At 43.2% G+C, this 269,559-nt stretch overlaps 4 protein-coding genes across 5 annotated transcripts; 3 read left to right on the plus strand and 1 right to left on the minus strand.

The window, feature by feature from the left end:
• The first annotated feature begins 2,337 nt into the window (after positions 1-2,337).
• On the plus strand, positions 2,338-69,724 carry LOC129860452 (tyrosine-protein phosphatase non-receptor type 11-like). 2 transcript variants are annotated; one of them, XM_055930843.1, is made up of 16 exons: positions 2,338-2,719; positions 25,092-25,214; positions 37,755-37,949; positions 38,487-38,679; positions 39,781-39,897; positions 40,074-40,187; positions 41,734-41,830; positions 41,923-42,002; positions 44,521-44,676; positions 45,196-45,327; positions 54,324-54,478; positions 54,899-54,966; positions 57,564-57,715; positions 58,147-58,250; positions 58,416-58,544; positions 66,026-69,724. In XM_055930843.1, exons 1-15 carry the CDS (start codon positions 2,706-2,708, stop codon positions 58,504-58,506), a joined length of 1,791 nt encoding a protein of 596 aa, XP_055786818.1. In that variant the 5' UTR covers positions 2,338-2,705; the 3' UTR covers positions 58,507-58,544; positions 66,026-69,724. The 2 variants fall into 2 exon arrangements, with proteins under 2 accessions (XP_055786818.1, XP_055786819.1); XM_055930844.1 differs by lacking the exons at positions 58,147-58,250; positions 58,416-58,544.
• Positions 69,725-70,394: 670 nt separating this feature from the next.
• On the minus strand, positions 70,395-80,500 carry LOC129860453 (RING finger protein 223-like). Its single transcript, XM_055930845.1, has 2 exons — positions 80,128-80,500; positions 70,395-72,400 (listed from the first exon to the last, which is right to left on the minus strand). The coding sequence occupies exon 2, from the start codon at positions 72,307-72,309 to the stop codon at positions 71,587-71,589; it is 723 nt and encodes a 240-aa protein (XP_055786820.1). The 5' UTR covers positions 72,310-72,400; positions 80,128-80,500; the 3' UTR covers positions 70,395-71,586.
• Positions 80,501-110,640: 30,140 nt separating this feature from the next.
• Positions 110,641-241,817, plus strand: LOC129860454 (phosphatidylinositol 3,4,5-trisphosphate-dependent Rac exchanger 1 protein-like). Its single transcript, XM_055930846.1, has 40 exons — positions 110,641-111,259; positions 139,780-139,845; positions 140,093-140,215; positions 148,580-148,684; positions 150,531-150,632; positions 158,123-158,284; positions 164,736-164,869; positions 165,213-165,328; positions 167,013-167,162; positions 169,991-170,138; positions 175,513-175,613; positions 183,671-183,774; positions 184,286-184,335; positions 188,206-188,281; positions 188,393-188,465; positions 193,581-193,726; positions 200,159-200,251; positions 201,491-201,639; positions 203,919-204,004; positions 205,599-205,738; positions 207,923-208,034; positions 208,222-208,406; positions 211,183-211,344; positions 211,576-211,786; positions 213,209-213,449; positions 216,359-216,565; positions 218,635-218,723; positions 218,853-218,935; positions 219,432-219,522; positions 219,699-219,824; positions 220,356-220,397; positions 220,858-221,075; positions 222,689-222,791; positions 223,786-223,929; positions 226,840-226,954; positions 228,954-229,020; positions 229,161-229,336; positions 229,570-229,672; positions 230,196-230,263; positions 231,128-241,817. The coding sequence occupies exons 1-40, from the start codon at positions 111,119-111,121 to the stop codon at positions 231,168-231,170; spliced, it is 4,851 nt and encodes a 1,616-aa protein (XP_055786821.1). The 5' UTR covers positions 110,641-111,118; the 3' UTR covers positions 231,171-241,817.
• Positions 241,818-261,271: 19,454 nt separating this feature from the next.
• LOC129860302 (tumor necrosis factor receptor superfamily member 6B-like) lies at positions 261,272-263,239 on the plus strand. The gene is made up of 4 exons (XM_055930625.1): positions 261,272-261,509; positions 261,717-262,116; positions 262,273-262,455; positions 262,769-263,239. Exons 1-4 carry the CDS (start codon positions 261,501-261,503, stop codon positions 263,038-263,040), a joined length of 864 nt encoding a protein of 287 aa, XP_055786600.1. The 5' UTR covers positions 261,272-261,500; the 3' UTR covers positions 263,041-263,239.
• The last annotated feature ends 6,320 nt before the right edge of the window (positions 263,240-269,559 follow it).

Consider the following 269,559-nt stretch of genomic DNA (forward strand, 5'->3'; position numbering starts at 1 on the left):
GTGCATTATGACACTATGAATTGAAATAGATTTCACCTCATTCATATAGTTGGCAGACATTATAAAGGATTAAATATAGACCTCCACCGGCTGAAGGAGAAGAGGATGGTAAAATAAGGGCATGTTGCTAATATCATCTAGGTAGGTAGGTAGCTAGCTAGCGTCTTTGCAAAAAACTAGCCTAGTATTCATGGAACATTGTGAATATCTGACTGCTACTACGATAGTATTCTGTACAAGACACAAGACCAAATGCATAAATATGACAACAAATATGAGTTAAATAAAATATGGAACAGTAAATGAAAATGGGAGCGTGCAATTGGAATGCTGCCTGCAGGAATGTCCACCAGAGCTGTTGCCAGAAAATGGAATGTTAATTTCTCTACCATATGCCGCCTCCAACGTCATTTTAGAGAATTTGTCAGTACGTCCAACCGGCCTCACAACCACAGACCACATGTAACCACACCAGCCCAGGACCTCCACACCTGCTTCATCACCTGCGGGATCATCTAAGGGGGTGCTGAAGAGTATTTCTGTCAGTAATAAAGCCATTTTGTGTGGAAAAACTCATTCTGATTTGCTAGGCCTGGCTCCCCAGTGGGTGGGTGTATGCTCTCCTAGACCCACCCATGGCTGTGCCCCTGCCCAGTCATGTGAAATCCATAGATTATGGCCTAATTTATGTATTTAAATTGACTGATTTCCTTTTATGAACTGTAACTCGGTAAAATCTTTGAAAATGTTGCATGTTGCGTTTATATTTGTGTTCAGCATATATCAGTGCAAAGCAAATCCATAGATGAGAGAAAGCCCTGTGGCTTCAGACAATTGCATAACCCCATTCCCCAGCAGATTAACCTCTGTTGATAACCACACAGCCTGGTGACGTCAATGCTGCTGCAGCCATGGAAGCTCTGACTGAGATGCCTTTCGTTTCTGACTGATCACTCTCTCTCAATTCAATTCAATTCAAGGGGCTTTATTGGCATGGGAAACATATGTTAACATTGCCAAAGCAAGTGAAGTGGATAATATATATACATTACAAATCATTATGAATATATACAGTGTTGTAATGATGTGCAAATGGTTAAAGTACACGAGGGAAAATAAATAAACATAAATATAGGTTGTATTTACAATGGTAATGTTCTTCACTGGTTGCCCTTTTCTTGTGGAAACAGGTCACACATCTTGCTGCTGTGATGGCACACTGTGGTATTTCACCCAGTAGATATGGGAGTTTATCAAAATCAGGTTTGTTTTCGAATTCTTTATGGATCTGTGTAATTTAAGGGAAATACAGTATGTGTCTCTAATATGGTCTTAAATTTGGCAGGAGGTTAGGAAGTGCAGCTCAGTTTCCACCTCATTTTGTGGGCAGTGTGCACATAGCCTGTCTTCTCTTGAGAGCCAGGTCTGCCTACGGCGGCCTTTCTCAATAGCAAGGCTATGCTCACTGCGTCTGTACATAGTCAAAGCTTTCCTTAAGTTTAGGTCAGTCACAGTGGTCAGGTATTCTGCCACTGTGTACTCTCTGTTTTTTTGTTAATCCTTTCCAATGTGTCAAGTAATTAGCTTTTTGTTTTCTCATGATTTGGTTGAGTCTAATTGTGTTGCTGTCCTGGGGCTCTGTGGTGTCTGTTTGTGTTTGTGAACTCTCTCTCTCTCTCTTTCTCCATTTCTACAGTATCTTTCTCTCCCTGCCTCTCAATTCAATTCAAGGGGCTTTATTGGCATGGGAAACATATGTTAACATTGCCAAAGCAAGTAAAGTAGATAATATACAAAAGTGAAACAAACAATAAAAATGAACAGTAAACATTCAACTCTCTCATCCCTGTGTTGTTTTCTTGGCCTCTCTCTTGGTCTCTTCCCTCTCTCCCCTTTCTCTCTCTACATCTGTCTATCTTATTTTTTCTCCCTCTGTTTCTGTGCTTCTCTCCCTCTCTCTCTCTCTCTGCAACCTACAACGTGCGTTCATGCCATTGTTAGATGTAGTGGACAGCGGCAGGCAGAAGATTGAAATAGATTTGCCATTATCCTTGCATTGTTGCTATTAATAACTCTAAAGGGAGCTCGTGGAGGGCTATTTTCTTATCAAGACGTGTGTAATCATGCATTTCAATACGAAAATTGGCAGCGTTTAGGATACAGTTTGTTATTTCAACTAGTTACCTTCGCATGAACAGCACTGATATGATGTGAGGTCCCATAAGTAGGTCATGATTGAGATGATATAAAATTGTCTTTCATTTGCTTGCCCTCCCCTTTTGGTTTTAAAAGCTATATAATATTGAACTCGATTATATAATACAGGCAAATGTTTGATAGGCAATAGACTAGGCCTCTACACGCATGCACCAGACACAAGCGCACGCTCCTTCAGTCTGTTCTTCATTGTTCTGTTATTCCACCTGGAAGCGATCTGACATGAACCAAGTGGATATTATGGACACAGTATAATTTTTTTTTTTAAATACACACTTTAGTCTTTGTGTAAGCAACACCGACACGGAGTAGAATGAGTATCCCTGACTGTGGGTTTTGGAGGTGGTATTGTCTTTGGAGTTGAACATTGTTCTACAAACGCTCTCCCCAGTGCATGCTCTCCAACACGGACGCCGCGAAGCCCTAAAGGGAAGGCTTGCTTTATTTGACTTTCCCTTCTCATTCGACGCGAGCTTTCTAAGACTGCTATGACGTCTCGCAGGTAAGACCGGCTTTATCGAAACCAAAGGAACGAACCGGGAATAGTCCTTTCACCCATTATAACAGCGTATCACGACTTATTCTGGGATATGCTGTGTTGGACTTGCAGGTTGACGTTTTGACCCATTAAAACGCACAAAGCCCACAATGGTTGCTTCAGTTTGTGGTATTGTTTTTGTCGGCATCTTGTATTTGGTATGACACAAGTTATTGACTGTAAGTTCAGAGTTACAATAACTTTGTCATAGACAGTTAGGTTATAGGCTAGTTTACGCTTGTAAGGCTATGGGACATGGCACAACTCCTGTGCCGTTGAATATAGATTGATATAAAGCGACAACTGTTCATTTGAGAACCATGATGGTCTTATTTTCTATATCACACTAGTTCTCTCTCTCTCTGCTGTGCAAGAAACCAGCAGGAGTTGAGCTATGATATCAAGGTCCACGGTGTGGCTTTTGCAGAATGCAAGCTCTGTATTTGTAGTTGGAATGCAACATACTTGTTCAAATGTAGGTTGAATTGAGCTGGCTATTTGTTCTATTTAGAAACAGGATAGGATTGGCCACAAATGAATGACACTTTGGTTTGGTTACATCTGAAATACGTGTTGCATTTTTACCTCAATGTGGCGAAAACCTGTTAGAACAAACATTTGAATGATTTGTAAACCTAAAAGAAGTAACCACTATTAACTATTTGGGAGGTTACTGTAGACTAGCATACATTACTGTCTTGGTCGACACGTGGTTGTTTTACAAAGTATTTCTCTATGATGTTTGAGAAACTGAATTAATTAGTCTTCACATTTAGATGTGATATTATTGTTGAACCATTAGAGCACAGCATACTATTTGGAATTTTACAGATAGGCCTTGATTTAAATTAGGATGTTTGGTATGTTTGTTCAGTGAGGTATTTAATTCACTGACTTTTTGTAATCTGAACAGGACTGGTCAATATTACACATGTACAATTAAGTTATCAACTGAAGTGTGTCCCCCTCATATCAGTAGGAAATAAGATCGTTTTCACCCAGTAAATAAGTAATTTTCAAATGTAGCCTAGTGTCAGTCTCATAAAACAATAGTAAAATAATCAGAATGGGGTTTAGGTAGGCCTATGCTATCCATGACTTGTTTTAGGCAGGCATAACCGCCACAAAAAATTGTAGCTCAACCGTAAATTGTTCAATTACAACTGCAGTTTGTAATTGAGTTCAGAAAAGGCTATTGATTGCCATTTCAATCAATACATGTATTTTTATGTACTAGTTCAAACCACCATACATATTATGCTTTTCTGGTAAGTGTGTAAGTGTAATCCTACCTTTCCAGCTGTATACTGTAGTTATGTAAACACTTTTTTGACATGTAGTCTAAAGGTGGGCAGCTGCAAGTACCTGCAAGTGGGGATAAGCCTACAGTACACAAAACAACATCAAAATTGACCGTGTCAGCAATCTAAGAGTTGACAGTGTGCACAGACACCCCTATATGAGTACGCTCTAAATGAGAGCGATGCATCACATCAAAGTTTCCAAACGGGATTGCCACTGTAGAAGCAAAGCTGTGCGAACTAATTCATGGATGTTAGATAACAACAATGTCATTTAGCAAAAATGCGGTCCAAAGACATTTATTTCTGTTTCTTGAGAACAAAGGGGTGTGATTCATCCATGTGGTAGTTTGGCAAACATAACAGCTTTTTAAACAGCTTTCATTAATACTGCCTGGATCTGGCGTTAGTCTCTGTGCATCACAACGGACATGTTGTGAAATAAACATCTTGGCTCGTTCCCCGAGAACTTTCTAACATGTCTTTTTAGGTTCTCAGTGAGTTTGTGTCGAGCCTTTACTATGGACAAATGATAGCCTACACGTAGTTTCATGCTTGGGAGACATTATGATAATATGACGTTGGTAGGCGAAACAGTAGTAGTATTGAATTGGAGTTTGTTGATTATAGGGTTGTCACGATACCAGTATCACAATACTATGAAACTTGTATTTTCCATGGCAACGAAAGGAAAACATAAAGCAGTCCAATTGCTTTAGTCCTTAATAGCTTGGCAAATAAGAAAATGTGACAATCAATCAATTAAGTGTGCTCCATGTTTTGTTTTAATGCCATGATATTTCTGAGTATCACAATGCTGGTATCGTGACAACCTAGTTGGTTAGTGGGTGTTTGTTTCCATCCTTTGTCATCTGTTCTGTTTAGTCTGTGGTTCAGTACTTCCTGCTCCTGTGAGCCACAGGGGAACAGTTTCTGACACATTCATCTGAACAATAGTCTGGGTGCCATCTTGGAAAGACCGTCTGCTTCTGAACTTACCATTTAGCAGTCGTACATTTGAGTCCGTCAGTTTTTACTTCAGATCAACCAATAAGTAATAGTTAGTGTGTTTTGCCTTTTATCGTCAAATGCAAAGTACTTCATAGCTATTAGTGACAGTTCAATGAAGGGCGTCGTTATGAGTAAGGCGCATGCAAAACTTTCTAACATCGGTGCTGTACATAATGCTGCTCCGGAGTGATTTATTCTCTGCACCAAAATTCACAAGATTTCGACAACCGCGTGTTCTTCTTTAACACATTACTGGAGGTTGGCTTGGACATTGCCACAATAACACTGTAATAAGCTTGACATGATGCCTATCACAATGGAGTTGCATGTGTCATACCAACTTTACATTGTTAGCTAAAGCAGGAGTTCTCATAACCTGTAATGTTTTGCCGGTCCATCCTGGTGAAGTTCAAATACAACGGTTCCAAGTTTTCCCAGCATTGGAAATCTCTTTTGGCTCTTTTGTTTGTGGAACGAGCCTCGTCTTTCACTGAAAATGATTGAAACTGTGGAAAACAGTGAGTCATACGGGGTCGATAAGCACTCAGGAAAACAACAGGCCAATGTGGAGATATAAGATAGCCCATCCAAAATTTCCAGGAATTCACAATAAGAGCTGTTATAGCCATACTATAATTACCAATGCAATCAAATCCTTTCATCTTCCCTCCAGCTGTGTTTGATTTAGGTTATCCCATTTTGATATCATTTCCAGCACCTGTTTGATGCATAACCACAGCACTCTCAAATGTATCCGCCAGTTTGTAATTTTGTTGGTTGGTGTGCTCTAGGATATTTTGGGATTTATGACATATGTTTCTTCTGTTATTTGTAGCTGTATGATTCATAAACTAAGGCTATTTTTTTTTTTTCTTGGACTTTCCACATGGGTGTGTGTGGAGATAAAGGCAACACGTTCAGATCAAAGTTACTGCTACTGGCTAATGAATAACTCCATTTAAAGGGGTAGCTCACAAGCTTGAAGTATGAAAATGTCTGATAAACTTTGATTTCGGTTAACTATCCCTTTAAATGTGCACATTTCTGGCTCTATAATTTTTCACCAATTTAAACTACCATAACATGCATTTTAGCTACCAGTTGCTAAAGTCACATTTTGAAGAGGATATACAAGCTTTATCAGTTTTTCATACCTGCTTTCTTCTAAATTATGATTGATCAACATCTTGCTTCAAAAATATTGCATTGATAATGCTAATTGTTCTTATGTTATCCAAGGTTCGGGAAGTTAGGTTTTTCCATCATCAAATGAATCAAGACAGTGCAACACTCTCAAAATGGGTTAAATATCACAGACAATGTTTAATGGTCAGGTTATATTAAACCGCCAATGCTACACTCCTTGTCTGGCCACAGTTGAACCTGTAGCTCCATGTAACCAGAGTAGCACGGCTTGCTCTCTCTTCAAACGGTGTGCATAGCCTGTGCTCATGCAATTTAAATGGATTGCCCATTAAGTCTAAAAGCCCTCTTACTCAGATGTTCAATATCATTGCACACAAAAAGGCAGAATAGTTAGCCATCCCCTCAAAACAGAGGGGGCTAGTCCATATGCATACCTTCATATACGCATTTCATGTGCAACTTGAAAGCGCTAAGTTAGCTGCTAACCGCTAGCTGACTACACAGTGATGTGGGGCATCTAGCCGCTGAGGGTGGGTTTGCACTGCAGGTAAATACCGCAGGATCATCAGCTGTTCAAAAAATACCAGTAACATGACCAAAATCCACACCCCGGGGCTTGTCTGTGACCGATATAGCCCTAACGGAGCTTTAATGCAGCGTTGGGGGCACTAAGTATATCACCTTTTTGTCACCAGGCCTAGCCAGTGCTTTAAATAGCCCAGGCTGTACTGATCTTGAGACATTATGTAAGAGGATAGAGAGCCGGTGTGCTGTATGCAAATGGGGCCTCTGTTTCCCCTGTCTGTCTGTGCAAGCTAGCACGGTGCTCTGTGCTGTGTTCGCCCGCTGAGCCATGGCTTTTTGACTGTGTTGCTCTTCCTTCCATCTGTCGCTCTACAGTTTGCTCTCACCCTCTCTGTATGTTTCTATGTCTTATACCAGTCTCTCATTGACAGTTTCGCATCAGGCACATTGAGAAACACTGGTTCTGGCGCAGTGACTCTGGATTTTGTGCTCAAAACTATTCTCTCTCTCTCGCTCTCTCTTTCGGCCAGTGCTCCATGCCTGATTCGGGGAATTGAAGGGCCTGGTATTTGTCAAAGGAAATTCTTGGAAAGCCCTGCGTCACCCCTGCGGTCGTGTTCTGTGAGGATATAAAGAGAGATGAGGATGATATTTGTAGCACGAGGACACCACAGAAAGGGCCTACTTCAGGTACTTGTCGAATTCATAGTACAGTAAGTCAAGTGGTCTTAATATGTTAAATATGTTCATAAACAAAATGACAAACAAGGGTCTCCATTTTGGTGGGGCACATCTGCTCAAGCTGATCTATTTGCAAAAGGGATTTCTCAGTGAGAGATGTGGCTACCATGGACACTACCAGTTAATCATTAAACTCTGCACAAAGAAAAAGAGAAAAGGCAAACACATTGGCCCCAGACTTACGCAATAACCAGACAATTCAAAGTTTGACAAAAAAATCCCATTCTGGTGTCCATTCTTACCACATCACATTGATGTATTGTTTTTTAACTGAATACCATAGTAACACTTTACCTAAAATATCCAGGTATAATTCCTTGTAACTTGTTATAAGCATGAATGAGCATTTCCAATGTCTTAGAACAATGCTTATAATATATTATGTCTCTCCATGCGCCAATGAAAGGCCATAGAGGAGCCTGCAGGCTTCATGTCTTGTCACGTTCGTTGTAAGGAGGAGACCAAGGCACAGTGCGATATGCATACATTCTTCTTTTAATGAAGAAAAAACACTAAACAAAGTAACAAAGTAACAAAATGAACGTGAAGCTATATAAAAACGAGTGCTGACAGGCAACTACACACAGACAAGAACCCACAAAACCAAAAGGGAAAATGGCAACCTAAATATGATCCCCAATCAGAGACAACGATAAACAGCTGCCTCTGATTGGGAACCAATTCAGGCCACCATAGACCTACAATATGCCTAGACTTACAAACACCCCTAGACATACAAAAACCCTAGACAATACAAAAACAAGCATACCCACCCACGTCACACCCTGACCTGACCAAAATAATAAAGAAAACATAGATAACTAAGGTCAGGGCGTGACATGTCTTGAGGGTGTACTTGTTAACCATTAGCGTCTTCATGGCAGATTGAATAGGACCCCTGGGACTGGATCAGGCATAAGCAGGAAGCTTACGAGGGGAAACTCTTAATAAGGTGGCCTGGCCTCATGGTTTCACATCTGGGCACATGCTGCTAGTGACATGAGCTTTCTGGGATAAAGTCTGCTAGTTTCTTCACTTCAGTGTGACTTATATACTTAATGTACAGTATCTTCTTTACATTTGGACAAGTCATAGCTGAGCATTGAACGCTGAGGGTATCTTTATGTTAGAATTTAAAACGTTTGGTTTTGTCCTGGTCATGTTTGTCTTTGCTCATCCACCATGTCTTGGTTGACATGCAGTAGCAATTGCTTATTCCTTTCAAACTTATATAGTCACGTATCTTGCGACGCTGAAAGAGAATGCAAAAGAGAGTACAATCATTGGCGTGTCTAATTTCAGGCATTAATCATGTACCTGATCTGATTCTTTTCGAGATCATTTTGAAATAGTTTCCATTTGTTTCACTGTTCCCTATTTCAGATATCATTTTTGTGATGAAATTGCATTTAATACTGTGTTGCAATGTAATACTTTTTTCCCCCATCAGCATCATTCGGAAATGCCGGAACTAAGGTGTTGGACCTAACTCATCTAGGCCAGCTACTATCGGCTACTATATCCAATAGTACTTTATGTACAACATTATCTCCCACATAACAGCAACATAAACTCCAATATGCTACTAGAGAACATACAGAGAGACCTAGCATAGTTTTCTATGTTGTACATCCTTACTAGGCTCGGTGGTCAGTAATGTCCTACTGCGCATGTAGACTGGGCCTTTCTGTCAGCCTTGCTTTGGGACCTGGCAACCACTCTCCTTCAAGGAAGGAAGGCAAATCTAATCAAATCTAATTTTATTTGTCACATACACATGGTTAGCAGATGTTAATGCGAGTGTAGCGAAATGCTTGTGCTTCTAGTTCCGACAATGCAGTAATAACCAACGAGTAATCTAACCTAACAATTCCACAAGTACTACCTTATACACACAAGTGTAAAGGGATAAAGAATATGTACATAAAGATATAGTAGGAGTTGGAGTCTTTGGTTGCCATGTCGACGGTGCCGCATCATGTAAGTCCCGAGGGACAGCCTGATAGCCGCTCCGAAGCCGATAGGAGCGCCTGTCTCGTGCTATCAGGGCCGCTCGCACTCATCCAAATCCCAGATTAAAACGCCCCCGCCTCTCTCGCTCCAACCCACAGCGGCAGCACTCCTACAAGTCCCTGCCCTTCCCCCTCGTTCCTCCCTCCCTCCCTTCACCTCCTTGTGTAACCGTGTAGGGGCTGGATTACTAAACTCTGGGGGAACTGAACCAGGGGGCTCTGACCAGCTCCAATCAGAATGGTGAGGTAGGGGAAAAAACCTTCCTGGGATTAAAATGTATTTTTTTTCACCCACATGCATTGGGTCTTACCAGTAAATTGCTGTTGTTGTGTTTCTCGTGCAACGCACTAGGTCAAGTTAGTCTCACACTTCAATGGTTGATAGTTCATGACTTTGTGTGCATTTTGGAGGATCTGGCTGGAGTGGACTGGGTAGTGCTGGGTGGGTGTGCTTGTGGGCGGACATTTGGTGTTAGGGATTCTTGAGGGGATTGACCCTGCTGAACTGCCAAGTGTGTGGGGACAGACCTGGGCAGTGTGATCCCTCCCAGGCCAGGGAGAGAGAGAGAAAGAGGGGGAAGGATTATGTGCAGTAATTGGTGAGCAGTGCTATTTGTTCCATTGATGGGGGTCAGGGGTCGAACAGGGGGTGACCTCCTGTCTGATCATCATTAGCAGGCAGGCAGGTGTGTGTCTGTGTGTGCACGTGTGTGCGTGCGTGCATTTGTTTGTTAGTGTGTGTTTAGTGTTGAGGTGAGGGTTGCAGACTAGACAGACTAGAACCAATAACAGAAAGTGATACTGACCGCTCTCTGTTGTCCTTTGACCTGCATTCGGCACAACGGTATTTTGCCTGTGTTTAAGTGTCGGGCACTTTGTCGGGTGTTTGTTCCAATTTCAAAGCAAACAAAACAAAGCTCTTTGAACATTGTTGCATGTGTAGTGCTAATATATGATTCACTAAAACTGTTGTATAAGCTGTGCATAAAAGATGCAAGTAATTTTGTTTGCTGGTTGTTATTATAGAACAATGGTGAACAGTTTCAAAGACTGAATGGTCTGAGTGGGCTGCCATTGTTTCATCAGATGACATGAGTAAAATCAGTGCTGGTGTGGCTTAAAAAACAGCTTGTCTGAGATTACAATAGTAACACATGGCATTCTTTTCCGATTGGTAGAGAAATGTTTTTCCACGGCCCGTGAAAACAACAGTATTAAATCTAATCTGCACCCCAGTCAACAACCCAAGGTCTACAGTAGTCTACGGGACCCCGGTCAACACACCAATAAAACCCATGAGACTGTGTATTCAAGATGGCAGCACCACAGAATGCCATATATGTCCATTGCTCATAACCATAGCGCAAGTAACAGCTGGTGGCAGCGGTGGCGTTTGGAGGATATACAGTGAGCTCCAAAAGTAATGGGACAGTGGCAATTGTTTTGTTGCACTTTGGATATTAAATGATACAATGACTGAGGTTAAGGTGCAGACTGTCAGCTTTAATTTGAGGATGTTCTCATCCATATCGGGTAAACCTATTAGAAATTACAGCACTTTTTGTACATAGTCCCCCCATTTTAGGGGACCAAAATTATTGGGACAAATTCACTTATGTGTATTAAAGTAGTAAAAAGTTAAGTATTTGGTCCCATATTCATAGCACACAATGACTACATTAAGCTTGTGACAAATTTGTTGGACGCATTTGCTGTTTGTTTTGGCTGTGGTTCAGATTATTTTGTGCCCAATAGAAATGAATGGTAAATAATGTATTGTGTCATTGTCACAAGTCGGTGCCTCTCCTTGTTCGGGTGGCGTTCGGCGGTCGGCGTCACCGGTCTTCTAGCCATCGCCGATCCACTTTTAATTTTCCATTTGTTTTGTCTTGTTTTCCCACACACCTGGTTTTCATTTCCCTCATTAATTGTTGTGTATTTAACCCTCTTTTCCCCCCATGTCTTTGTGTGGAATTGTTTGTTGTAAGTGCTTGTGCACATGTTTACTGGTGCGCGTCGGGTTTTGTACCCATGTTGGTTATTTCTGTATGCCGTTGGTTTTGCAATTACACTGCTCCGGCTATTACCTAGTTCTGCTCTCCTGCGTCTGACTTCCTTGCCACCAGTTACGCACCCCTTACAGTCATTTTGGAGTCACTTTTATTGTAAATAAGAATATAATATGTTCCTAAACACTTTTACATTAATGTGGATGCTACCATGATTACGAAAAATCCTGAATGAATAGTAAATAACGATGAGTGAGAAAGTTAGACGCACAAGAAGAATTTTGTCCACAAATGTACCCACATTTCTATTATACCGTACCAGTCAAAAGTTTGCACACACCTACTCATTCAAGGTTTTTCTTTATTTTTTCTATTTTCTACATTGTAGAATAACATCAAGACATCACAACTATGAAATAACACACATGGACTCATGTAGTAACCAAAAAAGTGTTAAACAAATATTTTAAACAAATATATATTTTATATTCTTCAAAGTAGCCACCCTTTGCCTTGATGACAACTTTGCACACTCTTGGCATTCGCTCAACCAGCTTCATGAGGTAGTCACCTGGAATGCATCTCAATTAACAGGTGTGCTTTGTTAATTTGTGGAATTTCTTCTTAATGCGTTTGGGCCAATGGGTTGTGTTGTGACAAGGTAGGGATAGTATACAGATGATAGCCCTATTTGGTAAAAGACCAAGTCCATATTATGGCATATTATTAACAGCTCAAATAAGCAAAGAGAAATGACAGTCCATCATTACTTTAAGATTGCCCACCCTAGTCACACCCTGACCTAACCAAATAGAGAATTAAAAGGATCTCTAAGGTCAGGGCGTGACACTCCTGTTAATATTTAGGATGTGTGTAAAAGCTCCTGTTATTATTTAGGATGTGTGTAAAAACTCTGTGTAAGCTATCGGCATTTAAGTAATTTTTCAGTAACAATTGCTTGTTTTTCATTTCGTTAAATTGAAAAACAAGCTCTTATACTATGCTACGCTTACCCTAATATAATGAAAGCTGGTTCAACAGCAATGCATCTGGTGTCTTTCTTATCCTGGCCATGAATTAGCCAAGGAGTCAATCCATATCAATTAATCAATCAAATGTATTTATAAAGCCCTTCTTACATCAGCTGATGTCACAAAGTGCTGTACAGAAACCCAGCCTAAAACCCCAAACAGCAAGAAATGCAGGTGTAGAAGCACGGTGGCTATGAAAAACTCCCTAGAAAGGCCAGAACCTAGGAAGAAACCTAAAGAGGAACCAGGCGCTGAGGGGTGGCCAGTTCTCTTCTGACTGTGCCGGGTGGAGATTATAACAGAACATGGCCAAGATGTTCATAGATGACCAGCAGGGTCAAATAATAATAATCACAGTGGTTGTAGAGGGTGCAACAGGTCAGCACCTCAGGAGTAAATGTCAGTTGGCTTTTCATAGACGATCATTCAGAGTATCTCTATCGCTCTTGCTGTCTCTAGATAGTTGAAAACAGCAGGTCTGGGACAGGTCAGGGTTCCATAGCCATAGGCAGAACAGTTGAAACTGGAGCAGCAACACGACCAGGTGGACTGGGGACAGCAAGGAGTCATCAGACCAGGTAGTCCTGAAGCATGGTCCAAGGGCTCAGGTCCTCCAAGAGAAAGAAAGAAAGAGAGATAGAGAAAAAGTGAATTAGAGAGAGCATACTTAAATTCACACAGGACACCGGATAAGACAGGAGAAATACTCCAGATATAACAGTCTGTCAACAATCCAAACATATTGAGCAAACACTGCATGTATTTTTTTTACTGTTGCTATCACTTGGGGGTTGATGACAATACAAAACAAAGACCGTCAATAACCAATTGAACTTGAGACAAACGTATGCAGTATTAAGCCATGAAACTCCTTGATTGGCCAGTGAGTGGCCAAGCCCTCGTCACACCTACGACTTGTTTATTTATCAAAACCCAGCCCATTCACACTACCACCAGCTATTGTACTCATAATAATGGCTGTGAAAATAACCTAAATATTTGTGACACACCGCTGGTCCTATGGCGCTACCGCCAACTCTTAGATTTACCATGGCGTTAGGTTTGTTAAAGTAGAGCCCAATGTATTGTACTGGTGGCAGCTGTGTAGATGTAATTCCTCTTATCTCCTGACGGACTGTTTTTGAATCAGGTGGATCCTGCAGTGACCCCTATTCTACAATACATCAGGCGTGTTTCTGGATCTCTACACATGCAAAAAAAATCTACTTTGGCAAATGTTCCTTTCATTGCTGTATATCCCAGTCTATTGTTAATGACAGAGCATGGGCCTTTGATGATGCAGAGCCTTGTTCAATTCCCTCCCTGTCATGTATTTGTGTCTAATCCCTTGTTGAATGCCAGTTGTAATCTGTTACAATTTGCTGCTGCTGTTTGAAAAGTTCCTCGGTAATCTCCTGAGCTTGGAATGAGAAATAAGCCTGGTACCCGGCTGGATAAGGGGGTCAGGTGCAATCTGGGCCAGTGTCGCTCCCCAGATGTCTGAGGCTTTGCGTGGCTTTGGCCCTGTCTGTTCCCTCTTCCATCAGCTCCACTACTGTCTACTGTTGTCTTCTCTTGCTCTCTCTCTCTTTCTCTGTTTCTCCCTCTCTCTCACGTCAATCTGCTTTGTGAATGACGAGCCGCCACTATAGCCTGATTCATCCTGATCTGAGTGTCATTGCACCGGAGGTCCGGAGCGAAGGCACAGGACAACGTCCCGCCATTCCAAGGACTTAGTTTACTCTGTTGACATTGTCGGGGACTTTATCAATTTAGATGTTTGCCCAGCAGTTGAGCTCAAGCTCCCCAAGAGTCCGGTTAAATTGGATCCACAGTTTTGCCATCAAACAGAAATATGAAAGGATGTGCGTTTCACGGCTGCTTGAAGACTGTACGAAAGTTTCACAAGGCTTGTAAGTAGATCTAATGTTAACATGCCTGTTGATCTCCTTAGTTTATTAATAGTAATTTTAAGATGGAAAAAAAACATGCTATTTTTTTCTGTCACTGGTCATCTGTTTTTCTCCTAAATATAAACATGAGCAGCTCCCACCCAGCCCAGTCTAAGATCTTCTCTGTCCTGGTACCCCAATGGTGGAATCAGCTTCACCCTGAAACTAGGACAGCAGAGTCCCTGCCCATCTACCCCAAAACATTTGAAACCCCTCATCGTATATAATCCCACAGCAACCCCTCACCCCTTCCCTTGCCTTTTGTGAACTAGCACTTGACTTTTTTCTCCTCTGTCAGCACTGACTGCTGATACCTAGTAAAAATATACTGTAAGTCTCTCTGGATAAGAGTGTCTGCTAAATGACTAAAATGTACATGAAAATACCCAAATACTCACTTTTGTGCCTTGGCATAGAGGCCTGATCTGGCAAAGATTGTGTGTGTGGAGTTGAATAAAATGATATCTTATTGTTGCATTTACTGCATTTATCGCTGTCCATGATTCTTTGTGAAGCCTGGGGGAGGCGATATTTACCTGTGGAAATGCATGTGCTATGTGACTCACTGATTCTATCAATGTCAGTGTCAAAAAGTATCATTTTGTGTCCCAATTTTTTTTAAACTTGTTTTTGGCAAAAAGTAAACATCCAGCCTCTGTATTTCCCATGCCCCCCCTATTTACATGAAATGGTTCGGTCCTGCCCCCAAACCAGGCGCGAATGGTACTTGAATTGCAAGTGAGGAGTGCCGGTGGAGCATCATGTCCTAAAGAAATTTCAGACCACAGCCGGCTGTGGTCTGAAATTCCTAAAGAAAAAGCTAGCTTCCTAAAGAAAAAGCTAGCTTCCAAAAACGAAAAGAAAGAAAAGAAAGACAGGAGAGAGAAAAGAAAGGGTGACAATATGTCACCCAATTTTAAACAAAGTAAGGTGGGTGTAGTCCGTGAGTGGAGGAAATGAACCTGTTAGCTTAGTCCATAGTGAAATAGGCTACTTTTGCTCCCCTAAAAAATTTTACATTGAATTTTTGGTGAAGATATTTCGCTCCCTTTTAGCCGACATTTAATCAATGCAGGCAAACTTTTAGCAAACCAATATTAAATCAGTTGTCCCTGCTCCTGCCTGGTGCCAGGCCCAACAGATGCAGCTTCAGGCTCAGCCCTGTCTCCCCATACCCCTGAACCAGCCCTACTCCCAACTGAAGAAGAAGATGAGCAGCATTGTGTTGAATGACATGTCAGTTTGGCATAATTGCAGGTACTGCAATGCATTGAGGACAGGAATGTGATTCTCCAGTCAGGACAAATCTCACTTGACGCAGAGGCAGCCAATATCAGAGCCTTGAAGGAAGAGATGCAGGCTCTTAGAGATGGATGAGAGTCTCTCCTGTCTGAGGCAACACTGATTGCTACGCAAATGGATGTTGCACCTCAATTTAGCAAGGAACACAGCCACCAGAGGAATAGGAAGAGATTCAATGATGAGACCTCTCAAGAGGAGACGGCTCAGGACAGTAGGGCAACAGTGTTTTGGAACACAGTGTTTTTTACTGCTATGGACAACATCCTAAGTGACTTGAACACTGGGTTCCACACAACTGCAAAAATTGTAGAATAATTTTCTGCTGTTCTGAAAGTTGGGCAGGTTAGTGCGGATAAAGTCCCTTCGTGTGCCAACCACTGATCATGAAGTATTCCAGAGATCTTACACTTGAGTTTCATAATGAAGTAAGACACCTGAACACTGTATATGCTGCCACTTTCCCTCCTAACTTGTCCCCTCTTGGTCACCTGAATGCAACTTGTAAGATGCAGCTGCAAAGCATTTTTGGAGAAGTGTGCATTGCTTTACGTATATTTTGCACACTGCCTGTGACTGTTGCTGGTGGCGAGAGAGCTTTCAGTAAGCTAAAACTGATAAACTATTTGAGATCCACTATGTCCCAGGACAGGCTTTGCAGTCTTGCCATGCTGTGCATTGAAAGTCAGTTCGCTAGAAAGCTGGACTTCAAAGACTTGATCAGTGACTTTGCTAGCAAGAAGGCTCGGCGCTGGGCTCTTGGTGAGTAAGACTGAGCAAGGGCCAGTGATAACTGTTAAATGGCATGGCTATGGATATTGGATCACTACACACATGATGCCCACAGGCTGAGAACAAGACTGAGAACAGACTGAGAACAAGATCTAACCACTTGTGGAAAGGGACCCTGCGAATCGAATAGGTCATAGATTAGACCCAGAGTACTTCAGCATATTAACCTCATAATTATGAAAAATATATACGTTATGGTGAGGAAAAAAAGAATTCTATGTTGGCTTTTTATACATAACCACAAAACTTGTTTTTGTTGGAAGTTCTCAGACCTCTATTGATATCACGAGGAGTCATAATCCCCCATATTTATTTATTATTTTATTTTTTATGAAAGAATAGTTAAGATATATGGAGAGAGGGAGATAGCGATAGAAGGGCACATACCAGAGCCATCATTTGCAATTATGCTTGTGGTGTATTTCTGTACATTTTCTTGTTGGACAATGTAGCATCCAAATGTGTAATTGTTGATGGTGAACAATATGGTTATCCAAATGTGAGCTGGGTGGAGTACATTTTTTTACTCTCTGTTTGGTTATATAACACAGGAAGTAAGCATTTGCCAGTTATCTTAAGTTCTGTGAACGTTGGTGTCCTGAGTGGTATACTACGAAGTAAACGAGATCAACTCAGGCTTTTATAAAGCCAGGTCAGCTTCACATTGCAGATCAGGCTTCAACTGTACTATGATGGTGGATACTGCTCGTCCGCCTGCCCCCAACTCTAGTAGGCTTGTAACTGCGCGTGCATGTTGCACATGGCTAGTCGAATGCCAGACTCTTCATTGAGACAATGCTGAAACATCAATCCATGGCCGAGTCAGTGCCACATTTTCATTTGTGCTGAAATCAAAATGAAAAAAAAGTTGTTGCAAATTCAGCCGGCTGTGGTCTGAAATAGACTTTTAGAAGTGCTCATGACTTACCATTTATGCCGTCTTTGGTGTGCTTATCAATGCACAAGCACCTTTTTCCCACTCCTATCGCTCCTTCTATCTGTGGAACAGCTTGTTGCGTTGTGGCCATAGGCATACAATCCATCGAGTTTTGGAACCTCTAACCCTGGCAATGTGACTGTTGAACTCATGGGTACACTAGCCATGGCTGCCAGTCTTATAGGAGATATCCCTATTTTTCTCTCACATCGTGGAAGCTTGGCTTATTACAACACCAGTAAGGCTATTTTCAAACAAACAACTCCAACAACTGCAAGGAGATGCCTACAGACAGAGAGAGGAAGTGTTGCGGTCAGGGACATTTACATTTACGTCATTTAGCAGACGCTCTTATCCAGAGCGACTTACAAATTGGTGCATTCACCTTATGATATCCAGTGGAACAACCACTTTACAATAGTGCATCTAAATCATCTCTCCAGCACTCCATCATTCAGGCCTTTATGGTAGAGTGGCCAGACGGAAGCCACTCCTCAGTAAAAGGCACATGACAGCCCGCTTGCCATTTGCCAAAAGGCACCTAAAGACTCTCAGACCATGAGAAACAAGATTCTCTGGTCTGATGAAACCAAGATTGAACTCTGTGGCCTGAATGCCAATCATCACATCTGGAGGAAACCTGGCACCATCCCTATGGTGAAGCATGGTGGTGGCAGCATCATGCTGTGGGGATGTTTTTCAGCGGCAGGGACTGCGAGACTAGTTAGGATCGAGGGAAAGATGAACGGATCAAAGTACAGAGAGATCCTTGATGAAAACCTGCTCCAGAGCGCTCAGGACCTCAGACTGGGGCAAAGGTTCAACTTCCAACAGGACAATGAACCTAAGCACACAGCCAAGACAATGTAGGAGTGGCTTCGGGACAAGTCTCTGAATGTCCTTGAGTGGCCCAACCAGAGCCTGGACTTGAAACCGATCGAACATCTCTGGAGAGACCTGAAAATAGCTGTGTTGCAATGTTTCCCATCCAACCTGACAGAGCTTGAGAGGATCTGCAGAGAAGAATGGGAGAAACTCCCCAAATATAGGTGTGCCAAGCTTGTATCGTTATACCAAAGAAGGCTGTAATCGCTGCCAAAGGTGCTTCAACAAAGTAACGTAACAAAATGTGGAAAAAGTCAAGGGACTTTTTCCACATTTTCACTTTTTCCACTTTTTCAAGGGACCAGACCTCTGTGTAAGCCAGCTGCCACATTTCACCGATTACTGCCTAGACAACGGATATTTACGTTTGCGCAGGCGGTATAGTGTTGCCATATTAGCAGTGGCTGATGCAGCAGAGGCTGGAGATGACGCCCGAGGAGTACCGGCATGCTGCCTGCACACAGTTTGTGATGTGGCAGCATGGTGCCCTTGGTGCAGGAAACCCGAGTTGTCATGCCCAGTTGCTGTGTTTGGAGAATCAGGGACACGTTCCCTGATCCCCATTCACAGTACACTGGGTTCCACCCTGGGCGCTAGGATTCTCAAAGCGTTTGGCATGATGACATACTAGCGTTATGCCCAAAGAGTGTCCGTTGCCAGACACTTATTGGCATGACATTAGTATGGCATCATGTCACTTGCTGTGAACAGAACACAACCTCTCCCTCAGTTTGCATTCTCCACACACAGACACCTGCCAGGTGCGTCTTCAGGACATCAAGGACCTTCTTACTGGGGACACCATGTCATATCAAAGATTCTAAAGTTTATTTATCACCAAAAGTGTCATCACTGCACTTTCTCCCGGCACAACAAAGTTTAAATGGGAAAATGTCCAGAGGAGTTTAACTGGGATATAAAAACACATAACTACCCAAGACAAATGAACTCAAAGACATATTTAAAGTGGTAATCAGCTAGTCGTCCATGACCCCAGGCTCCCCCCCGCTTCTTGTGTTGTGAGAGAGTGGGAGAGTGCATAGATGCGAGAGAGAGAGCTCTTGTGCATGAGGGAGCGTGAGAGAGCTAGAATGTAAACAGCAGAGTAGTCAGCTGCTAGCTAAGATAAACAGGTGTGGTAGCAGGTAGAGTTGCAAAGGGTTGGAAACTTTCCAGCAAAGTTCTAGAATTTTTACAGAAAAGGTTCCATGTTAAGAATTTTGCTTAAATTCATCAAAAAGGTTAGCTTATAACAGTGAACCTTTTTTTGTGGGATACACAAGGCAATTCTAGGTCTTGTGGCATATTTTGGTTAAACTATCTCCAATTCAATGGAATTGCAACCCTCTGCATGCACAGTGCACTCTTCCATCACATGTATGGCAGATTCTCAAGATTTTGCACACCAGTGAGATGCTAGAGAGCCCACACTACTACACTGTCTGAGCCAAGGACTACATTCTTTCTGTTAAGTTTTGATTACAATACTGGGTGGGGTGAATATATTTAATATGACACGCAGTGGCTTGCGAAAGAATTCACCCCCCTTCACATTTTTCCTATTTTGTTGCCTTACAACCTGGAATTAAAATGGATTTTTGGAGGGTTTGTATCATTTGATTTACGCAACATGCCTACCACTTTGAAGATTTTTATTGTGAATCAAACAAGAATTAAGACAAAAAACTGAAAACTTCAGCGTGCATAAACTATTCAACCCCCCAAAGCCAATACTTTGTAGAGCCACCTTTTGCAGCAATTATAGCTGCAAGTCTCTTGGGGTATGTCTCTGTAAAGCTTGGCATATCTAGCCGCTGGGATTTTTGCCCATTATTCAGGGCAAAACTGCTCCAGCTCCTTCAAGTTGGATGGGTTCCGCTGGTGTACAGCAATCTTTAAGTCATACCACAGATTCTTAACCTGTCTAGGATCAGCGTGGCGCTAGCGGCACACCCCCCCCCCCCCCACTGAAAAACCAGTGCCGCGAAATTCAAAAAAAATATTTTTTTAAAATATTTAACTTTCACACATTAAAGTCCAATACAGCTAATGAAAGACACAGATCTTGTGAATCCAGTCAACATTTCCGATTTTTAAAATGTTTTACAGGGAAGACACAATATGTAAAGATGTACATCTATTACCTAAAAACACATTAGCATAATCCACCATCTTTTATTTGTCCACCAACACCAGTAGCCATCACCAATTCGGCTAAACTAAGATATTTATAGCCCCTAACCAACAAAAAAACTCATTAGATGACAGTCTGATAACATATTTATGGTATGGGATAGGTTTTGTTAGAAAAAAGTGCATATTTCAGGTAGACTTCATAGTTTACAATTGCACCCACCATCACAAATGGACTAGAATAATTACAATGAGCAACGTGTTTACCTAACTACTAATCATCAAACATTTCGTAAAAATACACAGCATACACGAATCGAAAGACACAGATCCTGTGAATACAGACAATATTTCAGATTTTCTAAGTGTCTTACAGCGAAAACACAATAAATCGTTATATTAGCTTAGCACATAGCAATTAGCAGCCCAGCATTGATTCTAGCCAAAGTGAGCGATAAAAGTCAACATCGCCAAAAGATATTAATTTTTTCACTAACCTTCTCAGAATTCTTCCGATGACACTCCTGTAACATCACATTACAACATGCATATACAGTTTGATCGAAAATGTTTATATTTAGCCACCAAAATCATGGTTAGACAATGTGAAATGTAGACAAGCTGGTAAAGAAAATGTCCTTGCGCCACTTAGACAGTGATCTACTCTTATACATAAATACTCATAAACGTGACTAAAAAATACAGGGTGGACAGGGATTGATAGACAATTTAATTCTTAATACAATTGCGTTATTACATTTTTTAATTTATCCTTACTTTTCAATACAGTTTGCGCCAAGCGAAGCTACGTCAAAAAACATGGCGTCCTAAGCCACTAAAATGTTTCGACAGAAACACGATTTATCATAATAAAAATGTCCTACCTTGAGCTGTTCTTCCATCAGTATCTTGGGCAAAGGATCCTTTCTTGGGAGAAATCGTCTTTTGGTGGAAAGCTGTCCTCTTGCCATGTGGAAATGTCAACTGCGTTCGGGATGAACTGAAAAGCGTGCCCAACTTTTCACATCGTTGCAAAAATAAATGTCCCAAAATCGCACTAAACGGATATAAATTGCTATAAAACGCTTTAAATTAACTACCTTATGATGTTTTTAACTCCTATAACGAGTGAAAAGATGACCGGAGAAATATAACAGGCTAAACTAACGCTTGGAACAGGTGCGCGCCGGTGTCCTCTAGGCTCATGACGCAGCTCCCAAAGAATGACTAGCTTCAGGGTTTTTTCATTTGTAGGGCCTGTGAACGCGCAATCGACCCCGTTGGAATCGTCATCACGTAAAGGCATCCAGGGGAAGACGTAAGAAGTGTCCGTATAGTCATAGCAACGACAGTGCCCCTTTAACTGACTTCAGAAGAGTGGCCAACATTTCTCAAATCTGACTCCATGTCAGGGAAATTGCTGTAGAATGGGCTCTGTTCCACTTAGAGACAAAATTTCAACTCCTATAGAAACTATAGACTGTTTTCTATCCAATAATAATAATAATATGCATATTGTACGATCAAGGATTTTGTGGGAAGCCGTTTAAAAAATTAGCCAAATTAGCATAAATAGTCTAAACAGCGCCCCCATCCCCAACAGGTTAATTGGATTGAGGTCTGGGCATTGACTAGGCCATTCCAAGACATGTAAATGTTTCCCCTAAAACCACTCGAGTGTTGCTTTAGCAGTATGCTTAGAGTCATTGTCCTGCTGGAAGGTGAACCTCCGTCCCAGTCTCAAATCTCTCGAAGACTGAAACAGATTTCCCTCAAGAATTTCCCTGTATTTAGCGCCATCCATCATTCCTTCAATTCTGACCAGTTTCCCAGTCCCTGCCGATGAAAATATCCCCACAGCATGATGCTGCCACCACCATGCTTCACTGTAGGGATGGTGCAACAAAAACAACAATTTAATACATTTTAGAATAAGGCTGTACCGTAACAAAATGTGGAAAACATCAATACTTTCCAAATTTACTGTATAATGGTCAATTATAAATACAAACAACAAAAGTAAATACACTAGCACATCACAAATATTAAGAACAATCTTCCACACTATTCATTCGGTAATTGACCTCATCATCATTTACTTCTATGGTCTCTTCGGAGATGCTCATATTCATCAGGATAAATAGAAGTGATAGAACATAACAAAAATGTAAATTCACTGAATAAGATCTGTACAACATTGCAATACACAATAGGGTGATAATGTCTGGGAATAGTTAACGGAAAAAACCTTGTTGCCTGTTTTCGCCATTTGTTGCCTCCATGGTGCTCCCATCTAGTTCAACAACTCCAGGCTCCTTCAGAAACTCATCCCCCTTTAGAAAAAGACAGCTGGTTATACTCCAAGCATATAGTATCTTCATTACTGGCAAACATTTTGAATAGTAGAGAGGGAGACATGACAGTGCCAGATAGATAAACCTACACACAGGCCACTCAAAGAAGGCAGGCTCAAAGAGAGGTAAACCTACACACAGGCCACTCAAAGAAGGCAGGCTCAAAGAGAGGTAAACCTACACACAGGCCACTCAAAGAAGGCAGGCTCAAAGAGAGGTAAACCTACACACAGGCCACTCAAAGAAGGCAGGCTCAAAGAGAGGTAAACCTACACACAGGCCACTCAAAGAAGGCAGGCTCAAAGAGAGATACACCTACACACAGGCCACTCAAAGAAGGCAGGCTCAAAGAGAGGTAAACCTACACACAGGCCACTCAAAGAAGGCAGGCTCAAAGAGAGATACACCTACACACAGGCCACTCAAAGAAGGCAGGCTCAAAGAGAGGTAAACCTATACACAGGCCACTCAAAGAAGGCAGGCTCAAAGAGGGGTAAACCTACACACAGGCCACTCAAAGAAGGCAGGCTCAAAGAGAGGTAAACCTACACACAGGCCACTCAAAGAAGGCAGGCTCATAGAGAGGTAAACCTACACACAGGCCACTCAAAGAAGGCAGGCTCAAAGAGAGATACACCTACACACAGGCCACTCAAAGAAGGCAGGCTCAAAGAGAGGTAAACCTACACACAGGCCACTCAAAGAAGGCAGGCTCAAAGAGAGGTAAACCTACACACAGGCCACTCAAAGAAGGCAGGCTCAAAGAGAGATACACCTACACACAGGCCACTCAAATAAGGCAGGCTCAAAGAGGGGTAAACCTACACACAGGCCACTCAAAGAAGGCAGGCTCAAAGAGAGGTAAACCTACACACAGGCCACTCAAAGAAGGCAGGCACAAAGAGAGGTACACAGAAACCATAAATGATGTACACAAAGTTCACACTGCCCATAATTGAAAGGAATAGGAAAAAGGTACCTAGCTATTCTCTTATTGAAATGAAGCATGTGTTCTTAGCTATCTGACAGTGTGGTGCTGGATGCCACTCCAATGCTTGATGGGGGGGGGGGGGGGGGGGGTGGGGGGGGGTACTGTCACGCCCTGACCATAGTAAGCTGTTTATTCTCTGTGTTGGTTGGGGCGTGATAGTGGTGGGTCATCTATGTGTTTTGTATGTCTATAGTGGCCTGATATGGTTCCCAATCAGAGGCAGCTGTTTATCGTCTCTGATTGGGGATCATATTTAGGTAGCCATTTCCCCTTTGGTTATTCGTGGGATCTTGTCTACAGTTAGTTGCCTGTGTGCACACCAGTAGCTGCACGTTTCAGCTGTGCTTTATTGTCTTCGTTTGGTTGCGTATATTTTGCACGGCGAAGCTTTTCGTTCGCTGTGTTGTTTATTGTTTGTTTTTTTGCTGGTTCACATTTATATGAAGTATGATGAACCCAAATCACGCTGTGCCTTGGTCTACCCTTAACGACGAACGTGAGAGCAACCAGTGCTGGGCTGGACCCTTACAAAAAAATCGACATAATGCTCTTTTAACTTGAATGGTAACTGCCCTCTATGGGTTAAATGCCTATGGTTGGTTGCGGCTGTCAGTTTGCATTTTGCCAGTTTCAAAATACAATTGTGTGAAAAATGTACAATTTGGAAAACAAATGCTGTCATCACTAATTGTGTAATACGTATTTTAACAAATGTTCACAAACATTTGATTAATAAAATATTGAATCAGTCATCTTCCTCAAATGACACAATTAACAAGGGCATGACAATCTTTGCAAGAGGAAGCGAGTCTGATTTTATTGGTCCTTAACCCACATCTCAAGACACTTAATTCAAGATAAATGGAGTTAACCTGCCCCAGAGCAGGCTAAAAGGTGAGCCACATTCGTTGACCAAAGTGACTTAGCTAACTACTCAAACCTCATTTGTAGTTTTGGCCTCTGCTCTCCAGTGTGTTTCTTACTAGTGTCACCATACTGAATCTTTTACTGGGAAATAATGATTGATGAGTGAGTTTAAAGGTATGTTTATCAATCAACTCCTGGAGGGGGCCTCTGTTACTTTTTAGCCCTGCAGTAACACACCTGATTCTACTGGTTGATCATTCGAATCGGCTACATTGAGAAACACTGTTTCTGGCGCAGTGACTCTGGATTTGGTGTTTGTGCTCAACTATTCTCTCTCTCTGTTCTACCAGGTGGTTCCACCCCAACATCACCGGCATCGAGGCAGAGCAGCTCCTCTTGACCCGGGGGGTCCATGGCAGTTTCCTAGCCCGGCCGAGCAAGAGCAACCCGGGAGATTTTACTCTCTCTATCAGGTAGGGGCCTCCATGTTCCCAGCTAACAAATGTTGGTTCCAATAACAATCTGGTTAAGTTATTTGTCAAATAACCAAAGGAGAACATTTTAGGTAATGTTACGTGAATGTTCTGTGTTAGCATGGTTCTCTGCTAGTGCTTTAGCCCACCGCTTTAGCCTAGCTCTTTATCCTAGCGTTAGCGGCTCATGCTCCACAACATTACCCCTGGTGTAAAGTAAATAATTCCGAGCAAATTGTCTCGTGAGTCAAGCCTCAAGAAATGGGAAATGATCGCTTCCCAGTAAGCAAGCTAGCGAGAGAGCAAAAGCCTTGCCTTTGGGTGAACAGTCACAGCTTGTGGGAGTTCAAGCTTGAAATATGCCTAGTTTGTTATTCTCCCACGTTTCTACGAAGTGGAAAATGTTTGTTTCCCTCCTCGGTTGAAAAGAAAGCGAGAACTGGTCGTAAGTAGCCTTTCACAAGAATTCACTTACGCCACTGACCCCATGTATGAAATCATCAGGTCTAACCCTGTCCCATGACATTACATTTCACTGAATTAGGAACAGGGAGCTCTGTAGTTGGAGAGCTGAATACAAAAGAGTTTCTCTGGTAAACAGCAGGCCTCTGTGATTTCCTGTAGCGCCAGGATAGAAAGGGCCTCTGCGTTGGCAACGGAAGCTTTTAAGAGGCTTATCAGTCAGACGAGCTCATGGCAAAGGTCCAGCATCGTCCTTTAGCTCGCTCTCTTTAGCAGAGGTTGGCTTGAGTAGCGAGGGAGAGAGGAGTGTGTGTGTGTGTGAGAGAGAGGGGGGAGTGTATGTAGGGTAGAGGGAAAGGGGGATACTTAGTCAGTTGTATAAATGAATGCATTCAACTGAAATGTGTCTTCTGCATTTAACCCAACCCTTCTGAAACAGAGAGGTGCGGAGGGCTGCCTTAATCGACATCCACGCCTTCGGCGCCCGGGGAACAGTGGGTTAACTGTCTTGCTCAGGGGCAGAAGACAGATTTTTTACCTTCTCAGCTCGGGGATTCGATCTAGCAACCTTTCAGTTACTGGCCCAACGCTCTCACCAGAGAGGGGTGAGAAAGAATGAAGGTTGTTAGGCTGGTAACAGCAGTGAGTGTGGCAGCCAGGCCAGGCCAGTCCAGGCAGTAGCTCTTAATAACGTTAAGGCCGGGGGCCCATGTCGAGGTCTGACCCTGCATGCCCCTGGTGTTATGTGGCTTTGTGGTGACTGAGGGCTGCCTAACTGCCTGTGTGTGTGTTTGCGTTCACCAGGCTAAATGACATGTATTTGTTGTTGTTCAGACCACAGGCCCTGTGGCTAGACTCTAGCGCAGGCTAACAGCACCCCTCCCTCACCCCCACTCCACCACCTTCCTGTGGGCTGTGTGATTTATGCCCCCCCATGGTACGGTGAGGTTAGTTTGGACTAGCTTGGTGGGGGAAAGGGGGAAATAGTTAGAATAGTGCTATCTAGAGCATTGGCAGCTTTATTTTGTGTCTGCACTGTTTTGCTGTTGAAAGTCGGCTACGTACCAACATGAATGCAACAGAGTTTATTTCTGTGCTTACGGTGAGAAATACAAAAAGCTTATTCAGCTTTCATGAGCCGATGAGAGTTATGCTTTACATTTACTCACTTACACTTTTCTTTGCGACTATTCAGCTATGTCTTGCCTATTCACTAAGGGCCCAATTCCGACCCGAGTTCAGCGTGCGTAAATGGAACGTAATGAAATGTTTATGCATTTTTCTCTGAGTATTCTGACCTTGAACTTAAGCAATGGAAAAGCGTGCTATTCACCTGATATTCATTTTGGGTGGCGATCGAATAAATGAAGGTGTGGCGGAATTGGACCCTAAGCTTGCCAGGGTCCAGTGTGACCAAGCTAACTGTCTCTTACTTGTATGCTCACACATACTCCCACATCACAGACACTCTCTAGCATTCTCTCACACACACTCATTTCACACACAGTCTCTCAATCGTATATACTCACAATCTCATATCTCTCTCACACACACACACACACACACACACACACACACACACACACACACACACACACACACACACACACACACACACACACACACACACACACACACACACACACACACACACACACACACTCATATAAACTCACATGCACTCTCTCACACACACTCAACGAGAGAGTGATTACCAAGTCATTAGTGTTTCTTCTTACCAGCATGTTATTAGGAGGGTCCAGCTTGACTCTCCTTTTAATGGACGCCCTGGTACTCCAATGGGCTGTTATCTCATTCTCCCTGCTTTTCCCTTTGCTTATCTCTCCCTTTCCTGGCCTGGGCAGGGGGCTGGGTGGCAGGGGAAGGATGGGGGTGATGGTGGAGGGGGAGGTGTTAAACATTTTCTGCTATGATAACTAGTATCAAGAATGGTCCACCACCTAAAGGACATCCAGCCAACTTGACAGAAGGAGTGCATGCAAATCAATGTTAGGAAGGTGTTCCTAAGGTTTAGTATACTCTGTGTATATAATTCTCAGATCAAAAGAAATGCCTTTGTTTTGCATTGTTTTCTTTCAGTAAAAAATGTTTTGGGAACATAGGCCACAACTTTTGTTCTTGTGGTGTATGTTCTAGTATCATGTTGTGTTTTTCTACATCTCTATGCTCTTAATCAGAGGAGAAGTTTAGAGGGCATTAGCTGTGGACTGTGGATGGATTTTCTCCCCGTATTACGTAATGCCATTGCCTCCATTCATTTCCATTAGACATATTTCCATTGCAGTCGGGCTATTTATAGATTCAATCAATTAAATGCATTGGCCAAATTGACCTAATAGAATGTTGATTCATCTCATTTTGATAAGTGGATTGAGTTCTCACTGGAATACTATGTAACAGAGACGTGGCCATGGTGGTTTAGTGGTTAGTGACTCTGCCCTCAGCACTCGCATATACTGACGTCGACATGTGTTCGAATCTGTCCAAAGGCCTGTTTGATACACACGTTTTGGAACTAGAGAGAGATCGGAAGCCAGTAGAAAAAAAAGGAAAGGGGGGGAAGAGGGACCAAATAGTGTCATTGTGTGTTCCTCCTTCTCGAACCACGGGTGGGCCGCTGAAGATTGATGATGACCTAATGTTGCTCCAGATACAATAGAACAAGTGCAGCGGCCTCCATCCTTGTAGTCAGAAGGGCTTGTAGGTCGACAGATCCTTCAACACACACACACACACACACACACACATCTGTTTCACTATCCTTGTGGGGACCAAACAATTGATTCCCATGCAAAATCATGTTTTCCCTAACCCCTAATTCTAAACCTTAACCTAACCCTTTTTCTTGTGGGGACTGTTCTTGTACCAGAAGCCCTCACATATGCATTGGTCTTTCGAAGGCCAAACCCACTGCTGGTGTACGTGGCCAAAGACCTCTATGACCATAGCACCGGTTCCAATCCAAGTGCCAATGCCATTTAGCAAACTCCAGGTGGTGCTATTGTCAGATGACATGAAAATAGAGGTCAGAGGTCACGCACCCCAGCAGTGGGTTTGGCCTTCGAAAGAACAATGCGTATTATTCAGAAATACCTCATCCCTACTGTAAAACATAGTGTTAGATCTTTGATGTTATGGGGCTATTTTGCTTCCCTTGTTAAGATCAACAACATCATGAACTTTACCAAGTACCAGGATATGTTTAGTAAAAAACCTGGTTGCCTCTGCTAGGAAACTGAAGCTTGGCCCCAAGTGGATCTTCCAGCAAGACAATAACCCCAAGCACACGTCAAAATCCACAAACAAATAGTTTAATTGACCACAAAATCCACATTTTGCATTTGCCACCTCAGACTCCTGACTTGAACCCCATTGAAAACCTGTGGTTTGAAAAGGACAGTCCATAAACTCAGAGGAAGGATATCAAGGATCTGGAAATATTCTGTATGGAGCAATGTTCTATGATCCCTCCCAACCTGTTCTCCAATATCAGCACTTTTATTTTTTTTGAAAAGGCTCAGTGTTGTCCAGGGTGCATTTGAGCTCTATATTTGTATTTATTTTATGCAGTCTTTTTGCTCATCTTTATCAAGGCATCTGAAAATTCCTGACGCCACTGTATGTCCAAAAAGCAATATTCACATAACTCTGTACAACAGCATTACTTGGTTTTGCCATTGTCAAAAGCAGCTTAATGAATGCTGTATGGCACAATGATTGTGTGCTATGTCTCCAAGTCTGCAAGAGACCCATCCCATCCGCAGAGTAAAATCTAGATGGATGTTTGGCTCAATGCAACGTCGTTAATTGTGTTAAACTCCCACAAACAGCATGGTGCACACACACACACACACACACACACACACACACACACACACACACACACACACACACACACACACACACACACACACACACACACACACACACACACACACACACACACACACACACACACACACACACACACACACAGTGCAGCCGCCACGGGCCATTAGTAGCCAAAGACAGGGAGGCATACTGCTCCACTCAAACATTCATAACACAATTACAGGGAAGGAGAGAATGCAGGTTTATAGGAGAGAAAGATGGATGAGAGGTAGGGAAGGAGAGAATGCAGGTTTATAGGAGAGAAAGATGGATGAGAGGTAGGGAAGGAGAGAATGCAGGTTTATAGGAGAGAAAGATGGATGAGAGGGAGGGAAGGAGAGAATGCAGGTTTATAGGAGAGAAAGATGGATGAGAGGGAGGGAAGGAGAGAATGCAGGTTTATAGGAGAGAAAGATGGATGGGAGGGAGGGAAGGAGAGAATGCAGGTTTATAGGAGAGAAAGATGGATGAGAGGGAGGGAAGGAGAGAATGCAGGTTTATAGGAGAGAAAGATGGATGAGAGGGAGGGAAGGAGAGAATGCAGGTTTATAGGAGAGAAAGATGGATGAGAGGGAGGGAGGGAAGGAGAGAATGCAGGTTTATAGGAGAGAAAGATGGATGAGAGGGAGGGAAGGAGAGAATGCAGGTTTATAGGATAGAAAGATGGATGAGAAGGGGGAAGGAGAGAATGCAGGTTTATAGGAGAGAAAGATGGATGAGAGGGAGGGAAGGAGAGAATGCAGGTTTATAGGAGAGAAAGATGGATGAGAGGGAGGGAAGGAGAGAATGCAGGTTTATAGGAGAGAAAGATGGATGAGAGGGAGGGAAGGAGAGAATGCAGGTTTATAGGTTAGAAAGATGGATGAGAGGGGGGAAGGAGAGAATACAGGTTTATAGGAGAGAAAGATGGATGAGAGGGAGGGAATGAGAGAATGCAGGTTTATAGGATAGAAAGATGGATGAGAGGGGGGAAGGAGAGAATGCAGGTTTATAGGAGAGAAAGATGGATGAGAGGGAGGGAATGAGAGAATGCAGGTTTATATGATAGAAAGATGGATGAGTGGGAGGGAGGGAAGGAGATAATGCAGGTTTATAGGAGAGAAAGATGGATGAGAGGGAGGGAATGAGAGAATGCAGGTTTATATCAGAGAAAGATGGATGAGAGGGAGGGAAGGAGAGAATGCAGGTTTATAGGAGAGAAAGATGGATGAGAGGGAGGGAAGGAGAGAATGCAGGTTTATAGGAGAGAAAGATGGATGAGAGGGAGGGAATGGGATTTGTTCCACTTTATATGATCGTTACTTGATCATCAATTTGCAGAGAGAGGGCTAAAGCTAGATATCAGATAGCATAATGTGCAGTTCTGTCACTTTTCTAACTTCCTGAGTTACATTGCTAGCAACAGTATGATCTTTTTTTGTAAAAGTGTGTGGAGTGGGAGTTATGGTGTGCTGCAGGCTCAAAAACCGACTTGTAAATGTGTAGGTGTACTACGACAAAGTGCATGTTTGTGCATTGGTTTGGCCTTTTGCTGCAGACCAATATTGCTCTGAAACGTTCACTGGAAATGGAAAAAGAAAGTACTGTCTTCAACTAGGCCTCATTTTTCACTTCGTGTTTCCGTGCTGATAAGACTGTTTCGGGTTTAGAATGCTATGTGTGTGTGACATTGTTTCTCTTTGTGGCTGTGTATTTTGAAAAGTGGCAGACTGTTTTTTTGGACCTTATCTGTGCTCCCTAGCCACCTGCATTTAGTGAAAGCCAGTTGCTCTCAAATACGAACTCAAAATCAACAGGGCATGCTAAAGGATTAGTCTTGTCTGATAAGGTTTTTCTTACGAGGAAAACAGTCTTATTTGCACATAGACTTGATGAACAAACAGTTTCCTCCTGTGCAGAAATGATTGGGTATTCACGGTTTCCCGCGGACCACTTCAACCTGTTATTTTCATGTGGGTGTTCGTGGTGTTTTCTCTTAATCTGTTCAGGCATGCGCAGACACGTACATGAACACAAACACTCTGGCCGTATCCGAAATCTGCCTTTACTACTCACTTAACCTTTTACTACAGGGGCTGAATCAGGGTCACACAGAGTGTTTCTGGGTAGTCTTAAACAAATCTACTTTGAAACAAAAGTATACACCTCACACACGTGGCGTTGGTCTAGAAAACACCTGTACCATGTCAGATATAGAGTTGAAATCAAATGTTATTTGTCACCTGCGCTGAATACAAGCTCTAACCAACAAGGCAGTTAAAAAAAATAAAAAATACCCAAAACATATCAAGTAACAAATAGTTAAAGAGCAGCAGTAAAATAACAATGGTGAGTCTATATACAGGGGGGTACTGGTACAGAGTCAATGTGTGGGGACACTGGTTAGTTGAGGTAATACGTATATGTAGGTAGAGATATTAAAGTGACTATGCATAGATGACGACTGAGAGTAGCAGCAGTGTAAAAGATGGGGGGGGGGGGGCAATGCAAATAGTCTGGGTGGCCATTTGATTGGGGGTAGAAGCTGTTTAGAAGCCTTTTGGACCTAGACTTGGCACTCCGGTACTGCTTGCCATGCGGTAGCAGAGAAAACAGTCTATGACTAGGGTGGCTGGAGTCTTTGACAATTCTTAGGGCCTGGTATAGAGGTCCTGGATGGCAGGAAGCTCGGCCCCGATGATGTACTGGGCCATACGCACTACCCTCTGTTGTGCCTTGCGGTCGGAAGCTGAGCAGTTGCCATACCAGGAAGGGATGCAACCAGTCAGAATGCTCTCGATGGTGCAGCTGTAGAACCATGCCAAATATTCTCCTGATGGAGAATAGGCTTTGCCGTGCCCTCTTCACAACTGTCTTGGTGTGCTTGGACCATGTTTGTTTGTTGGTGATGTGGACACCAAGGAACTTGAAGCTCTCAACCTGCTCCACTACAACCCCGGCGATGAGAATGGGGGCGTGCTCGGTCCTCCTTTTCCTGTAGTCCACAATCATCTCCTTTGTCTTGATCACGTTGAGGGAGCGGTTGTTATCCTGGCACCACACGGCCAGGTCTCTGACCTCCCCCCTATAGGCTGTCTCATCGCTGTCAGGTCTCTGACCTCCTCCCTATAGGCTGTCTCATCGTTGTCAGGTCTCTGACCTCCTCCCTATAGGCTGTCTCATCGCTGTCAGGTCTCTGACCTCCTCCCTATAGGCTGTCTCATCGTTGTCAGGTCTCTGACCTCCTCCCTATAGGCTGTCTCATCGCTGTCAGGTCTCTGACCTCCTCCCTATAGGCTGTCTCATCGCTGTCAGGTCTCTGACCTCTCCCTATAGGCTGTCTCATCGTTGTCAGGTCTCTGACCTCCTCCCTATAGGTTATCTCATCGCTGTCGGTGATCAGGCCTACCACTGTTGTGTCATCAGCAAACTTAATGATGGTGTTGGAGTCGTGCTTGGCCACGCAGTCGAAGGGTGAACAGGGAATACAGGAGGGGACGCACCCCTGAGGGGCCCCTGTGTTGAAGATCAGCATGGCGGATGTGTTGTTGCCTACCCTTACCACCTGGGGACGGCCCATCAGGAAGTCCAGGATCAATTTGCAGAGGGAGGTGTTTAGTCCCAGGGTCTTTAGCTTAGTGATGAGCTTTGAGGGCACTATGGTATTGAACACTGAGTTGTCGTCAATGAATAGCATTCTCACATAGGTGTTCCTTTTGTCCAGGTGGGAAAGGGCAGAGTGGAGTGCAATAGAGATCATTATCTGTTAGGGTTGTATGCAAATTGGAGTGGGTCTAAGGTTTCTGGGATAATGGTGTTGATGTGAGCCATGACCAGCCTTTCAAAGCATTTCATGGCTACAGATGTGAGTGCGACAAGTGTGTTAAACACTTGTTAATGTAAGGGCTGTCGTTCTCCTCATCCTCGGACGAGGAGAGGAGAGAAGGATCATCAGACCAAAGTGCAGCATTCGGGAAATAAGCCATCTTTTTATTTTAAAACGACGATGGCAACACGAAAAACAAAACACTTTCAAAATTACAAAACAAGAAAACGACGTAGACGAAAAAACCTGAACATGAACTTACTTAACTAAAACGTAAAACTCACGGACAGGAACAGACTACATCGAAACGAAACGAACAACCGAACAGTCCCGTATGGTGCAAGACATAACACAGATACGGAAGACAATCACCCACAAACAAACAGTGAGAACACCCTACCTAAATATGACTCTTAATTAGAGGAAAACGCAAACCACCTGCCTCTAATTAAGAGCCATACCAGGCAACCCAAAACCAACATAGAAACAGAAAACATAGACTGCCCACCCAAAACACACGCCCTGACCATAAACACATACAAAAACAACATAAAACAGGTCAGGACCGTTACAGAACCCCCCCCTCAAGGTGCGAACGCCGGGCGCACCAGCACAAAGTCCAGGGGAGGGTCTGGGTGGGCAGTTGACCACGGTGGTGGCTCAGGCTCTGGACGCTGTCCCCACACCACCATAGTCACTCCCCGCTTCTGTCTACCCCTCCCAATGACCACCCTAAAACTAACATCCCCTAAATGAACGGCCAGCACCGGGAGAAGGGGCAGTACCGGGACAAGGGGCAGCACCGGGACAAGGGGCAGCACCGGGACAAGGGGCAGCACCGGGACAAGGGGCAGCACCGGGACAAGGGGCAGCACCGGGACAAGGGGCAGCACCGGGACAAGGGGCAGCACCGGGACAAGGGGCAGCACCGGGATAAGGGGCAGCACCGGGACAAGGGGCAGGTCCCGGCTGATATACTCAGGCAGATCCTGACTGAACGGCTCTTGACGCTCATGGCTGGCTGACGGCTCTCGACGCTCATGGCTGGCTGACGGCTCTCGACGCTCATGGCTGGCTGACGGCTCTCGACGCTCATGGCAGGCTGACGGCTCTCGACGATCATGGCAGGCTGACGGCTCTCGACGCTCATGGCAGGCTGACGGCTCTCGACGCTCATGGCAGGCTGACGGCTCTCGACGCTCATGGCAGGCTGACGGCTCTCGACGCTCATGGCAGGCTGACGGCTCTCGACGCTCATGGCAGGCTGACGGCTCTCGACGCTCATGGCAGGCTGACGGCTCTCGACGCTCATGGCAGGCTGACGGCTCTCGACGCTCATGGCAGGCTGACGGCTCTCGACGCTCATGGCTCTCTGACGGCTCTGGCTGCTCATGGCTCGCTGGCGGCTCTGGCTGCTCATGGCTCGCTGGCGGCTCTGGCAGATCCTGTCTGGTTAGCGGCTCTGGCAGATCCTGTCTGGTTGGCGGCTCTGGCAGATCCTGTCTGGTTGGCGGCTCTGGCAGATCCTGTCTGGTTGGCGGCTCTGGCAGATCCTGTCTGGTTGGCGGCTCTGGCAGATCCTGTCTGGTTGGCGGCTCTGGCAGATCCTGTCTGGTTGGCGGCTCTGGCAGATCCTGTCTGGTTGGCGGCTCTAGCGGCTCCTGTCTGGCGTGCGGCTCTAGCGGCTCCTGTCTGGCGTGCGGCTCTAGCGGCTCCTGTCTGGCAGACGGCTCTGTAGGCTCATGGCAGACGGGCGGCTTAGCAGGCTCATGGCAGACGGGCGGCTTTGCAGGCTCATTGCAGACGGATGGCTCAGACGGCGCTGGGGAGACGGATGGCTCAGATGGCGCTGGTGAGACGGATGGCTCTGGCCGGATACGGCGCACTGTAGACCTGGTGCGTGGTGCCGGAACTGGAGGCACCGGGCTAAGGATAAGCACCTTCCTACTAGTGCGGGGAGCAGGGACAGGGCACACTGTACTCTCAAAGCCCACTCTATACCTGATGCGAGGTACCGGCACTGGTGACACTGGGCTGAGGACAAGCACATCAGGATTAGTAGGGGGAGAAGATACAGTGTGTACAGGGCTCTGGAGACGCACAGGAGGCTTAGTGCGTGGTGCCGGAACTGGAGGCACCGGGCTAGATACACGCACTACAGGGAGAGTGCGTGGAGGAGGAACAGGGCTCAGGAGACGCACTGGTAGCCTAGTGCGTAGTGTAGACACTGTAGGTACTAGGCTGGGGCGGGGAGGTGGCGCCGGAAATACCGGACCGTGGAGGCGTACTGGCACTCTTGAGCATTGAGCCTGCCCAACCCTACCTGGTTGAATGCTCCCGGTCACCCGACCAGTGCGGGGAGGTGGAATAACCCACACCGGCCTATGTAGGCGAACCGGGGAAACCATGCGTAAGGCAGGTGCCATGTATGCCGGCCCGAGGAGACGCACTGGAGACCAGACGCGTTGAGCCGGCCTCATGACACCTGGCTCAATACCCAATCTAGCCCTGCCAGTGCGGGGAGGTGGAATAACCCGCACTGGCCTATGCACTCGTACAGGAGACACCGTGCGCTCTACTGCGTAACACGGCGCCTGCCCGTACTCCCGCTCTCCACGGTAAGCCTGGGAAGTGGGCGCAGGTCTCCTACCTGCCCTTGGCCCACTACCTCTTAGCCCCCCCCCAAGAAATTTTTGGGTGTTACTTACGGGCTTTTTGGGCTTCCATGCCAGACGCGTTCCCTCATAACTCCGGTTCCTCTCTCCGGTAGCCTCTACTCTCCTCAGTGCCTCCAGCTCAGCTTTGGGACGGCGATATTCTCCCGGCTGTGCCCATGGACCTCTCCCGTCCAATATTTCCTCCCAAGTCCAGGAGTCCTTGTTGCCCTGTTGAGCTTTCCCTTGCCGCTTGGTCCTAATTTGGTGGGTGATTCTGTAAGGGCTGTCGTTCTCCTCATCCTCGGACGAGGAGAGGAGAGAAGGATCATCAGACCAAAATGCAGCATTCGGGAAATAAGCCATCTTTTTATTTTAAAACGACGATGGCAACACGAAAAACAAAACACTTTCAAAATTACAAAACAAGAAAACGACGTAGACGAAAAAACCTGAACATGAACTTACTTAACTAAAACGTAAAACTCACGGACAGGAACAGACTACATCGAAACGAAACGAACAACCGAACAGTCCCGTATGGTGCAATACATAACACAGATACGGAAGACAATCACCCACAAACAAACAGTGAGAACACCCTACCTAAATATGACTCTTAATTAGAGGAAAACGCAAACCACCTGCCTCTAATTAAGAGCCATACCAGGCAACCCAAAACCAACATAGAAACAGAAAACATAGACTGCCCACCCAAAACACACGCCCTGACCATAAACACATACAAAAACAACATAAAACAGGTCAGGACCGTTACAGTTAAACATATTTGTTTTTTTTTCATATGTGTTATTTCATAGTTTTTATATCTTCTCTATAATTCTACAATGTCTAAAATAGTAAAAAATAAAGAAAAGCCCTTGAATGAGTGGGTGTGTCCAAACTTCTGACTAGTACTGTACGTCACATAAGTCTGAAATATAACAAAACCGTTTGACAAAGAAACAAACACTGGATTTTCAGACGGTTTTTGGAAATAATGTTGATTTAATTATAAAACTAAAAATATGAATAACATTCCACCCATGAAGCCACTAGAGGCATTTGACTGCAGGATAGGCATACTGTGTACTAATCGTACTACATACTGTTTAGTAAAAACAAATACAGTAAGCATCAAATATCAGGATACTAGGCTCATCCTACTGAGAATGCCTCATCTAATTGCGTTGATTCCCGCCATTTGTTCATTTTGGTACAGCGTGTCCCCTCAGCTGATTATCAGCTGTTGTCAAACACACATCGGTTTCCAAAAGACGATTATTTTCCTCAGTAGTGTGCAATGAAGTCGACTCGACGAAAAGCGAAATTAGTATGACATCCTGGCATTTAAAGCATACAACATTTCAGAAATGTTACATACTATAAAACAGGATTTTTTTCCCCGCATACACAATGCCTACTATTTAAAACGCAAGTCCTGGTATTCTCTCTGTGTGTGTGTGTGCCATACCCACACATACTTTTTTCATACACGAATGACACACACTGCTGCAGTTCCAAATAGATGCTGAGCACGACCTGTGGCTAGAATACATTATCCTTTCGGCAGGACTCACATCACACAGAGAGAACAGCGGTACCCTATTAACCTAACCTCTGCTACATGCTGCAGGGTGCACCTGTTACATAATATATAGTGATCTGTCTGAACTATGTGCACTATGACTAACCCTGACTCCAACCACTCTCCTCTGTGTGTGTCAGGCGGAACAATGAGGTCACTCACATTAAGATCCAGAACTCAGGGGACTACTACGACCTGTATGGAGGGGAGAAGTTTGCCACGCTGGCAGAGCTGGTGCAGTACTACACAGAGCAGCACGACCTCCTCAGAGAGAGGAACGGAGACGTCATCGAGCTCAAGTACCCACTCAACTGTAAGGACCCCACCTCCGAGAGGTACGTACACACACGCACGCACAGGCACATGCATGCACACACATGGCTGCAAACACACACACAAATGAAAACAACCACAGACACAGAATTTACAATAAAATGCACACACACACACACACACACACAGACCCTGTTGTAATCTTCAAACATATCTGTGCTGGCATTTCAGTCTCTACACATTGTAACGTACAGTGTATCAGTTTGTCTAGTTCCAAAAACAACGTGTGATCCCTGTTGAGGATGGTTTCTCCATGAAACACCAGCTGAGCGCTCTTGCCGGAACCTCCAACACATTTACATGTGCAAGCTCTCATACAGAGAAACACACAAACACACACAATTCAGATTTCTTTGTAAACACCATCACGTGCAAACTCACACATTCAGAAACACCCACATTTTTCAATTTCTTATGTAAACAATTACTCGTAAAAGGCAGGGTTGGGGTGATTTCCATTTCCCAATTCTTCATTGCTTTTTAATAGTATTAGTATTTTCAAACATAATAGTCATAAATTGTCTACCGATCTACACTAGGTGGTACCACGGGCACCTCTCTGGGCGCGACGCTGAGAAGCTGCTCATGGACAAGGGCAAGCCTGGCAGTTTCCTGGTACGGGAGAGCCAGAGCAAACCAGGTGACTTTGTGCTCTCTGTCCTCACCAACGAGGAGAAGCACGAGAACGTAGACCGCAAGACCAAGGTCACCCATGTCATGATTCGCTACCAGGTAAGACCAGCTAGGGCCTTTACATATACAGTGGGGTCTGAAATGATTGACATTCTTAAATAAAGATGAGCAAAAAAAATTAACTGTGTATATAATAAATAATTCAACTACTGAGCTATATTGTATGCTCAACATTTTTTGAAGTTCTACTATTGTATACTAATACAATTGCTCAGAGAAATAGATTTTGTTTAACAAGTAATACTTTTTTTTCTCAAAGGTAGGGGTCAAAATTATTGACACCCCTGTTTCAATACCTTTCAATAACCTCACAATGTGAGGATAACAGCACTGAGCCTATTTCTAAAATGTTTTATGAGTTGTACACATTCGGAGGTATTTTAGACCATTCCTCCATACAGAATCCTTCCAGATCCTTGATGTCCTTCATATGCACTTATGGATTGCCCCCTTCAATTCAAACCACAGGTGACTGAGATGGCCATTGCAAAAACAAATATATTTTGTGGCCAAGTAACAATTTCTTTGTTTAATTTGATGTGTGCTTGGGGTTATTGTCTTGCTGGAAGATCCACTTGCGGCTAAGCTTCAGCTTCCTGGCAGAGTCAACCAGGTTTTTGGCTAAAATGTTCTGGTACTGGGTAAAGTCCATGATGCCGTTGACCTTAACAAGAGCCCCAGGACCAGTGGATGGAAATTGCCCCGTAACATTAAAGATCCACCGCCATATTTTACAGTAGTTGGCCGCTCACACCAGTGGTGGGATTGGCATCGAAATGACAATTTATGAGCAGAAAATAACACCATATGGTGGTGGATCTTAAATGTTAGAATAATTAACGTAGCAGGTTAGAAGAATTAGGTTAAAGTTAAAAAGAGGGTTAGGGTTAGCGAAAATGCTCCCCGATGCGACTCAAACATGCAACTTTTGACATCAATTTGACATTAGCTGCATCCCTTCTAGCCATGACCAGCTAGTAAAGACTAGCATGCTTGTAGGGCTAGCAAGCTAGCAGGCAGGCTAGTGTCTATCTGGCTAGATAGCAGTGATGGCAGGCTGGGATAGCAGGCTTGTAGGCAAGCTAACAATCCGGCTAGAAGGGCAAACAAACAACATTAGTTTTTGTGTGTTTCCTGCAGGATGGGAAGTATGACGTAGGCGGAGGAGAGAGGTTTGACACGCTGGCTGACCTGGTGGATCACTACAAGAAGAACCCCATGGTGGAGAAGAGTGGAATTGTTGTTCACCTCAAACAGGTGAGAGACTGAACCAGTGCATTCACACAGCCGCACATGAAACAATGTTGTACTGCCATTAATACATCATACAACAAGTATGGGTGAGCTGCAAATTCTATATTAGTAATATAATTTAATGTGAAGGGTGGATCATATGATAATCCATGGTTTGCTCTTCCCTTTCCCAACGGAAGCCCTTCAATGCCACCAGGATAAATGCAGCCAACATTGAGAACAGGGTGAAGGAACTAAACAAAGTGGCAGACAACTCAGAGAAGCCCAAACAGGGATTCTGGGAAGAGTTTGAGGTACGAGAGTGGTGGTATCATCATCACCGCCAGTGTATTTAAATGATTGTAAATCACACCTCATATTCCAAAACATGAAAGTCAAGATTATTATTATTATTATTTTTTCACCTTTATTTAACCAGGTAGGCTAGTTGAGAACAAGTTCTCATTTACAACTGCGACCTGGCCAAGATAAGCAAAGCAGTGCGATACAAACAACACAGTTACACATAGAATAAACAAACATACAGTCAATAACACAATAGAAAAGTCTATATACAGTGTGTGCAAATGTAGTAAGATTAGGGAGGTAAGGCAATAAATAGGCCATAGTGGCGAAATAATTGTAATTTAGCAATTAAACACTGGAGTGATATATGTGCAGAAGATGAATGTGCAAGCAGAGATACTGGGGTGCAAAGGAGAAGAAAAAAAAAAGAACAATATGGGGATGAGGTAGTTGGGTGGACTATTTACAGATGGGCTATGTACAGGTGCAATGATCGGTAAGCTGCTCTGACAGCTGACGCTTAAAGTTAGTGAGGGAGATATAAGTCTCCAGCTTCAGTGATTTTCGCAATTCGTTCCAGTCATTGGCAGCAGAAAACTGGAAGGAAAGGAGGAGTTGGCTTTGGGGATGACCAGTGAAATATACCTGCTGGAGCGCGTGCTACGGGTTGGTGTTGTTATGGTGACCAATGAGCTGAGGTAAGGCGGGGCTTTACCTAGCAAAGACTTATAGATGACTTGGAGCCAGTGGGTCTGGCGACGAATATGAAACGAGGGCCAGCCAACGAGAGCATACAGGTCACAGTGGTGGGTAGTAGATGGGGCTTTGGTGACAGAACGGATGACACTGTGATAGACTGCATCCAATTTGCTGAGTAGATTGTTGTAGGCTATTTTGTAAATGACTTCTCCGAAGTCAAGGATCGGTAGGATGGTCAGTTTTACAAGGGTGTGTTTGGCAGCATGAGTGAAGGATGCTTTGTTGCGAAATAGGAAGCCGATTCTAGATTTCAATTTGGATTGGAGATGCTTAATGTGAGTCTGGAAAGAGTTTACAGTCTAACCAGACACCTAGGTATTTGTAGTTGTCCACATATTCTAAGTCAGAACCATCCAGAGGAGTGATGCTAGACGGGCGGGCGGGTGCGGGCAGCGATCGGTTGAAGAGCATGCATTTGGTTTTGCTAGCATTTAAGAGCAGTTGGAGGTCATGGAAGGAGTGTTGTATGGCATTGAAGCTCGTCTGGAGCTAGTATGTACATCCAGTATGTTCATGAGGCATTTCCTGATGGACAACACACAGCACATTGTTGTTAACTCTAAGATGGACACCATTAGTCTGGTTATGGGCCCTGATCAAAGGTATCTTGGCACATATGGTGCCATTTGGGATAACTGGGTCTAAGGGATTTTTTATGGCTCAGATTACACTCTTCACTCCAAAATGACTTCCTAGGCTTTGGTCAAAAGTATTGCACTAGATTGCCAATAGGGAATGCCACTGACTTTTTTGTGTCTTCTTTCTCTTACCTTGTTCTCTTCTCTCTTCCTCCAGGTGCTACAGCAGCAGGAGTGTAAGCTCCTCTACCCTAGGAAAGAAGGGCAGAGAGCAGAGAACAAGAGTAAAAACAGATACAAGAACATCCTCCCTTGTGAGTGAGATATCGACCTGAACCTCCTGTCTACAAAACCTCCCTGTGTGTGTGTGACCAATGACCCTAATCCCGGTCTATCTGTGTTCCAGTTGACACCACACGGGTGGAGATCAGGGAAGCAGACACAGATGTGCCTGGCTCCGACTACATCAACGCCAACTACATCAGAGTGAGTTCTGGAAACAACCTGGAGATGAAGAACCAAGAATGTAGTTATGCACTTCATAGCTGAGTGGAATTTCCCACAGGATCTTTTGCCTTATGCTCTGTCTTTTCACATGCCTTTTTGCAAGCTCCAGGCGTGCTGTCATGTGCCTTTTTAGCAAGAGTGGCTTCCGTCTGGCCACTCTCCCATCAAGCCCAGATTGGTGAAGTGCTGTATAGACTGTTGTCCGTCTGGCATGTTCTCCCAGACAAGTTATATGTTCAGCCAAAGAACTCTGTAGGTCTGTCAGTGGTCATGGGGTTTTTGGTCACCTCGCGACCAAGGACCTTCTTGCCCGGTTGCTCTGTTTGGTCAGACGGCCAGCTCTAGGCAGAGTCTTGGTAGTACCAAATGTTTTCCATTTCCCATTGATGGAGACCACTGTGGTCTTGTATAGTGTGTGGAAACCCTTCCCCAGATATACAGTACCAGTCAAAAGTTTGGACACACCTACTTATTCCAGGGTTTTACTTTATTTGTACTATTTTCTACATTGTAGAATAATAGTGAAGACATCAAAACTATGAAATAACACATGGAATCATGTAGTAACCAAAGTGTTAAACAAATCAAAATATATTTCAGATTCTTCAAAGTAGCCACCCTTTGCCTTGATGACAGCTTTGCATTCTCTCAACCAGCTTCATGAGGCAGTCACCTGGAATGCATTTCAATTAACAGGTTGCCTTGTTAAAAGTTAATTTGTGGAATTTTTTTAACTTAATGCATTTGAGCCAATCAGTTGTGTTGTGACAAGGTAGGGGTGGTATACAGAAGATAGCCCTATTTGGTAAAAGACTAAGTCCATATTATGGCAAGAACAGCTCAAATAAGCAAAGAGAAACAACAGGCTGTTACTTTAAGACATGAAGGTCAGTCTATTTTTTCCCCAAGTTCAGTCGCAAAAACAATCAGTGCTATGATGAAACTGGCTCTCATGAGGACCTTCACAGGAAAAGAAGACACAGAGTTACCTCTGCTGAAGAGGATAAGTTCATTGGAGTTACCAGCCTCAGAAATTGCAACCCAAATAAATGCTTCACAGAGTTCAAGTAACATACACATCTCAAAATCAACTGTTCAGAGCAGACAGAGGCCTGTGTGAATCAGGCCTTTATGGTCAAATTGCTGCAAAGAAACCACTACTAAAGGACACCAATATGAAGAAGAGACTTGCTTGGGCCAAGAAACACAAGCAATGGACATTAGACTGGTGGAAATCTGTCCTTTGGTCTAATGAGTCCAAATTTGAGATGTTTGGTTCCAACCGCTGTGTCTTTGAGACGCAGAGTAGGTGAATGGATGATCTCTGCATGTGTGGTACCCACCGTGAAGCATGGAGGAGGTGTGATGGTGTGGGGGTGCTTTGCTGGTGACACTGTCTGTGATTTTATTTAGAAGTCAAGGCACACTTAACCAGCATGGCAACCACAGCATTCTGAAGCGATACGTCATCCCATCAGGGTTGAGCTTAGTGGGACTATCATTTGTTTTTCAACGGGACAATGACCCAACACACCTCCAGGAGTTTTATTTTACCAAGAATGAGAGTGATGGAGTGCTGCATCAGATGACCTGGCCTCCCCAATCCCCCGACCTCAACGGAGATGGTTTGGGATGATTTGAACCACAGAGTGAAGGAAAAGCAGCCAACAAGTGCTCAGCATATTTGGGAACTCCTTCAATACTGTTGGAAAAACATTCCAGGTGAGGCTGATTGAGAGAATGCCAAGAGTGTGCAAAGCTGTCAAGGCAAAGGTTGGCTACTTTGAAGAATCTCAAATATAAAATACATTTGGTTTTGTTTAACATTTTTCTGGGTTACTACATGATTCCATATGTTATTTTATAGCTTTGATGTCTCCAGTATTATTCTATAATGTAGAAAATAGTACAAATAAAGTAAAATCCTTGAATGAGTAGGTGTGTCCAAACTTTTGACTGGTATTGTGTGCCTCAACACAATTCTCTCAGAGCTCTACGAAGAGTTCCTTGCACTTCATGGTATAATGTCTGCTCTGACATGCACTGTCAACTGTGGGACCTTATAGAGATAGGTGTTTCTTTTTAAATCCTGTCCAAACAATTGAATTGGCCACAGGTGGACTCCAATCAAGTTGTAGTGACATCTCAAGGATGATCAAAGGAAATTGGATACACCTGAGCTCAATTTGGAGTGTCATAGCAAAGGTTGTGAATACTTACTGTAATTGTGTACCCCACAATGTCTCTAGTGATGGACCGACCCATACATATTGTCACAGTTAGGCCCCAAAGTTTTGGCCTGTTCCCATACTGTAGCCTATGTGCTGTCGTAGCCAAATCTTCTATGTTTGGCATGGAAATGAACTAACACAGTGAGGAGTTGGTTAAAGCACAAACAGACTGAACCACCACCAGGTTACCAATGTACCAATGTACCAATCTCTTCCTCATGAATGACGACATGAAATGAATGAAGTGCTGTATGTCTCTCGCCCAGAGTATGCATGAAGAGGGCCGCCACGTGGAGGAGGGCAAGGTGTTCATCGCCACCCAGGGCTGCCTTCAGAACACGGTGGTGGACTTCTGGAAGATGGTCTATCAGGAAAACACACACGTCATTGTCATGACCACCAAGGAGATGGAGAGAGGACGGGTGAGGGCATAGAAGTAGAATTACTGGGTCCAAAGTCTGGTCCGGAGATAAAGATATCATCTATGGAACCATATACATTCCCCCATGGTGGGGATCCCAGTTTGCTCTTTCAACAAATACATAAAAATATGTTAGACATTCAGAATTTGAATAAAAGATGAGAGGAAAGGGAAAAAATAAGTAAATGTATTAGAACAGGCTATTAAGGACTATTAAGTCCATGTAATGTAATACTATTTCTAAGGATGAAAGTCTTCCACTGACACCATCTCTGTTTAGAAGTACATCAGTGGATGGGGTGCATGTATGGACAGATAGATGCTTATCAGAACTGAACTTCAGGAGGCTAGCAATACATTGTTTGGCTAACCCCCCTCCTCCTCCTCCAATCCAAAACAGCTGTTGTCAGCCAATCTCCGGGATGACCAGGATAGTATGACAGCTAAACCGGTTGTAAAACTGCTTGAGAAAAAAGCGGGGCCTTCTAGATTGTGTAATGCTCCACTTTTCCCTCGACAGAACAAGTGTGTGCGTTACTGGCCCGACCTCAACGCCACTAAGGAGTTTGGGAAAGTGAGTGTGAAGAACGTGGAGGAGTGTCCGGCTCAGGACTACATCCTAAGGGAATTGGAGGTGACGCGTTTGGACAGGGTAAGACAGCCCCCTGTAGTGACCACATACATTTAAGGAGGATCTTTATAAAATTGGTACAGTTTGGTATAGCACAGTATATTTCACCTTAACTAAGTCCACTTGTGATGGGGGGGGGGGGTTGGTTGAGGTTGATTTCTGGTTGTATAAATGAATATATAATTAACAGGTACTACATAGGCCATTTCTGAGTGACCACCGTAAAATTTGAGTAACGCACTACTTGCCAAGCTCAACTTCGCTTCCCTTCGTTGAATGGGGGTGCCGTGTTTCATTGCCCCAACGCGTTCAAAGGACGGCTGACTGAAAAGCCATATACGGATTGACCATGTCTCCACAGCCAAATTTATATGGTTTGCGTGCCCTGCTGAAGGACCCTAGTATTGTAAGTATTACCAGAGATACTGGAATATAATGACCTCTGGTATAATTTAGCTAACGATTTTAAATGATGTTATGTAACTTGGTAGCTATCTTGTGATGAAGCTAGGCAGGCTAGCTAAAGTTTTAGTTAACGTTCGAGTAGCTAGCTAATTACCTCATTACAACATAGTTAGGTCGTAGCTCATACTAGTTTATTGTGTATTGTCTGAATACTGTTGGTTATGTCAAGTTATCATTTGATCATGATAGCGAGGAAGGCTAGCTAGCTAATGTTAGCCTACAAGTCGGATTTGCAATTCAGTTCGTAGCACAAGTGTATTCTGTATTGTCTAGGGCAAACTAAATAATGGATGCAGCTGTGGTGGTAGCTCACTCATGTCTGAGTTTGACATGAGTTTGCTGCAGTGAATTAGGAGCAACAAACCGTAATGGCGCCATTGGCCTGAATCTAATCCAATCTGGGAGCTACAGCCAGTCTACACCTGTAAAGCATAGAATTTGGGGTTTCCACTAGTTATCACAGCCACAAAGTCAAAATTGACTATAATAACAATTATTAAAAACAAAAATGAACTTAATGTAAGGTTAGGCATAGGGTGGTTGACATTGCTCGTACAAATATATATTCTGAATTCTATTCCTTTACTTCAGATGTGTGTGTTGGGAAATTGTTAGATACTACTGTACTGTTGGTTGGAGTTAGAAACACATGCATTTCGCTACACCAGCAATAACATCTGCTAAACACGTGTATGTGACCAATAAAATTAGATTCTGAGGTTCGCAGTGTGGTTAGGTTAAAAGAAATTGTAGAAATAGGCAGGGTTTATGACTTTGTGGCTGTGTTAACTAGTGACAACCTATAACTAAATTGACCCGAGTTACTGCCCTGATGACACAGACGGCTTCATCAACAACGTGTGATGTGGAAAGTTTTATTCAAACATACCGTTTGATAAACTAGTAGGTTAATTACCCAGCCAAGCAGATACAAATAGTACAGTCATTTTGCTTAAGTGCATTATCAAAAAGCGTTGTCCTTTATAACAAAATTATATTTACCACTTGGCTGTCTATTGTATCACCCTGTCACAGGCCCTCCCAGTCAACAACACCCCATAAGATGAGGAAGTACATTGTTTATGAGGATTGCCTGCTGCAGTTGTTTGAGAGATTTCCAGTTTGCAGCAGAACATGCAACATAGAGAAGACCAGCAAGGGGACCCTCAGCATCACGCAGACATGCCTTCGCTGTGAGCATTCCTACAAATTGAGCAGGGAGAACACTTGAATCAGGTTGGTCACATTTGACCTGGTCAAAGGTCAAAACAGTTTTGAGTTTTGTCCCAATTCACCTTCATAACTTCGTCGAACCAGCCTGATCGCTGCATTTACCATTCTATTTCACTTCACATATCATGATATCTGAGGTGAAATGGAAAGGTGAACACAGCGATCAGATTGGTTCCACCATGCTAATCATAACCACCATTGATAATCTAATCAGTGCTCTGTATGTTTGTGACCGACCAGTATCTTTTGAGGGGTCAGGAGCTCATCAATGCTGCGACGCCCATCAACGGAGCACTGGCAAAGACCTTACTTCTCGCCTCCTCGCCAATGGTCGTCGATGGGGCGACAAGAATTAGGTAGGTTTAGTATGACCTGTTCAAACTTCAACATAGTATATGTGTGTTAGGATAGGTGATATCTGAGAAACTGCCGTCGGTAATAGAACAGTGACTCTATGTATGTGTTCATAGAAACATGTATGGAGCCAGCACATGGAGACTTGCAAGATGACGTGATGAAGACTGACTGATGTCTCTAAATGGACCTGGCACTCTGCATACATTTTTTTTTACTAGACAACTTTTACTTGTATTGTCTTTTTTTATTATTGGGTTGACTGGTGTCAGTCAGTATGGGGAGGGAGAATGTATGTATGTATTCTGCACCAGGATCAAGGAACTCCTGTTGTATACGGGACACCACACAGGAAGGTACTCTGACATGTTTTGCCAAGGTAGTCCCATTACCACATGACAAAATGTGCCTATCGGCACATTATCTGTATCGGCTGGGAATGACATTGAAAGGTGTATTTTGTTATACTGTATTTGCACAACGCGGCTTATATTGTATTATGTAAAGGGTTGTTTATTCTACATGGATCTGTAACTACATTTGAAAGTTATCAAAACACTTTGTTTAGAATATCTACATAAATTCAACAATCTCATATTACTCTGAAGGCTACTGACCTATTCAATGCTTCCTCCGGCATCTCCTCATACATCTATCTGCCTGTAGTTATTGAACTCATCCTGCAGGAGGTTTGTTTGTGGTTATTGAGTGGGAGGAACAGCGCATGCAAGGTTCTGACAGATGGGTGTGTCTTGGTGGTGGCAAGGACACACCCAAGAATCACCCACATCGCATTTGGTTTCTGATATGGCCGCCAGCATTTCTTGAGGAGCATGCCAAAATAACAAGGCCAGATCAGCAGATGCAGTTCCTTATTAAGTTCCTTTTTCTGCATCGTGTCATAAAGGCCCGATTCAGACATAGGAAATGTACCCCTTTCCTACGCACTTCTTAGTAGTTCAGACTTGTATTCAGACTTGTAACCAGGTTTGCTTGTGTGGCACCATTGTGCGCACTGAATACATTTAATTCAACCGCAGAAAACACCCAATGGGCGGCCTACCTATTTGAACAGGAAGTTTTTGTTCAATAGGTTTTTCTGTTCATTTAGCTGATCGGGGGTGTGCAACTTTGAAGGGGATGGGGGCCACATCAAATCTGAACTTGGGTTGCTGGGGCAACGTGGGTCTCTGTACTGACATACATACAGTAGCAACACATGCAGTCGGAGCTGGCCCTAGCCTTATGGGGGCCCTAAGCTAAATGTTGTTGGGGATGGCCCCCCCACCTTGCGAGCAAAACATTTTAGCAACCCCCTTATTGACAGCAGCGAGGTGTGTGTTTTTATATATATATATTAAATTTCCTGCAATTCTACACTTTGTCATGGGGTGTAGAGAGAATGTGGCAGTCTTAAAGCAAGTTTGCTGCAATTTTTCACATTTTGCTATAGAGCAGAGGGGAAAATGAGCAATTTTACAGTGAATGTTTGCTGTGTCTGATATGAGTGAGAGTGACTAACAAAATAAATGGGGGGCTACCCGGTCGGTAATTTGACCACGATTACTACAATTTTAGATAGCTGGCTAAACTAATTGACCAATTAAAACATATTTAGCGGGTGTGGGTGAGTGAGTGTCAGAGACTGACATGACAAGAGGAATTGCTGACGCACAACCACATTTTGAACTTGAAGCTTGTGTATTCTAGTTCTCAACGCTAATTTGAGACCCCGACTGAGTTAATAAAATGATATATACAGTGAGCTCAAAGTTTTGGGCCAGTGATACACTATCAAGCTTGTGACTCTACAAATTGGTTGGATGTGTTTGCTGTTTTTGTTTCAGATTATTCTGTGCCATAAAAATGAATGGTAAATAATGTCACTTTTATTGTAAATATGAATAGAATAAGTTTGTAAACACTTCTACATTAATGTGGATGCTGACATGATTACGGATAATCCTGAATGAATCGTGAATAATGAGTTAGAAAGTTAGACGCAAATTTCACCCCCCAAAATGCTACCCTCACCTGTTATTTTCAGAGTGAGATCTTAGCATGTTTTGGGGGTACGATGTTTGTGGGTTTGTGTCTCTCACTCAACAATATTCATGATTCATTCAGGATTGTCTGTAATCATGGTAGCATCCACATTTAATGTAGAAGTGTTTATTTACAATAAAAGTGACTCATGACGCATTATTTACAGTTGCTATTGGGCACAAACTAATCTGAAACACAACCAAAACAAACCAGCAAATGCATCCAACAAATTTGTAGTCACAAGCTTGATGTAGTTATCACGTGCTATGAATATGGGACCAAAAACTTAACTTGTTACTGCTTTAATACATATTTAAGTGAATAAGTCCCAATACTTTTGGTCCCCTAAAATGGAGGGGGACTATGAACAAAAAGTTATTTAATTTCTAAACTGTTTACCCTGTATGAATGAAAATACCCTCAGTCTGCACTTTAACCTCAAGGTCATTGTATCATTTCAAATCCATAGTGCTGGACTACAAAGCCAACTCAACAGTTGTCAAAGATGCTTCAACAAAGTACTGAGTAAAGGGTCTGAATAACTATGTAGATGTGATATTTCAGTTTATTTGTTATACATTTTCTAAAATGTCTAAACCTATTGTGTGTAGATTGATGAGGGAGGAAAACTCATCCATTTTAGAATAAGTTCTACAGCATAACAAAATGTGGGAAAAGTTAAGGAGTCTGAATACTTTCTGAATGCACTGTATATTTTGACTTAAATTTCAACATATTGATAATATCAAGTATGAAGGGAAGACCCAGATGCAGATCACGTCGAAAAAACAATGTGTTTGTTCAAACAGGGGAAGACAGGCAGGGGTCAGAACCAGAGGTCGGGCAATGGTACCGGATGGCAGGCAGGGTCTGGGTAAGGTAGAGTGGTCAGCCAGGCAAGCTCAGAGTCAGGACAGGCAAGGGTCAAACCGGGAGGGCAAGAAAAGAGAGACTAGAAAAAGCAGGAGCTGAGACACAACGCTGGTTGACTCGAACAAACAAGACGAACTGGCAACAGACCAAGATAGAACACAGGTATAAATACACAGGGGATAATGGGAAGATGGGTGACACCTGGAGGGGGGTGGAGACAATCACGAGACAGGTGAAACAGATCAGGGTGTGACGGTACCCATCCCCTCTCGGGGCGCCACCTGGCGTCCTACCTGGGCGCTTACCTGGTTGACCTGGGAGTCATTGAAAAGCCGTGATGAGGCCTGGTTTCAGGATGTCCCTGGCGGGGACCCAGCACCTCTTCTCCGGGCCAAAACCCTCCCAGTCAACCAGGTACTGGAACCCACTGCCCCGAGGTCGAACCTTCAGGAGATGCCTCACCGTGTAAGCCAGTTGGCGGTCGTTGAGACAGGGGAGAGGGGTGGGCTTGGAAACAGGAGACAAAGGGCTGTGAGACATAGGTTTGACTCTGGACACATGAAAGGTGGAGTGTATACAAAGGGTCCGGGGCAGCAGAAGACGAACATCAGAGGGACTAGTAATTTTAGAGATGGGTAACGGGCCAATAAAGCGGGGAGAGAGTTTGCAGGATTCCACCCGGAGGGGCAGATCCTGGGTGGGTAGCCATACCTTCTGCCCGAGACGATGCCGGGGTCCGATTGTGATCCGCTTGTCATCGATACCTGGAGATGGTCTTGAGGAGGGCTGACCGGGCTCTCCAGGTACGACGACAGGCGGACAAATATCTGGGCAGAAGGTACGCCGACGTCTTCCTCCTGCTCGGGGACAGGTTTTTGTGGACGGTCCACACAATGAACGAATGCTATGCCCCTTCGAGCCAGTGCCTCAATTCCTCCAATGCCATTATCACCTTGAGAAGCTCCCGAGTTCCCACATCGTAGTTCCTCTGCGTGGCAGTGAGGCGGTGGGAGAAGAAGACGCAGGGATGCAGCTTAAGGTCCTGTGCAGAACGTTGGTACAGAACAGCACCCACTCCAATGTCCGAAGCATTGGCCTCCACCACGAACTGACAGGAAGGGTCCAGATGAACCAGGATCGGAGCCGTGGTGAAGTGATGTTTAAGGTCCCGGAACGCCCGGTCAGCAGCCGTGGACCACGTGAACGGAACCTTGGTAGAGGTGAGGGCATACAGGGGGGAGGCCAGGGGCTGTAACCCCGGGTAAAGCGGCGATAGAAGTTGGCGAACCCCAGGAAGCGTTGCAGCTTCACCATGGACGTAGGCAGGGGCCAATCCACCACCGCTTTCACCTTCTCGGGATCCATCTTGACACTCTCAGCAGAGATGATGTAGCCCAGAAAGGGAATGCTGGAGCGATGGAACTCGCACTTTTCCACCTTAACGAACAACTGGTTCTCCAGAAGGCGCTGGAGAACCTGCCGGACATAGAGCACATGTTCTTGGGGGGAGTGGCAGAAGACGAGGATGTCATCAATGAAGACGAAGACGAACCGGTTCAACATGTCGCGGAGAACGTCATTCACCAGAGCCTTGAACACGGCAGGGGTGTTGGTGAGGCCAAAGGGCATGACCAGATATTCATAGTGGCCGCTGGCCGTGTTGAAGGCGGTCTTCCACCCGTCCCCTCTCGTATCCGCACCAGGTGGTTGGCGTTAGGTAAATCCAACTTGGAGAACACAGTGCCCCCCTGGAGCGGCTCGAAAGCAGAGGAAATGAGTGGTAGCAAATAACGGTTCTTTACAGTGATGTCATTGAGTCCCCGGTAGTCAATGCACGGGCGCAGGGTCTTGTCCTTCTTCTCCATGAAGAAGAACCCTGCGCCAGCGGGAGGAGGAGGGACGGATAAATTCAGTAGCTAAGGAGTTCCCAATGTAGTCCTCCATAGCCTTGGTTTCAGGTCACGACAGCGAGTATAGACGCCCCCGGGGAGGCGTGGCACTAGGGAGAAGGTCAATCCCGCAGTCATAGGGGCAGTGTGGCAGAAGGGAAGTGGCCCGGGACTTGCTGAACCCCTCCCGGAGGTCCTGGTACTCCGCAGGGATGGCGGAGAGATCCGGAACCACCTCCGAGGACCCAGGAAGACGTCCCGGGGCAGGTTGCGCCGACTTCACATAATGGACGTGGCAGAACGGACTCCAGCCCATGATGGCACCCATAGACCAGTTGATGAGTGGGTTGTGTCGCTGGAGCCAGGAGAATCCCAACACCACAGGAATCTGGGGGGAGTTGATGAGTAGGAACTGATTGGTCTCGCTGTGATTCCCTGAAACACGTAGGTTGATGGGAGTGGTGTTATGGGTGACCCAACCTATAGAACGCCCGTCCAACACTCTAACATCCATGGGAATGGAGAGGGGCTGAGTGGGGATGTTCAGCTTGGAAGCCAGTGTGGCGTCCAAAAGGCTCTCATCGGCCCCAGAGTCAATGAGGACCCGGAGAGATTTGGACTGATTTCCCCACAGCAGAATGACATGAAAAGGGGTACCAGTAAGGGAAGCAGAAAAGTTCCCCATATTGCCCACCAGAGTACTCGCTCCTTGGTGAGCATGGTCCTTTACCGGTCACGAGTACAAAAATGACCAAAAGTCCCGCAATACAGACAGCTCCTTGTGCTGATCCTGTGTTGCCATTCCGCTGGCGACAGCCTAGCTCTGCCTAGTTGCATGAGCTCGGGAAACAGTACCCCGGCCTGTTCGATGACTCTCGAGGAAGGTCAGGAAACCTCGGGTGCTCTCGGCCACGGGACCGTCGGGGACTTCCGGGATGGCTCGGAGGCGAGGTGGAATCCCTGGACGTGCGAGTGACGTCGAATTCTCTCTCCAGCCATCGTTCCCGCAATCGCCCATTTATGTGGATGGTCAAGGCGATGAGGGAGTCAAGCTCCGTGGGCAACTCCCGAGCCACAAGCTCGGCCTTAACCCCCCCGAGACGCCGTGCAGGAACATGTCGAATAATGCTTACGGGTTCCACGCACTCTCCGCTGCCAACGTGTGGAAATCCACCACATATTCGGCCACTGTGCGGGCATCCTGCCGGAGCTGGTTTAGCTTCCAGGCAGCTTCTCTCCCGGAGAGCGGGGCATCAAAAACCTTCCTCACCTCTCCCACGAACCCCTCCAGGCTCACGCATATGGTTGGCTACTGTTACCATGTGGCGGTAGCCCAGGTGAGAGCCCGTCCAGACATCAGCATTATGAGGTAGGCTATTCTGGAACTATCCGAGGTTGAAGAGGGCTGAAGCTAAAAAATGAGGACACTCTGAGCTAAAAATGCCCGACAGGTGCTCCGCTCTCCATTTAGGCGTTCCGGGGAGGTAACCAGGGCTGCCGGGAAGGAGTTACTGTGGGGTGGTGGGGTTTCCACCATGGCAGGCTGCCCCCCAGCCAACCCGCGGAATTGCTCCCGCAGCATGTCCAACGCCCAGTCATGGCGCTCAGCCAACGTTTGGACCCCCTCCATCAGCCCACAAAGCAACTCCGCGTGCCTACCGGACGGCAGTCAGGGTAAGGCAGAGGTCGTTAATCCAGATGGGGGCAAAGGTACAGGTCGGCAGGCAGGGTCAGGGGCAGGCAGGCGGGCTCAGAGTCAGGATAGGCAACGGTCAAAACCAGGAGAGCGAGAAAAGAGAGACTAGAAAAAGCAGGAGCTTAGACACAAAACGCTGGTTGACCTGAACAGACAAGACGAACTGGCTACAGACAAACAGAGAACACAGGTATAAATACACAGGGGATAAAGGGGAAGACACCTGGAGGGGGTTGGAGACAATCACAAAGACAGGTGAAACAGATCAGGGTGTGACAGAAACATGCGTTTAGAACAGTGATATATGCGTTTCCCAAAATTCAAGGTCAGTACATGTAGAGAGAAGTGCATAAAAAGGGAAGGAAGTTACATTTATTCGTGTGCAACTGAATTTCCCCTCCCCAGGTGAACACTGCTGAAATAGACCTGTAAACTGTAGTGCTACCTCTCTCCATCTGTAGAGGGAGCTGGTGCGGCATATCTGGCACTACCAGTATCTGAGCTGGCCTGACCATGGTGTGCCCAATGAGCCTGGGGGAGTGCTCAGCTTCCTGGAGCAGGTCAACCGCACGCAGAGTGCCATTCCAGACACCGGGCCAATTGTGGTCCACTGCAGGTAAAACAGACAGAGGGCATACATTGTGACACATGGCACGTATCAGATGCAACAACTCTCCAAGCCCTACAGACACAAAGGCAGTTATTTCAGGGCCTAAATGCATGTCTGTTTGTGATGACTGTTTGGGAGAACACTGTCATGTGATATGGAAAGATAAACAAATATATAACTATGGGTCTAGTATTCTAGGACTGTATACATCAAGAGTTGACCATGAATCTGTGTTATACTATACATTTAACAAACCAAAAAGTAGAATGTATATTCACATTTTACTATCTTTCTTATAGATTTGGTCATATTTGTAAGTGTAACTTTAGCGAAATGGCAGTTTTGGTCTATGTCTGTTATGACAGTGCCACCTAATTGTAGTAATATAGTGCTATTGTTTCCTTTGACCCCCCCCCCCCCAACCAGTGCAGGAATTGGGAGAACAGGCACCATAATTGTCATTGACATTCTCATTGACGTCATCAACAGACAAGGTAAGACAATGTCAAACATTATGGTTACCAGTCCTAACCAACCTTTAACGCTATAAAATCAGTCCTAGCCAAACGTTACGGCTCTGACATCAGTTCTGTCCAAACGTTAATGCTCTATCAGTCCTGTCCAAACGTTACAGCTCTGATATCGGTCCTATCCAAAAGTTACGGCTGTGACATCAGTCCTATCCAAACCTTACAGCTCTGATATCAGTCCTATCCAAACCTTACAGCTCTGATATCAGTCCTATCCAAACCTTACAGCTCTGATATCGGTCCTATCAAAACGTTACAGCTCTGATATCGGTCCTATCAAAACGTTACAGCTCTGATATCAGTCCTGTCCAAACGTTACAGCTCTGATATCGGTCCTATCAAAACGTTACAGCTCTGATATCAGTCCTGTCCAAACCTTACAGCTCTGATATCGGTCCTATCAAAACGTTACAGCTCTGATATCCGTCCTGTCCAAACCTTACAGCTCTGATATCAGTCCTGTCCAAACCTTACAGCTCTGATATCGGTCCTATCAAAACGTTACAGCTTTGATATCGGTCCTGTCCAAACGTTACAGCTCTGATATCGGTCCTGTCCAAACGTTACAGCTCTGATATCGGTCCTATCAAAACGTTACAGCTCTGATATCGGTCCTATCAAAACGTTACAGCTCTGATATCGGTCCTATCAAAACGTTACAGCTCTGTAATCAGTCCTGTCCAAACGTTACAGCTCTGATATCAGTCCTGTCCAAACCTTACAGCTCTGATATCGGTCCTATCCAAAAGTTACGGCTGTGACATCAGTCCTATCCAAACCTTACAGCTCTGATATCAGTCCTATCCAAACCTTACAGCTCTGATATCAGTCCTATCCAAACCTTACAGCTCTGATATCGGTCCTATCAAAACGTTACAGCTCTGATATCGGTCCTATCAAAACGTTACAGCTCTGATATCAGTCCTGTCCAAACGTTACAGCTCTGATATCGGTCCTATCAAAACGTTACAGCTCTGATATCAGTCCTGTCCAAACCTTACAGCTCTGATATCGGTCCTATCAAAACGTTACAGCTCTGATATCCGTCCTGTCCAAACCTTACAGCTCTGATATCAGTCCTGTCCAAACCTTACAGCTCTGATATCGGTCCTATCAAAACGTTACAGCTTTGATATCGGTCCTGTCCAAACGTTACAGCTCTGATATCGGTCCTGTCCAAACGTTACAGCTCTGATATCGGTCCTATCAAAACGTTACAGCTCTGATATCGGTCCTATCAAAACGTTACAGCTCTGATATCGGTCCTATCAAAACGTTACAGCTCTGATATCGGTCCTATCAAAACGTTACAGCTCTGTAATCAGTCCTGTCCAAACGTTACAGCTCTGATATCAGTCCTGTCCAAACCTTACAGCTCTGATATCGGTCCTATCAAAACGTTACAGCTCTGATATCGGTCCTATCAAAACGTTACAGCTCTGATATCAGTCCTGTCCAAACCTTACAGCTCTGATATCGGTCCTATCCAAAAGTTACGGCTGTGACATCAGTCCTATCCAAACCTTACAGCTCTGATATCAGTCCTATCCAAACCTTACAGCTCTGATATCAGTCCTATCCAAACCTTACAGCTCTGATATCGGTCCTATCAAAACGTTACAGCTCTGATATCGGTCCTATCAAAACGTTACAGCTCTGATATCAGTCCTGTCCAAACGTTACAGCTCTGATATCGGTCCTATCAAAACGTTACAGCTCTGATATCAGTCCTGTCCAAACCTTACAGCTCTGATATCGGTCCTATCAAAACGTTACAGCTCTGATATCCGTCCTGTCCAAACCTTACAGCTCTGATATCAGTCCTGTCCAAACCTTACAGCTCTGATATCGGTCCTATCAAAACGTTACAGCTTTGATATCGGTCCTGTCCAAACGTTACAGCTCTGATATCGGTCCTGTCCAAACGTTACAGCTCTGATATCGGTCCTATCAAAACGTTACAGCTCTGATATCGGTCCTATCAAAACGTTACAGCTCTGATATCGGTCCTATCAAAACGTTACAGCTCTGTAATCAGTCCTGTCCAAACGTTACAGCTCTGATATCAGTCCTGTCCAAACCTTACAGCTCTGATATCGGTCCTATCAAAACGTTACAGCTCTGATATCGGTCCTGTCCAAACGTTACAGCTCTGATATCAGTCCTGTCCAAACCTTACAGCTCTGATATCGGTCCTATCAAAACGTTACAGCTCTGATATCAGTCCTGTCCAAACGTTACAGCTCTGATATCAGTCCTGTCCAAACGTTACAGCTCTGATATCGGTCCTGTCCAAACGTTACAGCTCTGATATCGGTCCTGTCCAAACCTTACAGCTCTGATATCGGTCCTATCCAAACCTTACGGCTCTATCAGTCCTTTCCAAACGTTACGGCTGTGATACTGTGTTTTTGGATGACTCTGCATGGAGTAGAGATTAGGATTTGGGACAAATCTGTGTAACCGTGCTAAATATGCTGCCCTTTTGACCTTTGTGCTTGTGTGTGTACGTGTGTTTGTGTGCGTGCTCGTGTGTGACCGTTTGTGTGTGTGTGTTTCAGGATTAGACTGTGATATCGACATCCCTAAGACCATCCAGAGGGTCCGTCAGCAGCGATCAGGCATGGTGCAGACGGAGGCCCAGTATAAGTTCATCTACATGGCCGTCCAGCAGTACATTGACACAGCACAGAAGAGACTGGAGGAGGAACAGGTACCTACCAAACAGTAGTAAAGGAGTAGTGGAAATAGTTCTGTAATATTGTCACTACTGTGGCAGTAGTAGTATTCTAGCAGTAAATGTGGCCCTTTTAGTCACAGTTACTGTATATTAGCAGTGGAAGAGTAGTAGTTTATTACTAAAGGTACTAGTAACTACCATACCAACAACAGTATTGGAGTACATATTCTCTAAAGGGACTGTCTGGAGCTTAGGTGTATTGCCTTACAGTAGGAGACCCAAGCATTTTATAATAGCTTGATTCAAAGGAACAATCGAGTTGAACCGATTGTTACAGGTATTACATTTCAGGGTGTCAACAAGCAAAGCATGTTGTCCAGGTGCGCGTTAAGCTACCCTGTCTCAATGTTGACCGATCTTCCTTCAAGTTCTAAAAACATGGGCTTCTTGTGGCCACTTTGCAGAGGAACAAAACGAAGGAGAGGGAGTACTCCAATATCAAATACCCCCAGATGACCAACGCCCGGTCGAAACCCAATATGACTTGTGTGTCACGCTCGTCCTCTGTGTGAGTTGCCCTGCAAATACACACTGCTCGTAGTTCACAGACAAACGCTGCTTTACTCGCTCTAAAAGCACACTCTATCTCCTTCCTATCATTTCATCCATATCCAATGAACATTGTCTGAATGAACGGAATTTCAGCTCACCGTGTTTTGTTGGTGTGATGCAGGGTGACAAGTGACAACCCGTCCAGTGTGTATGAGAACTTAAACATCAAGAACCCAAAGACCTCTGGGAGCAGCAGTAACACCAGGAGGTAAAGTCCAGCCACGGACCTCTGCCTCTCTCAAACCTCTCTGTGAGTACTCTATTACGGTGGCTCGTTTAGTTGTGACATTATAAAGGCTCATACGCGCTTATAACAAGTTATAAAGCGTCATACCGGCAGGTTTTAAAGTGGTGTTATTGTTATTTTCTAAAATAAATAATTGATAACTTTTTATTGAGCAACTCCTCCATATACTCTTAAATTACTTTATTTGATTTATATAATGTGTTAATAACCAGCCGACAGGCACCAAAATAAACAGATTAATTAGTAATAGAAATATATATATATATTTTTAAATAAGAACAAATTATTATTTACAATGACGGCCTAGGAACAGTGGGTTAACTGCCTTGTTCAGGGGCAGAATGACAGATTTTTACCTTGTCATCTCGGGGATTCGATCTAGCAACCTTTCAGTTACTGCCCCAACGTTCTAATCACTAGGCTACCTGTTTGTTGTACATGTATGGCACCTGCCTCCCCGGTGAATAATCATTATGGGTGAAGAAGACTTTACGATAAGATGGATAAGAAAGCATTTTATTGTCTGTTTTGACATAAATGTCCTTTGCGTCATAAAAACGGCTTACATAACATAAAATACAACATACAGAAGATGTGGCGGTCAGGGGGTTATAGAAGTTAAACAGAATAGTTAACCTCAACATTTGAATCAGATTTACCCCTCTACAACTGAAAAAAATTGTTAAGGTACACTCTTAGAATTTTTGGGGGATTAAAGAACCAAAAAAGAGTTCTATTACTTGCTTCAATAATGGAACCCCTAAAAGTTGTATATACTGCATAACCCTTCTATAGGGTTCTTTGATCAGAACCTTAGAAGCTCTTCTTCAACGAAGAGCCTGAGTGGCGCAGCGGTCTAAGGCACTGCATCTCAGTGTTAGAGGCATCACTACAGACCCTGGTTCGATTCCAGGCTGTATCACAACCGGCTGTGACTGGGAGTCCCGTATGGCGGCACACAATTGGCCCAGCGTCGTACAGGTTAGTGTTTGGCTGGGTTAGGCCGTCACCAATCAATCAAATGTATTTATAAAGCCCTTCTTACATCAGCAGATGTCACAAAGTGCTGTACAGAAACCCAGCCTAAAACCCCAAACAGCAAGCAATGCAGGTGTAGAAGCACGGTGGCTAGGAAAAACTCTCTAGAAAGGCCAGAACCTAGGAAGAAACCTAGAGAGGAACCAGGCTATGAGGGGTGGCCAGTCCTCTTCTGGCTGTGCCGGGTGGAGATTATAACAGAACATGGCCAAGATGTTCATAGATGACCAGCAGGGTCAAATAATAACAATCACAGTGATTGTCGAGGGTGCAACAGGTCAGCACTTCAGGAGTAAATGTCAGTTGGCTTTTCATAGCCGATCATTCAGAGTATCTCTACCGCTCCTGCTGTCTCTAGAGAGTTGAAAACAGCAGGTCTGGGACAGGTAGCACGTCCGGTGAACAGGTCAGGGTTCCATAGCCGCAGGCAAACAGTTGAAACTGGAGCAGCATCACGGCCAGGTGGACTGGGGACATGCAGGTAGCCTAGTGTTCCTGAGTGGCCAAGTTACAGTTTTGACTTAAATCTGAAAATGGTTGTCAAGCAATGATCAACAACCAATTTGACAGAGCTTGAAGAATTTTTAAAAGAGTAATGGGCAATTGTTGTACAATCCAGGTGTGGAAAGCTCTTCAAGACTCACAGCTGTAATTTCTGCCAAAGGTGCTTCTACACTCAGGGGTGTGAATACATGTGAATTAGATATGTTTTTCATTTTCAATACTTTTGCACACATTTCTAAAAACATGCTTCCCTGTTGTCATTATGGGGTATTGTGTGTAGATGGATGAGAAAAAAATCTATTTAATACATTTTGGGACGGCAGGTTAAGAGCGTTGGGCCAGTAACCGAAAGGTTGCTGGAATGAATCCCCGAGCTGACAAGTTAAAAGTCTGTCATTCTGCTTCTGAACAAGGCAGTTAACCCACTGTTCCCCAGTAGGCCGTCATTGTAAATAAGAATGTGTTCATAACTGACTTGCCTCGTTAAATAAATAATTTGTTCTTAACTGACTTGCCTAGTAAAATAAATTAACCAAAATGGTTCCATATAGAACCCTGTATGGTGCCATTAATTAATTATGGCTACTACTATTAAATAGTGATATTTTGAGCTAAGAATATAATTTAATAAACAACTAAATAATGGACAAAAGAATACCAACATAATGTTTTTCATTTATTGTCATTTGTGTGTTAGTTTCTAAATGAACCGAGTAAAACCAAGTTTATTCACCCATTGGGTCATACAGCTGCATAAGACAAGACATGGTTCCATCAGTGGTAGTGTGTGTATATACCCCAATTTGGGTGACTTCCTCCTTCTCTCTAAACATTACATTTTTATTGCTAGGCAGGAAATTAAGTGATGCGGGCAATAAACTGTTCCTTCTCGCTTAATCTGAGCTGACCTCGGCCCCCTTCCTCACTAAACCACATCTCTCCACCCTTATCAGTGCCTGACAACATGTGATCGTCTTCCCTGCACTCAGTACATTCCAAGCTTAATTGCCTCCACCATATACCTTCCTCCTACAGATAACCATTCACTTCTGGTGTAGACCCTAGAATATTTCAATAGGATAGATACCTGATAATAAACCATATTTCAAGTTTAGGAGTCAGAACCCATCATATGCAAACATAGTTTGGAAATATGCAATGGTGGCAAGAGAGCCATCTCTTTATTTGAATGACGGCCCACGTCAACACTGGCTGACTTCTTTACAACACAATACTTTGTCCATTAGTTACAGTGAACAACAAAAATGTGTCTTCTGCTCTGTTCTCAAACCCCACCACCCCCCAAACAGCAGACCTCACACATACAGTTGAGACGAGCAGAGGTCCAAGCTACATACAGTGCCCCTGTATGGAGAGGGCCCAACGGTAGGGGAGTGTTTTTAAGAATGTGAACCCAGCACCCCTACAGTTGTCAGAACAATTGTTTTCCCTGGCACCAGGCCCTTGATTCTAACCGGCCACCTTTTGACCACAGGTCCAACTCCCACTGGGCTACCTGCTTGACTGGTTCCAGAGAAGAAGAAACAATGCTAAAAAACACGAGTTAATATTTAGAAATAAGCAAGAGTTAATCTGACAAAATGACGACAAAATTCTGAACAGATATATTTATTATGATTTACATGCAGTTGTCAGCAGCAGCCGAAAGAGAGATCCTCTGATAGTTCTGGGTTACTGTCAGACTGAGCAAAACATAAATAGAGTGTTAAATGTCATGTAATTATTAACTAGGCTATTGAATCACCAAGACTTATTACACACAATTTATTATAAATTATTTATACAATCCTCCTCTGTCAGCAACAGTCTTCTCATGGCTTCATGAGACATAGGCTAGTCCCCTCAATTGACTCCACACTGAAATACTAAATTATAAGAACCAATTAGCTAATTGCCAATGTCAGGCTGGGTCTGTAGCTTTATTTGACATATCTCATAATAAAAAAGTACATTTATTTGGGAGAGTTAACTGGCTAGCTTGTAAAGTGGCAAATTAAAGTAACCTAACTTTTTCTGTTTTGCTAGCTAAGTTAGCTTGATAGCTAGCTAGCATACAAACATGCTCAAATTTTAATAACGTTTTAACTTCATTTATCTAGCCAATAGTTATTCATATGACTTCATATATTTGAATTAAATAATCCACTTTGCGTAACTTAATGCGTAGAAATAGAACATGCTATTTCCATGTTGGTTCACGACGTATACAGTGCTTTCAGAAAATCACACCTTGACTTATTCTACATTTTGTTGTGTTACAGCCTGAATTCAAAATGGATTCAATGTATTTTTTCCTACACACACTATCCCATAATGACAAAATTAAAACATGTTTTGTGAAACGTTAGCAAATTTATTGAAAATGAAATACAGACATCTCATTTTACATAAGTATTCACACACCTTTTCTATGATGCTCCAAATTGAGCTCAGGTGCATCCAATTTCCTTTGATCATCCTTGAGATGTCACTACAACTTGATTGAAATGCTTATTTACAAGCCCTTAACCAACAATGCAGTTTTTAGAATATAGATTTGAGAACATTTTTACTAAATAAATGGAAGTACAAAATTAAATAGCAATAACGAGGCTATATATAGGGGATACCAGTACCGAGTCAATGTGCGAGGGTAAGGTTAGTCCAGGTAATTTGTACATGTAGGTAGGGGTAAAGTGACTAAGCATAGTAGCAGCAGTGTAAAAACAAAGGGGGGTGGGGTCAATGCAAATAGTACGGGTGGCTGTTAAGGAGCCTTTTGGACCTAGACTTGGCGTTCCGGTACTGCTTGCAGTGCGGTAGCAGAGAGAAGAGTCTATGACTTGGGTGACTGGAGTCTTTGACAATTTTTGGGGCTTTCCTCGACACCGTCTAGTATATAGGTCCTGGATGGCAGGAAGCTTGGCCCAGTGATGTACTGGGCCGAACGCACTACCCTCTGTAGCGCCTTACGGTCGTGATGCCGAGCTGTTGCCATACCAGGCGGTGATGCAACCGGTCAGGATGCTTTCAATGGTGCAGCTGTAGAACTTTTTGAGGATCTGGGGACCCATGCCAAATCTTTTCAGTCTCCTGAGGGGGAAAAGATTTTGTTGTGCCCTCTTCACAACTGTCTTGGTGTGTTTGGACATCAAGGAACTTGAAGCTCTCAACCTGCTCCACTAGAGCCCCGTTGTGATTGGGGGCATGTTTGGCCCTTCTTTTCCTGTAGTCCACGATCACCTCCTTTGTCTTGCTGACATTGAGGGAGAGGTTGTTGTCCTGGCATCACACTGCCAGGTCTCTGACCTCCTCCTCCTCCCTATAGGCTGTCTTATTGTTGTCGGTGATCAGGTCGTGCTTGGCCACACAGTTGTGGGTGAACAGGGAGTACAGGAGGGTCTAAGCACGCACCCCTGAGGGGCCCCGTGTTGAGTAGCTGTGTGGCAGATGTGTTGTTGCCTACCCTTACAACCTGGGGGCGGCCCGTCAGGAAGTCCAGGATCAAATTGCAGACGGAGTGTTTAGTCCCAGGGTCCTAAGCTTAGTGATGAGCTTTGTGGGCATTATGGTGTTGAACGATGAGCTGTAGTCAATGGACAGCATTCTCACATAGGTGTTCCTTTTGTCCAGGTGTGAAAGGGCAGTGTGGAGTGCAATTGAGATTGCATCATCTGTGGATCTGTTGAGGTGGAATGTGAATTGGAGTGGGTCTAGGGTTTCTGGTAGGATGCTGTTGATGTGAGCCATGACAAGCCTTTCAAAGCACTTCATGGCTACAAACGTGTGCAGGGCGGTAGTCATTTAGGCAGGTTACCTTTGCTTCCTTGGGCACAGAGACTATGGTGGTCTGCTTGAAACATGTAGGTATGACAGACTTGGTCAGGGAGAGATTGAAAATGTCAGTGAAAACACTTGCCAGTTGATCTGCGCATGTACACGTCCTGGTACACGTCCTGGTAATCCGTCTGGCCCGCGGCCTTGTGAATGTTGACCTATTTAAAAGTCTTGCTCACATCGACTACGGAGAGCGTGATCACACAGTCGTCCAGAACAGCTGGTCCTGTCATGCATGGTTCAGTGTTGCTTGCTTCGAAGTGAGCATAAAAGGCATTTAGCTCGTCATGGTAGGCTGGGCAGCTTGCGTCTGGGTTTCCCTTTGAAGTCCGTAATAGTTTGCAAGCCCTGCCACATCCGACAAGCGTCAGAGCTGGTGTAGTAGGATTCAATCTTAGTTCTGTATTGACACTTTGCCTGTTTGATGGTTTGTCTGAAGGCATAGCGGGATTTCTTATGAGTGTCCGGATTAGTGTCCCACTCCTTGAAAGCGGCTGCTCTAGCCTTTAGCCCGAGCTGACAAGGTAAAAATCTGTCGTTCTGCCCCTGAGCTAGGCAGTTAACCCACTGTTCCCCGGGCGCCGAAGACGTGGATGTCGATTTAAGGCAGCCCTCCACACCTCTCTGATTCAGAAGGGGGTTAAATGTGGAAGGCACATTTCAGTTGAATGCATTCCCCTTTCCTTTTCTTTTAGCTTGGTGCGGATGTTGCCTGTAATCCATGGCTTCTGGTTGGGATATGTACGTACGGTCACTGTGGGGACAATGTCATCGATGCACTTATTTATGAAGCCAGTGACTAAGGTGGTATACTCCTCAATGCCATTGGATGAGTCGCGGAACATATTCGAGTCTGTGCTAGCAAAACAGCCTTGTAGCTTAGCATCCGCATCATCTGTCCACTTTCGTATTGAGTACTGGTACTTCCTGCTTTAGTTTTTGCTTGTATGCAGGAATCAGGAGGATATAATTATGGTTCATTTTAGCCAAATGGAGGGCGGGGGAAAGCTTTGTACATGTCTCTGTGTGTGGAGTAAAAGTGGTCTAGAGTTGTTGTTTTTTTTCCTCTGGTTGCACATGACAGTAGAAATAAGGTGAAAACGGATTTATGTTTGTCTGCATTAAAGTTCCCGGCCACTAGGAGCGCCGCTTCTGGATGAGCATTTTCTTGTTTACTTATGGCCTTATACAGCTCGCTGAGTGCGGTTTTAGTGCCATAATTGGTTTGTGGTGGTAAATAGACGGCTACGGAAAATATATAGATAGTGTGGTGTTCAACTTATCATGAGGTACTCTACCTCAGGCGAGCAATACTTCGAGACTTCCTTAATATTAGACATCGCACACCAGCTGTTATTGACAAATAGACACACACTACCACCCCTCGTCTGACCAAACACTGCTGTTCTGTCCTGCCAATGCGCTGAAAACCCAGCCAACTGTATATTATCTATGTCGTCGTTTAGCCACGACTCCGTGAAACATAAGATATTACAGTTTTTAATATCCCAATGGTAGGATATTCTCGAACGGAGCTCATCCAGTTTATTCTCTAGTAATTGCACGTTGGCCAATCGAACGGATGGTAGAGGCGAGTTACCCACTTGCTGACGAATTCTCACAAGGCACCCGGATCTTTCCCCTTGTATCTCTGTCTTTTCTTAATGCGAATGAAGGGAGTTTGGGCCTGGTCCAAGAGCAACATTGTATCCTTCGCGTCAGACTCAAAAATCTTTTTCCAGGTCGAGGTGAGTAGTCGCTGTTCTGATATCTTGAAGCTCTTTTTGGTCTTAAGAGACGGTAGCAGCAACATTATGTTCAAAATAAGTTACAAACAATGCGAATAAACACACAAAAGCACAATTTGGTTAGGAGCCCGTAAAACGAAAGCCGTCCCCTCCGACACCATTACTCTGAAGAAGTAGTGATTATAGGATTAATTTAGTTGTCGTGCTCACTACTGTGTTTTTATTGTGTGCATTTCTATTAGAAGTGGTTCTGTGTAACACGGTGTGCATTCTATTAGAAGTGGTTCTGTGTAACACGGTGTGCATTCTATTAGAAGTGGTTCTGTGTAACACGGTGTGCCATTGTGTGTGCTTCAGTTTCAGCAGAGGTGCCGCTTCGCCAGCGCCTGATCCATGGGAGGCCTGTGGAGCTCTGGCCCCGGACCCCCTGGCGGTGGACCCTACCTGGGGTGAAGGTGGAGGTCCTGACCCCTCCTAGTCTCTCCCCTTCTGCTGCCCTGCTGGCTGTCTGGAGCATTCCCCCTCCACGGAGAGAGGGGTGTAGCGCAGGGTTCTTGTCCTTCTATCTTCAACCCCCACCCCTCTCTCTCTCTATGACCTCCACATGACTTCATGTCTCTTCTACAGGCTCTACCGTTTACTGACAGTGCCTTGTCTACAGACGTGTCTGTAACCCCCCTTCCTCCTCCCACAGTTGTTCCATCTCACCACCCAAACCCCCTATCCATCAACCATCCCACCAGCCCAACAAATGTCCTTTGCTTATTTCTGTTGACTCAAACTAAATCGACAAAAGAAACAAACCATTGTGTACTCTTGTGTGATATCAATGTTTAAGTGATGCTTTGCTCTGTCGTGTTCCATCGCGAGGTGGATGGGACAAGAAAGGATGAAGCTAAGCCATTTCTCTTCTCACTCTCAGAATTCGCTCCTCTCTCTGCTGGCTCTCATCTACTTGAATCAAAGACTTTAGCAATGTTCTATTCTTGCTAGCAGCAGTCATTACTGCACTGTTGAGCGATTTTACCACGTGAGGCACTGGCGCAGACAAGCTTACTCCTTACTCAACCCTCTCCCATACCTTCATTTTGAAAGTTGAGGAAAGTCAGGGTATTCACAATGGCCGTTTGTCAGTGAGTTTGGGTTATAAAAAAAAAAGTGGATATTTTCCCTTTCTATACAGGGAAGTATTTCTTCAATATAGTTTGAGATGTACTTGTTTATCCCACCTGTCCCGCCGATGGTCTCTTGTGCCAATAGAAGACGTGCATGCTCATCTACTTTAGTGATTCCACCATTACAGTTGCTGAGCGCCTATTCAGTCAATAATAACAAGCTCCTCTCCAGACTTACTCATGAAATGTTTCTATTTATTTAGTTTGAATCGGTGTCCTTTCAATTGATTGTTTATTTTATTGTTATTATTGGTGTGATTTTGTAATGCACAGGATATGTTTATGTTTTTGTTTATTGGGGAAAATGAAAAAGCGGTGTAATATTGCCTCCAAAGGAAGAAAGATCCAATTCCATTGTTATGAATTGACAAAAAAGCACAATTTTCTGCCCCGCACTTGCTCTGCAGATCCTGGTTGATATGCGGGAAATTAACATAGTTTGAGGTCAACGTTGGCCTCAGAGAAAGTCTGCAAAGGTTTTCATCCTAATCAAATGGCATAACAAACAGGGTTAAACATCTGCCAAGCGAGAGATGGGAGAAGATGGGAGAGGATAGGAGAGAAGTCCAGATTCTAGCCTGGCTCACTGACATGGGCTGCCATCGCTGAAGTCTTTAGCCAAACATTACTGGGCCAGATGGCCTACAGCCCAAGATTAAATCATAGATTTATCTCCAAAAAGCAATCTACAAGATGGCTATAATCCAGGCTTGACGATGGTGGGAGTAAAAACCTACGTCAGTGATGATGTCATAAGGAGGGAGGCACCACACAGCAAAGAGCCTTCTGTAATATATTTTGACATATACATGTACATAGTGGGCAGTGGCTTCTTTCTGACAGACGTCATGCTAACTATTCTTAGCATTTTGCATAAAAATATAATGTTGAAAATGTTCGCACTGGATTTAGCCAGCGGCACAATGATGTCATCCTTTTGAACAAGCCAGTTGTTTGGCTACATAGAGGTTGTGTTACCTGCTGTGTGAGTCGGGCTGTACTTGTACATGGTTCGGGCCTTTTTAACTAAGGCTTGGCAGCACATCTGAGGGCTGCACTTGCTACATGGTCCCTTGCTCGTCCTAACACCAATGCAGTAACTTTCAGTAATACTGAAAGTATGAATTTTCAGTATTTCCCTTTTAGCCGAAATGTCTGTATTTCAGAAAGCACAGCTAAATCAGTCCTAATAGGATACGTCATTCTCGATATTGTATTCATGCTACACTGAACTCCAAAAGTATTGGGACAGTGACACATTATTTTTGGTTTTGGCTCTGTACACCAGCACTTTTTACCATGATTACGGATAGTCCTGAATGAATCGTGAATAATGATGAGTGAGGAAGTTAGACACACAAATATCATTATCCCCCCCCAGAATGCTAACCTCCCCTGTTATTGTCATGGTGAGAGGTTAGCATGTTTGTGCGTCTGTAACTTAATGACTCGTCATTATTCACGATTCATTCAGGATTATCCGTAATCATGGTAGCATCCACATTAATGTAGAAGTGTTGAGAAACATTCTATTCTTATTTTCAATAAAAGTGACTCCAAAATGAAACAATACATTATTTACCATTCATTTCTATTGGGCATAAAATGATCTGAAACAGCCAAAACAAACAGCAAATGCATCTAACAAGTTTGTAGAGTCACCAGCTTGATGTAATCATTGCATGCTAGGAATATGGGACGAAATAGTCAACTTTTGACAATTTTAATTCACATAAAAGTGAATTTGGCCCAATACTTTTGGTCCCCTAAAATGGGGAGGACTATGTACAAAAAGTGCTGTAATTTCTAAATGGTTCACCTGGTATGGATGAAGTCAGCACTTTAACCTCATATATCATTTCAAAGGTGAAGTGCTGAAGTACAGAGCCAAAACAAGAAAAAATGTGTCACTGTCCCGATACTTTTGTAGCTCGCTGTATATTCTGAAATCACTGGTAGCTGTATGTATTTTGAAATGAAGTGGTATGCTATTCTCAAGTGATCACTGAACATTTTGTGCAATTATCTCTCTCCATCGTTCAACTGCCTGCCCAACTCCTAATCTTGCCCAATGAATGAAAAGTGCATTTTTTGTTTTCCGTTCTCTTAATTATGTTGCACTGATGATCATGATGTTGATGATTTTGTATTGTATTTCACTTTGCCTCTACGGGTCAACTTTTTGTAATGTGGTGAAAAATTGAGAGGCGAATCCTAACTTCTACTTATGAGAAATGTTCACTTATTGATGTAAGTGGGACACTGAGTGAAAACTTGACTTAGGTGGAAATTAGCCCCGAACACAACACAATACTTGAAATTCTGCTTGAAGCTTCTGAGTCCTTTAGCTGAAGGCTTGTGATCTGTGACTGTCAGGATGACCACTGGCTGTTTAAAGAGTACAGTATGATGATAGTCTGCTACACTTATACGCCATCGGTGTTGTACGGTTTCTTTTCATTTCCTATTTTCTTTTGAAGCATTCTGTTTTCTATACGATTATTATTTGTGTGTCTATTTGGTGTTATTACACCATTGATAATAACATCATAATTATGAATTATAAGCTAAACAGGTGTTCTTGGAGGTATACAGTAATTATATCAGTTATTTTATATCTGCTCTTTAAATTTACTTGAATATGATGTCGACATAGTAAAAAAAGAAATACTTGTTCCTTTGCTGGTTGCAATATGCCTGATTTGAGTAGTGGTATACTGACTGTTCCTGTGTTTGGATGAAGATGGTTCCCCCCCCCCTCTTGCACTGACTCAAACGCCTTCTGTCCAGGCATATAGCGCTGATGCAATGAGGTGGTCAGAAATAACAAAATCATTAAATATTTAATAGTTTAATAAAAAAATGTATGAAGGAAATATGATCTCTGCTCATTCCTGTCTCTATGTAATGATAGTTGAGTGCCTTCTTGAATGCTGTAGAAATTGTGATTTTGCTGATGTCCGTGGACAGTTGGCACAACATTTACTTTATAAGCAGGGAAATGTGAAGGGATTTTCTTCTGCAGGAATTGTGTTATTTCTTAGGCAAAAGCTAAAGACCAAATAATGCAACTATTTTCTTATGTCATATTTAGTTAGCTATACTTAGTTATACTCCTCTTTTGTTGTTATGCTCTTGTGCGCTGTATTGTGACTTGACAATCAATGTCCATGCCTTTCATAAAACCATATATTTTCCTTTCAGGGGGAAGAAATGCATTATTTTAGGAGGAAATCAACTAAAGCACTTATATCTTATAACTTAGCATATCTGTCTAACACACGGTAATACACGTCTTTCTATAGCTTTTTATTGCATTCTAAAGTACCTGTTTATCAGCCTCATATCAACACTCACTACTGTAAAGACCACTCACTACTGTAAAGACCACTCACTACTGTAAAGACCACTCACTACTGTAAAAAGAGAACCCCCTAACCCCCTGGTGTGTGCCCAGATAAGATACTTACAGGAATCACTCTTCTTGAAAAAAAACCTACAAAGAAACTTGGAAGTCAAACAATCCGCCATCATTGACACAATGGGGAAAATCAAATAATTTATTTTTGAAATGTTGAAATGGCATGGGCGACCGAGGAAAAACAAATTGGTACAATTTAAGGCTAAGTGGCAAACAATAATGCAGGGATGGGGGAGTGAGCTTGCAGGTCTGGGCAGGGGAGATGTAGTCATTGTTTGTGTGTCTGTAAGTTGTTAGTATGTATATGTTTGTTTTTGGAATGTAAGAAAATAAGAGAAAATATATATAATACAAATAAAATAAAAAGATTCTAACAGGAAGTGGGAAACAGCAGTCCATGAATCATTAGTTCCTACCAAGGCCACCCATTCATGTCTATGTAATTTTGGTCAATCCTGATTAAAGTGCTGTACAAAGCTGTTCATGAACAAAGCTATGCAATATTTTCCTAAACCTAGACCATGCCTGTGTTGTTTTTCATTTATTGTAGTATGGTAAACTAAATATATATCAAAATAGTACAATGAACAATAGTACATGTATACACACTTACAATTTCAGCATTGTGTTTTGGCATACAATTATTTTCAAATCAGATAAGACAGCTGAACTTTAACATTGTTCTTTAAATGAACATTTTGAGTGGACGTTTCTAAGGCGTTGAGTTTCAATGTCTGCTCTGACTTGGATACACGTCAATAATGCTTTCAGTGTGTTGTGAAAGTAATGTCGGACGGATTTGGTTTGAAAAAAATGACTTAGCTGTCAAACTATACTGTTGTACTGTGGCCCACAAATCTGATACTGTAGATATGAATAGATTTCACCCAGATTGTCTGAATATTACAACATATTTAATCCACATATTATATTTTTAATACAAAATAACAATTTTATAAAGGAAAATCTCAAACAATATCAGTTAAATCAACGTGCAAGGATTGGAATTCATGTATGAATTTCATTATGATTGTTATTTGTAACTTTCTTGTCAGAATAATGACGCTGAGCGCACCGTTATCAATTGTTATAGCAATTGGATGGAGTGTGCAGTCTCTCACCGTTTAGTTCTACATTCAGTCTTCTTCGATTCAAATCAAATTGTATTAGTCACAGGTGTAGACGTTACAGTGAAATGCTTCCTTACGAGCCCCTAACTGACAGTCGTGGGCCTTAACCACATGGCCTCGTGCCTTTCAATAAGCACTCTGGGGATCTGTGGACTTGTGAACCAGGTATCTGGCCTACTACATACATGTATTTTAATTAAAGGCTCCCTTTGTGAGACCGTGTATCCTGGTGACTGGGGTAGCGGTGGTGGTGGTGACGCCGTGTACTGAGCCCACGGAACGCGGCATGCAGCGCATATTGCCCGTGGTGACAATGCACTGCAGGGGCCACAGCACGATGACCACCAGCAGCACCATCAACATGATGAAGAGCAGCAGCCGCTTCCAGTTGTTCAGATGCTCCAGGAAGCCTATGTGCTGGGGCCATGTCTGAGCAAGGACCTCGCCTGCCTTGCTGGCCCCGATGTCGATGGAGATGCAGAAGGCCGAGGTGGAGCTGGATGATCCGGGGTTGGCCTCCAGTGGCCGCTTGTAGCACAGCTTCTCCCCATCAAGCCACACAGGTTCCTCGTGCTGCTGGTGGCTGGGCAGTTTACACAGTACCTCTTGGCTGGTGGCCAGGGCAGGCGGACCCTCCTTGGTTAGGAGGGTAGGGTGGCGGCAGAATGGACAAGGGATCTTGCTGCTGCCTCCTCCTTCCTGCTCTCCTAGCGAAATGGCCATGAGGCGCGACAGGCACTCCAGGCAGAAGGTGTGGGTGCACTCCAGCAGCTTGGGCGTCTTGAAGACATTGTCGTAGGTGTTGTAGCAGATAGAGCACTCGGGTTGGCTACCAAAAGCAACCATTTTTTCAAGGTCCACATTCTCTTCCAGGGGCCTCACCTTGGTGTGCCACACCTGAAGGATCTGCGCCATCTTGAAGGGGTGTTCTGTATCCTTTGCTCCCTTTCTTTGGTCTTGATTGGCACACCCTCTTTTTCTCTTCTTTGTTTTTGGTGTGGATTATCTGAGAATGAATGAAAATCCAGATTATTTCTATTTTAATGACATGTTCAGATAGTTTCTAGTAAAATAGCGGAGCTTGACACCATGTACCATCTATTTTTAGCATCAAGCAGTGTGTACATAATCCCAAATGGTTCACAGGATTTCATTCAAGAGAATATTATAAAGTAGGTCATAAAAGTTTACGTCCTCACGCAGGCGGAGTTGCAATACCATTATGTTATTCCCTTCAGAATACGATTACATTCTGACCTAATTTAAGGTGATTACACTCACAGTAGTCACAAATAATTCAGCAGTTGGTGGAATTGAATCATAAAGTAAATAAATGTAATGTATTTTTACATATTTACATACAGTTGAAGTCGGAAGTTTACATACACCTTAGCCAAATACATTTAAACTCAGGTTCACAATTCCTGACATTTAATCCTAGTAAAGATTCACTGTCTTAGGTCAGTTAGGATCACCACTTTATTTTAAGAATGTGAAGTGTCAGAATAATAGTAGAGAGAATGATTTATTTCAGCTTTTATTTATTTCATCACAGTTTACATACACTCAATTGGTATTTGGTAGCATTGCCTTTAAATTGTTTAACTTGGGTCAAACGTTTCGGGTAGCTTTCCACAATAAGTTTGGTGAATTTTGTCCCATTCCTCCTGACAGAGCTGGTGTAACTGGGTCAGGTTTGTAGGCCTCCTTGCTCGCACACGCTTTTTCAGTTCTGCCCTCAAATTTTCTATGGGATTGAGATCAGGTCTTTGTGATGACCACTCCAATACCTTGACTTTGTTGTCCTTAAGCCATTTTGCCACAACTTTGGAAGTATGCTTGGGGTCATTGTCCATTTGGAAGATCCATTTGCGACCAAGCTTTAACTTCTTGACTTATGTCTTGACTTATATATCCACATAATTGTCCATCCTCATGATGCCATCTATTTTGTGAAGTGCACCAGTCCCTCCTGCAGCAAAGCACCCCCACAACATGATGCTGCCACCCCCGTGCTTCACAGTTGGGATGGTGTTCTTTGGTTTGCAAGCCTCACCCTTTTTCCTCCAAACATATCAATGGTCAAAATGGCCAAACAGTTCTATTTTTGTTTCATCAGACCAGAGGACATTTCTCCAAAAAGTACGATCTTTGTCCCCATGTGCAGTTGCAAACCATAGTCTGGCTTTTTGTATGGCGGTTTTGGAGCAGTGGCTTCTTCCTTGCTGAGCGGCCTTTCAGGTTATGTCAATATAGGATTCGTTTTACTATGGATATAGATACTTTTGTACCTGTTTCCTCCAGCATCTTCACAAGGTCCTTTGCTGTTGTTCTGGGATTGATTTGCACTTTTTGCACCAAAGTACATTCATCTCCAGGAGACAGAACGTGTCTCCTTCCTGAGCGGAATGACGGCTGCGTGGTCCCATGGTGTTTATACTTACGTACTATTGTTTGTACAGATGAATGTGGTATCTTGAGGAGTTTGGAAATTGCTCCCAAGGATGAAACAGACTTGTGGAGGTCTACATTTTTTTTTTTCAGGGGTCATGGCTGATTTCTTTTGATTTTCCCATGATGTCAAGCAAAGAGGCACTGAGTTTGAAGGTAGGCCTTGAAAAACATCCACAGGTACACCTCCAATTGACTCAAATGATGTCAATTAGCCTATCAGAAGCTTCTAAAGCCATGACATCATTTTCTGGAATTTTCCAAGCTGTTTAAATGCACAGTCAACTTAGTGTATGTAAACTTCTGACCCACTGGAATTGTGATACAGTGAATTGTAAGTGAAATAATCTGTCTGTAAACAATTGTTGGAAAAATTACTTGTGTCATGCACAAAGTAGATGTCCTTACCAATTTGCCAAAACTATAGTTTGTTAACAAGAAATTTGTGGAGTGGTTGAAAAACGAGTTTTAATGACTCCAACCTAAGTGTATGTGAACTTCCGACTTCAACTGTATATCGGTCCCAAGCTAAATCATCCTATCAAAAACATTCTGACATCAAAATGTACATTCATGAGTTTAATTCAATACTGTGACAACAAAAATTAGGTCAACCAAACAAAAACCTGATCTAAAAACAGCATTTATAAGAATTATGTAAATACAGAAAATGTTTGCTCTGTGGGATGTGAATATTCAAATAGTATGTGACAACTGTGTTCAATTTGGAGTTTGGGACAGCAACTATATGAGTCTATTACGGTATAATAGACACTATTTCCTGGGCAGAAATGTATGAAATTGATTGTTGTATCCACAAAACCTCACCCATTGTCTTATACCCATGTCTGTTGTCACGATCGTCTTGCGGTGAGAGAGAGGACCAAGGCGCAGCGTGTGAAAAATACATTCTCTTTTATTAGAGATGAGAGAAACACGAAACGAACACTATTAACAAAAATAAACAAAACAACCGTAAAGCTACAAACGTAAGTGCAATACACACGCTACAAACGTTCTACATAGACAATTACCCACAAAACCCAAATGCCTATGGCTGCCTTAAATATGGCTCTCAATCAGAGACAATGAACCACAGCTGCCTCTAATTGAGAACCAATCTAGGCAGCATTAGACATACAAACACCTAGACAAGACACTGACCCATTAAACGTACAAAACCCCTAGACAATCCAAAAACACATACATTTCCAATGTCACACCCTGACCTAACTAAAATAATAAAGAAAACAAAGATAACTAAGGCCAGGGCGTGACATCTGTAATCTGTCTGTAAATGTTTTAAGTCTGTTTAGTAGCTATAAAAAGCTCAGGAAAACATCAGGAATTAAAGCCTCAAGCAGCATTGCCGGGGTTACGCTGTGTGCCCGCTGTGCCACCATCAGGACAAATTGGACACATTGCCCTTGGACGAGTTACTTCTGTACTATTTACCATGCTTGCCAAATATCAGAACTCAAATTCAAACTGATCATGCAATATTATTTGCTTTTGATGCATTTTGGACCATTTTCAATAATGTTGACTACTTTAAACGTCTTCTTTTCCAGAACCACTGGACCGATCGGGACAAAATTCTCCAAAACTCCAGCTGAAACAATATGAGCCAATGAGCTTGCATGAATGTTTTTTCCTATCCAACAGTGCCACAATGTGGCCAAACTCAACCATATTGTACAGGTTAGCTAGACTCATATCCTTGAGCATATGTGCCAAATCTGAGTCAAACAGATCAAGATATTTGCCCGTTATGTGCTTGCATATGTTGAGTCTTCACAGTGTTTGGAACATGCACCAAGATTTGTTACATTACGATTATCCGTGACTGATGTATATGCATTTATGTGCAGACCATGCCCACGTGAATGTTCATTGGTCAGTTTGACATAACATATTGAGCTGTTTGACGCACTAGTCTGGATTATAGTGCGTTTGCAGTCCTTTGTCCATAGATGCCATATATCAAGTTTTCGCCAAGATCAGCCATTCGGTGTCAGAGGTGTAGCGTGTTTTTCACCAAATCCATGATGGCTTCTTGAGGCAAATATTTCCCTTGTGAGCAGAGGGACCTGTGGAATAAATCACATGACACTAGGCCACACGGGTGCGGCGGCTGACCTTTCAAAGTTAACGTTTTCAACTGCTTGTTATAGTGCCACCATGTGGCCAATTGGCATGGTATCGAACTTGAGTCTTTACCATGTTGCTAAGTTGCACAGTCCTGGGCCTTTTCTTCTCACAAGAGTTAGCATTTTTTTCACCAAAACAGGAACATAATAATAATGAACTGGAACATATACAATAGGCTTTCGCCAGCTTTTCTGCCGAACCCCTTAATTATCACAATGCAATACTTCTTTAAGATCTTCTATGGAGAAAACCCCTTCCATTCTAATGAGTCCTGTGTGGATGTGACCATCGAGCAAAACGGACAACTCGAGCGTGTTCGTGAGTGTCTAAGCTTTCCATGATGGGGTCATTGTCTGTAGCTCAAACCGTTTGGACTTGGGAGATGTTTCCATGAGAACAACCTATTTTGGCATGTTGTCTCACAAACTGTGCTTTAGCACAGCAGAGGCGTGTGGCTGCTATGGGCGTGTCCAGGGCAACAGAAAGTCCGTAGCTGAAACACGGACTCGGGAGGTGTTCAGAACCACTCACATTTCAGCTCTTTCATATTGAGGCGCTGTATTGAAGCCACCGTGCAGCCATCTTGGTACTCATCTATTGTAAGAAAAGATTTTGGAAACATTTACATTGATAAATGTATTCTATTACAGACACTTTAATGCATACTTTTAACTAATATTACATGAGCTAAACATTACAAAAATATATATTAAAAAAAAAATCTATATTTAGAAAATAGTAAAAATTAAGAAAAACCCTTGAATGAGTCGGTGTGTCCAGACTTTTGACTGGTACTGCACATTATTGCTTACTACCAACTAAACCCACTGTAAAGTCATTAGGCAACCTCTTGCATCCCCTGGGCAATGTTCATCAGGGAAATGTTGTGAAACGTTGTCGATAGAAATGTTATGAATAGAACTGACACAATTGGTCATTCTACCTGTCAGAGGCATTTTTGTTCTACGTCAAATATATCATTTATTTCCCTTTTATTTAACCAGGAAAGACCCTTGAGTTAAGAAACCTCTTTTACGAGGGCGATCAGGAAACCTATATGATCTATATCTGAGCATTTCACAAACGCTGTGCACCGGCTGAATGAGGCCCAGCTGTTGAAATCATCTTTCTAGTGAGTGGGGAACAGTTATGTGGGACTCTCATCAGGCAGTACTAGGGATGGACACAGAGCTCTTTGTTATTCCCGGTTTTCGCAGACGTCAGGATGAGCACCCTTCACAGGGACCTCCCTCTGGCCAGAGCCTCAAAGTCACCCAGCCAACCATCAGTCTGATCAACAGACAGATAGTGTTATAGCACCACCACTATTGTACCACAACCATTAGCCATTAGCCATCCAGTATAGTATTGTATACCCTGAGTCAATCCTTTCCTTAACGATTACAAGCGTACCCATGACGTGATGCAGCCACCACTATGCTTTTAATATGGAGAGTGGTACTCAATAATGTGTTGTATTGGATTTGCCCCAAACATAACACATTGTATTCAGTACAAAAAGTGAATAACTTTGCCACATTTCTTACAGTATTACTTTAGTGCCTTGTTGCAAACAGGATCCATGTTTTGGAATATTTTTATTCTGTACAATCTTCCTTCTTTTCACTCTGTCAATTAGGTTAGTATTGCGGAGTAACTACAATGTTGTTGATCCATCCTAAATTTTCTCCTATCACAGCCATTAAAATGTTTTAAAGTCACCATCAGCCTCATTGTGAAATCCCTGAGCAGTTTCCTTCCTCTTCGGCAACTGAGTTAAGAAAGACACCTGTATCTTTGTGGGTATATTGATACACCATCCAAAGTGTAATTAATAACTTCACCATGCTCAAAGGGCTATTCAACTATTTCATCTTGCCATAACAAAGGGGTTAATAATGTATTGACTCAAGACATTTCACCTTTTCATTTTTTATTACTTTGTAAAATTTCTAAAAACATATTTCCACTTTGACATCATGGGATATTGTGTGTGACAAAATATCTCAATATAATACATTTTAAATCATGGCTGTAACACCACAAAATGTGGAAAAAGTCAAGGGGTGTGAATACTTTCTGAAGGCACTGTAACTACATATGCCACTTCCTGACAAATGACAAACTTTCTGGTATTGGTTTGGGTGTGATTGACACCTGAGTTCCTCTAATGCAGGATAGGTAGGTAGCTAGTAGGTACAGGACAGGTGATACAGTAGCTGTGTTGAGGAGGTTGGGGGGGGGGGGGTTTGAGTTGCATGTGTTCCTCCTCGCCACACAGCAGCCCTACCCCTCTCTGTCCGGGCCCAGCTCTGCCAGCTCTGCCAGCCGGCTGGTACAATGTGTCTGCTTGTTCTTCCTGTCCTCTCATTGCTCCATCTACCTGTTGGCATTCCTGCAGAGCCAGCCTCTGCCCAGGCCTCCTGTCTCTCTCTCTATCTACAGTATCTCCCTCTCTCTCTCTCTCTCTCTCTCTCTCTATCTACAGTATCTCCCTCTCTCTCTCTCTCTCTCTCTCTCTCTCTCTCTCTCTCTCTCTCACACACACCACCATTTCAGACACAGAAACAATTGGAGGCCCCCAAAAGAAGTCTTGATGCATCCCCTAAATTCCTACGCAAACTACAATACAACTGCTCCGATGTTGGAAACAATGTAAAACAATCAACTAAGTAGAACAAGTGAGAATATCTGCAGCTTATCTGTGGCCTATGTGTTTAATTCCAACCTTTGTTAAACTTGTTATACCACTGTTAACCTCCCACGATCCCAATCCACTGTTTGCACTTCAGGTAGAAGTTACCCCCAAAGCACAGATCTAAGATCAGCTTACCCTCCCTAACTCCTAGCTGGAACAATCAGGTTTATTTAACAGTCAACAAACCACAACACCGACCACATATCAGTGCTTATGGGCACATTTTCGTGTGTGGGACCACTGACAGTTAGTCATTAATATAATCTTTGTCAGGCAAGTCGGACCTGATTATCTACCACAGGAACATGAGGAATGAGAGCCTTTGTTTTGCCTTTTCAGACTGGTGCTCCCTGAAGTTTCAACCCTTCCTCCCTGCCTGCCCTGTCTCTATCTATACGGCCCGCTTTGGCTATCAGCGGCACGTTTTCACCCTATCGACATTTTAGCCAAGTGACCCGGTTTTGTGACTGCCTCCAAATCTATTCATGCTGCCCGAGCTGAGATATTTTGTGTTGTTAAGTGTTGTGTTTTTCAGATTCTCGGAGTGGAATCTTAGCTTGTTTAAAGTCGTTGGTAACATTTGATGTCTTCCATGAATAAATCTTTATACATGTGTATCAATGTTTACAATTAATTATATACGTATTTATTAACAGTTTATAAATAGTTCATCAATGCTTATTCATGATAGCTTTTTTAAAGTGTTACCAAGTCTTCCTTTTTGAGTGGTAAGCTAAGCTAAGTGCAGTAGGCTGCAGTGCCTACGATTCTACGAAGCAAAGCAGGTAGAGTTATGTGTTGACTTTTTAGGGCAGCAGCTGTTGTTTTCAACTGACTAGCGTGGCCAGAGGCGGACTGGGACCAGAAATCGTCTCTGGAATTTCTAACACAACAGACCATTTTTTCCCTTTGTGGCCCCCACAACAGCCAATTGTTTTCCCTTGAGGCTCCCACACCAGCCCATTTTATTCCTTGAGACCTCCATTATTAGCCAGATAATAATCAATTAGCTCATTTTTTTTTTTTACATGTCCACTTCGGCTAAAAATGGACCAGCCCATCTGGCACCAAATGCTCGAAATGCCAGATGACTTGTCCACCCCTGGGCCTTTGTGTTCTTCAGCTGTGTGTATTTTGAGGTCAGCTGGTGCATAGACAGTTCAACTGCCCTTCTCTTCCATTGCTGCTCTACCTGTTCTCCAATTCTAAAGTAAACGTAACTTGATCCTCGGAAACGTGAGGTGTGCAGCAGCATACAGTTCTCCTCAGAAAACCTGCTCTGATATGAAGTGCATTGATCCACATGTGAAAACATCATCCAAAACAACGTGTTTTATCCTGTATCCGTTGGGACAATCTCATATGTTTGCACTCTATACATATAAGCTTAGGTCAGCAAACGTTTAAAAGTTCCTGCTGAAGTTTCCTCTTACCTGTATAGTGATACTATTGTCAGATGACCCTCTTTCTCTTTCTAGTGTATTACAGGTATTTCCTGATCCAGTCTTCCTTCTGTAGACAAAAACACATCTTCAGGCCAAGTTGGACGACTGGGGGGGTCCCACGGAGGAGGTGTGAATTGTTGGGATCACTTTGCAGCTACAGTATTCCCTGGTCATTGGAAGCTAAACAAATGGAAAGTCAAGCAAGCTGCAGGTGTGCTCTAACAAAGCCTTCACAGTGGCATGAGGTGTTTGCATTTGCCCAGGGGTCCTTCTCTCTCTGTCCGTTGGTCGTCTCTCACCTGCTCTACTCTGCCCGACTCCCTTTTCAGCTCTCTATGCAAATGACACTGCAGGCAGGGGAACATAAAGGTGGCCTTGAGGGAGTGTCTGAAGGGGTAGGACAAGGGGGGGAGGGGAGAGGGATAGGCTAAGGAGACTCCAACACATTCTTGCCTCTCTACCTTACACTCCCTTTCCTTACTCCCCATCTCCTTCCCCCTCTCTCTCTCCTCTCTTTCTCTCTCCTGCTCTTTCTGTCTCTCTTATATCCCACCAACACACTCATGCAAAAACACACTGAGACAATCAAATCAAATGTTGTTACTGCTCTTACCCTATGACAGGTAAGGTTGGGAGTGTTCAGATAGGGTGTTGCCACCCAGCCTATGTAACTGTTCTCAGGGCCTTCCCATCTACTGTGTGTGATCACACGTATAAAATAGTATACGATTCACAGCGCATCAGACCACATGAATGGGTTTGTACTGTCATAACACATCTCTTAGAGACGGCATTTGTCACTGACAATGCATTGACAAGCTCATTGCAGTCCCTTCTGCTTTAGACACTCATTTGTGGTTACACGTGAAAGTTTACCTGGGTCCCTTTAGGGTTGCAAAATTCCGGTAACTTTCCAAAAAAATCCCAGGCTTAAAGAAATCCCAGTTGGAAGAATCCTGGAAACTGGAGGGAGTAAGCAGAAAATCCAGAACCCTCCAACCAGTATTTCTGGAAAATCGCTGCATTTTTGAAAAGTTACCGGAATGTTGCAATCCTAGGCACCCTACTATTTTATTAACCTCGCATTGAGAACAGTGACACAAAACACAGAATAATACACTATTTAGACAGTGACATGAAAATGTTTCATTTGGCTCTATACTCCAGCATTTTGAATTCGAGATCAAATGTGTTATATGAGGCGACAGTACAGAATGTCACCGTTTATTTGAGGGTAGTTTCATGAATATATTTTTATCATTTAGACACGAAAGCACTTTATGTATCGAGTCACCCCATTTGAAGATGTCATAAATATTTGGACAAGTTCAATTATAGTATTTGGTCCCATATTCCTAGCACACAATCACTACATCAAACTTTTGACTACAAACCTGTTGGATGCATTTGCAGAATGTTTTGGTTGTGTTTCGGATTATGTTGTGTCCAATACAAATGAATGGTAAATGATGCATTGTCACTTTTATTGTAAATAAGAATATAATATCATGAATGAATTGTGAATAATGACGAGTGAGAAAGTTACAGAGGAACAAAGTTCTTACCCCTAAAACATACTAACCTCTCACCATTACCAATAACAAGGGAGGTTCGATTTTTTGGGTGGTATTATATGTGTGCCTCTGTAACTTTCTTACTCATTATTCACGATTCATTCATGATTACCCATAATGATGGTAGCATCCACATGAATGTAGAAGTGTTCAGAAACATATTCTATTCTTATTTACAATAAAAGTGACTTCAAAATGAGACAATTCATTATTTACCATTCATTTCTATTCAACACAACATAATGCAAAACACTGATTTATTTCATTATTTAACCTCTGTTTATACAGGTTATTCTCATTGAATAGCCTGTGCTATTACAATCAAGACATCCATCCTGAAAAAGTGCTTGTGTCACAAGGTGGGGCATTGAAAACGGTGCATCACATATCCGCTCACTTCAGGGAACCGTGTCTGTTTTAATAACACATGGCAGTTCATGGTGACATGGGTCTGGGCCATTAGCAAAACTTTGGCCTAGTGCTAACAGCTGTTGTAGCCCGCCTGTTATTTAGTAACTGGAATACAAATACTGCTGTTTCATATCACCCCAGTCATTTATTGGTTGCTGAGGTGTGGGGGCTTGCATGTGCCTGAGGGGGAAGGGAGAGGGGGTAACAGAGGAATAATTAAGGGCTCCCAAGTGGCACAACTGTCTAAGGCACTGCATCTCAGTGCTAGAGGTGTCACTACAGACCCTGGTTCGATTCCAGGCTGTGTCACAACCGGCTGTGATTGGGAGTCCCATAGGGCGGTGCACAATTGGCCCAGCGACGGGGTAGGCCGTCATTGTAAATAAGAATTTGTTCCTAATTGACCTGCCTAGTTAAATAATAAACTTCCGTCATACCTGGAATTTGTGTGCATGCCTGTAAATATGTTGCCAGCCTTTAAAATGAGTGACTGTCCCGAAGAGAAGCAACGGAGCACACAGCGGCCATGACAAGACGGTTTGATTCTACTGGTTGCTAGATGAAGCTTGATGCTCGCACGTGAGCGGGCAGTAATGGTTGCTGCGCTGCCCTAGGGGAAATAAATAATACTAGGTTAACTATCTACATTTTACTCTGGGCCTGTTGAGGCATTTGCTTATACAAGCAAGATAGGGAAAAGGCGATTTGTTTCCATTTAACATAAGGTCATCATGGGCTTCGATTGTAAGTCACATAAGTGTCTTGAAAACCTATATTGTAACGTGTTATATGTGTTTTAAAGCCAACTTTGGTGGTATACACTGGTGTTGTTGAGTGCTTCATGATTGGTGTGATTTTGCAGGTATATTTGAAGTAGGAAATATGCCTTGCTACAAATATAAGACATATCAGGGTTAGTTAATCAGTCGTTAATATTTCTGAGTGTGTTAGTGTTTAACCAGAAATGCATGGGTCATTATAATTCAGTCCATATGCAGTGTGTGATTAAATGAGTCAGCGCTGCAAAGGGAGGGATTTGATAATCAATGTATTATGTAACTCTGAACTGCTCAACTCAGTTGCTCAACTCAAACCCTCACACTTGAATCATACTATATGCCCCTAACTAGGGCAAGCATGGATACAATGTATGTCAATTCAAAGATGCTGTTTATTTTTAAACCGCTTATCAGCGCAGTGGCCTCGATGCCTGGGCCTGTGAACGGAGCTAACAGATGATTTTGGTACAGTGAAGGCTAGCGCAACGCATGAGAGTCTCCGAAGACGTTCTGGATCTTGCTTGGTAGGTTCTGCAGTAGGAAAGTATGTATCTCTGATGCAGCGAACGAGACACTCTGAGACGTTCTGGATCTTGCTTGGTAGGTTCTGCAGTAGGATAGCGTGACCATCTGTTGGCTTCTTGGCTCGATATGATCTTTCAAATGAGTTGAATTACTTGCTTAAGTTGCATTTCCCCTAAGTCATGCATTGATGTCAATGGGAAGTTAGGATTTACCCCTTGTTGAATAGCATCTAAAACATACTACTGAACTATTATTGGAAATGTTTATGGTTTTGTCACAGTCCTATATTTTTGCACGTCAGTGGTAAACTAAAACCCATTATCATCCATTCTACAACAGGACCATGGAGACGTATAAAGATTGCTACTTAGCAATAACCCGTTTTTGCAGCGACATTGCCATTGAGGGCATTATTTTAAAGTTGTCAATAGGGTGGGGAACCCTATGGGTTGGGAGTGATCAGCCAATGATCAGAGCATTGGTTGTCTTCTTCTTCAAATTGGTTTGCCTAGTTTGTAAATGGCTTTAAACTATATCACCGCCATCTAGTGGCCATAATAAAATAATGACAAACAAGATTTGGTTCAAGTCTCCAGCAGTTCAAGTGGAGCTAAATCACTAGTAATAGCAAATTCTTTTGCCTAACATCAACAGAAGAAGAAGAAGAAAATGTACTACTTTAAAGTGGTGTTAACGTTAATGGCGCCCCCAAATGCTGTCAGATGCCAAAATGTGATTTTCTGGATTTTTGTTTTAGATTCCGTCTCTCACAGTTGAAGTGTACCTATGATAAAAAATTACAGACCTCTACATGCTTTGTAAGTAGGAAAACCTGCAAAATCGGCAGTGTATCAAATACTTGTTCTCCCCACTGTAAATGCATATAAATCTGCATATAAAATCAGTCAATGATATTCATATTGTAACAACATTTGGTACACATTTTGCAAACACTGTCCAAACTAAACATATGCAAGAACATTCATATCGACCACACGGTGGAGATATAACAGGCATATGTTTATATCACTTGATCTGTTTGAAATTTGGCACACATGCTCAGGGAAATGAGTCTAGCCAAGCCACGCGATATCTCAGACACCAGTGGCCTGATTTTGACAAAACGTGAGTGAATGATGCGTTTTGCCATAGCGATCCGGCATTTACAAAATTACACTAATTGGCCCAAGGGGGGCGCTAAGGTAATCAACTGTAAGTACATTGGTCACATGGAATATCTGACACCGCGGGTCTAATTTGGACAAAACTTGGGTGAATGATGCATCTTGCCATAGTGATCCGTCATTAACAAAATTACACTGATTGGCCTAAGGGGGCCGATACATAATTTGTGGTGGATGACATGTTTACTTTTGCCTTGTTTTAATTTTGAATTGCATGTCCCATAACATGTCAGGATGAAACAGACAGCTTATCTCAGCCAGCCGAAATCATGAATCAGCATACTTTTTATGGATACATACAAAGAAATGTAAATAGAAGAAAAGAGTAAAACAAAAGTAAATGCAGCTACCCACTGGGGCACACACTGGTTGAATCAATGTTGTTTCAATGCAATTTGTCAATGTATTGTGATGTGGAATCAATGTGGAAAATACATTGTATTTGAAAAGTGGGATGTATACGGAGGGTACGGGGCAACAGAAGACGAACAGCAGAGGGCCTAAGAATCTTGGAGATGGAGAAAGGGCCGGTAAAACAGGGGGACAGTTTGCAGGACTCTACCCGGAGGGGCAGATCTCAAGTGGACAGCCATATCCTCTGCCCGAGACGATAACGGGGAGCTGGGGTCTGGTGGCGGTCCGCCTGTTGTTGATACCTGGAGGTGGTCTTGAGAAGAGCCGACCGGGCTCTCTTCCAGGTACGACGACAGCGGCGAACGAACATTTGGGCCGAGGGTATGCTGACCTCTTCCTCGTACTCCGGGAAGAGCGGGGGCTGATATCCCAGGTAGCACTCAAAATGTGAGAGACCAGTGGCTGAGCAATGGAGGGTGTTGTAGGCGTACTCTACCCACACAAGCTGCTGGCTCCAGTTGGTGGGATTGGCGGAGACCAAGCAGCGACGAGTCGATCTCCAGGTCATGATTGGCTCACTCCGACTGGCCGTTAGACTTGGGGTGGAACCCGGAAGACAGGCTGGCCGACGACCCAATGAGCGTGCAGAATTCCTACAAGAATTGGGACAAGAACTGAGGACCCCGGTTGGAGACCATGTCCACCATGTCCATGGATCCGGGAAGACGTGCTACACCATGAGCTGGGCCATCCCCTTGGCTGAGGGTAGCTTGGGGAGAGGAATGAAATGGGTGGCTTTGTAAAACTGGTCCACCACGGTAAGGATAATCGTGTTGCAATCAGACGGGGGAAGACCAGTGATGAAGTCCTGGGATATACAGTATGTGACCAGGGATGGTGAGGGACGGGAAGTGGTTGAAGGAGGCCAGCTGGAGCTTGCCGAGAAGTCTTATTCTGGGCACACACGGTGCAGGTAGCGGCGAACGCGGAGACGTCAGGAACCAAGGTGGGCCACCAAAAACATTGTCGTACAAAGGCCAGGGTCCGACGGGAGCCAGGATGGCAGGCCAGTCAAGAGGAATGAGCCCATTCCAGAAACGAGGCTATAGAGGCATCCGGTTTCAAATTCTTGGACCCATCGAGCTTGCCTAGAGTTGAGGCGCTTGGCGGTGCGGAGATATTCCAGGTTCTTGTGATATGTCCATACTATGAATGGATGTTCTGCCCCCTCTAACCAGTGCCTCCACTCCTCCAACGCCATCTTCATTGCCAGTAGTTCCCAGTTACCCACGTCATAATTCCTTTCCATGGGGTTGAGACGATGGGAGAGGAAAGCGTAGGGATGCAGCTTTTGGTCTTGGGCCGAACGCTGGGACAGGGCAGCCCCCACTCCGACATCCGAGGCATCAACCCTCCAACACAAACTGCCGGGACGGATCCGGATGGATTAGAATGGGGGCGGTAGTGAATTGATGCTTTAGGTCCAAGAACGCCTGGTCTGCAGCTGGAGACCACGTAAACGGGTCCTTGGGAGAGGTGAGCGCTGACAGGGGGGGGGGGGGGGGGGGGGGGGCGGCTGCTGTAGCTCCGGATGAACCGGTGGTAGAAATGAGTGAACCCCAGGAAGCGTTGCAGCTGCCCTCTGGAGGTGGGTTGCGGCCAAACCACCCCGCTATCACCTTTTCAGAATCCATCCTTATGTTGCCTGCAGCTATGATGTACCCAAGGAAGGAGATGGTGGAGCGATGTAATTTGCATTTTTCAGCTTTGATGAACAGCTGGTTCTCCAGAAGAAGCCGGAGGACTTGTCTGACATGGATGACATGTTCTTGAGCCGAGTGGGAAAACACGAGGATGTCATCAAGGTAGACGAACCGGTTCAACATGTCCTGGAGAACGTTGTTTACCAGGGCCTGGAACACAGCAGGAGAGTTGGTCAGTCCGAACGGCATCACCAGGTATTCGTAGTGTCCGCTAGCCATGTTAAAGGCTGTCTTCCACTCATCCCCTTGCCGTATCTGTACCAGCTGGTAGGCATTTCGGAAGTCCAACTTGGAGAAGATGGTAGCCCCCTGGAGAGCCTCGAAAGCTGAGGCGATGAGTGGAAGCGGGTAACGGTTTTTAACCGTGATGTCATTCAGGCCCCGGTAGTCGGTACACGGATGCAGGGTTTTGTCCTTCTTCTCCACAAAGAAGAGCCTTGCGCCGGCGGGGTAGAGTGCCTTCAGAAAGTATTCACACCCCTTGACTTTTTCCACATTCTGTTGTGTTACAGCCTCTACTTAAAATGGATTCAAGTGAGATGTTCTGTCACTGGCCTACAAACAATACCCCATAATGTCAAAGTGGAATTATGTTCTTAGAAATGTTTAGTAATGAATGAAAAATGGAAAGCTGAAATGTCTTCAGTCAATAAGTTTTCAACCCCTTTGTTATGGCAAGCCTAAATAAGTTCAGGAGTAAACATTTGCTGAACAAGTCACATGATAAATTGCACGGACTCTCAGGGCTCAAATTAGCTTTCAAAAGTCTGCATTTTCAAAACGCAGACCCTCAAAAAATCTGCGCTTTAATAGAGTTCCCCTGCGTTCTAATTAAACAGAAGGATGATAAATACATACTCAGTGTTCTAGAAAGCAGGACAATATGGGTCAGTTCAAGAGGGTGCTATGTGAAAACATTATAATCACATCACATAATCTGAGTGATATTTTAGCAGCTAGCTAGCTAGCTGTAGTTTAGGCGTTCAATACTAGATTAATTCTCTGATCCTTTGATTGGGTGGACAACATGTCAGTTCATGCTGCAAGAGCTCTGATAGGCTGAAGGACGTCGTCCGAAAGTTGTCATAATTACTGTGTAAGTCTATGGAAGGCGGTGAGGACAATGAGCCTCTTAGGTTTTGTATTGAAGTCAATGTACCCAGAGGAGAAGACTAGCTGTCTTCCAGCCTCACCATGGTGTGATCATGCTGTTTGTATGTGGTTGCTATGAAAGTGAACTATGTTTGCATGTGAAAAGGGGTGTATTCATTCTGCTGATTCTGTTGAAACATGTTTTTTAAACGGAAGCAAACAGAACGAAACGGGGATAGTAGCCTAAGCCTATCAACGTTACATTGAGCTTGGTGAATGGAATATGAATTATAATGCTCGTAAAAATGCTATCGTCCTCCCTCATCTTAAACGGCACTGACCACCACTGGTGTGTGAGTGAGGCGCATGGGAAAGAGAAAACATGCACAAAACTGTATTCATCATAATATTAATTAAACGATGTTTACAAATTGCCTTGTAAACAATAACATTTTAACATAAACACATATTTTGCCTGGGTAATTTCCTGGCGCAGGACAATGGTTGGTAGAATATCTTTGTAGATATTGCATAGACGGTCGAGTTCGGGAGCTCCATGCTGGGTAAGGTCGATGACATTGTTTGGTAGATTGGCAGGCTTTAGAAGTTTGTCCATGCAAGAGAGATGACTCAGATAATCCTTTACAAATCTGAGGCCCTGGAAAGGCCCTGGATAAGGTGCAAAGTCTGTGCGCACTCGCCTGTGCGAGCTCACATTGCCATCACTGCTAAGGAGGAGTTTGTGGCCTTTGTAGTAACCAGGGTTGGCAGCAGTCTCATTCATGAGCTGTCGTTCATACACTCGCTGGTTTTCAGAGAGATCTTGTAGGGTGGCCCTGGTGGAGATCTTGTATGGTGGCCCTGATTGCCACAACCATCGGCTTGATGTGTGCAACGGACATATTTATCCACGATTGGAAGCAAATCCAGCAAGAAGTGGGTTATTGCTACGAAGCTCTCGATCTTGACTCGCTTCAGCAGGACCTCGGTGATTAGATTTCTCTTTGTTGCCGCGCCCTCTTCCATCTCCATCACCAGCGCAGGCCAATTGGAGTGAATTCCCTCGACTGTTCTGGATAGGGTCAGCCACCTCACAGCACTGGGTTGCTTTGTATCGGGCAATTTTCTCTGTTCCTTATGATGCATCTGAGGCCACAAGCACAACACAATGCGCACCACAGGTTATTTCCTACAGTCTCTGACCCACCCCCTGCGTTTTCCAGTCATGACACTTGCACCGTTGCTGCCCAGTCCAACCTTCTTAAAATCAAAACCCTTTGATACGAATGTTGCTAGAACGACATTTGTGATTGTTTCGGCATTTCCATGAGGTATCATTACATTTGCTAATAACACAGTCTTCACCTGGCCCTCATGCACATACCTCACCAACATCACAAGTTTATTCTCGACTGTCACAGACTTGTCACTTGTCTATCATTATTCCAGCATATGCTCTTTTTCTTGTATGTCCTTCACAGATAGTGTTTCACTCATGGCATTCTTTATTTGCGCAACACTGGAGGGATGTGTGTAATTATTGGTTTAGGTCAGGGATAATGAGCTATATTCAGCCGTGGGCCAGTTTTTTCTTAAGTGAATGTTTGGGGGGCCAGAACATAATTAAGCAATAAGGCCAGAGGGGGTGTGGTATATTACCAATATACCACAGCTAAAGCACGACGCAATGCGGAGTGCCTGGATACAGCCCTTAGCTGTGGTATATTGGCCACATACCACAAACCCGGGAGGTGCCTTACTGCTATTATAAACTGGTTATCAACGTAATTAGAACAGTAAAAGTAAATGTTTTGTCATAACCGTGGAATACGGTCTGATATACCATGGCTGTCAGCCAATCAGCATTCAGGGCTGGAACCACCTAGTTTATCATTTCAAATAATTTGTAGACTGCAAATTAACTGCAAGAAGGCCAAATACATATGTTTGACTAAAATATAATAATTTCAAATCTTGCTTACATTTGTATATGATAATGTGTCTCTCTATTATAAGTGGGAATACTTTGGAACAGATTTCTTACATTACAATCAATTGGAGAAAACCATCCGCTGGCCGAATTCGGCCTGCGGGCCACCAGTTGGGGAACCCTGGTGTCGGTGGTACCCGACTGAAGGGCAGGGCATCCGTTTTCTTTTTGCAGCGCTATCAACATTGAAAACTTGCTGTCTGGTATATGTACTCTTTTGCCATACAGTCAGCAGTTGTGCCATGTTGGAGTCCTTTGTTTGCTTTTCTGCCTCTTCCAATGTTAGGCTACTCCCCCTAAAAATGTGTAAGGGCTGAGCAATACTGCTTCCCGGTGGTCACTGCTCTGCATGAAATTTTAATGCACTTTCGGATAGGTTGCACAGCCTCTGGTGAAGGCCACATTTTTCCCACATTTATACAAAGAGCAAAACATATGTTTCCCTTTCACACCATCTACTACTTCTTCCTTCAATTTAAGCTGTTTCTGTGGGCCATTAGCATTAGCTGCAGTCTCCTCTTTCCTGGCTATTTCTGTAGCTGCAGTCTGTCATTTTCTCTGTCTGTCACATTCTCTGTCACAGTGTCTCTCGCTGTCTCTGTCTCGCTTTCATTTCGATTTGCGGAGGGGTTAAAGAACCCTAGTAGTGTTCTTTGTGTTAATTGGCTCGTCATTGTTTATGTTGGCTGGCCATTCCATTCATTCAAGCTTTTTTCTTCAAATATTCCCCCGGTTTCAATCTAACCGAGCAACAAAAATGCCACTGACAGCTACTCCTGCCACACTCACCCTCCGAGCACTGCCGCAGAGAGAAAGCTTGTGGTTTGAACAGTTTTAACGTTTTTGGATAATCACAGCGAGTCTGTTTAAATATAAACATTTGGAACTTGAAATTGAATGTAATGGTCTGTACACCTGCATTTTCAGAATGAATCACACATGTGTTGTGCTTTTTTTCTGCATAAAAAAAGACATTGAATATCCCTTTGAGCATGGTGAAGTTATTAATTACAATTTGGATGGTGTATCAATACACCCAGTCACTACAAAGATACAGGTGTCCTTCCTAACTCAGTTGCTGGAGAGGAAGGAAACTGGTCAGGGATTTCACCATGAGGCCAGTGGTGATTTTAAAATAGAATGTAATGGCTGTGATATGAGAAAACTGAGGATGGATCAGCAACATTGTAGTTACTCCACAATACTAACCTAAATGACAAAGTGAAAAGAAGGAAGTCTGTATAGAATCATCCTGTTTTCAATAAGGAACTTAAGTAAAACTGCAACAAAAAAAATGCATAGAAATGAACTTTATGTCCTGAATACAAAGTGTTATGTTTGGGGCAAATCTAACACAACTCATCACTGTGTACCACTCTTCATATTTCAAGCATGGTGGTGGCTACATCATGTTATGGGTATGCTTGTCATCGGCAAGGAAGGTTTTTGGGGGGGATAAAAAGAAACGGAATAGAGCTAAGCACAGTTCAAATCCTAGAGGAAAACCTGGTTCAGTCTGCTTTCCGACAGATACTAGGAGACAAATGTACCTTTCAGCAGGACAATAACCTAACACAAGGCCAAATACAAGGCCAAATACACACTGGAGTTTATTACCAAGACGACATTGAATTGTTCCTGAGTGGCCTAGTTTTGACTTAAATCGTCTTGAAAATCTATAGCAAGACTTAAATGTCTAGCAATGATCAACAACTGACATGGCAGAGCCTGAAGAACAATACAAATAATAATGTACAAATATTGTACTATCCAGGTGTGCAAAGCTCTTAGAGTAGCAGTGGTATAAGAGGGTCAAACAAAGGGGGGGGGGGGGGGCAATGCAAATCCACAATCATCTCCTTTGTCTTGATCACATTGAGAGAGAGGTTGTTGTCCTGGCACCACACGGCCATGTCTCTGACCTCCTCCCTATAGGCTGTTTCGTCATTGACGGTGATCAGGCCTACCACTGTTATGTCATCTGCAAACTTAATGGTGGTGTTGGAGTCGTGCCTGGCCGTGCACTCATGAGTGAACATGGAGTACAGGAGGGGACTAAGCACGCACCCCTGAGGGGCCCCTGTGTTGAGGATCAGCTTAGCGGATTTGTTGTTACCTACCCTTACCACCTGGGATGCGGCCCATTAGGAAGTCCAGGATCCAGTTGCAGAGGGAGGTGTTTAGTCCCAGGGTCTTTAGCTTATTGATGACCTTTGAGGGCGCTATGGTGTTGAACGCTGAGCTGTAGTCAATGAATAGCATTCTCACATAGGTGTTCATTTTGTCCAGGTGGGAAAGGGCAGTGTGGAGTGCAATAGAGATTGCATCATCTGTGGATCTGTTGGGGTGGTATACAAATTGAAGTGGGTCTAGGGTTTCTGGGATAATGGTGTTGATGTGAGCCATGATCAGACTTTCAAAGCACTTCATGGCTACAGATGTGAGTGCTATGGGTCGGTAGTCATTTAGGCAGGTTACCTTAGTGTTCTTGGGCACAGGCACTATAGTGGTCTGCTTGAAACATGTTGGTCGAATCCACATTAATGAAGCAGTGTTTAGAAACATATTCTATTTACAATAAAAGTGACTCCAAAATAACACACTACATTATTTATCATTAATTTCTATTGGGCACAAAATAATCTTAAAAACACAACCAAAACAAACTGCAAATGCATCCAACAGTATTTTTTTCAACGGTTCACCCGAAATGGAGGAAAATACAAAGTACTGGAATACAGAGCCAAAACAACAAAACGTGTCACTGTCCCAATCCTTTGGACCTCACTATATTTGTCTATTAACCATGTATGACCAATATGTTTGTTGGAGGACCATGTCTGACCATGTTTGTCAAGTAGGACCATGTCTGACCATGTTTGTGGTATTGACCATGTGTCTGCATGTGTGGAGTGATGCCTGTATTTGACCTGTGTTTCTCTCTGTCAGGACTGTCCGGTGGAGGTGTTGGAGATCGTAGAGATGGGTATCTCAGGCAGCAAGTCTAAACAAGAGCAGGAGGTGAGGCACAAGGGAGAGAAGGAGCACATCCCGGCCTCCATGAGGGTTAAGGATGCAGCCGAGGCCACCCTCTCCTGGTGAGAGTGCACAGTGCACTAAACACCTGGGTTGTGTTCATTAGGCATAAACATGAAGGAAAATGGTTGATACAGGGTGTATCTGCCCTGACTTGTCCATTAACAAATCTATTTTTGTTTTCCGTTTCAAAACACTTTGCTACGGTGTGCCTTGGCGAACATGACCCTTGTATTTTTGCCCAAAATTGCACATGTCCAATAATACCTAACTAAATAAATACTGTTTATTGCTCTCGTCTGGGTATCAGTCTAGCCACTTTGAAACCAACCTCCTCTCTCTCTCTTGTTGTTGTTGTCCAGTATCATGCAGGTCCTGGGGGCCTTCCCCTCCCCCAGTGGCCCAGCCTCCACCTGCAGCCTGCTGAATGAGGATACTCTGATACGCTACGCCCGCCTCAAAGCCACGGGACCCAGCAACTTTCGTTACTTTGTCCTGGGCAACTCAGTCATCCTGGAGCAACCGTTGGGCAATGAGCAGAGTAAATGGGACTGAGCAGAACTGACAAAACCAGACCTCCCTTTTAAAAAAAGAGCTGGGCTTTCACTTTATTTGGATAGACTGCAGCTACTGTACATTCCTCTTATAGCGATCACATCCGTGCAGGACAATTTATTCACTATAAGCAGTTGCACCACATTCACCACAAGCATAGTGCACTGTCTTGCTTTTGACATGTAACAACTAGGTTTATTAACTATTTTCAGTTGTATAAGTAGTTGCATGTTGCTGTTGTTTTTGTCGTATCGTCGTGTCTGTTGGTTGATGCTTGTGTTGCTTTTTCCTCAAAACCAAACTTGTTTTGCTAAGTTTCTCAATCATGACACTCACCTGGTACAATGAACAGCAAAATAAGTCGGGACACATGAATGCAAAAAGGAACGTGGCTTATGAAAGTGAGTAGGCATCTCAATGGCAGATGGCTAGTCAGGCACCCATTTTGTCTCGAGCACTGGGGACCCTGGAGTAACTGCTTCTCCACTCTCTGCAGACCCGTCAGTGACTTTCCTGATCTGGGGCGTGGCCGGGCCGACACACCTGGACCATGCAGCTCTTCCACCAGCCCAGAGGATCATGGGCCAACCAGAGGGTGAGACCAGTTAGTTGGCCCATTGGTCCACCTTAGTCTGTCTGTGAGGCACACAGAGTATATCCTTTCACACTACCTTAATGACCCAAACCTTACTGTTCTGGCTCTGCTATTGTCATAGTACAGTTTGGCATGGCTTTGCTTTGCTTAGCTCAGTAGTGGGGAAAGGGTATGAGAGCTTTGCTTCCATGCAAAAGGATTAGTGTTGGAGGGTGCTTTCCCTATTACCAATAGGAAAACGTTAGAAATGAAATGGCTCGCGTATTACACTGACAAGCGATTATTTGCATCTTCAAATGTTTGAGGCTTTATTTTGTGGTAGCTGTTTACACAAACTATAATTATTCAAATCTCTGCCGATTCCATACTCTACTCGTATAGCAATACACAACTGTTATACCCAGCATGATATGATAATAATAATAAACACTAATTGAACATCCTCTCCTCTCCTACAGCAGGTGTTTGTCCCAGAGGACAGCCCAGCGCCCAAGGATGACGTGGGGATCTGCTACAACGTCAAGCAGAGGCCCTTCCCAGAGGTGGTGGACAAGATTCCCCTTGTCAAAGCTGACGTATGCGTTCCAGACCTGGACGACATAGTCAACAAGGAGGTGTGAGCGACAATGTTGACCCCACCATGACCCCAATAGATTCTTGATTATCCTAGTCTTCTCATATCCTCTCTTTCATGACCAATGATCTGAAAGTACCTTGATAAGTGTTCATCTTATTTCTGGCACCTATCCAGTATTCTACTATCAATGATCATAAAGGAAAGAATACAGGGAGAGGAGGGTCAAAGTAGTTTAGCATATTGGAACGCAGCTCTTATCACTGTCCAAATTGAATGTAATGTAAACTTATTCTAAAATGAATGACTTTTGGACAAAACCCTCGATGTGGAGAATAAAGAGTGAAATGATCATGTTACCCGTGCTTATGGAGACAGACCAGTTACTATGGTACATTCTTATTGATGTGGAATCAAGTGTCTTCTATGAACTGGCAGGATGAAGTGTGTGTGCCATGCATACTGAAGTACAATCACCCACGCGTGAGTTGTCCCATCCTTTTGGAGACAGACAGGTCAAAGGTCAACCAGATCACTGATTGAAAAAGATTAAATAAATTCGGACTCCATGGAGTATACTCACATTGTTACGTTTCTTCCTTACTATCTAACTGAGGGTTACTGAGGGCTGTATTATATCAAAGCCGGGGCACTGTGTTTTGCTTTAACCATGCCATTCAGATACTGGATTTGATTTAATAGAGCCCTTAGACTAACATTAGAGCCCGAACGATAAACCAGTTGACCAATATTAATCAGTCGATTATTAGCCTTCACCAAAATGTTTGTATCGGTCTTTAATCCACTGATAAAGCGCTGATCTTATAAACAAAGAATGAACAAATACATCTGCTCCTTTGCGGTCATTTAAAAAAATGTTCAATGGTTCCCTGAAGAGGGCGCTCTACAACCTGCTCATTGAACATCATTCATCCCTAAGTCACAACTTGAGAGAAAGTAGGCAACAGTGTATTTTAAATAAGTAAATAATCAAAAGTACACTTCACCAAGCGATCACATTCTCACTTAGTTAGCATTACCTGGCTATCTAGCCAGCAAGGTAGTTTGACTAGCTAGCTAGCAATCTGTGCTACTAATGTACGAACACTGGACTGGCGCCAAAGTGAATACTCATCCTGATTAGCATAGTTACTGCCTGGGCCTTTTATGTTAGTGGGCTTATTTAGTTTGTTTTCTGAAATACACAATCTGCAAAATGAAGACAGCTGGTGCAGAACTATCATTCAGGCCATATGCTTGCATTCGTGATGAGATAAGATTGTTAGCTAGCTAGCTAAATTAGAATGTGTGTGACCAAAACCAGTGCGGCAAGCATTTTCAGTCATCAGCGCGTGCCATTTGCAGTTGAAAAATATAGCCAAAACATTTTGTATTGAATAACAGTTTAATTTACATCATAGGTTCAGTACAAAAACGTTGTAATGAGAACCTAGCGTGTGCTTGTCGTAACAAACTCTCATCGCTAGGTTGTCATAAAGGGATTCTACCCATGACCTTTGTTGTAATGGACTGTAGTGAATCTACTCAATACAAATGCTGCCATTTAGTGGTGACATTATGAACTGCATGTTACTGCATAGGTTGTGAACAGTGCAGTTTCAGATTGACTTTGAGACCAAATTTTAATTATTCAGCCCTTGTTTATTAGTGTTTTTGTGGTGCTTCTGCACAAGCACTCCTGCATTCTTATCCACGGCCATAGATGCAAATCGTTTAAGTTGTACCTAAGAAGATAAACTGAACAAGTGTTTTGTATTTACTTTTGTATAGAGAATACAGTTGCTTCACGTAAACCACAAATGAAATGTTCTTAAATAATGTTAATTTAATATTTAGTTAAGAAGTCATCATTTAGAGTATCTGAAAATCATTTGGAGCACAATTTGTGTAAAAAAATACATGTTTTTTAATCCACCTCTAAAAAAACAAAATCGTTTCAGACCCAAAAATCCCATATCGGTTGGGCTCTAACATTTGTAAATAAAATTAAAAAAATGTATTTTGCCCCCTTTTTTCTCCCCAATTTCGTGATATCCAATTGCGATCTAATTACAATCTTGTCTAATCACTGCACACAAGGAGTCGCCACAAGGAGTCGCCACAAGGAGTCGCTAGAGCACGACGAGTCACGTAAAAAAAACAGCCAACCCCTCCCCTAACCTGGACGACGCTGGGCCAATTGTGCACAGCCCTATGGGACTCCCGGTCACGGACGGTTGTGACACAGCCTGGAATCGAACCCGGGTCTGTAGTGACACCTCAAGCTCTGTGATTAAGGGCCTTATACCGCTGCAACACTCGGGAAGTCCACATTGGTCTATTCTTGATTGCAGCTCTGAATTTGTTTACAGGTATGGTTATGGCAGTGGCAGAACTTGGTTTACTTACATTGTTTAAGATTATAGGGTGGGTACGGTCGCAGGTACATAAACTAATATGTACAAACACTACAACATGAGGTGTGTATGACTGTGTGTGAGTCCTTACAGTTGCCCCTGCTCACACATACTTTACCTTTTCCATCCTCTCAGCTGGAGATGCAGCATGACAGGCTGCGAAGCATTATGAGCCAGCAGATGGAGTATGAGTGTTCCCTGGAGTGCCACAGCAAGGAAGTCCTTCCCGGACACACTGACCGACTACAAGCCCCCTCTGCCCGCCCAGGAGTGTCAGACCGCCCTCCTCTTCCTCTCTCACTTCGGCTTCCTGTCTTTAGAGACACCATAACATGCTGACCAGACCGGACACGTCGCGTGCGCGACCTGTCCCCAAATTAATGTCATTGGTTCAGAGTTTGTTTTGATATTTTAACCTGCGTGTCGTGATCGCGTTTGGTGTGGCAAAATAAATGTATGCACGATAGCGCACGATGGCGCATGCGCTCAGCCGGTTTGGGTTCCGTGTTACATGGTGACCAGACCGGCTTGCGCGCGTGCGCCAGCGTGCGCTATCGTGCATACATTTATTTTGCCCCCCCACACCAAACGCGATCACGGCACGCAGGTTAAAATATCAAAACAATGTCTGAACCAATGACATTAATTTGGGGACAGGTCGAAAAGCATTAAACATGTATGGTAATTTAGCTAGTTAGCTTGCATTTGCTAGCTAACGTTAATTTGTCCTATTTAGCTAGCTTGCTATTGCTAGTTAATTTGTCCTGGGATATAAACATTGAGTTGTTATTTTACCTGAAATGCACAAGGATCTCTACTCCGACAATTAATCCACACATAAAACGGCCAACCGAATCGTTTCTAGTCATCTCTCCTCCTTCCAGGCTTTTTCATCGTTTAAATTATATGGTGATCGCATCTAAACTTTCATTGTATTACCACGACTACCAGCAAAACAGTTCGTCTTTCTATCACCCACGTGGGTATAACCAATGAGGAGATGGCACGTGGGGTACCTGCTTCTATAAACCAATGAGGAGATGGCACGTGGGTACCTGCTTCTATAAACCAATGAGGAGATGGGAGAGGCAGGACTTGCAGCGCGATCTGCGTCAGAAATAGGTTTGAGTACTATTTTAGCCCTTGGCGCCGCAGACGCTCGTTGGCACACGCGAGCAGTGTGGGTGCAATAATTGAATAACGTGGATTTCTAGATTTATTTTGTGACGCTCCCGCACGCGACATGTCCGGTCTGGTCAGCATGTTAGGGTGTCTGAGGAATAAATTCCAACGTAATTTGACTGGTTGGAACAATGTTTAGCGGTAGATTTTCAGATTTCTTTCTTTGCAAATTGAACGAGTGGAAATACAAAATCGATCGTGCATACTTCATGGACCTTTTTAGGATATTAAAAATCATTGTATCTAACAAAACAACACTACATGTTATCTCTGCGACCCTTAGGATGACAGAGCAAGATATCAGAATGTAAGTAAATATTTCACCTTTAGATGTGAATGTATCAAACATATCACGGTGAAAATAGTCTTTTGTTGATCTGCACTCTCCTCAAACAATAGCATGACATTTTTTCGCTGTAACAGCTACAGTAAATTGAACAATGCAGTTAGATTAACAATAATTTAAGGTTTCAGCAGATATAAGACACTTATATGGACCAACATTTTATTCCACGCTAAAATCTGCGTCCATGACACATTGCGCTACATGATTTACAACTGTCCCGTAGACGGGTCACCGATCCCGAAGAATTGATTTAATGAGTACTTGAGGTCACCCGAGAAAGTCTGGACATTGCCTGCTCTCCCTTATAGAAGGAATTAGGCACTTTCCCATGTTTACTACAGTATGTGCTGTCGGCTATGTTTACTTGTCAGACTGCACAGTAGCCTAATAAACAAATGCAGGTGGCTTATATCTTCAAAATGCGTTAAATGTTTTATTATCCAAATGTAAAAGCATATACTGTACAGTACTGTAGTTCTTCATCAGCATCTTTATGGTTTCATTAATAAAATAATGATAAAAATACTCTTTCAAAATGCTGATGTTTATTTAGCTATGAGGCCATAATGAATTACTTTGGGAATAAATATCACTGAATTACAGAAATATTTGAACAAAGTTGTCTAATGAGAGTAAACAAATTGTTGCTTCCTGGAAAATACTCTTTCAAACACACACAGTCACATTGTACAGTGCCATTATGGCTATTAGCAGGTAGCTGGACAATAGACTTGCCTTGAAGGAGGGTAGGGGGAGAATTCTATCGTTAAATGTATTTCTTAGTTAAGTTGGCCGTGATTGGTTGCAATTTCCGTTTAATCAACCAGAAAAGACAAAAAAATAATACAACAAAAAGTTTTATTATTATGTATCACATCCGACAGCGATTGAAGTCCCATAGGGCGGCGCACAATTGGCCCAGCGTTTCTCTCCCTCTAAAAACATAAATAAATGTTTTGGCCTTTACAAATATTATTTTGGCCTTTATTCAGATTACAATCGCTCACAGTTTTTTTGAAAACGAAATAACCTCCCAAATATCGTTATATATTATAAGGTTTATGGCACAGTCATATAGCCCAGCACATAAAGCTGAGTGACTCACTCATTCATGGCTTTGGATCAAAATAAATAAGTACCAACATTCTTTCTGATATTCTATAATAAAGAAATGTTTTGGTTATCCTGACCTGGACACCATGTCGAGTATTATAATAACCTATTATGGGCTATTAGCAGGACAATATACCTTTACCAACACCTCTCTGTATTTTGATACTTTTTGGATGGGGCTGCCCGGGTGGTGCAGCTGTCTAAGACACTGCAGCGCAGTGCAAATGCGTTCTACAGATGCAGGTTCGATACCCGTGCCGGCCGCCACCGGGAGACCCTTGAGGGGGCTTTTGGTTTTAACTTAGAATTAAAACCAAAAGCCAATCCTCTATATGTAATTATTGGTGGAGAGTCACGTCATATTTTTCGATATACTGTAGTCTTACCATAGGCGACATGAGTCACTAGTGTTGAGTAATGTGCTGTTAAAGGTGTGCCTGCACTGGTACTGTAGCCTACTCCCGACCGTCACATTGTACAGCGCCATATCTTCTGTTCCATCCTAATGGAAACCCTGAGTTTTTTTTCTGTTTTTCTTGTAATAGAAACACCATAATATTAAGCTAATCAATTAAGCAAAATTTCTTATCAGTCCCATATACTATGTTCTTACAAAAAAGTTTTAAATTCTCTAGTACAGCCACTATTGAAGGCTATTAATTGCTACTTAAAGAATGCCCTCTGGTGGTCAAACAATCACTAGCTAGCATTAATGGTAACAGTGGATGACACTTAAATAACGTCCCATAGAATTCTGTGGCACCATGCAAGCTGTGCTGCAGTACATTGCAACTTTTAAAGGATGAACCACTGCAGAGTGTGTCATACTAAGTAGTAAGATGGTGTTGGAACAGAGCCTATATCTCAAGGTGAATGGTTAGACAAGGTGAATGGTTAATACTTCCATATTTGCTCTGTCCCCACAGAGGAGGCAGCGACACCGGAGGATACAGGCGGTTCTGTGTTCAACTGGGAAAAGAAGGTGCTGTACTATGCCAATGCTCTGACTGAGATTGCCTTTGTAGTTTAATCACTTACAGACTCCTCGGGTCAGCATTTACATTTAGCTGTAGGTTGCATTAAACTGTAATTTTATTTTGTCTTAAAGGGACATTCTCCAAAATCTAAGTTTGCCAGATGTTTCCGGACCTAGAAAGTAGTCTGTCAAGATGAATCCACGTCTTTCCCGTTGATTTTGGATTTTCGCATATTTATTTATTTTTATTTCACCTTTATTTAACCAGGTAGGCAAGTTGAGAACAAGTTCTCATTTACAATTGTGACCTGGCCAAGGTAAAGCAAAGCAGTTTGACACGTACAACAACACAGAGTTACACATGGAGTAAAACAAACATACAGTCAATAATGCAGTAGAAAAATATGTCTATATACAATGTGAGCAAATGAGGTGAGATAAGGGAGGTAAAGGCAAAAAAAAGGCCATGGTGGCGAAGTAAATACAATATAGCAAGTAAAACACTGGAATGGTAGATTTGCAGTGGAAGAATGTGCAAAGTAGAAATAGAAATAATGGGGTGCAAAGGAGCAAAATAAATAAATACAGTAGGGGAAGAGGTAGTAGTTTGGGCTAAATTATAGATGGGCTATGTACAGGTGCAGTAATCTGTGAGCTGCTCTGACAGCTGGTGCTTAAAGCTAGTGAGGGAGATAAGTGTTTCCAGTTTCAGAGATCTTTGCAGTTCGTTCCAGTCATTGGCAGCAGAGAACTGGAAGGAGAGGCGGCCAAAGGAGGAATTGGTTTTGGGGGTGACCAGAGAGATATACCTGCTGGAGCGCGTGCTACAGGTGGGTGCTGCTATGGTGACCAGCGAGCTGAGATAAGGGGGGACTTTACCTAGCAGGGTCTTGTAGATGACCTAGAGCCAGTGGGTTTGGCGACGAGTATGAAGCGAGGGCCAGCCAACGAGAGTGTACAGGTCGCAGTGGTGGGTTGTATATGGGGCTTGGTGATGAAACGGATGGCACTGTGATAGACTGCATCCAATTTATTGAGTAGGGTATTGGAGGCTATTTTGTAAATGACATCGCCGAAGTCGAGGATCGGAAGGATGGTCAGTTTTACGAGGGTATGTTTGGCAGCATGAGTGAAGGATGCTTTGTTGCGAAATAGGAAGCCAATTCTAGATTTAACTTTGGATTGGAGATGTTTGATGTGAGTCTGGAAGGAGAGTTTACAGTCTAACCAGACACCTAGGTATTTGTAGTTGTCCACATATTCTAAATCAGAACCGTCCAGAGTAGTGATGCTGGACGGGCGGGCAGGTGCAGGCAGCGATCGGTTGAATAGCATGCATTTAGTTTTACTTGTATTTAAGAGCAGTTGGAGGCCACGGAAGGAGAGTTGTATGGCATTGAAGCTCGTCTGGAGGGTTGTTAACAGTGTCCAAAGCAGGGCCAGAAGTATACAGAATGGTGTCGTCTGCGTAGAGGTGGATCAGAGACTCACCAGCAGCAAGAGCGACATCATTGATGTATACAGAGAAGAGAGTCGGCCCAAGAATTGAACCCAGTGGCACCCCCATAGAGACTGCCAGAGGCCCGACAACAGGTCCTCTGATTTGACACACTGAATTCTATCAGAGAAGTAGTTGGTGAACAAGGCGAGGCAATCATTTGAGAAACCAAGGCTATCGAGTCTGCCGATGAGGATGTGGTGATTGACAGAGTCGAAAGCATTGGCCAGGTCAATGAATACGCCTGCACATTATTGTTTCTTATCGATGGCGATTAAGATATCGTTTAGGACCTTGAGCGTGGCTGAGGTGCACTCATGACCAGCTCTGAAACCAGATTGCATAGCGGAGAAGGTGCGGTGGGATTCGAAATGGTCGGTAATCTGTTTGTTGACTTGGCTTTCGAAGACCTTAGAAAAACAGGGTAGGATAGATATAGGTCTGTAGCAGTTTGGGTCAAGAGTGTCCCCCCCTTTGAAGAGGGGGATGACCGCAGCTGCTTTCCAATCTTTGGGAATCTCAGATGACACGAAAGAGAGGTTGAACAGGCTAGTAATAGGGGTTGCAACAATTTCGGCAGATAGTTTTAGAAAGAAAGGGTCCAGATTGTCTAGCCCAGCTGATTTGTAGGGGTCCAGATTTTGCAGCTCTTTCAGAACATCAGCTGACTGGATTTGGGAAAAGGAGAAATGGGGAAGGCTTGGGCAAGTTGCTGTGGGGGGTGCAGTGCTGTTGACCGGGGTAGGGGTAGCCAGGTGGAAAGCATGGCCAGCCGTAGAAAAATGCTTATTGAAATTCTCAATTATAGTGGATTTATTTATATCACGAAAGCTACTGAACAGATGTCCTGGGATGTGGTCTTATCTCAACGGATCACTTTTGACGTGTAAAACATTTGACAAACTTAGTGTTGAGTGTATTGTCTCTTTAATGCAACCTATTTGATGACACAGTTTTGCCAGTTTTAGCCCATCTCTGGATGGCTTATGGCTGTTTTTGTATTTGCAGAGGATTCCTCGGTGCACAGTGACTCGAAAGTGGAGGCGGACAAACACGCAGACCTCCTGCCTAGTTTACTGAAGCAACCCAACCTAACACTGGAGCTCTTACCCAATTATTCAGACAACCTATCAGCTTCCCAAACGTTAACTAACCCACAATCCTACATGAAGACAGTTTTGATTCAACAAAGGGTTGTTTTGTCATCAGCGCTGTGATTTCTCAGATCACTTTGATCTCATGGATGAATCAGTCCTTGTATCAACCTCGGTCTATGTATTTTAGAGTGGTTACATTTCTCCAACCCCATTACTTAGCTGTCTGCGTTTGTGTGTGTTGTTGTTTGAATCCAAGATTGCACCGTTAACGTTACTTGCGTTTGAAATTCTTTGAACATTTTATATATTCAAACTTAACTTCAAGGATTTTTTGGAGGAAAATATTAAATCTCAGGGTATTTCTGGACACTTCTATGCCTGGTCTATTGACTTCTGTCTCTGATCTCTTCTCTCCTCTAGCAGAGTCATATGGTGAAGACCAAGAGATCATCTACAGGAAAGACTGCTCCTCCCCCGGGGCCTGAGACCAAGGTGCTTGTGGCCTGGGTGGAGCGCTACGACGACATCGGTAAACCACCTTGGATTATACAGTTCCTTTATAACACGTTCACCCTCTGACCTGTGTCTGTATTTCTGTCCTCATATGATTTTGCATAAGACCACCCATGATTTGTTTTTACTGTTCCGTTAGCAGCGCCTGCCTACCCAAAGTGAGAAACCAAAGTGAGACACAGTTGAAGGTGTTTCCCCTTGTTTTTCTCGAGAGAACTTCCCTCTGTCTAACCTCTTGGTGGAAACCAGCACAGGTTTGGAGGTGAACCCTAACAACAGCACTTCCTGCAGGTACTGAGGCCCACGCCCAACCAAACAGTAACCCTCAGGCTCCTAACCAGGCTGTACACACCAAACAGGGCTGTCCGTTATAGTGAAAGGAGTAATGTACTGTAGAGCCAGATGTACAAGCAAATATTTAAACGGGATGCCTTCCTCTTGACAGTTATATCCTTCTTAGTTATTTCTAAGTAGCACCTATAATAGTTCATCAGTTTAGATATGATCATTTCAGCAGTAAGGAATATTTTTTATTCGTGTCAAATAGAATGACAATTTCAGGAGGTTACCACTGTGGACATTTTCAGTTATGACACCCTAAAATCCACCGCAACACATATTTGCTTTTGAATAGAACGTCAATTTTCTCTTCCCCCTACCTCCCCAGGTTGGGGCTCCTGGAGAAGTACATGCCCCTGATTGTCATCCACCTCCTGAGGACGGGTTTGTTCCGGGTCAGGCTCCACGGGGCCATGAGAAAGTTCAGCATGGTCATTCCCCTCGTGGACGGCATAGTGGTCAGCGACAGAGCACTAGGTGACCACTCTCTCTCTACCCTTGTCTCTAGATGAAATGCTACTGTCTTATTGTCATTTATGCTAAGCTGCATTCAACCCATTTGCCCTTAGTGTCTCCTCTGTTGCGGTAATCAGATTTCCATATTTACTAAATAAACTGAAGTCAACTGAATGCTGACAGGTGTCGGCAGTTATCGGTTTTGTCATCTAAATTCTAGTCCCATTTCACTTAGGTATTTGGTGTTACTTTCTTCTCACAGTTTTTCCCCAGGGTTCCTGGTGCGGCAGACAGTGATCAATGTGTGCCGGTGGAAGTGGCTTGAGAGTGAGACGTACAGCCCGCCGCACATGCGGCGCAAGCAGAAGATCACCGACATCGTGCACCGCTACTGCAACAAGCTGCTGGAGCCCGAGTTCTACACCTCACTCTTCCAGGAGGTGGGGGAAGGGAGGCCTATTCACCTTTGACCCCCTCCTCCTTGAAAAACACTAACACACAGAGAAAAACACATGCACACAGTCACGGACAACCAGCCACGTGTGCACACACATACACAGCCCTAGATTCTCTATATTTATACGGTTATATTTTATGATTTATATCAAACACTTTCATGCCACAGATGTTGAGAGCAAAGTGTAAAAAAAGAGGTACCTTGTGCAAGCGGTAGATTTGTCGTACGCACATATCTGAGCCTGTCTTTTGGTGGCCAATAAGCCCCAGTTAAGCTCTGGGCACTTGGCATTGAAGAGTTACTACACATCCAGTAACTGCACATCATTATCAGTCTATGCTTCGTGGTATCAGTTTCTGATGCTCTATAATTGCAATAGAATAGTCTACTCGTTGGCCATTTTTTATTTTACATTGTAATGAAGAGTGAACAACGTTATTGGCCTTCAAATCCTCAATTTTAGAGAGTCAGTTTTTATGTAGATGGACCAGACTCAAAATATAGGTTAACTTCTTGATAATTTGACATGTATCATATCAACACAGCTAGGGAGAGGACGGAGAAGGAAAGAATTATGCAGATATAGTGGAGTTATAAATTCTTAATCTAGTGGTTGCGGTGAGAGATTTGGTGAACTGCAGTTGGATTTCATACATTTTACACTATGGATCCATATATTACTTTGAACGTGTTTACATCTTATCTAATAACTGGTTTCAAAGAAGGTTTTTACACCCTCACATGTATCTGTACAAAGTCTTCCCTGTCATTGAGAAAATGGAATTGAACAAAGCAGCAATATTGGGAATTGGTCAGTTTAAAACATACTGAAACAACCTGAAGATGAATAAAAAATAACCAAAGGCATTTAAAAGGGTACTTCACCCTTGTATCGAAATTGTTGAGTTTTTTTTTTTAACCAACTATCCCTTTAATGTTTGTCAGCTGCTAACAGGGTGCACAGATTTTGTTCTTACAATAAAGTAGACCAGCATTAGTCTTTCCAGCTCTGAACCATTTTGACTCATAGGTCATATTTCACTAAGTGTGAGCCAACTTTGGAGATGTGAATTTTGCATCTGATGTGTTGTTGCTCATCTCTAGCCCATGTTTTTGCTCATCTCTAGCCCATGTTTTTGCTCATCTCTAGCCCATGTTTTTGCTCATCTCTAGCCCATGCAAAGGGATGTCTATACTGTATGTGTGATGCAACACCAGTCATCAACTGTCTCATGACTGTTTCTAGAGAAGGAAGGCATACATACAGTTCTCCTTTCTGGTAAAGGCACATGATTATTCTTCATTCTGAAGATGGCACACTTCTTTTGTCAGATGTGTCCAGGCATTGTTCTTTATCAGAAATGCACCTTGAGTACTGAGAATGTTTTGGTCTGTTTGAATGTGAGATGTCTCAGGATGATCTTTTACATTTTTTTCTCATTCCCTACAAACGAACCATTGGGCGAAAGCATTTACTGGATGGCAACGTTAACTGATAGTTTAGTTTTAATAACAAAAGGTGAAGCACATTTGCATATGATTTGGAATCAGAAAATGCTCTGATTGAACTGATTTTCATGTTCACTGCAAACGAGCAAAATATTTATTCCATCTATACAATCATGAGTTTACTTTGCGTATTGCAATGAGTTGAAAGCCCTGAAGTGAACCCTTTACCTGTAACAACGTGAATTTATTTATCTCAAAGATTGAAGAGGATAAAACAACCAAACATATTTCTTTAATGTTTCATATGGGCAGTCTTAATGCACTGAGCACATTTATTTTCTCATATATTGTAGTTTTTTTTTGTTTTTTTTTACACTGGCCTGCAGTTTGGAAATACAATTGCAAGAAAAAGTATATGAATCCTTTGGGATTAACTGGATTTCCACATAAACTGGTTATAAAATGTTTTATCTGATCTTCCTCTAAGTCACAACAGACAAACATAGTGTGCTTAAACTAATGACACACACATTGTTGTATTTTTCTTGTCTATATTGAATACATCATTTAAACATTCACAGTGTAGGTTGGAAAAAGTATGTTAACCCCTAGGCTAATGACTTCTCCAAAAGCTAATTGGACTCAGGAGTCAGCTAACCTGTAGTCCAATCAATGAGACGAGATTGGAGCTGCCTTGCGCTATAAAAAACACTCACAAGAAGCATTGCCTGATGTGAACCATGCCTCGAACAAAAGAGATCTCAGAAGACCTAGATTAAGATTTGTTGACTTGCATAAAGCTGAAAAGGTTTACAAAAGTGTCTCTAAAAGACTTGATGTTCATCAGTCCACAGTAAGACAAATCGTCTATAAATGGAGAATGTTCAGCTTTGTTGCTACTCTGCCTCGGAGTGGCCGTCCTGCAAAGATGACTGCAAGAGCACAGAGCAGAATGCTCAATGAGGTTAAGAAGAATCCTAGAGTGTCAGCTAAAGACTTACATAAACCTCTGGAAGATGCTAACATCTCTGTTGACGAGTCTACGATTCGTAAAACGCTAAACAAGAATAGATTTCATGGGAGGACACCATGGAAGAAGCCACTGCTGTCAAAAAAAAACACTGCTGCACGTCTGAAGTTCACAAAAGAGCATCTGGATGTTCCACGAAGCTACTGGTAAAATATTCTGTGGACAAATTAAAGTTGAGTTGTTTGGAAGGAACACACAACACTATGTGTGGAGAAAAAAAGGCACATCACACCAACATCAAAACCTCATCCCAACTGTAAAATACGGTGGAGGGAGCATCATGGTTTAGGGCTGCTTTGCTGCCTCATGGTCTGGACAGCTTGCTATCATCCTTGGAAAAATGAATTCCATTTTTATCAAGACATTTTGCAGGAGAATGTAAGGCTATCTGTCCGCCAATTGAAGCTCAACAGAAGTTGGGTGATGCAACAGGACAACGACCCAAAACACAGAAGTAAATCAACAACAGAATGGCTTCAACAGAAGAAAATAAACCTTCTGGAGTGGCCCAGTCAGAGTCCTGACCTCAACCCAATTTAAAATGCTGTGGCATGACCTCCAGAGCGGTTCACACCAGACATCCCAAGAATATTGCTGAACTGAAACAGTTTTGTAAAGAGGAATGGTACAAAATTCCTCCTGACCGTTGTGCAGGTCTGATACGCAACTACAGAAAACATTTGGTTGAGGTTATTGCTGCCAAAGGAGGGTCAACCAGTTATTAAATCCAAGGGTTCACATTTTTCCCACCCTGCACTGTGAATGTTTACATGGTGTGTTCAATAAAGACATGAAAACGTATAATTGTTTGTGTGTTATTAGTTTAAGCAAACTGTTTGTCTATTGTTGTGACCTAGGAGATCAAATGTTATGACCAATTTATGCAGAAGTCCAGGTAATTCCAAAGGGAATTACATACTGTTTCTTGCCACTGTATACTCAAGGAAGAGTTTTATCTTGTGAAATGTGATTGACTAAAATCTTTTTTAATTTTTGATTTACTATTATTGCAATAGATCATGTCCCTTAATTTTGGACGGTTTATGATTTTTATGTAATTTTTGCATACTTTTTGTGAAGGAAAACAAGTGTTGAATATTAATTAATCAAAGCAATTGCATACAGTCAATAATTAATCTTATCAATTCAGGGGTGCAACTGTTCACGAGTTTTATCATAGGAATGTGATACAAAACGAGGCAACGGGGTGCTTTAGGACCATGCGGACGCCTCCGAGCGTCTAGGCTGTTTGGAGTGTTTATCCTACCGGACAAAAATAAAATACAAATAGGTCCCCCCCACTCCTAAAACCAAAGTTGCTCCCCTGCATAAATTACTTATTTGTTGTTCAGTAATATTACATATTTTATGGACAATTTTAAGGACATAACTTGTGATTTACAGGAAGCAAGAATTATATGTAAATAAAGTGAGGCATATCAACAACAAAAAAATCAATTTATTTATATAGCCCTTCTTACATCAGCTGATATATCAAAGTGCTGTACAGAAACCCAGCCTAAAACCCCAAACAGCAAGCAATGCAGGTGCAGAAGCACGGTGGCTAGGAAAAAATCCCTAGAAAGGCCAAAACCTAGGAAGAAACCTAGAGAGGAACCAGGCTATGAGGGGTGGCCAGTCCTCTTCTGGCTGTGCCGGGTGCAGATTATAACAGAACATGGCCAAGATGTTCAAATGTTCATAAATGACCAGCATGGTCAAATAATAATAATCACAGTAGTTGTTGAGGGTGCAACAGGTCAGCACCTCAGGAGTGAATGTCAGTTGGCTTTTCATAGCCGATCATTGAGAGTATCTCTACCGCTCCTGCTGTCTCTAGAGAGTTGAAAACAGCAGGTCTGGGACAGGCAGCACGTCCGGTGAACAGGTCAGGGTTCCATAGCCGCAGGCAGAACAGTTGACACTGGAGCAGCAGCACGGCCAGGTGGACTGGGGACAGCAAGGAGTCATCATGCCAGGTAGTCCTGAGGCATGGTCCTAGGGCTCAGGTCCTCCGAGAGAGAGAGAAAGAAAGAGAATTAGAGAGAGCATACTTAAATTCACCCAGGACACTGGATAAGACAGGAGAAATACTCCAGATATAACAGACTGACCCTAGCCCCCCGACACATAAACTACTGCAGCATAAATACTGGAGGCTGAGACAGGAGGGGTCAGGAGACACTGTGGCCCCATCCGATGATACCCCCGGACAGGGCCATATCAGTTGTCTGTTGGTTCCTCATTTGAAAAGGCAAAAAAAAATTGTATGCAACTAGAATCACAGTGGATAATGAATGTAACCTGCAGTCATTATATTTTAATTTCTTACATTTTTGACCCCCAACATTTGAGGAATAAAGTGAAAACACACTTAACGTTCTCTCAATCATTGGAATTTTACTCGTTTGACACTTTAATTTGACCCAAAGTTGTAAGAGTTTGCTGCTGTGCTATGAATGAGTCCACTCTCATATTTCTAAATTCAACACGGCTGCTGCTTGGTGCTCAACTCATGCTTATGTTTGATTCGAAAATGTAGTCGGAGGCTCTGTGTGATGCAATCGCGGAGCCTCAGAGGACACGCAGAGGCCAAACAGAACTCTGGCCAGCATCTCCATGCGCCTCCAAAATGTTGCAACAGCGGAGTGCTCAGTATCTCTCCACATTGACATGATTGGTTGACTGTAGGTGGGGGCGAGATGTCCTGTATAAACACAAACTCGTTTCCTTGACTTCAACCGCTCTGTGCTGACAACAGCTTTGCAAGACTTATGAATGCCTGACTTTTGCAGAGGCCATATCTCCCTAAACGCTGCACGGCCAATGGAGACCTTGGATTGACCATGCAGCGCTTTAATACTTGAGCCAGTTGGTGGTACTGTTGGTTCTCTCAGACCCTCTTCGTAAATTAAATAACAACAATCATCTAAAATATTACATTGTATTCCTAAAAATGTCGACTTCATTTGCAGCCTCGACTTGTTCAATTGCTTAATAGGCCTGGACAAACCATGGCACTTTATGCGTAAAGTAAATGATTAATTAGGCTGCCTTATTGAAATAAGAATTGGGTATAGCATATGTTGTAGGTGCAGAATAAATTATTTGATATTGAACGTACATTCGTTATGCTAACTTAACCTACAGGTGGTCGGTCCCTACACTGCGGCACTTCTGAAAGCCACCACTTGCACCAGCGTTGGCACTGAGCTTAGTCCCAACAGAAGCCGAGAGGAGGACAACAGGCACTTTTCAGACTGCCTTCTGCGGAACTAGTACTGTCTACATCATGTGTTGTCTCAGCGTATTTTTGACACACAACTAACCAACCTGAGAGCTTGTGTTTTAGCTTTCTTCTGAGTTTATGAGCTGTAATATTCTTATCTGAAGTTGTCTTTTCTTGTCCGGGAATCGGATCAATCAAGTCGATCGTCATTTATTGTGGCTTTTCAAGAAACAACAAAAAAGTTCAAGACGCGTGTTTTTGTTTTAATACTTTTGGTTAAGTTCACGTAAAGCCGATTGCGCATCAGTGCTTGGGGGTTTGAAAATACGGTTTTGCAAAATGGACTTAAACTGCAACTAACTCGGGGTACTTTTGCAGTGACCCAAGTATCAAGAATAATCGAAAGACTTGTTTTTTCCCCTACTTTTTTGGATAAAGATCAATCATGGAAGAAGAGGGGAAACAGAACGGCGTCCTCCACAGCACCAAAGAGTCGGACCTCCAGCAACGCTTGAGGCTCTGTGTTTTACATGAAATCTTGAACACAGAGAGGGATTACGTTCGGGTATTGCTTTTCCTTCAGTCGGTAAGTTTTTGTTCACGCTTTTGGCATTAACTGAGCTTGTGTTAGTCTGCTTGCCAAACATGGTATTTGTATTGTTCAGCTGTCACATATCACAAAGTAATGGCAACAAACACCTTCCGAGAAAGTGAAGGCAAGGCTGGCTTTCTACAGCTGCTGGTTGCACCGAGAACACAATCCAACATCCTCTCTTTGGTTTTAAACTTGTAGCTTCACCTTTCTGTTTATGGTAGCCTGTTAGAGCGGCGCTTTTCTGGATTTAATGAGGTTTTCATTTGGGGGAACGGTCACTTCACCCGCATGACAATTTGGGCTAGCTGAGGAACGCTCAACTCTGTTCTCAATATAGCGAGGCGGAGTTAAGTATTGGTAACAGGTCGCACCATTTGCTAGCAACAACGTTGAATCATCATCATCATCAGCCGATATTTGTCAATTCTGAAAACGCTCACCTGTATGTGTAACGGATGTGAAATGGCTAGCTAGTTAGCGGGTACGCGCTAGTAGCATTTCAATCAGTTACGTCACTAGCTCTGAGACTTAAGTAGTGTTGCCCCTTGCTCTGCAAGGGCCGCGGCTTTTGTGGAGCGATGGGTAACGACTGTGCTTCGTGGGCGACCGTTGTTGATGTGTGCAGAGGGTCCCAGGTTCGCGCCCGTGTCGGGGCGAGGGGACGACGTAAAGTTATACTGTTACATTGGTGCCGTGACCCGGATCACTGGTTGCTGTTGAAAGGGGGGTGAGTGTAACGGATGTGAAATGGCTAGCTAGTTAGCGGGTACGCGCTAGTAGCATTTCAATCAGTTACGTCACTAGCTCTGAGACTTAAGTAGTGTTGCCCCTTGCTCTGCAAGGGCCGCGGCTTTTGTGGAGCGATGGGTAACGACTGTGCTTCGTGGGCGACCGTTGTTGATGTGTGCAGAGGGTCCCAGGTTCGCGCCCGTGTCGGGGCGAGGGGACGACGTAAAGTTATACTGTTACATATGCATACCTGTATGTTTGTCCCATGAAAGTAATGGTTGCCCATGAGTGCTTGTCATTTATTAGCCACCAGTTATTCACACTACTTTACTTTAATAACATATGTTGGTTGTGTATATTACATTTGTTTTTATTAACTTTAATTCATTACGCAATCTCATATCCATAGATCTGCTGCCTATGCTGTCTGACAAAATCACTATTTTTGTGAATATCAATACCCCGCTAAGCAACTCTCTTGATCACGCATTCTTCTGTATCTTACATAGCAGCCATAAAAGAAACACAAACTGGACAAGTAGCCTTGATTATGTTCATTGTAGTCAGGTATCACTTTTTCTGCGCTAAACTATGTAGAACATTTGCCAGTTGGAAACTACAACTCCCTACTACATCGCACAGTTCAGGCATGATATGATTTTATTTCAAGAGAAACTGCAGCGTGCATTGAGCTCACAGGAAGAAAAAAAAACACAACAAAATGGAATTCGAATAATTCAACTGACATCAGTTGTGTGAAAAATAACCAACATTTGGTTAATCACTCAGCCCTACAAGATACCATCTGATCAGAAGATGCGTAATTGTATCCCATCAATTTAGAGACGTTGTTCAGCTGATTCTGGTCTGTTTATTGGCTACGATACTGTCTATGACTGGTCCGCTCCTCTTGTCTGATTCAGAACCAGTGGGTGGGTGTCTGCTTTGATCCTATTCTGACCATGATGGCATGCCAGGGCGCTATTTCACTACCCACAAGCCATCTTCTTAGCAGGTCTCAGTGACGCTGCTAATGGCTTATGTCGGCCTGAGTAATTTCGAAGTGTGGCATCCTATGGCTTGACGCACACACACACATAATACACACAAACACAAACATCTCCTGTTGTATCACTTAATGTTTGTACCTTTTATCCCTTATACTATATTCTGAAGCTATACTTCCTGTACTGTGTAGATAACTCCCGATTCCTCTACATACATCTAAATGTTTGCATGTAATCGTATCTAGTGAACAGCCATATACGGGGCTGTAGTATGGAGTGGAGATGTAAGACATTGGGTAACTTGTACATCACCGACAGATCTGAGGCCCGTATCATATTGGACCGTTCCAGATCTTACAGCTCTCTTCCCTGTCCAACTGATCTCTGTCACAGTGGACACACATCAAGACTTCCAGATGGCCTCTACAATCTGTCCCAAGATGTTATCTCCAGCACGTCACCTCTCGACATGACACCAACCACCGAGTCCCAATATCCACTTCAGAAAAGCTCCACTCAAAAACCCCACTCGCGCAAATGCAAACGCACATTAAAGAGTGGGGGTGAACATAATTGTGGCAGCAACAGCGGACTGACTTGAAAAGAGCTAAGTGCTCATAAAAGGATATTTAAAACCGATTTCAATACGCGTTCAGCGACCTAGGTCGGGAACACCCAAATGAGATGATTACAAAGACCCTCCCCTCCAATTGGACATGCTTCTTTACTACTGGGCCAATTAAAAGGTCCTGATTTCAGAGGACAAGATGTACTGAAAAAGCTGTACATTAAACTAACCCAGATCTAGTTGAATGTTCAGGGTTCTCACATACAGACTAGTAGCAACATGAGATGCATTGGTCACTATACCCTGTCATGATGGAACCCTCCGTTTTTCACTGAATCTTGATAAATTAGGGGTCCAAGCAGCATGGCTGCAATTAGTAAAATGTTTTACGTCTTGACATGGTTGTAGAACCCATTGAGTAAAATTTTCATTTGGTTTTCCAATTATGTTAGAAAGCACAGCATCGTACAAGATTTCCAACAACCCCAAGACAAAGTGTCATGTATCGAGAGACTTCTGTCAGAAGTTTTAAATGGAACCAAGCTCGTCAGACCTACAGACAAGACAACAGTGTCTGGTCTCTTGTCTTTGAGAGGACGTCTCTGGTTCAGTCTTCCTGTCTGCGGCTTCATTTTGACGGAGCTGAGGAGAGACCGACTAGCCTCCCCGTAGCAAGCCAGCTTCCGCCTATGTGAGCCTCTCAATGAGCTGTGAACTTCACAGCCCTTAAAGCAGAAGTGAGCGAGAGGAAAGGCACGAGACCAAAATATGACTTTGTTGGCGATGCGCACGGCAGAGAGAGGAGGATTGTGGGGGAAGAGGGTAAGATTATAAGGATAATTTTACGCCCCGCTGTGGACCGGCTACAAAAAGGGGATTTCTTAATTTATTTATTCAATTTCAGGCCATGTCACTTGTATCTGCGATACACTCAAGTGTTTCATCTCTACTGGTGGGGGAAGTGGAGCGAATTGAAAAGGTTGTGTAGGTAACCTGACAAGTATAGTGATTGGCCGTGTTATTGATACAAATCAAATGTTATTGGTCGCATACACATGTTTAGCGGGTGTAGTGAAATGCTTGTGCCTAGGGTTGCATATTTTGGGGAATATTCAGAGGTGGAAACTTTCATTGGGAATATAGGGGAATTAACTGAAAAATATGCAAATTAATACCATTTAAATGTAGATGTTTTTGCATTGGATATATTTACCATAGCATATGGAGACAGAAACAGAAACCTTTTACCTTATCATAAGTATACATACTTTCAAATTATTAAATCCTTCTAATAGGAAAAAAATGTAGTATATGACTTGACTCTTCACATGGGATGATTTCACTGAACAACAAAATAAAGGGAATATTGAATGATCCATCGCATCTCCCAAAAACATTTTCAACATACATCTGTAAAATGATGGTCTAGAAACTAAAGCTTTGGTTGTCTTCCTCTCAGGCTTCCATGTCTTCTCCCTGGACCTCCTCAATGTCCACCTCTTGAACATCAGACTCTGAGGCCTCATCTTCACTGTCACTTTCCAACCTTGTTGAGGATGGCTTGTTGTTAGGCTCAAAAAGCTTCAAATTTTCCTGGATGGCCACTAATTTTTCAACCCTTGTATTGGTCAGCCTGTTGCGTTCTTTGGTGTTCCCAAAGAAGGACCAGTTGCGCTCTGAGTTGGCTGATGTTTGTGGTATTTGGAGGATGATGGAGGCAACAGGAGAACGAGACGGATTACCAGGACGCTTACTCAAAGCATGCGCAGACCAACTGTCAAGTGTCTTCACTGACATTTTCAACCTCTCCCTGACCGAGTCTGTAATACCTACATGTTTCAAGCAGACCACAATAGTCCCTGTGCCCAAGGAAGCGAAGGTAACCTGCCTAAATGATTACTGCCCCGTGGCACTTACGTCGGTAGCCATGAAGTGCTTTGAAAGGCTGTTCATGGCTCACATCAACAGCATCCTCCCAGACACCCTAGACCCACTCCAATTCTTATACTGCCCCAACAGATCCACAGATGACGCAATCACACTGCCTTCCTCACCTGGACAAAAGGAACACCTATGTGAGAATGCTGTTAATTGACTACAGCTCAGTGTTCAACACGTGCCCACGAAGCTCATCATTAAGCTAAGGACTCTGGGACTAAACACCTCCCTCTGCAACTGGATCCTGGACTTCCTGACGGGCTGCCCCCAGGTGGTAAGAGTAGGCAACAGCATGTCTGCCACTCTGAACCTTAACACTGGGGCCCCTCAGGGGTGTGTAATTAGTCCCCTCCTGTATTCACAGTTCACCAACAACTGCGTAGCCAAACATGACTCCAACACCATCATTAAGTTTGCTGACGATACGACAGTGGTAGGCCTGATCACCGACAACAATGAGCCGGCCTATAGGGAGGAGGTCAGAACTGGCAGTATGGTGCCAGGACAACAATCTCTCAATGTGAGCAAGACAAAGGAGCTGATCGTGGACTACAGGAAAAGGTGGGCCGAACAGGCCCCCATTGACGGGGCTGTAGTGGAGCGGGTCGAGAGTTTCAAGTTCCTTGGTGTCCACATCACCAACAAACTATCATGGTCCAAACATACCAAGACAGTCGTGAAGACAGCACGACAACACCTTTTCCCTCTCAGGAGACTGAAAAGATTTGGCATGGGTCCCCAGATCCTCAAAAGGTTCTACAGCTGCACCATTGAGAGCATCCTGACCGGTTGCATCACCGCCTGGTATGGCAACTGCTCGGCATCTGACCGTAAGGCGCTACAGAGAGTAGTGCGAATGGCCCAGTACATCACTGGGGCCAAGCTTCCTGCCATCCAGGACCTATATAATAGGTTCTGACGAAAGCCCATAAAATTGTCAGACTCCAGACACCCAAGTTATAGACTGTTTTCTCTGCTACCGCACGGCAAGCGGTACCGGAGCGCCAAGTCTAGGACCAAAAGGCTCCTCAACAGCTTCTACCCCCAAGCCATAAGACTGCTGAACAATTTATAAATTTGCCACCTGACAATTTACATTGCAGCTACTTGCTGTTTATTATCAATGCATAGTCACTTCACCCCCACCTACATGTACAAATTACCTCAACTAATCTGTATCCCCGCACACTGACTCGCTACCAGTGCCCCCTGTATATAGCCTCATTTTTCTTATTGTGTTACTTTTTATTTTAGTGTACTTGGTAAATATTTTCTTAACTCTTGAACTGCACTGTTGGTTTAGGGCTTGCAAGTAAGAATTTCACGGTAAAGTCTACACTTGTTGTATTCGGCGCATGTGACAAATAAAGTTTGATTTGAGCCTCAGGTCCACAAAGTCCCTTCCACCAGGTGGCTGCTGAAATATGTTGGTACGACTGCCATATTGCATCTCCATCCCAAAGCCCTTGCTTGGAAGTGTATTTCGCCAGACTAACAAGAACCTTGCCCTCATCCAGGCCAAGAGGGTGAGACATGGTAGTGATGACATCATAGGCCTTGTTGATCTCTGCACCAGTCAGGATGCTCTTGCCAGCATACTTGGGGTCCAACATGTACGCTGCGGCGTGTATGGTCTTCAGGCAGAAGTCTTCATGCTTTTTGATGTATTTCAGAACTGCAGTGTCCTCTGCTTAGAGCAACAGTGAAGTGGGCAGGGCAGTACGGATTTCTTCTCTTACATCTGCAAGCAGAGTCTGAACATCAGACAGGATGGCACTGTCTCCTTCAATCTGTGCATTGGCTACTGCTATAGGTTTCAGGCTGCTTACCACTCTCTCCCAAAATGCATCATCCAGGAGGATCCTCTTGATGGGGCTGTCCATATCACCAGACTGTCATATGGCCATTTCTTTGAGAGACTCATTCCCCTACATGAGACTGTCAAACATGATGACAACACCACCCCAAATGGGTGGTGCTCTTATTCTTCTCACTTTGCTTGGTGAGGTAGATTGCTGCTATGACTTGATGACACATACCTAACCATTTCATTTGGCTCTCTTGTAGTGTGCATCCATTGTTTTCAGTGCCATGATGTCCTTTAGGAGCAGATTCAATGCATGAGCAGCACAGCCAATGGGTGTAATGTGAGGGTAGGACTCCTCCACTTTCGACCAAGCAGCCTTCATGTTCGCAGCATTGTCTGTCACCAGTGCAAATACCTTCTGTGGTCCAAGGTCCTTGATGACTGTCTTCAGCTCATCTGCAATGTACAGACCGGTGTGTCTGTGCTCTTTTAGAATACTGGTTCAGGGGTGGAGATGATGTGGTTAACTGACTTGCCAAGATAAATAAATAAAACACCATTTCAACACTCGAGATGGGTGTGGTGACCAACTTAGGACATAAACATGTATTGTTATGCAGAACCATTGACATTTTTTTTGAGGATTTAATGTTAAAACCAGTTTGGCCATGCACATCTACAGTATCTCCATGTCCTTGTGGATTCAGATTACTCTCTGGCTCTCTTCTGCCACACTAGCTTACAATCAACCTACCAGAGGGTGAAATGGGGGTCTTAGTTGCACAACTGACTGACCTTTGACCTCTTGAGCTGGTGGTTGTTGCATCCAAATTACTGTTCCGATTGGGGTGTAGTTGAGAACATGCAGAGCAGTTTGAGGTGAACACACACACACACACACACACACACACACACACACACACACACTCTTTCACTCATAGCGAAGAGAGAACCATTTGATGCCCATAGTTGTGTCACTTTGCTCATGTTCGTACTTCATACCCAGATGTAATGCCAGGAAAGCAATGGTCTATTTTGCTTTTTCATCATAGCTCTAATATAAGCACTGGTGCACTTCTACTACAGTCACAAAAGGACTGCCATTTTCCTTTGCTTAATAATGGAGGAATGATCGAGACCATGCAGCACTTCAGTGTCGATACAATTCACTGCAAAAGTACCTACCACCCTTTTTCCGTGCCCTCATCCATCCCCTTTTTTGCTCTGTTAGGCTCTTCTTTTTTTTTTTACCCTCCTCACAATGGCTGAGCTGGCCCCTTTTGTGACTTCTGCTTTTCCTCTTCCCCTTCGGGCCTGGGCCTGTATCCACAATGCATCTCAGAAAAGGTCAAGACCAAAAAAAGTTTAGATGGAAACTGAAAAGTCTAAGCCTTTTTGGTGAAACACTGGAATAAATCCTGTATGGAAATGCACAGGTAGGGGCGGCAGGTAGCCTAGCCAGTAACCGAAAGGTCGCTGTTTGAAATCCCTGTGCCGACTAGGTGAGGTACTGCAAAGGAAAGGGATGATGCTCATTGACATGGTTGCAAACGATTGGGAATAACCATTTACGATGAGATGTGAACTTTAGCACGCTCCAGACAACCTCTGTGAATGGGATTGTACGTAATGTTGCAATAGTGAAACATTTTATAATTTTTGCACTTTTCTTACTCTGCCAAAATCCCCAAGTATTCTTTTAAAGCTGGGCGATCTGACAAAATTCACATTGGAAATGTTAGTTATAGATCTGTTAGTTATAGAGCTGTCATTGAAAGCAAGTCTAAGGAGAGGTAGATTGGTTCTATGTGCTCTATGTATAGGTTTCTCGTTCTTAAGTTTGTTTTTGCATCTTACTTTTGGTTTTGTACACTGCTTCAAACCGCTGAAAATAAATATTATATTTTCGGTTATGAAAAAACACAAATTAACAGCAACAATAAATGAATGGTGAAACATCCTAAGACAAGTGTTACAGAAGCATAAAACCACCAAAATAACATTTTACAGTGGTCTGATCCAATAGGATAGAACATATTTGGGATACATTTCAGATGAAACAGTGCCACAAGCCAATCGGATATCTCACAACCACCCCACGTGCACACAAGGCATAGTACGCTACCCAGAGTTCCCTTCATTAGCCAATATTTCACCCACATCACTCTGTTCAACAAAATCCCCAAATGGTCCCCAAACCTTTTTAAAAGTGTCCTGTTTACCCTTATCTTTTCCATTGTTAGGCAAGACGACATTTCCCTAAGCCATTGGGCAATACTAGAAGTGTTCACACTTTCACAGGCAAGAGCTATCAAGCGTTTTGCTTACAACAAGCAATTTTAAAAAATATTTTTTTAACCTTTTATTTAACTAGGCAAGTCAGTTAAGAACAAATTCTTATTTTCAATTTCGGCCTAGGAACAGTGGGTTAACTGCCTTGTTCAGGGGCAGAACGACAGATTTTTACCTTGTCAGCTTGGGGATTCAATCTTGCAACCTTTTGGTTACTAGTCCAACACTAACCACTAGGCTACCTGCCACCCCATATCTATAAGTGTTTGCACTTGGTTCTTTTAGATGAGGATTGATTGTGTACAACCCCAGGATGAACACTTTGGGATAGAGAGGAAATTTTACTGATACTATTTGGGATATAATATATTCTCCTCCTTCCAAAAATCTTGAATATTCTCAGTCCCACAGACAACGAAACATAGTCCCTTTTTAGAATGATTGTGCTTGTAGCATATATCTGGAACTGTACTATTAAACTTATTTCACTTTGCAGGGGTTACATATGTTTGCATAAACTAATTGTGTTGCAGTAGTTTTGCCCAGTATTCACATTCTGAGCCGTGTTACATATACTACTCCACACTCCAAGACTGTCCTCCTGAATATCTTCCTTCCAAGAGTTCAGTTTGTGTGCAGAGGATTCGTTTGAGCCAGACTCTAGCATATTGTATAGAGCTGAAATTCTAACCTTACCATTACAATGGGCTGAGATTGTATTTTCTAAAGTGGATAGAAGGGGTTCTGTTAGGTTTTGGTTTTGGGCAGCTGTGAGGAACTCTTAGCTGTAAAAATTAAAATTAAAAAAATTAAAAAAAGGTTTTTCTAGGAATGTCATATATTTCTTCAAATGACATAAAAATACCTTCTTTATACAGGTCTTGAACTTTCCTTAAACCCTTGCTGGCCCAGCCCGGATCAGCTCTCCCAGGAGTGAAACTGTGGTTTCCCCAGATAGGACTAAAACATGACAAAGAATGCATTTCACCAAAGAACTTCCGCACCTCATACCAAACGTTGATCGTATTATTGTTTTAGTGTCTTGATATCAGCTGAGTACATGTAGAGGTTAAGGGGTCATTTGGGTACAACTGAAGACATTTCAATCTCCATCCACGAAGGGAGAGACTGAGGTAAAATAGTTCATTGCCGTGCGAAGCTGAGCTGCCCAGTAGTACCACTGGATATTAATGCAAATGGAGCCCCCCTCTGTCATACGGTAGGTACAATAAGGACAAGCGAACTCTGGGATGTCTGTTATTCCAGATAAATATAGTGAACATCTTTTGAAGCCTTGTGAAGAGGGATGTTGGAGGTGGCAAGAGAACATTCTGAAATCGATACAACAGTTTTGGAGGACATTCATTTTCACAATGTTAATCCTACAAATTAAAGATATACAGTAGGTAAAGAGGACCATCTATCGATTGAGTTATTGAATCTACGACAGGTGCATAGTTAGTTGAGACTATGCAGTCAATCTCTGGCACAATATGAATCCTGAGATATGTGAAGCATTCCGTAGCATTAAGAAAATAAGTCAGAGGTGTAGGTCTGTCTTTTTCCTCCTTTAGCATCATAATTGAGGATTTTATATTTATTTTGTATCCCGAGAACACCAACTCTTTGATAAGGTCCAGAAGTGCAGATATTGAATTGCACAAGTCTGTAAGAAACACAATTACATCGTCTGCATAAAGGGAAATTCGATGTTCCATCTGATCTATTCTGATACCTGAAATATTGGGGTGGCACCTAACCGCTATGGCTGGAGGCTCAATGGCTAGGATGAACAGGAGAGGAGAAAGAGGGCAGCCCTTCCTAGAACCCCCGCAGATGTCGAAAGTTTTAGATACCGTATTAGTAGTAAGGATCTCTGCATTGTGATTTTGTATTTAGTATCATTATCCATTTACAAAAGCTCTCACCACAACGAATTAACACTTCAAAGAGGTAGGGCTACTCAACCCTATTGTAGGCCTTCTCTGCGTCCAACGACAGGATCGCAGTGTCTGACGACCCAATTTAGACTGGAAGCAGAACATTTAGCATTCTCCTAACATTATTAAATCCTTGACGACCTTGAATAAAGCCATTTTGGTGTCAACCCACCACATCCGGACGAAAATCCTCCAACCTCCTCACAAATGCTTTACAAAGAACCTTAGTGTCAGAATTCAAAAGTGAAATAGCACGATAGGGATCCCGTTTGGTATGCAGGTTTTAGGAGCGGAGTGATCAGAGCTCTCAAAGAAGGGGGCAGGAGACCATTTTCGTAAGATTCCAAAATCATCTCCTGGAGAGGAGTGCACAGTTTGTTCTTAAATTTCTTGTAGATGTCAATGGGCAGCCCATCTGGGCCAGATGCCCTCATACTATCAATTGCATTGGAAATTTCCTCAACATTCAGCTCGGCATTAAGAATATCCTTATTGGGAAACTCCAATCTTTCAGATGAATCTAAAAATCTAGCCTGGGTATCAGTTTCAGGAGGATACTCTGATGCATATCATTTTTCATAAAAGGATTTAAAGGTATTGTTCATCTCCCGAGGGTCTACCGTCACATGCTGAATTGAATTGATGCTGTTTGATTCGCCAGGCCAACAGCTTCCCAGCTTTTTCACCCTGGTCATAATATGATTGGTTTAGTCTCAATAAGCTTGCTGCAGCTCTACCCGCAGAAATTATATTATATTGAGCAAGAGCAACTCCGTGTGTGTACCTGTGGAATTAGTGTGGGAAATTTCTCTCTCCAGAATTTTTTACATTTTGGTTTTAAGTCATTTCATTTTTTGATTAGTATTTTTTGACTCGGAGCTGGTGAAATTTATAATTTTACCCCTTATGAAAGCTTGAAAGGCTTCCCGTCGAGTACAACCTGAGGTCTGTGTTGTATTAATTGAAAAGTATAGGTCAATTTGCTTTCTGTCCAATGTATTCTGTAAAACTTGTATCTTGCAGCCATTTAGGTTGGAAGAGCCATTTAGGTGGGACACCTACTAAATTGGAATCGGAATATATAAGCGATGCTGAAGCATGGTCAGAGATGACAATGCTATCATAAAAGAAATCTTCAGTTTGAGCGTAATGCTGCTGAGATCAAAAAAAAATGTAGATTCGGGAATAGGTCTGGTGAGTGCTACAGTAACAGGAGTATTCCACATCTCGTTTCATTTGTCTCAATCTCTAAATTTAAATCCTTCATAAAATGCTGTATGGTTTTCCTAGATTGGGTGTGGGACTAGTTCGAACCCGAGGTGCGATCTTTAACAGGATCTAAAGTGCAATTAAAGTCTCCTGCAACAATATAATTACCTGGAAGTGTGGTAAGGTTTAAAAACAAATTGTTAAAGAATGTAGAATCATCTTCGTTGGGACCATACACATTTAATTAAATTCAACTGCTCGGACAGCAAGGTAAAAATATATCTGCCGGTGGGATCACATTGTTTGCAATATCTGATTATGGAATGGAATTATGGATAAGAATAATAACTCCCCTTGCATGGGAACTAAATGAGGCTGCAATGACCTGCCCAGGCCACCTCTTGCCAGTCCCTCCAGGATTTCGCAAATTTGTTTTGTGAATTTTGCGGCCAAAAATGAATGCCCGATTTTTGCAGCAGCTTTTCTGAAATTCTGGGATTACATTTTGCAATGGGTTTTTTTCACGTTAATTTCATATAACGCAATACAAGTCATATGTGCTCAGTTTTTTATGATGTTTTTAAGCAGAATACATAATACAAATACAATTAAACATCTAAAGTGCTCAATTCTGTTTATTCTCCTGAACAAATCGCTCTGTCATAATTCACTCACACACCTCTCCATCAGGCTTTGGGCTTGCTATCAACACGAGATGCATCTCGCTCTCTCTCGCTGATCAATCACTTTCAATTTGAGGATCGATATTTCTTTCTAATAAATTGTATTGTTTTTTTTTTCCTGAAAGGGTCATAAGGGAGATACAGAACATGAAAAAAAAAAAAGAGTTGTGGTTGATTTTTATTATTTCATTTTTTTTTATCCAGAAAGATTGTGCTTTCGTGGTCCGTATTAAGTTTTACAGAGAGTTTAAAACGGCAATGCTGACAAATTGCAATCCGTGCTTTGAGCAGCACTCTCCATAGACTGACTGGGGAGAGCAGAGTGCCGACCACCCTACTAAAGCCAGGGTTAGTGGAGTAAAAGTTTGAGTAAAACGCCACTCACCTAGATTCTTTCAGTGCTTGCCACAGTCTTCCCTGCTACCACTTCAGTCATGGTGATCTGCCTCTGCTGTGGGAACTGTTCTGTTCTCATATGCTTTGCTGATTCGAAGTGACTGTTGATTGTCGACTTATTCGTTAGCTGTTATTTTTACATTTAACATTTACATTTAAGTCATTTAGCAGACGCTCTTATCCAGAGCGACTTACAAATTGGAAAGTTCATACATATTCATCCTGGTCCCCCCGTGGGAATTGAACCCTGGTCCCCCCGTGGGAATTGAACCCCCAACTTTTTTTTGTTGGCAAATGAGATTGATTTCTGTTCATTGTACTGCATGTCAGCCATCAACAATCACCTATCATCTTTGCACGTAAGTATGCTGACAGGCCAGGTGGAAAACTTTTAATATGTGGTTGGATTGGGCCATTCTCCACGGTAACAGTGCAGTAATTGGTCAAAATTACGAACCTGCTTTTGATTGGACCCTTTTATGCGCTAAAAGTGCAGGGGGGTTTGGTCAAAATTGCGGGCTCTCGCATATTTTTTTTATTTTTATTTTTTGCATTGAATTATGCAATCGTGGAATCCTGGAGGGACTGTCTTGTGTATCTTAGGAAAGTCGCCAGATAATAGATGTGATTCTTACAAAAATATGATCTTCACCTGAAGTTGTTTTAATCTACTTATTACCTGTTTTATTCTGGCTATTTTATTTAATCCCCTACTGTTCCAGGATGTAAATGTAACCTTAACACTATGAGTCATCGAATTTACCATGGACACTTGAAAAAAAAAATAAAAAAAAATAATTGCCCCATAAGGGCACATTGGATCAGCCTAATATACTAATATACCTCTGTTACCACAATAAACAAAGGACGCTTTAAAGCACATTGTTGTACAAAAGCACATGCCTAACAATCAACCACTAGTCTCAAGTTCGATCTCCTGCTGCGGCCCTCCAAATCAACTAGTTTAGAGGTTAGCGATTCAACCTTTTCCTCAAGAGCGGTGGTCGTTGCCTGCAGGGCTATAATGTTGTTTTTGGTTCCAGAGATGTGTACCTCAACCTGAGAGATTTTGCCCAGCACATTCTTGGACATCCTTTTTGATGTTGTCCACTGCAGACAGTACATTTTTGAATTTGATAGAGAATTCTGCATTCATATCTTTGATGGCCTTGAGGATATCTTCGGAGCTATCGGCATTGCACGTGTTTATCGTGTCAGTCCTGCTTCCACCACTACCACATGAAGCTAGCACGGCGCCTTCATCCTCAGACTCTAAACCTTCTCTCGTTAAGTCTGGCTTTTTGGTGTGACTTGTCTTTGTCGGCATTGTGGGTTTCAGAAGCTAATACACTATTACTGCCTTTACTGGTACATTTTAAGCTTAAGGGTGAACTTATTTCAGGATTTATTTCAAATTTTGTAGCGGAGCTAAAAAACACACGACTGATAAGCTCTGCGCCATCCCGGAAGCCCCCCCTTTCCTCTATTCTAGGATATTTGGTGAAGTTAAATGTTCGGAACATTGCAGATTACAATATCATGATAAGAGCTGACAGTCCCTGATGATAGACGATCAGATGTGTTCTACTCAAAACATTTTATATCTGAACGTTCTGTAATGTTGTACCCCACGTGAAGTCCCTGCCGCAAGCAGCGTTATGGCTCTTCCAGCTTCGCTACTATAGCTGACTTGGCGGACCTTGGCCCCATTTCGCAACTTGGAACAGTCCTACCGGCAGTTAAGGGCAACATTCTTCACTTCTCTATCAGTTAATCCTGAGCTGAATGCACCGCTCCTTTGTTTCTTACGGAATGTGCCAATTTAGATATCCCTGTAAGTTTGATTTAGCATGTTATTTCATAATGTAAAGAGGCGCTGTAGCTGTAGCGCTCTCTCCCCATGTCCCTACGGACACAACTGCATCACAAGGCCTTTGGGGATGACTGGGTCCACACAACCAGTGGAAGAAGGGCTTCAATTAATGTAGTCCATTACCACTCTCAACGTAATTAGGTCTAAAATGCGGCTTTGAAAGCTATGCAAATGTGAGCTGATTGAAAGTTGCCGTCGTTCTGAATCAAAGTTAATGTGATTACCATTTAAGTTAAGAGTTTAACACAATCATGTTAAACTTGGCGAGCTTGGCTCCGAGGGATCACTTGTAGTCGCTTTGGGCACGGAAAAGTGTCTTTAGAACCAGGGTCGTGTTCAGTAGGAACAAAACAGTAGAGAACGTTCCGAAACAGAACAGGTAGCCAACTACCTAGACTTCCAATAAGAAATGTCATTTTTCATTGCTCAGTTTCAAAATGAACCCAGTCCAGGCCAGTAAACCTGACCCAGGGCAGACGTTGGAGGCAGCAGGCCTTTTCACCCTCCTGTCACTTGCGGAAACCGACACCAGCATACGGGTGTCCACGAGCAGACGCACATATGTCTGGCCCTTCCTCGCTTTGCTAAGTCACAACAAATGGCAAACTCGGGGACCAACCCACATATGACCCTTTTGGCTGCAAGTCATATGAGACTGGACCATGCCCTCGCTGGGTATGACTAGTGCGCCACCAGCAGTTTGTGGCAGAGAAATGCTATCTCTCCAGCTGTGGTGATGGTTGGGAGTTGGCTAGTTTGTGTTGCTACTAGCTTCCAATGATCTTCATCTTTATCTATGACATGAAAGCATCGGGAAGTGGAAATAAGGGCACAGTCATCTGTATGAAATGTAACAAACCCATTTTATGAGTAGTATGATAAATAAGCGTTATGACTCTTATGGTTGCATCTGAGGATTTGTTGCACTCCCTAACCAATCGAGTTGTATTTTGGCCTGTGTTGAGAATTCAACTGCATTCATCTTATCTGTTGGCCTACAACTTTTGGGAATATGTGTAAATGTCACAATACTGCAATTCTATTGTCCTAATGCTATGATCATTTCCCATCTTTCAAGTCTCCAACATGTAAGGGATAAACGGTAACGTTCTGTACATAACCTTGGACGACACTGCCGCCAAGTCCCTTTTTGAGGAGTGCAATTTTCCAAGGTAATGTACAGAACACAGGCGTTTATCCCACTATACCACAGTTGCAAAGAAAACCATATGAAAGCACACATTTACTCGTAAAAAAAAACAACGTTTTCTCATTGATATTTTTACAAGCTAATTCTCCCATCTTTTGGTTGCTAGAGTTGCGACCCAGACGTTCAATATTTATGGACGTGGCCCAGTCGTTCGTGCTTTATTTTCCATTTGCTGGGAACGGTCTTATCCCTTGCTTGCTGCTAGCTAGCCAACAAGCTACGGCTACAAAGTCAGTACCTCTGCAGCCAGAATAACTGCAATGTAGCTGTTTTTCTATTAACATTTAATATGGATTCATCCATATCAATGAGCTGATAATGCCCGATATTGCCTGGCATAGCTAGATAAATGTTCCTTCTCGTCAACACTGACTGTTAATTAAGAGGAGATTGCATTTCAAACACTAGGCTAGAAGCTAGCTAAGTAGTTTGTTGCTAGCAAACCTGCCAACCAAATTCAAAAAATATTCAAAAACTGTCATGGACACTTACTGACAGTTGTGGCTGCTTTGTGTGATGTATTGTTGTCTCTACCTTCTTGCCGTCTGTGTGCAATAATGTTTGTACCCTGTGCTGCTGCCATGTTGTGTTGCTACCATGTTGATGTCATGCTATGTAGTTGTCTTAGGTCTCTCTTTACGTAGTGTTGTCTCTCTTGTTGTGATGTGTATTTTGTCCTATATTTTTATAGAATTTATTTGTATTCCAGCCACCGTCCCCACAGGAGGCCTTTTGGTAGGCCGTCATTGTAAATAAGAATTTGTTCTTAACTGACTTGCCTAGTTAAATGAAGGTTAAATACTATATAAAAAACAGGTGGTCAAATTACAAACATGTGGGAGGATTTGACAGCTTAAAGTCGGAGGGGACGGGAGAAATTCATGTTCATCACTCACCACGTTAAGTCATCAGATGCTCCCAAAAGATACCTGCAAAATCCAATCAATGCTAGCTAGCTAGGTTTTTTTCCTCATTGGACCTGCGTTTACAATGTACACAATTTCAGTTTGTGTGGTTGATGGTTTAGCTTTCTGTATCTTTGGAGCAAGTATGGTCTGCATGTGTAGGTAGTTTTTGCGTCATGATTGCAAGTTGTTCCGATTTAAAAAATAAATATATTTTCCAACTGTCTGGTTATCTGGTTTTAATGTCTATTCTAGAATGCCTTTCGTGTCAATCAGAAACGAGTATTCAACAATGCTGTGGTATAAGAACTATCATTTTTTACTACAGCACAAGACTGTACACTCTGCAGCTCTATCTTGGCTCCTTGCAGTGAGTTTGTGCAAAACCACAGATTCTGTTCATGTATGGCATGATTGGACTCGCACACTTCCTCTTCACAAAGCTTCACTTCCTGTCACGGGACATCCTCCTCGCTACTTTTGTGTCGCAAGCCAGTCACTGCGTATCTAACTTGAAAATAATACACTTTTTTTCAGACTTATACAGAAGAAAATATCTGTGGTTTTTTTTGTAAAATCTGACTGCTCTGTTTTCACTTCCTTTTTGCGCAGCACAGAAGTACCAACAAAGAAAAGAAAAACCGCAGTAAATCCTTTGCGACTGGGCTGAGTGTGTTATAGACACAACAGTGACCGAGAGTGCAAGTCTCTTTTGGGTCTCAAACAATCAATCAAGTATTGTCCTTGTCCAGAACACACACTGGAAACCAAGCTCCAACTGAGGCAATGCACACATGGTTGAAGACTCAATTACCACAAGCGATACTCATCTGTACTGTATAACCTGTTGCTAGCAGATGGGTGATTCTCATGAAATTTTGGTTTCAAAGATTTCAAACATGAAATCTTTAAAAAAAACTTGCATCAACAAATGTCCTTTTTAGGCATTAATAACAAGGTCTGAAGTGTTTGAGCATTAATTAAAAAACATTTACTGACAATTTTAACACCTTTTTTTTTGGAACATATTTTCCAAAACATGTCCTTTAAAAAGCTCATTACCGCAAGGGTCTGAAAACGTCAAGACCATTAGGAAGGCTAATACATTTTCAATTATTATATATTTTGGTGATTATTAACAGTCATGCACAGTTACTTGAAACTCTAAAATAATATATGTTTTTAAATTAACATTTTTATTTGATTTTGACTTTCTCAATCCCGCAACACTTCCGCAATCTACAATCTAATATTTTTTATATTTCATTGAAACCTGACATCATTTTGAAAAATGTGTGGCAAGCCTGCATTTAAAAGAACTACTATTTTTCCTTTCATTAAATTAACATAAAATGAACCACTGTTGCCGTAATGATACATAGGTTTCAGAAATGAGGTTGATTTCGATAATGATAATAAGTATACTAAGACTGAGGTATGTTTTAACCATAACAGTTAATGTAGAAAATAAATAGGATAATATTGGCACAATCATGGATTCAAGTTCAATCAATTTCATTTTGCAGTGCTTCAAAATTACATACCATAGGCTGAGAACACATAAAAACAACACTTACAAACACATTAGAACAGCACATGTCATTGTCACTACACACACTGGCCTGTACAATGTCCCTTGGGGATGATGTTTCTATGACCCCAAGCTGGTGCAGCTTCTTTATCTTCAAGCCAGTTTTCATGCGTTTTGCAAGCACATGTTTCTGTCTGTGACTCTTTGCTGGCCAATCCAAAATGGCTTAAATTGAAAGAATTGAGTCTTGGAAAGGTTGTGCCTTGGATTCTCAGACAAATCTTCTATGAAGATGTGCCATAGTGTCCGTTAAGGCTCTCTCTGACGGAATATCTGGCCCTTTTTCCGAATTTCTCCAGATTTCCCATTTTTTACAGTGGACACTTCATCTTGTTGAAGGAAGCGGCTAACACGTTTGCGCATTTGTCTTCTCTGGCTGTTTATTAGGTAATGTTCTCTGATGACCTCTTTGTAGTATTCTTCTGGACCTCTGCCTTCCATGTTGACAATTACCTGCTTCCTCTTGGCCATCATCTCAAGTCTTTTCTTTCGTTTGACTATCTCTTTGGTCCTCTCCAGCAGCTTCTCTTCTGTGTAGCACAACTTTGACCACAATTTTGACAGTGTTTTCTTTCTTCTGTTCCTCTTCTTGGGTGGTTCCTTTAGGGCAGATGTCTTCATTGGTCCTGGTGTCTGTAGAGATGTCGCTCTTCTTTTAGGAGTTGAGTTGATGGCAGGGACATTTACCTCTGCTGAGGTGAGAACGGCTGTTCTCTTGGAGGCTGTGTCTTCTTGAAGATTTTTGAGAAAAAAAAGTCTTCATTTTGCTTCTTGAACATGTATCGTGTTCCTGGCTTGATGGTGTTATGTCCAAAACAGCTTTTAGCTGTTTCTTTCCTCTAATAACTGTTTTCCCACCACTGTGTTTTTTCTTCTTCATGTCGCTTCTTTGTCAGATCTTGAGTTTTCTTGATTTTGCAATTTTGCTTTCGTTTTTGATATCCGGAAATGGAAAGGAGGCATGACATGAAATGAGCATGTCTCAAAACATGGGACAAATCTTACTGTTATGGACACGTCATCCTATAGCAGAGACTGAATGGCTTACATACTGTGTGCATCCTTACTCTTTCCTCAGGTCTAAAAAAAAAAAAATATCCCAATGCCCCAGGGCACTGCCCTGTGTAGGGTGCCGTCTTTCGGATGGGACGTTAAACGGGTGTCCTGACTCTCTGTGGTCACTAAAGATCCCATGGCACTTATTGTAAGAGTAGGGGTGTTAACCCCGGTGTCCTGGCTAAATTCCCAAGCTGTCCCTCATACCATCACAGTCGCCTAATCATCCTCAGCTTTTAATTAGCTCATTCATCCCCCTCCTCTCCCCTGTAACTGTTCCCCAGGTCGTTGCTGTAAATGAGAATGTGTTCTCAGTCAACTTACCTGGTAAAAAAATAATAAAAAAATAATAAAAAATCCTACAGTAGGGTCTGAATGGCTTACACTTAGACTGTGTGTGGACATCCTATAGTATAAACTAAATGACTTACTATGTGTGTGTGGTGGATGTGTTAGCGCGCATGTGTAGACTCCATAACACTGTAGGGTATTGACTTACTATAGACACTGTATGAGGGTATAGGCTTCCTATAGACTATATATATGCTAATTGCGCTTGCTGTAATCTCTCCAACCCCTGACCTCTCTCTGTCCTTCCTTCTGTACTCTTCCAGCAGTTCTGGGTTGGTGTAAACTTTTTCTCTGAATTTTGTCAGCCTTCGCTAAAGCTTTCTTTTTGTCACTTGCTGACTGTCTGCAATTAAACAGGACATAAAGCATTCATTATATTTAAAAATATAGTCTGTATGATTACATTCTCATTACCGAAACAGAAGTTCTCTCTACCGCAACTGGCCTTAAATTGCAGCGGTAAGTGAGACGGTAAGTGAGAATGGTGTTGCTAAGTTTCCTCATCCTTCGCTTGTTTTGCTAACAATAGAGAAGACATGATGACTAAGCAAATTTTTACTCAATGTACATAATTAGACAATGAAGTATATTTTCATTTAAAAAACATCTAAATGTGGAAAACTGCCTGTAATGATAGTCAATACTGTCGTGTACGCAGTCTGACAAGAGAATGTTTAACTTTTAACTGGAGAAATATAAAGACATCTGCTTACCTGGTAGCCATCTTGAAGGTAGTGGCAGAGGTGTTGCTTCATTCAAAATCAAACTTTCTTTAAAATTCTATGTGTGTGTAAACAGTCCTACAAAAATGTTCTGAAGGATGAGAACATCAGTCATGTACATCAAATTTTTCCAATATTTTTTTCCTTATTATTATACATGAATATTCAGTTAATAATTCTTCTGTCCTTTTGAAAACATCCAGTAGAAAATCCATAAAATCCATAAATTACAACATACATTCAGACAGAGCGGGATCCGTTGCGGTAATGAGAATTTCTGCAGAAAATGCAATAAAATGCCAAAATAATTCATTCCTGTGTTACCTCAGCCTGACTAACCAGTGTCTGTATGTACCCTTGCTACTCTATTTAGCCTGTCTTTTTACTGTTGTTTTATTTCTTTACTTACCAATTGTTCACCTAATACCTTTTTTGCACTATTGGAAAGTAAGCATTTCACTGTAAGGTCTGCACCTGTTGTATTCGGCGCACGTGACAAATAAACTTAGATTTGATTTAAAATTACTCTTTGTGCAAGATAGAGAACACTATCTTTATTATGATATTTTGTTATTTTACTAAATGTTTTATATTTAACATCATTTCTGCCATGGTATTTAAATGGTCTCATGAGAATGACCAAGATAGGACATTTGATCTGATCTTGATCTTGTCAGGCATTCAGTGTTGTGGCTATGATTCATAGTATTTATCTTCCTGACACCAAGTTTGTACATTTAGTACTTGAATGTCTGGCGGTCATTTGTCTGGCAAGCGAGGCTAGAGAATAAGCAGGTTGGAGCGGTTCTCCTTTGGGAGTTCGATATGAGCAAATTCAACCTTACAACCCATAGCCCTTCTGGCTACAGACACTGGTGTGCAATATTGCTGCTCTGCTCCATTCAACAGCTCTGCTTGCTCTTCCACCGTACAGTAGCAGACCATTCATCACCTGAATGAGGATTTCCAGAAGGAAATGTGTGGCCCTGTCAGAGTACTATTTGACGTGCTGTTATTAGCACCTGATGTATTGATGACCAAACTACATTTAGTCTGCATGCTATTTTGAGCAATCTATAAGAGCAGAGGGGATGACCATTGCGGTCATGGTTGGGGTCAGTTCAATTCAGGATGATGAAATTGGGGAAAATTAGGAAGATATTGGAGAAGTGTACAATTCATGAATTTTACACTCAATTTATTTCAATTCAGTTGACTGATTGAGGGGGGAAAACATTTATTTGACACCAACCCTGCTTACTATTTGTAACTTTTAAGAAATGTTTCCAATGGAGCATTTCTGTCAGCATGAATCTGGGTTGCCTACTCTATCCACGTTGTTTCGTTAGCTTTTTCCCCCCACTCCAAGCCAGGTTTTTTTCACAAGTTTTTGTTGTTGTTGTGGACGCTGACTCTCCTCAATACTCACATCTCTGTGTGCTACTGTCCCGTTTGCCCCCCTCTTTTAATTCTGACCAGCCAGTGCGTTATCTGATCTGCCCTTTACCCCCCCTGCTCAGTGATGCTGGTGGCAGCGCTTGGAGATTGACAAACTTCCCCTCTTCTCTTTACAAGTCTAGTCGTTTAGTAACACAACACTGCCGATAGCCAATACAGCCCGGGTGAGCATCGCTGGTGCCGGGGCATAATGCAGACACTGAAAGGACCCCTTTGTTGCTTGTTGCCTCGCACATTTGTACCACCTCCCCCTTCCATATCTGTGTGGCACATTTAGGAGCGAGACTATCCACAGTGCAGTTGTACGAACTATGAAGTCACAAATAAGGTGTGACCCAAGACACTCATGTTTTCACCTCCCCTGCTCTCCCATTCCATTGTATTTAAATAAATAATTAAATTAAATGCTGATGTGTGATAAGGAGTGTCGGTCATTCATTAAAGGATGATGTATGCACGCACACAAACACGCACACATCTGCCTGCTGCGTCATTCCATGTAATTTCAGCAAGCCGTGACACCCACCATCTCTGATTTGTTCTGAAATCATTGCTGTAGTTAGAAACAGAAGTTAGCATTCCTGCAAAATGATTTTGTTGAAATTGATTGCACCCAAATAAGGCTCATTTTAATTTATAGGGACGAATATAATAAATCAGTAAATATACACTATGTGCCCAAAAGTATGTGGACACCTTCTCATCAAACATCTCATTCTAAAATCATGGGCATTAATATGGAGTTGGTCCCCCTTTGCTGCTATAACAGCCTCCACTCTCCTGGCAAGGCTTTCCACTAGATGTTGGAACATTGTGTGGGGACTTGCTTCCATTCAGCCACAAGAGCATTAATGAGGTCGGGCACTGATTAGGCCTTGCTCGCAGTCGGCGTTCCAATTCCGCCCAAACATGTTCAATGGAGTTGTCAGGGCTCTGTGCAGGCCAGTCAACTTCTTCCACACAGATCTCAACAAATCATTTATGTATAGACCTCACTTTGAGCAAGGATGCATTGTTATGCTGAAACAGGAAAGGGCCTTCCCCAAACTGTTGCCACAAAGTTGGAAGCACAGAATGTCATTGTCAAATCAAATTATATTAGTCACATGCGCCGAATACAACTGGTGTAGACCTTACAGTGAAATACTTACTTATGAGCCCCTAACCAACAGTGCAGTTTCCCCCCCCAAAATATGGATAAGAATAAGAGATTAAAGTAATAAGTAATTAAAGAGCAGCAGTAAAAAATAACAATAAATACAGGGGGGTGACAATACAGAGTCAATGTGCGGGGGCACTGGTTAGTTTAGGTAGAATGTACATGTAGGTAGAGTTATTAAAGTGACTATGCATTGATGACAACCGAGAGTGGCAGTGGTGTGGAGAGGCAGGCAATACAAATAGTCTGGGTAGTCATTTAACTAGATGTTCAGGAGTCTTATGGATTGGGGGTAGAAGCTGTTTAGAAGCCTCTTGGACCTAGACTTGGCGCTCCGGTACTGCTTGCCATGCGGTAGCAGAGAGAACAGTTTATGACTAGGGTGGCTGGAGTCTTTGATAATTTTTAGGGCCTTCCTCTGACACCGCCTGGTGTAGAGGTCCTGGATGGCAGGAAGCTTGGCCCCAGGGTTGTACTGGGCCATTCACACTACCTTCTGTAGTGCCTTGCGGTTGGAGGCCGAGCAGTTGCCATACCAGGCAGTGATGCAACCAGTCAGGATGCTCTCGATGGTGCAGCTGTAAAACCTTTTGACGATCTGGGGACCCATGCCAAATCTTTTCAGTCTCCTGAGAGGGAAAGGGTGTTTTCGTGCCCTCTTCACGACTGTCTTGGTATGTTTGGACCATGATAGTGTGTTGGTGATGTGGACACCAAGGAACTTGAAGCTCTCAACATGCTCCGCTGCAGCCCCGTCGCTGTGAATGGGGGCGTGCTCGGTCCTCTTTTTCCTGAAGTCCACAATCATCTCCTTTGTCTTGATTACGTTGAGAGGTTGTTGTCCTGGCACCACACGGCCAGTTCTCTGACCACCTCCCTATAGTCTCGTTGTCGGTGATCAGGCCTACCACTGTTGTGTCATTGGCATATTTAATGGTGGTGTTGGAGTCATACCTGGCCGTGCAATCATGAGTGAACAGGGAGTACAGGAGGGGGCTGAGCACACACCCCTGAGAGGCCCCTGTGTTGAGGATCAGCGTGGGGGATGTGTTGTTACCTACCCTTACCACCTGGGGGTGGCCCGGCAGGAAGTCCAGGATCCAGTTGCAGAGGGAGGTGTTCAGTCCCAGGGTCCTTAGCTTATTGATGAGCTTTGAGGGCACTATGGTGTTGAATGCTGAGCTGTAGTCAATGAATAGCATTCTTACATAGGTGTTCCTTTTGTCCAGGTGGGAAAAGGCAGTGTTGAGTTCAATAGAGACTGCATCATCTGTGGATCTGTTGGGGCGGTATGCAAATTGGAGTGGGTCTAGTGTTTCTGGGATAATGGTGTTGATGTGAACCATGACCAGCCTTTCAAAGCACTTCATGGATACATACATGAGTGCTACGGGTCGGTAGTCATTTAGGCAGGTTACCTTAGTATTCTTGGGCACAGGCACTCTGGTGGTCTGCTTGAAACATGTAGGGATTACAGACTCGGACATGGAGAGGTTGAAAATATCAGTGAAGAAACTTGCCAGTTCAGTGCATGCTCACAGTACACGTCCTGGTAATCCGTCTGGCCCTGCTACCTTGTGAATGTTGACTTGTTTAAAGGTCTTACTCACGTCGGCTGCGGAGAGCGTGATCACACAGTCTTCTGGTACAGCTGGTGCTCTCATGTATGTGTCAATGTTATTTGCCTCGAAGCGAGCATAAAGTAGTTAGTTCGTTTGGTAGGCTCGTGTCACTGGGCAGCTCTCGGTTGTGCTTCCCTTTGTAGTCTAATGGTTTGCAAGCCTTGCCACATCCGACGAGCACCAGAGCCGGTGTAGTACGACTCGATCTTCGTCCTGTATTGATGCTTTGCCTGTTTGATGTTTCGTCGGAGGGCATAGCGGGATTTCTTATAAGCTTCCGGGTTAGAGTCCCGCTCCTTGAAAGCAGCAGCTCTACCCTTTAGCTCAGTGTGAATGTTGCCTGTAATACATGGCTTCTGGTTGGGGTATTTACATACGGTCACTGTGGGGATGATGTCATCGATGCACTTATTGATGAATCCAATGACAGATGTGGTGTACTCCTCAATGGCATTGGAGGAATCTCGGAACATATTACAGTCTGTGCTAGCAAAACAGGCCTGTAGCTTAGCATCTGCTTCACCTTCCAGTTCTCTGCTGCCTGCGACTGGAACGAATTGCAAAAATCTCTGAAGTTGGAGACTTTTATCTCCCTCAACAACTTTAAAAATCTGCTATCCGAGCAGCTAACCGATCGCTGCAGCTGTACATAGTCCATCTGTAAACTACCCACCCAATTTACCTACCTCACCCCCATACTGCTTTTATTTATTTACTTTTCTGCTCTTTTGCACACCAGTATCTCTTCTTGCACATGATCATCTGATGATTTATCACTCCAGTGTTAATCTGCTAAATTGTAATTATTCGATTTATTGCCTACCTCATGCCTTTTGCACACATTGTATATAGATTCTCTTTTTCCTACCATGTTATTGACTTGTTTATTGTTTACTCCATGTGTAACTCTGTGTTGTTGTCTGCTCACACTGCTATGCTTTATCTTGGCCAGGTCGCAGTTGCAAATGAGAACTTGTTCTCAACTAGCCTACCTGGTTAAATAAAGGTGAAATAAAAAAAATAAAAAAAATCTGACCACTTTTTTTATTGATCTAGTCACTGGTGCTTCCTGCTTTAATTTTATCTTGTAAGCAAGAATCAGGAGGATTGAGGTATGGTCAGATTTGTCAAATGGAGGGTGAGGGAGAGGTGTGTATGCATCTCTGTGTGTGGAGTATAGGTGGTCCAGAGTTATTTCCCCTCTGGTTGCACATTTAACATGCTGATAGAAATTTGGTAAACAGATTTAAGTTTCCCTGCATTAAAGTCCCCGGAAACTAGGAGCGCCCCCCTGGTTGAGCGTTTTCTTGTTTGCTTATGGTGGATACAGCTCATTCAATGCTATCTTAGTGCCAACCTCCTGACCTGAGGTGATATGTAAACAGCTATGAAGAATACAGATGAGAACTCTCTCGGTAGGTAGTGTGGTCTACAGCTTATCATGATATACTCAACCTCAGGTGAGCAATAGCTCGAGACTTCCTTAGATATCGTGCACCAGCTGTTATTTACAAAAATACATAATCCGCCGTCCCTTGTCTTACCAGACGCCGCTGTTCTATCCTGCCGGTACATCGTATAACCAGCCAGGTGTATGTTGATCTTGTCGTCATTCAGCCACGACTCCGTGAAGCATAAGATGTTAGTTTTTAATGTCCCGTTTAGTTGTTTAATCTTCCCCGTAACTCGTCGATTTTATTGTCCAAAGATTCCATGTTTGCTAGGAGAATTGAGGGAGGTGGGGGTTTATTCGATCGCCTTCGAATTCTCAGAAGGAGCCAGCTTTCCGGCCTCTTTCTCCACCTCCTCTTCACGCAGATCACGGGGGTCGGGGCCTGTTCCCGAGGGAGCCGTATATCCGCCGCCTCGGGCTTGTCAGAGTCGTGAAGGAAGAAAAAGGATTCTGCTGGTCGCAGTCCTGATGTCTAGAAGTTGTTTTCGGTCATAAGAGACAGCAAGAGCAAAACATTATGTACAAAATTAGTAAAAAAATAAGTGAGTGTTGCAACCGAGGACAGACCATTTCTACGTGCTTCAGCACTCGGTAGTCCTGTGCTGTGAGCTTGTGTGGGCTACCACTTCGCAGCTGAGACGTTGCTGCTCCTAGATATTTCCACTTCAAAGTAACAGCACTTACAGTTGACCGGGGCAGCTTGATGAACTGACTTGTTGGAAAGGTGGCATCCTGTGACAGTGCCACGTTGAAAGTCATTGATTTGAAGGGGTGTCCACATACTTTAGTGTATATGTCGTGCAGTACCTTGCATCCGATTTGGACCAACCTTTTTTCTAACAATGAGTAAGACATGCGGAATCCAAAAACTGTCAAAAGCCACCCACGGACTCCCCACACCAATCCCAACGAGTATACAGCATCCGTTCTCTATGTCTGACCAGTACTATGGAGCTGCGGCTCAGATTGTTTCTTCATCCTATGTAATGTATGGTGATATTTATTTTTCCGCTAATCAGAGCGATTTGTAATTGAAGTTGTTTAGGTTTATGTCCCATCTTCCATCCTGATATTACCAGGTTCAGACCACTAGATGGTGCTGTTTGTACAAAATAGTTGATTTTTTTATCATGTTAAAGGGGTAGTTCACGCAGATTTCTAAATTACATTGGTTTCCTTAAGCTGTAAGCAAGTTATGACAGCAACCCATGCTTTGGTTTTGTTTACCACTAGATGGTAAACTGTTTCAAATGCTAACTTTTTAGCATTTGTTGCACAAATCCAATGTAAGTCAATGGTACCTATATTAGCATTTTCACGCTTCATAGCCAGATTATCTATAAGTAGCACCATTGAGTTACACAATACATGTTTAAATACTGTAGGATGATTTTTAAATGAAGTGTGAAAATGTTAATATAGGCACCATTGACTTGCATTGGATTTGTGCCACAAATGTTAATTTGAAACAGTGACTGCTGTCGAACCTAGTCAATAGCCTGCTTACAGGGTAAGGAAACCAATATATAATTTTGTAATTAGGGTGAACTCTCCCTTTTAACATTGAGCTGGTGGGGTATTTAAAAAAAAATATTATCCCATAATAGCAGAAACGGCACCATCTAGTGGTCAGAATCTGGTAATATCACGATGTAGGATAGAACATGAACTTCAATGACTAATTCCTCTGAACAGGGGAAAAAAACGTTCACTGGGAACGTAGGATGAAGAAACAACACACCGAGCCGCAGCTCCATACTACTTATCAGACACTGAGAACTGATACTAAATACTCGTTGTCAGGAATGATAATATCTGTTTCTAACAACAAACGATTTCGGACAAATCTTTGCTGGTGGGTGTCAAACCTCTTTCTTGTTCTGTTTGAGGTGGCACGACCCTGCTCTGTCACTGTGGCTAGGAATGGGAAGGTGTAAAACAGTGTCACCAACATTGCAAAAGGCAGTTGAGAAATCTGTTTCCGCGTTGGTGTTATTTCCCATCTTCAGACTTTCTCTTTAGGTTTCATTAGTAGTCATTAACATCTCTCAATTATTGTAAGTGCCGCTTAAAAAATAAAATAAATCCATACACCGCTACGTTGTCAGGCTATGCGTAGAAGTTTAGAGACAGACAGACAAACCGAGAGGAGACTGGATAGGGAAAGAGAGCGAGACTTAGGAGGCACCCTTTCCCACATCTCTTTTTCTTTCCTCTTGTCAGGATTTGAGTGACGGTTTCCCACATACATTGGTTTGAATGGCTTCTGTAGCCAGGACCTACGGTATACAGTAGTTACATTCATACAGAATCCCCGATACCTGTAAGGTACTGAGGCAAAGTTAAAGGTAAACAAGGGTGTAGCACATTTGGGTCTTCATTCTTGCACTGTGTGTGTGTGTGTCTGCGTGAGACCAGGATATTCACCCTTAACCTTAAAACTAAAGTAAATTTACAGCATATTGCTGCACACAAACCTATGATACTTCAGTAAGACCGGACTTGAACCAGCATCTTTGTATTTTCTCTACTACCCATGCAGGCCTTTTTGCACAGAATCCGACAAACTGCAGAGGAGCAACAGTGTCTGTCACCTGAGCATGTCAAGGTAAATATAACCTTTGCCTTTTTTAAACCGTTAGGATTATCCTAAGGATGTTTGGGCCATAATAGCCTTGTAATCTCTTCTGCAGAGAGAAAAGTGTATTGTGGCACTGTAACGCTTTGATAATAGTAAACATCGACATGTTTTATAAGATGCTGACCTTGGGTGAGTATGTGTGTCACAATTTTGAATACAAAGTGAAGCGTTGAAATGACAGAAGTACTGGGAGTGTATGTCTCTGCTACCACAGACCCTGTTTTCCAACATCGAGTGCATCCTGGACGTTCACAAAGAGGTTCTGTCTGCAGTGGAGGCCAGCCTGCAGCCGGAGCCGCAGCCCGGGCACGCTCTTGGACACGTCTTCCTCCAGTTTGTGAGTGACACACACACTTCCACTCACATACACACACACACACACAGAGACCGCATGTTCATAAACACGGTCACACACACACACACACACACACACACACACACATGGTCAGCTCTACTTGTTTCACCCTTTTCACTGTTCCCATGAACCACAGTTATGGATTAACCTTCAAAACGTCTGAGAATGTAAAAGCCCTCCACAACTCTCTTTCACATAATAATATACACAATCCACTCCCCCCAGCCCCTCAAAAAGCCTGTATCCTGTTAGCCAGAAAGACCCCTCTTTCTGAGGCGGCAGGTAGCCTAGTGGTTAGAGTGTTGGACTAGTAACGAAGGTTGCAAGGTCGAATCCCCTAGCTGAGGTAAAAATCTGTCGTTCTGCCCTTGAACAAGGCAGTTGTTCTAGGCCATCATTGAAAATAAGAATTTGTTCTTATCTGACTTGCCTAGTTAAATAAGATAAAATATCTGTTGCCTGCCAGCCCCATGCAAGGCCCCCTGTCACTGGCATCAAATCAAATTTTATTTGTCACATGCACCGAATACAACAGCTGTATCACCTTACAGTGAAATGCTTACTTACTTACCCTTCAGCAAATTGATTTCCTCCTCCCGCCATCTCTTCCTCCTCCCTCCTCCTCATCCCACCCTTTTTTAACTAATTTGGCCCTGGGGACAACCAATAACTGCCTTTGTTGGGGGAAGAGAGGGTGTCAGTCATCAATGGGACAAGTCACGGTCCCCCCCACACACACACGGGGACACACTCTGAGGGGACTTTGTAGAATAAGAGACATTGAACAGAACATTCATTCAGTTGATGGAACGTTTGCTGTAAACGGAGTTTGTTCAAAAAGAAAGCTCCTGTAGTCAAAACAGAAATTGGTCAGTATTATCATCGTTCGTTGTATCAATTGAACGGATTTTCGTTTCGAAATGCCTTAAACTTCTCAATTAACATCTTTCAACTTCAGAATTTCAATGAATGAGAGACTCGCCTGTCATTTTTTTTTTACCCAACTAAAATCTTCTCTAATAAGGTTTTTCAGTAAGTTGTAGTAGTACCTGAGAAAGTGAGAGGCATCCCAAGTATTCCACACACAGCAGTGTCTTGTCCGGAAAATGTTCAATTGGGTGACCAAGGTGGAGCACAGACCCAGTTTAGGGGGGCCATAACATTTTGAACCTTAATCGACGCAAGGTGGATTTTTCAATACGATGGTTCAACGCATTAAATGCTTCAGGTTTGTTACAGTACATTTCCCTGTTCAAAAAGTATTGTTAGTGTTTGCATTCAAGGTGAGGCTTTTATATAAGGGTATTTGCAAGTAGGGAATCAAAATAAATAAATGTTTATGGGCTTTTTAGTAAAGACATAACTGTAATAATGTGTTACTTTTTTAATGTGCCCTGATACCAGTTCATTAGTCACATGCTTTGTAAAAAAAAAACAGGTGTAGACTAACAGTAAATGCTTACTTACGATCCTTCCCAACAATGAGTAACGCTAACTTGGCTATATACACAGGGTACCGAGTCGAGGTGCAGGGGGTACAAGGTAGAGGTATTTTTATTTTATTTATTTAACCTTTATTTAACTAGGCAAGTCAGTTAAGAACAAAATCTTTTTTACAATGAACGCCTACCAAAAGACAAAAGGCTGGGATTAAAAAATATATAAATGTAGGACAAAACATATATCACGACAAGAGAGACAAAAACACTACATAAAGGGAGACCTAAGACAACAACACAGCATGGTAGCAACACATGACAACAACACAACATGGTAGCAACACAAAACATGGTACAAACATTATTGGGTACAGACAACAGCACAAAGGGCAAGAAGGTAGAGACACAACAATACATCACGTAAAGCAGCCACAACTGTCAGTAAGAGTGTCCGTGATTGCGTCTTTGAATGAAGAGATTGAGATAAAACTGTCCAGTTTGATTGTTTGTTTGCAGCTCGTTCCAGTCACTAGCTGCAGCGAACTGAAAAGAGGAGCGACCCAGGGATGTGTGTGCTTTGGGGACTTTTAACAGAATGTGCTTGGCTTTCTTTATTTTTACTCTTTTTTACATTGTAGAATAATAGTGAAGACATCAAAACTATGAAATAACACATATGGAATCATGCAGTAACTAAAAAAAGTGTTAAACAAATAGAAATATATTTGACATTTTTAGATTTCAAAGTAGCCACCCTTTGCCTTGATGACAGCTCTGCACACTATTGGCATTCTCTCAACCAGCTTCATGAGGTAGTCACTTGGAATATATTTCAATTAACAGGTGTGCCTTGTTAAAAGTACATTTGTGGAATTTCTTTCCTTAATGCGTTTGAGCTAATCAGTTGTGTTGTGACAAGGTAGGGGTGGTATACAGAAGATAGCCCTATTTGGTAAAAGACCAAGTCCATATTATGGCAAGAACAGCTGAAATAAGCAAAGAGAAACGACAGTCCGTCATTACTTTACGACCGGAAGGTCAACCCGGAAAATGTCAAGAACTTTGAAAGTTTCTTCAAGTGCAGTCACAAAAAGCAGAGGACAAGTTCATTAGTTACCAGCCTCAGAATTTGCAGCAAAAAACAGGTGCTCAACATACAATTGAAGTCGGAAGTTTACATATACCTTAGCCAAATAGATTTAAACTCAGTTTTTCACAATTCCTGACATTTAATCGTAGTAAAAATTCCCTGTCTTAGGTCAGTTAGGATCATCACTTTATTTTAAGAATGTGACATGTCAGAAAAATAGTAGAGTGATTTATTTCAGCTTTTATTTCTTTCATCACATTCCCAGTGGGTCAGAAGTTTATATGCGCTCAATATTTGGTAGCATTGCCTTAAACAATTTAATCTTGGGTCAAAGATTTCGGGTAGCCTTCCACAAGCTTCCCACAATAAGTTTGGTGAATTTTGTCCCATTCCTCTTGACAGAGCTGGTGTAATGGAGTCAGGTTTGTAGGTCTCCTTGCTCGCACACACTTCTTCAGTTCTGCCCACAAATTTTCTATAGGATTGAGATCAGGTCTTCGTGACCAAGCTTTAACTTCCTGACTGATGTTGCTTCAATTTATCCACATAATTTTGTTCCTCATGATGCCATCTATTTTGTGAAGTGCACTAGTCCCTCCTGCAGAAAAGCACCCCCACAACATGATGCTGCCACCCCCGTGCTTCACGTTTGGGATGGTGTTCTTTGGCTTGCAAGACTCCCACCTTTTCCTCCAAACATAACGATCGTCATTATGGCCAAACAGTTCTATTTTTGTTTTATCAGACTAGAGGACATTTCCCCAAAAAGTACGATATTTGTCCCCATGTGCAGTTGCAAACCTTAGTCTGGCTTTTTTATGGTGGTTTTGGAGCAGTGGCTTCTTCCTTGCTGAGCGGCCTTTCAGGTTATGTTGATATAGGACTCGTTTTGCTGTGGATATAGATACTTTTGTACGTGTTTCCTCCAGCATCTTCACAAGGTCCTTTGCTGTTGTTCTGGGATTGATTTGCACTTTTCGCACTAAAGTACGTGTCTCCTTCCTGAGCGGGATGACGGCTGCGTGGTCCCATGGTGTTTATACTTGCGTACTATTGTTTGTACAGATGAACGTGGTACCTTCAGGCGTTTGGAAATTGCTCCCAAGGATGAACCAGACTTGTGGATGTCTACATTTTTTTTCTGAGGTCTTGGCTGATTTCTTTTGATTTTTTTCATGATGTCAAGCAAGGAGGCACTGAGTTTGATGGTAGGCCTTGAAATACATACAGGTACACCTCCAATTGACTCAAATGATGTCAATTAGCCTACCAGAAGCTTCTAAAGTCATGACATCATTTTCTGGAATTTTCCAAGCTGTTTAAAGGCATAGTGAACTTAGTGTATGTAAACTTCTGACCCACTGGAATTGTGATACAGTGAAATAATCTGTCTGTAAACAATTGTTGGAAAAATTACTTGTCACATACACATGGTTAGCAGATGTTAATGCGAGTGTAGCAAAATGCTTGTGCTTCTTGTTCCGACCATGCAGTAATATCTAACAAGTAATCTAACCTAACAATTTCACAACAACTACCTTATACACACGAGTGAAAAGGTATTAATAAGAATATGTACATAAAAATATATGAATGAGCGATGGCCGAACGGCATAGGCAAGATGCAGTAGATGGTATAGAGTACAGTGTATACATATGAGATGAGTAACGTAGGGTATGTAAACATTATATAAAGTGGCATTGTTTAACTTCTCTAGGATATGTGGGACGCTAACGTCCCACTTGGCCAAAATCCAGAAAAAATGTAGCACGCCAAATTCAAATATATTACTATAAAAATCAATCTTTCATGAAATCACACAAGAAAGACACCAAATTAAAGCTACACATGTTGTGAATCCAGCCAACATGTCTGATTTCAAAAAGGATTTACGGGGAAAGCACACCAAGCAATTATGTTAGCTCAGTACATAGCCACAGAAAAACACAGCCATTTTCCCAGTAAAAGATAGTAGCAACAAAAAGCAGAAATAGAGATCAAATGAATCACTAACCTTTGATGATCTTCATCAGATGACACTCATAGGACAACATGTTACACAATACATTTATGTTTTGTTTGATAATGTGCATATTTATATCCACAAATCTTGGTTTACATTGTTGCCATGTTTAGAAATGCCTACAAAATATCCGGAGTAATCACAGAGAGCCACGTCAAATAACAGAAATACTCATCATAGACTTTGATGAAAGATGCATGTTTTTTTATATAATTAAAGATACACTTGTTCTTAATGCAACCGCTGTGTCAGATTTTTTTTTAAATTACGTAAAAAGCACACCATGCAATAATCTGAGACGGCGCTCAGATTTAACAACATTTCTCCGCCATGTTGGAGTCAACAGAAATACGAAATTACATCATAAATATTCCCTTACCTTTGATTAACTTCATCAGAATGCAGTGCCAGGAATCCTAGTTCCACAATAAATCGTTGTTTTGTCCCTTACTTATGTCCAATGAGCTTATTTTGCCAGCATGTGTAGTACACATGTCCAAACGCTCGCGCAGATGCAGGCAAACGTCAGACGAAAACTTCAAAAAGTTATATTACAAGTCGAATAAACTGGTCAAACTTAGTAGAGAATCAATCTTCAGGATGTTGTTATTATATATGTCCAATAACTTTCCAACCGGAACATTCTTTTCAGTCTCTATAAGTAATGGAATGCATGGCCATATCATGAGGAAAGCGCGTGACCAAGAACTGGCAATCTGCCAGACCACTGACTCACACACCTCCCATCCGGTCCCACAACACAGCATAAGCTTCATTCCACGTTCTACTGACTGTTGACATCTAGGGGAAGACGTAGGAAGTGCAAACAGATCCATATATTACAGGGAATTGAATAGGCGATGACTTTAACAATGACCACTCTCAGAATTCTTACTTCCTGTTTGGATTTTTCTCAGGTGTTTGACTGCCAAATGAGTTCTGTTATACTCACAGACATCATTCAAACAGTTTTAGAAACTTCAGAGTGTTTTCTATCCAATAGTAATAATAATATGCATATATTAGCATCTGGGACAGAGTAGGAGGCAGTTCACTATGGGCACACAATTCATCCAAAAGTGAAAATGCTGCCCCCTATATCAAAGGAGTTAAGTGGCTAGTGATGCATTTATTACATCCATTTTTTTATTATTAAAGTGGCTAGAGATGAGTCAGTATGTTGGCAGCAGCCACTCAAGTTAGTGATGGCTGTTTAACAGTCTGATGGCCTTGAGATAGAAGCTGTTTTTCAGTCTCTCGGTCACCGCTTTGATGCATCTGTACTGACCTCGCCTTCTGGATGATAGCGGGGTGAACAGGCAGTGGCTCGGGTGGTTGTTGTCCTTGATGATCTTTTTGGCCTTCCTGTGACATCAGGTGGTGTAGGTGTCCTGGAGGGCAGGTAGTTTGCCCCCGGTGATGAGTTGTGCAGACCTCACTACCCTCTGGAGAGCCCTGCGGTTGTGGGCGACAGCCCGACAGGATGCTCTCGATTGTGCATCTGTAAAAGTTTGAGTGTTTTTGGTGACAAATTAAAAGCAGTGGTTCGCTTTCAGTTTTGCGCAAATGCTGCCATCAATCCACAGTTTCTGGTTGGGGAATGTTTTAATAGACTCTGTGGGTACAACATCACTTATGCACTTGCTAATAAACTCGCTCATTGAATCAGCGTATTCATCAATGTTATTGTCCGACCCTATGCGGAACATATCCCAGTCCACGTGATCATAGTAATCTTGAAGCGTGGAATCCGATTGGTCGGACCAGCGTTGAACAGACCTGAGCACGGGCGCTTCCTGTTTTAGTTTCTGTCTATAGGCTGGGAGCAACAAAATGGAGTCGTGGTCAGATTATCCGAAAGGAGGGCGGGGGATGACTTTATATGCATCACTGAAGTTGGAATAACAATGATCCAGGGTTTTGCCAGCCCGAGTCGCGCATTCGATATGCTGATAAAATTTAGGGAGCCTTGTTTTCAGATTAGCCTTGTTAAAATCCTCAGCTACAATAAATGCAGCCTCAGGATATGTGGCTTCCAGTTTACATAGAGTCAAATTAAGTTCTTTCAGGGCCGTCGATGTGTCTGCTTGGGGGGGAATATACACGACTGTGATTATGATCGAAGAGAATTCTCTTGGTAGATAATGCGGTCGGCATTTGATTGTAAGGAGTTCTAGGTCAGGTGAACAAAAGGGCTTGAGTTCCTGTATGTTGTTATGATCACACCACGTCTCGTTAATCATAAGGCATACACCCCGCCCTTCTTCTTACAAGAGAGATGTTTGTTTCTGTTGGCGCGATGCGTGAAGAAGCCAGGTGGCTGTACTGACTCTGACGTATCCCGAGTGAGCCATGTTTCAGTGAAACAAAGAACATTACAATCTCTGTCTCTCGGGAAGGCAACCCTTGCTCGGATTTCGTCTACCTTGTTGTCAAGAGACTGGACATTGGCGAGTAGTATACTCGGGAGCGGTGGGCGATGTGCCCTTCTACATAGCCTCACCAGAAGACCGCTCTGTCTGCCCCTTCTGCGGCGCCGTTGTTTTGGGTCGCCGGCTGGGATCCAATCCATTGTCCTGGGTGGTGGACCAAACAGAGGATCCGCTTAGGGAAAAACGTATTCCTGGTCGTAATGTTGGTGAGTTGACGTTGCTCTTATATCCAGTAGTTTCTCCCGACTGTATTTAATAAAACCTAAGATTTCCTGGGGAAACAATGTAAGAAGTAACACATAAAAAAACAATACTGCATAGTTTCCTATGAACTCGAAGCGAGGCGGCCATCTCTGTCGGCGCCGGAAGTACATGTCATGCACAAAGTAGATGTCCTAACCGACTTGCCAAAACTATAGTTTGTTAACAAGAAATTTGTGGAGTGGTTGAAAAGCGAGTTTTAATGACCAACCTAAGTGTATGTAAACTTCCGACTTCAACTGTATGTGGGAACTCCTTCAAGACTGTTGGTGCTCCCGATGAAGCTAGTTGAGAGAATGACTCAGACATTGTTGCCCTGCCAGCCACTGTCTTAGCCGCTCTGTGTGTGTTTGTGTGTGTGTTAGGCAGCAGAGCACCGGGCAAATTAACTTTTTGAGTTAGTAAATCAAGTCAATGTATCCGAAAAGCTGTGAGAGTTGGAATTTAGAAAAGAGCGGGGGTGAGAGAGAGAGATTGACAGGGAAACCGAGGGAGATACTGAGAGCAATGGAGCACCTCGTCAAGATTGTTACCTTTACAAATACTTTGTCCCATCAGAATTTTCACAATTACATCATGTTTTTAACATTGGAAGACTGATGTGTAGCATTCTTACCTCATGCTCAATATTCTAATGGCGAACAAAACCAATGTTTTTAAACATACAGCTTTTGAGAGAGAGAGCGTAATTTCTTTGAAGGTTGTGAAGTTATGCTAACCTTGCACGCACAGGCTAGGATTTAATTTCATCCGCTGTTTCGGGTGACAGCAGCAGCGTTTCGGGAAACAACCGTAGAGTACAGAGGCCCAGCACTGAATCTGGTTTCACTTCCTAAATGCTAGTGTACAACACAAGGGTCTATCTGGAGTTTTGGGCTGTAGCCAAAATTGAATGCTGAGCGAGTGATTGCCTAAGCCTCTACATTGTTTCTAATGGTAGATGAATAATACATCTATCCTATGTTCATCACAGCTATCGTATTACTGAGTGTTCACGAGGAAAGCCTTCAGTGGCCAAACCTATTTGGCCGTACAGTATATCCACTAGCTAGATCAGATCGGGCACGGAATGACTTTTTGTTTCTTCCTCCAACTTTCAGAAGGGGCGGTTCTCTGTGTACGGGGAGTACTGCAGTAACCACGAGAAGGCCCTGCGGCTGCTGATGGAGCTCAACAAGAACCCCGAAATAAGGACCTTCCTCCTGGTGAGGATCCCACCGCTCACGCAAGTTGTCTCCTTTTCACGCATCTCCTTTTATCTCTTTCTCTGTCTATTGTCATTATCTCTCTCTCATCATGTCAACTCTTCTTCCGTTTATGAACAATGAACACGGGTTCATTGTTCATAACTGTGCTTCCTTTGAAGTCCTTTGACTGTGCTTCCAATGGTGATGTCATGCTCAGTGCAAGCTGGTCAGCTGCAGTGCATTGGCACAGCTGGATGGAAGATCTGAGCCTTGTTGACCCCGATGTGCTTCCTCCGTCTGGTTATTGACTGACCTGATCTTGCTCTAGTTGTGCTCTGTACATTTTCTCCCAGGCTGCTAGTGGAAAATGATGTGATGTACTTATACTTAGGTCACATTTTTGTCTGACTAGCCAATGTTAGCTAGCTAACGCTAGACTATCTTACCTGTATACATCGTCATGCATGATGGACGCGTCTCCCTGTCAGGAATTCCGTACCACGGTTGCCCTTAGTTTGAAGATGTAATCCAGGAAACAGGTGTTTTCCCCGTCTCTTTAGCTATCATACTCTAATTCCACTGATTTCAAAACTTGATCCTTCAGAAAGTGGAGATCAACACTTGAGCAGCTCCACTACACAATACATTTTTTTTAAAGCCGCGTTCGAAAGCATTACCAAAACAGACTGACGAGTTCAAATAGACCAAAGCCTTCTATATGGCAGACTCATTATCTCAGCCAATCATGGCTAGTGGGAAGGTTGCAGCCTTCTTCTGTAGCTTTACCAACAAGGCTTGTAATTTAACCATTTTATTTGTATTTACAGATGGCATACAAGTTTGATGTTAAGGCACATGAAAGTTCACATGTTCAAGAAGGCATTTCCACCAAAAAACGCATTTTGATATTATAATTTTCTTTTTTACATTCAAACGGCTCTCCTGTGAAGTCGTGACTTGCGACATACGCCTAGTTTCCTGAATCGGGTCACAACCCATTCCTTTTTTCAACTGGTACCGGTGTTTCTTCAGACGCGTCTTGTGAGGCCTGTTGGCATCCTAGTCTCACCTTTGCACAGATGGGTCATATTAGTGTGTATCCCAGACAGAAGTTAGCAGATCGGCTATACCGACTTCAGACGAGTCTCCTGACACTTTTGGAGGTCGTTGAGCAAAATGGAGAACACCATCGTGTTTGTGAGTCTCATAGATGGGTCATAATAGTTTTGTTGGCCAAACTGTTCGGATGCTACAGACGATTTTGTTGAGAATACCGAGATGTCTCATGGTCTGACAACCACCGCTCTAGCTCTGTCACCTTTCACCGCGGATGCAGAAGTGCAACATAGGCGGGCGGATGCGTGCCCCATACCGACCAATGATGTGCTTTCTGTTTTCTCCACTGTAGTATTCTGGTGTGGCGTATATACTTTCATCTGGTGAACGCTGCCCTTGCTTACCCTTGGGGACTTAGCTTCTGAAATACATGATTCCTAGAAAATAGAGCACAGAGAAGAGTAAACCCACCAGCTTTATCGCCTTCTCTCTCATACATCGGAATAATTCCCATCAGAAGGGTTTCACCACCAAACTGATTTCTTGGTTTAATTTTTGAAGCATGACTTTAGTTCCAGTACGCCACCCGAACCCCATGGAGGTCATTAATGCGGCTGAGAAGACTTTCTATGGTGTTTTGGATTTTGCTTCTTGCCCTTAACCGTTTTACATAATCATTTTAGTGGAGTAACCAAGTTAGTTTGAGAAGAATAGTAAAAAATCACAAAAAGGATATGTGTAATTTTACAGGGCCATAGATGTCCCACATGAATAAATTCATTTTTGTTCAAATCTCTCTGTGTTCCAGCACTGTATGCTGTTGGGAGGGAAGAAGAGCACAGACATTCCCCTGGAGGGGCTCCTGCTATCACCCATTCAGAGAATCTGCAAGTACCCCCTCTTACTGAAGGTAAGGTCCTGCTGACCCCAAGGAGAATGCAACTCAGTCCTGCCTCCAAGTCAGAGGGGCTGTGTAATTTATGGCCAATTAATATTTCCTATTAGATGTCAAGATATAAAAAAAAAAAGGGTCATTCTTTGATTACTTGATTTGAATCTGAAATCAAACAACCCAAACAGTTTATTTTTGTCGTTTTTACTGTCGAAAATAAATATCACATGCATGAAAGCCAGTTCCACAGCAGTTTTTACATTTGTCCTGGTTAATCAGGGCCTGATTTAGACCTGGGACACCACGTGAGTGCATTAATTATCAGGTAGAACAGAAAACCAGCAGGCTCTGGACCTCGTAGGTTAAGAGTTGAATACCCCTGCTCTATAACATGCCACCAATCACCACAAGCTTCAGTGCCTACGAGCTTAGATAACATGACCACATGGGCAATCAGTCGCGGTCCTGTGAAATTTGCACATCATGACTAATGATCTATACAGTGGTCAGGACCAATGGAGAACAGTTTTTAGTTTTGTCTCTGTCAGGATCTGGCCATTTGTGATGAAGCCTATAAGCTACATCAATAATAAGGTATTATATAAACAAAGAGCTCTGTCCACGGACCCATAGCATATGACACGTCCTTTTGAAACTCTGAGGCGCAACCGTGCGTAAAGACCAGAGCCGGGTTTCCTAAAATCATCTTGGTTCATCGTTAGAACCTATGGTTCTAATGCTGAACTTCGCCTTAAGATGCTTTTGGCAAACGGGGCCCTGTGTATATAAATGTGCATATTCTCAACAACCTGAGCCCGTTGCAGACTCACAATGATAGGGCAGTAATACAGTAGAGGAGATACTCAGACTGCTCGTCCTTGTGTCCCTCTCAGTCAGCCAACCAATCCGCTGCAACTTTGCGCTGAGTGCTTTTACTTAGTGGGGAGTTTCCTCGATTTCAGCACCAGGGAACTAGACTGCTCCCCCCCCAATGGAATCATGTGATAAACTGAACATGCCCCCCCCCCCCCCCCCCCCCCCCCCCCCCCCCCCGGACGCTATTAGCTGTGGCTCTTACAGGTTCACTCTACATGTTTGGGAAACACTTAAAGTTGGATCGTAATTAACGACACATTTGGCCATCGTAATGCTTAAAGCGACATATAGCGGCACCCGGTCCTAATACTTACGGACAGTAAATCGTTGGATTTATGAATTTATATAGGCAATTGGCAACAAAAATTCATTGTCACAAAATAGCTTTACTTTATTTAGCCCATCCAATGATGTCATATATTTAGCCTATAGGCCTATGTTACCTGTCTGCAGAAGGCATAGGCCCTAAATCAGAGTCCAGCCTCACCGGTGTGGCGGTATATTACACAGTTGTCAATAGGCCTATGGAAGCACTACTAGGGCTGTTGCGGTGACTGTAATATACCGCCACACCGGTGGTCAAAAGTCATGAAGGCAGTCAATTTTCACATGACCGTTTAGGCACAATAATTAGGTTTCTCCTAGCTCTGATGCTGATGGTCATTAGTAGCCTACCAAACTTGCTAACTGCCTAGTACTCAGCACTCTATTGTCGCTCTAATCACTCTGACATCAATGCAAATGTGATCAAAAATCTAATCAAACATTTCATGAGAGCCCATGAGCTCATGTTGCACAACATTTCTATATGCTATGCAATTGTGTGAGAAACGGAGTGATGGCCTCTATTAAAAAGACGAGGATCGAATCAGCTTTCGATAGGCTAGTCCTACTATATTTATTTCCTAATATTGAGCACATTGCTTCTCTTTACAACAAGAGTATAAATAAATAAATAAAGCTATTCTGTTTGAGACAGGTGCATGATATTGGTCCATTCTAAATCAAAACAAATTTCACACATATATATTATTTAGTATATGTGACTCACCACCTGGATTCGGTCCCTATGTAGCAAAATTAGAAATTGGGCTTTTACATTGGTAAAAAGTAGATAATCAGAGCTACAACATGGTATATCATACACTGCATTTTTGAGGAACAATGGGAAAGTAATTCTGCTTTGAATGTTGATTAAACTTGTAAACTCACTTTTGAGAAAAGGGCCTTTGAATGTTTTTGTACCTACTGGAGAGCTCTCCTTTGTCAACACCCATTCAGCCAGTCCCACCCATCTCTTTAAGGATTCACATGTGAGGTCATGTGCCAAACAGTGAGTAGTGTAGTAAAGATTGACTAAAAGTGGTAGTAGCATACAATAAGGAAATATTCTAGGTAAACAAAGTGTCCAGATAAAAAATATTTTATAAATTTTAGATGACGCTGTCGTGTCTTTGGCATCATTAAGGTGAAGACTTATTTTATCAAATCAGTTCTCTGTAATTATTATTACATGATTAACCTGTTGAGGATGGGGGCGCTGTTGTCACTATTTATGCTAATCGTGTAATTTTTGAAACGGCTTCCCACAAAATTCTTGATCGTACAATATGCATATTATTATTATTATTATTGGATAGAAAACAGTCTATAGTTTCTATAGGAGCTGAAATTTTGTCTCTAAGTGGAACAGAAGTCATTCTACAGCAATTTCCCTGACATGGAGTCAGATTTCAGAAATTTTGGCCCCTGATCTGGAGTCAGTTAAAAGGGCACTGTTATTGCTATGAGTATACGGACACTGCTTACGTCTTCCCCTGGATGCCTTTACGTGATGACGATTTGAATGGGGTCGATTGCGCGTTCACAGGCACTACAAATTAAAAAACCCTAGTCACTCTTTTGGAGCTGCGTCATGCGCCTAGAGGACACCGACCCGCACCTGTTCCAAGCATTAGTGGAGGGAGTAATATTACTCTGGTCATGTTTCTACTCGTTATGGGAGTTAAAAACATCATAAGGTAGTTAATTTAAAGCGTTTTATAGCAATTTATATCCGTTTAGTGCGATTTTGGGACATTTATTTCTGAAACGCTGTGAATTGCTGGGCACGCTTCCAGTTCATCCCGAACGCAGTTGGCATTTCCACATGGCAAGAGGACAGCTTTCCACCAAAAGACGATTGGACCCAAGAAAGGATCCTTTGCCCAAGATACTGATGGAAGAACAGCTCAAAGTAGGACATTTTTATTATGATAAATCGTGTTTCTGTCGAAAAATGTTAGTGGCAAAGGACGCCATGTTTTTTGACGTAGCTTCGCTTGGCGCAAACTGTATTGAAAAGTAAGGATAATTAAAAAAATGTAATTCCGCGATTGTATTAAGAATTAAATTGTCTATCAATCCCTGTCCACCCTATATTTTTTAGTCACGTTTATGAGTATTTATGTATAAGAGTAGATCACTGTCTAATATGGCGCACGGACATTTTCTCACCAGCTGGGCTACATTTCACATTGTCTAACCATGATTTTGGTGGCTAAATATAAACATTTTAGATCAAACTCTATATGGATTGTGTAATATGATGTTACAGGAGTGTCATCTGAAGAATTCTGAGAAGGTTAGTGAAAAAATTAATATATTTTGGCGATGTTGACTTTTATCGCTCACTTTGGCTAGAATCAATGCTGGGCTGCTATGTGCTATGTGCTATGCTAATATAACGATTTATTGTGTTTTCGCTGTAAGACACTTAGAAAATCTGAAATATTGTCTGTATTCACAGGATCTGTGTCTTTCGATTAGTGTATGCTGTGTATTTTTACGAAATGTTTGATGATTAGTAAGTAGGTAAACACGTTGCTCTATGTAGTTTTTCTAGTCCATTTGTGACGGTGGGTGCAATTGTAACCTATGCCATCTACCTGAAATATGCACTTTTTTCTAACAAAACCTATCCCATACCATAAATATGTTATCAGACTGTCATCTGATGAGTTTTTTTCTTGGTTAGGGGCTATAAATATCTTAGTTTAGCCGAATTGGTGATAGCTACTGGTGTTGGTGGACAAATAAAAGATGGTGGATTATGCTCATGTGTTTTTAGGTAATAGATGTACATCTTTACATATTGTGTCTTCCCTGTAAAACATTTTAAAAATCGGACATGTTGGCTGGATTCACAAGATCTGTGTCTTTCATTAGCTGTATTGGACTTTAATGTGTGAAAGTTAAATATTTAAAAAATATATATTTTTTGAATTTCGCGGCACTGGTTTTTCAGTGGGGGTGGGGGGGGAGTGCCGCTAGCGGCACCCTCATCCTAGACAGGTTAAACTAATCATGTAAATTGAATTGACTAGGAAGTCGGGGCACCACGGAAAATCTTCAGATTACAAAGTTAGAATTTTCCGAATATAACTCTTCAGATATTTTATCTGATCAATTAGTCTTCTATTAATGAATTATTCTTTACCTCACGTCAGTCTCATTCCAAACATCGTAAATCGTTGGTTATCTGCACGAACCCAGCCTAAACTATGAATCATCCATATACCAATTGGCTTAATTATTTATTTACTAACTAACTAAATAATCACAGAAATGCATAAACAAATAGTAGATATTGGTTACTAACGATGATAGGTAAGATTCCCTAGTGGGCTAAACCGATATGACGGCTTGGTGGACAAAGGGAAGGGGGTGTGGACTGAGAAAGAAGCGGGAAAGACAAAATGGATCACTACACACAGTGGATAATTATATTAATTGAAATGCTAATCCTTTGCACATGAACGCTCACTCATTCGGGAATAATTGCAATCAATATAATTACGCCCATATGGCGTTGTTGTCTTCTCTGTTAGAATCATTGGTCCGTCTGTGGGAGAGTCAGTTCATCAGAGAGTCTCTGGTTACTCATGGTGGTTGCTCTATCGGCGGCTCCTGATAGTGTCTGTTGTAATGGACACGTCAGGCGTCCATTGTTCTTAGAGTAGATGTTTTGTCGGTATTCGCATCCCAGATTTATATAATTTCTAGCTGCAGACTAGTAATTAGTATCTAAGATTTGCTCTTATTCTGTAGTGATCAATAGTCTCAGTTGAACCATTTCCAGCCGTGAGCCAATGCTCCACGTGGTATAGTTTTCTGGTTTTGGTACTCAAACCTGTACCACCTCAGCTTACACCGAGGTATGCGTGGTCTGAGGAGGATTTCCTCAGGAGAGGTTTTATTCGTAACAATAGAAAAGGGCGGTTTCATGACGCCAGATCACGTCTGTGCTCACGGGGGTGTGGCGGCTGACTAGTTCAACTTTACAGGGAATAAAATTCTCTCAAAATGTAAAGGTTAACATTACATCACTTTACAAATAGTTGAATCTTTACTCAATAATTTTATACAAGAATTAGATGCAAACCGCATAATTGAGAAATGTACACATTCAGAGTTATAGTTATGTGTGTTTCCTGTCCTTCGTGGGGACACCAAATGAAACACACTCAACATAACTGTCCCTTAAGTGTCCACGGTCTCTTCCCACATTCTCAAAAGTGGACATATTGTTTAATTCTCCCATTTTGGAGGTTTAGGAGTTTGGCCAAGTGAAATCCTTTGTTCTCTGTGGTCTCTCTCTCTCTGCATGACCAGGGGGAGAGAGTCTCCGCAAGAAATCTATGGCCTGAGATAACAGAACCTGGGTGTAGGAGAGAGTGAGAGAGAGAGGGGGAAGCCACGATCCACACCCCGAAACGGCCACGTCTTGACAACGCTTACACAGACACACTTGTCTAAATTGATGGGTCATGTGAAATGGGTCATCTTTGGAAGGAAGGATGTCAGCTTTGCGCAAACTTGTTCTTGTTTTGGCCACTGCGGTTATCACAATTCGGGTCCACACGTGTTTCCCAACTCCGTAGTTGGTGAAGAAATGGTGCATGTAGTTGATGACTGCGCTGCTGCTTTTGTTGGATGACAAGCCTTCATCAATCAAGTAGTGGACATGTTGTGCTATTCCTTCACAGCAGACACTAAACAAGCCACACTAGTGAGGAGTTAAAAAGTACATGGGACCTGGCTGCATAGGGTCAGAAGGATAGTACACCTGTAAACAACAAAATAACATTAAGATAAATTACAATGAATTGTCTCACCCCTGTCAATCTGTCTTTACACAGCTCAGTGAAAGGTATTTGCCTGCCTCCATTTATATACACTACCGTTCAAAAGTTTGGGGTCACTTATAAATGTCCTTGTTTTTGACAGAAAAGCACATAATTGTGTCCATTTAAAATAACATTAAATTGATCAGAAATACAGTGTAGACGTTGTTAATGTTGTAAATGACTATTGTAGCTGGAAACGGAAGATTAAAAAACAGAATATTTTCATAGGCGTACAGAGGCCCATTATCAGCAACCATCACTCCTGTGTTCCAATGGCACGTTGTGTTAGCTAATCCAAGTGTATCATTTAAAAGGCTAATTGATCATTAGAAAACCCTTTTTGCAATTATGTTAGCACAGCTGAAAATTGTTGTTCTGATTTAAAGAAGCAATAAAACTGGCCTTCTTTAGACTAGTTGAGTATCTGGAGCATCAGCATTTGTGGGTTCGATTACAGGCTCAAAATGGCCAGAAACAAATAACTTTCTTCTGGAACTCGTCAGTCTATTCTTGTTCTGAGAAATGAAGGCTATTCCATGCGAGAAATTGCCAAGAAACTGAAGATTTCATACAACGCTGTGTACTACTCCCTTCACAGAACAGCGCAAACTGGCTCTAACCAGAATAGAAAGAGTGGGAGGCCCTGGTGCACAACTGAGCAACAGGACAAGTACATTAGAGTGTCTAGTTTGAGAAACAGACGCCTCAGTTAAGAGCAAACTCTTATTTACAATGAATGACAGCCTAAGAAGAGTTCTGCCCCTGAACAGATTTTTAGCTTGTCAGCTCGGGGATTCGATCTAGCAACCGTTCAGTTACTGGCCCAACACTCTAACCACTAGGCTACCTGCCACCCCATTAAATAGTACCCACAAAACACCAGTCTCAATGTCAACAGTGAAGAGGCGACTTCGGGATTCTGGCCTTCTAGGCAGAGTTGCAGAGAATAAGCCATATCTCAGACTGGCCAATAAAAAGAAAAGATTAAGGTGGGCAAAAGAACAGACACCGGACAGAGGAACTCTGTCTAGAAGGCCAGCATCCCAGAGTCGCCTCTTCACTGTTGACGTTGAGACTGGTGTTTTGCCGGTACTATTTCACGAAGCTGCCAGTTGAGGACTATTTATGATCTCCATTTTCCACCCCATGTCCAACTTCTCTCTTTTCCAACTTCTACATTCAACTTCCACACTCCATCCTCCAACATTTCCCCAAAACGCTGTCCTTACTGCATCCCATAATCTTACCTTACCTTTGCATCCCCACATCCACCATCAACCCTTTTGGTTTTTAACCATCAACCCTTATTGATAAGATGATTCCTAATAATGAGCCTGGTGCGCTGGATGATATCTGTAACATTGTCAAATAGTGTTTATGTACTGTAGTACTACTGAAGACATTATGACTCTTTGCCATCATCCCCTTATGGTCTTTATTCCCTACTCTCTCTCCCCCCACTAGGAGCTGCTGAAGCGGACGCCCAAGAAGCACACAGACTACCGTGCGGTGGAGGAGGCCCTGCAGGCCATGAAAGCAGTGTGCTCCAACATCAACGAGACCAAGAGGCAGATGGAGAAATTGGAGGCCCTGGAGCAGCTGCAGTCGCAAATCGAGGGCTGGGAGGTGAGGGACACTATCCTATTTTTAGACCATGGCGTTAGGATGCACCCTAAAGATCACCGTGGATGGAGGGAGGTAGAGCGGATGGGGATGGGAGTGAGGGCAGAGAACAGTGCTCGAAGGTGAGAAAATGGGGGGAGAGAAGTGTACCATAAAGATGAGGGACGGTAGAAGGGTGAGAGGGACATGGAAGGTGAAAAGAGAGAAAGGGGGAAGGAGGTGTAATATAAAAATGAGAAGGATGAGAGACAGAGGGGTGGGAGGTGAGGAGAAAGATTGAGAGAGAGAAAAGGGGAAGGTTCTCCTTTTATATAGAAATGGGACATGTGACCTGAAAGGGATGGAAAAGGGAAGCTCTGAGTTTGGAGATTTGTCATTGGATTTTGCCACTCTCTTTCTAGCTCGATCTCACACGCACACGTATACTGTATACACACACACACACACACACACACACACACACACACACACACACACACACACACACACACACTGTCCACCTCATGGACCACATCCCCACTCTGTCACGGCTGTGGCTAAAAAGCTTTGGCCAGTTTTCGAGAGTCCACTGAGCACCATTTCATTTTCTGTGACGGTAAAACGCTCCTGCAGCCTCCCAAATCACCAGTGTGCATGGATAGGGCTTGGGAGTGGAGTGCCCAGTGCATTTTTCACACATCCCTTACCCTCCACAACAGAGCCATTGTCTCCGGACTATGGCCCCCGAGAGGACAATCCACTCGCTCAGGAGCCATGGGAAGGCCAGCAGGCACCCTGCCCAATGTCACGATGTCATTGCGGTCCCTTCCACAGATCAATGTGTTGTGTTGCTATAGGAATGTGATTTTTTTTTTTTTTCTTCTCCAATGTCTCTAATTCAATTCTACCTACTGATGTGGGGGCAGTTGGACATCTGTGTTTGGGATTGGTTCTCTCCTATCACTTTGCATTGACCCCTAGCAGTATTAGGATGAACGAGTAATGGGAGATAGAGTTGCCGTCTACACTCTTCCGTATCACAGTCCATTCTCATGAAAGGCACTGCCCTTCCCTGCTCCCTTTAAGCACTCCATCTTTAGCCCATTAGTCCTACTTTCTCCAATCCCCCACGTTCAAGTTTAATGACCTCTCCACTCATAATTGGAATGTAGTAGTGTGGAATCAAGGCCCAGGCGCATTACCGTTGCCCTGATATACAGACAGCCCCGACTACCCCTCCATCCACCACCTGGCTTTCTGCACAGTTAAACATGGAATTGTTATGATCGGGCGACACCTTATCTGTCTGCTCAGCTGGTTGGAATCCATCTGACCTGAAATGGCACCCTTTTCCCTTTTTTGTGCACTATTCCCTATATCAGGTGTACTCTATTACTATTTGAGAAGGTCCTAAAGCTAATTTCCCACAATTCTGCACATTTTGCTTTGGGAGTTCTACGCATTCTTCCATGTCTTATGTTTGTTTATATGATACCAGGGGTCGAAGCCCGATCAAATAAAAAATGATTAAATACATTTTGGAGCCTGCTGTCCATATTGACCTCATTCTGGGTTCCGGTCCGCCAGTTGAGTACGGGGGCCCTATATAGTGCACTACTTTCGACCAGGGCCCTTAGGGTGCCATTTCGGACATAATTAACGTCACAGCTAAAATCCCATAGGTCAGCCTTTGAAAATCCCTTTAGCTTGCTTGTTTACATTTTGTGGTAGTGTACAACCCTAAAAATACTGCCTTACAAATGTCACATCTAATGACTAAATTGTGATGAATTGACCTAAAGTTCAACCACGTTGTGAAAAAGGTTAATTGGCCACATACCGAGTCATATTAATGCTTTTAGCACATACTGGGTGACGTTATCCAGCATCTAAAGCTAGCGACTTTTAATATGTAGCCTGAATGATAATGAGTTATGAAACAAGTTGAATCTCTCAATTGAGAACTTGTGGGTGACTGAAAGATGGACTAGTGAAATAGCCTGGTATTCAGACGCGCCTGAAATGCGGTTTGAGACACACAGTTTTTCACATTTAGTTTGACAAGACTCCTTGTTGGTCCATTTTCGGCCATTCAACTTTGACATTGAAAGGCCACCAAGGTTTTGTTTCCTGTGAAAAAGTGAGACTGTGGTTTATGTTTTCCATAAGAAGCAACACAAACAGAAGTGTTTTTCGCACTTAACGTTTTCATACATACCAACAAACAAGTGTGATCAGTCTACTGTTATCCCTGCAGCGTGCGCTCAAACCGGTGTGATTAGAACGCTTATTTAGAACGTCCAGTTTTGATTGACGCAACAGTCAGCATTTGAGCTGGCCACACTGTTTTTTCACAGATACACTTTGCACAAGCACAGTCTTAACAAAGTTATGTCCTGAATGTGACCAGTTTATTTTTGAAGCAATGTTCAGACATTCACAGAAGTATCTACAGCATAACACAATCGGAAAATGTAGGCTCCATTAGTCCTAGCGCTGACTGATGAAAGATTGACCTAACACAAGCCGTCATATTTAGATAACTCTCGGGTGACAGAAACCACAATATGAATTAGCTAATAGCATTTACTATTTATGATTCGTCACATTACGGGTGAGCTCACCCTTGATCGAAATAATCGAGTAATAAACTTTCTAGTAAACAAAAGTAATCCGACGATGGGGTAGTTTGCCTCTGTTTGTTTTTTGTGTCAACCAAAGATAATTAGAGAAGACTTGATGAGTTTGGTCTGTTTGCGGTGTGCATGTTGAAGGAGGTGTGTCACCTACGATCATTCCATTCACTTCCCGTCATTCACTTCCGGAAGTTTACACGAAAGATGCGTGAACCAATCCTTCACCTCCTACTAATGTCTTTGGTCAAACAGACGTTTAGGTGATACCCAGAATGCATTATATAATGTCAACAAACATGGCGCCACACATTGCTGACAAATAGCTTAGCATTAGCTCATTATAATCAGTACAACTTTCAGAAAAGTATTTTACACACACCATAGGTGTCCAATACAATCTATGCAAGAATCAGAAGGCATTATTTGTCAGCAGAACTTAAACATGAATAAAACTGTAAATACATTATGTCACATGCATGTAAACATTCAGTTGAAGTCGGAAGTTTACATACACCTCAGCCAAATACATTTAAACTCAGTTTTTCACAATTCCTGACATTTAATCCTAGTGAAGATTCACTGTTTAGGTCAGTTAGGATCACCACTTTATTTTAAGAATGTGAAATGTCAGAATACTAGTAGAGAGAGTGATTTATTTCAGCTTTTATTTCTTTCATCACATTCCCAGTGGGTCAGAAGTTTACATATGATTTATTTCAGCTTGTATTTCTTTGATCACATTCCCAGTGGGTCAGAAGTTTACAGACACACAATTAGTATTTGGTAGCATTGCCTTTAAATTGTTTAACCTGGGTCAAACATTTCTGGTAGCCTTCCACAAGCTTCCGACAATAAGTTCGGTGAATTTTGACCCATTCCTCTTGACAGAGCTGGTGTAACTGAGTCAGGTTTGTAGGCCTCCTTGCTCGCACATGCTTTTTCAGTTCTGCCCACAAATTTTCTATAGGACTGATGTCAGGGCTTTGTGATGGCCACTCGAATACCTTGACTTTGTTGTCCTTAAGCCATTTTGCAACAACTTTGGAAGTATGCCTGGGGTCATTGTCCATTTGGAAGACCCATTTGCGACCAAACTTTAACTTCCTGACTGATGTCTTGAGATGTTGCTTCAATGTATCCACATAATTGTCCTTCCACATAATTGTCCCTCCTCATGAAGCCATCTATTTTGTGAAGTGCACCAGTCCCTCCTGCAGAAAAGCACCCCCACAACATGATGCTGCCACCCCCGTGCTTCACGGTTGGGATTGTGTTCTTCAGCTTGCAAGCCGCCCCCTTTTTTCCGCCAAACAGCCAAACAGTTCTATTTTTGTTTCATCAGACCAGAGGACATTTCTCCAAAAAGTATGGTTTTGGAGCAGTGGCTTCTTCCTTGCTGAGCGGCCTTTCAGGTTATGTCCATATAGGACTCGTTTTACTGTGGATATAGACACTCTTGTACCTGTGTCCTCCAGCATCTTCTCAAGGTCCTTTACTGTTGTTCTGGGATTGATTTGCACTTTTCGTACCAAAGTACGTTCATCTCTAGGAGACAGAACGTGTCTCCTTCCTGAGCGGTATGACAGCTGCGTGGTCCCATGGTGTTTATACTTGCGTACTATTGTTTGTACAGATGAACGTGGTACCTTCAAGCGTTTGGAAATTGTTCCCAAGGATGAACCAGACTTGTGGAGGTCTACAATTTTTTTCTGAGGTCTTAGCGGAATTCTTTTGATTTTCACATGATGTCAAGGAAATATGCACAGAGTTTGATGGTAGGCCTTGAAATACATCCACAGGTACGCCTCCAATTGACTCAAATGATGTCAATTAGCCTATCAGAAGCTTCTAAAGCCATGACATCAATTTAAAAACATGTCCAGGCTTTTTAAAGGCACAGTCAGCTTAGTGTGTGTAAATTTCTGATCCACTGGAATTGTGATACAGTGAATTATAAGTGAAATAATCGGTCTGTAAACAATTGTTGGAAAAAGGACTTGTGTCATGCACAAAGTAGATGTCCTAACCGACTTGCCAAAACTATAGTTTGTTAACAAGAAATGTGTGGAGTGGTTGAAAAACAGTGTATGTAAATTTCTGACTTCAACTGTACATACATACATACATACATACATACATACATACATACATACATACATACATACATACAGTCCCAGTCAAAAGTTTGACACACCTACTCATTCCAGGGTTTTTCTATATTTTGACTGTTTTCTACATCAAAACTATGAAATTTCACGCATGGAATCATGTAGTAACCAAAAATATTTATATTTGAGATTCTTCAAAGTAGCCACTCATTGCCTTGATGACAGCTTTGCACACTGTTGGCAGTCACCTGCAATGCATTTCAATTAACAGGTGCGCCTTGTTCAGTTAATTTGTTGAATTTATTCCTTAATGCGTTTGAGACAATCAATTGTGTTGTTACAAGGTAGGGGTGGTATTCAGAAGATAGCCCTATTTGGTGAAAGACCAAGTCCATTTTATGGCAAGAACAGCTCCAATAAGCAAAGAGAAATGACAATCCATCATTACTTTAGGACATGAGGGTCAGTCAATCAAGAACTTTGATAGTTTCTTCAAGTGCAGTTTCTCAAACTATCAAGCGCTATGAAGCTGGCTCTCATGAGGACTGCCACAGGAAAGGAAGACCCAGAGTTACCTCTGCTGCAGAGGATACGTTCATTAGTTATCTGCACCTCAGATTGCAGCACCAAATAAATGCGTCACAGTGTTAAAGTAACCGACACATCTCAACATCAACTGTTCTGAGGAGATTGCGTGAATCAGGCCTTCATGGTTGAATTGCTGCAAAGAAACCACTACTAAAGGACACTGATAATAAGAAGAGACTTGCGTGCGCCAAGAAACACGAGCAATGAACATTAGACATTTGGAAATCTGTCCTTTGGTCTAATGAGTCCAAATTTGACCAACCACCACGTCTTTGTGAGACGCAGAGTAGGTGAACGGATGATCTCTGCATGTGTGTGTTCCACAGTGAAGCATGGAAGAGGCGAGTCCAGGCACTGTCGCAGCCGGCCGCGACCGGGAGACCCATGGGAAGGCTCACAATTGGCCCAGCGCCGTCCGGGTTAGGGGAGGGTTTGGCCGGAAGGGATGTTCTTGTCCCATCGCGCACTAGTGACTCCTGTTGCTGCATCGTTGAGAGCATCTTGACTGGCTGCATCAGCGTTTGGTATGGCAACTGCTTGGCATCTTACCACAAGGCACTACAGAGGGTAGTTCCTACGGCCCAGTACATCACTGTGGCCGAGCTCCCTGCCATCCAGGACCTCTATACCAGGCGATGTCAGACGATGTCCAAAAACTCCAGCCACCCAAGTCAGACTGTTCCATCTGCTACCGCACGTCTAGCGGTTTTAATGCACCAAATCTGGAACCTACACGACCGTGAACAGCTTCCACACCCAAGCCATACTGTAAGACTGCTAAATAGTTAACTAAATAGCTAGCCTATCTGTATCGACCATTTTTGCACTAACTCTTTTGATTAATCGCTGCTGCAACTGTTTATCATCTATCTTGTTGCCTAATTACTTTGTACCACTGCACATCGTCTCGGTACTGGTAACCCGTGTATATAGCCAAGTTAACGTTACTCACATTGTGTATTTATTCCTTGTGTTATTATTTTAAAATGTTCCTCTGCATTGTTGGGAAGGGCCCATAAGTAAGCGTTTCACTTCTAGTCTACACCTGTTGTTTACGAAGCATGTGACAAATACGATTTGATTTGAGAGATTGACAGGCACCAGTGATCTAATTGCCACCCTCTCTTGACTGTCTGTCCCCAGGGCACCAATCTGACTGACATCTGCACCGAGCTGCTGCTCCACGGTAACCTGCTCAAGATCTCCGCCGGCAACATCCAGGAGCGAGTCTTCTTCCTGTTTGACAACCTCCTGGTCTACTGCAAGAGGAAGTCCAGGTGAGATTGGGTAGGAAGGGAAGGAGTGACGGAGTGACGGAGTGACGGAGTCATGCACCTCAGGAAAGTGTGGCTGGAATGTGTTTTCATTCATTGACGAGAAGTCGCCATAGAAAGAAGCCAGACGTGGAAAAACGGAGTAAATCGGCAAATCCTGTTTGTGTAGTGTGTACCAAGCTCGTTTTATATGCAAACAAAACAAGTCAACCTAACGTGTGTGTGTGTGCGTACTTACGCCTGTGTGTGCTTGAGCACTGTAAAATTGTTGTTTTTTCAAAGTTGCCAGCACCTTTTTTCTGAGCAGGAATAACACATTTTCACAATTTTATGTTCAATTTCGTAGGGCAACTGGGAAGAAATCCACAAAGAGGACCAAGTCCATCAATGGCCCCCTGTACGTGTTCAGAGGAAGAATCAACACAGAGGTGATGGAAGTGGAAAACGTTGAGGATGGAACAGGTTCGTGCCAGCCCCACCAGTCATCAGTTCATAAAGGAGCATCCATCCCATCCCTCTTTTCATTCACCCAGCCATTTTCTTTCTTTCTAGATTAGCTGGTAGAGTATATTATACAAAGCTATTGAGTGTTTACAATTTGGGTGAGGCAATAAAATCTTGCGTAGGTTTTTCATGTTTGAACTGCTTACAAAACGGTCAGGTGACTGTATGAATCTGCGGTCTGCTCATTGGTTCAGAGCGGATGCACCGACCTGCATTTCACACCTTTGAACTACTGGGATGCTGTTGCAAGAACTGGCACTTACCAACTTACAGCGCTGTTTTGCTCATGTGGTTTATTGCACACCAGCCTGTTTTTTTTCACGTCTTGTGTTCAAATAGTAGTAAAATAGTAAAATCGTTCAAATACTTTAGTTGTGCTTAATCGAGCTTGCCTGGGGCAATATAACCAATGAAGTAGCCCCTAAAATGCTAATCCCACCGTTCTTGCACTCCAGACAGGCTCAAGGAGTGGTGTTCAAAGTATCCGAAAGATTTCAAGTACTCTTTGAACCCAGGTCTGGTTGTTTCCTGTGAGTGGGTTTATAGTTGTAGGTGTAGGCCTTCGGGGTATGAATGCACTTCTTCTTGGGTTCACATGCCTCTTCTCTGTGCCCCACGGGCCATTTGCTGCCTGTCGCTTCGTACTTTCAGAGGAAATCACAAAGGAAAACATGTTCTCTCTCTGCACGTTTCTCAGAGAGACCGTATGACCTGATAGTGAGACCAAGGTCACGTTTCCTCTTTACACTGCCAGCTTAGCTTGTCTAAGGTTGATAATGTGTTGATTTTGTAGCATTGTAGAAGCCCAATGAATCGCCCTTGAAATTACTGCACTTTTACACCATTCCCTTGATTCGTTTTACAGTAATAAGGACGAGACCGAGTGAAGATTTTTGTTCTTCAACTAAATATTACAACATTGACATGCACCGACAACTGCAGCTAGACAGCATGTAAACAAACAACAAAAGCGAAGGCCAGTACCTCGTTCGCGCAAGGAGACCTTTTTAGCGTGAGTGTGTGTGTATACACAGTCACACCTCTTTCATTGGATGAATGCAATAACATCATCCTCTTACATCTACTATTGTTTGATACCATTCCCCATGCACACCCAAACAGGATTATTTCTCCCTATGCCTCCCTCCGGGCCAGGGGGTTTCACATCTATTCATGTGACCTTTTAAACATTACACTAATGCTACTCCATTACCCCAACCCATTCATTATGCATTCGTGACCTGGAGCCAAATAGATGGTAGAATTGAGAGAGAGACAGAGACTTTCTGTCGGATCAGCAGAAATATGTATTTTAATGCTCGGTTATTTTTTTTTCTTGGCAGTACTTACAGAATGATGGATATTTCAACTTTCCAAGGTGTTTCAAAGATAGCTGACGCTTGAGAGTGGTGTGGCCAGGCGGGCCGTATTACCCTCCGAGTTTGTTACAACCGAGGTCAACACAAGTTCGTCAACACTGCGTCTTTTATCGCCAAGTAAAAAAAAGACAGTACAGTATTCATATCGATGTCAATCAACAGAATTGCGGTTAAAAAAAAATGCAATAACGGTTATTTCCTGAAGAGGAGTCATGTGGGGTGTGTACTGTACCATGTCACTTGTTATGCACCTCTTTCCTCAGCTGACTACCACAGCAACAACTACACGGTGACCAACGGCTGGAAGATCCACAACACGGCCAAGAACAAGTGGTTCGTCTGCATGGCTAAGAACCCAGAGGACAAGCAGAAGTGGCTCGACGCCATCTTGAGGGAACGGGAGCAGAGAGAGAGTGAGTAGAGAGTGAAAAGAGGGATGTCCACTCTCACACCTTCTCTCCCACCTCCGTGGAGTGTGTGAAAGAATGCTCTCGCGTTTTCTGGTTGTGCTGGCTGATCTCCTCGACTGATAGAGTATCTCAGCAATGCTACGCTACGGCTTGCTAACACAATAATGGTTCAGATAAACAAATGGTTTAGCGTTGCAAGAGGGAACCAAATAATTCCTCCTGTTTGTTGCGAGAGCTCCAATTGTAGCACGGGAGACATGCAAATGAATTGGTGCATCACTAGGACTGTTGTGGTATGTGGATTATGATACCGTATGTCTTACTACCCAGAGTCTCTCCAGCCACCTAGCTTTTGTTTCATAAATAAAGTCTTAAGATCATGACGTGATGACCTAGAACTGCGTTGCCAAATGTATGCAGGTGAACACAGCCTGGAGTTTTAACATTCAAAGAAAAGAGCCAGTCGCCTCATGCGACGCAGTACGAGACCATGTTTTCTAATCAACACCCCCGAGAGAGAGACCACTTCATAGAGCAGTTCATTCACAAACAAACTGGAGATGTGCGACAAAAAAAAAACGGACTATTCGATCCAAGCCAGAGCCTGAACAAGAGCAGCAGCAGCAGCCTAGCCAGAAACCGTAACGCACCAAGCGTGCCAATAAAGCTTGAAAGGCTTCTGTGGCTGTAGGCATGCCTGGTGATACCTGATAGCATTGGAGGCAGAAATCACAACAGCTTTCCCCAAACTGCATGCATATGGCAATGACTCCACTTAAACAGCCAAGGGTTTTGAACAAATAACCACACCTGGTTCGAGCTGTGTACGACAAAGCTTTGAATATTTCAAATGTAGCGAATGAGCCTAACGCATGGACTTGAGTGAGCGGTCACAGCAGAAGTCATGGTATCAGCACCTGATCCTGTGGCTAAAGTCGAGGAGAGGAGCTTTCCAGAGTACCAAGGGAAATTCTGGGTAGCCGGTTATGATAGGTGGAAATTGACCTGAGGCTAATAGACACCAGAACAGTCAACCCTAACCCCAACCCCCCTCCCTGAACCCCCGGCCTAGCCCACATCTGGAAGGTTTGACCATGGCCTTTAGATCCACGGCACATCCCTTTCATCCCTGTTTTACTATTGATACCTGACCCATTGTTGGATTCCAGTTCCCCCACCTCTTTAAAAGGGCACTGACTTCAGTTGGAGGTTTTGGTTGTGGCCCCTTTAAATACTCCCAAGACAGATCCATTTGTTTTGGCCCTGGCAGCTGGATGGGTCTGAGATCGTCTTATCAAAGTTTTTGTGGCGACTGAGGGAAAATTAGTGGGCTAGCATGTTAGCCGGTTAGTCTGTGCCTGTGAGAGTGGGAAGAGGGGGTCTCTCGTCAGGCACTGACAGCTGGGGCAGCAGCCCAAGGTTGTGGCCCCCTGCACCAGGACCAGACCCCAGTCTGTCCAATGGCACTCTTTGTTTGAGTCTACTCCAGCTGCTGTCAAGTGTAATCCAACCCCACCTCCATCAGCGGCACCCATTTCTGGAACACCCGCAAATTGATTTGGAATTGTCAGAGTCCCATGGTTTAGCAGGACAGTGGAGTTTAGCCAATCAGAGAGCCTGATGATGGAGCTCCAAAGTTCAGAGAGCCCAACCGTGTAGTTTAGCAGCTCAGAGAGCCCCACGGTAGAGTTTAAAACAGAGCTAGTCATATCTACAGTATATGGTTTAGTAGCTCTGTGAGCATGGTCGACCTTCAAAGGCTCAACTTCAACTGTTGTCTCCACATATTTTTCATAATTTAACATTATTTCTCATCTCAGTTGTGTTGCAGCTTGGTAAACATAACTGCTGCTCTACACCAACGAAATAAACACTCAGTGGCGTCACAGTACATTAGCAGGCGAGTGTGTCGACGCAGTACATGATACAGTACATTAGCAGGCGAGTGTGTCGACGCAGTACATGATACAGTACATTAGCAGGCGAGTGTGTCGACGCAGTACATTAGCAGGCGAGTGTGTCGACGCAGTGCATTAGCAGGCGAGTGTGTCGACGCAGTGCATTAGCAGGCGAGTGTGTCGACGCAGTGCATTAGCAGGCGAGTGTGTCGACGCAGTGCATTAGCAGGCGAGTGTGTCGACGCAGTGCATTAGCAGGCGAGTGTGTCGACGCAGTGCATTAGCAGGCGAGTGTGTCGACGCAGTGCATTAGCAGGCGAGTGTGTCGACGCAGTGCATTAGCAGGCGAGTGTGTCGACGCAGTGCATTAGCAGGCGAGTGTGTCGACGCAGTGCATTGTTCGAGACCTGGACAGATTAACATCTGGATTTCCATCCGAAGGAGGTGGCAACGCCCCTGTACCGTGCCAGACTCCCCAACGAGGCCCTCCAGGCAGGGGCATTGCGTCTTCTGACAGCCCCGTGACAGCCTCTCCCCCTTGGGGGCTGAAACGTGTAGACGTCAGAGGGCTGACTGGAGGAAATGGTGGTGTCCCTCAGGGTTAGGTGTTGGGCCGCCTTGTTTTTTTGGCAATGTGAGACAAAAGCTGCTGTGACTGCTGCAAGTCATGGGAATCAGCATGGCTTGTTATGCAGTGAGAGGAGGGATGCAGTCTTTCTCTCGTTCACTCTCCCACCACACAGGGATTTATCTTTACCCCTATATTTTCTCCCCTTCCTTTCCTGCTTCTGAAAACGAATTTCACAGTTGGGTTAGACGAATATTGACAGCAGTTTCTAACACCTTAGGCTTTCGATAATAACCTGTCTCATGAACTTCATATGCAAAATGCTTTGGTGTCTGACCCCTTGAGTTTTTCTCTGTTGGTAACAGGTCTGAAGCTAGGGATGGAGCGGGATGCCTACGTTATGATTGCCAAGAAAGGCGAGAAGCTCTACCATATGATGATGACCAAGAGCCGCCACCTGATCAAGGACCGGCGCCGAAAGCTGACTACCGTGCCCAAGTGCTTCATGGGAAAGTGAGTTCTTTCCCACCGAATAATTAACTGATTATTGTGCTTGGCTCCCTGTGTTGGGAGCCAAGCACTTTGTCGTTGGAGGCGACGGTTCCCAACAAATACAGAAAGAGCTTTATTAGAGAAGAGACCTTCCCTTTAACTGCCAGAGTATCATTTGGAACACCCTCCTCTCTAGGTGTGTCTGTGAATTAGCATGAACACACACGCTAAAGGAATCATACATTTACCCTGCTTTCACAGTTATACTCACAAACCCACACACACACACACACTTTGGCATGAACACAGTTTTAGTCTGCTTCCACAGCAGGGAACACGCACACGCATACATACACACATTGCATGAACACACATATACAGTGGCAAGAAAAAGTGTGTGAACCCTTTGGAATTACCTGGATTTCTGCATAAATTGGTCATAACATTTGATCTCCTAGGTCACAACAATAGACACACAGTTTGCTTAAACTAATAACACACAAACAATTATACGTTTTCATGTCTTTATTGAACCCACCGTGTAAACATTCACAGTGCAGGGTGGGAAAAGTATGTGAACCCTTGGATTTAATAACTGGTTGACCCTCCTTTGGCAGCAATAACATCAACCAAACGTTTTCTGTAGTTGCGAATCAGACCTGCACAACGGTCAGGAGGAATTTTGGACCATTCCTCTTTACAAACTGTTTCAGTTCAGCAATATTCTTGGGATGTTTGGTGTGAGCCGCTCTCTTGAGGTCATGCCACAGCATCTCAATCAGGTTGAGGTCAGGACTCTGACTGGGCCACTCCAGAAGGCGTATTTTCTTCTGTTGAAGCCATTCTGTTGTTGATTTACTTCTGTGTTTTGGGTCGTTGTCCTGTTGCATCACCCAACTTCTGTTGAGCTTCAATTGGCGGACAGGTAGCCTTACATTCTCCTGGAAAATGTCTTGATAAACTTGGGAATTCATTTTTCCATTGATGATAGCAAGCTGTCCAGACCATGAGGCAGCAAAGCAGCCCCAAACCATGATGCCTCCTCCACCATACTTTATATTTGGGATGAGGTTTTGATGTTGGTGTGTTGTGCCTTTTTTTCTCCACACATAGTGTTGTGTGTTCCTTCCAAACAACACAACTTTAGTTTCATCTGTCCACAGAATATTTTGCCAGAAGCGCTCTGGAACATCCAGGTGCTCTTTTGCGAACTTCAGACGTACAGCAGTGTTTTTTGTTGTTGACAGCAGTGGCTTTTTCCGTGGCGTCCTCCCATGAATACCATTCTTGTTTAGTGTTTCACGAATCGTAGACTCATGGTAACATCTCTGTTGATGTTCCAGAGATTTCTGTAAGTCTTTAGCTGACACTCTAGGATTCTTCTTAAACCTAATTGAGCATTCTGCTCTGTGCTTTTGCAGTCATCTTTGCAGGATGGCCACTCCTAGGGAGAGTAGCAACAGTGCTGAACTTTCTCCATTTAATATGCAATTTGTCTTACCGTGGACTGATGAACATCAAGGCTTTTAGAGATACGTTTGTAACCCTTTTCAGCTTTATGCAAGTCAACAATTCTTAATCTTAGATCTTCTGAGATCTCTTTTGTTCAAGGCATGGCTCACTTCAGTCAATGTTTCTTGTGAATAGCAAACTCAAATAATTTTGAGTGTTTTTTTAAAGGGCAAGGCAGCTCTAACCAACATCTCCAATCTCATCTCAATGATTGGACGCCAGGTTAGCTGACTCCTGACTCCAATTAGCTTTTGGAAAAGTCATTAGCCTAGGAGTTCACATACTTTTCCCAACCTACACTGTGAATGTTTAAATTATGTATTCAATAATTTGTGTGTTATTAGTTTCAGCACACTATGTTTGGGTATTGTTGTGACTTAAGAGGAAGATCAGATCAAATTTGATGACCAATTTATTCACATACTTTTTCTTGCCACTGTATTTTGACATTAACACACACACAGAAATGACACATTTATCCTGCTTTTTGCAGAAATGCTCATGAACACGTACACATTTGGCGTGAACACACACACACAGGAATCACACATGTAGCCTGCTTTCGAAGCAGCGTACAGGACCACTCACACGCGTGCGAACACACACACGTTTTGCATGAACACACACAGGAATCACACATTTAGCTTTCTCAGCAATGCTCACCCACACACAGCGAGTCACTGGACCGAGCAGCGCTCTCTTTTTCTTCTTTCCCACCAGTCGCTGAATGCCATGAATTAACAACGAGGGCTGATTTGCCTGCAGTAATGCATTTTCCATTATGCCCCACAGCTCCATAACAAAGTGTTTGCGAGATTCCTTTCGGGTGAAGGGATAGAAGAGAGGAAAATGTTGATGTTGATCACCCAGCCATTCATTATGGAGTCAGTCAGCATCCTAACAAGGATTCAATGAGTTTCTTTAGAACTGTAAAATGTAATGTAACCTGCAATGAAATGTCAAGGAGGTAAGATTCTATGGGCGTTATGGGTGGGGCAGTTGTCATTCTGTCTGATAAGATTGAATGTGAACAGAATCCTACAATGCATATCAGTGCCGTCCCAAGTACTACTGATAAGAGAACTCCTAATGGCGAAGAAACAACACTTCACACTGTCCTGACTGTCCCGTGTACGCTCACCGCTTCCCTCCATCCGTACCTCAAGCCGTCCATCCCCTCTGATATTTTTCCTTGTTTTCTTTTATTCCTTTTTTGGGGGGGGGTTAACTCATCTAGACAGCTTGTTCATGCTCCTAATTTCTCCTCTTCCAAGAAAAGCACCCTACCTCCTTAATGCAGCCAAATAGTCTGTGTGTGTGTGTGTTAACGACTGTAGGTGTGCGTGTGTCTGCCGGTGGGTGGGCCTTCTCGTCCATCTCCGTGGCTGTTTTGGAAAAGCCATCCATATAAACGCGAGGGGCTTTTTCAGGACTCTTTCCTCCTGTCAGCACTGTGAGCTCTCCCTCTCTGTATCCTTCTCTTCCTGTTTGTAACGAACACAACCTCTCTGTATTACTGACGTTATTATAAATGGCCATGGCTCACTTCAGGAGATGGCACTGCTATTGTTATTGGATTAAATGAACCTGGTACAGAATGCCAATTTGACAATGCCATTTAACTTCGTATTCCACCATTTTTCAACATGGTATTTAGGCAGTTGGTCGTATTTGGTTCTTCTTTGAGCCTTCCTCTTTCTGAGCCAATTTCCTAATGCAGGTTTCTTTGCTCACATTGGTGCCTGTATTGCATCGTGGGTTTGGCAATGCACCAGGACAGTATTCATTGGCACGAACTGGAAGAAAACAGGCCCAAACATGGAACGATTACCTTAATGCTTATGTTATTGTCCAATAAGAAACACTTGTTTATCGTTTTATGTTACAAAACATTTTTTTTTTTTTTTTGCTATGTTGTGCACTAATGAATACGACCCAGATCTTGTGCATGCTGGATGTGCAAACTGATGTGCTTTTCACAAGATTAATTCATTTGTCAGATTAGTGTCTTGCAAAATAGAAACAACATTTGCAATATCAAGTTCCTTGTTCAAGACGAAGCAGGCCTCATGTTGACTCTGATATAGTATATCCAATAGCTAACTTAGATGACATTGTAGCATGCTGTGCAGAATGTCCGATACAGACACGTGTTCATATGCATGCATGCACGCACACATACAGTACACACACACTGAGATAATCCCTTAACTTTATTGTACACCCACACACACACACACACACAAATTACACATTTAGACTGCTCATGAATGCTCGCTCGTTCGTTCGTTCGTTCATACATACACATTTGAACATACATGCAGAGGAATCATACATTTACCCTGCTTTCGCAGCAGGGTACACAAGCACTCTCACACGTTTTGCATGAACACACACACACAGGAATCACACATTTAGCCTGTGTTCTCAGCAATGCTCACTCACACATTCAGACACTCGCTCACATTCACTGTTCGTCGTTCAATGGGAAATTGAGTTTGCTCAGTGGCGTGGAACATTGAGCAGAGGGACATTTAATTTTATCTGCTCCAAACATCTGGTTTGCTCAGTGTCTCGAGGGACAATTTATTTATTTTATTGATTTATTTCACCTTTATTTAACCAGGTAGTTCTCATTTACAACTGCGACCTGGCCAAGATAAAGCAAAGCAGTGGGACACAGACAACAACACAGAGTTACACATGGAATAAACAATAAACAAGCCAATAACACAATAAACAAGTCAATGACACAGTAGAAAGAAAAAAAAGAAAGTCTATATACAGTGTGAGCAAATGGCATGAGGAGGTATGGCAATAAATAGGCCATAGTAGCAAAGTAATTACAATTTAGCAATTTTTGGTGATGTACAAGTAGAGATTCTGGTGTTCAAAAGTGCAGAAAAGTAAATAAAAACAATATTGTCTACAATACAGTCTGAGGAGAGAAAATTTTATATTTAAATATGAGGAGGCTTGTATATGAATGGTGCCACAAAAGCCATGAATACAAATTGGCACATTTTGGAGGGAGTGAAAAAAGAGAGCGAGAAAGAGGGTGTTTTAAGGCTGGTGGGAGGGAGGACAACGGGAGTGAGGGAGAAGGGGCAGAGGGATCGAAAGGGTTAGGAGATGTGGAATAGGGGATATAGAAGGGAAGCGGGAGAGAACTTTTGGGAGCGCTCATCTGTTACAATGGGTTTTAAAAGGTGTGTGTGTGCCATTATATAATTCAGGTGACTGCATACGGTCTAAGGTGAATAGCACTAATATCCAGAATCAGTAGTGTCAATACCAGGCTGAAACAAAAAGCCTGCACAACCTTTGCCTCTCCCAGAACTGTAGTTGCCCTTCTCATTTTGAACTATCCTTGCCTAAAGCTATATCTGTATTCTATACTACCCAATAAGGGGTACTAGGATCCCTAGGGGTGCTTGGCTTATCCACAGGGGGTACTTGAAAAGACTGAAATGCACATGAGAAGGTACTTAAGGGGTACTCCGGGCAGATAAAAAACAAGTCAGACTGGACCCCAGGAAGACTAGCAGTCATCATGGCATCAGGAAATGGGGATCTCAATAATGAATAATTAATTCATTTCATTATTGGGTTCCCCATTTGCTGATGCCATGATGACTGCTAGTCTTCCTGGGGTCCAGTCTGACTGTATCCCATGATATTGGATCTGTGTGGCTCAGGGTTTCGATTCCTGCTGGGGACAGATTATACAGATAATGTAATGATAATAAGATAATGCACTCACTTTGGATGAAAACCTCTTCCAAATGGCATTTGGTCTGTCTTTTGAAACTCTTAACACCTTGTTGTATTGATGTTACACATTATTACACTAAAGTGTTGTGTTGTGTCCTTGTAACCCCAGTGAGTTTGTGTCGTGGCTGATAGAGAGCGGAGAGATCAGCAAGTCAGACGAGGGGGTCAACTTGGGTCAAGCTCTGCTGGAGAACGGAATCATCCACCACGGTGAGAGGATTGACTCTGTCCTTCATACCATTCTGTCATTCTTCCCCCCCCCCCTCTCACTTTCTTTTCTCTCTGGTTCTCTTTGTCTCCCTCCTTCTCGCTCTCGGTCTGTCTCTCTCTTGCTCTCTTCTCTTATTCTATATATGTTTCTCTCTAATCCTCCCACTCTCTTTTATTCTCTTCTTCTCCCTTTCCATATGACTCATTATTTGCACTTCATGGGTGTATTTGTTTGTATTATATTGTCAGTCTCATTTGATATTATTCACACTCTGTTTTACTCATTTCTGTTATTCTCAGCGTTTACTCCCCTCCTTTCGTATTGTCTCCATTTTTTAAAATGTATTTAACCAGGTAGGCCAGTTGAGAACAAGTTCTCATTTACAACTGCGACCTGGCCAAGATAAAGCAAAGCAGTGTGACCAAAAACAACAACACAGAGTTACACATAAACAAACATACAGTCAATAGAAAAATCTATGTACAGTGTGTGCAGATGTAGTAAGATTAGGGAGGTAAGGCAATAAATAGGCCATAATGCTAAATTGTAATTATTTCGCCACTAACACTGGTGTGTTAATGGGCAGATGATGATGTGCAAGTAGAGATACTGGGGTGCAAAAAAAAAAAATAACAATATGGGAATGAGGTAGTTGGGTGGGCTATTTACAGATGGGTTGTGTACAGGTGCATCGATCGGTAAGCTGCTCTGACAGCTGATGCTTAAAGTTAGTGAGGGAGATATAAGACTCCAGCTTCAGAGATTTTTGCAATTCGTTCCAGTCATTGGCAGCAGAGAACTGGAAGGAGATGCGGCCAAAGGAGGTATTGGCTTTGGGGGTGACCAGTGAAATATACTTCCTGGAGCGCGTGCTACGGGTGGGTGTTGCTTTGATGACCAGTGAGCTGAGATAAGGCGGGGCTTTACCTAGCAAAGACTTATAGATGACCTGGAGCCAGTGGGTTTGGCGACGAGTATGAAGTGAGGGCCAGCCAACGAGAGCATACAGGTTGCAGTGGTGGGTAGTATATGGGGCTTTGGTGACAAAACGGATGGTGCTGTGATAGACTACATCAAATTTTATGAGTAGAGTGTTGGAGGCTATTTTGTAAATGACATCTCCGAAGTCAAGGATCGGTAGGATGGTCAGTTTTACGAGGGTATATTTGGCAGCATGAGTGAAGGAGGCTTTGTTGCGAAATAGGAAGCCGATTCTAGATTTAATTTTGGATTGGAGATGCTTAATGTGAGTCTGGGAGGAGAGTTTACAGTCTAACCAGACACTTAGGTATTTGTAGTTGTCCACATATTCTAAGTCAGAACCGTCCAGAGTAGTGATGCTAGTCGTACGGGCAGGTGTGGGCAGCAATTGGTTGAAGAGCATGCATTTAGTTTTACTAGTATTTAAGCGCAGTTGGATGCCACGGAAGGAGTGTTGTATGGCATTGAAGCTCGTTTGGAGGTTTGTTAACACAGCATCAAAAGAAGGGCCAGATGTATACAGAATGGTATAGTCTGCGTAGAGGTGGATCAGAGACTCACCAGCAGCAAGAGCGACATCATTGATTATATTTACATTTACATTTAAGTCATTTAGCAGACGCTCTTATCCAGAGCGACTTACAAATTGGTGCATTCACCTTATGACATCCAGTGGAACAGCCACTTTACAATAGTGCATCTAGATCTTTTAAGGGGGGGGGGGGGGGGGGGGGGGCAGAAGGATTGCTTTATCCTATCCTAGGTATTCCTTGAAGAGGTGGGGTTTCAGGTGTCTCCGGAAGGTGGTGATTGACTCCGCTGTCCTGGCGTCGTGAGGGAGTTTGTTCCACCATTGGGGTGCCAGAGCAGCGAACAGTTTTGACTGGGCTGAGCGGGAACTGTACTTCCTCAGTGGTAGGGAGGCGAGCAGGCCAGAGGTGGATGAACGCAGTGCCCTTGTTTGGGTGTAGGGCCTGATCAGAGCCTGAAGGTACTGAGGTGCCGTTCCCCTCACAGCTCCGTAGGCAAGCACCATGGTCTTGTAGCGGATGCGAGCTTCAACTGGAAGCCAGTGGAGAGAGCGGAGGAGCGGGGTGACGTGAGAGAACTTGGGAAGGTTGAACACCAGACGGGCTGCGGCGTTCTGGATGAGTTGTAGGGGTTTAATGGCACAGGCAGGGAGCCCAGCCAACAGCGAGTTGCAGTAATCCAGACGGGAGATGACAAGTGCCTGGATTAGGACCTGCGCCGCTTCCTGTGTGAGGCAGGGTCGTACTCTGCGGATGTTGTAGAGCATGAACCTACAGGAACGGGCCACCGCCTTGATGTTGGTGGAGAACGACAGGGTGTTGTCCAGGATCACGCCAAGGTTCTTAGCGCTCTGGGAGGAGGACACAATGGAGTTGTCAACCGTGATGGCGAGATCATGGAACGGACAGTCCTTCCCCGGGAGGAAGAGCAGCTCCGTCTTGCCGAGGTTCAGCTTGAGGTGGTGATCCGTCATCCACACTGATATGTCTGCCAGACATGCAGAGATGCGATTCGCCACCTGGTTATCAGAAGGGGGAAAGGAGAAGATTAATTGTGTGTCGTCTGCATAGCAATGATAGGAGAGACCATGTGAGGTTATGACAGAGCCAAGTGACTTGGTGTATAGCGAGAATAGGAGAGGGCCTAGAACAGAGCCCTGGGGGACACCAGTGGTGAGAGCGCGTGGTGAGGAGACAGATTCTCGCCACGCCACCTGGTAGGAGCGACCTGTCAGGTAGGACGCAATCCAAGCGTGGGCCGCGCCGGAGATGCCCAACTCGGAGAGGGTGGAGAGGAGGATCTGATGGTTCACAGTATCGAAGGCAGCCGATAGGTCTAGAAGGATGAGAGCAGAGGAGAGAGAGTTAGCTTTAGCAGTGCGGAGCGCCTCCGTGATACAGAGAAGAGCAGTCTCAGTTGAGTGACTAGTCTTGAAACCTGACTGATTTGGATCAAGAAGGTCATTCTGAGAGAGATAGCAGGAGAGCTGGCCAAGGACGGCACGTTCAAGAGTTTTGGAGAGAAAAGAAAGAAGGGATACTGGTCTGTAGTTGTTGACATCGGAGGGATCGAGTGTAGGTTTTTTCAGAAGGGGTGCAACTCTCGCTCTCTTGAAGACGGAAGGGACGTAGCCAGCGGTCAAGGATGAGTTGATGAGCGAGGTGAGGTAAGGTAGAAGGTCTCCGGAAATGGTCTGGAGAAGAGAGGAGGGGATAGGGTCAAGCGGGCAGGTTGTTGGGCGGCCGGCCGTCACAAGACGCGAGATTTCATCTGGAGAGAGAGGGGAGAAAGAGGTCAAAGCACAGGGTTGGGCAGTGTGAGCAGAACCAGCGGTGTCGTTTGACTTAGCAAACGAGGATCGGATGTCGTCGACCTTCTTTTCAAAATGGTTGACGAAGTCGTCTGCAGAGAGGGAGGGGGGGGGGGGAGGGGGAGGAGGATTCAGGAGGGAGGAGAAGGTGGCAAAGAGCTTCCTAGGGTTAGAGGCAGATGCTTGGAATTTAGAGTGGTAGAAAGTGGCTTTAGCAGCAGATACAGAAGAGGAAAATGTAGAGAGGAGGGAGTGAAAGGATGCCAGGTCCGCGGGGAGGCGAGTTTTCCTCCATTTCCGCTCGGCTGCCGGGAGCCCTGTTCTGTGAGCTCGCAATGAGTCGTCGAGCCACGGAGCGGGAGGGGAGGACCGAGCCGGCCTGGAGGATAGGGGACATAGAGAGTCAAAGGATGCAGAAAGGGAGGAGAGGAGGGTTGAGGAGGCAAAATCAGGAGATAGGTTGGAGAAGGTTTGGGCAGAGGGAAGAGATGATAGGATGGAAGAGGAGAGAGTAGCGGGGGAGAGAGAGCGGAGGTTGGGACGGCGCGATACCATCCGAGTAGGGGCAGTGTGGGAAGTGTTGGATGAGAGCGAGAGGGAAAAGGATACAAGGTAGTGGTCGGAGACTTGGAGGGGAGTTGCAATGAGGTTAGTGGAAGAACAGCATCTATTAAAGATGAGGTCAAGCGTATTGCCTGCCTTGTGAGTAGGGGGGGAAGGTGAGAGGGTGAGGTCAAAAGAGGAGAGGAGTGGAAAGAAGGAGGCAGAGAGGAATGAGTCGAAGGTAGACATGGGGAGGTTAAAGTCACCCAGAACTGTGAGAGGTGAGCTGTCCTCAGGAAAGGAGCTTATCAAGGCATCAAGCTCATTGATGAACTCTCCAAGGGAACCTGGAGGGCGATAAATGATAAGGATGTTAAGCTTGAAAGGGCTGGTAACTGTGACAGCATGGAATTCAAAGGAGGCGATAGACAGATGGGTAAGGGGAGAAAGAGAGAATGACCACTTGGGAGAGATGAGGATCCCGGTGCCACCGTGCGAGAACACGTGGGCAGACGAAGAGAGAGCAGTAGGAGTAGCAGTGTTATCTGTGGTGAGCCATGTTTCCGTCAGTGCCAGGAAGTCGAGGGACTGGAGGGACGCATAGGCTGAGATGAGCTCTGCCTTGTTGGCCGCAGATCGGCAGTTCCAGAGGCTACCGGAGACCTGGAACTCCACGTGGGTCGTGCGGGCTGGGACCACCAGGTTAGGGTGGGCGCGGCCACGCGGTGTGAAGCGTTTGTATGGTCTGTGCAGAGAGGAGAGAACAGGGATAGACAGACACATGGTTGACAGGCTACAGAAGAGGCTACGCTAATGCAAAGGAGATTAGAATGACAAGTGGGCTACACGTCTCGAATGTTCAGAAAGTTAAGCTTACGTTGCAAAAATAAAATAAAATACAAGATCTTATTGACTAAAATGATATAGTACTGCTGGCTGGTGAAGTAGCCTGGCTAGCAGTGGCTACGTTGTTGAAAGTGAAGCTGGCTAGGTAACCTCGACAATTTCACTAAATTTCTCTAAACTACACAATTATCATGGATACAAGGACAGCAAAGACAACTAGCTAACACTACGCTAATCAAGTCGTTCCGTTGTAATGTAAGTTTCTACAGTGCTGCTATTCGGTAGAAGTTGGCTAGCTAGCAGTGTTGGCTAGGTAGGAGGACGGCAGCGCGGCAGGCGAAAAATAGCTGGCTAGCTAACCGATAATTACTCAAAGCTACACAATTATCTTAGATACAAAGATAGCAAAGAAAACTATGTAGCTAGCTAACACTACACAAGTCAAGTCGTTCCGTTGTAATGTAATCGTTTCTACAGTGCTGCTAATCGGTGGCTAGCTGGCTAGCTAGCAGGGTTGACTACGTTACGTTACGTTAGGGCGAGAATACCTGGCTAGCGAACCTCAGCGAACCTTCATAACTACACAATTATCACCGATACAAAGACGGCTATGTAGCCAGCTAAGTAGCTAGCTAAGATCGAACAAATACAAATCAAAGATAGCAAAGACAACTGTGTAGTCAGCCAACACTACACTGATCAAGTCGTTCCGTTGTAATGCACTCGTTTCTACGAAGCTGCTATTCGGTGGCAAGCTGGCTAGCTAGCAGTGTTGGCTACGTTGCGTTACGTTAGGGCGAAAATAGCTGGCTGGCGAACCTCAATAACTACACAATTATGTTTGATGCAAAGACGGCTATGTAGCTAGCTAAGATCAAACAAACCAAACCGTTGTACTGTAATGAAAATGAAAATCAGACCGTTGTACTATAATGAAATGTAATGAAAAGTTATACTACTATTCGGTAGACGGTGGACGTTTGCTAGCTGCTGGGCAGATAGCAGTGTGGACTACGATAGACGACGGAATACGATAATTACGCAATTATCTTTTATACACAGACGGCTAAGTAGCTAGCTAAGAAGAAATTGCTAAGGTTAGACAAATTAAACCGTTGTACTATAATGAAATGTAATGAAATGTAATGAAAAGTTATACTACCTGCAGAGCGAATGCAAATGCGACCGCTCGCTCCAAACCGGATACAGAGAATTATATACAGAGAAAAGAGTCGGCCCGAGAATTGAAACCTGTGGCACCCACATAGAGACTGCCAGAGTTCCGGACAACAGGCCCTCTGATTTGACACACTGAACTCTATCTGAGAAGTAGTTGGTGAACCAGGCGAGGCAGTCATTTGAGAAACCAAGGCTATTGAGTCTGCCGATAAGAATGCAGTGACTGACGGAGTCGAAAGCCTTTGCCAGGTCGATGAAGATGGCTGCACAGTACTGTCTTTTATCGATGGCGGTTATGATATCATTTAGGACCTTGAGCGTGGCTGAGGTGCACCCATGACCAGTTTGGAAACCAGATTGCATGGTGGAGAAGGTACGGTGGGATTCGAAATTGTCAGTCATCTGTTTGTTAACTTGGCTTTCGAGGACTTTAGAAAGGCAGGGCAGGATGGATATAGGTTTGTAACAATTTGGGTCTAGAGTGTCTCCCCCTTTGAGGAGGGGGATGACCGCATCAGCTTTCCAATCTTTAGTTAACTCAGATGATACGAAGGAGAGGTTGAACAGGCTTTGCAACAAGGCATTGCAACAATTTCGGCAGATCATTTTAGAAAGAGAGGGTCCTATTGTCTAGCCCAGCTGATTTGTAGGGGTCCAGATTTTGCAGCTCTTTCAGAACATCAGCTATCTGAATTTATTTCGGAGCCGTTCGGTAGTCACAACTATTGTATTGTAGCCCAAGAGTTAGCTGGTATACTTCGTCGGCTAGCCGGGAGATGGGCACGAGGCTAGCTCAAGGCTAACTGGTGCTTGCTTTGGGACAGAGGTGTTATCCAACAATAGCCACTCGGTTGCAGTTAGCTAGCTGCAATGATCCGGTGTAATGGTCCAGAGCTTTCCGGCAGGAATCCGGTGTTGTGGTAGAGAGAAGCAGTCCGATATGCTCTGGGTTGATATCGCGCTTTGCAGACTGGCAGGTATTGACCTAGCTAAAGCTGGATGGTGTCCGAACTCAAGGTCAAGACCGCTAGCAGTGGCTAACATTGACTACTAGCTAGTAGCTAGTTAGGTGGCTAGCTGCTGATCAAGGTTCCAGTGTCTATCTAATGAGGAAAAAGGAAGAAATAAGAAATATTTTTCATAAATAGTTACAAAACCATTTCCCCAGGTTTCTACCAGCAGACTTAGTAACTTAGTTACAGGTTTACCGATCAAAACGATGCATTGAAAACGACACACACACACACACATGTATTTGGCGTTGACAGTGAATCACTTGGGGCCTGCCTGCATCTAACGCAATAACAGACCTGAGCTATGAAAGCCAACTCACTCCAAGAAAGAGAGAAACCTGCATATTTCTTGACACTGCCTACAGTGGCCCAGTAGACTCAAAGACAACACTGACTGGATTGGGGGAGGAGGGCGTTGTGGGATAGGACATGGGGACAGTGATGGCTTTGGCCTCCGGGGTATAGGGCTGCCACTCATGAGGCACTGATCTCAAGGGGGAGTTGATGGAGCACAGGTGATAGAGAATGAGATTCAGGGTGACAGCAGAGAGTGGCAGGGAAAGAAGGCGGTGGAGAGAGACCTATTTTGTTATGGGGAGCTCAATTTGTGTGTCGTGTCATCAGCATCTCAAAACACAATTTCCCTGTGTTTTCCCCTTTGGACTTTTCACGTATGACTTGATGCCGTCAATGGGTCTCCCCTTTCACTGGCACAATGGATGTTCTGAAAGCGTTGGTCTATACTCAGCAGCAATCCTACTGGTTCAATGATTAGTGATGAATGTTTAACTAATTAACCAATCAGTTGTTGAACCCTCTCTCTCGCTCCCCCTCTCTCTACATTTCGCTCTCCCGCGCTCTCTCTCCCCCCCTCCCGCGCTCTCTCTCCCCCCCTCCCGCGCTCTCTCTCCCCCCCTCCCGCGCTCTCTCGCCCCCGTCTCCTGCGCTCTCTACACCCATCTCGCTCTCTCTCCCGTCTCGCACTTGCTCTCGCTCGCTTTCGCTCCCCGTCTCCTCGCTCTCTCTCCCTGTCTCGCTCGCTCACTCTCTCTCTCTCTCTCTCTCTCTCTCCTTCTCCCTCTCTCCCTCTCTCTCTCTCTCTCTTCTCTCTCTCTCTCTCTCTCTCTCTCTCTTCTCTCTCTTGACATTTAAGTGTCAGACAAGCACCAGTTCAAGAATGAGCCTGTGTTTTACCGTTTCCGCTACGATGACGGCACCTACAAGGCCAGGAGCGAGATGGAGGACATCATGTCAAAGGTATCTATCTGTGTTGGTGTCAATTCCATTTCAATTCAGTCAAATCAGGAAGGAAGCTTAAATTCACATTTTATTCAATACTTTCTTTTTTTTTTTTACATCAAGATGAAAAACAGCAAGAGTGCTTGTTTGCACCAAAGCCATAAATAAATAGGCATCTGAAAAGTAGTTGTGGGATGCAGGACTTGGGGAAGAGCTGTTCCGAGATCAGAGCTTAAAGTGATGTCTGAACACATCTGACTGACTCATGTTTTGTTGCGCCAACTATCACTGAGAAGTCAACTTCCACCAGGTGTCTAGCCAACATCCTACACCACTGCTTCTGCTTTTGGACTCTCAGGGGGAATCCTGACTTCTTCTTAAGTCAAATGTTCACTAAGTCGTGCAGTGATGTCAATAGGAGACATGGTCACATTTGACTTAAGTAGAAGTTAGAATTTGCCCCTGATTTTGAGGGTTGCCTGTTGAGGATACAGTGACTCAAAACTTGTTCTCTCTCTACTTCTCGTAGGGCGTGAGGCTTTACTGTCGTCTGCATAGCCTGTATAACCCTGTCGTCAAGTAGGTATCCCGCCTCCCCCTCTCTCCTCCTCCCCTCCTACTCTTCCCCTTTCCACCTCCGGCCTCCCCCTCTTCCTCTGCCTACTCCTTGTTTCTTCCTTCTCATCTCTCTTCTTCCGCCTGTCCATCTTTTCCTTCTTCCCCACACACACACACACACACACACACACACACACACACACTGCTTCGGTCCTACCGCCCCATCTTGCTCTGGGGCATTGATTGGTGTCGCCAGGGCGTCTGTCTCATACTTAACAGAATGGGTACAAGGTTTTAAGAACACATATTTTGTTTTTCCAAACGGTTTAGTGACGGTACAAGGTTTTAAGAACACAGATTTTGGTTTTCCAAAAGGTTTAGTGAAGGTACAAGGTTTTAAGAACACAGATTTTGGTTTTCCAAAAGGTTTAGTGTGATGACTGACCACGACCCCGAGGTTGTATGGTCGTGTAGAGGGTGCTGCACTGTGGTTTAACATTACATTTGGGTCAATTTGTCATCGTTCACATAGTAGGGTCTTGCAGAAACACCCTGTACTTAGTCACCACAGTGAGATTTATGAGCAAACACAATGTCGACGTTTCCCGCCCGTCACGTGACAACCGACCACATCCTTTCAGAGCTTCCTGAATCGCTTATTTATTTTTCTTACAATAATGGTCTAGTTTAGATGGTAGGACTTACACCCCTAACTACCAAAACCGGCCTTCGAGTTGAAAAATAAAATGCTTCTCTCATGGAATGGCATGCGTTGAGCACTACCGAAAAGTGCTATTTGCAATGAATGAATGACAGACATTTTATTTTTGTGTCAAATTGCCAATTGGCAACCCATCCCTTATGGGATTAATTGACACATAAACAAACATTACAATAATTCACTGTGGTAATTAAACGATCATTCATCTTCCGGCTTTCTCTGCGTTGAGCATCGCATAAAGAGTAAAAAAATATATATATATACAGTATATAAAATATATTTTAAAAATGTATTATCTTTATTTAACTAGATAAGTCAGTTAAGAACAAATTCTTATTTACAATGACGGCCTACACCGGCCAAACCCGGGCGACGCTGGGCCAATTGGGCGACAGACAGACAGACATGGAGACACTTAAACAGACAGACACGGAGACACTTAAACAGACAGACACGGAGACACTTAAACAGACAGACACGGAGACACTTAAACAGACAGACACGGAGACACTTAAACAGACAGACACGGAGACACTTAAACAGACAGACACGGAGACACTTAAACAGACAGACACGGAGACACTTAAACAGACAGACACGGAGACACTTAAACAGACAGACACGGAGACACTTAAACAGACAGACACGGAGACACTTAAACAGACAGACATGGAGACACTTAAACAGACAGACATGAAGACACTTAAACAGACAGACATGGAGACACTTAAACAGACAGACACGGAGACACTTAAACAGACAGACACAGAGACACTTAGACACACACTGACAGACAGACAGACACGGAGACACTGACAGACAGACAGACACGGAGACACTGACAGACAGACAGACACGGAGACACTGACAGACAGACAGACACGGAGACACTGACAGACAGACAGACACGGAGACACTGACAGACAGACAGACACGGAGACACTGACAGACAGACAGACACGGAGACACTGACAGACAGACAGACACGGAGACACTGACAGACAGACAGACACACGGAGACACTGACAGACAGACAGACACACGGAGACACTGACAGACAGACAGACACGGAGACACTCAGACCCTTAGACATGGAGACCACTATTATTTGTCAGTGTCAGAGTGGCTCGTAATTTCGGTCATTTGTGTGGTATTATAATTTTTTTTACTAATCTCTCCAGTCATGTAAAATAACGTAGAATTGCATTAAATTATTTTTATAAAAGGCAATTATTTCCTTGACCAGCAAATTATAATACATGCAATGCTTTATTATAAAGGTGTTATCTTGTGGGGTTTCCAGGTTCCAACCACATGACTATCATTCCATTGCATAATTTATGCTGCTTTCAATGGTTGATCATTATTAAATGCCAGTGAGCTGGACATGTATGGAACTTGAATATTTTCCATATGTTCATTTTCAAATGGATTTACAGTTGAAGTCGGAAGTTTACATACACCTTAGCCAAATACATTTAAACTCGTTTTTCCCACAATTCCTGACGTTTAGTCCTAGTAAGAATTCCCTGTCTTAGGTCAGTTAGGATCACCACTTTATTTTAAGAATGTGAAATGTCAAAATAATAGAGTGATTTCTTTCAGCTTTTATTTCTTTCATCACATTCCCAGTGGGTCAGCAGTTTACATACACTCAATTAGTATTTGGTAGCATTGCCTTTAAATTGTTTAACTTGCCTCAAATGTTTCAGTTTGCCTTCCACAAGCTTCCCACAATAAGTTGGGTGAATTTTGGCTCATTCCTCCTGACAGAGCTGGTGTAACTGAGTCAGGTTTGTTGGCCTCCTTGCTCGCACATGCTTTTTCAGTTTTGCCCACACATTTTCTATAGGATTGAGGTCAGGTCTTTGTGATGGCCACTCCAATACCTTGACTTTGTTGTCCTTAAGCCATTTTGCCACAACTTAAGTATGCTTGGGGTCATTGTCCATTTGGAAGACCCATTTGCGACCAAGCTTTAACTTCCTGACTGATGTCTTGAGATGTTGCTTCAATATATCCACATAATGTTCCTTCCTAGTGATGCCATCTATTTTGTGAAGTGCACCAGTCCCTCCTGCAGCAAAGCACCCCCACAACATGATGCTGCCACCCCCGTCCTTCACGTTTGGGATGGTGTTCATTGGCTTGCAAGCCTCCCCCTTTTTCCTCCAAAAAGTACAATCTTTGTCCCCATGTGCAGTTGCAAAACGTAGTCTGGCTTTTTTATGGCGGTTTTGGAGCAGTGGCTTCTTCCTTGCTGAGCGGCCTTTCAGGTTATGTAGATATAGGACTTGTTTTACTGTGGATATAGATACTGTTGTACCTGTTTGGGATTGATTTGTACTTTTTGCACCAAAGTACGTTCATCTCTAGATGACAGAACGTGTCTCTTTCCTGAGCGGTATGACGGCTACGTGGTCCCATGGTGTTTATACTTGCGTACTATTGTTTGTACAGATGAACGTGGTACCTTCAGGCGTTTGGAAATTGCTCCCAAGGATGAACCAGACTTGTGGAGGTCTACAATTTTTGGCTGATTTTCTTTAGATTTTCCAATGATGTCAAGCAAAGAGGCATTGAGTTTGAAGGTAGGCCTTGAAATACATCCACTGGTATACCTCCAATTGACTCAAATGATGTCAATTAGCCTATCAGAAGCTTCTAAAGCCATGAAATAATTATTGGGAATTTTCCAAGCTATTTAAAGATCAACTTAGTGGGTGTAAACTTCTGACCCACTGGAATTGTGAGACAGTGAATTATAAGTGAAATAATCTGTCTGTTAACAATTGTTGGAAAAATTACTTCTGTCATGCACAAAGTAGTTGTCCTACCCGACTTGCCAAAACTATAGTTTGTTAACAAGAAATTTGTGGAGTGGTTGAAAAACGAGTTCTAATGACTCCAACCTAAGTGTATGTAAACTTCCGACTTCAACTGTATTTGAATAGATTAGGGGCATATACAAACAGTTGAAACCATTATTCAGTACAATGCATCGTAGGATACAATTTGCTGGTTGTCCCCCTTTGGTCTTCCCTTAAAAAAAAATAATCCTAGAACCGCCCCTGTCTTTGAAGTGTGATTGTTTGTGTGCACCTGATTGGCTTGATTGTGTGTTTTTATGAAACCATATCCTTACTCGCCCATCTCCTTCTCACTGACAGGGATAGAGACTACCATTTAAAAACCTTCAAGTCTGTGTTGCCTGCCAGCAAACTGGTAGACTGGCTCTTGTCACAGGTACAGTGCACACACACACACACACACACACACACACGCTCTCCCCATTATGTCAACGAGGTGAAAACAACAAGTAAACAATTATTGTGACTGCTTCGTTCTGTTTCCAAGGGTGATTGTTCCACACGTGAGGACGCGGTGACAATGGGGGTCGGACTGTGTAACAACGGCTTCATGCACCACGGTCAGTACAACACACACCAACGTCATGTGTTATAACTGACTGGAGGATATACACCAGGGGTATTGCAGTACACTTTTCATCAGGCTCGTGATCCCCTGAGCAGATAGTCAGAGGGCCATCATTTCATAAATTAATTCTATGACAACACACGTTGCACTTCACTGGGGAATATACTGTACACACACACACACAAACACACACACACACACCATGCATTTACTACCATAATAAGGGCATGTTGGGTCTGCAAAACCACTTTTGTAGGAAGCTTCTACTGCTTGGGATCAAGTGTTTCTCCGAGCAGGATCCTTTTCCCAGAGAACATGATATACCTCTTGTTATACGATTCGGTTATCAATGATGTTATAATCAAAACATCACGTTTGACATTCACAATTTCTTCCTCATAGGTGTCGGTTGTCATACACGTTCGGTTGTTTTCTTATAAACAATTAACACCTGGTATTGCATTGTCATATTTCTGTTTCGTACTGTAACTGGCACTAGAAAGGTTTCCTATTCACATTGGAACGAATCCATACTTCCACTTCGGGCAAATTTTCCCTTAATCATGCATGGATGTCAAGGGGAGACTTCCCCTTAAATTGGAGCTAAGTGCAAATTGGGAGAGAGATTTGAGTCTGTATGTTGGCAGCAGCCACTCAATGTTAGTGATGGCTGTTTAACAGTCTGATGGCCTTGAGATAGAAGCTGTTTTTCAGTCTCTCGGCTTTGATGCACCTGTACTGACCTCACCTTCTGGATGATAGCGGGGTGAACAGGCAGTGGCTCGGGTGGTTGTTGTCCTTGATGATCTTTTTGGCCTTCCTGTGACATCGGGTGGTGTAGGTGTCCTGGAGGGCAGGTAGTTTGCCCCCGGTGATGCGTTGTGCAGACCTCACTACCCTCTGGAGAGCCTTATGGTTGTGGGCGGATCAGTCGCAGTACCAGGCGGTGATACAGTCTGACAGGAGGCTCTCGATTGTGCATCTGTAAAAGTTTGTGTTTTTGGTGACAAGCCAAATTTCTTCAGCCTCCTGAAGTTGAAGAGGCGCTGTTGCACCTTCTTCACCACGCTGTCTGTGTGGGTGGACCATTTCATTTGGTCCGTGATGTGTACGCCGAGGAACTTAAAACTTTCCACCTTCTCCACTACTGTCCCGTCAATGTGGAAAGGGGGTTGCTCCCTCTGCTGTTTCCTGAAGTCCACGATCATCTCCTTTGTTTTGTTGACATTGAGTGTGAGGTTATTTTCCTGACACCACACTCCGAGGGCCCTCACCTCCTCCCTGTAGGCCGTCTCGTCGTTGTTGGTAATCAAGCCTACCACTGTAGTGTCATCTGCAAGCTTGATGATTGAGTTGGAGGCGTGCATGGCCACGCAGTCATGGGTGAACAAGGGAGTACAGGAGGGGGCTGAGAACGCACCCTTGTGGGGCCCCGGTGTTGAGGATCAGCGTTGTGGAGATGTTGTTTCCTACCCTCACCACCTGGGAGCGGCCCATCAAAAAATCCAGGACCCAGTTGCAGAGGGCGGGGTCGAGACCCAGGGTCTCGAGCTTAATGATGAGTTTAGAGGGTACTATGGTGTTAAATGCTGAGCTGTAGTCGATGAACAGCATTCTTACATAGGTATTCCTCTTGTCCAGATGTGTTAGGGCAGTGTGATTGTGATTGCGTCGTCTGTGGACCTATTGGGGCGGTAAGCAAATTGGAATGGGTCTAGGGTGTCATGTAGGGTGGAGGTGATCCTTGACTAATCTCTCAAAGCACTTCATGATGACGGAAGTGAGTGCTATGGGGCGATAGTCGTTACGCTCAGTTACCTTAGCTTTCTTGGGAACAGGAACAATGGTGGCCCTCTTGAAGCATGTGGGAAAAGCAGACTGGGATAGGGATTGATTATGTCCGTAAACACACGGTCTGCGCGTGCTCTGAGGACGTGGTTAGGGATGCCGTCTGAGCCGGCAGCCTTGCGAGGGTTAACACGTTTAAATGTTTTCCTCACGTTGGCTGTAGTGAAGGAGAGCCCGCAGGTTTTGATAGCAGCCGTGTCAGTGGCACTATATTGTCCTCAAAGCGAGCAAAGAATTTGTTTGGGAGCAAGACATCGGTGTCCGCGAAGGGGCTGGTTTTCTTTTTGTAATCCGTGATTGACTGTAGACCCTGCCACATATGTCTCGTGTCTGAGCCGTTGAATTGCGACTACTTTGTCTCTATACTGACGCTTAGCTTGTTTGATTGCCTTGCGGAGGGAATAGCTACACTGTTTGTATACGGTCATGTTTCAGGTCACCTTGCCACCTTGCGCAAATGCTGCCATCAATCCACGGTTTCTGGTTTGTTGTCTATCAACAATGACAAGCCACCAGGGTCTGACAACTTGGATGGAAAATTACTGAGGACAAGTCACCGTGGGTACAACATCACCGATGCACTTGCTAATAAACTCACTCACCGAATCAGTGTATAAATCAATATTGTTGTTCGATGCTATCAGGAACATATCTCAGTCCACGAGATTATTGCAATTTTGAAGTGTGGAATCAGATTGGTCGGACCAGCGTTGAACGGACCTGAGCATGGGCGTTTCCTGTTTTAGTTTCTGTCTATAGGCTGGGAGCAACAAAATGGAGTCGTGGTCAGATTTTGCTGAAAGGAGGGCGAGGGAGGATTTTGTAAGCGTCGCTGAAATTCGAGTAGCAATGATTCAGAATTTTGATGTAAAGATGTAAAGAATATTTGTTGGTCCGTGGTGTGTAATGAGGAGCAACCAGACGCTGCCCTTGACACATTTATGAAATTGCTTAGTTACTAATATGCATGCACCCATTAAGAAAATGACTGTAAAAACTGTTAAATCCCCGTGGATTGATGAGGAATTTAAAAATGGTATGGTTGAAAGGGATGAGGCAAAAGGAATGGCAAGTAAGTCTGGCTGCACAAACGATTGGAAAACGTACTGCAAATTGAGAAATCATGTGACTAAACTGAATAAAAAGCAGAAACTACACTATGAAATACAGATAAATTACATAAGGAATGATAGTAAAATTCTTTGGAGTACCTTCAATGACATTTGGGGAAAATATGTCAACTCAGCCCCATCATTCATTGAACCAGGTAGCTCATTCTTTACAAAACCAACTGATATTGCTACAACTTAAATTATTTTTTCATTGGCAAGTTTAGGCATGACATGCCAGCAACAAACGCTTACACTACACATCCAAGTAAATCTGACCAAATTATGAAAGACAAGAATTGTTATTTTTGAATTTGTTGTCTATCAACAATGACAAGCCACCAGGGTCTGACAACTTGGATGGAATATTACTGAGGACAATGGCGCACAATATTGCCACTCATATTTGCCATATCTTAAATTTAAGCCAACTAGAAAGTGTGTGCCTTCAGGCCTGGAGGGAAGCAAAAGTCTTGTAAAGCCCTTTTTACTAACTCAAATAGCTGACCAATCATCCTGTTGCAACCCTTAGTAAAGTTTTTGGAAAAATTGTGATGGAATGCTATTTGAGTTTTTTTTACAATACACAAACAGTCATTCAGCACGCTTATAGGGAAGGACATTCAACAAGCACAGCACTTACACAAATTACTGATTATTGTGGGGGCTGATTTGTCAGACATCTGTGCGGCTTTTGACATCGATCATAGTCTGCTGCTGGAAAAACGTATGTGTTATGGCTTTACATCCCCTGCTATATTCTGGATAATGAGTTACTTGTCTAACAGAACACAGAGGGCTTTCTTTAATGGAAGCCTCCAACGTAATCCAGGTAGAATCAGGAATTCTGCAGGGCAGCTGTCTAGGCCCTTTGCTTTTTTCAATCTTTACCAACGACATGCCACTGGCTTTGAGTACAGCCAGAGTGTCTTTGAATTCGGATGACTCACTACTATACACGTAAGCTACCACAGTGACAACTGCAACACTTAAAGAGCTCCAGTTAGTTTCAGAATGGGTGGCAAGGAATAAGTTAGTCCTAAATATTTCAAAAACTAAAAGCATTTGGGACAGATCATTCACTAAACCCTAAACCTCAACTAAATATTGTAATGAATAATGTGGTAATTGAGCAAGTTGAGGAGACTAAACTGCTTGGAAGTAACCCTGGATTGTAAACTGTCTTGGTCAAAACATATTGATACAACAGTAGCTAAGATAGGGAGAAGTTGGTCCATAATAAGGCGCTACTCTGCATTCTTAACACTATCAACAAGGCAGGTCCTACAGGCCCTAGTTTTGTCATACCTGGACTACTGTTCAGTCGTGTGGTCAGGTGCCACAAAGACGGACTGAGGAAAATTGCAATTGGCTCAGAACAGGGCAGCACGGCTGGCCCTTGGATGTACACAGAGAGCTAACATTAATAATATGCATGTCAATCTCTCCTGGCTGAAAGTGGAGGAGAGATTAACTTAATCACTACTTGTATTTGTGAGAGGTATTGACATGTTGAAAGCACCGAGCTGTCTGTCTAAATTACTGGCACACAGCTCAGACACCCATGCATACTCCACAAGACATGCCACAAGAGGTCTCTTCACAGTCCCCAAGTCCAGAACAGACTATGGGAGGTGCACAGTGCTACATAGAGCCATGACCACATGGAACTCTATTCCACATCAGATAACTGATGCAAGCAGTAGAATCAGATTTTTTTTTAAACAGATATAAATACACCTTATAGAACAGCAGGGACTGTGAAGCAACACAAGCATAGGCACAGACACATGCATACCCACACATGATAACATGCGCACTATACACACACGTGCACATGGATTGTGTGTTGTAGATATGTGGTAGTAGAGTATGAGCCTGAGGGCACACACCTAGTGTGTTGTGAATTTTGTAATGAATGTATTGTAATGTTTTTTAAATTTTATAACTACCTTCATTTTGGCGGACCCCAGGAAGAGTAGCTGCTGCCTTGGGGATCCATAATAAATACAAATACAACGCAGGGAATATGGTGACGTTTCTTTTCAGACGCAGACTCAAGTGACCCACATTTAGACGCAAGACTTATTCAAGTGAACCACATTTATCATCAGTTCAACCCTTTCTCTCTTTCCCTTTCTTTGTCACAGTTCTGGAGAAGACCGAGTTCAAAGACGAGTCACAGTTCTTTCGTTTCTACGCCGACGAGGAGATGGAGGGTACCAGCTCCAAGACCAAGCAGCTGCAGCGCAACGACTTCAAGCTCATCGAGAACATCCTGGTCAAGTCCCTAGTGGTGAGTGCAATTACAGTGGTTCCTCCTTTAAAAGTTGTGAGTTTACGCCGTGGGATTTGGAGGTCATTTGTGGTTTAGTATGGTATCCCTCATCACCACTTCATTGCTCCAGACCACCACAAGGGGGAGTTAGAGCACTGATTATGCTTTTGGGTCTCACTGTGTCTCTAACTGACAATGAATGGGCAACATAAACCTAATTAGAAACTGATAATTGTGCACGACTTCAGTATTACTTACTAAAACTGTTACGCTAAGGTTTTTATTTTATGTTAGGATTATTTTGCTCTTACTGTAGTACTATAGGCCACTCCCGACCGTTCACGTTGTACAGCACCTGAGTGGCACAACGGTCTAAGACACTGCATAGCAGTGCAAGCTGTGTTGCTACGGATGCTGGTTCAATAACTGTGCTGGCCTCGACTGGGAGACCCATGAGATGACTGTAGGTTTTTGTTTTTTCTCGCACTAAAAACAGAAATAAATCATTCTACATAACAAACTGGCTTAATTTACACATTAGTAACAATGGCTCACCCCATGTTCAAGAATGGCAAGAATTATTTGAAAACAAAATTGCACTAATAATGGCACTGACTAGGGAAATGTTCCCGCTGTTCTGTTCTTAGTGCCAGTCTGTACATTCAAACGAAAACAATGTAACCAATAATAGCATCTTTATGCTTTCATTAATAAAATAATGATAAAAATACTCTTTCAAAATGCCGATGTTTATTTAGTTATAGATCCATTTCCCGTCGGGGAATTGAACCCCAGTCTCCCACGTGCCCGCACGACATCGGGATTCTTAAGCTAAATAGCCCAGTACTGTACTGCCGACCGTCACGTTGTACAGCGCTATATTTTCCATTCCATCCTAACAGAAACCCAGAGGGTTTTTCATTTTTTATTGGAATAGAAACACCATAATATTAATCAAATTAAAAGTTTGGACACACCTACTCATTCCAGGATTTGTCTTTATCTTTACTAATTTCTACATTGTAGAATAATAGTGAAGACATCACAACTATGAATTAACACATATGGAATCAGTTAAGAACAAATTCTTATTTACAAGGACAGCCTACTCCTTCCTCCCCGTCAGGGAATTGAACCCTGGTGTTCCGCGTGCCTGCATTTCCATGTTTACTACAGTATGTATTGTAGGCTATGTTTACTTGTCAGACTGCACAGTAACCTAATAAACAAATGCAGGTGGCTTATATCTTCAAAATGCTTTAAATGTTTTATTATCCAAGTGTAAAAGCATATACTGTACAGTTCTGTAGTTCTTCATCAGCATCTTTATGCTTTCATTAATAAAAGAATGATAAAAATACTCTTTCAAAATGCAGGTGTTGATTTAGTTATGGATCATAACGAATTATTATGGGAATAGATATCATTAAATTACAGAATTATTGGAACAAAGTTGTCTAATGAAGGAAAACAAATTGCTGCTTACTGGAAATACTCTTTCAAACACACATGGTCACGTACAGCGTCATTATGGCTATTAGCAGGGCTATATTTGTCCTTTATAAATATTATTTGGGCCTTTATTCAGATTACAAGCGCTCACTGTCGTTTTTTTGAAAACTAAATTGTCACGTCCTGACCATAGTTCTTATGTGTGTTGCTTGTTTTAGTGTTGGTCAGGACGTGAGCTGGGTGGGCATTCTATGTTGTGTGTCTAGTTTGTCTGTTTCTGTGTTCAGCCTAATATGGTTCTTAATCAGAGGCAGCTGTCAATCGTTGTCCCTGATTGAGAATCATATATAGGTGGCTTGTTTTGTGTTGGGGATTGTGGGTGGTTGTCTTCTGTCTTTGTGTTCTGCACCAGATAGGACTGTTGTCGGTTTTCACATTTATTGTTTTGTTATTTGTAGTGTTCTCATATTCTTTATTAAATTATGTTGAACACTAGCCGCGCTGCATTTGGTCCTCTCCTTCATCCCAGGAAGAAAACCATTACATAAATGATCTCCAAAATATCGTTACTTTTTTAACAAAGCGATTCATTATTATTAATTCATTTAGAATTATATTAAAGCCCCTTAGGATCTGTGAGAATATCTAACGGAAAATGCCCCTTACATATTCATTTAGAATCCTCCAATCCTCTAAATGTAATTATTGGTGGAGAGTCACGTCATTGAAAAAAATATTTTGAGATATACTGTAGGCCTACCATAGACAAAATTAGTATTGGTTACACTACAATTAGGCTGTGGAAATGTTATGCCCCTTAGATATTAATTTAGAATCCTCCAATCCTCTTATGCTGTAGCCTACTACCGACCGTCACGTTGTACAGCGCAATATTTTCCATTCCAACCCTGAGGGTTGATTCAATTAATTAAGCCAAATTTCTTAAAATCAGTCCCATGTACACTGTTATTCCAAAAAAGGTTTTAAATTCTCTAGTAATGCCAATGTGGGGGAATATCAAATGCTTTTCAAAGTTGCCCTCTGGTGGTCAAACTAGCACTAACTTGCATTAACGTAAAAATGTCTGACAATTAAATAACGTGCCATAGAATGCTGCAGCAGCCCACAAGGTGTGCTGCAGTATGACGCTACTTTTAAAGGAGGAACCACTGTACACACACATGAATGTACACACACACACGAATGTACACACACACATAAATGAGCACATACACTTGTGTGAACGTAACAGCACTGTACATTGTTACCAGTCAGTAATTCATTGAATGGTTTGTCCGCTGCTGTAACAATAAGCTGCCACACCGTAGTATTTAGAGGAGCAGGTTTTCCCCAGAAGTCTGGGCGTGATCAGAAACAGCCATGTCCTTCACTCCGCAAGGCCCAAGTGTTTGTGTGATGACTTTAACCACATCTGGGTGGTGGTATCAGAGAGCACATGGAGACATCTCACCTCCCCCCCAGTGTCTGATGCAGCTCAAAACATCTCCTAATGCCTTTGAAGATGAGACCGGGCTTTGAAGTCCAACAGATCCATTAATGGCAGATGTCTTTAGGAAAGCAGCTGTGTGTGTAAGGAAGTCTCATAGGATGCGAGCATCAGGAAGAACAATTCAAACGAATGAGTTCAGTCGCTTTGGTGGAGACATACACTTGACAGTTTGCTCATATTCAAATCAAACATTTGATAACATTAGTTCTGATAAAACAGTTAAGATATAAATATATTCTACAATATATACGGAATATCAAGTATCAACACCCATAAACGGTCATGAGTTCAGTTGAAATGGATAGATTTTTTTCTCCACGGGGGTAATTTCAAAAAGATGTTCCAAGAGCGGAGCCATAACGTAATGTGCTTCCATGCGTGAGCCGCAGTTAGAATTTAATTAACCCCCCAACTGTGTGTGAAGATGGTAATTACCAATGGCTCTCATATCAAATCTGATTCAAATAAAATGTTGTCACTAACAGTGAAATACGGGGCCTTCCTAAAAATGCAGAGAGAAAATTTCAAATAATAATATACACTGAGTAACGACAACTTGCCTATATATACACGGGGTACCAGTATCGATTCAATGTGCATGGGTACGAAGTACAGTTGAAGTCGGAAGTTTACATACACGTTAGCCAAATACATTTAAACTCAGTTCTTCACAATTTAAGTTCTGGTTATCTAGATCTCTGGTGCCCTCGAGACATCAAACCGTAAGCTTAAAGCATCAAACAAGCTCATTGCACATAGTTGATTTTATTAAATCACATTAAATTTATATGGAAAAATAGACATTTAAAAATTGAGCAAAAAGCCTTGGTCAACAGACCAGGCGACTTTCGGTCGAACAATATTTTTTTCCGGGGACAGACCTAATGCAAATTATTCTGTTTATGAACGTACAGTTGAAGTCGGAAGTTTACATACACGTTAGCTAAATACATTTAAACTCAGTTCTTCACAATTCCTGACATCCAAGTAAGAATTCCCTGTCTTAGGTCAGTTAGGATCACCACTTTATTTTAAGAATGTGAAATGTCAGAGTAATAGTAGAGAGAATGATTTATTTCAGCTTTTATTTATTTCATTGTATTCCCAGTGGGTCAGAAGTTTACACTCAATTACTCAATTAGTATTTGGTAGCATTGCCTTTAAATTCTTTAACTTGGGTCAAACGTTTTGGGTAGCCTTCCACAAGCTTCCCACAATAAGTTGGGTGAATTTTGGCCCATTCCTCCTATCAAAGCTGGTGTCATTGAGTCAGGTTTGTAGGCCTCCTTATATATATATGCTCACACATGCTTTTTCAGTTCTTCCCACAAATTTTCTATAGGTTTGGAAGACCCATTTGCGACCAAGCTTTAACTTCCTGACTGATGTCTTGAGATGTTGCTTCATTATATCCACATAATTGTCCATCCTCATGCCTTCTATTTTGTGTAGTGCACCAGTCCCTCCTGCAGCAAAGCACCCCCACAACATGATGCTGCCACCCCCGTGCTTCACGGTTAGGATGGTGTTCTTTGGCTTGCAAGCCTCCCCCTTTTTCCTCCAAACATAACAATGGTCATTATGGCCAAACAGTTCTATATTTGTTTCATCAGACCAGAGGACATTTCTCCAAAAAGTACGATCTTTGTCCCCATGTGCAGTTGCAAACCGTAGTCTGACTTTTTTTTATGGTGGTTTTGGAGCAGTGGCTTCTTCCTTGCTGAGTGGCCTTACAGTTTATGTCGATATAGGACTCGTTTTACTGTGATGGTTTGCAAGGATCTTAGCCCTATTTTGATGCGTAGCCTGTTTGATGGCTCGTCGGAGGTCATAGTGGATTTCTTATAAGCTTCCGGATTGGTATCCCGCTCCTTGAAAGCTGCAGCTCTAGCCTTTAGCTCATTGCGGATGTTGACTCTAATTCATGTCTTCTGGTTGGGATATGTACGTACGGTCATTGTGGGGATGACATCATTGATGCACTTATTAATGAAGCCGGGACTGATGTGGTGAACTCCTCAATGTTAGCGGATGAATCCTGGGACATATTACAGTCTGTGCGAAGCAGTCCTGTAGCTTTTCCATATTGAGCATCACTGGTACTTCCTGTTTTGAGTTTTTGCTTGTATGCATTACTCAAAAGTATAGCGTTATGGTCAGATTTGCCAAATGGAGGGCAAGCCTTCTATGTGTTTCTGAATGTGGAGTGAAGGTAGTCTAGAGTTTTATTGCCTCTTGTTGCACAGGTGACCTTCTGGTAAATATGGTAGTAGTAGTAATATAATAGTATGGTCTGCAGCTTATCATGAGCTATTCTAACTCAAGCGAGCGAAAACTTGAGACTTCCTTAACATTAGAAATCGTTTTCTGTTGTTAAGAAATAGACACGACCCTCCTCCGTTCATCTAACCCGAGGCTGCCGTCCGTTCTTAAGGGGATTCGAAATTCCTCTCATTCTTCCAGCACCTGTTGGTAAATGTGACAATCCTGATATTTTGTGTGTTTTTGTTTTTACACTTATCTACATAATGTCTCCGGCAACATTTCCTATTATCGAAAATAGCTTCTGGACATCAGAATGCGATCACTAACCTCGATTTGGACGAACATTTCTACTTAAACGAGTCGGCAGCTCTGGACGTTCGGCTTATTCCATACCAGGCCCTAATGCCCCGGACTCGAAATAGGAAGCGACGATGCAAAAGAGGCAGACGAGCCAGTATCCTGACGAGACAACGTTGGTGATGAACCGCTTCTACCTTCCGTTCTATTGGCGAACATACAGTCACTAGAGAAGGAACCGGAAGAGCTCCGTTTGAGACTATCCTATCAATGGGACCTGAACTGTAATATTCTAAGTTTCTCGTAGTCATGGCTGAACAAGGACAATACACATCTCGTTGATTTATCCATACATCTTTAACCCCTTAAGAAAAGGGCTGGAAACTGGAAGTTACATTGCCAGGGTAACATTAACGCATTAGCTTTCCCTAGCGTTTCTTCAGAAGAACAAAGGAGGAAGTAGACATGATGCCCCATCCCCAATGATTAGCTCAAATGCTAATCCTTCCCAGTCCTTCCAGCCATGATTGAAGTGATGGACCCCAACACACACACACAGCTCTTTGACGCTGCAGAGCCCATTGTTTAGCCGTTCTCCTGTTACCCGTCTCCTCAGACGGGCGTTAGCGATAGCCATCTTATCACAACTATGCAGAAGAGAAATAACCCCCACCTTGCAATTGGCGACGCTCCTGTTATTGCTCTGTAATGGAATAGTCCCAAATAAACCCAAATGTGATGTACGTATTTTACGCAGGTCTGTCATTGCCGTTGTGTCATTCGTTTGTTATTGACTGCACAGAGTGTGCCAGATAAAATGTTCTGATTTTGTTGGTTCGTTGATCTAATGCATAAATGAATGAATGAATCAATGTCGGACAATGCCTTCTAAGGACCTTTGTTGATGTTTTTTTGTCTCCCCATAGATTCACCCAGAGGAGGAAGACTACGGCTTTGAGATTGAGGAGAAGAACAAGGCCATCGTGGTGAGGTCTGTCACCAGGGGCTCTCGCGCCGAGGTGAGGAGTCTATAAACACACACACGCAGACACGTAAAATACACACAGACACACACACAGATGACGACACACACGCACCTGCTATGCTTCCTCCTCCTTACTGACAGAGCCCGTTAGTCCCAGTGTGTGAGACAGTGGTAGTGATGTCACTCTACCTGTCCCTCTCCTCATGGGGACTTTATTCTCAGTGTGGGGATCAGAACTATTAGACATGCCTGCTCACATTCTCCTCACTGCCATCTCAGCTCTGTGTGTGGATGGGGGGGGGGGGGGGGGGGGGGGTTCTGTGCATACTTGTTTGTCTTTCTGTCTGCAGCTGGAGGACATCCTTATCTACTCTCTTTCTTTCTTTTTGAATCAACTCCTCAAGGTCTTGTTGACTAGTTGGATCGGAGCATATGTGCAACGACTGGGGATCCCTGAGGAAGGGATTGGTAAACACAGTCTTACAGCACTCCTTCCCTGACTGTCCCTCAGTGTTCTTTCATATCTTACTCCCCTCCCTCACTCCAACTCACTCCTCCCGCCCTCAGGCCTACAGTTGTACCATCATCCGTACAGTTCCTAAAATGAACCTCTCACACTCCTTCTGTGTCCCCTACCCTATTTTTCCTCCCTCTCGTTTCCACTCCATCTCACTCCTGCTATTCCTCCCTTCCTCTGCTCCAGACAGTGCCAGTGTAGTTGGGGCCTGGCTGACACAGAGCGTGTGTATCCGAGACTGCCCAAACACTGAGTCCGTCTGTGTGTGTGTGTGCTTTGTGAATGAGGCCCAGCTGATTCCCCGGGCCCAGTGGGGGGGAAAAACCTGGGAGAGCCAGGGACTCCGGGAGGGTTGCAGGGTGAATACCTAACACACAAATGTGAAAACGCACGCAGGCACACTCACTCACTCACTCAGTGGGCCACTGTGCCTTCCTGTTCTGGGCTGTCCTCCAGAGCCAGCCCCCCAGACAACCAAAGCCAAGCGTCATACTAGTGAATCTGGTCCCTGTGTCCTGGGCTAGCCAGAGAGGATATAAAGGCTGCCGTGAGAATCGCTGTGTTTTTGATCATTTAGATGTTATTTTTTTAGGCTATTGCCATCACTTATCCAGCTTTTATAAGTGAAATCTGGTCGAAAATTGTTCACACTATTTACATCTGAAAAACAAAATGGACACTGACGTACCAGAAATGAAGAGACAACCTACCCTGATGCTCCACCGTTGTTGCCTCTCTCTCCATCCTCCCCTCCAGATGGCGGGGCTGCAGGAGGGTAGGAAGATCTTCACCATCAACGAGGACCTGGTGTTCCTCAGGCCCTTCCAGGAGGTGGAGACCATGATCAACCAAGCCTTCTGCATCCGCCGCTCCTTACGCCTGCTGGTCAACACCAAGACCAAGGAGTGAGTACACAGGCATGTGTGTATACACACACACACACACACACACACACACAGGTATCCTCTACACACCTACACTATCAACCAGGCCTTCTGCATCCGCCGCTCCTTACGCATGCTGGTCAACACCAAGACCAAGGAGTGAGTACACAGGCATGTGTGTATACACACACACACACACACAGGTATCCTCTACACACCTACACTATCAACCAGGCCTTTCTTCATCCGCCGCTCCTTACGCCTGCTGGTCATTGCCAAGGAGTGAGTACACAGGCATGTATATGCACACAGACAAGTATCCTCTACACACCTACACTAGTGGCAGTCAGTGCTGTTTAAGATGAGGGAGGACGATTATTTTTTTATGAGCTTGGCCTTATTTCTATTACAGCATATTGGAAGGCTGTCGTATTTGATTCATCCAGCTTAATGTAACACTGATAGGTTTAGGCTACTTCATGATACTCAAATGTTCCTGTACACATCATGTGGTTGCTCCAACCTAGCCTATGAATGAAAGTCTACAATGTAGGTGAACAGGTAGAGAGAAATTTGAGTCATCAAGGTGACAGACATTGACACATTCAATACCGCCTTGCACAATCTTACCTGCATCTAGTGTGTAGTCATTAGTCCAACAGTTGCAAACGAGTTTCTGTTGGACAGGTATGTTTATCCCTGTTTTTGTTCCGTTTGCTTCTGTTTAAGAAACGTTTTTCAACAGAATCGGCGGAATGAATACACACCTGATCACATGCAAGGGTGTGTCGAGTAATCAGAGAAAACGAGTATTGTAACAGATATGGGCAATTTTCTGGATCAGATTCCAGATTAGTATCGGGAAAAATAATACTTTTTCACAAAAGCAGTGCACTGGGCCTTTACCAGTCTTCTGAATTGCACCTCCAAACAATGGATAGCACCTAAATATAGCTCCGTTTACTGCATAAATGGTGCATGGATTTGAAGGAATTACAGTGTAGGCTAATCCGTGTGTAAACTATGACACAATGTAAATGGGAGAAGGCTGAAAACGTGGTCAGCGGCAGATCAAGATGGCAGCACCAAGTCTCCGGGTGAACGGAGGAGTTGTCCATGGTGCTGTTATTCAATATTCTTTATTTACCCTGTTCGTAATGAGCACAGGAAGGTTGCATTTTGGCTTCTGCTCACATGGCTGAAGCGAGCGGGGAACACATGCAGCACACAGACACCACCGGCTACAGACCTACCACAGATCTGACTTGCAGTGGTGTAGTGCTATTTCTGTGGATGAGGGACCGCACAACTTGCCTATATATACACGGGGTACCAGTATCGAGTCAATGTGCAAGGGTACGAAGTACAATTGAATTCGGAAGTTTACATACACCTTAGCCAAATACATTTAAACTCAGTTTTTCCACAATTCCTGACATTTAATCCTAGTAAAATTCCCTGTCTTAGGTCAGTTAGGATCACCACTTTATTTTAAGAATGTGAAATGACAGAATAATAGTAGAGAGAATGATTTATTTCAGATTTTATTTATTTCACATTCCCAGTGGGTCAGCAGTTTACATACACTCAATTAGTATTTGTTAGCATTGCCTTTAAATTGTTTAACTTGGGTCAAATTTTTCGGGTAGCCTTCCACAAGCTTCCCACAATAAGTTGGGTGAATTGTGGCCCATTCCTCCTGACAGAGCTGGTGTAACTGAGTCAGGTGTGTAGGCCTCCTTGCTCGCACACGCTTTTTCAGTTCTGCCCGCTCTCTTTGAGTCAACTACTCACCACATTTTATGCGCTGCAGTGCTAGTTAGCTGTAGCTTATACTTTCAGGACTAGATTCATTATCTGATCCTTTGATTGGATGGACAACATGTCAGTTCATGCTGCAAGAGCTTTGATAGGTTGGAGGACATCCTCCGGAAGTTATCTTAATTACTGTGTAAGTTTATGGAAAAGGGGGGTGAGAAAGACGAGCCTCCTAGGTTTTGTATTGAAGTCAACGTACTCAGAGGAGTATGGAAACTAGCTGTCCTCCGGCTACAACATGGTGCTACCTTATAGAGTGCTGTTGAGGCTACTGTAGACCTTCATTGCAAAAGTGTGTGTTTTAATCAAATATTTGGTGAGGTGAATATATTAAGTATAGTTTTATCTAAAAAGGGATACATTTTTTCATGTTTCACTATTGTTTTAAATTCACTGATGCTGGTCCTCCCCTTCCTCCTCTGAGGAGCCTCTACTGACCTACACACACGTGTGCACACATACACACTCTCTTGTTGTTATAGGATTGTGAAGATTCCAGACACTCCCGGTGCCCTGTCCTTCAAACTCAGTGGCTCCGCCCCACCTCATGTACACGCAGTAAGGAAAGGTGAGTAAGAGCCTCTCTGATTGGGAGTTACCTAGTCAGTTGTAAAACTGAATGCATTTAACTGAAATGTGTCTTCCGCATTTAACCCAACCCCTCTGATTCAGAGGGGAGCGGGGGGCTTCCTTAAATCAACATTACATTATAGGATGAGGCGTTACCTGCCAGCCATGCACCTGTTAACTTCAGGTCCAGTTTCTTGAGGCTCTGCTTTTTAGGACCACATGGTCGCCAGGCTAGGGTCAAAGGACCACATGTTCGCCAGGCTAGGGTCAAAGGACCACATGTTCGCCAGGCTAGGGTCAAAGGACCACATGTTCGCCAGGCTAGGGTCAAAGGACCACATGGTCGCCAGGCTAGGGTCAAAGGACCACTTGGTCGCCAGGCTGTGGTCAAAGGACCACATGGTCGCCAGGCTAGGGTCAAAGGACCACATGGTCGCCAGGCTAGGGTCAAAGGACCACATGGTCGCCAGGCTAGGGTCAAAGGACCACATGGTCGCCAGGCTAGGGTCAAAGGACCACATGGTCGCCAGGCTAGGGTCAAAGGACCACATGGTCGCCAGGCTAGGGTCAAAGGACCACATGGTCGCCAGGCTAGGGTCAAAGGACCACATGTTCGCCAGGCTAGGGTCAAAGGACCACATGTTCGCCAGGCTAGGGTCAAAGTACATTTTTAATTGTATTTACAACTGTTGAGTCACGAACAAGGGATGAGTCCAAATGTGTAAAACAGTTGGATAAGGAAGGAGGAAACATGGCTGCCGATTTATTTTCTTCTGCATTGAGGGAGAAGGAGTCACGACCCGGGGTCTCATACACTCTGCTCTGGCTGCACACACACAAACACACACACGCAGGCTCCTTTCAGCTACTGGCCCCATAGGAGTTTCTGAATGATATCCTACTCCCCAGCTCCCTCTCTCGTCTCCTAAACCAGGATCCTGGTTGACGGCTGGGATTTGGTTGGCTTGGGTTGGCTGCTAAACTGAAGATATGGAGTCGTGTGCTTTGTGTGAGGTGGATCACTGGGGAAATTATGCTAGGGCTGGTATTTTTAAACGGGACAGGAGATCTGTTCTCATTTTAGGGCACAGCTAAAGTGTTACCAGACAACTTATTTGAGGACCAAAACAATATAGGAACTTTAATTAATAGTATACACATAGCTTAATAATAATAATTATATATGCCATATAGCAGATGCTTTTATCCAAAGCGACATACAGTCCATGTGTGCTTACATTTTATGCATCTGTGGTCCCGGGAATCAATCCCAAAACCCTGGTATTGCTAATGCCATGCTTTACCACCTGAGCCACACACCTATCTACTGCTTAGATGAGCAGATGGTCTTGGATATGCCTTATTCTCTGATCATGTTAAAAACAGATTCTTCATCTCAATGGGATCTCCGAATAACATAGAATGAACTAAATATTTACAGAATGGACCAGATAGATGAGGATACATTGTACATATGCTGTTATTATAGAAAAACATTCATTCAACATGCATACGTTCTGTGACATCGGTGGTTACAGGATGACACATGAGAAGCTGTGTCCCCGCCCACTTTGACCCCTGTGTGATTATAGGGTCGGAGGCGGCGGTGGCAGGACTCCAGCCAGGTCAGTGCATCCTGAAGGTGAATGGCAACAACATGAACCATAGCGACTACCAGGAGGTCCTGGAGCACTTCACCTCCCACCACGACCAGCAGGATCAGCCCGACATGGTGAGACGTAGTTTGCGTGCAAAGCTGTGGTCCAGCGGTGACACTACCGGATCCGTACACACATGGGACTCCCTACTGGAAAACAGGGTTCAATCCCTGTCTCATCCCCCTCTGATTCTTACTGTCTGTCAATAAAGCATTCAAATACATAGGGAGAATCTCTTTTTTTTAAAGAAAGAGACATTTCACGACAAACAATGTTTTAGTACTGTACGTACAATATTAGGGAAACGTACATGATCAGAGATTCAACCATGATGGCTTTAGCCTAAAGTACATTGTGACTTTTCTACCAGTGTCAAGACGTGTTTCAATCACACTACTGTAGTGTGTTCCCTTCTACAGTGTCACATGCAAGGGTTTGACTGGTTTAATGCGTCACAACCAGGGTTCTTCTGCATCCTCAATTTCACTATTGTTTACAGTGAACTGCCAATATACCTACTTTTCCCCTTGTTGTTATTTTCCTACTGTGACAAATATTTTGGCTTTATCAGCTTGGGACAGTGCAGGGTATACTATGGAGCAGAGGTGGGACCAAGTCATTGTTTTACAAGTCACAAGTAAGTCTCAAGTCTTAGCACTCAAGTCCCAAGTCAAGACAGGCAAGTCCCAGTCAAGTCTCAAGTCAAGACCGATAAGTGTCATGTTTCGAGTCCTAAACGAGTCATAATGTGCTCATCACCAAATGTAATACCATTTCATATTTTTAACAAGAGTAATAGTTAGTATATTATTGCATTTACGCAAATCTTGAATATTGTAAAAATATCTATTTTTATTATCTACCAAATAAACGTTATATTTCCATGGAAATACATGGGTAGCCATGAGAAAGACCCCCCCCCCCCCCCCCAAATAGTGATCGACTATTGAGGATCGCTATGGTGCAAAATAGGCTTGTACACAATCGTATAACCTCAATCGCCCAACCTTGATTTAGGAACATCAGGTAGGATTTAGGCTATCAACTGTCTAGCCAGTTGTAGCTCAATCTTGGGTGCAATGATCACGTTCGCGCACTGACTGATTGTGTGGAGGCTCATTGATTTAATGTTACGCTAGCCTACATGATACTAGCAAAGTAATAAAATATATAGCTGTCGGCTATATTAGCCACGACTTACCGTTCTTTGTGCAGCTTCAAATGTCGAACAAAGTTGGAAATTGTTGCGCCTCCGTCTATAATTTTCTTCCCGATTTGTTTTGCAAGTTGCAATCCATTTTTTGTTGATACAGCGTCATCTTTATATCCAAAAATAATAATTTGGGGTGTCATCTTTCCAAAGGCTCCATCTGAATTCACCCGCTGACGTTCCTCTGCACTGCCACGCACAACTTTCTCAGCTGGCAAATTTGATTGGCTGCAGTCCGATTCAAACTGTAATCCGTTAAATGAAGAGTTGATTACTTTTTTTAATAGCATCATTTTTTATATCTGGGCTTGGGGAGGGTGTCAGGTCAAGTCAAAAGGCTCAAGTCCAAGTTAAGTCACGAGTCATTGGTGTTAAAGTTGAGTTGCAAGTCATCATATTTGTGACTCGAGTCTGACTCGAGTCCAAGTCATGTGACTCGAGTCCACACCTCTGCTATGGAGTGCTTTCATTAGGAGCTCCTTTGTTGATGTTTACTCTGGCTCCTCTCCTCTTGTCCAATCCCCTGCTTTGTTGATGTTTAACCTGGCTCCTCCTGTCCAATCCCCTGCTTTGTTGATGTTTAACCTGGCTCCTCCTGTCCAATCCCCTGCTTTGTTGATGTTTAACCTGGCTCCTCCTGTCCAATCCCCTGCGTTGTTGATGTTTAACCTGGCTCCTCCTGTCCAATCCCCTGCGTTGTTGATGTTTAACCTGGCTCCTCCTGTCCAATCCCCTGCGTTGTTGATGTTTAACCTGGCTCCTCCTGTCCAATCCCCTGCGTTGTTGATGTTTAACCTGGCTCCTCCTGTCCAATCCCCTGCGTTGTTGATGTTTAACCTGGCTTAACTCTGTTTGAAGTACATCTTAATGTCTCTTTTACTTCAATCACACACAAATTCTTTAACTGCCAGAGAAGCACATGTGATTCCAAGCATGCTCTTGCACGGATACCTAGACACCCACTTGAATGTATGCACGCATATTATACACCTAGAGACACAAACACACCCGTGTTTGACCCTGGTGTGTTCTCCCTGTGTCCTGTCAGTGTCAGTGGGTGTACCGTGTGTTTGAGGATGTGGAGGAGGGGGGCCCGTTCAAGGCCCGCACAGCAGAGAAATGCTCAGACATCGATGAGGAGAACGGCAGGAATGGAACAGGTACTGTACACCACCTCACCACCGGGGGGGGGGGGGGGGGGGGGGGTGAGAGAGAGAGAGAAAGAAAGAATGGGAACGGATCATGTACCTTACACAATCTCACCATAGAAGTGTATGTTTGTGTCTGTCTGCTAACAGGTGTGTACTTGAAAGTAGGTACTCAAAAGCGTCCCTTTGTCCAATCCAGACTGCAGTGGGGGCCTGAGCCGGCTGTCTCTGTCTGATGACACGGTGCCCCTGGTGAGCATGACGGTGGACAACGTGCACCTGGAGCACGGCGTGGTGTACGAGTATGTCAGTACTGCCGGCATCAAGAGCCACGTCCTGGAGAAGATGGTGGAGCCCAAGGGCTGCTTCAGCCTTACTGCGAAGGTACAGCACAAGTCCACTGTTTTTTGTAGTATTAGCATGCTTACGCTACTCTTATCATGCTAGCAGCAGTATGTGGTTCAGTTTCAAGTTTTTACTGTGACGTACGCTAGCACAGTGACATGCTTTTCTTGCTTGCTCTTTCCCTGCAGTATAATTTGCAGGATATGCAGTATAAAATGCATTTTTTTTTAAAGTTGAACAAAAACACTAGAAATAGGAAGAACAGGAATCAGTAAGAAACAGCGTCAAATACCATATTTATAATGTGATACTGGAGAGGCAGGGTTAGATATGTACAGTTGAAGTCGGAAGTTTATATACACCTAGCCAAATACATTTCAACTCAGTTTTTCACAATTCCTGACATTTAATTCAAGTAAAAATTCCCTGTCTTAGGTCAGTTAGGATCACCACTTTATTTTAAAAATGTTGTAATTTCCGAATTTTTTTATTTTTTTATTTAAACTTTATTTAACCAGGTAGGCTAGTTGAGAACAAGTTCCCATTTACTGCGACCTGGCCAAGATAAAGCAAAGCAGTGCGACACAAACAACAACACAGAGTTACACATGGAATAAACAAACATACAGTCAATAACACAATAGAAAAAGTCTATATACAGTGAGTGCAAAAAATATATATACACGGGACACGATAAGACAAAGACGTCTGACTACTACGCCATCTTGGAGTAGAGAGAAGGATTTATTTCAGCTTTTATTTCTTTCATCACATTCCTAGTGGGTCAGAAGTTTACATACACTCAATTAGCATTTGGTAGCATTGCCTTTAAATTGTTTAACTTGGGTCAAATGATTCGGGCAGCCTTCCACAAGCTCCCCACAATAAGTTGGGTGAATTTTGGCCCATTCCTCCTGACAGAGCTGGTGTAACTGAGTCAGGTTTGTAGGCCTCCTTGCTCGTACACACTTTTTCAGTTCTGCCCACAAAAGACTTGTGTCATGCACAAAGTAGATGTCCTAACCGATTTGCCAAAACTATAGTTTGTTAACAAGACATTTGTGGAGTGGTTGAAAAACTAGTTTTAATGACTCCAACGTAAGCAGTGGCGTGCCGTGGGCCTGGGGCCTGGGCCTTCAGTGAGGTACTACACAGTCCCACCCGAATTAATCCACCTCATTATGATGCCATGGCTCTAGACACTATACATTTAGACAGAAACGCAGTATAACCAGGCGTTGCGTCACCTTGAAATTGACAAATTGATATTTTGGGGTAAACAGTGTTTACCCAAAAACATCACACAATCAATGAGTCTTTTCAATATTTCCCTTCACCTTTTCATTGTGCAGCTCCGTTGCCCTGCGCGCTTGTTATTTGAGCTGTAGATCCACTCTGGTGGCCCCAAAAGTTTTCAAAAGCACCATTGCTTGTAAGTGCCCAGCCGTACTTTGGTGTCTCGTTGCTGCCTTGGTTAGACAACTCAAGTTTGCAAAGCCAGTGTGGCTCCAAACACCAAATCGATCACTTGCAAATAATAGGCATTCCCAGCAGTACAGTTTGCAGTGCTTCTCGGAGCCAGGAGCCTGTGAGCCATTGACAGCGCTCGTAGTTGAAACTTTGAAAGTGGCGAGCGAACGAACCCCTTTCCCGCCTGTGACAGGCTTTGTGGCGTCGGGCGACCTCTCCTTACAATGTCTAACTTTTCTTGAAAAGTTCGTCTTGAGAATGGCGTTATATAATTATATCCTCGACCAAATCGATATCTTCTCCTCCTTCCGCCATTGTGTGTTGAAAAAACAGCTTAGTAGTACGCAAATCAATTTGTTTATCAAATTCAGTTTCTTAGATCTGCATAGACCTGCCCATAGGACCTGCCTCTCAATATTGGTAATCCAATCAAAAGACGTGCACGCACTACACCTGCTAGCTGGCTCCTGTGTAACACTGGAGCCAGCTAGCAGGCGTACAATAGCCAACTCTAAAGCTGATTGGTTGACACTAAATTTTCATTTCCATTCACTATGAGCTACAAGCACCCGCACTGTTGATTCTGAAGGCCTGAGGGCAGATTTTAGACCCCTGGCAACACATGATGGCTGAATATGATTGGATAAAAGATCTAACATAAAGACCAGCCCTCCAAATCTCAACCTGGGGCTGGAAGCAGTGCAACCAAGAGGAAAGCTATGAAATGAAGAGTATAACTCTTACTCTGGGGAATAATTTAATACATATTTGTGGGAAAATATATTAAAAAAAAAAAAAAAAAGTATATTCTGATGATGTTTAGGCCAGCAGAGAAGGCCTTGCCGGCCCTGACGGCCCACCGCTGAACGTAAGTGTATGTAAACTTACGACTTTAACTGTATAGGTTAAGTGTATAGGGGTAAGGTGACTAGGCATCAGGATATATGATAAACAGAGTAGCAGCAGCGTATATGATGATTGTGTGTGAGTGCATGTTTGAATGTAGGTGTGTGAGGAAATGAGTGTGTAGAATGTGCATAGAGAATGGAAGGGTCAATGCAGATAGTCGCTGTAGCCTGAAGGCTTCTTCGGCCATACCGTCAAGGAACAGGAAATGTCCATTGTTGTTGTAGTCTCCTAGCATTAGCATAAACACTTTGGGTTTGTCTTTATTGCATCGCCACAGCCATGATTTCTACCATTTAGCATTTCTGATGAGAACAATAGGAGTGAATGGTTCCCAGGTTGCTTCGTGCTCTTCTCTCCATGCAAAAATCACTTCAAATCACTTGAACTTGAAGCCGTGAACCCAAAGGGATTTAAAACATACACTCTGCCCTGTCAGATCCTGGAGGCCTTTGCAAGCGACGACAGTCATTTTGTGCGTAACTGCAGCCAGCTGATCTCGCAGAGTGACCGCGTGATGTCCATGCCCCAATTTGAGTTCAGGAACATCTGTGATACCAAGCTGGAGAGCATCCGCCGGCGAATCAGCAGATACCAGCAGGTACAAGATCTACAGGATCCCTCTATCATAGCCCCCTTTGTAGTGCAAGAGCAGCTACAAATGTCTTCAAGTTCTCTCTCTCTCTCTCTCTCGCACTCTCTTTCTTCTTTCTCTCCTTTCTCTCCTTGTCTCTCCCCCTCCCCCGCCAGACACTCAGATCAGCAACGACTATTGATCCATCATTATGTGATAGCGGTAAATATACCGTTTTTCATTAGCTGTTGTTTTCAGTTTGCCCAGGAGCTGAGGAAAAAGGCGTGCCCCACATTCAAGCAGGCAGGCGTACTGGCCCACCCGCTGGGCTGCATGGACTTTGTGCCCACCAACTGCCACGTCAACCTGATGCAGGTGTCCCAACCCAAGACCCCCATGGTGTCCGGCAGGGCCTTCAGCTTCCGCTTCGGACGCAAGAACTCCTTCTACGGCCTGGACCCCAACCAAGGTGGGGTGAGAAGACAATGCAGACGTGTGTGTACTGTACATGCACTGGCACACACATACAGTACACACTTATATGCACATATACCTTTAGATTACAAAAAGAACAACAGTACAGCAGCACACATACTACACAGCTCTTTAGCAACTTTGTAGAGTTATGTCAATGCCTCAATTCAGTTACTTTGTGGAATTCTAGTCACAGGTGAGTTTTGCCAACAATAGCCAAGATCCCCTGTACAACATTGCACAGAGCTAGCCTTTAACCCACCTTAAAGCTTAAAACAAAGAGATAATTTCCACTAAATACCATCTTTGATCAATTACATCCCACAGTACAAATTACTTTAAGCTCTTGTGATGAAACAAACTGAGTAAATTAGCCTTTAGCCCGCATATAGTGACAACTCCCGCAGTACATTTGCAGTAAAGTAGTTGTAATCCCACCACTCTAATCGTCTCCATTGGTTTCCCATTAAACAACCATTAACCTCAGGCGCCCCCCCCCCCCCCCCCCCCCCCACCCAACTCTGAAACGTTTAGCCATCCCCTCTGTGGGTGTTGGTGAATAATGTCATCAAAGCGGTCCCTCCAAGACACCAAGGGTGGAATATTCTTCAGAAAGTGAGAGGGAAGGACAGAGAAGAGGGAGAGAAACAGAGGAGAGAGAGAGAGAGAGTCGGTGGGAGAGATATTTACAGGTGTAGCCCTTGGCCCATCCCCAGAATTAAATAGAACATTACGTATCTCTGTGGGCCCATCTTGTCCTCCTGTCTGTGTTTTGTCGGTCTCTGCGGTTTCGGTAGCCTGCCTTTCGGCCTGTCACACGGGCCGCTCTGACACTGCTCAGAGAAACACTGAGACGGGAAGAGACAGAGGAAGCTGCAACAGACAGACAGCCAGCCGTCTGACTGGAAGATTAGCATCGTTAGTATTGCTTCAACCTTCCTCTCTCCTCAGTTCCTCGACTTAATCGTAGCCTGTGCTATTATGTGCTACCATTACACCCTCAGGCTTCTAGATCAGGAAGTAGAATTGTGAATTAGACAAATTATTTTTGTCATATTCTAGGGCATTTCTTCATGACTCTCAAGGCAGTAGAATGTACATAGAACAGCAATGTGTAATGGGCCCTTTATACACAAGCACACTGTTTTTGTCAAAATGATAGGTTGTATATTCACCAGAGTGTTATTGTGTATGAAAGCTCAACATGTGGTATAGGTCTCTGGAAGTGAACGTTGATTGTCTCTCCCTCTTTCCCCCTCTATTTTTACCTCTGCTTTTCTGACATCACGATGTGAAGTGCAGCCTTTCAAACTATTCTTAACTTCAAAGACGTAGACACTTATTTTAATACTCTTTCACTTCCTTTTCATTTCTTTACCTCTATTTATTCATCTATTTATTTTCTCTCTCCCCACAGCTAACCTGTCTCACATGTCTCACACCCAGCACTGTGTGACTAGCATGGGTGCCCCGTCTTACAGCTGCAGCGGTCTCGGGGAGGAGGAGGATGGTGAGGGGGACATCGAGGGCTATGGAGAGGGCGTCCCAGACAGGCTCAAACAGGAGGACATGGAGATCCAGGATGCATACATCCGCCTCTACAGCCGCCTGAACATCGCCGTGCAAGAGATGAGGCAGTACGTCACCCAAATAGACGCGTAAGTACACATATATGAACATCCTTGCAAAGTACCTACTGTACGTCAGGGATCTCGATCCGGTGGCTCTCGAGCCAGACACGTTCCGCGAGCTCATTTAATGTGGCCAAATATACAGTGGGGTTCCAAAAGTTTTTACACCCTTGATAAAGACGAGTAAAAATGACTCTATAAACCACAGGTTGCCAATGTGTTTCAAGTCCGGAGACTGAGATGGCCATTGCAAAATGTTGATTTCTTTGCCCGATTTAATCATTTCTTTGTGGATTTTAATGTGTGCTTGGGGTTATTGTCTGTATATAATTTCTATATTTTTTTAGCATACAATATAATTTAGCTCAGTATTTATAAAGTGTGTTATTATTCTGCGTGAAAATGAAAGGCCAAGATATTATGGAACTGTTGTCCCCAGGCAGTCTCCTGAGGCCTGGCCCTGTTTGTCCAGCTTCCTGTTTTTCTTGTTTAAAGGAAAGAGTCACGCATTTTGAATGCTATATCGTATTTGTGCATGTCTGTTCTATTTATTCCTGGGTCATTTTATGTTTTTATGTGTATATGAGCTATTCACCGTTCAAGCAGATAGAAATACAGCTGGTGTGACGGGTTTTGCATCATATGACGCGTCATTCCCGCTGTATTTCTGCCTTCTTGAACGGGAATCGTTTCCATTAACGAGTCCAACGAGAAGGATACACTGCTTTCCCGGGAACAGGCCCAAATCCCTGTAATTTGCGTGAATAAAAGACGCAGGAAAAGAGGCTACAGGTCAGGCTGCCTTCTGAGAATCCATAGGCGAGCGGGTAAACTCCCACTGCCATCCGTTCTACTCAATTATTGGAAAATAAAACTGATGACCTACGACTATCCTACCAATGGGACATTCAAAACTGTAATATCTTATGTTTCACCTAGTCGTGGCTGAATGACGACACGGATAATATAGAGCTGGCGGGATTTTCCATGCACTGGCAGAACAGAGAAGTTTTGTCTGGTAAGACGAGGAGTGGGGGTGTGTGTCTTTTTGTCAATAACAGCTGGTGCACGATGTCTAGTATTAAAGAAGTCTCGAGGGATTGCTCTGCTGAGGTAGAGTACCTTATGATAAGCTGTAGACCACACTATCTACCAAGAGAATTCTCATCTGTATTATTCGTAGCCGTTTATTCGTATCACCACAGACCGATGCTGGCACGAAGACAGCACTCAACCAACTGTATAAGGCCATAAGCAAACAAGAAAATACACATCCAGAAGCGGCGCTCCTAGTGGCCGGGGACTTTAATGAAGGCAAACTTAAATCGGTTCTACAAAAATTTTACCAGCATGTCACATGTGCAACCAGAGGAGAAAAAAAGTCTGGTCATGGCTCACATCAACAACATCCTCCCGGATACTCTAGACCCACTCCAATTCGCATACTGCCCCAACAGATCCACAGAATCTCAATCGCACTCCACACTGCCTTTTCCCACCTGGACAAAAGGAACACCTATATGAGAATGCTGTTCATTGACTACAGCTCAGTGTTCAACACCATAGTGCCCACGAAGCTCATCACTAAGCTAAGGACCCTGGGACTAAACACCTCCCTCTGCAACTGGATCCTGGACTTCCGGACAGGCCACCCCCAGATGGTAAGGGTAGGCAACAACACGTCTGCCATGCTGATCCTCAACACTGGGACACCTCATGGCTGTGTACTTGGTCCCCTCCTGTACGCCCTGTTCACCAACGACTGCATGGCCAAACACGACTCCAACACCATCATTAAGTTTGCTGACAACACAACAGTGGTAGGCCTGATCACCGACAACCATGAGACAGCCTATAGGGAGGTCAGAGAACTGACAGTGTGGTGCCCGGACAAAAACCTCTCCCACAATGTGAGCAGGACAAAGGAGCTTGATCGTGGACTACAGTAAAAAAGGTGGGCCAAACAGGCTCCCATTAACATTGACGGGGCTGTAGTGGAGTGGGTCGAGAGTTACAAGTTCCTTGGTGTCCACATCACCAACAAACTATCATGGTCCAAACACACCAAGACAGTCATGATGAGGGCACGACAACACCTTTACCCCCTCAGGAGAACGAAAAGATTTGGCATGGGTCCCCAGATCCTCAAAGTTCTACAGCTGCACCATCGAGAGCATCCTGACTGGTTGCGTCACCGCCTGGTATATGGCAACTGCTCGGCATCTGACCGTAAGGCGCTACAGAGAGTAGTGCGTTCGGCCCAGTACATTACTGGGACCAAGCTTCCTGCCATCCAGGACCTATATAATAGGCGGTGTCAGAGGAAAGTCCATAAAATTGTCGGACTCCAGTCACCCAAGTCATAGACTTTTCTCTGCTACCGCACGGCAAGCGGTACCGGAGCGCCAAGTCTAGGACCAAAAGGCTCCTTAACAGCTTCAAATCACAACCGGACTATTTATATTGACACCCTCCCCCCATTTGTTTTGTACACTGCTGCTACTCGCTGTTTACTATTTATGTATAGTCACTTTACCCCTACCTACATGGACAAATTACCTCAACTAACCTGTACCCCCGCACACTGACTCGGTACCGGTACCCCCTGTATATAGACTCGTTATTGTTATGTTACAAAGTTTGATTTGATTTGAATAGCTCTGATACACATTCTCTCTCTCGCTCTCTCTAATAAATGGGGGAATTCTTCAGTCCAAAACTGTTCATGGACTGGGCAAGCGGGAATAGGCTGTGAAACCACAACCCTATTGAGAGGAGGGAAAACCTTCTTTACTGTGTGTGTAAATTAAGTGTGCGCATATTAAAGCAGAGTGTGTGTCCATAAAAGACAGACACATTATGAGAATATTTCTAATATAGTTCCCTTTCTCTTATTTTTCGTGTGTTTCCTCCAATGTGGCGGGCGGGAACCACAGCCTCCTTTTTTCGATCACGGAGCCCACCCAGCCGCAGGGCAGCGAGTCCCCAGCCTACGAGGCCATTCAGCCCCCTTCCGTGACCCCCGAAGAGGGGGACCAGGAAAAGGCGGAGCACGGGGGCATCAAGAGGGTCTGCTTCAAGGTGACGGAAAAGGACCAAGAGGACTCGGGCCAAGACACCATGAGCTACAGGGACTCCTACAGGTAAGATAAGAAAGACTTAAGACAAGATATAATGGTGACTTGTTTCAGGAAACTAGGTGAATGTTGCGCGTCAATACTTCACAGTAGAGCCATTTGAATGTAAACTCTTTTTTTTTTTTATCAAAATGCGTTTTTGAGCAGAAATGCCTTCTGGAACATGTGAACTTTCATGTGCCTTAATATCAAACGTGTATGCTGTCTGTAAATACGAATAACATTGTTACATTACGAGCCTAGTTGGTTTAGCCACAGAAAAAGTCAGCAACCTTCCCGCTAGCCATGATTGTCTGAGATAATGAATGGGCTTGACATGCCGAGAGATCGAGTTTTGAAATCAGTGGAATTTGAGTATGATAGCTACGGAGATGGAGAAAACACCTGTCTCCGGATTACGTCTTTAAACTAGGGGCAACCATGGCATCCGTGACAGAGAGGGAGAAGCGTCCATCCATGTATACGGGTAAGATTGTCTAGCTAGCTACATTTTCAGATATTACAAGTTTCTAATTTTGTTAGAAAGTTGTTTTCATTTCAAGTTAAAGTGTACTATTAGCTAGATAGCTAACGTTAGCTGGCTGGCTCGCTAGCTAACGTTACGTGTATGATCTTTGTCGTAATATTATTTGTATCTCAGAGCCATCAGTCTAGTTTGTCTCTCAGGCAGTCAGTCTCGTCACATCTGGAGAGGGTGGGCTGCTCCAAAACCTACCATGAGGTGGGACTAAATTTGGAACCCTCTCCCAGAGAGCATGTGTGTGTGCGCAAGAGTGCCTGTGTGTGCGGAGGAGAGAATCAAGGCCAAACTCCCATGTGTTTTACGTAAGGGTTGGCACTTCAGTCCCAGCTCGACGGGAATGATCCAGCATCCCATTGGCAGACATATTAAGACGCACACTGTTTATAGGGCAGGCAATAATAGAGACAACACCCCGACTCACAAACAACTCACTAAGCTGTAGTGTCTTCCTGTGATTTCCAGTTCACAGTGTGGGCCAGTTAGTTGCAGTTCACAGTGTGGGCCAGTTAGTTGCAGTTCACAGTGTGGGCCAGTTAGTTGCAGTTCACAGTGTGGGCCAGTTAGTTGCAGTTCACAGTGTGGGCCAGTTAGTTGCAGTTCACAGTGTGGGCCAGTTAGTTGCAGTTCACAGTGTGGGCCAGTTAGTTGCAGTTCACAGTGTGGGCCAGTTAGTTGCAGTTCAAAGTGTGGGCCAGTTAGTTGCAGTTCACAGTGTGGGCCAGTTAGTTGCAGTTCACAGTGTGGGCCAATTAGTTGCAGTTCACAGTGTGGGCCAGTTAGTTGCAGTTCACAGTGTGGGCCAGTTAGTTGCAGTTCACAGTGTGGGCCAGTTAGTTGCAGTTCACAGTGTGGGCCAGTTAGTTGCAGTTCACAGTGTGGGCCAGTTAGTTGCTGAGCCAAGCTGGGTGATTATAGTAAAACAAAGTGATTGTTTAAGTGCGAAGCACGATGATAATGCTACTCCTGGCTCCTTAATCCACGACGCACACAGAAATGTTCACAACAGTAGGGCTGCCTATTAAAATGCATTGAAAATGTAGGGATAATTGGAGAATAACTAATGAGCGTTGAAGGGATGGTTCAGCAAATGTACGTATTTGTTTCCTTACCGCAGTCTATGGACAAGGAGTGACAGCAATCCAAACGTTGGTTTTGTTAAACTAGCCACTGCCAAATGGAAACGTATCTAAATGTAATTTGTTTTCTGAACTGTACCTTTATGCAAAAACTTTGCTGTTGTGGAGGCTTGTGATCTTCTTTAATGTTTGAGTATCGTTTGACTTCAACTTTTCTGGTTATGTATTATTTTAACCATCTTATTTGGGACATTGGTGTAGCCACACCTTACGACATTATAGTGGAATGCATTTTAGTCATGCCAATCAAGTAAGTTGATGTTTGTGAGAAGCATTTGACTACTGCTCGCTCTGCCTATAATTTACAAGACAGACTCCATCCACATTTTTGTTTTTTTTCTGTAGGGAATGAATGTACTCTGGGTTTGTTTTTCAACTCTTTCTGACCATCTCTCTCGCTCTCTGTGTGTTTTCAGTGAATGTACCAGTAACAGGGATTCCGTCTTGTCGTACACAAGTGTACGTAGCAACAGCTCTTACCTGGGGAGTGACGAGATGGGTTCAGGTAAGAAGCAGTTCATAAAGTAACGGCTAGACTAAGATGTTCACACCCCTGTAGGATAACAAATATCACGTTGGTTTGACTTATGTGGAAAAATGTACACAATGTCCCTCCCATCTCTCTCTCTCTCAGGTGATGAGCTGCCCTGTGACATGAGTATTTCCTCCGACAAGCAGGACAAGCTGCACGGCTGTTTGGAGCACCTTTTCAACCAGGTTCTCCATCTTTACCACTACACTATCTTTTGCACAATACTGCTTTTACCATTACCTCTGTAATCAGGCAGTAGCCATGCTGTTCTCAATCTGTTTTGTTATAAACTGTGTTGACGTGTGTAGTGAAGCCACTGTTCTGCACTAATATTATACGTACACATGCACACGCACACACCTTTTCCATTAGCCCTCAGAAACATCATGTTCATAGTAATCTGTCTGGTCTACATCTGTAGTGCATTGCCTTGTTGTGCCATCTCTCTATTCTCCTCTTTGCCATCCTGTCTTTCTCGCTCTTTCTCTCTACACACACACACACACACACAGACGTGTGTTCCTCCTTGCATCTACTCGTACCGACATCACATGCCCTTTGACCTCTCCCATACTCCCCGAGGGACACCACCATTTTGGCTCCCGTCGATTTCCTGGGCCTGAGAGACTGAGGCCAGTCTCTGTGTGTTGAGGTCTGACTGGTTGTGACTGTCATCTGCAGGTGGACTCCATCAACAGCCTGCTCAAAGGGCCCGTCATGACCAAGGCCTGCGAGGAGACCAAGCACTTTCACACTGACAACACTAAGCCAGGTACCAGCTACGGTTTGTGTGTGTAAGACATGTCTGAGTATATGTTTGTTTAGAGTTGTCAGGGTTCACTGAGAATGTGTGTGTGTATAGATGTGTGAAGTGTTATACTGAAGAATTCTCATAGCATTTATATTGGTAATTAACCAAATCATTGAAACCCCCTGTTTCTGGAGCAGAGTTCCGTCACACTGAAGACTGGACGGTGCGCTGTCACATCATCCACAAGAACAGCCAGGAGGACCCTTGGAACCTGCCCAGCTCTATTAAGACACTGGTGGAGAGCCTGCAACGATTTGTGGATGGTCAGTAAAACACACACACGTGTAACAAACGCACACACTGCAGAAACCCACGCGTAACACACCCATCACACAAACAAACACACACACATAGACACTGCAGAAACCCACGCGTAACACACCCATCACACAAACAAACACACACACATAGACACTGCAGAAACCCACGTGTAACACACCCATCACACAAACACACACACACACACACACACACACACACACGCACGCAGACACAGCAGAAACCCACGTGTAACACACCCATCACACAAACAAACACACACACACACAGACACAGCAGAAACCCACGGGTAACACACCCATCACACAAACAAACACACACACACACACACACACGCACGCAGACACAGCAGAAACCCACGTGTAACACACCCATCACACAAACAAACACACACACATAGACACAGCAGAAACCCACGTGTAACACACCCATCATGCAAACAAACACACACACATGCAGACACCGCAGAAACACATGTGGATCACTCGGGTAATAAAATCCTCCTTGTTCTGTAGATGGGAAGAACCAGGTGCTTCTGGCCCTGCTCAAATGTACAGGTAAGCCTTGTGTCAGATTTAGATGATTGATTGTCTTACTTCTCTGAGGGACCAGACAGAGGCAGTATTTATGTCGGTGTTTTGGGTTGAGAGTAATAACGGTTGTCAAAATCCTGTCAACCGTCCGTCTCATGTGCCCTCTTTCCCTCTTTCTTTTACCCTTCCTTCCTCTCTCTTTCATTGTCTATCACTATCATATCCTCTTTCTTTTGCAATTACCCCTCCCTTACCTCTCTTTCTCCAACCTATCTCTCACCTCAATCCATTATACTCCTCTCTCTCTCAACCCCACCCCTCCGCCTGTCTAATGACTTGCATAGTCCCCTGCCTTCCATATGGTTTGTATGTTGCTGTTTTTGAAATGTCCTGTGAAGAGTTTATATGAAGCAAAGCAAATTTCTGTGAAAACAGACAATAAACAGACAATAATTTACCCCTCTTCCACTCCCCTCGGCCCCAGACACGGCTCTGCAGCTGCAGCGGGACGTGATCTTCTGCCAGAGTGCGGTGAGCGCTGTGTGCACACTGGCCGAGCAGCTCCTGGCGGCGCTGCAGGCGCACTTCAACAACGCTGGAGAGTACGAGGAAGACTGCAAGGACACGAGCCGTAAGTGGCTGGAGCAGGCGGCCACCATCGGCGTGCTGCTCAACTTCCAGGCAACGCTGGCGCCCCACGTGGTAAGAGCCGGTACTGTGGTGGAAGAATATCTGGATACTTTGTAGAATAGCCAAATACTGTTGAAAATAACCAAATACTGTAAAAGAACAAGCATCAGAATGAAGAGACACTGATTATCAACAGAACACGTTAAACATTAATGCTGTATGATTTATTTCCCTTTCGACTCAGCAGACCGGAGTCAAATACTTAATTTGAGCTTGATTTAGTTTGACCAGTAAGTATTTTGTTTACACATGTAGCTAGCTAGCTAAACATTGAACCATAATCCAACTCATAACGTTACTACCATGCATGAATCTGCAGGTAGCTAAAGCTAACCAACTAGGTTCAATGTTAGCTACTTAGCTAACTTTAGGCTATCACTAGCAATGCAAATGGCTTTCTGAGATGCTAATAATATTACTACACAGATCATACACGTAATGTTAGCTGGCGAGCCAGCCAGCTAACGTTAGCTAGCTAGCTAACAGTAGGCTTTAACTTGCAATGAAAAAAACTTTCTGTCAAAATTTAAAATGTATAATATATGAAAATGAAGCTAGCTAGACTCTTACCCATATACATGGATGGACACTTCTCCCTCTCTGTCACAAATGCAATGGTTGCCCTTAGTTGGGAGATGCGGAGACGGGTGCTTTATACAACAGCCTTCTATGTGTTCCCTTTTTGATTCCCTCCACATATTTGCAATCAAACGCCAGATTTTTCTCCATCTCCCTAGCTATCATACTCTGCTTCCACCGGGCATTCCACTGATTTTAAAACTTATTCTGTGACAAGAACACTGTTGATCGCCTTTTTCATTGTCTGGATCAATGAAAATGTTTTTTTTTTAACCTAAATCAGGGATTTGCTCATTATCTGATATATTTTCAGAGTCAGAGAGAGTCAGCATGGCACGATCGTCCTCCAGAAAGTGGAGAGCATTAGCAACACTTTTGCAGTACTTTGTGATTTCTTTTTTTTTTAAAGCAGTGTTAGAAAGGATTACCTACACATACTGAGCAGCTCATGCTATAGACAGAAGCATGCTACATGGCAGACCAATCCGAACTCATGCTCTTGCATGTCTGCAGGGTTACCAGGTGCACGAGGTCCGTTTTGGGTTACCAGATGCACGTGGTCCGTTTTGGGTTACCAGATGCACGAGGTCCGTTTTGGGTTACATCCATCCATTATCTCAGCCAATCATGGCTAGCAGGAAGGCCCTGCCTTTTTCTGTAGCTAAACCAACTAGGCTCGTAATTTAACAATTGTATTTATAGATGGCATAGAAGTTTGTTATTAACGCACATGAACATTCACATGTTCCAGAAGGCATTTCTGTCAAAAAACACATTTTGATAAAATGTATGTTTGTTCAAATGCCTCTCCTGGGAAGTAGTGACCTGTGACATATGCCTAGTTTCCTGAAACGAGTCACATATTCAGTATTAGTCTTGGAATATGAGTGCTAATCTAGGATCAGGTCCCTCCTGTCCATATAATCTTATTCATGTTGATCTAAAAGGCTAAACTAATTCAAGATCCGCACTCCTACTCTGAGACGCTTTCTGAATATGGCCCCTGGCCTGTTAGCTGAGCTTTGTGTCTTCTCTCTGCTGTGTAGAAGGAGGAGAGGACGATGCTGGAGGATACCCAGGCAGCCCTGTTGGACCTGGACAAAGTCACAGTGTTCTTCCGCCAGCTGGAGGATGAATGCCTGGTTGCAAGTAAGTAGACCCTTTCCCATAGCAATGGTGGTCAGTTTAAAGACTGAGTTGTGACTTGTGTTTACGCATGGTGGAGGAAGACACACACGACTTGTACATCCCCAACATGTCCCTTTTCACTAACTGTAATATGGTTAGCCGAGATTGCTGTGTTAAGAAAGCACAACAGATGCATTTCCCATTTAGGGGGAGAAAGCCACGGATAAAATGGGGAGGATGTACTATTCTAGGTTACTGCTCAACAGTAAGCATAACACACACACACATAATACAAAATACCTCTTCCTCTCCTTCCTTTAAAAACCTGTTTAAATCGCTTTTTAGAAAATGGGCCCAGTTTAGCAGTACGGCACGGTCTAGCTAACTAGCACCAGCACATCGTAGCGGCTGTTGCTTAGGCAGACAGTTTGTGGAGGCTATAAGCTCATCTGACAGTATTGATTTGATAAAAGCCTGTTCAGTAATCCCCCCTAACCCCCCTTAGTAGAGCCATTTGTAAACATTATGAAGGCGGAGGGTTCCATGAAAGTCTAAAACCTCACACCCAATCCCAAAGGATTACAGGTTCTTCAGTTCTTCAGAAGGTCTGCTAACCTCACAGGGGTTGTGTTGTTCCTAGGGTTCCCCAGGGGTCGGGATGATTAACTAATACATTTATCTGTTGCAGAGTTTACTACACTGAATACCGATATTGTCATTTGCAACATAGTAATAGCTATGAACAAGTTTACATTGGAAGTAACCAATAGTGTTGTATTTGAGGAAAATGTACTTACTATGACTGTAATGTGGTTGTCTCACCTAGCTTAAGATGGTTACTCTAACTGTAAGTCGCTCTATGTAAGAGTGTCTGCTAAATGACTCAAATGTAAATGTAATGCCAATAAGGACAATCAATAAGCCAATGGGTAATTGAAGGGAAAATGCCCCATAACTAACCTCCCCTTGGGGTCAAATGTGAAAGCTCAGCGATTACTGTGTTTTTTCCCCCCAGACACGCCGGTGTGTTACCACGTGGAGGGCACCCGGCAGGCCCTGAGGGTCACCATGTACCTGGACAGCTGCCACTTCAGTGAGCTCCCCACGCGCCTGCGGAACGGGGGCAGCCTCAAACTGCACACTGTGCTCTTCACTAGCGGTGAGTAGGACGAGAACAGCCCGCTCGTTCAAAATGTTGCTGAACTCAGTTGAGTCGAGTCAATTTGAATTATCATCAAAACAAAGTTGGCTGAATTCAATTGAGTTGATTCGAATTATCATCAAAACAAAGTTGGCTGAATTAGAGACCAGGCGGTGGTCATCAAGGCCTCATTGAATCACAGTTTAATGAATTGAATGGAGTCGAGTCAAATCAAATGGCATTGGGTTGAATTTTATGAAATGCACTAGAGGCACCTTCAGGGAATATGTTGCAGGTCCATAGATACACAGACCTTCACAATGCAGAAGTATAATTAAGTAATAAGGCCTGAGGGGGTGTGGTATATGGCCAATATACCACGACGCAACACGGAGTGCCTGGATACAGCCCTTAGCCATGATATATTGGCCATATATCACAAACCCCCGAGGTGCCTTATTGCTATTACAAACTGCTTACCAATGTAATTAGAGCAGTAAAAATACATGTTTTGTCATACCCGTGGTATGCGGTCTGATATACCACGGCTGTCAGCCAATCAGCATTCAGGGCTCAAACCACACAGTTTATCATGCCTATCAATTTGCTATAATCTTAAATATGCACTCAGTTTTACGGAGACAGGAGCAATTAGATGTATAGAACAATGTCTTCACCCATTCACCTATAACATTAGCCTGGATAAGTCATGCCAGGCACCCTATTCCCTAATACTATAATACATTCCTTTTTGGGAACTAAATAAGAATGTACTATATAGGGAATAGGTTGCCTACACTGACCATGGGTGAGTCCCAAATGGCTCCCTATTTAGTGCCCGAAAGGAATGTATTATATAGGGAATAGGGTGCCATTTGGGATGCAGCCCATGGTGTCTATAATGATCAAGTTCAACAGAGGTCTTTTACTCAGTATCTCTAAATCCCTTTCTCCTTACTGATTAGATCAGGGGCTCTTAAACTTTTTCAGTCTGGGACCCAAATGAGAAATTATGTTTTTCCTGGGACACAAGCTTAGGGAAATATGCGACTATACATAAATATCGGTACATTTCATTGCCCTTATGCCTAAAACAAATGCAATATAGACAAAAACAAATAACAATTAAATTAAATATCCATATAAACTAGGTACAGTTGACGTCGGAAGTTTAAATACACTTAGGTTGGAGTCATTAACTCGTTTTTCAACCACTCCACAAATGTCTTGTTAACAAACTATAGTTTTGGCAAGTCGGTTAGGACATCTACTTTGTGCATGACACAAGTAATTTTTCCAACAATTGTTTACAGACAGATTATTTCACTTATAATTCACTGTATCACAATTCCAGTGGGTCAGAAGTTTACATACACTAAGTTGACTGTGCCTTTGAACAACTTGGAAAATTACAGAAAATTATGTCATGGCTTTAGAAGCTTCTGATAGGCTAATTGACATCATTTGAGTCAATTGGAGGTGTACCTGTGGATGTATTTCAAGGCCTACCTTCAAACTAAATGCCTCTTTGCTTGACATCGTTAGTACTCCCTTATTACTGCTTATCATCACCGGTTAAAAAATGACAACAATGCCTTGCTAGCTGACTTACTTTTCCACAGTCGAAGCCCTGTTTCCTGACTCATTCTGCCCTGTTCTAAAAGAACTCCCTGGGTGTTCGGTCAGGACGTGTCATTTTATTAATTTCTTCTTTATGCGAGTTCCATTACTAAGCACTTCCACACACAAAACACCATTGTGGGCGCTCCTCGTTATAAGTTTGTATTTAAGAGAGAGAAACTCATCGCTGTATATGCGTTTCATGACAATTGAGCTCAGGCAGAACTTGTGGGTAGCATGAGTTCATTTGATGACAACGGTGAGTGACGGCGAGTGGAAATGACAAGTCAGTGGCTGACAGCGGATCATCTGTTGCCTGAGCGACAGCGTTGCATCGTGTGTGTCGCGTCGTGAGTGATCTTCAAGAAAACTGCTGAAAAAAAGATCTGGTGAACCGCGAAGCACACGGGGCATCACCCTCTCACACTCGCGCAGCTGCCGAACTGAGCAGAGAGCGCAGATGCACTTGGCCAAATCAAGTCCAGTATTTAATGAAACAATTATAAATGTACACTGACACGTCGCGACCCATACTTTAAGAAAAGCGGGGTTAGATGCTTACATGTAATGTTCTAGTTACAATGCAAGCGTGAAAGTACCTATAGTCACAAACAAAATACACATTTTGGGGTATTTCTTATGTAATTGCCATTTACGGTGTCATAACTACCATTTGAGTAACGTACTATGGCGTACAACCGGGAAATGTATTCTGTGCCTACCTATCTGCTTCCTCTTCACTATTATTTCACTGCAGTGTCCTTTCGACCTTCGTTGGGTCCATATAAATGGCGGGAATTATGCTGGATTCTCTGTGCTAGGGAACCATTCATTCTCTATCCACATGTGCCAGTTGGGACAATAACCCAACAGGGAGGCAGGCTCACATTGTTCAGTGGCTGCAAAGCACAAGCTTGTAATGTAATACTATTCTGCAGTCGTGGAGACCTAGAGAACTAGGTCTAAATTGGGTGTCGTCGCCACCTACAGGCCACTCGTATTGAATACAGTTTTGTGTTCAGTGGTCTTATTCAGCTGTCAGAGTATAAACTTGTACATTTTATCCATTATAAAAGAATATTAGCAATGTGTCTGTCAAGGTGCGTGTATGTACTGTATATTCATGTGTCTTCCTATCGTGTGTGTGTGTGTGTGTGTGTGTGTGTGTGTGTGTGTGTGTGTGTGTGTGTGTGTGTGTGTGTGTGTGTGTGTGTGTGCGCTTTTCTGTGTATGTATCTGTGTTTGCCTGCCTGCATGCCTAAATGCTTGTACTGCATTTTTACTGTGTTATATCTGTCCCTGGGTCAGCCCTGGAGAGGCCAGAGGGAGTGTCCGAGCAGGACTACGTGTCCGTAGAAGAGTTCCAGCAACGCACCAACGCCGTCGCACTGGAAAGGGTCAAAGCCTACTACCGAAAACTCAGGTAGCAACCCACGCACTTTATATTGTGTTATACTGTGTTGTACCACCCACTGTGTTGTACCACCCACTGTGTTGTACTACCCACTGTGTTGTACTACCCACTGTGTTGTACTACCCACTGTGTTGTACTACCCACTGTGTTGTACTACCCACTGTGTTGTACTACCCACTGTGTTGTACTACCCACTGTGTTGTACCACCCACTGTGTTGTACTACCCACTGTGTTGTACTACCCACTGTGTTGTACTACCCACTGTGTTGTACTACCCACTGTGTTGTACTACCCACTGTGTTGTACTACCCACTGTGTTGTACTACCCACTGTGTTGTACTACCCACTGTGTTGTACTACCCACTGTGTTGTACTACCCACTGTGTTGTACTACTTACTGTGTTGTACTACCAACTGTGTTGTACTACTTACTGTGTTGTACTACCCACTGTGTTGTACTACCCACTGTGTTGTACTACTTACTGTGTTGTACTACCAACTGTGTTGTACTACTTACTGTGTTGTACTACCAACTGGGTTGTACTACTTACTGTGTTGTACTACCCACTGTGTTGTACTACCCACTGTGTTGTACTACTTACTGTATTGTACTACCCACTGTGTTGTACTACCCACTGTGTTGTACTACCCACTGTGTTGTACTACCCACTGTGTTGTACTACCCACTGTGTTGTACTACCCACTGTGTTGTACTACCCACTGTGTTGTACTACTTACTGTGTTGTACTACCAACTGTGTTGTACTACTTACTGTGTTGTACTACTTACTGTGTTGTACTACCCACTGTGTTGTACTACCCACTGTGTTGTACTACTTACTGTGTTGTACTACCAACTGTGTTGTACTACCTACTGTGTTGTACTACCCACTGGGTTGTACTACTTACTGTGTTGTACTACCCACTGTGTTGTACTACCCACTGTGTTGTACTACCCACTGTGTTGTACTACTTACTGTATTGTACTACCCACTGTGTTGTACTACCCACTGTGTTGTACTACCCACTGGGTTGTACTACTTACTGTGTTGTACTACCCACTGTGTTGTACTACCCACTGTGTTGTACTACTTACTGTGTTGTACCACCCACTGTGTTGTACTACCCACTGTGTTGTACTACCCACTGTGTTGTACTACCCACTGTGTTGTACTACCCACTGTGTTGTACTACCCACTGTGTTGTACTACCCACTGTGTTGTACTACCCACTGTGTTGTACTACCCACTGTGTTGTACTACTTACTGTGTTGTACTACCAACTGTGTTGTACTACTTACTGTGTTGTACTACCCACTGTGTTGTACTACCCACTGTGTTGTACTACCCACTGTGTTGTACTACCCACTGTGTTGTACTACTTACTGTGTTGTACTACCAACTGTGTTGTACTACTTACTGTGTTGTACTACCCACTGTGTTGTACTACCCACTGTGTTGTACTACTTACTGTATTGTACTACCCACTGTGTTGTACTACCCACTGTGTTGTACTACCCACTGGGTTGTACTACTTACTGTGTTGTACTACCCACTGTGTTGTACTACCCACTGTGTTGTACTACTTACTGTATTGTACTTCCCACTGTGTTGTACTACTTACTGTGTTGTACTACTTACTGTATTGTACTTCCCACTTGCATAAAGGGGTTTTCTTTTGCTGATTAGTTTGACTAATGTATTAGCTTTAGAAGGTGGATGACGTTTGTTGATGTGACATTTTTTACAGGAAATAGAGAAAATTGAGCATATCAATGTATTCATTAATTGTTCAATAGCAGTCATATTGAATGATAACCTGAGCAAAGTGCTTAATCCTAATTGCTCCAGGGTCGCCATCGATAATGGTAGACCCTGGCCGTGACCACACATATGCAAAACATATTTTTCATTCATACATGCGTATTAACAAACACTTGTACATGTGTGAAATAGGGCACATATAATGACAATTGTTGTTATTATTATTAATTATTCTATTCTTACAGGGCTTTTTACCTGGAGAAGTCAAATCTTCCCACCGACTCCAACACCACAGCTAAGAAGATAGACCAGGTAAACAGAAATCAGACCTACTCTTTGTTTACAAACAAGCTCAGGGGCAGTACTTTTGCCCGGAAAGGAAAGTTAGAGTACTTATTTTTATAGTCTTAACCCCTAAATCCCCTGTCTTCTGTCCCCCCTCTCCTACCCAGCTCCTCAGACCCCTCAACACTCTGGACGACCTGTGTCGTCTGATGAAGTCATATGTCAACGTGCATCCCAATGCCGCAGGCCACCCCTCTGGCGTCGGCGTCCTGTGTGTGTCCTCCGAGCTGTGCAACCGCCTGGGCGCATGCCATATCACCATGTGTGCTACTGGCATGCAGAGGTCTGTCGTATGACCTTGAAAGTGATGTAATAGTACTGCCAGTTAGCATCAGCTGGAGCAAACACTCATCCACATCTATGTATTGCTATGTCAGTTGTAGTGCTTAGACATGCACTGCGTACAGTATGCCTTGCCCCTTTAAAACAGTGTATTTTCAACTCCTTTCCATGAGGTAATCGTAACACGGTCAAAACACCTTTAACCTGCTGAATTCTGACCTTTGTGTTGAGCAGGTGCACCCTGAGTGTGACCCTTGATCAGGCCATGATCCTGGCACGGAACCACGGCCTCATGCCCCGCTGCATCATGCAGACCATGGACATCATGCGCAAACAGGTGCCCTAACTACACCCTTTTTACACGCCTAGCAACAGATTTAAGTTCTGGGTCATATTCATTTAGGGTACACCGTAGCAAAACATGTAGCAACGGTGCCTAATGAATACAACCCACATCTCTCTATCCCCTTGCTAGTCTTTAACGACCAGTGGCTCAAAAATGGAAACTGAATATGAAAGGAAGCAACTTCCACCTACTGTATAACATAGCGTTACTAAAAAGTACTTTACTGACAGACAATAATCTACTGGACTTTGAACGTGGGCTTCGAGCTGAATTCTAAGACATTCACTACATACTGTACAGTACATCAGGACAACGATGCAGTGGGATGGGTAAATTAAGGTTGAATGTAGTCTTTCCCCGATAGGTGTGGCTCGCTCTCAACCTAAAGACATTAGGTAGAAATATAACTTTGTGTATACTGTCTGAGCAGCGGTAGCTGCAACCCTGTGGGCACTTGTCCTCAGTCTAAATATGTAATATGTAATATTGTGTAACCCTCTCTCTTCTCTGATAGGGCACCAGGGTAGAGATCTCGGCTAAAAACCTCAAAGTGATGGACCAGATGCCGCCCGCAGCCCCAAGGTATAGACAATAGGACTGAGTTCAATCTTTAGCCTTGTTCACATTGCCAGTTTGAAGTGACTCGAATCCAATTTTCTTTGCATGTCCGATTCGAATCTGTTAATTTTTCTGCAGTCTGAACAGTCAAAAAGCACATGGAATCGGATATTTCAAGCCACATTTCAAACCACCGCCGTAGGTGGTGTGAATGGTCAAATCTGATTTGTTTGACCTCGAGTGGTTTTTAGACTGTTATTTTGCATGTCTTAGCTAGCTTGCTACTCTGTTGACAGTTTGACAAGTACATATGGTAGCTAACCAGGTTGTTAATTGTTCACAAACAAATTAGTGAACGTTTTAAAAAGCTAAACAGTTAACTAGCTAGCGAAGTAAACTGCCGTTATTAGGCAAAAAGGACTTGTTTTGAAAGTTGGATCATCTTATCCTTTGAGGCCTTGAAAGTGTTCTTACACTATGATTTTGAACATTCAAAGTAACTGGGAAACGACCATGGCAGGCATTGTTGTCACCTTAGCTTGCAACATAACTTCTGAGTGATAGGAAGCAATAGCACCACCACAAATCAACCTACACCATTACACACACACCTGTCATTACTATGACAACTAGCGTAGCCATGTCGGGACTGCTGGTCACTTGTAACTTGCTGTTTGGACAGTCAGTATTCCAAAACGGATTTGAAAAACTAAATTAATTTGAGCATTAAGGCCTGCAGTGTGAACAAGGCTTTAGTTACACACTACTAGCTTGGTTTCAAATCTTTTCATGCTGTAGGATTCTGCAAGATGGCACAAACAGATCTGGAACTAGGCTACACAAATATCAGATCTTAAAATAACGTTCAACAATTTTTACTTCCCACAGGCTCTTCAAGTTGTGTCTGCCACCCGAAGATGGAGATCTATAAGAGACTAAGCATCGCTGTGTTTTTATTCCGCTCATTTATTTAGTCAAGATAGTCCACTCAGTAACAATTGTCACTGTTTTCCAGTGAGTCCTCAGTTCCATAGAATCAATAAAAACATATACAGCATACCCATTGGCATACATACAAAAGCATATCTAAAATCACAGCATGCACAGAAGCACACACATCATACGCGGTAGCATACAAACAAAACAAGGCTCACATTACAGCTATATGTACTGCTCTTTTGAAGGTGGACATGCTAGATAGCTCTCGTGTGGATAAGTCCAGCTTGTTCCAGTACAACGGTCCAAAGACCTGCAGACTGCCTTGAATGGCCATATTTTTCGCTAATGGTTGTGCCAGTAGGTACGGGTCCAATTGGTCATAGGCTTTGACTGCTGCTCTGGTGTGCCCCCGGAGGATGGGTGGAGACTCCCACCTGAACAGGTCTGACATGTATTCAGGCAGTCTGTGCTGTGTGTCGTTGAAAACAGTCACTGGGGCGTTGTAATGGATCATGACCGTCAGTGGTTCGATTCCAGCTTTTTACAGAAGAACCTCTGTTTTCATGTGTTCCCTCCGTGAATGCCCGGTCATGTTGATGATACGCTGTAGCCGGTTAAGACCTGTCTTATTGTCCTGATGTAGGGTGGGAAGACATACTGTGGCACAGTAGTCCAGGTGAGTTGTTATGGTGTGGTAAATTGTCAGGATGATGCCCTTGGAGACAAAGTCCCCTGCTCTTTTTAGCCCAGACAGTAGTTTCCCTGTGACCAGGCTGGCGTGTTCAGTCCAGTGTAGGTGTGGGTCCGACTTCATCCCCAGGTACTTCATGGAGTTTACTTGTTCATACGTGTTTTGTCCATCTGTTATTGTGATGCTTTTGCCTGTGTATCTCAGCTTTTGTGGGTTGCCAAACAGCATTGCCTTGGTTTTCTGGGGGTATAGGGAGAGCTTGTCGTCAGCAAACCAAGCTGCTGCCCTCTTGATGTCGTTTGACACTGACTCCTCACTCTCCCTTGTGGTATTTGCTGAGTAGTACAGGACTGTGTAATCTGCATATACAGTACATTCTGAAAGTATTCAGACCCCTTGACCACATTTTGCTACGTTACAGCCTTATTCTAAAATGGATGCAATATTTTTTTCCTCCTCAATCTACATACCCCATAATGACAAAGCAAAACAGTTTTTTTAAACATGTTTGAAAATGTATAAAAAAGAAAAAAACATACCTTATGTACATAAGTATTCAGACCCTTTGCTATGAGACTCGAAATTGAGCTCAGGTGCATCCTGTTTCCATTGACCATCCTTGAGTTGTAGAAAACAACTTGATTGGAGTCCACCTGTGGTAAGTTCAATTAATTTGACATGATTTGGAAAGGCACACACCTGCCTATAGAAGGTCCCACAGTTGACAGTGCATGTCAGAGCAAAAACCAAGCCATGAGGTCGAAGGAATTGTCCGTAGAGCTCCGAGACAGGGTTGGGTCGGCACAGATCTGAGAAAAGAGCAAGATGGTGCCGACAGATATGGTCGCCTCGCTTCACGTCCTTAGGAAACTATGCAGTAATGCGCAGACCAGCTGGCTGGTGTGTTTGCAGACATATTCAATCAATCCCTATCCCAGTCTGCTGTCCCCACATGCTTCAAGATGGCCACCATTGTTCCTGTTCCCAAGAAAGCTAAGGTAATTGAAGTAAATGACTATCGCCCCATATCACTCACTTCTGTCATCATGAAGTGCTTTGAGAGGCTAGTAAAGGATCATATCACCTGTACCTTACCTGCCACCCTAGACCCACTCCAATTTGCTTACCGCCCCAATAGGTCCACAGACGATGTAATTGCCATCACACTGCCCACGGCCCTATCCCATCTGGACAAGAGGAATACCTATCTAAGAATGCTGTTCATTGACTACAGCTCAGCATTCAACACCATAGTACCCTCCAAACTCGTCATTACACTTGAGACCCTGGGTCTCGACCCCGCCCTATGCGACTGGGTCCTGGACTTTCTGACGGGCCGCCCCCAGGTAGTGAAGGTAGGAAACAACATCTCCACCCCGCTGATCCTCAACACTGGGGCCCCACAAGGGTACGTTCTCAGCCCTCTCCTGTACTCCCTGTTTACCCATGACTGCGTGGCCATGCACGCCTCCAACTCAATCATCAAGTTTACAGACGACACTACAGTGGTAGGCTTGATTACCAACAATGATGAGACAGCCTACAGGGAGGAGGTGAGGGCCCTCGGAGTGTGGTGTCAGGAAAATAACCTCACTCAACGTCAACAAAACAAAAGGAGATGATTGTTGACTTCAGGAAACAGCAGAGGGAGCATCCACCTATTCACATCGACGGGACAGTAGTGGAGAAGGTGGAAAGTTTCTTTTAAGTTCCTCGGCATACACATCACGGACAAACCTGAAATGGTCCACCAACACAGACAGTGTGGTGCAACAGCGCCTCTTCAACCTCAGGAGGCTGAAGAAATTTGGCTTGTCACCTAAAACCCTCACAAACTTTTACAGATGCACAATTGAGAGCATCTTGTCGGGCTGTATCACCGCCTGGTACAGCAACTGCACCGCCCTCAACCGCAAGGCTCTCCAGAGGGTAGTGAGGTCTGCACAATGCATCACCGAGGGCAACCTACCTGCTCTCCAGGACACCTACAGCACCCGATGTCACAGGAAGGCCATAAATATCATCAAGGACAACAACCACCCGAGCCACTGCCTGTTCACCCCGCTATCATCCAGAAGGCGAGGTCAGTACAGGTGCATCAAGGCTGGGACCGAGAGACTGAAAAACAGCTTCTATCTCAAAGCCATCAGACTGTTTAACAGCCATCACTAACATAGAGAGGCTGACTTTAAAAAATGGATTTAATAATGGTATCACTAGTCACTTTTAAATAATGGCACTTTAATAATGTTTACATATCCTATGTTACTCATCTCATATGTATATACTGTATTTTATACCATCTATTCCATCTTCCCTATGCCACACGGGCATCGCGCATCTATATATGTATATGTACATATTCTTATTCCATCCCGTTACATTGTGTATATAAGGTAGTCATTGGGAATTTGTTCGATATTACTGTACTGTCAGACTAGAAGCACAAGCATTTCGCTACACTCTCTTTATCTTCTAAAAATGTGTATGTGACCAATTAGATTTGATCTGGGAAAGGTAATAAAAATAGTCTGCAGCAGTGAAGTTCCCCAGGAACACAGTGGCCTCCATCATTCTTAAAAGGAATAAGTTTGGAACCACCACAACTCTTCCTAGAGCTGGCAGCCCCCGGCCAAACTGAGCAATAGGGGGAGAAGGGCCTTGGTCAGGAAGGTGACCAAGAACCCGATGGTCACTCTGACAGAGCTCCAGAGTTCCTCTATGGAGATGGGAGAACCTTCTAGTAGGACAACCATATCTGCAGGACTCCACCAATCAGGCCTTTATGGCAGGGTGGCCAGACGGAAGCCACTCCTCAGTAAAAGGCACATGACAGCCTGCTTGGAGTTTGCCAAAAGGCACCTGAAGGACTCGCCGATCATGAGAAAGATTCTCTGGTCTGATAAAACGAAGATTCAACTCTTTGGCCTTAATGCCAAGCTTTACGTCATGAAGCATGGTGGTGGCAGCATTATGCTGTGGGGATGTTTTTCAGCGGCGGGGACTGGGAGACTAGTCAGGATCGAGGGAAAGATGAAAGAGCAAAGTACAGAGAGATCCTTGATGAAAACCTGCTCCAGAGTGATCAGGACCTCAGACTGGGTTGAAGTTTCACCTTCCAACAGGACAACGGCACTAAGCACACAGCCAATACAACACAGGAGTGGCATTCAGAATGTCCTTGAATGTCCTTGAGTGGCCCAGCCAGAGTCTGAACCCTATCAAACATCTCTGGAGGGACCTGAAAATAGCTGCGCTGCAACACTCCCCATCCAACCTGACAGAGCTTGAGAGGATCTGCATGGAAGAATGCGAGTACCTCCCCAAATATAGGTGTGCCAAGCTTGTAGTGTCATACCCAAGAAGACTCAGAACAATAAACTGGGTAAAGGGTCTGAAGTTTTTTTTAACATTTGCAAAAATTCCTAAAAACCTGTTTTTGCTTTGTCATTATGGGGTATTGTGTGTAGATTGATGAGGGGAAAAAAACTATTTTAATCCATTTTAGAATAAGGCTGTAATGTAACAAAATGTGGAAAAAAGTCAAGGGGTCTGAATACTTTCCGAATGCACTGTATATGTATACGGCATTTCTCCAGCACTGATGGGCGAGGGTAATTTATGTAAATGCAGAACAGCAGGGGTCCAAGCTCACTCCCTTGTGGTACTCCATTTACCACAAGTACCTGGGCTGATTGCGTGGCTTGCAGTTTGGTGTACTGACTTCTCCCCTGTAAGTATGATGTGAACCACTTGATTGCAGTGCTGTCAAAGCCTAGTTTCTCAAGCTTCCTCAGGACCTTGTGTTGGTGACCAGTGTCAAAAGCTTTCTTCAAATCCAAGAAGATTGCTACTGTGACCGCCTGGCTGTTATAAGCCGATGGCATGTCCTCCACAACCCTTTGCGCTGCTGTAGATGTGCTGTGTATCTTCCTAAAACCTCTTTGATAGGCTGTAAATAGGCTGTTGAGTGAGAAATAGTTAGCAACTTGTGTGTGCACCAGTCTTTCCAACACTTTGGAGATGGCACATAGAATTGACACTGGATGGTCGTTGGCCACATCCGATTTATCCACTGACTTGTAGATTGGTGGTATAGAAGCCATTTTCCATTGACATGGGAGCTCCCCTTTTTGAGATTGACAGATTGAGGATATGAGTCAGCCGCCATGGCATTTCTCTTTTTTTTTAAAGTGCAATTACTGTAGGCTATTACTGCAATATGAAGGCATTAGTTATTTATCGTACTGGGAAGGAGCAATTGTATTCCTCAATAATATCAGGTATTCAAGAATTGAAAGCATTCCAGCCTACACATCATGCAGTATTAAATGGAGTAATGGCATGCTATGTTTTTTAAAGAACTTACCTTGGTCATTGTAATGCTTATCAGTCTAATGATCTGATAAATGTGTTGAAATTGAATAATAGATCTATTTTCAATTCTTCTATTTAATTTTTTTTTACACTAACATTTAGATTTGTATATATTTTGTTCACATTTTCAAATGTGCCTTTATTCATTTGAAAAATGAAAGTTGAGTGTGATACAATGAATACAACGATACAATGAAGTGTTAAATTCATGTGGTCCTTGGAGGCGAAGTCAAACATAGATACACACATACACCAGATATCCCCAAAGCAATGCCATATAGAAAACTTACCATGACATTTTCTCTCCCATATAGATACTTCTGCACCCAAATATGATAGCTAATCCCTCAAGTTGTGAAAAGGAATTCTCTGTAGGAGAGAAGAGAGTGCGTGATACAAACCCTATTGGCATACGATGACAATACCACAATACCGCCCTATTATAACCTATTATAATAGTTTAATAGGCCCAGATATGATTTCAGTTCTGTGACTGTGGTAGGCATTGGTGTGTCCTGTACCGCCTTTACTTTCTCTGGCACTGGATGCCGTCCAGTAGCGTCCACCCTGTGTCCTAGGAATGTCACTTCCTTCTCCATGAAGCTGCACTTACTCCGTTTCAAGCGTAGCCCAGCCTCCTCCAGTCGCTGTAACACTTTGTCCAGTGTTCGGATGTGGTCCTGATCATTTCTTCCTGTCGGGAGAATATCATCGAGATACACTGGGTAATCCCCTGTGGAATCTCCTCCATAGTGTGCTGGAAGATAATGGGACTGGAGCTGACGCCAAAGGGTAACCTGGCTTAGGTGTATCATCCCTTGTGCGTGTTCACTGTGACATATTTCTTTGAATCTTCATCTAGCCCAATCTGCTGATAAGCATGGCTCATGTCTAGTTGGCTGAATTTTTCTCCTCCAGGTAAGGACATGAACATGTCCTCCATTGTAGGAATGGGGTATTATTCTAGTGATGACGTTCTGTTTATAGGTACCACACAATCTCACTGTACCGTCTGGTTTTAACACTGGGACTGACGGTGCTGCCCACTCTGACTGTGATGTTACACTACAGCCAGTATCTATCTCCTACTTCACTTTACATCCATGTACAGTTAAATACTGTCTAAGCGGAGGTACCTTAGTAAAGGTAGTGTCCACGTTGTGAATAGTAAACACATCCTCGCTACACTCTTCCTCTTCCTGTATGAAATTTGCCCTTTTCAAATGTCTCGCTCTCTCCACCTTGAGTCGTTTTAGGAGCCTGCGTGATCGTTTGGTCTGCGTCTGTAATTCTGCAGGCCCTCTTTATGTGCCCCATTTGACCACTGTTGTGACACTTTTCTCACGTGGACTTGCACTCATTATCCTGCATTCCTCCCATCCTTGAAGACGACATCGCTAGATGTGTGAAAGGAGATTTTACTCTAGGCTACCAACCAAGTCATGTCAGATCAGTAATTATTTCTGCAGCCTATCATCATTGATCCAATGACTTATTTCAAAAAAGGGAGAATCCATCCATGAATATACTAAGCTAACATATAGAATTGTTTTAAGATGGTGAAATCATGGATCATTTAGCGATTTGATTTAGAATTTTATGACCCCTTTAGGTATCCCCAATATTCCCCTATATTTTATCAAATGCATTGAATAACACATTCATAAATGGAAAAATACTGTAAAAAAATGAATCAGGTATTGAATTGTGTGTCCTATACAGTATCTAGGAGATATAAGAAAGCTCAGGAAATATGTCATTTTTATTTAAACAATTACACATATTTAACCCTGTATTTTTGGGGGCTCAAATCTAATCATTTGTTTTTGTCACATGGCTAAATACAACAGGTGTAACCATTACAGTGAAACGCTTACTTACAAGAAAAACGACCTCCATACTTCCATTTGTTTGTATGGGTTACCTTTAATAGAATCTTAAGGATTTTAATAGTTGCCATTACGCACAGAGGTTTTTATTCTGAATGTCTGTTTCGTCATAAAACCATAGCTGTTAGAAAGCTACTGTAGACTATGCAAGGTGTTCGCCTAGGCGACGCTGCAGAACGGTGTAGTGAATTTGGAGGGCAGACTGACAGGGACTCAAGCCCATGTCTCTTTGCGGTCAGTGACCGTGCCAATTGAGTTTCCTCATTTGGTTGTGATCATAACACATCATGGCTGTTTTAATATAGTATATGCCTTTAGTCTGAAGTTGCCAGGGAGAAACTTGGTGTGTACGTGCGCGTTGACTGATAACCCGCAGTCCCCGCGGTTATCCTATATCTTTATAGCCTTAATATTAACTCATGCAGAAGCATTTACTGCAGTAAAATTATACACCAAATGTATGCTAAATTTGGACTCGGCAACAAGACTGTTGAGATATGTCTTTCTTTCAGCATTGTGAGAGAATGTGAATGCACAGTAAGATACCATCTGTAGAGGTTCCATCTTTATTCGCGTCATAAAAGCTGATAGTAGTCGATTTCAACCACATAAAATATGCATCCAGGGTTAAATTAAATATTATCAGAAACATGTTGAGTCGTTTTCACCGCTTTCTATTTCCATACAACCGGTCAAACGTGTGTTATTTGTAAATTTGGCACGAACATTTTCCCCGTTTTTTTTTTTGTATTGCCTTTTCTCCCTAGTCCCTTAACGTCTTCGCTTCGCAAAAGAAGCAGAATTGACAGAGAACTTTACCGATGTCAATTAGATTGAAGCTTTCATCCTATCGATTTATGACATTCCGGTGAACGTGTTTATTTAGTCTTCAATTGCAACATGTAATGACAGAAGAGAAGCTACATGTATCTAATTATAGACAAGTTGACTAACAAATAGGCTACCAACATGTCGGAAATTGGAAGCAGAAACGTATCTAAATCAGACCCAATAAAAATCCTGCACCCCCTGTCAAAAAATCGTTCTGCTGTCTCTGAATGTAGCTTCATTTTCTATATTATCGGGTTAGGGTCAGATGCGGGCCTCAGATTTTCACTCTATAAAATATTTTCTAGGTGTTGCGGGTGGGACATTTGCAATTACGGCGCAACACTAGTGTGCACAGTGACGCCTGTTATACATGCATGGCGCCAAACGTCTGCTTGTGTGTGTGAGAGAGACATTTTTCTCCAAAGGACCCCATTAATTTACCACTTTGGATGAGCAGTGTCTTTACATTCGCACTGTGATAGTGCGGCTGGGCTGGGCTGGATAGTAGCATCCACTTGAACCACGTATTTAGAAATCACCCAGTTTTCCTAACTGCAACAAACTTACATTTTTCAAATGACTCAAGGTAAATAAAAAATGTAAAACTCGGTTTCTATTTGTCAATTTTATGAATGGATCAGATCATTTCGAAGTTGACACGAACATTATTATTCAACTTGAAAGATCGTATTAGAACATTGGCTTGATAAGCGTTACATGCAAACTCCTTATTCTATTTTTCTCATGTTTTGATTTTGTCTGTCATTTCCTCTGGAGGGAGACAATTTTTAATCCGAGTCTGGGAAACAAGGTAACCGTATCTAATCTCAGAGCTGTTTGTGTGTGCCAATCCGCACGCCTAGTCAAAAGGTTGGAATATTTGAAGCCTTTGAAACTATTAATATATAATCGTTAAGTGGGAGACTGCCTCCTCCAATGTTTTGCTGAGACCTTGTTGCAATTTTGTATTTAATTTAGCTGTAGCTATCTAGCTGCTTTGAAATCTGAATGTTTCAATATTTAAATGGCATAATGATTCATCCAATCACTCAGCAGTGTCAGCACAATGTACAGTAACCCGCCCGAGGATTAGGACAACAAAGGGATCATTGAAGTTAACATAATAGCATTATTTTCATTAAGATTTTATGTTATGTTATTATTCTTTTATATACTTACCGGAACCAATGTCTTTGTCAGAGACAATAGGATATGGTCTATGCCTTTGGCAGCAGAGTTAATGCTATAATTTAAATTATAAACTGGGTGGTTTGAGCCCTGAATGCTGATTGGCTGACAATCGTGGTATATCAGACGGTAAACCACAGGTGTGATAAAACATGTATTTTTACTGCTCTAAACTGATAACCAGTTTATAATAGCAATAAGGCACCTCAGGGGTTTGTGATATATGGCCAATATATCATGGCTAAGGGCTGTATCCAGGCACTCCGTGTTGCGTCGTGATTAAGAAAAGCCCTTAGCCGTGGTATATTGGCCATATACCACAACTCCGTGGGCCTTATTGCTTAATTATAATATTTTTATAGGCTACCTGGGGGCGGCAGCTAGTGGTTAACGCGTTGGGCTAGTAACCAAAAGGTTGCTAGATCGAATCCCCCGAGCTGACAAGGAAAAAATCTGTCGTTCTACCCCTGAACAAGGCAGTTGACTCACTGTTCCTAGGCCGTCATTGTAAATAAGAATTTGTTCTTTAACTGTCTTGCCTAGTTAAATAAAGGTTAAATGTAATATATATATATAGTATCTAAAAAACACAATTAATTGTATTCATATTGTATTTTTTTTTTTATAATGGACAGATTTTTGGTTCATGCATATCCACACTGGCGTTGTTGTTATTGACTATTTATTTAGAAGCTCTTGTCAGGTCCCAATTCTGACTATTTATTTAGAAGCTCTTGTCAGGTCCCAATTCTGACTATTTATTTAGAAGCTCTTGTCAGGTCCCAATTCTGACTATTTATTTAGAAGCTCTTGTCAGGTCCCAATTCTGACTATTTATTTAGAAGCTCTTGTCAGGTCCCAATTCTGACTATTTATTTAGAAGCTCTTGTCAGGTCCCAATTCTGACTATTTATTTAGAAGCTCTTGTCAGGTCCCAATTCTGACTATTTATTTAGAAGCTCTTGTCAGGTCCCAATTCTGACTATTTATTTAGAAGCTCTTGTCAGGTCCCAATTCTGACTATTTATTTAGAAGCTCTTGTCAGGTCCCAATTCTGACTATTTATTTAGAAGCTCTTGTCAGGTCCCAATTCTGACTATTTATTTAGAAGCTCTTGTCAGGTCCCAATTCTGCAGGGTCGTGTTCATAAAGCACCAATTGGAACAGAACAGCATGAAACATGAAGGGGCTACCTGAACTTTTAGGAAATTAGGATATGCTTACTTCAGTTTTCTGTTGCAAAAGACACACCCCAGATTTCAATTCTCTTTACAGCCTCTGATGTTGGCATAGCTGTAATTTAACAGGAAATATTAAATTGCATCTTTCGAAGTTAGAAGACATCCCTAAGTGATCAATTGATCAAATGTTGCACTCTTACCAGTTCGCCCCTTGATTGAAATGTATACAGCTATCCTGCCTCTTGGTCAGATTCATGTAATAAGTGTGTCTAACTTGCGTTGCTTCAATGTCAGTCATTAGCTAATGAATCCTGTACTGTATGTTGGTGTGGAGGGAAAAATGTCACTGGTAACATTTACTTGTCCTAATTTCTCATCATTGTACATACTTTATTTGCATTTTTTTATATATATTTCTTGTTGGAAGTAGTATTGTAAATTGAACTTTAACAAGCTAGTAAAATAAAATGCTCATCACAAAACATTGTGTTGAATTCTAAGGTGTAAGTATGAAGTCCCCACACATTTTTCTTGATACCAGGTAAATACCCAGCCCTCTATCTCTTGGAAATACTGCTGCTGTGTTGGGTTGCCTTGTACATTGATTTTACAGGATCACAGTCTTTTAATATCGGAGGAAAGTCTAGTAATTGCTGCTGTCCCATCTCTAGAGGCCTTCCATTTAGGGGCCCTGCAAGCCTTAACTTAGTAAATGATTGAGGGAGCTTTATTGCTGTAACATGTATCCCTTACTCTCAATCCCAACCGAGACCATTCTAGGGGAGAAACACGCAGGTGATTAGGTTTAAGTGTCCATTGTCTTGATTAAGGAAAACTGGACTTATGTTATACATATTGTATTACTGTGCAACATATAATAAAAGCCTTAGGATATGCTCTCCCTCGTCATAGTGTGAGGGGAATGAGGAACAATACTTGAGTGATAGCAAATAGGGATATTGGAATGATTCTTGGATGGAGAAGTTAGATTTTTCAAACAGCAATTCATTGGGGGCTGTGCACTTGCATACAGTTATTGTAACGGTCATCGTTGCATGAAGAAGTGGACCAAAGTGCAGCGTGGTAAGTGTTCATGATTTAATAATAAAACTGAACACTAAGTAACAAAACGACAAAGAGAACGAACTAAACCGAAATAGTTCTGTCTGGTGCAGACAAAAACAGAAAACAACTACCCACAAAACACAGGTGGGTAAAGGCTACCTAAGTATGGTTCTCAATCAGAGACAATGATAGACAGCTGCCTCTGATTGAGAACCACACCCGGCCAAACACACAGAAATAGAAAACATAGAACACAAAACATAGAATGATCGTGGACTTCAGGAAACAGCAGAGGGAGCACCCCCCTATCCACATTGATGTGACAGCAGTGGAGAAGGTGGAAAGTTTTAAGTTCCTCGACGTACACATCACAGACAAACTGAAATGGTCCACCCACACAGACTGTGATGAAGAAGGCGCAACAGCGCCTCTTCAACCTCAGGAGGCTGAAGAAATTTTGCTTGTCACCCAAAACCCTGACAAACTTTTACAGATGCACAATCGAGAGCATCCTGTCGGGCTGTATCACAGCCTGGTAGAGCAACTGCACCGCCCTCAACCGCAAGGCTCTCCAGAGGATGGTGCGGTCTGCACAATGCATCACCGGGGGCAAACTACCTGCCCTCCAGGACACCTACAGCACCCGATGTCACAGGAAGGCCAAAAAGATCATCAAGGACAACAACCACCCGAGCCACTGCCTGTTCACACTGCTACCATCCAGAAGGCGAGGTCAGTACAGGTGCATCAAAGCTGGGGCCGAGAGACTGAAAAACAGCTTCTATCTCAAGGCCATCACACTGCTAAACAGCAATCACTAACTCAGTGAGGCTGCTGCCTACATTGAGACTCAATCACTGGCCACTTTAATAAATGGATCACTAGTCACTTGAAACAATGGCACTTTATAGAATGTTTGCATATCTTACATTACTCATATCATATGTATATACTGTATTTTATACAGCCATCGCTCATCCATATATGTATATATTCTCATTCGCCCATTTATATTGTGTGTATAAGGTAGTTGTTGGGGAATTGTTAGATATTACTGCACTGCAGTAACTTGAAGCACAAGCATTTCGCTACATTCACATGTGCATGTGACCAATAAAATGAGATTTGATTTGCTTATTTAATAGACCCAATCTGTATTTTGGTTTGATGAATGTGAATGAACCAGACCGTCAGATTTAGTATTTCCCTATGCAGCAACTAGTTTGTCCCTTTTGGTTAGAATGTCCGACAGCTCATTAGTCAATCACCCCTAGCTTTCTATCCAATCAGAGACATTATCTTTAGCCTCCTCGTTGTAAGTCCAGCCATTTCAGTGGAGACAGAGAACATGAATTACCACAGCAGAATACTGCTGCAGCCTTTAAACAAACTTAAACCTGCCATCTCTAATAAGCTGCTGCAGTTACCAGCAATGCAAACAACACTGCATAGAATGACCAAAATAATACATCGACCTAAATCTTCTTATATCTCAAGCATAAACATAACTGCAATGCACTGTGTGCACGACGCATAGAAAATAGTTAGCCTGGCTAAGTAGCTAACGTAGTTGCTAGCAATGCCGATGCATAAACAATGACAAATTACAACTTTATGTAATTACTTTATCCCCATAGAGCATAGATACAGTATAATAAACATGACATATTCTGACTTAGTTTTAGATGCATGCACAAATACTTCTGTGGATAATCCCTAACTGTCTGTTCTCCTATACGGCATTATCTTTTAGATGTAATATGAGCCTCTTACATACAGCATATCATTTTAATTCACTATTGTATTCACATCTATGTGACGTGCTATTTCATTACGTTTACATTGCATACGTAAGTAAGCTCATCTGGTTAAGCCTTAATATTGTATGCATCTTATATTAATAATCACATATTATTGTGTCCTATAATATGTTCCTTTTCTATTCCTTGTAGAACCACATCCTACAGTTGTTCATTATAGAACCCTAAAGAGTACCAGTGCGTGGCAACCTAGCTTAGCTATCAGAACACATGTGTAACCCTGCCTTTTTTACATAATAGGAGGAGTCAGGGACAAGGAAGTAGTATGTCATTGGTCAGGCCGTAGTCGAAGGATTATGGAAAAGAACGGTTAAGAAAAATGTATCTTTTTTTAGGGCTGTAAATTACACAATTCAGTACGGGGACCCCGTTTTGGTCCGCACTGTGAAGCTGAATGAATACATAAAAAAATATATTTAAAGAAATATAAAAATACTTGGCCTATAGTCAATGCCATTGCCTCGTGAGTAAATCTGATCTGAAAAAAGTCTGAGCTGAAAAAACATTGTAGGCTATTCAGTTAAAACGACTACAGCCTGCTGTAATAAAAATTATAATCTTATCTGGTGGATTTCAAACTCTTCTTCTGACTGTTCAATTGGTTGCCTTCTCATATTTGTCCGGGTGGGAAAGCCCCAAGTCCATTTCGGAACTGGTCCAACTTTTTAGACCTCTACCTAAGGCCCAACATAACAATCCCTGTCACAACAGACAATGATGTCACAGAAACTGGACTTGGACCACAAATAGGGTGCTTTTTAATTTTGCCAAATAAACAAAAATTAATGACAGTAAGTGTTGGAATTCTATTTTTCCGCTGTACCAAAACCGAACTGTGACCCCAAAACCGCAATACCAAGAACAAATGTCACGCAGCTCTATCAACGCTGTGGAAGGTTGCAGATAGAAATGCCATGAGTAGAGCTGACGTGATTCCTTATTCTACATGTAAGAGAGGCATATTTTTCTATAGTATATTTTTATCCACTATGTTTGCTTACAAAAAGTGACCCTAATTGGCTTCTCCTAAGCACTTATTTGAATATGTATTAAAATTGTTTTATCATTATTATTAGTCAACAGTTGTTTCCCTCTGGGGATTGCAGTGAGGCCTAGCCCTCCTCACACGGTTGGCTTTCCTTTACGACTATTGTTTGTGACTGTGGATAGAGGAGAGAGTGAGCTATTCATTTCAGGCATCAGCAACAGTAGTAGTCTGTTTTTGTGACACTAAATAGCAGCCATTAAATTATTGTCACACAAACAGAAACTCCTAATCTTCACAAATGTCGGCGAAGCACGAGCATGACTAAGCCAAATGATTGAGATCTGCATACGCATTCATTACGTGTCTACACTGCCACCCCCACCCACCAACACAAGGTTTGATAGTCCTCCAAGCCCCAGCTTCAATCCATGTCCTAGGTCTGAGACAACCTGGCCAGCCTTGTTGATTTATGTCTTATATCTCTATTTTCATTTCAGGCACATGTTGTTCGCTTCCAGTGGCATCCTCCTGTCTCTGCCACACAATTTGGAAACTCGGACAAGGACAAAAAATATGATTTTCCCCTCCATTTTCTGGTCCTCTAGTATTCATTAGCACATCTTTGAAGTAGTTTTCCTCTCAGTTCCATTGTTGGGAAGGCCTGTGATTTGTTTTGTGATGAAGAAACACAGACTACATTGTTCAAATTGAAACCGTTTTTTCTATATTTGAAAGTGTATTGTATATTTTAACGACTCTTTCATTTCAGGTTAAAACATAAGTTTTGTTTTTTTATTTTAATATTTGTCATGTAACCCTCACACACTAGCATAAGAAGCATGAGATTTCACCAATGACTGTGACCAATGGTTCCACTGTGTAATCTCTCAGAGATTGAACTGCACAACTCTTAAACTTCATACATCACTGGTTTTGCAGAGGTGTTCGACACCAAGACCTCCATCTTTGAAGCCCTGGAGCAGATCACTGGATACCTGGTTGGAAGTGAGTCTCTCTGCCACCACCACCTGTTCGTATGGCTCTCCCTTTTTTCGGCCATCTGATGTGATATTCAAGTTAAAATCTCTAATTACATTTTGTTGAATGAAGAGGATGACTAATTCTGAAAAATTATTGAGCTACGCCCACTTGTTTCAAGTTCTGATTCATTGCCATCTTTAGAGTCAAGTTACGCCTCCCATTTCTTTTAAATGTCTGCCTTTTCTAGTACCTTACATTGTCAATTTGACTGCTGACTGCAGACTGTGAGCCTCTGAACATAGTTAATGATGGTGATAATACTACCAGGCATATTCATGAACACAACTGGATTACAGAAATTGCGGACATAATTCCGGTTTGTGCACTTTTAAATCCTTTTTTTTCGTCCTTAAAAAATCATTTGCAAAAAAATCAGTCAGATCAGGTTAAGAAACAAAGAAGAGGGGGGTGAAAGAAGGATAAGAGGAGGGAGACATTATTGAAGTAAAGTAAAATGCTCAGCATTATATCAGGAACAATGTCTTTAAAAAAAAAAAAAATACAAATAAAATGTATGTCCAATCTGCAATACATGCAATAATATGTCATACATTTTCTTATTTATCGCGTTTAAATCTTTTCTCTCACTTGCTGGTGTTCGTGCTTAATCCACAAGAGGGCGGCAAAGGTGCAAATATGCAGCCTAACATGTAATCCAGTGTCACATCCGTTGCACCAGCACCACTCAATTTAAGGTGTGCAGTAGGCACGGCAGCCACTACCACATATCTGGAGAAATTGTATATTTGAAGCATGGTTTTAATACAGTTGGCACATATATTCTTTCTCACAGGTCCATATCCATAAAGACACCAGCAATAATAAGAAAAAACAAAACGCCTCCAAAAAAGAAGGTAACAGTCAGTGTCAGTTTTCCTCTTGAGGACACTGTTTAAAAAATATATATATACAATCAAGACAAATGGGTTAATACTCCCCAGGACTACATTATATAGCACTAAACAGCTCTGAATTAGAGCTGCATCCATGTAAAATATTCTCTTGAGGGCTCCATTGTATTTTATAATCCAGTCATGATGTCTGTAATGTAATATAATATTTCATGGAAGCATTATGTTTCATGTGTGTACTGTATGCTGTCCATCTCAATCTCAACTTGCAAGACGAGCGCCTGTATTCACAAAGCATGTCAGATTAGCAGGGCTAGGATCAGTTTAGCATTTTATATCATATTAACATTGTGATAACATAATGGACACGGGGGACCTGATCCTAGATCAGCACTTCTTTTCTGAGATGCTTTGTGGATATGGGCCCAGGACTACATTATATATCTTTAAGCACGGAGATAGAGCTTCTTACAGAAGTCAACCTGAATCAACCTGCCCGATGAGACCTAGCTAGAGGCAGGGCTACTTGGCCAAACTACAACCAAAATATTATGTTGTGTGCAGGCAACTGAGCTAGACAGAGCTTATTATGCACGTATGCGCTCATGTTCGGACCCGTAGTGTGCAGCAAGGTTAAAATAATACATGCTGAATGAAATGAATGAAGGTTGAATAAAAATTCTTATTTTGTTACGGTGGTGCTGGTAACCATTGTGTGTGGTCTTTTCTTGCGAAGGTTTCCCCGGGGAATTGTTCTGAGTTAGTGGTGCGTCTTCTTTGGATCTCAAGATAATAATAATCACAATGTAGTGTCATGCTGTGGTTTTGTTTATATCTTCTCGTTCCCCAGTTGAATGAAAGACCATGGTGGTTTAGGATTTTGGGTAACCATTGGTTGTGTGGTGTAGTTTTCTGGTGGTGTATTCCAGGAAGTGTTCAGAGTTACTGGTGCTTCTCACCAGGATTCAGCATGCAGGAGCTGGTGAGGCAGGGCGTGTGCAGCACTATCCTCACCAGCTGGAACCTCTCCCCCCCTGTCCTCCTTCACCTCCAAAATGCAAATGTGAGTGTGTCATCGTCTCTGACTGAGAGGTGTCTGTCTAAAACACACACACACCTGTGTGAGTCTTGTTCTTTTTATTAAGGTGCCAAATTGACTCATAAAAAAGGAATGAAAAAAGATACAACGTGAAATAAACCACCATCTTTGTTTATCACCTGAGGTGCTGGTGTAAAAAGGTTAGAAAATATTTTCCTCTATTTCTTTGGGGACAGAGCTACATAAGAACATTGCTCAGTTATATTGTTTAGGTCATTTTTCAGTCGTACTTGTCTTGACATTTACATGTTGGTCATTTAGTAGACTCGTATACAGAGTGACTTCAAATCAGAGCACATAGTTCTCTTTTTGGTGTTTTCTACTGACAGTGGTTTCCTTTTTTGAGGGTTTTGCTTCTTCTCCTGATCTCTCGCCCCCATAGTCCATTTCAAGTGTGCCTGGAGAATCCCTATGTGATTCAGCATGATTAGATCTTTGTCAGCATCATCGACCGGGGTCCAGACAACATGCAACTCCGCTCAGCGTTCTACTGCAGGTGGGCACCTCCACCACTGTGTCTACCGTCTCTGTCACACTGAAAGTCTTTGAGTATGGGCCCAGGTTTGTTTTGAAGTGGGTGTGGGGAAGCTATGTGTCAATGGGTCCGATTTTAATAGATTGCAAAACAAAGACAATGGAGTAGTGGGTACCTAGCTATTTGTTTATGATACACACTAACAGGTCAAAACCTGCCATAGTAGTACAGTACAACACACTGCTCTCACTGCATTGTATGCTCCCGTGTCATGTATTTATTTAACATTTATTTTGACCACTCAGGTCTTCATCAGGTCAAAGAAAACATTACGACTGTTTGGGAAGCCAAAAGGTTGGATGGTTGTGTCAACATATTTAGCTTTGCTTCATAATGCCTTTGGTAGCGTTCCCTGTGGTAGCATTCTCACAACCACAGTTAGACACAGTACATTGTTTGATTTACCACAATCAATTTTGCACTCACAAAAACCTAGCCCATTATGCCACTCAAATAGACAGACGAGTGGCTGGGTCTTGCTGTCGAACAGAAATAGTAGCCTCAGAATTGTGTCTTGACTGTGGTTCTGTGACTAATGACAATTTGATGATATAATGATATAATTGTTGATCAAATATACTATTTGAGTCCCTTGTCTTTGCAACCATGAAACAATACTTTAAAATGACATAGTTACACATCATACATGTTTTTGTTTACATTGAACAGTTTAAAATCAGTTTCTGATTTTTGCAATGTTACGTAGATGGGAAAAAGCTGTCCTTGAAACAGTCTTGATATGTGCGTCAAAAGAGAGATCAGGGTCCAGAGTAACGCCGAGGTCCTTCAGTTTTATTTGAGACGACTTTACAACCATCAAGATTAATTGTCAGATTCAACAGAAGATCTCTTTGTTTCTTGGGACCTAGAACAAGCATCTCTGTTTTGTCCGAGTTTAAAAGTAGAACGTTTTCAGCCATCCACTTCCTTATGTCTGAAACACAGGCTTCTAGCGAGGTCAATTTTGGGGATTCACCATGTTTCATTGAAATGTACAGCTGTGTGTCATCCGCATAGCAGTGAAAGTTAACATTATGTTTAATGTAAAATATATAGTGAAAACAATAGTGGTCCTAAAACAGAACCTTGAGGAACACCGAAATGTACAGTTGATTTGTCAGAGGACATACCATTCACAGAGACAAACTGATATCTTTCCGACAGATAAGATCTAAACCAGGCCAGAACTTGTCCGTGTAGACCAATTTGGGTTTCCAATCTCTCCAAAAGAATGTGGTGATCGATGGTATCAAAGGCAGCACTAAGGTCTAGGAGCACGAGGACAGATGCAGAGCCTCGGTCTGATGCCATTAAAAGGTCATTTACCTTCACAAGTGCAGTCTCAGTGCTATGATGGGGTCTAAAACCAGACTGAAGCATTTCGTGTACATTGTTTGTCTTCTGGAAGGCAGTGAGTTGCTGCGCAACAGCTTTTTCTAAAATTTTTGAGAGGAATGGAAGATTCGATATAGGCTGATTTAGTTTTTTATATTTTCTGGGTCAAGGTTTGGCTTTTTCAAGAGAGGCTTTATTACTGCCACTTTTAGTGAGTTTGGTATACTTCCGGTGGATAGAGAGCCGTTTATTATGTTCAACATAGGAGGGCCAAGCACAGGAAACAGCTCTTTCAGTAGTTTAGTTGGAATAGGGTCCAGTATGCAGCTTGAATGTTTAGAGACCATGATTATTTTCATCATTGTGTCAAGAGATATAGTACTAAAACACTTGAGTGTCTCTCTTGATCCTAGGTCCTGGCAGAGTTGTGCAGACTCAGGACAGCTGAACTTTGGAGGAATACGCAGATTTAAAGAGGAGTCTGTAATTTACTTTCTAATGATCATGATCTTTTCCTCAAAGAAGTTCATGAATGTATTACTGCTGAAGTGAAAGCCATCCTCACTTGCATTGTTTTAAAGTACTTAGGGTAAGCAAATTGGATTGTCCCAGTAGCGATGTGTAGAGTTGTGGTGACATGTTTTGGGCATTTAGAGAAATCTATATATTATTTTGAATGCTCAAAAGTGAACAAAAGTATTTAATATATTGTATATATCAATAAAAACATCCTGTGGCGTTCTGCATTAGCATCGAACAGCCCCCGTGATATACAACCTTTCAGGAAAGTTAGGAACAAATATATACAAGCAGTTAGGAAAGCTAAGGCCAAGCCTCCCCCATTTCTACTTCACCAAATCCAGAGAGGTGATGTTCTGAAAGAACTGCAAAATCTGGTCCCCTACAAATCAGCCGGGCTAGACAAGCTGGACCCTCTCTTTCTAAAATTATCTGCCGAAATTGTTGCAACCCCTATTACTAGCCTGTTCAACCTCTCTTTCGTATTGTCTGAGATTCCCATATATTGGAAAGCTGCCGCGGTCATCTCCCTCTTCAAAGGGGGAGACACTCGAGACCCAAACTGCTACAGACCTATATCTATCCTACCCTGCCTTTCTAAGGTCTTCGAAAGCCAAGTTAACAAACAGATTACCGACCATTTCGAAGCATTATGTCACCAGCCCTCATTGAGAAAAAAATGTATGTATACATTTTTTAAATGTTTTATGACACACGAACACACATGCCTCTGACTTTATCCAGACATTGCTCGTACCTGAGAGAGCCAACATTACCCAGCAGGGAAAATAGGTCATTAGAAACAGAAATCGGGTTGATATGACATAATTATGATGTCATTTCAACCAGTTTTGAACCGTTTTTCCCATTGGGTCCTTGTTTCTGTTATCACGAGTTTTGATGGAAACAAAGAATATACTGAATTTTTGTCCTCGAGTGCCTCCAAGCCTAATCATTTCATCAGGTAATCTACTTTTTGTACAGCATCCCTATAAAATCATTGTTTAAGCATTTTAAAATGTATTATATTGTAGCAAATTCAGGGGGTAGCTCCGACTGGGACTCAAACCTGGGTCCGGTGACTGTCAACCCAATACCTTAGCTATTACGCCAAGAGATTCTAATAGTTTGATGAGGTCGCTAGGTGTTGGGTTACGGTCGCTATACTAACCCCTTCCTCCGGGAAAGCGTGTCCCCACGCTTCTCTATACCAAATCCCTGAGGCGTACATGCCCCTCTGATGGCCTTATGGACGCCATTCAACTTCTGACACCAGTGTAGTAAATTTGGGGGGTAGCTCCGACTAGGACTCAAACCCGTATTCAGTGACTGTCAACCCAACACCTTAGCCCAGTGGTCACCAACCTGTCGATCGCCAAACGACAAAAGCATTCCTAGTAGATCGCTAAAATTTCTTTAAAAAACCTGACAACGCAAACCCTGCATTCCAATTTTTGGAATTCGTATCGCCCTGTTGGTGGTAGGTATATTTGATTCAGCTTCCCTGCATGGCGGTTCGGCAAAATGTTCCCATTTTGAACCATTTCATGTCTGAAAGTATAAACTATGCCTACCCGCCAGGCTCAGAGAGCATATCAAGTGCACCTATAGGCCTACCGCTGGCCAATCGGATTGCTCAGATGACAACGTGCAACTTCCTTGAGTTGATACTGTGAGATTTCAGAACTTTTAAAACCATGAGTAAAGAAAGACTCAACGAATACAGCAAAGAGCTGCTGTTTTTACGAGTGAGTTCATGTTTAAGTTTGATTCAGCACTGTCAACACTTATTATTCAACACTTATACGCCATAAAATGTGCTTTTCCCTGCGGCCACTTGCGCTACAAGCAGCTGCAATGAATGAGAAGCAAAATGTATCGATAGGCGTGCGTTGCTTTTTTATAAGCGGCTTGTGGCTTTTTTTTGAACTAGGAATATTTCACTTTCTCTGGTCATAGGAGTAACAACATGAATTTGTGCATGAGGCAGAAATGATGCGATGCAACTCTAGTTTCGCCATCGCTGGAAGATGGTGTCCCCATTTTGGTCAGCTTCGGTTGAGGAAGGGAGCTGCTCTCTCCCTCCGCTGAGACTGATCATTAGATGCAGGCACTGTCAGTCCAGTAAAATAAAATAAAAAGCTAATGATTTAGATTTATGCTCACTCACCTTTTTAAAAAACTGTTTCGTAGCAATGAGATTTGTGCAGTAGGCTAGAGGCCCAATACATTATCACTGCATATGGGCTATGCTTGAATTTCCCTGCCAATGTTATTTTCAGACCATTTTAAAATAATATTTGTGGGGAGGGAAAACTAGCTGGTCTATTAATAACTAATTTAAGCCTTGTGATGTCACCAGGCATGCCAAAACTCCATCCTACCTAAACAGGCAGTCTTTTTAAACAGCTTTTACACTAAAAGGGCATTATTGTCATTTTCACAATTTAACAGTTTTATTCCAATCTCATAGTGTGGAAATATACCCTACACGGCCAACAATATGTGGACACCTGCTCGTTGAACATTCATTCCAAAATCACGGGCATGAATATGGAGTTGGTCCCCCCTTTGCTGCTATAACAGCCTCCACTCACTCCAATCTAGGCTTTCCACTAGATGTTGGAACATTGCTTCCGTTCAGCCACAAGAGCGTTGCTGATGTTGGGTGATTAGGTTGATTAGGCCTGTCGGCATTCCAATTCATCCCAAATGTGTTCGATGGGGTTGAGGTCAGGGCTCTGTGCAGGCCAGTCAAGTTCTTCCACACCGATCTCGACAAACCATTTATGTATGGACCTCGCTTTGTAAATGGGTGCATTGTCATGCTAAAACAAGAAAGGGCCTTCCCCAAAATGTTGCCACAAAGTTGGAAGCACAGAACCGTCTAGAGTGTCATTGTATGCTGTTACGTTAAGATTTCCCTTCACTGGAATTAAAGGGACTGAACCATGAAAAACAGCCCCAGACCATTATTCCTCCTCCACCAAACTTTACAGTTGGCACTATACATTCGGGCAGGTATTATTCTCCTGGAATCCGCCAAACCCATATTCATCCGTCGGACTGCCAGATGGTGAAGCGTGATTCATCACTCCAGAGAACGAGTTTCCACTGCTCCAGAGTCCAATGGCGGCGAGCTTTACGCCACTCCATGCGACGCTTGGCATTGCGCATTGTAATCGTAGACTTGTGTGCGGCTGCTTGGTTATTGACACCCATTTCATGAAGCTCCCGACGAACTGTTATTGTGCTGACGTTGCTTCCAGAGGCAGTTTGGAAGTCGGTAGTGAGGACAACACGGCAGTCCCGTTCTGTGAGCTTGTGTGGCCTACCAGTTTGCGGCTGAGCCGTTGTTCTCCTAGGCATTTCCACTTCACAATAACAGCACTTACAGTTGACCGGGGCAGCTCTAGAAGGGCAGAAATCTGACGAACTGACTTGTTGGAAAGGTGCCACATTGAAAGTCACTGAGCTCTTTAGTACAGGTCATTCTACTGCCAATTTTTGTCCATGGAGATTGCATGGCTGTGTGCTCGATTTTATACACCTGTCAGCAAATGGGTGTGGTTGAAATAGCCGAATCCACTAATTTGAAGGGGCGTCCACATACTTTTGGCCAGATACAGAGCATTCAGAAAGTATTCAGACCACTTTACTTTCCCACATTTTCTTACATTACAGCCTTATTCTAAAATGAATAAAATATTTTTTTTACTCATCAATCTACACACAATACCCCATAATGACAAAGCAAAAACAGGTTTTTAGAACATAACATTTTTAAAACGTAAATATCACATTTACATAGGTATTCAGACCCTTTCCTCAGTAGTTTGTTGAAGCACCTTTGGCAGCGATTACAGCCTCGAGTCATGGGTATGACGCTAGACACTTGACACACCTGTATTTGGGGAGTTTCTCCCATTCTTCTCTGTCAGGTTCAGTGGCGACCCGTCATTCATTTTTGCCTGTTTTGCAAGTTATTTTGTCATTAATATGTGTCGCATATCACTTTGCAAACAATGTAAAAAAAAATATGTTAATAAAGCCGCATACAAACTTGGTCTCTTTTTTGCTTTATTATGTAGGGCAGCTCCAAAAGGCAGGTGTTTCAGCCACAGTGCTTTCTGTGGTGGGGCAGCCAGTGGAAAATACGGAGTGTAGGGGTTGGTAATGTTCTCTAGTTGCCCTGTGATTGGCTGTGAAGTGTTCTGTCACTCATGGGGACACTACGTCATCACAAAATCTATGGGTAGAGTTTGAAAATTCAAGCCCCTTGGGTGCTGCCATAGAGTTGCATTAGAAGTGCCCATCTAAAAAGACTCAAGAATATTGGCCAAAGATAAAATGACGTCAAATCACATATCTACAGTAGCTTTGATTGGACTGATCATGTCAACATCTTACTATCAAAACCTTAGCTAGCAAGCTAGCCGTCATCATCATGAATTCAGTCGACAATCTACTGGCAAATCCTTTTCAATCCTCATATGACAAGAAATAATGAAGATAAATTATAGATAAAACGTATCGGTGCTCATCGGCCATTGGACAAAAACAAGTCTGAAATTCAACATTGATTGGTTTGGAAGTAATCAGTGGCTAACTGCAAGCATTGCAAAGCAATCACTAGCATGCTTTTCAGTGGAGCGGGTGTGTGGTCCAAGTCTGGGTTTAAGGGTCTCTTTTCCAAGCTTAAAAGGATGAACTTTCAACATTGGCCAGCCATGCTGTCAATCCAGAATGACTTCTGCCACGCTCAAAACAACTGGAAACTCGGAACTGGGAAATTTCAGACTACAGTGAGTTCAAGACAATTGGGAACTCTGAAAAAACTAGCTCTGACTGGGAAAATAAGTTTTGAACGGTCATCCAACTCGGAGTTCCAAGTCGGGAACTCGGGCCTCTTTCTAGAGCTCTGACCTGAAGATCACTTATATCATCATTATTCGACCTTGTTTTTTTCAGAGTTCCCAGTTGTCTTGAAAGCACTATAAATCCAGAGAATGCCAGACTTTGATGACAAGGTTTAATGACAAAATTTGCCGAAGAAGGACTGCTGCGCCAGGAATTCAAGTGAGCACAGCACAACAAGGTGAATCCAAAAATGTATTGTATGCTACTGCATAAAGGATGTAATATGCCAGGGAGATATGTGTACCGTAACTAAGAAAGTAATACTAAGTGTATGTTGTGTAGTAAGCTCTTTCCCTTGATCCTGACTATTCTCCCAGTCCCTGTCACTGAAAAATATGCCCACAGCATGATGCTGCCACCACCATGCTTCACCGTAGGGATGGTACCAGGTTTCCTCCAGATGTGATCCTTGGCATTCAGGCCAAAGAGTTCAATCTTGGTTTCATCAGACCAGAGAATCTTGTTTCTCATGGTCTGAGAGTCCTTTAGGTGCCTTTTGCAAACTCCAAGCGGGCTATCATGTGCTTTTTACTGAGGAGTGGCTTCCTTCTCGCCACTTTACCGTAAAGGCCTGATTGGTGGAGTGCTGCAGAGATGGTTGTCGTTCTGGAAGGTTCTCCCGTCTCCACAAAGGAACCCTAGAGCTCTCTGAGTCACCTCCCTGACTAAGGCCCTTCTCCCCCGATTGCTCAGTTTGGCCGTCCAGCTCTAGTAAGATCTTGGTGGTTCAAAACGTCTTCCGTTTAAGAATGATGGAGGCCACTGTGTTCTTGGTGAACTTCAATGCTACAGAAATGTTTTGGTACCCTTCCCCAGATCTGTGCCTCAACACAATCCTGTCTCGGAGCTCTACGGACAATTCCTTTGACCTCATGGCTTGGTTTTTGCTCTGACATGCACTGTCAACTGTGGGACCTTGTGTAGACAGGTGTGTGCCTTTCCAAATGATGTCCAATCAATTGAATTTACCACAGATGGACACCAATCAAGTTGTAGAAACATCAAGGATGACCAATTGAAACAGGATGCACCTGAGCTCAATTTTGAGTCTCATAGCATAGGGTCAGAATACCTTTGTAAATAAGTTTTCAGTTTTTTTATTGTAATTTTAGCTGTAACGTAACAAAATGAGGAAAAAGTCAAGAGGTCAGAATACTTTCTGAATGCACTGTATATTAAACACAGGAAAATCACATTTTTGACTTTACCGGGCCTTTTTAATATGTGTGTTTTTCTGCCTGCCTTTCCATCTTTGTGTGTGTCTGTGTAGTACTTGTCAGAGCTGGTACAGACAGCAGGCATCCAGGGCGGTGAACCAAACTATCAGCAGAGTCATTCGCCGCCGAGAGAACTATGGGGCCATCTTCCTGTGTGATCACAGGTCAGTGCTGTATGTTGGTAATTTTAGGTCATCATAAGTCAGAGGTGGCACCACAGGTCCCAAAGTGGTGGACCTGTGGTGTCAGGTCCCAAAGTGGTGAGGTGGGGCCCACAGCCTAAAAATCTCTGCTAGGGTGAGTAAAATGGTCAGAGTGAAGTGTTTTCTCATTTGTGTCTGGAAGTAGCTAATAAGCTAGACAACGTTAGCCAGTTAGCTTGGGTGCTTGACTGCAGTTGTGAGGTCAGAATGCTTGGTTCAACCCAACTCTATGGTCTGAGTGTCCAGTGTGCAACAGACAGTCTGACAACACTCTGGATTTACGAAAGCCCAGAGTGCACTCTGAGTGCACTCTAAAAACACTCTGGCACTCCAGAGTGAATTTAAGAACACACCCATAAATCACCAATACATTTCATTTCTTGGAAGTACAAAGAATATTTCTATCAGGGTGTGTTTGTAAATTCACTCTGGCAGTTCGTAAATTCACTAATGGCACTGATCGAATACCTGACCTAACTTTAAACATGTAGTCTATTTTCGGTTTCAACATTGCTGTAGCCTACAGAAACTCATCTTGGTTGTCAAAAGTTAAAGGTTTCACACGCGGGTATAAATTACTACTAAAGGACAATAGGACACACAAGTGAGTATAAATGTATCAACAGTTGAGTCATCTACTTTATTAAATTACAGCCTGATGTGAATTAAATTTCAATTGTGCTTTCAATTGTGCTGATTTTGTGTGTCCGGTCACAGCACACAGCTAAGGGAAAGTGTACAGACATGCCACAGACCTAGCTAGGCTACTAAAATGTCTGGCATCGGTTTTTAAAACTTGACAATTAAATAACCAAAAAACTAAACCTGCAACAAAACACCATGCAAAGAAGAAACATGTAGGCCTATTACAGCACAACAAAACTTTATTCAACTAGGCATGTCAGTTAAGAACAAATTCTTATTTTACAATGATGGCCTAGTTCTTAATAGGGGGCGTCATTTTCACTTTGGGAAAAAATAGTGCCCAAATTAAACGGCCTCGTACTCTGTTCTAGATCATATGATATGCATATTATTATTACTATTGGATAGAAAACACTCTGACGTTTCTAAAACTGTTTGAATTATATCTGTGAGTAAAACAGAACTCATTTGGCAGGCAAACTTCCAAACAGGAAGTGAAAATTCTGAAATGGGTCTCTGTGAAAGGCTTCGCCTATTCAATTGCCTTGTATTTATGTATGCACTTCATACGCCTTCCACTAGATGCCAACAGGCAGTAGAACGTTGAATGAGGTGTCTAGCCTGATGTGGGACCGAATGAGAGCTTTTGGAGTGACAGGTCAGCCATATTGGCAGTATTTTGCTGCGCACCTGGGTGCACCATATCGTTGTCTGCAATGCCTTAGGTAGGCACAAAGAAATGCTCCGCCTGGGACGTTATTGGATACATACGAGAAAAACATCCTAAAGATGGATTCTCAACTGAGTTTGACCAGTTTATTCGACTTTTATTATCACTTTTTGAATTTTTCGTTCCATGCGTCAAACTTTCATGGACACGTGAGCTACACCATGCTAGCCAAAGTTGCTAATTCGACAGAAGAAATGGACATTCTAAAACAAAACGATTTATTGTGGAACAAGGATTCCTGGCACTGCATTCTGATGAAAGTTCATCAAAGGTAAGAGAATATGGGGCCTCCCGGGTGGCGCAGTGATCTAGGGCACTGCATCGCAGTGCTAACTGCGCCACCAGAGTCTCTGGGTTCGCCCCCAGGCTCTGTCGCAGCCGGCCGCGACCGGGAGGTCCGTGGGGCGACGCACAATTGGGCCAGCGTCGTCCGGGTTAGGGAGGGTTTGGCCGATAGGGATTTCCTTGTCTCATCGCGCTCCAGCGACTCCTGTGGCGGGCTGGGCGCAGTGCGTGCTAACCAAGGGGGCCAGGTGCACGGTGTTTCCTCCGACACATTGGTGCGGCTGGCTTCCGGGTTGGAGGCGCGCTGTGTGGCGCGCTGTGTTAAAGAAGCAGTGCGGCTTGGTTGGGTTGTGCTTCGGAGGACGCATGGCTTTCGACCTTCGTCTCTCCCGAGCCCGTACGGGAGTTGTAGCGATGAGACAAGATAGTAATTACTAGCGATTGGATACCACGAAAATTGGGGGAGAAAGGGGATAAAATTTAAAAAAATAAAAATAAAAAAAGGTAAGAGAATATTTATGATGTTATTTCGTATTTTTGTTGAATATGTTGACTCCAACATGGCGGAGAATGGCTGAGCGCTGTCTCAGATTATTGTATGCTGTGCTTTTTACTAAAGATATTTTTTTAAATCTAACACAGCGGTTGCATTAAGAACCAGTGTATCTTTAATTATATGTCCAACATGTATTTTTCAGCAAAGTTTATGATGAGTTTTTCTGTTAGATTACGTGACTCTCTAAAAGTTCTCCGGACAATTTGGAGCATTTTGGCGCCATGTTCACAATGTAAAACCAGGATTTGTAGCTATAAATATGCACATTTTCGAACAAAACATAAATGTATTGTATAACATTATGTTATAAGACTGTCATCTGATGTTGTTCAAAGGTTAGTGATTATTTTTATCTCTATTTGTGGGTTTTGTGAAAGCTATCTTTACTGTGAAAAAATGGCTGTGTTTTTTTGGATATGGTGGTGAGCTAACATAAATATATGTTGTGTTTTCGCTGTAAAACATTTTAAAAATCGGACATGTTGGCTGGATTCACAAGATGTTTATCTTTAATTATGTGTACAACATGTATTTTTCATAAATGTTTTATGATGAGTATTTCTGTATTTCACCTTGCTCTCTGTAATTATTCCGGCTGTTTTGGAGCCATTTATGATCATGGCGCCAATGTAAAACCAGGATTTGTAGCTATAAATATGCACATTTTCGAACAAAACATAAATGTATTGTATAACATGATGTTATAAGACTGTCATCTGATGAAGTTGTTCAAAGGTTAGTGATTATTTTTATCTATTTGTGGGTTTTGTGAAAGCTATCTTTGCTGTGAAAAAATGGCTGTGTTTTTTTGGATATGGTGGTGAGCTAACATAAATATATGTTGTGTTTTCGCTGTAAAACATTTTAAAAATCGGACATGTTGGCTGGATTCACAAGATGTTTATCTTTCATTTGCTGTATTGGACTTGTGATTTCATGATATTTATATGCTATTATTTACTTGTGGCGCTATGCTAGGCTATGCTAGTCAGCGTTTCTGATGAGGAGGATCCTGGATCCGGGAGGGTGGGTCGGTAGAGGTTAAGAACAAATTCTTATTTTACAATGATGGCCTAGGAACAGTGTTCAGGGGCAGAACGACAGATTTTTTTACCTTGTCAGGTCAGCGATTTGATCTTGAAACCTTTCGGCTACTGGCCCAACGCTCTAACCACTAGGCCAACCCACTGAGTAGTAGCCTAGGCTGGCTACTCAACTACAATACATTTTGAGTGCACCTGACAGCAATGCTACATTAATTATTTATTTAGCAAGCTAATAACACAGAGCCTAGCGTTAGCTAGCTAGCTAATGTAAACTCACTCACTTTTGTACATCGCCTTGATCTGTACAATTGACCTTATTTTTGCGCCCAAAAAACGTAATACTTCCAGATCAACTGTAATATCAATATCAATGTAAAGCACAAGTTCTCCCCTTTCCAACTAAATCAATGACGAGACCTTCATGATGCCCATCTCTGCATAATTCAACAAGGCAATGAGCTCCGTCGGGTCTTTTTCAAATTAGCGGGTGGGGAGTGAAGGCTACGAAATGATCTTGAAAGGGGGAAATGTGTGAAGAAAACATCTTTTTTCACCCGATTTGTCCAACTAATCAACTTTAAAATGTAAATAAAACGTAAAGAGTTTATGTAATGTCTCATCACGTACCTGTTTGAAGGTTTGTGTTGAATTTGAAGAGGGGTTTAGGGCTGCGCTAACGTTAGCCTCACAAGTGAACTGCAGCTGTTCCGGCTTTTTAGTGTCATGATGGCTCGCAGTAAAAAATGCAATTTGCACCCTAGTCATGAAATATTAGTTTAATATTAGCAATAATTATATTAATTTAGACAAAAATAATGAAGTTTTCTTATAAGTGTATATTGTTCAGCATGATTTTAATCTGCGAGAGAAGGGCTACCCCTGGTGGAAAGAGGCTGTACGGCACAAGATGAGTTGCAAATGAGCGCTGTACGTTACGTAGTGACACGTTACGATGTAACAAACAGCATCAGAGGGGTTCTTTTTTTCATCTTTTCTCCAAAACTGTTAGCTCATTACCATGTCAATCAACGCTGAATCGAAAAGTAGTTTCACACCTCAGATTTTGATGCCAACACAGTCACTACAGTCCCATTCGTCTTCATTGCGCAAACATGACCTTTGTGGTCTCTTGAGTTGATCAAGCCACATGATTTCGTTGCTCTCACTGACAACACCATGTGATATGTTCCAGACTATCGAACAGGCGACAGGATGTTTTTGAGAACTGAGCATGAGAAATGAGTCATCATCCCTATGTATACACTTGAAAGACCGTGAACAAACCAGTTGCTAGCTGACTAGAGAGGGAAATGTATCTGGTGAGTTATTACTCTACTCAAATATACCGGCCTATTCAGTGCCTATAGGAATGTATATTATACTGTAGCCAATAACTCTTTAAGCTGAATAGCCTCATATGACATATTAATTTGATTGTGTTGGACAGCCATACTATGAGACGTAACCTAACCTACATAAAAGTTATGATTGATTCTACATTATAACACCTTCCTTTCTTCCAATAGCGGATCGGTTGTTTTCTGCCGCTCCTGGTATTCACGCTCTGTGGCGGCAACGAGCCAGAGCCAGGCGCACTTACACCGACCTACATCTGGAGAGATGACGTGACAGGAGTTTCCTTTACATGCGACCAATGTCCTCCCGGAACACACTTGCGGAAGCGTTGCACGAAGGACAGCAAGACAGAATGCGGACCTTGCCCAAAGTCCCACTACACAGAAATCTGGAACTACATCGAGCGGTGTCAATACTGCAATATTTTTTGCACGGAGGATCAGTTTGTAAGCATGGAGTGCACCCAATTTCACAACCGAAAGTGCGAGTGCAAGGACGGGTTTTACATGAGACATGGGTCATGTTCAAGGCACAGCAGGTGTCTGCCCGGCGAAGGGGTGCTCTCTAATGGTAAGTGATAAAATAATGTTAGGCTTTCATAATAAAGATGCATTTTCTACTGCTACGTTTCCAGTTAGCTCTGCACACCACCAGGGTTTTCCTTTATTATGGTTTGCGGATGAAGTACACCATGTAGGCTATACGATCAACATTCTTATTTTCCAGGAACAGCATACACTGATGTGACATGTGAACCTTGCCGAGGGGGCTTCTTCTCTGCAGATTCCTCCAGCAGGAAAACGTGTCAGAAGTTCACTGTGTGTGCTCCAGATCGCACCACTATACCTGGCGACGACAGGCATGATGTTTACTGCTCAGCCTGTAAGAGTGGTTCGATAACACATGAAGGTGAGAGATTGATGTTAATTTGAACAGTATAATCCACAATAAATGTTGAACATTTCAAGATTCTGTCCATGCAGTTGTTTCGTCTTTTGTATACACATTAAAAAACGTGTATTGAATGACTAGTTTGATAAGTGTATGTTGTTGTCACCTTCTTCTTACTTGCTAAAACTCTGAAAAGCCTTTTTGTTTATCACAAATGGTGGTCTCACTTATTGGAATACAGTCAATTTATGTGGTCTTGGTTGCTCTCTTTTCTCTCTCTCTCACACTCCTCCACTCACACTCTCTCTATCACTCTCTCTCAACCACTCAGATGAAGCTATCTGTGATAAAGAGTTGATGGAATTCCTGGGACTGCAGATCTTACCACCAAGAAAGCACAAAAGACTGATGACTGTGCTCAGGAGGAGTGCGGGGAAAGACTTCTCAAAAAATGCAACTGTCCTAGACCTTCTCACAACTATTAAGAACAAACCTAGCAACAACAAACATTTTGCTATTCGAATGCATGATATCCTGGATACAGACGGGCTGCTCCATTTAAGACGTAAAGTCAACACGTGGTTTCCTCATATGACTTTATAGGACTAATATATTGTAAAATGTATTTTTTATTTAAGCCTATATGTGTATATATATTTTACAGGTATATTTTTTTAGTTCCTGCTGATGTGAGGTCTGTCTTTTTCAGAAATGTGTTAAAGATTAAAAACGACCTATTGTGAAACTGTCCATAATATTGTGAAACTGTCCTTTAAAATAAATAAACACTCAAAACATCATACACGTGTGTCAAGTGCATTGAGCTCTGTAGGTGTCGGTGAACTCTGTAGGTGTCGGTGAGCTCTGTAGGTGTCGGTGAACTCTGTAGGTGTCGGTGAGCTCTGTAGGTGTCGGTGAACTCTGTAGGTGTCGGTGAACTCTGTAGGTGTCGGTGAACTCTGTAGGTGTCGGTGAACTCTGTAGGTGTCGGTGAACTCTGTAGGTGTCGGTGAACTCTGTAGGTGTCGGTGGACTCTGTAGGTGTCGGTGGACTCTGTAGGTGTCGGTGAACTCTGTAGGTGTCGGTGAACTCTGTAGGTGTCGGTGGACTCTGTAGGTGTCGGTGAACTCTGTAGGTGTCGGTGAACTCTGTAGGTGTCGGTGGACTATGTAGGTGTCGGTGAACTCTGTAGGTGTCGTGAACTCTGTAGGTGTCGGTGAACTCTGTAGGTGTCGGTGAACTCTGTAGGTGTCGGTGGACTCTGTAGGTGTCGGTGGACTCTGTAGGTGTCGGTGAACTCTGTAGGTGTCGGAGAACTCTGTAGGTGTCGGTGGACTCTGTAGGTGTCGGTGAACTCTGTAGGTGTCGGTGAACTCTGTAGGTGTCGGTGGACTATGTAGGTGTCGGTGAACTCTGTAGGTGTCGGTGGACTATGTAGGTGTCGGTGAACTCTGTAGGTGTCGGTGAACTCTGTAGGTGTCGGTGAACTCTGTAGGTGTCGGTGAACTCTGTAGGTGTCGGTAAACTCTGTAGGTGTCGGTGAACTCTGTAGGTGTCGGTGAACTCTGTAGGTGTCGGTGAACTCTGTAGGTGTCGGTGAACTCTGTAGGTGTCGGTGAACTCTGTAGGTGTCGGTGTTGGTGTTCCATCAAAGGTCATGCTGCACTTCAAATGGCATTGCATGTCACTGGTACTTTCTAAAATAATCCTCCAGTCCTAAGCTACCTACTCCGACGAAGACCCATCATCACCTCATAAAAACATACAGACCTGGAGGGCCTCATTTGTAAAACCATCGTAAGATTTGACCATAAATTGTGCCTACAATGAAATCCACAGCAACAATGTGATTTATGAATCTTGAACTTGATGTAAAAAAAAAAAAATGCAATTTACATAGATTTTGCATGGAATGGTGTGATTTTTAGATGAACAATTCAACTTTATTTGATGTAAAAACAGCATTTTATAAAGGAGGCCCCATGTACTCTCCATCTATGACCTTATCACGTGGCATTGAAATAAACATTTAACAACAATAGTTTTATCAGCATGTTGTGTGGCAGGTAGCCTAGTGGTTAGAGTGTTGGGCCAGTAACCGAAAGGTTGCTAGATCGAATCCCTGACCTGACAAGGTAAAAATCTGTTGTTCTGCCCCTGAACAACTCAGTTTAACCCACTGGTCCTAGGCTGTCAATGTAAATAAGAACTTGTTCTTAACTGACTTGCCTAGTTAAATAAAAAATGGTCTCCATGCATTACATTAGCCACTGCTACTAAACATCAACACTATCCTATAAGCAGTAGGTCAAATGCACTGGCACCTCCAACACAAAGTTCTTAGACATTTCAATCCACATATCCATGAAATCTGCTGTTAAATGGCATCTGGTAGACACTGCTAATGCTCAGAATCAGCAGTAGGACAAATCAACTGCAGTCTACAACTCAAATTCTCAAACATTTCAATCCACTTATGTGGCTGTCAAAGTCCGGAGTTAGTCCTTTCCTATCCCAGTGGCATGCACTGACTTGTCTAGGAACTAATGGTATTTACATATAACTATGTTGAAACTGACTCAGCCTACAAAAGGTGGTCACCCTGGTTCCTCTGGGCAAGTATGGTGTTTTTTAACCCCTAGAGTCTATATATTTAATTAGCTTGATAAATACATCCCCATCAAAATATGTATGTTTAAATTTGATAACACAGCCACAAAGACAAAATTGGCAAAAACATTTCACTTTTGGGTCTCAATTTAAGGTTACGGTTAGGCATAAGGTTAGCAGTGTGGTTGGGGTTAATGTTGGGGTTAGGTTTATAATAACAAAATAAATTGTAGAAATGGGCAGGGTTTAGCCATAATTATGACTTTGTGGGGCTGTGTTAACTAGTGACGCCCGAGCTACAGCGGTGTACAGCCCGAAAATCGGTCTTCTCACAAAAATGTCTGTAGCGTCCAAACGGATATGATCCCACCATCGAAAGCAGCGACTCTCACGAACACGTACAGTACCAGTCAAAAGTTTGGACACACCTACTCATTCAAGGGTTTTTCTTTATTTTTTTAAACTATTTTCTACATTGTAGAATAATAGTGAAGACATCAAAACGATGAAATAACACATGTGGAATCATGTAGTAACCAAAAAAGTGTTAAACAAATCAAAATATATTTTATGTTTGATATTCTTCAAAGTAGCCACCCTTTGCCTTGATGACAGCTTTGCACACTTAGCATTCTCTCAACTAGCTTTATGAGGTAGTCATCTAGAATGCATTTCAATTAACAGGTGTGCCTTGTTAAAGGTTAATTTGTAGGTTCATTAGGGAAGACACAGCACCCATCCCTACTATAGTAGGTTCATTAGGGAAGACACAGCACTCATCCCTACTATAGTAGGTTCATTAGGGAAGACACAGCACCCATCCCTACTATAGTAGGTTCATTAGGGAAGACACAGCACTCATCCCTACTATAGTAGGTTCATTAGGGAAGACACAGCACTCATCCCTACTATAGTAGGTTCATTAGGGAAGACACAGCACTCATCCCTACTATAGTAGGTTCATTAGGGAAGACACAGCACTCATCCCTACTATAGTAGGTTCATTCGGGAAGACACAGCACTCATCCCTACTATAGTAGGTTCATTAGGGAAGACACAGCACTCATCCCTACTATAGTAGGTTCATTAGGGAAGACACAGCACTCATCCCTACTATAGTAGGTTCATTAGGGAAGACACAGCACTCATCCCTACTATAGTAGGTTCATTAGGGAAGACACAGCACTCATCCCTACTATAGTAGGTTCATTAGGGAAGACACAGCACTCATCCCTACTATAGTAGGTTCATTGGGGAAGACACAGCACTCATCCCTACTATAGTAGGTTCATTAGGGAAGACACAGCACTCATCCCTACTATAGTAGGTTCATTAGGGAAGACACAGCACTCATCCCTACTATAGTAGGTTCATTAGGGAAGACACAGCACTCATCCCTACTATAGTAGGTTCATTAGGGAAGACACAGCACTCATCCCTACTATAGTAGGTTCATTAGGGAAGACACAGCACTCATCCCTACTATAGTAGGTTCATTAGGGAAGACACAGCACTCATCCCTACTATAGTAGGTTCATTAGGGAAGACACAGCACTCATCCCTACTATAGTAGGTTCATTAGGGAAGACACAGCACTCATCCCTACTATAGTAGGTTCATTAGGGAAGACACAGCACTCATCCCTACTATAGTAGGTTCATTAGGGAAGACACAGCACTCATCCCTACTATAGTAGGTTCATTAGGGAAGACACAGCACTCATCCCTACTATAGTAGGTTCATTAGGGAAGACACAGCACTCATCCCTACTATAGTAGGTTCATTAGGGAAGACACAGCACTCATCCCTACTATAGTAGGTTCATTAGGGAAGACACAGCACTCATCCCTACTATAGTAGGTTCATTAGGGAAGACACAGCACTCATCCCTACTATAGTAGGTTCATTAGGGAAGACACAGCACTCATCCCTACTATAGTAGGTTCATTAGGGAAGACACAGCACTCATCCCTACTATAGTAGGTTCATTAGGGAAGACACAGCACTCATCCCTACTATAGTAGGTTCATTAGGGATGACACAGCACTCATCCCTACTATAGTAGGTTCATTAGGGAAGACACAGCACTCATCCCTACTATAGTAGGTTCATTAGGGAAGACACAGCACTCATCCCTACTATAGTAGGTTCATTAGGGAAGACACAGCACTCATCCCTACTATAGTAGGTTCATTAGGGAAGACACATCACTCATCCCTACTATAGTAGGTTCATTAGGGAAGACACAGCACTCATCCCTACTATAGTAGGTTAATTAGGGAAGACACAGCACTCATCCCTACTATAATAGGTTCATTAGGGAAGACACAGCACTCATCCCTACTATAGTAGGTTCATTAGGGAAGACACAGCACTCATCCCTACTATAGTAGGTTCATTAGGGAAGACACAGCACTCATCCCTACTATAGTAGGTTCATTAGGGAAGACACAGCACTCATCCCTACTATAGTAGGTTCATTAGGGAAGACACAGCACTCATCCCTACTATAGTAGGTTCATTAGGGAAGACACAGCACTCATCCCTACTATAGTAGGTTCATTAGGGAAGACACAGCACTCATCCCTACTATAGTAGGTTCATTAGGGAAGACACAGCACTCATCCCTACTATAGTAGGTTCATTAGGGAAGACACAGCACTCATCCCTACTATAGTAGGTTCATTAGGAAAGACACAGCACTCATCCCTAATATAGTAGGTTCATTAGGGAAGGGGGATTCGGAGGAATATTTAGACACCAGGCTATTTGCAATATAGCCTATCAAGTTGTTACATAGGTTAGGCAATATCCATCTACTTGACATTTGTACAATTAATTTACTAAGTCTTTAAGTATAACAATAAAGGTGAATTAGGGGACTGTCTGTGCATTTTCATTGTTTTGTGAATGTTAATTCGCTTCTAATGTCAGATTACATTACATATAGCCAATGCACTGAAGACTGGCAGTCTTTCTCTCTCCTTTTCTTTCGCTGTTAAACTCTTATCTAAAGTGGGCAGGGGGGGAACAGTTGAAATTCACTTATTTGAAATATGTAGTTCGGCTATTAAAAGGTATTATGAATACGGCCCAGTACATCACTGGGGCCAAGCTTCCTGCAATCCAGGACCTATATAATAGGCAGGGTGTCAGAGGAAAGCCCATAAAATTGTCAGAGACTCCAGTCACCCAAGTCATAGACTGTTATCTCTGCTACCGCACAGGGCAAGTGGTACCGGAGCGCCAAGTCTAGGACCAAAAGACTCCTTAACGGCTTTTACCCCCAAGCCATAAGACTGCTGACAATTAATCAAATGGCCACCGGACTATTACATTGACCCCCCCCCCCCCCCCCCCCCCCCCCCCCCCCCCCTCCATTTGCTTTGTACACTGCTGCTACTCGCTGTTTATTATCTATGCATAGTCACTTCTCCCCTACCTACATATACAAATGACCTCTAACCTGTACCCCCTCACACTGATTCGGTACCGGTACCCCCTGTATATAGCCTCGTTATTGTTATGTTATTGTGTTACTTTTTCTTATTATTTTACTTTAGTTTTTTTGGTAAATATTTTCTTAACTCTTCTTGAACTGCACTGTTGGTTAAGGGCTTGTAAGTAAGCATTTCACGGTAAGGTTTACCCTTGTTGTATTCGGCGCATGTGACAAATAAAGTTTGATTTGATTTGATGTAACGCTGTCATACAGTATTGCCTCCATCATGTGGGTAGTGTGTATTGTGTGTAACCTTAGATAGCTCAACAAGCATTTGTTTGCTTCATGCATGACAAAACCTCAGTTTATTCCCCGTGTCTGCATTAATGTAGTTTGGTTTCCCCTGTCCAGACGCTATTCTTGTTTTGTTATATGTCCGTTTATCCATTAAATCTTCACTCCCTGTACTTGTTGTCTCCCAGCGTCTGTTCTCACACACTCTCTCTGTTTTCTTCAATTGAATTACATGTAGCCTAATATTTAAACACTTATCTAAAGTGTGTAGGGGGGAACAGTTGAAATGCACTAATTTGAAATATGTAGTTAGGCTATAAGGTATTATTGTAAGCCAATGCTCATCTATAAGGCATTTACTCAGTGATTTTCTTCTTTGTCTAAAAATGTGTTTATTCATTCACATCTAGGAAGTAAAACATTTAAACGTCCGTAATAAACCATTCATAAGGCATTTATAAATTGTGTGTTCAGCACATGAATAAACCAGTCTTTTTGCAGTCCCTAATCTAAAATGAGTGCTATTTATACTTTATGAATACTTTATAAAGGTTTTGAGTGACCAGTGTAATTTCAACAGCAACAAAAAGATGAGCATGCCATTGGTAGTCATTCCTGCTGTACCTGGCAAAAGAACAAGCACAGAACACAGGATGTTTAAGGAAATATATACATATGTGTGAATAACTAGCTTACAAATGTGGGACAAGTGATTAATAAATGGTTAGCAAACGGTTTAGAAGTACCTTATAAGTGGTTTATTATGGAAAGTGTT

The sequence above is a fragment of the Salvelinus fontinalis genome, chromosome 8 (genome assembly GCF_029448725.1).
Source record: "Salvelinus fontinalis isolate EN_2023a chromosome 8, ASM2944872v1, whole genome shotgun sequence".
Lineage (NCBI taxonomy): Eukaryota > Metazoa > Chordata > Actinopteri > Salmoniformes > Salmonidae > Salvelinus > Salvelinus fontinalis.

Coding starts and splice junctions, on each gene's coding strand:
- LOC129860452 (XM_055930843.1), top strand. Junction 44,677..45,195: donor AGGAGATGGAGAGAGGACGG/GTGAGGGCATAG, acceptor TTCCCTCGACAG/AACAAGTGTGTGCGTTACTG. Junction 45,328..54,323: donor AGGTGACGCGTTTGGACAGG/GTAAGACAGCCC, acceptor CTCCATCTGTAG/AGGGAGCTGGTGCGGCATAT.
- LOC129860453 (XM_055930845.1), bottom strand. CDS start 72,309: ATGGCGCAGATCCTTCAGGTGTGGCACACCAAGGTGAGGCCCCTGGAA.
- LOC129860454 (XM_055930846.1), top strand. CDS start 111,119: ATGGAAGAAGAGGGGAAACAGAACGGCGTCCTCCACAGCACCAAAGAG. Junction 148,685..150,530: donor AAATAAGGACCTTCCTCCTG/GTGAGGATCCCA, acceptor TCTGTGTTCCAG/CACTGTATGCTGTTGGGAGG. Junction 205,739..207,922: donor AGCAGGATCAGCCCGACATG/GTGAGACGTAGT, acceptor GTGTCCTGTCAG/TGTCAGTGGGTGTACCGTGT.
- LOC129860302 (XM_055930625.1), top strand. Junction 262,117..262,272: donor CGAAGGGGTGCTCTCTAATG/GTAAGTGATAAA, acceptor CTTATTTTCCAG/GAACAGCATACACTGATGTG. Junction 262,456..262,768: donor TGGTTCGATAACACATGAAG/GTGAGAGATTGA, acceptor TCAACCACTCAG/ATGAAGCTATCTGTGATAAA.